Raw genomic sequence first — 288,358 nt, 5'->3', positions numbered from 1 at the left:
TGAAAATATTTACATTATTCAAGTGCAGAACGGGGTCCAGCCTGACTACCATGCGCGCGCATCGAAAAAGCGCCATCTTCCAAAATCTTCCACTTCCGGGAGTGTCGAGAAACGAGAAACTGAACTACAACTGGAACTATTGTACGTGAGTATTCCATCTTTTAAGAACTGTGTGTGGAATTGTACGTCAGAATTTTCTGCAATAATGTAGCCCCTTGGGCGTTGTGATGGTTGAGGGCTGGCACAATGTCAATAGCAGCAAGCCTTGACACACCGAATTTCTGCCCCAAAATATGAAACTGCCAAGCCAGGCCCGCCCACTACCCTATACTAGCCTTTGGAGTCTGTAAACGATTCTCCATAAGCCACAGCAATTTCATGCATTTTTCTCTCTTTGAAATCATTTCCTGAGACCCAAGTTTGCTTTTCGAACAAGCTGTGGGGTCGATTCCAGGACAGGCGATACATTTTTGGATTGATTTTGGATGAGTTTGGTAAGGATAAGTGTGGCCCTGCGGGCTGGCCCCTGCGCTGTGTGTTGAACCATGGATCTATTTTTTACATCCATGGTTGAACAAGCCTCCAACCACATGAGGCCCTTAGCTGGTGTAACACAAAGCCCTGCCACGGAGAGCTATATGTGAGCTTGTGAAGGATAACTTTAGTAAAGAATCAAGGGAATAGCTTCACGGGTTCAGTCTAGTTGTGCACTGAATACCGATACCTATATCAATTCTAAATTGAAATGATTTTGAAAGTAGCTACGGGGGTAATCAACATGCAACAGGTGGTTATAGGAAGAAGTGCAGTGCATTTGGCCGGGGTCAGGTTGTCAATGGTTCAGATGCCGTCAACTGGCGAATTTCGTAAATTTACAAATCGTCATCACACATGTTTCAAAGGCTGATATATCGATTTTGTATTTTTTGACCATGACCTAAACCTTTTGAGGGGAAAGTAGAGCTGTTTGTAACTGACCTCACATTGGCATTTGCGGAAAATATGCCCTCCCACTGAATTTTGGGCACACTGTCCATGTAGCCGACAATGAGATGCTAATGATATGCGTAGTGTACAAGTTTAAGGTCTCCTCGACTAATTTTCAGCTGGATACTCACTTTCTACTATTTTTATAGTATTTTATACTAAGTCACAGACTTATTCTACCTGCAGCTTAAAACTGATAGTGACTTTGTATCTCATTCTGTACTATTTTTTATAGTATTTGATAGCCGGTATTGGACAGTTCGTGTTCGTGTCAGCTACATAGACAATCTGCCGAATTTTGATGACCACTGCCTTCAAGTATCTGTGGTCTACCAGTTCCCAACTCTCCACAACAGTTCAAGCTCCCCACTGCCCTCTTTGTGCCACTGAAACTCCTGATCTCTTTATGTACAAGATTGCATATATTTTTTTTCATAAAAGGACAAAAGAAAGCTAGTGTTTATTTTGTACTGAAACTATTTTCCGGTACTCACTGCAAGAAATGTTCTCCTGCCCATTGTAAAGACTGAAATTTCTTCCACACCCACTGTAAATATTGTCTTTTCTCCCCACCTGCTGATTAATTTTTAAATTTTTGTTTTTCTGCTGAAAAACTCTGCACAAACACCTTTTTGCATGAACAGCTTCGTTGGCGGCACCTTATGCTTTCCCAAATTTAACAGATCTCATCATCATCATTACTAATGACAATTGAAATTTGGCCAAGTTGGTGTATTACCCAGAAATGCTTTCAGCAGGGTTCTCCACAAGGGGATTGATAGAGCCACCTCTCTGTTTTTTTCCCCAAGCAATCTGGTCATGTAGTAACGATACAAACGAATACATTTTCCACATTATCAGAATATGCAAATTATACATTTTGTGTAAATTAGCCTTCCTTGTTGTCCCAAACCTGAAGAGAACACTGATTTTACTTGTTGATTTTGGACTGAGATGGATTGTGAATATTATTGCCTTGTGTATTACTGGTTGATATATTTAGCTAAATGCATATTTTCTCCAAGTTGATTGTAAACCATAGCCTTATTGTGTTGGAGGGTGTTCACACCATGAGTATAATGACTATCTCAGACAGAGGTCACATCATTAAGCAGGAAGACCATGTATTTCTAATACCTGAATGTATTGCCAACTTCAAAGTTGGGGATAATAATAATAATAATAATAATAATAATGGGTTCTCATAGCGCACATATCCACAAGCACATGTGACCAAGGTGCTTTACAATTATTATAATTACCCCTGGTCACTGGACCTAATTTGATATCACTCCACCCCCTGGGGAGCAAACAACAGCTCACATATCCAGCACAGCTAAACGTACACATTAAAACCACTGTCCTACCAGGTACCCATCACTCCTGGGTTGGGAAAAGCAATGAGGAATAAAGTGCCTCGCTCAAGGACACAACACCATGGCCATGCTGGGGCTCAAACTAACCATCCATTTCCTGTGATCGTGCATCCACTGCTCTAGTCACTGGCCCATGATGCCTCCACAATGAGGGATGACTTTCAGTTTGTGGGATGTACAACACTTGGCATTAGATTCCTGGGTTGTGTGGACCATGGGATAAATACAAGTACCATGATCTTACTTTAGACAGCTCCATGTAAAAAAGCAGGCTTTAGCGAGACACCAATAGAATGTGGTATCATTTGGAGGTCGAGTTACCTGCAATATTAGAGTAACTGCAAGGTTGATGAAGATTTTAATAGCAGAAATGGCAAATCAATTTTATTAGTCCTTTGGGCACTGTGGGCCCAAAGTAATAATGTGATGGTGCGGCCAATATGCCCAATGTAGTGGGCCGTATGCCGTGGACGCAGGTATCTCAGAAACGCTTCAGTAACTTTTTCTGAAATTTGGTCTGATGGTCACTTGGGCATGTATCTCAAACGGTCTTTTTTTTTGTTTTTTGATTGAATTATTTTAAAGTAACTTTTTTAGCTTTTTTGTGAAAACCACTATTTTCAATTTTTCCTCAAAACCACTGATTTGATTATTGTGATATTTGGCATGGGTGTTCGTTTAGTTGAAATGCTGTCAGAAATGTTCAAAATTTGGTGATACATGCCTTGTATTATTTTTAAACAATATTTTTATCCATTTTTAGTTTATATTTACTTGATTTTTACTCACTTTTGCTAAAGCTACCGTCTGTGCATGCGCACAAATGTAGTACAAAATCTGAGTGGAAGAATCGATACGGACGCCATCTTGTTTCTCGGTCTGGTCAAATTTTTTTACGTTTTAAACGTTTTAGTGTGTATTTCAATATGTTTCATAGTTATGAAGTTGACAGTGATGCACTTTTACGGCTGTTGTGTATTTTTTGGTACGAAAGGCGCCTTTGATCGACTGAAGAATGATGGCCTCCGTAGGCGATAATCACCGGGCCAGCTACTGAGGAGGCAATCCACAGGCCGTATAGGTCAGGGGCACTCTCAGAACCAGAGTTCTTATCGCGCGTTCGCTCATAAGTATCTCTGGCACAGGCTGATTAATATTCATGTGACCTCGAGGTCATTGGAACGTCAATGAACTACTTTTTTACCTGTCACGCACTGTAGCCATGGTATTGCCACAGTAACGCGCCGCAGTTTGAATTCGTTCCAGCACGCGCACAGTTAATATCTACAAATTCAAATAAAAACGCCATTTTCTCTTTTCAGTGTTTATTTATTGTTCTTTCTTTTGAGTATTCATATATACGGCCTTGGTAAATAACTTCGAGTGCAGGAGGGGTCACAATTCAAGAAAATACATCATCAGCAGACGATACAGGGGATTTGCCCAAAGGTCAGAACAGGTCAAAGCCTTGTTTCTTCCCGAATAATTACACTATTTAAAAGTAGTTCCAATGGTAATTATATTTTTCCAGTTCGTGTTTTGCTATAAACTTATAGTAATTAGTTTTCAAACCGATGAACATTTTTGCATGGAGGATGGACTTTGTATTTTCAGCTAGTTCGTCACAGTGTCGGTTTTCGAGCTGACTTCCGGTTTGCGGATTGGTATATGGTGATTTACCACGTAAACAGGACACCTGTGGCAGAGTCACTTATCGCCGAATCGAGCACATCGGGAATTGTGGGTAATGCGCGATAAGATGACTCTGCCTGGAGATTGGGTCAGGGGCTCACTTAGGGGGAACCACTTAATTTCGGGGGGGGGGGTATGGTGGAGATTTTGAGAGGAAAGAATTGTCACAGGTGAAATAGAAGAAAAAAATTAAACCTCATAAAAAAATCTCATAACAGACAGAAGTAAAAAAGAATTGTCACAATAACCTTGAAATGAGCAAAATGTTGGAAACTTCATCCTCATGTATACTTTGCTGGCATGCTGCCATAGGCGGCACAAAGTGCTCCCATACCCACTTCCCTACCCCCCCCCCCCCCCCCCCCCGAGAAATCAGATAGTTCTCCCCTTAATACGCGCATGCGCATATAACAAATTGCAAGCTTCAAGGACTTCGAAGAATCAAACTGATGCCTTACACCGTCTTTGTTTCTCAGTCTGTTGTGAATTTTGACGTTTTAAAATTTTGAGCGTGTATTTGATGATGTTTTGTTAATATGAGGTTCACAGTGATGGTACTTTTGATGCTGTCGTGTATTTTTTGGCACGAAACGCTCCTTCGATAGACTGAAGAATGATGGCCTCCGTACTCAGTACTCACCCGGTACCGGCGAATCCATTGCTTTAGCAAGGCAATCGCACCGGCGGCCCGTACTAATAGCTGGGTTAGAGCGAGGGAACGCTCTCTCCTTCTTCCTCCATGTCATAACTATAAGCGTCGTTTTATGTTGATGTACATGTACTGTCCTTTCGACACAATGGATAACTTTTAGTTTTCTGTTGCTTATTTTGGGTAATTTTGTCCGTTGTGCGTTGATTTTGACATCATTGTTGACTTCGATCACTAAAAACAGTGTGTGCTTATGTGTTGACCGATTTACCAAGGAAGTACGCGCACTTCAGAATCACGGCAAAATCCGACATGGCAATTTGGCGTGATCATCAGATCATTCATGATCCGAGATTGCACTTTAGCAAGGTCACGATAACTTAAGTTGTTTGTTTCACTGTTGTTACCTATATATTTCCACTAAAAGACCATCAGAATTTCCTCGTGGCTACTTGAAATCGTGCACTGGCATGCATGTAATTGTCAACATCACTATGCTTGAATGTAGTAGACTCAGACACTCATACTATGAATTACATCGACTGTCACTGCATATTGCATATGTGTGCAAGTCACTCCGTATCATATCAAAATAATGTAGTTATTGCGACCTTTGGAGCTGCCAGAAGCCAGAATTTACAGTTAGGCCTAACGAGAAAGTTATCTTACATGTAAAACTCAGTTCTACTCTAAACAAAGTGGAAGCTATGTTGTATAAATATTTTGTACCTATCACTGTGTCAGAAAATCAGAAGGAAACAACCAGTCAGAGAAACTGTGGTCAGGATGATGCTGTCCAACAATTTTAATAGTTGTCTCTTGGCACACACCAGATACTCATGACTGTAAAACAACATTTCCATATCATTGTAGGCCTATATTCAGTTTGTTATATTTAGTTTGCTTTTCACCATATTGTATGTCCTTCCCTGCACTACGCAATTCAAAATTAAATGTTGTTTTTGCCTATACATATTTGAGGGGTAAGCTTATATAGTCTCATAAATCAAAGATGCACTGTTGACCTACAGTGTCCAAACTTTTTTTCATTGAACGTGTATTGTAGATAGGTGTACACTCCAAATACTATGTACAAGTGTGGTGAGTGTAACAAGCACATGTTTTCTAGTCAATGGCCCAAATTTATTTTCTATTTGATGGACAATAAATACATGTGTAATCAATGCCAACAATCCAGTTTAAGTAATTTGGTTTAGATTAGCCATGGTCAGGTATGTAAGGGTGCCGGAAATCGACAAGTGCGGGGACAAAGTGAGGGCTAGCACAATCAAAGTGCGAGCGAATGTGAGGGCTTGAAGTGAGGGCTCTCACAATCGAAGTGCCAGCAAATGTGAGGGCTTGAAGTGAGGGCTCTCATAATCAAAGTGAGAGCGTATTTGAGGGTTGAGACTTGCGAAAATCAGTACTAAATTCACCTTGATCGAATGAAGACTTGTGATCAAAGTCACTGCTAAAAGCGCGATACGATCTCCACTTAAATGTAAACGGCGCAGCCCTGTGTATGAGCATGCATGGAGCTACAGCATCGATCGAAGCTTCACGATATGAGCGAACGGCTATTAAAGTACATGACGTCCCTGACGGAAAAAATTGTCAAACACCGTAAAAATATGAATGAGGCATTTTGTAATCTTTACATCGTTGAGTTTCTTGAAGAATATAATGTGTGGCTGATTTTAAAAATCGGCGACTGACTGATCGGACAGGGATCGCACATTCATAGTGCTTATCAAAGTGAAATCAAACGCTATATGTGCGACAGGCAGAAATATTAAAACATCAGTCATCGCCATGATTAGGTTATACACTGTCAGGACTGAAAAACACTTTCTTGTAAAGCTTTTAAACTTGAGACAAGCCCATCGGGGGATTATCGTTATTGAAATTAATGCCATGACAATAATGACACACGACTGATCACGTCGTTCAAAATCTCAAGTGTCTCTCGACACTCATGAAGGCGCGACTTTACACAATTTTTAAATAACGGGTATTTACAATCTAGTATCGAAGTTTGACATATCGACAATTTTGGGACTATAGAATCGATACTAGAATCGAATGAACTGCGGTTGTCCCATGGGAAGCCGCGTCTGTGTAACCGCCGATGTTCACCGGCGTTTTGGGGGACTGTAATATCGATACTACACGATACCAGAATAAATTGCTTGGTGCCATGGCACGCCCGGTCTGTTAAATCGACGATATTTACCCGATATTTATCGGCGATTTGGGGATTCTAATATCGATATTAGACGATACTTGAATGACTTGCCCTGTGCCTCGGCACGCCGGATCCATGAAATCTCCGATATTTACCCTATATTTTTCGGCGATTTGGGGACTCTAATATTGTAGGGAATGGAAATCCGACAGAAATAATGCAAAACAGATAGTATATTTTCTGTTTATTATCTAGGGTTCTGTACACATATTACTAATGACGATTTCACAGCGTCAGTTTATCTATTAGTTTATTTGTAGTTAAATGAAGCCATAACATGCAAATCTGACCTTTCCGTTGTTTTTTATTTTATGTCAACTTTGACATTTAACTTTGGTCGTAGACCCTCGAGAAAAACTGTGATCTTCATCGTTACCAGAACATTCACCATGACTGGTATCAAAAAACCCTCAAAATTCTCTGTGTCATTACTCGGAACGTGCCATGCAAGAGCAAAGTGTACATATTCAGAACGTCAGTTTGATCGTCAATGCGATTCAGTGTTAAGTACGAAGTATTGTTGTCAGGGACCGCTTGGCAAATAAACTTAATATATTCCAAGATAGATCGCATAAAAAAACACAAAAACAGCAGTTGCCTGTCCCGTTTTTCTCGAGGGTCTATGCTTTGGTGTATATATAGAAGTAGAACCACGGAATAAAATATGTGTTGTAGCAGAATTACAGAACACATCGTGTCTGCTTGTCTGTCCATCAGTCACACCAAGACGAATTTCCCTTCGCCACAAATATCGATACTAAACGATACTAGAATGACTTGCCCTGTGCCTTACAGTTCTGGTCAAACCCTACAGTTCTGGTCAAACCCGACTTCTAAGGACTGACTCTAGCTTCGATACTAGACAATACTAGATTCTGTCAAATCGCAAGTAAATATCCGATACATATCTAAGATTTCACTACCTTACAGTTCTGGTCAAACCCGACTTCTGAGAAATGACTCTAGCTTCGATACTAGACGATAATAGATTCTGTCAAATCGCAAGTAAATATCCGATATATATGGGAGATTTCACCACCTTACAGTTCTGGCCAAACCCGACTTCCAAGGACTGACTCTAGCTTCGATACTAGACGATACTAGATTTTGTCAAATCTCAGGTAAATATCCGATATATATCGGAGATTTCACCACCTCACAGGTTGTGCGTCATGGTAGCGTCAGGGTTCAGGTGTCCGACTTTAACGTGTTCATCGGGTCGATGGCATATTCAAGCCAAATACCGTGATGTAATATTTTTAGACTCATACTCTCGCCATTGCTGCATTGGTAAGGTTGAAAAAATACGCGGAGTGAGTCTTTGAGGTCGGCAGTATTGCTCTGTCTTATTTATTGTTGACAGTACAACAGGCTTAATCTTGAAAGTCTGAAAATTTTCAACGGTGAGTTTTAGTTACACGTTCAGTATTTTACGCGTGCGCCCCTTCGGAAGCAAACACTTCGACTTTTATACAAGCTGATAACTTGCTCCAGACCATGACAATAATTAAGTGTCTAGTTATGACGTTTGGCCAATTTCAAGATTAAACTGCAATGATCATTTCCATCTAACACAAATTAGAATGACGGTACGCTGAGAGACCACACCCGATATTGACACATGGGAGAGAGAGAGAGAGAGAGAGAGAGAGAGAGAGAGAGAGAGAGAGAGAGAGAGTTACGTATTTTACTGGGAAATAGCAACTGCGTTCAGTTGAAATATGTTTCAACACCACCTTTCTTACGATCGACTAAGTCTAGGTTGTTGTAAACGTAAATGCACAAAATGTCTTTGGCATCCTACATGCCTGTGACAGAGTTTATGTTTATCTCAAGGCTGATACACGATGCATGCATAGGACGGTGATGCATATTCGTTTTACAGCAAGTGATTCGGTCGCGATGTGTTGCTCGCCGATAGATCGCTTGTTCTAATCATCAAGTCGTTGGCTTAAAAGTTTCAGAGCCAGAGACGGCACAAGCATTTCCGCTACAGACAAACAACGTATGAATGTCATGCAAGGTCGCAGAGCTTTCTGATTATATAGTATGAAACAAAGGAGACAGTCAAATTTCTATCTAATGACTGGTCAATCGCTGACTACACAGAGATAGCTATGATTTCTGTGACAATATAATTGACCATGAGATTGATTCAGTGAACAATATTCAAGGGCTTGTTGACCAAAATGGCATTCTTTATTGAGGTAAAATATCCATCATTGTTAACAAAATGTAAAGGTTACAAGCATTCATGACCGCTGATATTCTGATGCAATTGATCTTTTGAAATGATTATCAAACTTTGTGTACAGAGAAAATAAAAAGCATACTGTAAGTACAAACGTAAAAAAGAATTTGTCATTTGCTGTTGTCTGATTTCTCAGTTTTAGTAGCTATTGAATTTTTTTATCCTCAAAAAATCAATCATAGAGAACCAGACAAGTCTCCAAAAATACATTTTCCCATGATCTTACTTTATCTGATGAACAAGCCACTCTAAAAATTCTTCAAAAAAGTTTCCTCTTTCTTCGAAAATTCTCCGACAAAAACTCGCATACGACGCCATGTCGGATAAACAGTATCAGAGTTAACTTGCCCAGGTCGTGAACTGGTTTGACTGAAGTCACATTTATCAGTCGCGCTATAGTCGTACAATGGTACCAGAAGAGGTATCGCTCGCTTGAGTTGCATGTATTGATAATAAAAAGGATATCTGTTATATTTGATATGCAATGACTAAAAAAACACGAAAAGGTTAACTAAAAAGACGGAAGTGATGTAATGGGTCATGATCTACGCAGGTCATTGTGTACTCGTTCCGCGCTCAGCCGTTCAACTGTACATAGCTCTGCATGGCAGGGGCTGTGTGTTCCCGGCGTTATGGCCTCCCAATGTGGTGGGACGCCACAACGCCGGGAACACACAGCCCTGCCATGCAGAGCTAAACTGTTCACAGAGCTATGCCGCACCGCGACTGTGTTCTGGAGATAGTAAGTTTTTATTCAACGTTGAAAACGACTTTGACTCTCATTTTTTCGTATGTCTGAGCCCGAATTTGATCGGTTCAAGGCGCCCCTCACTTCAAGCCCTCACATTCGCTCGCACTTCGATTGTGAGAGCCCTCACTTCAAGCCCTCACATTTGCTCGCACTTCGGTTGTGAGAGCCCTCACTTCAAGCCCTCACATTCGCTCGCACTTTGATTGTGCTGGCCCTCACTTTGGCCCCGCACTTGTCGATTCCGGCACCCTTACATACCTCCCATGGTCCATTATATTACAATAGCTTGTGGCTAAATTTTCTCCCCTTCTGTATTATATAAGTTCACCGTTTCCTGTTTCAGATATTGTTGATCCTATTGAGTCCCATCTCTTATTCTAATTCACTTTCACACATATCAAGGCTGTTGATACTTAGATTCCACGTTTGAACTTATGCTGGAGCAGTAACCAACAACAAATAACTTTCATTTATGTCCAAACAATTTGACTTTTTGCCAAATTTCACATTTATGACAAATAATAAACAGTAAGGAGGGTACAAAGGACGTCAGTGCCCCCAGGCCCCATGTTTCCTTTAAATACAGTATCGCTATAAAACAGCTCAATATTGGAAGACCCCATTTTAGATCATGTTTGGGAAAATTTTACAAACCCAATCTTCAATGATTGGGCCTTAATCTCTGGAATTAGAATGTCACACTCTTACCAAAAATTGTTCCCCTTCAAACTGTATCTTGAGGCCAGCATGAATATCATCTTCAGCTTTTAAGTCAAAATTGTCCCTGACAGTGATACAGAAAACATGCACGAGCTTCTGAATTTAACCTTTTCAAACTGCAAACCATAGGCCCTCTACAAAACTCCCAAACATAAACTATCAATGGGTATTGTGGACCTGTAGACAGGGAATTTGGGTAAATAGGTGAAGATAGTTTATTATATTTCATGCAACAGTTCCATTGAACTTTGCTCATTACAAATTATCTGACTTAAAAATTTTTCTGTTTTTTTCCAGCTTGAGCACCTAAAGAGTCAAGAGAAAATTTAACAGTAGCTGGAGGACAAAACTGACAATAGATCTTTTTCTTGACCAGCCTAAGTGTCACAAAATCAGTTTTAGAAGTGTTTGCCGCTACTAACAATTGGATATGTCATCAAAATTCAACAAGGAGGTAAGTTGAGAAATTTGCCAGATATTTTATTTGCAAAGTACATGTACCTCCGTTTCTATTTTGGGGAACTTTTGTTTGGTTTTAGGATAGTTTTGGGTAATGTTTGTAAGTCAAAAGTAATCAATACCTTCTTACTTTCAAGCACTGATTTTTAAATATCAATGACTGGTATGACAAATGTACTATAATTATTCTCTTTTTACATAGCATCCGTCAATTGTTATTGAGAAGGACCCAATTCCTGAATTACCAAGGCAGGGCAAACTATTTCACTGTCCGCTATGCTCAATACAGAAGTATAAACCCACCACCCGGGGTGACAAAGTTTTGAGTCACCTCGATACACATCATCTCATTGGTGTAAAACATGAAGGTAATCAGTATGAAAGAATCCTTAAATTTGTCCATTGAAGTCCAACAGGCCCTGCCAGGAAAGTATTTAAAATCTGAAGGAGAGGTCCAACCATTTCTTAGTTTCTGGTTTCAGAATCATTCGTTTGCTTAGCATAAACTGGAAAATATGTGAGATACAGAATTCAGTGGCTGGTAGTTCTATTCTTGATGGTAGGGTACACATGGTATGTTTTAAGGAATGTTAATTATGAAGATTGCAAGTAAACATTAGTAACATACACGTAGTTCTCAAGAAGTATACAAGTTTGAAAGCAAAGAAACTGTTCACTGGTATTGAATGCATTTTAGAAGTTGGTTGTGTCTCCAAAACGTCAAAGAGGTAGCAGATTAAAATAACTTATTGCTATCACTTTAATTCACTTACATCTTTGCATTTAATTTGCCAATTTTTAGATTCTGGAGTCATTGTACTTGGTTGTCATCTCCTATGTCGTGAGGAGAAAAAAGACAAACATGCCCATTACCACTGTCCATTATGCAGAACAACGATTGCCAGAAAGAAGGATTTTGAGGTGCACGTGGGGAATTGCTTGCAAATTTCAGCTGGTAAAGTATACTGATAATGGTTTTGCTTTCCTCATGTACATGTATATCATATTAGTTCTCATGGTTTAGAAGTTTTTCTGATAACAAACATGTTTCTGTTTTCTGTTTTAAATTCCTGAACATATAGCTTAAAGGGAAACCTAAGTCCAGCGACATTGACCGTTTATCCCTTCCAAAATCACCCTTGAATAAAATGCAGCTCAAATTTGCAACATAATTGCACGCGCTGATGACTACGGCGCGACGAAAAGAGAAGTTGAAGTAGACGACATTTATGAAAATGAGCTCGGAATCCCATGGGCGCGAAAGGGCTCATGGGAGAAGCGCGCGTGACGTCATCGACGATACAGACGATTGTAGCTTGCAGCTGGAGGAGTACCGTTAACAGTTCAGCGCGTTCGTAAGACGACTCTGGAGAGTTCGGACAGCGATATTTCTTACATCGAGTATTACTTTTCCCCGACTGAAATCAAACCATACTAATTTGAACCAATATATGTAATAATGGGAAAGCATCTCCACACATCGTTCATAATTCCGCGGAGGGAGTCACTGTGCTTGTACAGACCCCGAACTGGATCGGAGACACTGCAGCTGAGTGACTCTGCGATCCTTCAGCGCTACGTTTCTAAACAGAGTTTTCTTTATCAGTCGCTTAAAATTAATTTTTGGTTCGTGAATGATACGTAAGTCGAGCTTGGCCAGATCTTTAAGGTTGCGAAATCTTCGATATATATCGGAAAATATTTATTCGCAATTTGACAAATGTATAGTGTCGCCTTTTTTTCGAAGTTGGTGTCGAACTTAGGAAGTCAGGCTTACTCAGATCTACAAAGTGATGAAATCTCCGATATAATGGATATTTGCCCGCTATTTAAACAATAGTATCGTCTATCTAGAATGTATTTCATACAAGACCAGCCAAAACTCTCGATGATGTCCGATATGTCCTCTGTTCAAGTCCCGATCGCCAAGTAAAATGTATTACATGTAAAGAATGTAATTCGTGCAAGGCGCTCCCCAACTCACGGTGATATCCGATCGGCCCTCTCGACGGAGTTCCGATTGTAGTGTATGAAAGTCGTGTGGAAATTTAATGAAAAAATCCTTTAAATGTAAAAATGTATTTCGTGCATGAATAATTCTAATAATGTAAAACATATTCTTGACTATCGGCCACGGATGCTATGAACTAAGAGTCGGACAGAGGAGGTCGGGTGGTCAGAACTGTTAGGCACGTGGTGAAATCTCCGATATACATCAGATATTTACCCACATTTTGACAAAGTATCGTCTAGTATCAGAGTTATGATGTCCAAAGTCGCCGATATTTATCGGATAAATATCCTTGATTTCGCAGACCCGGCGTGCCGACACCACACAGTGCACGTAAATCTAGTATCGTCTGGTATCGATATCGATATTAGCCTGGGAGTGAGTCCCGGCGCAATTTATATAATATCGGCGATTTCTCAGACCCGGTGTGCCGATCGAGACACATCATTCTCGACCGTGGGCCATCCGGGTACTTGCGGATTCTTACGTCATTTTTGCGTCACCGTGACAGCGCCGTTGGAAGTCCGAATTTTTCAACACCAAAGAAATATTTAAAGTTTCAATATACATAAATGACATAACTTTTAGTTCTGCTTTTTTCCACACAATTTCTGTATCATTCGCTCTTCTGTATCGTCTGATCTCTCATTCACCTCGCTCGTATGCGTTTCACCTATTGACGTCTCTCCGCGGTCGAGAATAGGCAAGAAGTCATTGCAGTATCTTGTAATATCAATATTACGAAATTGCCTATATTTATTGGGTATATAAGGGCGATTTCGCAGATCCGGGCTGTCGAGATGAGAGACGCTTTGTGTAGTTTCGTCTTTTCGGATTTTAGAGTCCCGAAATCGCCAATATTAACATTTATCTGGTTAAAACCGGCGATAGTAGGCTGACTCAGCATGTCAAGATACGAACCGCATTGTGTAGTATCGTCTTGTATCGGTATCAGAGTCCCGAAATCACTTATAAAACAATCATCCTGAAAGAAGTAGAACATAACTTTGTATCTTTTGAGATTTTAAAACTCGCCCGACTTTCTTTAGCCACTGTCTTCGAAAAAGCTGTTCTGTGGGACGACGATAAAAGCTGACTCCGTTTGTTCTTCCTTGAGTGATTTTTGCACTCAACTGAACAACAATTAATCATTTTTATGTTACTGAGCATTAAAGAGTCGTAACGTGCAGAACTGCACTCCTGCAGTCATAGACTCCAATGCTTTGGTAAGCGGTCACTCACGTTCGTGTATCACCGATGACGTCACGCACGCTTCTCCCATGAGCCCTTTCGCGCCCATGGGATTCCGAGCTCATTTCCATAAATGTCGTCTACTTCAACGTCTCTTTTCGTCGCTCCGTAGTCGTCGGCGCGTGCAATTATGTTGCAAATTTGAGCTGCATTTTATTCAAGGGTGATTTTGGAAGGGATAAACGGTCAATGTCGCTGGACTTAGGTTTCCCTTTAAGAGTAATTGAACCAAAAGTTGTCATGGTGCTAGGCTGCTTACCTCCAGGTGTATTTATGTGGCAAATGTAAGGAAATCATCTCTAGGGATAATAGTGAATCGCCATAGGGCTTACTATGAACTTTGTATTATTCACTGTATTCCACTCCTTAAACAGAACCACCCTTGGACGGAGACAATCATGACAGTGAACCAGATGGCGTTCAGAGTTCAGAGATGGAGAAAGATAGTGTACTCAGGAATGAAGACAGTGGTTACTTTGGGAGCATGGAATGCGTTGATGGGGAGCAAACAGGTATAGATACTAATCCTGCCCCAGTAGAATCAGTCTGCTGTGAAGAGGACAAATTGAACCCAATCCTGTACATCACTACAAGAAGACTACCTCCCAACCTGTTGAAGAACATGAAGGCAGCCAAGGCTACCATGGTGCTCAAATGATGGGTTTGAAGACAGTGAGTATATACTTTACAGTCCTGGTTGGAAAATTAGGGAATTTCATTCATTATGTGAGCATTGGACGTTACAGTTTCGGTGTACTCTGCAAATCTCTGCCAGTGTACACAGGCCACTCAAGGGTTAATTAAGTTTTAGCAAGAAAAAATTGTAAAAAATACTGGTATACATGCAAATAAGACATCTTATATCCATTAACTTCAAGGCACAATATGCAAATAGCATGTTTGTTTTCTTTTTCACAAGAAAATGTCATTTTAACATCGGGATTTCTTTTTATTGCTTCTTTCATTATAATAGGAAAATCAATATTCTGCACTTTCACCCAAAGTAGCTTACCAAACCCATACGGATCGACTGAATACTTCCACTCAAAGCAGAGACAGTTCACCTTATCGAGTAAGTAAAGTCCTTGTTTCACTGTTGAAACTAAAGTGTGCACTGTTAGGGGTCAATTCATATTGCAGTTTTTTGTCAGTAATCATTTGAAGTTTGACTTTTCCTCTCTTCATTGTATTACCTAGCAATGATTTGTTCTTCCAATATACGCCACTGACAGCAAAGATGTGGTGACAAAACGTCAGTTTTGTAAGGTGTTTTGATAAAAGGACATGGAATGACATTCCTCAACCTTTTCAAGGATGAAACTTTTTTTGTCTTTGCTACACTCTTCCTCAAAAACCAACTGTGATACATACAGAAGTAAGCAAACTGAGATCAAACTTGACTAAATGCTAAAACTCACCAATCAAGTGGTGATTCTAAGATACTGCAAAACTTACTCCTGATGGTGTGAACACATGATTTTCATGCTATTTTGAGATTTATCAGTGTTGCAGCCAGGAGTTTTAGATCAGGGGACACTATGTCCCACTACCATTTATTTTTGGCGACATTTTGTACATTTTGGGGACAACAAGCAGTTGTCAATCAAATTTTGCATTATTTCGTAACACATTAGTTTCACTGAACAAAATTCAAGCTACCGGGACCGCGTCGCTATGCTTGAATTTCAGGCAATTGAAGCAGTATACCATATCTGCCGCAAATCAGAGCTCAGACGGACTACAGTCAAGCAAATTATGATATCAAGTGCAGCGTTTTAATTACTTTTAATCATATAGCTAGCTCCGAAAGTACGTAAGTGTAAGCCTCAAAATAATTATGCAAAACAAAGATCATCGTCAGTAACAGATATTACTTGTATACTACACCCATCACAGTCGACTCACGAGTGCGCCCGAGGTGACCCGCAGTACGCAAGAGTGCGGGACAACGGGTTCCGTTTGGGGGACATTGTCGCAAGGGCGCGTCCTGGCGGCAACACTGGATAAATGACTATTTTACAAATAAATAAACAGAAATATTGCAAAGTAGTATGCCCCAATATTTTATGTATGTTCATTTAGTAGTTACAGTGTTTTTCTGTCATTTTTGGCTCATATTTGGTATATGTATATATACCAAAGAGAGCTTATATGGTGAGTTGGCAGTGTCTGTATGTCTGCATGTATGTATCTTAATATGTGCAAATGTATGTCCGTCCACATCAAAAACTCCAAAACCGCAGCACCTACATCTTAGTATTAGGTGTACAGGTGCACCTTAGGGCGGAGATGTGAATTTGTTCAAATGAACATGTCAGTTTCAAAAATATGCAAATGAGGGGAAAAAAGGGAAAATCCTACAAATTGCTAAGATTTGCTAAACCAGATTTTGTTGAAAATTCATATGCAGGTTTTTATGGTAACTTTAGTTCAAACTGTGGTGAAATTTGATAACTGTATTTTTGGAGCAATTTTTCCTGTTTTCGGTCAAAATTCTTTTTCTCTGAAACTGCTGGTCCCATTGCTTTGAAACTTGGTATGCATGATCCTAGTGTTGGCCTCTTAGATTTGTTCAAATTGTAGTGAAATTTTAATATTTTATATCCTGGGGAGGTGGGGGAGAGGATCTGGAAGATTTTCGAAAAAAAAAAGATTCCAAGCAAATGTTAATGGAAAAAAAAGTAGCCAGAGAAGGTTGACAAAAAGAAGAGGCGGGAGAGTGGGAAAGAAATAATTTACAATGGATCAGGCACAAAAAAAATGCTACCCCATCAATTTTCCAGAATCCCCCCCCTCCCCTAGATATCACCACTAATGTCTTTGTGCACACAGTTAACAGTGCAGTGTATTTCAGTTGAAAATGCCAACTCGGGTCAGGATTTAAAAGTTCAAGTTCACCACAATTAAAATTCTTAAGTTGATCTCAATGCCATCACCCTTGTGTAATATTGGTTTTTGTTAGTTGTTCCAAAAGTGGATGCACCAGATGTACTGGAAGAAAGCAATGCTTATTTTTCCCAGTGGTGTTTCTGAGTTCATGGTTGTATGTTGAAATCTCTCCATGTATCTAGTCTATCTGTTGGCAAAATGTAACCATTGGTTGCATGTTATACATTTTAATCAGTGTCATCTATTGTTCATGAAAATTCAAGAAAAGTTTGCTGTATGCCTGTAAAAGATGACATATTTGTCAACACATTTAAGCTGCCTTGCCGGTTGATTGTCTTAAGAATGATCATATAAATTGAAAGAGGACAAGAAACTAATCAAATTGATGTAATATATTCACCCTGTACTGGTATAACTATTTATAATTTTATCCAGCTCTTTGTTATATGTTTATCACTCTCCACTAGCCAAGGTGTAGGGGCGAATGTCATCACTCTGTGCATGTCAGTCAGTCTGTATATGTCCATCCATCCTTCCGTCAGTCTTTCTGTAAACCAAGTTTGTGGAGCTCATAATGGAATAATTTCCATATTAAATGTAGCCAGCTTCGGAATGATTAGATGTTATCTATTATCACATGCACAAGCCAAGTTTGTCGTCTCCGAACAAAAATACGGGATTTATTCTCTGGTCGTTCTGCAAGTATGTCACGACAACCCACATCTATGTCATCAATTTTGGTGCGTCGGACCTTTTTTTGCGGCGATCTTCAGTATGTTTGTAAATGTAAACAACATGGCGGCCGAATTTTCTCCCATGATCAAAATGTGCCTGACGTGAAATTATCACAAACATTAGTCATTATTATTAGAGGCTGACAATACATCAACTGGGCAAATTTTGAGACCTCGTGTTTTAGTTTTGTCGCCGATATGCATGGGGGTTCGTATTCGTATGGACCCTGCCGACGCCTGAACTTTCGACGCACTGTGTACTTTCATGCGGTAGACTAGACCACGGTAGACATACGGTTTCCACTGCAACAAGGGGGTCAAGTGCGGTGTCCATGCCTCCAAAAGTCATGTAATGAAATCGATATTTTCACAGACTACGACATTAATAATCCGAACAATGTAAACACAAGAGTGTACCGCCTGTATATTCCGAAGGAATTACATGAATAATTTGCGGAAACAACGAACTCGAAGCTGGTCGCATTTTGTGGGTTCGGTAAGCATTGCAAACAGGGTCAGGTGCGACGTTTACAGTGTTCGCGCCGTCGAGATTCAGTCGATATTTGTTCCCGAAAAATAGCGTATCTTCGTCTGTGATAAATTTCTAGGCCTATGCTATCTTTGAAATAGAGTATAACTTTGCGGAAGGTACGTGTAGACCGAGAGGTCCTCTGGCATTTGCTCCATACAAGAACGAACGTGAACGCTGTGTTCCTCGCTCACACATGCAACGGACAAGTGGAAATGATCGACAACTTGCGCATGGCGTACCGATATTATTCCTAAAGTAGTTCAAAAGTTTAAACACGGAATCGTCATGGAAAACTTCTTTTATTTTGCAAAAAATAATGAATTCTTGGTTTGTGCATGTGATAAGTATATTATTCCCTGGTATTTTTCTTCGTTCAGCGAAGGAAAATACTTGTGACATAATGACTGTGTTACCACTCGTCTTCGATTTGTGGTGACACAGTCATTACATCACGAGTATTTTCCTTGGCTGAACAAAGAAAAATATTAGGGAATAATATCTAATAATGCAATGGAATCTTGTAGATGTTGATAAAAGAATAAGAAAAGACAATATGATTTCATAATCTGAAATAGTTCTATTGATAAGAAAATAATTACATTGTTATTTGGTACATATGGTAGGAGGGACAATATATGTGATATTTTGGTCAATAAGCATGACATTGGTATACACATACATGTATTTTTGAATTTTTCCCAATTTTTGGTCTAAAGGTTTATGTTCAGCAAGTAAATATCAGATACCAGGTATCAAATTTGGATTTTAAGTTTTTAAGAATCATCTGATTACCATATATCAAAATATTGATGAAATTTGGATAAGTAAGTATGAATTGAAAATAGAAGTTTGGTGCAGCTGACAAACTGTTTTACAAAAAAAATAACATTGAAATATCTATATGTTGTTTTTAAAAGAATTTGGGGTATAGATCTAGTAATTTGGGCAAAGTTTTGCCTGTTTTATTTTTAAAAATGTCAAATATGATATTTTGAAGTCCCTGGTCCATTTGCAAAAAACAGAGAATTGTTGCACATTTTACCTTACAGTGTGTATTTGTGGTAGACACACACAACTGTAAATTAGTATTTGTTGAAGTGAAGTCAACATTACTTAAAAAATACTAATGAGCAACAAAAGTGTAAACGTGGTGAAAATCTCAACAGACATTGTTCAGATTGGCAAGGCAGCCAACATACTATATTGTACAAAAAGTGTTGCATGGAAGTCACCATGAGTGAATCTAAAAGAAGTTGTGGTATACAGATCTTGGAAACAACCAGCCTTTCATTTACAAGATTCAGGATAACATAAGTATATTCACAAAAAGTGTCATCTGTATAGACAGTAAAGTTTGCTGCTTAATCCAACAAGGTCAGGTTATTAATCACCAACTCTTACATCTGTGGATGTAAATATGACAATTTTGTATGAAAAAAATGCTTGGAAATTTGGTTTGAAAGGTTTTTGTTTCTTTCCATTGTCATATTGTATATTTATGGAATTGTTTGTCTGTGTAAGTCAAGTAATGGCTTCTATACAAATCCCTGGTTTGATGCTTTTAAATTTGGTTAGAAGGGCTTTAAAAAAGATATACAATACGGTATGTGATGCCACAGGCTTCTTGGTCTATGTATAGGTTTGTGTTTGGAAGTTTCCCATTTGTCTATGATGCTGCCGTGCTTGTTTAACTTGATGGCAGCTTTGAACATACCATTATCATGTAAGTGTGGCAGCATCATCAACAGTGGAAGCTCTAAAGAATGCACATTATTACATGTTGCCTTAGTCTTAGGTTGTGCAAGCATAGACCGTAGAGGGACATATTGTCTCCATTAATTCTATGCAATACAATATTATATTATAAGGGACATGTTTAGTTTGGTATGGCAGATTGATCATAATGATGATGCAATAGGTATTGTATAAGTGTGTGTGATCAACGGTTGCAACAGTTGCCAACCTTTTAATACTTCAATGGACGGTGCATCAAAATTTGTTCAAATGCACTTGACTATGAATATCACAAGCTAAGGTCCATAGAATCTATTAAATATCGTGTATACACTCATTCTTGCTTGCCACATGTAACCAAATGTGAGCAAAGTGTCATTGACGCTATTTTTTAAGCATTATACACACCCAAGCATGTATGTGTTGATGTATTGCAATGGAGCAATCATTTGTTCTTGTCGTAAAATTATTCAAGCAATAGTCATTTTTATTTAAAATGGTGACATTGCTTTCATTTGTTCTCCATTGCCGAACTGAAAAACAGAATTTTAGCTTTTGATATATGTAGGCTCTACATTAAAATATTATGTGGTGTCGTACTATTTCAGGTGGATGATGGGGATCATAAACCTTCATCCTTTGATGACAAAGTTGAAGCAGAGATGGCACCACAAATGATGACTGAATTCACTCGGAAAAAAGTTGTAGGTAAGTCTTTTTTTGCATCATACACGTAATAGATGGAATATTTTATGTGCAAGTCATTTAGCAACAGTAACCTTTTTGTTATTTGCACTGCCTACTTCACTTCACTTCAGACTGTGCTGATACATCAATTAACATAAAAGTTACGTTGAATTTCTGGAGTGCAATGTTCTTTCACATACCGTACATTAATGCTTTGGCCATAACAACAGTACATAAACTCACTGTTTGACACATTTACTGTTGACTATAAAACCAGCATAGCATAAACCACAGTCTAAGTTAACAGTTGTGTTCTTTGATCAATCATGTCAAGACAGAAAATTGGGTGTTCCACATTGCGTACATATACCTTTCTAAGCATGTGTATTCTCTACATTTTTACTGAGCTTCTGGGAGAATTATCATTCACGCATCAGTATAACAATAAATTATCAAATGTAAGTTACACTTTTTACATATGTATGCTCTTGATTTGATGTTGACAGAAAATAAGTTACAGAGCTCAATACATTTTTCATACCAAAATTCCTTTACTTCACTGCACAGAGAATGAGTAGTTTATTGACTGCAATTAATACATAGTTGTTGTTGTTCGATAAAATTTCCATGGTAGTCAAAACAGACTTGTAAATAAATTATACAGAAATTGATACAGTAGTCTTTGTATCGGTATCATATTCATAACAAAAATATTACAGGGACAGCCATATTTTCATTTAATAGCTTTCATTGCACACTTGGTGATTGAAAAAATTGGCTTCTATGTCCTCTCAATTCCATTCTGAATACTTTAACAGAATGTACATGTATGGTGGACAATACAGTCATTCATATTATTCGGGCATTGTTTATTCCACATCGATTCTTTTCTGTCATTAATTTTTCATCAATGTCATTGTGTTTTTGGGCTTACATTGAAGCAGATATTGTCAACTACTGATGTTCAAACATGGTTCGAAATTTCATTTTTCATCTGTTGCATTTTGCATGTCTTCCTTAGCGGATCACATCATTGGTTGCATCGCACAATGCTATTCAAATTTTCATCTGTTTGCATCACCGCATGTGTAGATCTTGACTAGACTTTCCATTAGTTTGAAATGATCAGTCCAGTCTGCAAAATTTCTTTGAGATTAGCAAAATAATATTGTATGCAAAGAATATTGTTTCTATGAACATTCTTCTTGTCCCAGTATATCTGCTGTATCATGATTTTATATGGCTGACTTTGGTATGTATTGCACAATCAGGGCAATGAATATTCTATATAAAGAGTTGTTTTCGTTTGCCTTGCATTCTGAAACAATATACTTTGTGTATATAACAAATAACATGTTCTGCTTCTGATATTGGTTAGATCGATTCTCAGAGATTCAAAACATTGAGCATGGAATAGATAGCCCTTATATTAATTATCATGTTAATCCTAATTAAGGCTTTGTTCTGTCTTCAGGCAATCCTGTAAAGATGGATACTTCATTCCAGGATGAGGGTCACAGTCTAGTAGAAAACACACATACCGGTGTGAAGGCTGATCGTCTGCATGATAAGGTGATGTGACATCGTATGTGATTGCCATGCTTACTTTATAATTGGTGAAGTCAGGTCAACACACTGACAGTCAAAATTCTTTACAGCTCGATTTTTTCGCAAATGTGTAAGAAAGTGATATTTACTCTTACATTCTGATTATCAGGTCCCTTGACAATAAATAGCTCTTTTGTACTAATTACAAAATATAACTTAATTGTTGCTACATAACCAGTTTGATATCCAATGTTGCTTGTCGGGTATTTCAGTGAGTCCTAAGCCTCTTTCTGTAGAAATTTGTGTACTGTATATTTATGAAATTTTGACATACAGAGTTTCGAGGCTGCAAGTGGACACAGTTACCATGAATGATTTGTAATAATTTGCTTTGTGATTGCCTCTCTGTATGTACGTATACACACATACCAACATAGAGTGTAATTGTCTGCTTATCTTTCACTTATTTACTTGATTGTCTTACATTCTTTACATGCACAGAGTGAGGAAGATGACATGCCAGATACTGACATGTTGGATATTTGTTGCATGGAAAGTCAACAAATAGTGAGGGAAAGATTTCCGTACTTTCAGGTATGACAGCATAACGTTTTGAGAAGACATTTTAAGGCCAATGTCTTAATTACCTTTTGCATTTGTATTTGCAAACATGTATATTCCTCTTGCGATCATCAGATTATCTGTTTTTGTTTGCTTCAAATGCACTCCACTTGTGCTACCCACATGGTCTGAAGTATATGTTTAGTCAGAGTAGAATTCATTAAACATTACTTTTGAAATTGTTATATCTTGACCTTTGAATCATCTTTTCAGAAGTAGGTCAGCTGCTGAGTGGTGTTGAACTCTAGTCTCTTGCGAGATCAGTTGGTACATATACCATAGTTTGCAAAGTTATGTCATGACGAAAAGTTGCTGTATACCTTTAATTAAACTTTTGCGCTCATAAGTTTTATCTCTACATTTTGTAAAACAGATGTCCATGAATGATTTTTCAAATTTTCATTTTACAAACTTAAGTTGACATGGTCAATATCCATTTTAAGGTAGTTTACGTCTTGAAACTGAAGGATAAGCTTTTCCTCAAATATTCCCTAAACAAACTCTTCAATCATTCCTTTCAAAAGTCTAAAATAACAATTGGGGTCACCGTGCATATTTTGGAGATAGATAAACAAATTACCCCATATTAACCGATATTTGAGATTCAAAATGGCTGCCATCCGGTGTTAACTCTATGGGAAAATTACATTCTCAAAAATAAGATGATGAAAACATTTTTACTCCATTAGCTTCAAAATGAGCCTCATAAGTGGTATACCTAAAAAGTAAAAATTGAGCATATGAATTTTTGTTCCCAAGGTGCATTCTACCATAAGATTTATTAGTTTCATTGTCAGTGGTGCCCTCTAATAAACACGTCTTTCTGAAAAACGCGTCAATTTGGCAAACTGTGGAAAGTTCTTTGCGTCTATCTTTATATGTAAACCAAAAATTTGCTTGTGCCACTGTTGCAGGCAATTTGTTTGCATCATGGCGTCATTGTCATCACTTAGATACCAGTGTTAACTAGAATTTCTTTCTGTTCTGTTTTTTTTTTTTAGCTGAACTTCAACTCCTGGATCCTTTCAATGAAGTTGATCATGGAATAGAAATTGATTCTACCTTTGCAGTCTGGGAATGTAAAGGTAAAATATTCAAAATTTTCATTTTATGTTCAATGTGCAATATGATGTGATCAACATACATGAGAATTTAAGTCTGTAATTTTTAAGATGAGCAAGATACAAGCGTTAACTAGAATTTCTATCTTTTTTTAGATGAATTACATGCAGCATTGAATTCTTGGTCTCAAGTTGATATGACGGATGATGAGTTGATGCCCGTAGATCCTCATGCTGACTAAGTAAGGTAGCAAGAAAGGTTTTTCGAACACAAATTTCCAAAAGCCTGAGAACTATGTAGTCGATACTTTGATTGGTATAATCAGTTTATATCAAGCTATTCAGAATGTCAAAAGTTAAAGAAGTCATTCTCTGCATCTTCACACACACGATATATATACATACGTACATGTATACATGTTATATATGCAGACATACAGACATACATACTTACATATCTTCATTCTATACATACCTACAAATTATACATACGTACATACACACACATATACCGGTATACACATACATATACACACATACATACGTACATACACACATACATACATACATACATACCGGTACATACCCATCCTACATATACCTACTCAGCGACCCATCCACCTACCGGTATACCTACCTTCCTTCCTTTCTACCTTGCACTAGTTACATATATATCTGCCACATACTGCACCAAAACTTCTTGTCAATTGGACCAAAGCTTTATCTGAATGCACATCCTCTTCTATAAATTGAGAAACGATCAACATACCAAGATGATTGGCACTGTGAGGACGCAAACTTATTTTGCCATGTGAACTCATATACCTAACCATTTTGAGCATTTTCATGTCAAGACCTCAGACTATTAAAATGCAATTTAATTATTTTAAACATGTTGTACAGTGTTTAATTGTCTGACATGTGTCCATTTGTCCATTAGAAACAATTAAATACCACACATTCTTTCAAACTTAATCAGGGTCAATGCAGTAAGCTCATTTATATCTGTACATATTGTGATAGAATGCATTATTACTGTAATTATATTCAGCTGTTTTGATGGGGACATTCACATCCACCTTCGCTGACATAGATATGCCTAGATGAATTCATCTGTATATCTTGGCAGACACAGCTTGACTTAGGGCAATTGATTGTTACTTACATGTGCGCATTTCAAGGCAACATAAATAAAGCCTCTGGTTAACTGTTGCCTGAACAAGATTACATGTAAAAGAAGGAAATGATTTTAACACAGTCAAGTACCTTCAATAACTTACCTTGAATAGGAAAGAAAAGGAGTTTAGAAGGCATGCTGTATGATATTTTTAAGTGTCACAATGTACCAGATATATATTTGTAATATTTACAAAAGTATTAAAGCCTTCAGCTAATATTTTATGTTACTGAAGATCACTTTCTAAAATTACTCATCAGTCTTGCTGTTTGGGTCGTTGCGATGCATGCATGACTTCCCATATAATTAGGACTCATATCACCTGTGCATTTATCAGCAAGTTCTAAAATTTACTCAAAAGTGCCATTGATTCAGATGCAATGCATTATATTGACTAGGAAGTTTCAGCAAATATTAAAACAAAAATTATATATTGTCACAGACATTTTTGTATGTTTGCAATAATGAGAAAATTTACTTGTAGAATTATTTTGAATGACTATTGGTGGGAGCAAGGCTTTAATTACCAGACAGAAGCTACTATTTATTTCATTTTAGAGACAGGTATAATTGGCCAGTTTGGGCCAAACACCACATACATATAGTTATTATTCAGGCATGTGTTCAGAATGTCAGGTCTGAAAGGGTTTATAATATGTTTCTCTCCTTTGCAATCATCTAGTAACATGAGATTTATTTAAATTTTTTCTGCAGCGACTTCAGTAATGAAGATTACAAGACACTCCTATGTATGATGCTTGTTTTTGACATCAGCTGACTCCGGAACAGATGTAGAATGATGATTTATAACATCCATGGCCGTAGTCAAGAATCCTGCACGTTTTACATTAGGCCAGGAAGAAAAAATAATTGTTCATCGGAATCGCCGCTTCTACTTTGGCATATTTGGAATTTTTTTTTTGATCGCGGCAAATTCTTACTTCTGCATTACAAATATTTTTAGTACTGCCGCTGGTGGCGCCCTACACTGTGTCGGGTTTTCGCGGGCACGGGATTCTGAATGAGAAAATAATCGCAATCATACCAATCCATAATCCAATAACACTAGGTCAAAATTTGTAAGACTTCATTCGTGTTCGGACTTAGTTGACCGCCAACACGTTGTTGTTACGTCTGAATTTGGCGAATCACGACGCAAAGTGGGTCGATTTGGCCAGAAATTTGCTCGTTTTGTAAAGGTTAGTACATGTCACATGAGTATTAATTTGATTGCCAACATTCGACGTGATGGCCAACAGTTAGTTCCAGAGACGCTATTCAGTGCAGTGTTTGTCCTGATATTACGTTCGGCGATTTGTTCAACAAGATCGTGACAGCAGATGGACGGTGCATCTGATTGAATGAAAATTGCATCGAAAGTATAAAAATTTACGGCAATGACAAAACACATGGTTGCGTCGATGTTAAAGTACGATCCGAATGATGACTATATCACTTTACTCCGATCAAAGTACAGTGTTGTTAGACTATTATCATGTAAAATGTGTATATATAGACAGTGGTAAAGAGGCCAAAACATGGGGCCAAAGTAAAATGAAAAAACTCAGATGCTAGGTCCCACCAGGACAATATTAAAGGACAATACTGAATTGTTGAATTTCAGTGATTTGCTGTACATTTCAGTTTTCTTCTGAGAGAATGTTTAAATGCTCAGAATATGTTGTGCAAACACTAACTGTGAATGTAATGGCCTATGTTATTGTTGGGAAATATAGTATTGAATTCAGTTACCAGTATCAGTGTTTCTGTCTGAGATATTTCTGGTAAAAAGGGAAACAATTATCTTGCCTTGTCTGCATATGTGCAAAAATGCCACCGCGTTTACCTTCAGCCTAAAAAAAAATTAAAAAAAAAATTTTCGCTCACCGCTCCTGGGACTTGGTCCAAAAATCCGATGAACAAGATTTTTTTTTTCTCTGGCCTTATTACATTTTTGTTTGCATGAAATACATTCTTTACATTTAATACTTTTTTACATTCATTACATGAAAGCATCTGCACGAAATACATTCTTTACATTTGATTTGGACTTCACTCTGGAGGGCCGATCGGGCTGTTGTTTTGGCTGGCCTTGCATTAAATATATTCTTTACAACTAATACATTTTTTCATTAACGGGGCCTTAGGGGCCCCGTCTTTCAAGTTTCACATTGCAGGTTGAATCTTAGAAAATTTTATCCCTATATCTATTACACGAAGTGAAAATTAGAAAATTTTATCCCTTTGTCTATTACACGAAGTAATGACATTTCAGTAGATATTTTTTACCTTTTAAGACGTTTTTGTCGAGATATTTGTATTCTTAGGGTCCATTCTCTGTTTTCATTCTTTACATATTGTATTTTTAGCTCACATTTGGTTTTACCAATGTGAGTTTATCGTATAGGCTGAAGTCGATGGCGTCTGTATGTATGTGTGTATGTATGTATGTATGTATGTACGTACAGTATGTCCGTCAACATCAAAAACACGCAAACCGCTGCACGTTTCAGCTTGGTATTTGGTGTGTGGATGCATCCTGGGCTATAGATGGGATTTTGTTCAAATGAAGTCTGCATTGCCAAAATTATGCAAATGAGCGCACAAAATGTGAAAATGGTTAAGAATTAATAACTCAAGAACCGCTTTTTTGATTGCTTTGAAAATTTGTGTGCAAGTACCTTAGGTTAACCTTATACAGTTTTATGAATATTGTGAAGATATCCTTAATTTTGTATTTTTGCTGAATTTTTTTTGTGATTTTTCTCATTTTCAGTAAAAATTCTTCTCCTCTGAAACCGCCGGCCCAATCGCTTTCAAATTTGGGTTGTCTCTTTGCAAGGGTGTTACTCTTCTAATTTGTTGAAATTATGACAAAATTGGGAAAATTACTATTTTTGTGCAATTTTGTCATTTTTGGTCAAAAAATCTTAGACAGTGTTTCCTTTTTAAAACCCCTGGACAGACAGCTTTCATATTTCGTACACAGACGTACAGAGATGACAATAGTTAGATATGTGGAAATTGTCCTGAAATATAAAAAATTGTATTTTTAAGACAATATTGTCATTTTTGGTCAAGAAAACTTTATCTCAACATTACTTGTTTGATAGCTTTGTAATTTGGTATAAAGTCCCTTGTTTGATAGCTTTGTAATTTGGTATAAAGTCCCAAAAGATGTTATTAGATAAATTTTCTGCTCAAAGTATTGGGAAACCCCAAAATTTGTATATTTTAGGTACTTTTCTCAGTTTGTGACCGTAAATGACCTATACTAACCCTGTTGTGAGACAATTTTGAAGGCTGTGAACATAATTTTGTCATATTTGATACCAATTTGCAGGAACATTTGATCCAGAAAACAAAGCTGAGGTGATTTTTTTCATTTTGGACCAATTTTTGCAACTTTTCTATGTAAGACATACAAAAACTGATGAGAAATTTGGATCCAGGATAATTCCAGATGTTGTAATCACCACCCACAGTGGAAGGCATTTCACTATCTGTAACTAACTTAAGTGCTGTTTACATTAGAATGATAACACTCATGGCATTAATTAAAAATCTCCAAGGTTGTAAATGTACTTCCTGTCATTTGGTCTTATGTAATACCAAGGGGTGGAACATTTGATATTCAGTAGGGGGTAGGGTTTAGAAGATCAATGATGTAGCATTACTTTTTTACCCGATCCTTGTGCATTTTTTGCCCACTCCCACCTTTTCTTTTTATCAAGCCTTCTCTGTTTTTTGTTGTTGACATTTGCTTATGTATTTAGGATCTGCTTCTCCCATTGCTATAGAAGTTGATATGCATGTTCCTAAAGATGACCTCCAGTACCTAAGTTGGAGACCTTATTTGCTTTTGTCATTCTTGTTTTTCCTGGTTTAAATATTTCTCGAATGGACCAATTCAAACCGAATGTGAGCACATAGTGTCCTTGACGGTATTTTTAATTATTATTATGTTTGTTGATATTGTACTGTTTGTTTTTGGGCGCCGCTGTTGACCAGTCAAATAAATAAATAAATCAATGAATAAATAAATAAATAAATAAATAAAATGTCCGCACGCAATACGAGCTGTAGGGACAGTGGTTCAACTATCTGGACTTCAACGTGGGCAAAGGTGTGAATGTGTACTGAATAACAATAGATTATGTAACACTTCATGACAAGTACAGCTAGACCTGGCCTACTAAATGTAATTCGTGCAGGCCTTTCATGTAATCAATGTAAAACATCTAAAAAATGTATTAAATGTAAACAGTGGATTTCATACAAGCCCATCTAGACTTGGTCTTGACCTTAGAATGTTGTTCGTGCAGACCTTTCATGTAATGAATGTAAAAAATGTATTAAATGTAAAGATTGTATTTTGTGCAAGCCCATCTAGACCTATAGCCTTCACCTTACAATGAATTTCGTGCAGACCTTTCTTGTAATAACTGTACAAAATGTATTAAATGTAAAGAATGTATTTCATGCAGATTATAAATGAAAAAATGTTCTATTGGCAACTATTGGCCGTAGCTCTTCTTATAATCGGTTTTGTAAAGACTTTCAATTAAATTATAACTTCTATAACCAGTTTTGTGACCAAAACCAAACCTGGATATGCAAGAAGTAATAATATGGGTAAAACCTTAAAAACTGGTAACATATATTCTTCTCAATTCTGAAGCACTCTGTTATTAACACTTTGAACATACCTAATGTGCCCCTTTATATAGAGTTCAGGTCTGTAAGCTTAGGGTGAGCAGTGTGTCACACTTTAAATACACTTTCTGTTATTTTAGCTACTATAGACTATAGTCTATAGAAGCTATTGGGATGGGTATCCGTCCGGCGTCTGTCGTCAGTCGTGTATGTATGTATGTATGTATGTATGTATTATGTATGTATGTCCGTTTGTGAGGCGTCCGTCCACTCAAATATCTTGAGAACCGCAGTACTTACTGATTTGATATTTGTTGCGTAGATGAAAATATGATTTTGAGAAACTATTTTTTTAATTTTTTGATATTGTTGAAAATAGGCAAATTAATGCCAAAAAAGGTGTTTTTGGTAAAAAATCTTCTTCTTCATAACCGCTGGTCAGACAGCTTTGTTATTTGGTATACAGGTCCCTAGGGGTAACCCAACTTAGATTTGTTCAAATTGTGATGAAATATGCAAATGTGTATTTTTAAGGAATTTTTTTGTCATTTTGGTCAAAATTTGACTTACATTGTATGTAATCTTGTACTGTATAAACCCTATCAATTCACCCAGAAAAAAATAAGTAATATGATTTTAAATAATTGAATTAATTAGGAAATCATCAAAGCCAAAATAATTTTAGTGTAGAATTATCAGAACGTTCAACTTTTTTTGATAGTTCATAGTGAAATGTTACCATCTTGGAGGATTAAAACATGTAAAGGCAACTTTCCTGAATCCCAACTTTGACATATTCTGAATCGTCATTTATTGTGCCCTGTATGTTATCTAAAAGAAATTGCTCAAAATAGTCAATAGAGATAGAGATAGAGATAGAGAAAGTTCTAATTTCCATTTATGGTTGACTTGGTAAGGATAAAATAAAATTACTTTTTGAGGAAAAAAATAGAGTGGTCAATTAAAAGAGTGGTCAAAGTGATAGGGTTTTTATGGTAAAGCTGGGCTGTAAGATTCCTCATGTGCTATTTATAGCAATTATGCAATCCGCGTAAACAGTGCAATGAAAGTTACATGATTCCTTATAATGCTTTTGATGACCTTGAACTTCTTAAGTTTCAAACATTTGTCTCTTCAGTGTGCTTTCTCTGAGTATGTACAGTCTCAACTTATTCAACAGAAAAAAATACAATGTTAATCAAAGCCTCCACCTTCTTCATCAATACATGTGTCACAAAAGGTTATTCTACATAACACAGCAGAGCTCTGTCAACTGTTGAGTTGCTTGTTCTTTCAAAACCGCTGGTCAGACAGCTTTAATATTTGGTGTACAAGTCCCTAGGATGAAATAAGTGAGATAATTTCATACAGTCAGGAAATACTTAATTTTGTATCCATGTCTATAGTAGCTTCAGGGACTTTGGCCCTATGTTTATTTTATTCAAACATATTGCCCAACACAGCTTCAGCATGTTCGTCTTTGTGCATGATTAATACTATAGAAATTATATGAATGTACACCTTCCTTCTGTCATCAACCTAACAAACAGCTATTGTGTATTTTGAAGTCCTTGTCTTACAGTTTGTATTGGTTAATCATGCTTTTAAAAATGAACTGTTGATGAACATTTAAATGTTTAACTACCATATAAGCTGTATACTCTTTCCATGTTATTCAGTTTCACATTTATGCCTTAAAAGGAACAGTTGGCAATGTCTTGCAATTTAACATTTAGAGTCAAATATTCTAAGGATTATTAAATGTGACTGGAATCTAGTCATTAAACCAGTGTGAACAAATACAACTCTCATGAACAGTACTCTGGCAATGGGCTACCCTAACATCGTATCATGTCACTTTTTAATACAGTTGTAGGAGCTTGTTTCAGTTTTTTGTAAATTCCTTATCATTAAGATGTCACTATTTTGTTTGTATTTCAGTGCTTTGCCCCTATTGCTTTTACTGGACTTCTTTCTTCGTCTTATTCTTCTTCCATAACTTTTTGTCAACTTGGATCTCAATAAACCTTGGCACAAAGCCATATCAAATTTGCAGGGATAATAGGGTCCTATGAGTACTCTTGCACCTGACCCTTGAAATGTTTATCGGTCACATGACCTATCTGGCATCTTGAATTTGAATGGGGGTTTTTTGCCTAACTTGCATAAGGCTTGACCAATCAAAAAAGTAGTGTCAATGATTACTTTGCTCACATTTGGTTAGATGTGGCAGGTTGGATTGAGTGTACATACAATATTGAATAGCTTCTATGGGCCTTTAATAGCTTGTAATATTCATGTCAAGTGCATCTGAATACATTTTAATGTACTGTCCATCAAATACCAAGGCCAAGTATGTGATGGTTATCAACCGTTGCGATGTACACACTCATATACAACACTGTACTACAGGCCTGGAAACATTTTTTCAAACTTACTTAATGCGGGACTAGTGAATTTTCGTATTTACTTGCTCAAGAGGAAAAATTATGTGCCTTCAATTTCAAATAAATAAACCAGTAACTTGTAACAGGTGCTTTGATGAGACTGTTATCTAGGTTCTATTCACTTGATGTAAAGATTTCAATTATGATTTTTTATTGTAAAGTTTTGCCGTTTAATGTACGGAAGTGAAATATGGGGCTTCAACATGGCAGAGAATGTTGAAAGAGTTCATCGCAAATTCTGCAAGTATATTTTAGAGCTCTACAAAAATGTATCAAACCAAATTATTTATGGTAGAATACCATTATACTGTTTGAGATATGAGTGAATAAGTATTTGTTCAAAATTTAAACCAGATGTGAACTGAATGTGCTCACATGTTTTACAGCAGGTTCATTAATAGTAGTACACTTCACAGAACAATCAGATATCTGTTATATCACTATATGTAGCAGGTTTCATCAACTTTTGCACAGTACTCTCAGAGTTAAATCACTAATTACAAAACTTTATTTAATATGCAAATGAGCTGTTTATTAACTTGACACTGCTCAATTCTTCATGGGACAATTAGATATCTATCAGATCAACATTTGTAGCACGTTTCACTAAATTTAATGCTGTAATTTTGGAGTAATATCACTAATTACAAAGTTCATTAAATATGCAAATGAACCTTAATTAATTTGACACTGCTCAATGTTTCATAGCAATTAGATATTTATCAGATCAATATCTGTAGCAGGTTTCACCAAATTTGGTGCCGTAATTTCAGAGTTATATACCTAGTTACAAGGTTCATTAAAATATGCAAATGAACACTTAATTAACTTCACACTACTAAAGGCTTTACAACACAGTCAGATATCTGTTGGATCAGTATCTGCAGCAGATTTCATCACATTTGGTGCAGTTATTTCGGAGTTATATGACTAATTATAAAACTTCATAAAATATGCAAAAGAGCTGTTTATTAACTTGACACTGCTCAATGCTTCTCAGTACAATTAGATATCTATCAGATCAACATCTGTAGCACGTTTCATCAAATTTAATGCTGTAATTTTGGAGTAATATCACTAATTACAAAGTTCATTAAATATGCAAATGAACCCTTAATTAACTTGACACTGCTCAATGTTTTATAGCACAATTAGATATTTATCAGATCAATATCTGTAGTAGGTTTCACCAAATTTGGTGCCGTAATTTTAGAGTTATATACCTAATTACAAAGTTCATTAAATATGCAAATGAACCCTTAATTAACTTCACACTACTAAAGGCTTTACACCACAGTTAAATATCTGTTGAATTGGTATCTGCAGCAGATTTAATCACATTTGGTGCAGTTATAACAGAGTTAAATGACTAATTACAAAACTTCATAAAATATGCAAATGAGGTATTTGTTAACTTGACAATGCCCAATGCTTCTGAATACAATTAGATATATATCAGATCAATATTTGTTGCATGTATCATCAAATTTGGTGCAGGAATTTCAGAGTGATGTCACTAATTACAAAAGTTCATTAAATATGCAAATGAGCAGATAATTGACATGACACTCACAGTATCATCATAATGTTCTGAGATTGTCATCTGTGAAAAGTTTTATGAAATTTTGTGCAGTATTTCTTGATATATGTCGACACTGTCATTACTGTCTCCTTAGGGAAACCATTATATGAAAAACAATGATATTGCATAACTTCATTAATATGCAAGCCACACTAACCAAAATCTAATCAGTTCTTGCAGTAAGCATATGGTACCTGTCTACCAAAACTAACTTCAATCTGTTCAAGCGTTTTTGAGTTATTGTGTAAAAAGTCAGACAGACAGAGAGACAGACAGACACACAAGCGGTCAGACAGACATCGCTATGACATTTAAGCTCATGTGTGTGAACACTTGAGCTAAAAATGTGCCACAATTGCTTTGTGTATGAATGTTATAAATATCAATACAAAGAAGCTGAAAATAGTCATAAATGTTGGACTTTAAATGTAAAAAAATTATTGTTCTCTTATGATTTGGCTTTGTGTGTTTAAATCAGTGTGTAGAAGACGAACCTTCGTTTTTGAATATTTTTAAGCAGAGGATTCATGATAATTTTATACAGTCAGGGAACTCAGATATGTCAAGGTACACAAAGCTAGATAACTAATGTGCATTTAAAGTTACTTTCAATTGTGAGTCTTATCTCACAAATATTGAGGAAAGCAAACTGAGATCAGCACTGTGCCGTTTGAGATTCTCAACACATCAGGATAGAAGCCGATTGTTCAAAAGGTATTCCACGTGAAAATTGAAAGTGTGTTTACTGTGAATTTGACGCAGTGGATGATGAATTTCATTTTGTTTGCCCATTTATACTGATTTACAAGAAAATTATTTACCAAGATACTTTTATCAAGAGTGTAATTATCAGAAATCTATCATGTTAATGCTCTCAGAGTCTGGATAAAGAGTATGTTGCCGAATTTGTATTTTTTTGCTTTCAAACATCGGGAGAGATGTAAAAATGAGTTAGAGAAATAATTGCTTTTGTCAAATTATATTTATGATTGTATGTTTTTGTATTCCTGTGCCCAGGTAAAAATTTGGATTTTGTATTGTATTATAACCAAGAGTACTAAAATAAAATATAAATGATAATGAAATATTGTTCATAAATACTATTGCTGTGTTGCTACATAGAAAGATTAAACAATTCAAGGTTTTTATTATATTTTTTCTATCTTCATAACTTTATCATTGGACATTGTCAAACATTCTATGGAATCAATGTGCCTTTAATTCTCACCTTCATTGTGTGATATTTTCATTTAAAATGTACATTGGCTACTCCTCTTCATTTACTCACAGTTTTGGTGGAGGGACTGTGATTTACTAAACATAAAAACTGAAAATTCTAGTTGACCATGTATGATAGATGCGTGTGTGTGTGTGTTTGCATATGTATGTATGCAATTTCTTATTGATTGGAGATTGGATTTGGTGTGGATGAACCCACAACTTCCAGAAAAATGGATAATGAGAAGATTTTCATTAAATAAAAAAGTAGAGAATTATTGGTCCAATTGCCTTGATATTTAGTGAATCCATATTTGGTAAATCCCAGGTTGTCAGCATCAAATTCACTTAAACATTTTTAGAATTCTAATTTTTTTACCTTCTCGTGTCTATTTATAGACAGAGAAGGTATTAGAGTTGAAAACCAATATGCTGCTGCACAGTCCCTCCAGGGAGGGACTTGGCTGCTGTCAAGAACTTCCGTCTGTCAAGACTTCCGTCTGTCAAGATCCGTTGACGTCATGCCATTGTGATGGGTCATATCATAAACTGGTGGGGGTGTTCATGGCTCAGGTTGAGGTGTGGGAGAACGATTTTGAGCTATGACAAAAATCAAAAGGGACTTAGCGGAGTGACCCCGTAAAGAGTTTGTTTACAAATGTCAGATGGCGGGATTTGAACATCACGCTGCCGAGGCAATGGTTTGCGTTGATTGCCTTGTTGCAGATAGCTGAAGTTGTATTCCCTGACAGTATGAAATTTACCTAACGGTTAACGGTTGAATTTAGTGGTTGTGGGGTCACGGGGTCACTCGTCCACTTGCAAAGGCTTTTGGGAGTAAAACAGCTATTCAAAATGGCTGAGTGGCAATGCAAGTGCGAGTATTCGCCGGACAGTCAATTATCGCCCATAACTGGCAGATTTGAAAGAATTCTGTAACCAGAGTAAAGATTTGAAAGTTTGAAGGTATTTCCGACCGGTCGATGTAATTTTTTTTGAGGTAGATGCTTTATTTCGTTTGTTTCGGGCCGCCGGTCGATTTTCCGTGACATACCTTGTATTCTTATACAGTACCGAGGTTCGGCCTTCAGCCTCACAGTACATGCAGTGTCCGTCACTTCCCTTCACGACGATCTAGGAAACATTCCGTACGCCTGTGGTACTGAGTTGCGTGGATATCCCCTCATGGCCTCACGTGATCTGGGCCTGTTGCATAATCTGCAGAGATGATCATATGCCTCCGAGTCTGAAAACTGTCATTGTGTAAGCCTGTCGGCATTTTCCTTGCATTTTTTCTCATTTAATTTTGCAAAATATCGGCGAGTACCTCAATATTTCAAGATAACCCTTTCTTCCCAATCGTTTCCTGGAGTTTCAGAGTCATATGAACGAAAATGAGTGAAAGTTTTAGACAGGAAAATCGGACGTCGGCCATGTTCAATGTTTACAGTACAATCAGAAGTTTACGTGGAGGAATTAACCAACAAACACAGGAGTGTTCATGATGCCCGCCCTCTAGAGGCAGACCCTCCTATATGAAGTACCACATTTGATGCTTGTGGAAAGCTTGACCACACAATGGAGCATTTAAACTTTCAGAAAATGACAAGAAGGTATTCAGAAAATGTCAAATACTGAGGAAAATGCGCAAATATTCAAAATAAACAGGTTAACTGATTGGTCAGCTATAAAAAACAATGAAAATGTTTATGATCAAAAGTTTTTGAGATGCGCACATTTTAACAAATACAGAAATTATTAACATTATAAATATAAGACCAAACTATTTTTTCAGGGATGGGACAGGTTGGAAATGAGGGGTGAGAGACACAGGCACTCCTATTGCTGCATGTGGATGCAGCCACACCATTTCATTTACAGCATACTTATTCACTGTGTTATGTTCAAGTTCCATATTGTAGTTGACTGTCATACAAGGATAACATAAGCAAATCAAATCAAATTAGAAAAGGATCAATGCTGTTGTGTGGATTTTGCTGAACATGGCTGATATTTCGCCCTATATATTTGGTATCCAGCAAAGGCATATTTTGATGTAAAGTCAAAATTAACACTACATTGCTGACGATATATTTTACCGTTTCTGCATGAATTTTTCTTTTTTAAATTATAGTATATTAGTACTTCAAACAGATTAACAGTTATCGTGATGTCAACCCATAATTTTACATCACAAAGACTGTAATTCTGCCAATTTTTTTTGTTTTTCAGTCATTTTATAAATTTTGCACTGCACAAGATGATTGAACAAATTGCAATGTTTGAATTTGTAAACTCAAAGAATAAAAATCCTTTGATCACAAATTAAATTATTTTTTGAAAAGAAATTTACTCTTAAACACTTTTAGCATATATTCTTTACACGGTCGTGTATTTCAAGGAAAATATGCCTATTATAAACAGTAATTTCTTCACTTTCAATTTTTTTTCAATACTATGACAATTATCAGCCATGAGGTTATACAAACACAAGACCAGATAAGCGTTTTCATCATTTCCACAGGACTCTTTGGAAAATCCATTAAAAACAGTTAAAAGTGACTGGAAATGATCACTTGGTATACATTTTATTTACAGATGCCAGGTTGTGTATTTCACATGCACTCAGGTCAGTAAGGAAGTGCGTCATTACTATTTTGGACTGTTAATTCTTATTTCTGAATTGTTTAACTTTTTTCCACATTGAACTATCTTTAGGCAGTTTATACTGTAGCTTAGAATTTTTTTGATTGATGTATTTAATCATCTTTTGGGTTCTTTGGGTCCATATCCCACCTCATGCCCCTACATCATCAACTATTTTTTAAATATAACTGTAGAAATTATTTTCTCTGAAACTGCTCATAAGATAGCTTTCATTAATTTGAGTTTTAGATTCCAACACATGAACCTATATTCAAGTTTCTTCAAAGCATGGTGAGATCTGTAAAATTTTGGGCCAATATTCCTACACATTGCAGTTAGAAGTTTTTCTCCTAATGTGATTTTCACATGGCTTTTATGAAGTACTTGGTGCCAAGTGATAACTTACCAGTAATGCCGATTTATTTAAATTTGCGTTTGTAAATATCTTTAACCAATTCTTGGCCAAAGGTCTTTCTTCTGGAACCACCGAGTCTTTGCTAACAGCTTCAAAATTGGTAAAAGATATACAGTCACCTGTAATCTAATATGCCCATATATGGTCAAAGGGCTGTTCCTTGGTATTGCCTGTGTGAGGGTGCTGTTTTTAAAAAGTGGCCACCTGCTTAAAATCTGTGATTGGTTAGATTTCTCTTTCCATAGTAACTCTGGCAAAATTGGAACAGGTGACAGTATACCTTTAAAGTGTGCCTATAAATGACCTTTTTGTGATAAAAAGTGATGTTGAACTTTGCATGTAATGTCAGGGGGCAAAAGTAACTACCTGTTCAAAAACTTTCAAATTTGTCAAACTTGCATTGGTTCTGATCAAATGGAAACACAGCATTATTTACTTGCTGTTCCTTTCTTCAACAATGTGCTGAGACTAACTAGCCTTCCCAAATGTGAATGACCTGGATTTTTGTTTTCCTCACTAGTTTTCAAGTAATACATACATCTTCAACTTTTGGTGCAATATTGCTGGTTTGGTATCTTCACTCATAAAATATGCAAAATATAATTTAAACCTGCTACAAATTATCACAATAGCGTACATATTCCAACAGACCCTTTACTTTGAGGTCATGAACTTTGCAAGGTATATCATTATTATCTACTCTCCTAATTTGACCTGTATGTGGCATTTTACAACATGATGGTTTTTAAAGTACAACTGTAACAAAGTCTGCCGACAGAATGACACACACACATGGACAATGTGGCGGCATTGGACACGGTCTACAGCCCATGGTGTCAAATAAACCTGAAACCACAAACAGCCCTATGGGAAGCCTGCCAGGGTCTTAATCTTTCTAAATCCCAAACAAATGAAATGCAAATTATTGCCTTTTCAACATAGTGTGTATTGGTTCAGTCAGTCAGCAATTTGAGAGAAAACAATAAAGTTTCTGATACACTGACGTATTGACAATTATTATACATCTATCATCGAGAACAATAGAATTTTGTGTGCGCTAAAAAAGCCATATGGAATGCCTGTTCCGTAACATGAACGGTTCCAGGCGCCCCATCCCCTGCAGCTGTATCTGCGCGTTCAATGTTGAACGGTTTCAAGGCACCCATTCAACGAGTGCCAGAACATGTCTCGCGCACACTCTGTACGTACGTACGTGTGTAGTGCACACACTCCAACACTTGCAGAAGCGCGTCCGAGATGGTGTTCCATACTGGCGCGATAAAAATGGGAAGAAAATTGTTGACATAGCACGAAAATGGTCACTGCTCTGACAATTTGATGCCCCAGTCACAAATGTTAGATGTATAATAATAAGGCTATCACGAAAAGACCATAAAGGATGCACGAGGACATTGGCGCCGCGCATCGCCCTCGCTTTGCGTTGGGCCATACGCTGCGCCAATGTCCTCGTGCATCCTTTGTGGTATTTTCGTAATAACCTCATATAATGGGGACTGCCTTATTGTATAGGGATAGAAAAAATACCGCAATTAAACGGTGTCGCTCAAATTTGATCAGAATTGGTATATACCAGTATGGGTTACCAATGATCAACAATAAATGTTGTTTCTATCTGTTCAGTGGAGGAAAATTCTACGTTGATGTTATGGCAATGATTTCTGCACAGTACAACCAGAAAAACAACAAGAAATATTTAAACCAGAAAAACAAGAATGACAAAAGTAATTAAGGTCTAACTTTAGGTACTGGAGGTCAACTTTAGCAACATGCATAGCAGAAACAAGCCCCTCTTAGTTTAGTATAAACGGTCTTCCCCCATCTACTGTCTATGGTTGCAGCTGGTCTGTTAATATGTAACAGTTCATAAACAATGACAGGAAATGAGTCAAGATCAGTGGAGTTTGCCTGTTTCTCACTGCCATGCCTCCTGCACATTTGCAGGATTTCACTTTTTCTTACCTCATTTGCACATTTTTGACACTGATGTGTTTATTTGAACAAATTCACATCTCAACCCCTGCATCTACCTGTACACCAAATACTGAGATGGTAGCTTTGGCGGTATGGGAGCCTTTGTGTGTGACGGACATACATCCGCACATACCCGCAAATATACAGACATACAGACATGCAAATCAGATGCAAATGAACTGATTCAGCTTATACGATAACCTCACATTGGTACACCAAATGTGAGCTAAAAAACCTAGTTTCTAGTTTATTAATCTCTCTAGTAGACAATTGGTTCTGGAACGAAGTGAAATGACAGCAAAATGTCTTAATGTATGTTTATGGTTGTTTTTAGTGAGTATTTTATTTCACAAATACATCTGTCATGAAAGTTACATGGAGAAACTCCCAGAATTTCTACAAATTGCATGATTGCACTCTTTGTGATACATAATTTGTATACTTTGTGAAAATATAATTTGTCAAAAATATTATTACTGGAAGTTTGACCTTCCTTTCAAGAAAATTTAATCTCATTATTACACATATGTATACTTTTAAATATCTCATGAAGTTATAAATGCTATTACAAAGTTACAGAAATGATCCTGATAAAATCTCAATGGTATGATGCCAGTCTTTTGCACACTTGCAAATGAAACACCAAACTGCACAGAAAAGATGGCATCTATACAAAGAAAGCAATGAATGTCTGCCAAGAAATGGTGACCAGTGGTTGATTCTCAAAGTTTTGGCTCTGTGCAGATGTTGTTGTCACAGAGTGGTCAAACAACCACAGTCGTTTTCATAAACACTTCCAAATGAAAGTATGTCTTTAAAAGACTGAATATCGAGAAATTCCAAAGATGCTACAATATCAAATTTAAATAACTGGCACCTGTGTGCACATACATAATGTTACTGCAAATAATGGCTGCTAGTTGTTGCTGATTTTCAACAATTTTTCTGTCAGAAGATACTTATCCCTGTTATGAAAGTACATAGTAGTCTTGCTTTCCAGATCCTGTCATGGTAAGTCATGAAGCAACAAGTGTGAGGATGAAGTGACTATTTTCTTGTTCCTCAGCATGTCTGTCCCTATTGGCAGCACAACATTTTGCCCTGATTATTGAATTGTGCCAGAAAAGAGACGAGGTCTGGAAAGAGAGTCATTACACAGTACCCTTCACACCCTGTCCTATGCAAACTTAGTGCCGTAATAAATAACAATAATAAATAAATGTGCTGTGTTATGATCATTCTCAATAACACTTGAAGATTCTTGAAACAAGTCATCGTTGATGACACAGTCCCCACTTGTTAATGGGTATTTTGATTACAGGTCCTCAGAGAGGATAGAGACCTCTTCATTAGTTCTGTGATAAAAATACTTTTGAATGAATTCGCTTGATACATGTCTGAGTTATGGTTCAGGACATGAAAAAATGGTAACAAAATGGCCGCACTGTGGCCATATTGGATCGCATCACACAACAAATTGATGAGCATAGCTATGACATGGGTCGATGTCCTTGTACCAACTTTGAATAAAATCGGTTGAAACATGCAGATATGCCTGAGAAATGGCTCTGTACATGAAAAAATCGTAATAAAATGGCCGCCTGGCGGCCATATTGGATCGTATCACAAAACAGATTGACGTGCATATGTATGACATAGGTCAATGTCCTTGTACCAACTTTGAATAAAATCGGTTGAGATATGCCTGAGTTATGGCTCTGTACATGAAAAAATCGTAACAAAATGGCCGCACAGCGGCCATTTTGGATCGTATCACAAAACAAATTGATGTGCATAGCTATGACATTTGTCAATGTCCTTGTACCAACTTTGAATAAAATCGGTTGAAACATGCCTGAGTAATGGCTCTGTACATGAAAAAAATACCGCAATTATACGGTGTTGCTCACATTTGATCAGAATTGGTACATACCAGTATGGGTTACCAATGATCAACAATGTTGTTCTATCTGTTCAGTGCAGGAAAATTCTACGTTGATGTTATGACATGATTTCTGCACAGTACAACCAGAAAAACAACAAGAATGACAGAAGTTTGACATACTGCTACAGAGAAATTGATGTTTTGATCAAAAAAGGGCAAAAATTGTCCTAAAAACACAAAATTGAAATATCACCACATTTTTGCAAACAGCTTCTCAGCTTGTCAAAACATGATCTGCAACATTTCGTGAAATCTATCAGCAATATAAATCACTGGGCCATAAGTAGTTACAGCACGCAATCTTATTTGCGCTAGTGATATGGATGTACATTGTATCCTCAGACAGCGTCGAACTAAAAATAACTTTAAATCTGAAAATTTACTTAGTAAAAAAAATTAGCACAGCTTTTTCACTTGGAAAAATTTTTTTTTTGAAATCTATAGTTGTAAAAAAAAATGTTCACAATTTCATTGTGACCATCCCTCCCAAGATCTAATGGTCCGTCCCTTAGTTTGAGCAGGTCTGTTAATATGTAACAGTTCATAAACAATGACAGGAAATGACTACAGGTTAGTAGAGTATCCTGTTTCAGCCATTGGCATGCGACCACTCATGAACATTTGCAGAATTTCCCTTTTTCTTACCTCATTTGCACATTTTTGACACTGATGTGTTCATTTGAACAAATTCACATCTCAACCCGTACATCTACCTGTACACCAAATACTGAGACAGTACCTTTGGCGGTATGGGAGCCTTTGTGTGTGACGGACATACATCCGCACATACCCACAAATAAACAGACATACAGACGCCACTCACACTCATCATATAAGCTCTTTTTGGTATTTATGAGGTATGTAATTGTCTCGAAACTGACATTGTACGAGCAGAAGTACTGGCTCGTACTTTCATATTACGAGTGACGTATGCAAGCTATAAGTCACACATGCCTTTTGACCTAATTTTTTATGAATACGCCTAGGACTATGTTGTATTCCATGGATGAAAGATTTTTGTTTATGTGAAAGGATTTTACGACAAACGAACGCTTAGACACATTTTCTGTGTATATTCGAAACTCGGAAGTAGGAGCGGGTGTGAACTTCGTATGATTATTTTTTTGGTCGTGAGAGCGGGTTCAGTGCCCGCGGAGGAACACTTTTAGGCTTTAACTTTCGGACGAGTCTGTACGTACGGGTCAAGACTGGAGACGACGCGACACTCTCTGACTTATTATACGCCACGATGGTAGACTTTTTTGCAGACGTGGATTGTAACATTAAGCTGTTAAACCAAAGAAGAGGTTGCAATGTCGAACATCAAGGAAGAGACCTGGATTGGTTGTAATGCACTTGAACCTACCGCCGTTGTAAATCTTTTTTACTTTCTCGAATTCGAAAGTGCAATGATTTCACAGACATAAAACCTGCGTGGCTCGCGAGTCAGCTTAAGCTTAATGACCTCGAAATAATCTGATCACCACATTATGTTAATCACAGTGTACAATGAATAATATGAAGGATTTTATGAGTTGGCGTGTGTTTTTGTGGCACCCGTGTGTACCTCATGTTGTACAGTCTATTTGAAAATGACCTCTACTCAACAATGATTTTAAAGACTAACATTTTTCTGACCTCGCATTCAACTTGAAGTTTTGAAAAAGCACATTATCGGAACCACACTATTATTGGTGTGTATTGTTGAGAATACGGCCCGCCTATTGAATAATGGTATAGTCAGGTCACTGTGGGGGTCAATATTCCTGTTTGTCATCGCGGAACTTGCAGAAGCCATACAAGATATCGATGCTCGATACTTCTATATTCAATTCGTTCGTTCGCGCTCCTGAACAACAAAAAAACATCACTCAAAACCAACTCATCACATTCCAAACTTACCTAGCTACACTCAGTTCGGTAGATAAGTTCCAGGCATCAGTCGTAGTATAAATGCTGACGTCGATTTGTCGACGTCAATGAAGTCGCGTATTTTTACAAATATATTTATTTATTTGGCTTTAATTAGAGGAAAATCACATCAGAGGGTGGATGACGTATGTATTACAATATCCCGGGTAGGCTAAACTGGCCGTTTTGTTAATCGCTATTATTGCCTACTCCCACCGTACCGCCCATCGTCTGTAACTTGCACGCGATGTTTGCACACGAACGAACGCCCAATGCCAGTCACTCAGAGTCGTCGGTTTTCTTGCTACCCAAGTTGAAATATATGCAATTATGAATGTCATTTTTGAAAATTCACTAATGCATGCAATACCATTACGATGAACCCCACAATTTATTGTTGTTGAGATTTTGTCAACAGTGTTATAAATATAGTGCTGCAAAGTCAGTAGTAGGGCCAACCCATGTGAAAGACGTTTTGAACTCGTTCCCGTACTTGCTATATTCAAGCTGAAATCAGTCAAGTCATTACGTGTTTATTTCGCATATTTGCTATATTTTAGCACCCGTACTCAGAACCCCTCTTTGACATTCTGTTTGGCATGTTTCTACGTTCATTTCGAATCCTATTTTGTCTTTTTTTTTCCACGCTCAGCTTGACGCTCACTTTGTCGATTTTGGGACCTGCATTACGTCACTCGTACTTTGAAAGTACGGCACATTACGTCACTCGTACTTCGCTCGTACGAGCTCGTAGGTCTGCTCGTAGTTCGTCCGTTTTGAGACGATTAGATAAATGTATTTATATATAAAACCAATATGAGCTAAAAATTGTAATAAAATGGATGCCTGGCAGCCATATTGGATCGTATCACAAAACAAATCGACATGCATCTGTATGACATCTGTGTTGCTCCAGGCATCTCTGAGATATCTGCGTGAACGGACGCACGGAGGCACAGAGGCACGGACGCACAGACATGACCAAACCTAAAGTCCCCCCGGACGGTGTCCGTGGGCACTAAAAACATCATTCTGTATAGGACTTTGGTAACAGAATTCGTACAATGTTTGAAATAAATATGACAAATTTCCTAGATACACAATTTTTGAAATGGACTGACAGATAAATGGACAGGCACACAGATTGACAGCATCCCTTTTTCTTGCCAAGGCTGTCACTTCCCCATCTGCCCAGTCAGTAAACAGTATTGAGCAAAAACCTGTATTTCTTCTAAGCTACCTTGCATGGCATGTTTATAGTACCTCTGCTTTCAGGGTCCTTCCATAAATGCTCAAATGTTGTTACAATGCAACATATGGGACATGTTATGTATGCCTCATTGGTTTTAACCAACTTGACCTGACGGTGACATGTAAACTTGGTAGGATAAGGGTCAAATCTGATGAAAATTGCATAGACACTCTATATTGTATTTGTTAATGATCCTGAGGGTATTGATCATTGTTGATTGACACAAAAAAATTCTGACACCACAAAATTGATGACATTGATATATGATTCTGATTGACCAAATTATGCGTCAGATCAGACCATAGCTTTCATTGAAGATTGCTCAATACCTCTAGGAACAGTTTTGTATAAGAGTGGTAAAAATGTGATATGGAAGACTTTGCAATGAAAGTTTCTAAAGATGAACAAGGAATGTGAGTGATGGCTTGCTGCAAAAGGCAGGCAACTTTCCCATCTCTAACAGTCACAATTGCACAGTAAGGTCACAGTGTGCCATGTTATATTTTCTGTTTCCAGAAAAGGAATTGTATCTGTAAGATTTTTTTTCATTTAATCTCAAAAGGCAGTGATTTCCAATTTACAAAAATTTCCTAAACATTTCAATTTGAAAAGAAAAAATATAGGAATATTACAAGATTGGAATGAAACTGGTATACTTCATTAGCTGAAGTAAAATGTGTGGTCTTGTCTTGTCGATTATTTTATTAGGACAAGTATATATATTGTACATTGTCATACAAACTATGATGCAAATTCCATTTTACTCATCAGTATATGTATCTTTAGTTTGGATGTTTCTGTTTCATTGAAATGGACATACTGTACGTAAGATTCCCTTCTGAAAAGCACATAGAGCCTGCCAGGTGTTGAGTGAATTCTGCTGATGCAAGGGTACGATTGAGTTTATCTGGCAATACAATAAAAAAAATGCTTCAAAAGTTATGCTCTATTTTCTGAACAAAGGGTTTGTTTATGCAAATTATATTCATTTCTGCATATCTTAATGAGCATGATTTCAGACGATGATAAATCAGTATCCTCCGATAGAGAATGTGGGTACTCAATGTTTCAATGTTCATAGAATCAGTTCTACAATCATTTATTTAATTAAATTACAATTTTACATACAATTTTGAATGATATGTAGATTTACACAGATTGTGGGCATTTTTTGTTGTTGTCAAAAATGTTTGGTCAGATGAGTTAAAATTTTCAGCTGAACAATACGACATTGTGGACATGATACAATTAGTCACCAAGAGTTGAAGACTAGTGGTGACATGGCCATTACAGACTGCTGACATGGTCATTTCAAGTATTTTCCGAGCTGAAGGAAGAAAAATACTGAGAATAATATACTTATCACATAGCTTTCTTAAATTTGCATTCAAACAATAAAGTTTAACAAAACCATGAATTTCAAACAAAGAATACTGAAGAATACCAAATCCATATTCAACTCCTATTCTCTGTATGTGGGTTCAACCACTCCGCTCAAAAGGGTTGTTCCAAACTGTGATAGTGAAAGGGTTAAACGGAATCTTCATCCTCAGAGTTGTCAAATGATGTCAGCCTTTGCCTTTCTTCTACATCAACCTGCAGCAACAAAAAAACCCAAATTTCCAAAGATTTGTTGAAATTTGGTTTTTGCACTGAGTGGGCATGCATGGTGTGCACTTTGGTTGGAATCTGTTCTGTGCCCACTTAAGGTAGAACACACCTCGGGGACAGACATTCGGGCTCTCAAACTTTTACAATTCTCTTCTGATATACCACATGTGGGGGTTCATTTTAAAGCTTTTGGTGAAAGAAAACTTTACACCAGCTTAGTTTTTCGAAATTCGAAAATTTTTATTTTTCCCCATAGAGTTAACACAGGGATGGCGGCCATTTTGAATTTCTAATATCAGTAAATCTTGGGTAAATTGTTTCTCTAGTACCAAAATTTGCACGGTGACCCCCGATTTTTATTCTTGATTTTGAAAGAGAATGATTGAAAGATTCCTTGAGGAAAGTTAGAGCAAAAGTTTAAGTCTTTCACCTTCGAGGTGCATACTACCTTAAATGTAAAATGTTGGTAAGTGACACAGAATATTTAGCATGAACTCACTTTACCATTGTGAGGATTTTGTTTTATTTTACTACATAAAATACTGCTTTTGTCTTGAGCAGAATTCATTTTGGTGCATTGGGCTGTGTTCGCGCTGCCCATTTGCCACGTTTGCAAATGCGAATTCAAATCGGAAGTGGCGAACAAAAATCGATCCTAATTCGCCACAGTGGCGAAAGTGATTTTGTTTAAAAAATTCCGCAAAATAAGCAAAATCGTGGGTTTTTGTCAATCTTTTGTTGATCTGCGCTTCTCTTTCGGCGATTCGCGAAAAAACCATATCCACTTCCGTATTGTTCTCTCCGGCGTACGCAATTGCCATCGAGCCAAGTCTCGCGAGAGATTTGATGTTAATATGTATAGTGTACAGCATGCACATAAATGACTATCGCGAGAATTGACAAGTCATCGTTGATGACACAGTCCCCGCTTATCCATTTTGTTATAATCTTTTGTGTTTAGGAAGCTGTGGTCTAGGTCGCTTTGAATGACATCGATGCAACGGTTGCATCAGGCCTGTGACTTGCATAATTAAGTTATCTGAGGAACATTCAATAAATGACTCATCTCTGCCGGTAATGACCACTGAAGGAACTTTTGATTACATCACACATAATGATGCCCTCACTGCCTCTAGTGTCATGACGGCACATACTATACACATGGTTGGTGGAATTTTCGAAATGGTATGGGATCGGGTATGTTGTGTAATCAGCCATCAGCCATTTCGGATCATATAATGAAACAAATTAATGTGCACAAGAATGCAGCCATAGTATTTTATCTTCGTATCACGTTTGAACAAAATCAGTCCATCGAGAGACAGTGACCTAGTATGTTTATGTTTCAAAGACATAAAAAAATCACACCAAAATTGAAATCAAATGGCTGTCTATTGACCATATGGATCATAGCACAAAATTAGTAGACATGCATATGTATGCCATAGTACTTTATCTTTGTACCAGGTCTCAACAACATTGGTTAAGGAATATACATATGATTAAGCTCAAAGACATGAAAAAATCCAAAAATGACCATCGGGCAGCAATATTGGAACATGTCACGAAGTACATTGACATGTATGCCATAGTGCTTGATCTTTGTGCCAAGTTTGGACAAAATGGGTGCAATGACCTTTGAATTACGCTTCAAAGACATGCAAAATTCCAACAAAATGGCAGTTCTGCAGCCATATTGGATCCTATTGCAAGGTTAATTGATACATGCATACACATGCCATAGTACGTGCTTTGCCTTTGTGCCAAGTTTGAACAAAATCGGTTCAAGGATGTTTGAGTTACGGTTCAAAGACATGAAAAAAATCGCAAAAAAATGGCCGCCTGTCAGCCATATTGGATCATATCACGAAATAAATTGGTGTTCATATGAAGGGCATAATGTTTTGCTTTTGTGCCAAATTTGAACAGAATCGGTTCAAGGATGTCTGAGTTATGGTCCAAAGACATGAAAAATCGCAATCACGCCCATATTGGATCGTATCGCAATATAATTCGACATGCGTTTGTAGGCCATAGTGTTATGCCTTTGTGCCAAGTTTGAACAGAATCGGTTCAAGGATGTTTGAGTTACGGTTCAAAGACATGAAAAATCGCAAACAAAATGGCCGCCTTGCGACCAAATTGGATCGTATCGCAAAATAATTAGACATGCACATGTAGGCCATAGTGTTATGCCTTTGTGCCAAATTTGAACAGAATCTGTTCAAGGATGTCTGAGTTATGGTCCAAAGACATGAAAAATCGCAACAAAATGGCCGCCTCGCGCCCATATTGAATTGTATCGCAAAATTATTTGACATGGATATGAAAGCGATAGTGTTATGCCTTTGTGCCAAGTTTGAACAGAATCTGCTCCAGGATGTCTGAGTTATGGTCCAAAGACGTGAAAAATCGCAACAAAATGGCCGCCTCGCAGCCAAATTCGATCGTATCACAAAATAAATCGACGTGCATCTGTAGGTCATAGTGCTATGCCTTTGTGCCAAGTTTGAACGAAATTGGTTCAGCAGCGTCTGAGAAACTGTTGATGACGGACGGACGGACGGACGGACGGACGGACGGACGGACGCACAGACGGGACCCAATCTATAAGTCCCCGCCGGACTTCGTCCGCAGGGACTAAAAATATAGGCAGACGCAATTGAGCCCTAGTCTCGCGATAAATTTGACGTCATTTTGTCTAGTGTACAGTAAGCAAAGTGAACACTCGCGAGAATTGAAACTTTTGCTACAGCAGACATACGCATTTAAATCGCGGTCACAACTTTCGGTGTTGAAATTTATTTGCATCGCGGTCTAGACGTTCCGTTTTGCGCATTTTAATCGCGGTCTTATTTTAATGGCGGTCGATTTGCATCGCGGTCCTCATGGTTCCGTATTGATGTCATTTACATGTAAATTGCCATCCCAACGACGCATTCCGTGTTGCTGTCGATTTGCATCGCGGTCTCGACGTTCCGTGTTGTTGTTCATTAGAGGTTTAGTTAAACCTAATTACGTGTACGTCTGAAGGCACACAGTGGCGTACGCGTATCCGTGCTCAGTTGTGATTTTTTTGGTTGATTTTGCAGTATTGTTTTTTTCAGAAACATAAGAAATTAGTCTAAGTTTTAGGAAACAATTAATTTCTCTACGCGAAGACTATTCAAGCTTGTATCCTCGCGTAAAATTTACCGATTTCTGTAATACAATTATTAGTATAGTGTGGTTTAGGGAAATCTTTGTGACAGCTTCAGATAAAAAATTGAATTAGACGACAACATTTCATTTATGTCAGGAAATCATAGCATGTTCGTCTTGTACCGGTGAACTCTACAGAATTTTCTGATATCAAAGATGCTTGCTATTTACAATGATACTTATACTTAACGAGATTTCCTGTCAAAATTCCCGGAAACCATCAAGAAAATTTAAGAATTACTTCACGTAATTATGACTACACGTAGAAGTGTCGTTTGATGATGTTCCGAACGTCAGTGCCACATGTACGCGACGTCTTGTATAACGTGACAAAGACGTTACGTGTACTGATTGAACGTAATTACGTGTAACAAACTTCTATTTTAATCGCAGTCCGAACATTCAGTGCTGCTGTCATGCTGTTGATTTGCATCGCGAGCTCAACCTTGCGTGTTGCAGTTCATTTTAATCGTGGTCTCAACGTCCCGCGTTGCTGTCGATTTGCATCGCGGTCCAGAATCATGCAATTCGCAGTGTTACAATGAAGGCAATTGAAGGTTGATGTGTTGATAGTTTATTCTTGTGCATGCAACCGACACTGGAGATAATAGCACTATAGAAAGCTCTGTTTTCGTAAAAATGTGTGGCTAATAAAATTTGTCTGTGGCTAATAAAATTTGAAACTATTCGCCACAGTGGCTAACAGCTTTCCAAACCCAGCGCTAACACAGATTGGGATGACTTGGTTTTTGGCTACACAGATTATCATCAGTGTAGCTTTTGGCTAAGCTAGACTTTGGACTGAAGTGTTGTGACAGTGAATATCCTTGATGAATAGTGACGCTTTTTTAATTTTAAATGTCACCAGGATAGAATAACATGGGCAATGATATGTGATAATGTTTTGATAACTTTCTTTTTCTAAGCTTTTGATCACAAAATAGACAATACTATAAAACTGAGATGACAAGTAAGCCACACAATCATCACATAACAGTTTAAACACTGAATAAATCTAAAGTTCACTTACATATCCATTGCTTTTCTGCTTTGCCAAACTCTGCTCCACCATGGATTGGTCCTTTGCTTTACCAGCATTGTAGACAAAGATGGCCAGCAATACGATGGGTGCTTGCAGGAAGAAGTTCAAGCTCGGCTTGAAATCGAGGAACGCCACCGACAACGTTATCACCATCACGGTTGCCGTTGATGATGACATGATATGAAACATGTTGTCTCGAAACTTGAGCATCAATGCTATCGTGAGTCCGAAGAATGCAGTCAGGAAAATCAAAAGCACAGTGTAAATATTGTAGCCGTAAAAAATACCACATGAAAGGAGTCTGGTCCGGTATTGTTTGTGAATCAAAAGCCCCAATGAGTTGAAAAGGACTCCAAACATGTAGAGTTTACTATTTTGTACATAAATGCTCTCCTCCATTCCTTTGTCTTCTTTGAAAATTTTTTCATTGTAGATATTTGCCAGTGATGACACAAAGCATTGCACAAGTACCAGGAGATGACCATTCGTAAATTTAAATGTTTGGTTAGAATTCTCTTCACTGTCTCCATCTTGCTTTTCATCAGCCTTTCCGAGCTTTGGGTTTTCTGAGGTAGGCAAAGAGCATCATGGGAGTCGAGAGGCTTGACGGTGGAGATCACATGATCCACATTGTGTTCTTTGTACTGGTGGACGTGGTCGTTGGTAAGACTTGAGAGCGACACTAATGAAAGGAACAGAATCAGAACAGCTGCCCATTGGACACTCTGGAACTTTCTTCTGTAATAAAGAAATACAAAATACATAGTTACACAGTGTACTTTGACTTTCATACTCACACAAAGATGTTGTTTTATCCAACAATACCAGTAAAAATGTCATGATTTTAACAACAACATGCATTTAAATATGCATTTGTCAGATTTAATCAAGATCAAACCTATCGCTTTCTTATCCACAGCCTGACAGAGAGGGAGAAACCATTGTGAGAACCAAGCATGAATGTTTTGGTCATACAGAATGATATCAAATAACTGCGTATGAATGATATGACAGTCCATGTGATCCATGGTATGAAGCCACAGCTAAACACAAATGAAGTACTGCCCAAGTACAGTAATGCTTGAAACTACAGTAAGATATTGACGTACAAGTGTACAAACAGCTGATATTATCATTTTGTCCAACCCTACTGAGGGTGTGCACATGTACTAATGCTGACTTGACATGACACACAATCAGAAATATGCAGATATTTGCTCTGTGTGTGGTTATGTTCCAGTTTCACCAAAATTGTGTCGCAAAGTTATCACAGAAATCAGTCAGCAATCACACTAATGCACCTTGCAATTTTGCTTTGTCTTTCAACTTCTGGCAAAATGTTTTTGGAACTTTACTTCTCCATTGCAACACCTTCAACCTTAGACAAATGATGTATGTTTTGTCTACCTTGTACATTAAATATGGACTTCAGTAAACATTAAAACTACATGGTACTGATTTTTGCTATTGTATTCATGAACATAATAACGATTATTGCTGAAAACAATTTTCAAATTTCTTTCTTTCTAAATGATGCTGTTACTATTGCAATTGATAAAATTACAAATATACCTTAAAATGATTCTGAATAGAATTGATGTAGTAATGACGACAAAGTTTGACAGTAATACTGCAACGGCCTGAAAAAAAAACAAAGAGAAAAATGAAAATACGGAATTTTATCATCTCTACTGACAACCGAGTGAGATCTATTATCTATCTATTATCTATTAAGTGCTTTTTCTTCAGTGGCAACAACAACAACAACAGAACAGATTTATTATATTTATATCTGTTTAACAGTGCGTTTATTGTTGATTTTGTTATTATGGTTAAAGTTACTATGTCATTCCAATTGTGGTTGACATTTCTGGTACATTTATGGTTGATTTTATCACATTTATGGTCACATTTCATTACAACCGGTTACATCCAAGGAGATTATGATTTCTATGGATGTTATGCCATACTTTATGATAAAAAATTCAAGAAATGACTGCCCTACGCAGTAAAATGTTTTCTTCTTCAGCCTGTGGGCCGTTTTTGATGAAGGCAAAATTAAATACCCAATCAACCTACCCACAGCATTACACAGAATTAAAATACTGGCAGAAGACAAGTTGTACTGAAAGATCCATCACTTGAGGGCGCTCTCTACGCTCCTCCTTTAAGAGAGGTGAGCATAGAGTGCCCTTGAGCGATGGATCTTTCAGTCTACAGACAAGTGAAATACAAGACATTTGAAGTGCACTCCCTAGTGACCTAAAATGTCTTGTTTTTAATTGCTTTAATAACTGCCTGTGTTTTCAATTTGCATGATCTGTTTTGTTGTTCTCTTTTCTGTCCACCCTTATGAAGTGTTTTAACCCTTTCACCGCCATGGTTTGGCCCAAACCCATTGTTATCAATGTTGATTGTGGACCTGTTTACAAGGAACTGAGGGGTGAACATGTTAAGTCCTTTTCACATCTGTATATTAGTATGTGATGTATCTAAATGCATCTTTCACGGCAGAAAAATACTTACTGGACCAAAGGATGCCATCGTGTAAAACTGAATCAAATTGTCAACAAAGTAGAGTAGTCCTGGTACAGCCCATTTCAGTAATTTACAGTAGTCTTTCATAGTATGGTAAAATATTTCTCTACATGGTCTTCCCTCTGGAATAAAATAATAATAAAGGGGAAAAAAAGAATTATGTATAATGTATGGTGCTTATGATCATTAGAGAGGTACGACCTGTATTTTTCATTAATCAGTAAATAATAATCTTTTCAGTACGGTAACTTTTGATGAAGGCCTGTGGACAGAAACTCTTCAGTGGTTGACACTACATAGACTTTTATACACAGCCTTCAGCAACTACACTTACATAGGGACTCATTTTTTGTTTGAAAGTACTTGTGAATTCATGAAACATACCAAAGTTGCAGCCTTGCCCTTTCAGGTAGAATGCTCCTCGGGGACAGATATTCAAATTTTTGTAGTTCTTTTCTCATAAACTACTTGTGGGGCCTTTTTTAAAGCTCTTGGAGTAAAAAAATTCCTTTTACTGTCTAATTTTTTTGAAAATCGTAAATGTTGCTTTTCCTCATAGAATTAACACAGGGGTGGCATCCATTGTGAATTTAAAACATTGGTAAATGTTAGGTAATTTGTTGCTCCTCTAGTACCAAACTTTGCACTGTGACCCCTGATTTTCGTTCTGTATTTGGAACGAGTATCGTTGAAAGTTTCATTCAGGAAAGTTTGAGTAAAAGTTTAAGTCTTTCATTTTGAGGCGCTAACTACCTTAAGTGGAAAGTGGCATTTGCTTCAATGGATTTCAAATACCATAGAAAAAAAAGACTTGCAACATAGCTACACACGTTGAACTATAGGTGGCCAGTCTCATGTAGATTGTATGCCCCTCTAGGCTGAGAAGTCATCTTATTACTATTGCCCTGTAATGACATGATGACAAACTTAACATTGCACTTTCGTAAACTTTAATGAAGAGAAGAATTAGTGCAAGCAATGTAATACATGTTGTGTTTGTATTGCTATTAATGGCAAATGCATAATCAACCAGTGCTGTATCTTGACTTCACATATGATTCATATTTTCACTGAACTGACAGGATACATGTAGCATTAGGATGTTCCATAACACTAACCACACAATCAGAACCTGTAAACTTTTAAATTGTCAAGTCATCTGATTTGGATGGAATACTCTATCAGAACTTACCTTTGATAAATAGTCTTATTGCTAATATTCCACATACTATCAGTTTCACAAACTCAGCAAAAAAATTGACAGTCACAGGTAAATAGTTGTACATGTGATCTGAAACAAAGCAAATAGGCAAGTGTGAGAGTGAGTACTGGTTGTTCTGGGTGACATCAAACTTTTCTACAACTGTGATCACTTCCTTACAGTTTTGATTTTCCCACACTGGTAATTTGCACTTTAGGAAATGTGAAGAGGAATGCACTGAACATTGAGGTGGTACTGCAAAGTACCAGTGATTGCAAACTCAGTGTCTTTAATTTTGAAGCAATCCTCTTTGTATTTCACAGTGAAAATTTATTCTGAATTTGTTATTTCATCAATATATGTCTTTTCGTTTGATAAATAATGCCTGAATGGCAAAATGTAATCCTGTTGAGTGTACAATACATAGTTAATTTATTCAACTGCACTTTGTTGGTTATGTACTTATTAGGTGCTGAAGACTGCACCTTAGGGGACAACAACACAGTCTACAGATTCTCATTTTTTATAAATCTTTTGCAGTCTACCACTTGTGGGAGCTCATTTTTAAGGAACAGGAAAAATTTTCATAATCTTAGTTTTCAAAATTTGACAGTTTATCTTTCCCCATAGAATTAACGCAGGAATGGCAGCCATTTTGAATTTCAAATATCGGTAAATGTCAGGTGTTTCTTTACTATAAAACTTGGCTCAGTGACCCCTGATTTTTATTCTTGATTTGGTAAGAGTATGGTTGAAAGTTTCATTAGGAAAAGCTTGAGCCAAAGTTTAAGTTTTTCACGTTTGAGGTGAGTACTCATTCCATTTCCCTCTCTAGAGGTCTAACTTTACCATAGAAAACAATGGAATTGGTTCAAATATGAAAGAGTAAAGGCAAATATTTGTGCATCTGACGGTACATGTACAGTACTTACCATTATGTATACCCTATGGTATTTCTACTGACAATCGTTTTGATAAATAATGTTATATCACACCTCAATATATATCCTCTTTCCACTTTATATCTTATATACCTTAACCTTTTCATAGCAAATTTTGGTTCACTCCTATTGTTTTCCTTGGCAAACATGGGCCCCTATACTGGAAATGGGGATGGAAGGGTCAATAATATGACTTACCTTCATTTGATGACAATCTCATCACCAACAATCTGGCAGTGGCAAGGCAGACATAGACACCACCAAGCAGAACTGTTATCCACACTGCAGTATCTGTGACGTATCTTTTTAATTGTGTGTACTTCTTATCGAACCAAGTCACCATATTTTCAGGAGTAAGATGGACACTTACTGAAAATTGCAGAAAAGAGTGAAACAAAAAATTATGTGGGCTTTAAATAACTATTCAAGTATATTAACCCTTTCAACACCATGGTTTGGTCCAATCCCATTGTTATCAATGGTGAGTGTGGACCTGCTCACAGGGAATTGGGGGTGAACAGGTTAAGTTTTGCCATCATTACATGTTGGAGTGTACAGTCACTTATAATGTATCCTAAGGGTCAGAGTGAAATTATGGAAGTTGCACATTCCAAATAATAATGTTGACGCCACATCTCTAGTCAGGAAATCGTTCAATTCTTCACAGTCTAACATAAACTCCTTTAGACAATCTATATTTGCACCCTATGAGGTCACACAGCAAGTTCAAGACTACTTGGCTGACAGCTGAGCGGCAGTGCAAAGCCTTATCAGGAGGTATATGATGTGAAAATTGCAAATTCTAACACTGCCATGTTAAATATTATACTTTCTATAATGTCCCTTGACAGTATTGCATGAATAGGGTAAAGGTTTTGGATAGCGGTTGTGCGTCACCATCTTGATCAAACTTACTTATTTATTGAAGTGTTTGCTTCATAACTGTTCAGTTCCTCTGAGTCTGAAAATTTTAGTAAGTACTGCAGAAGGAGACATTACAAAATATGCAACGTATATCTTGCTAGCCTTTTACAATACTATTAGGTTTTGTTTTGTGTTGATTGAGAACAAATTGCAAGTCAATGCAAATTCCATTTGCCATTTATTCTGTTTTGGGCATCATAAATCAATAAATCACATAACAAACTATGTATACATGTAACGTCAATGGGAGAAATAGTTTGCTTAAAATGATTGCAGGGTCCAATTAACCTGGGTCACAGCCAAAGTAAGCGTAAAGATTAGGGGAATTATTACATGCAAAGATGTGAGTGCAAACCAGTGCATTGATTTGAATAGGAACATACGGGGAGTTAGCGGGCCATGTGAATGATGTACTGACCGCTTTCCTTAGTTACTAGGTCCCGTGAAGCCCTTCGACATTTTCAACTTAAAAGTAGACTCTCAACGCTAGATGTAAAATATCCATGCGCACACTGCTATTTTGACTTTTGTTAAAATCTGTTTGATGCTGGTTGAGAATTCTAAAATTGTTTGAGAATGCCTGCGTGTAACTAAATGTTATATGACGTTGACAGTTGACAGTAATAACAATATTATTGCCTGAATACATGGGTTTATGTTGCCCTCGCAGCAGGAGACAATATGCCCTCCTGGCGTCGGGCAAATTGTTACCTGCTCTCAAGCACATAAACCAATGTACATGTATTCAGGCAATAATATAGAATGGAATTTTGCATAAGAATGGGCCAGTGTAGCCAGCCATTAGGATTTGAGGTATGGCTAGAGTACAAGTCAGATCAAGAGGGATCAAAGAAACCTTTTTTAATTCATATAATTGTTTTGTTGTCAGGGTTGAGGTTTGGGACAGAATACTTGCCGGAAACCCAATGACAAGAAAGCTGTTGTAATTCAGATCCAACTTATCTTGCCTCTACAAGTACTTTTATCCCCGGTTTGTGTTTCTGTCAAGGCTTTCCATCCTGTTAGGAATTCAACATACGGTGGTCTATGCCACTCTGCTGAAGACGGCAGACAAGAATCTCGCAGATAAAACTATGGCGTGTAAGCTAGCAGAAAAAAGACTTCCATATAAATGAGTTATACTTACTACCGTACTACTACATGTACTGTAATACCTTGCACAAGACCAGTAACTCAGTTCTGGGTTCTTCACCCATGAATATAATTTGAGCGAAAAATAGTTTTGATACCTGCATTCATGCTTGTTTGGTTTGAGCTCGAATTTGAAATGTTTTTGCGAAGATCATTGTCTACTTGAATCAAAGCCCAGACTGTTTTGAAAGAAAGATGCATTCTGTCAGTAGTGTTAATATTATTACAAGGCCAATGATATCGCAGCATAAATTTCTATACAAAAACACCACTGGGGGCGCTACTCTATCACGAACTCAAAATTTCAACGTCCACTTGAAAAAGTAACTCGTGCTCCAGCTGGTATTGACCTGGCGCTCTATGTTTTAAAAGAAGAAATTTTAGCTCAACAAGCTGTGGTGGCCTAGGGGAAATCAATGACAGGTCTTGCGTCATGCATGGAAGGCCTAGTGCAGCGGGTCAATCTCTGTAGCTCTGCTCAGACTGTTGTACATGTGGCTTCCCATTCCAATGTGGCGGGATCGCTGGTGGCATATAGTCTAGCCGGCAAACAGCCCTGCCAAGCATAACTCTAGTGCTGAAGCTCGAGGTTTTGCCTGGGTATTTGTGTCTGGGTTTGCCGCCCGACTCAAATACCATGGCAAAACATCGAGCTACTGTACTGCTGCCCCGCGCAGAGTTTAGTCTATTTCTCCCTCCTATCCTTGAGAAAAAGTTGAAGTTGGACTCCTTCGTATTGTTGCCGCTTATTGCCAATATTTTGACACAACTCACCTTATCAAACTTAAAAATTGGCACTTCACACAACTGTTAGGTAGTGCGCGGTAAAGTATTTGTATCAGTCCTGAGGGAGCCCATAATAACGCTATATCCGAAAAAAAAGTCCTGTTTCGAAAGGTTTTGATGTACAGCAGAGCGCCATTTTGGATTTTCACTCACTGTGCGCATGCGCATTATATTGCAGTCTCTGATTGGTTAGTGCAGCATATCTGGGGTCATTCAAGGACAAAGGGCACAACAAGGTTGCTGAAACTGGGAAGGGCCGGTCATAAGGGCGTATGTGTGCATTCTTCGATATCACGTCTTGCACAAGAGTGAACGTTAAAGAGGAACCACGCAAACGGCCCTGGAGATTTAGTGCCGCTATTCCGATTTTTGGAGAGGGTGTTGCTGTAGTATAACGGTATGTCATTGTCACGTACATGTGTAGTAATAGTGTTTACTTCCTTGAGTGATCCAGCAAAAGTTTACGTAAATAATGATAACGCACACATTTTAGACTCAATCAAAGCTATGCGTCGCGGAAAGGGGCTCTTTGACAACCCATTAGCGTTGCAAAGAGCAAAACCATGTCACGCTAATATTCACAATGGCCATGGAAGTTGTTTTTGTCGACCAAACTCAGGCCCTTCCTGCAGGGTCAATCGTCAATTCACAGTCCCTCTGTGGATAGAGGGACTGTGGTCAATTGTATTCCGTTGGTCATAAAATTAGGCAACTGAAAGTTTCATTCTGGAGGGATTAAATCGTTAACTGTATTTAAACAACCGAAAAACCCAACCATCATGAAGGGCATGGTCCGTTTCTCTAGCTCTATTGGAAGGGTAACAGTGTCGCGTTTGATTTTTCATCTGCAAATGCGCATAGCAGAAACTATGGTGTGACATATTGATCAGTATGACATTAGGCTGAGTGCACACTAGGCTGAAGCTAACAGACAAAACCTAACTGACAAAACTATGGCATGGACGCCAGCAGACAAAGCTTGCACACTACTTTCCTCCTATCTTTCAAGGCATGTGTGCATCTAGCTGTAGCTGGTCAAGGGTCACTGCCACAGTACTGTGGCAATGACCCTTGGTCAAGGGTCACTGCCACAGTACTGTGGCAGTGACCCTTGACCAGAGCGCGTTCGGTAGCCGCCACTAGCACTGCTGCAATATCACAGCTAGTGTGCATCAATCATTATCGCATACAAGGTTTGTTTACATGTATTTCTTATAATATGTAAAAGCCACATATATGTCATCAAATAATTAATTTCTGAGGATAAATAGTCCATATTATGATAACACTAGTAAATACTAACTGGCAATGTTTACATAGAACAAGGCACTGTCTGCAAGAATGAATGAGTATATCCATTTTATCTAGCCTGTTGTATGTATCATATGTCCACAAAAGCAGACTTCACACATCTCACTTCTTAATTAATTTCTTTGCATAAATTAACTCTTTTGTAACTCGCACTAATATACTTCCTATGCTTATGCAACACATTTTAATGTCTCCTGGAATGAATGTGCATCCATTACATCTAGCCTGTCTCATATGTAATACATCCACACTGACAGACTTCATTGTCATTGATAAATATGTCTTTACCAAAATAATTGTGCCAAATACTTTTATTGTTCAGAATGTGTGTCTCATAGGCTGATCTTATTCAGAGTGTTGAAATTGTGACTGAATTCTGAATTTATTTTGTCATTTTACACTTCTCAGAAACCATTTGTCTAATTATTTCCTAGTAGAGTGGACAGTCTGAAATATGTTCAAATTATGATCATTTTTTTCTTAGCATATATGTTCACACGTGAGCTTTCTGATTTTGACCATTCTTCTTTCAAATTGAATGATGCATATTGGTTCCTACTAATTGAAGTAATGGAGCCCAATTAGCTTTCCAATGACTGAACACTGATCCAAAGAGAGAGAAATTCTTGTTTCCAATGTCTCAGAATATCTAAAGTTTGGTTTTCTAAAATGTAACATATTTATTTCTGTACAGGTACTTGTACTGCAGTAGGGCTTGATGAATTTTTTACAAACAGAGTTCAGATCACCATTCAGTGTACCATATGCTTTGGTCAAAGAAATGTCCATCTCAGCAGAAATGAATGCTTTTAACTGACCCATAGTTTTGTCTTTTAGACATTATCATGGCAACTTCACTTTCATTCGAAGACAAGCCCGAGGTTGGACTCTGGGAGAAGTTTCTTATTGACATGAGCAAAGAGATGACTGATGATGAATTAAGAAGTGCCAAAGTTGCGGCAAAGAAAGCTATCGGCAGCAAAGGATTCGAAGAAATCACTGATGGCACAACATTCTTCAACACCCTTGAGAAAGGAGGATACATCAATGAGGATGACACACACTACCTGGAAGAAATCTTTGAGAGCATTTCACTGAAAAACGTCATGAAGGAAGTGGAAAAGTACAAGAAAAGCAGAGCTGAGTATGTGAGCAGGAGAAGAGAACTCGCAAACACACAAAATGTTGATTTTGTTGGAAGAGAACGGTATCTTAAAGAGCTCATGGACATGCTGCGGAAGCAGTCTGAAAAGGTGACCTGCATCAGTATCTGTGGACTTGCTGGGATGGGAAAAACAGAACTGGCATTGGAAATCTGTGCTAGACTAAATTACAGGTACAGCTTGAACAATTATGATAAGTGATAGTGTGTACAGGTACAATAAACAAGTATTGTGATAGATATTCACAAAACATCATACATACATTCATATTCATATTTACAACAAATTTCGATTTATGTAGTTCGTTGTTCACATTCACAAGTCATATGCATACATTAATTTTCGTGATAAATGCTGACATTAAATATGCATATCTCCTGTCAATTACGTGAACCTTTTCTGATGACAAACATAAATACCACAGTGCATCATGAAGCAGATCAACACACTAAATGCTGTGTGCAGTACACAAATACATGTATTGTTATATTTTCTTCATGGAAGGATCTCACAAGCCATCAATTTCAATGTGGTAGTGTGATGCCAGTCCTGTTAAGTATCTTCTGGTATCTTGTATGACAATATGGTATCTGTTTGGGTTTACTATTAAAACAAGTATCATCTTTCACAGTGTACCGGTAGCGATGAAAGGGTTAGCAAGTAGAAGTACTTTTGCTCAAAAATCATAAATTCAAAAGCATCTTCAAATTTGACAATTGTCAACTGAACTTTACATATAAGTCCTTGTGCTAAAAAGCACAGAATTCTGCAACTGCAAATTCAAATAGTTGTCAGTGTTAAAGAGCTAAATCTTGAAAAAATTTTTCTTGCTTGTCTTTAGGTCATACCGTGTAGATTTGAGAGAGAAGAGCTCTGGCAGAGAGGTCATACTTGAGATATTATCTTCTCTTGGAATGAGTGTAAGCATTGATAGTGCTGATTTCAGTGTTCTAAGAGGATGGACTAGTTCATGCAAGATAGGTAAGGCATTCAACGTGAAAACTCTCTCTGTACATCATAATGTAGGTAGAATGTACATCACAGACAGATACATGTATTCATAGTACTCTGTAATTTTTCCATTCTTTTGTGGTCTATGTCTTACAGAGGCTCATTTTGAAGCTCTTTGAGAAAGAAAAAAATTTGCTGTCCTGGTCTTTTGAAAATTTAATTTTTTATTTTTCCCCGTAGAGTTTATATAGGAATGGTGGCCATTTTGAATTTCAGATATCGGTAAATGTTCGGCAATTTGTTTTAGTATCAGACTTTGAACGGTGACCCTTAATTTTTGTTCTTAATTTAGGCAAACGGTTTAAAGTTTTATTATGGAAAGTTTGAGCAAAAGGTAAAGTCTGTCACCTGCGAGGTGCATGCTATGTTAATTATTCAATTCTACAATAAAAGTTTGATACAGACTTGTACGTCGGTTCACATATATCAGAAATTTTGATTCTTTGATCACTTAAAGGTCTGGTGAAAATCCAATGTTGAAAAATAACAGAAATGACCTTGATGGTCTACAGAACAGTTATGTTCATTTCTGCTATCGTTTAGCGTGTGCGATTATTAAATATGGCAAAGGAAAAATGCTATGTGGGCATGTCCCCAACCCTATCCAGTCAACTTTTTTCGCTTTTCCAATGTTTGTCCAACACTGTATCTTATAACAGGCAGAAACTGAATACATACTCGATAAAAACTTGAATGTGGCAAAAATTCTATTCAACGATTCACCACTCTTGCGAATAAAAATTTTTATGTGAAATTTCAGTTTCACCAGCCAAAGGGGCAAGTGTTGCAAATTGATCTGAGTGAGTAGCAAGACATCTTGAAGCAATGCCCATCAGAGGGCATACTGACCACAGTCACTTGTGGTTCCATACATAATGGCCGCTGCTGTGTGGTATGCATTCTGTATAGCACACAGCAGCCATTGTGTACTGAACCACAAGTGACTGTGGTACTGATGCATTGGATGTGTTCGTGTTGTACATGTCCTTGGAGGTGTCATGGGTATGATCTTGCTTGGGTAGAAGTCCACAATGGATTTAAATCAGGACAAGCCCCCCGTGTTTAACAAAGCAAAAGGCGCTTGCAGCATTCTTTAGGTAGAGCAATTTGTCTCCAAAACATGCAGTGCTAGCGAGAGAGTCTACTGGTGAGAAATATAAGGCTAGCGTGGGTTGCACTGATCACACATGGGGCTTACTTTGTTGTGTTAGCAGATATGAGGCAGGGATATTGTTAGTGTGATATCACAGCGGTGTGTGGCATTTTGATTGCGCTTGGGTCAAGGGTCATCACCACAGAACCTCAGAAAAATGCCACAGCACTGCTGCAATATCACAGCTAAGATACTGAAAGTGTAAGGGATGGCGTGGGACAGCTATTCGATTTAAATGAAGAGTGTTGTGACATCACAATACAATGACCATGACCCTGCTGAGGGCACGGCCTAAGTGTAGCAAAATGACCCAATAGAAACCACACATAGAAAGATAAAAAAAATTAATACATGCGCGAACTTTTATGTTGCAATTCTGTTGTGACTGTAACAATATTGCCCCCTGGAAGCTATTTTTGTCATCAGAGCGGGTTGATTTGACAAAATCTTTAATGCTATGTAACGAAAATAATTATTAATAATATTTTACTTTTCAACAGTACCCACTTCATAATGTTCTGCTGTGTATACAATTTCAAAGCAATTGACTGTTGTACATTTCAGACACCATACTGTTTATAGATAATGCTGACCAGCTTGTTGAACCAGGCAGTTACTCATCGGATGACTTTCACAACACTCTAAGAGAACTGCTTCAAGTCAAGAACGAGAGACTTAGGATCCTAATCACATCTCGCTTTGCTCTGAGAGAAAATCTCTTTAGGTCTTGCCACTTCAAGCAAATAGAGTTGACACCTTTTGAAGTGCATGAATCAGTTAAGCTGCTCCAAAAGCTAGCCGGTGCAGATAGGGTCTCAGACAGGGAAGCCAACGATTTGGCAATACAGACAGGTAATTTACCTCTTGCCCTTAAAATAATTGCCAGCCGTTTAAAAGATGGGATAGTAAAAGCACAAGATTTCATCAACCAATTAGATCCTGCCAAAAAGAGAGCAATGAAAACCTTGACTTACGGCACTCATGGGGCAAAACCTATCGATCAGTGTTTACAGTTTGTTTTTAAAGCTCTTCCTGAAAACTTGAAAATTGCTTGGTTGAAGTTGTCTGTGTTTCCAAGCACATTTGATCAGACAGCGGCCATGGGAGTGTTGAAAACTGAAGACTTGAGTACAGCAAAGTTGGATATCCTGCAGCCGTTGGTCAGTCTGTGGAAAGTTATCAATGCTGAGCCAAACGTGAGTTTTGAAAACCTAAAATTCAGCTTCGTTGATAAGTACAGTCTTCATCCTCTTGTCAGATCTTATCTTCAAGAAACTGGCAAAGATGAAGACTTACGAAATTCCTTTGACGAAGCTCAAAAGGATTTTGTACGATACTATGATGAGCTTTTGAGAAAAAATGCCAAGAAGGTTGAGAAGAATTATTTGAAAGTAATGAGATTTCTGATAGAGAGTAACAAAACCAATTTAGATCATTATCTCAAGCTCATGAATCAACTCAAAATTAGCCCTCGACTGGAAAACAAAAAAGACCATGGAACTTTGTACTCAACTTATCTGCTGTTTGAGCACTATTTGGACCCAGACAGGAGAATCAACATTTTCAAAAATCTAGCAAATGTTGCTAGGGAGAATGGGAAAACTATCCAATACTGTTTCTTGAGAGGTTTTGAAGCTGATAGCTGGATTCCTAAAGCATACCCTCACAAAGCGTTGGAGATATTGCGAGAACCATTGAGAATGTTGAAGAACTTAGAGAATGAGGCAGAAGCCAATACAGATAATTATAAACTAACGTTAGCTACTTGTGAGTATGTACAGGGAAGAAGTCTGGTCAAAATAAGGGAAGTCAAGAGTGGAATAGCATTATTAGAAAAGTCCTTGGATGTACGAAAAAAGTTGTTGAAAAACCACACGTATGTTGCTCGGAGCATGAATGCAATTGGCCATGCATATTATAATGAAAAAGATATTGAGAAATCATTGAAATTTCATAAAGAAGCCGTAGATGTTTTATATAGTGTTTCCGAAGATGGAACACACTTAGACATGCCAACTTTTATCCTCAATGTTGGTACTTGTTGTCATTCAAAAGGTAATCAGGCTGCTGAAAGACATGATTCAGAAGAAAGTGAGCGATATTACAATGAGGCTTTAGCATATTATGACAAGGCGATAGATTTAGAAAAATCTATGAATATCTATGGCCTTTCAAAAACTGCTGTTTGCTTGAAGAACAAAGCATTGACCTACAGCGAGATGAAGCAGTACGATCTAGCAATGCCTCTCGCCGTCGAAGCCATGGAGATCAGACTTCGGTTACTAGGCAACAACCATCCAGATACAGCACGAAGTGTATACTTCATAGGCTCCTTGTACTTCAGTATGGCCAAAGATGCCAAGGAGAAAGAGGATATGGAAAAGGTTGCTGAAATTAAAGGTTTGAAAGTTGTATACATATATTCTATTTACAGGAGAGAGTTTCTTTCTGCACTACTGTTGTCAATTTGTGATACATTTCAATTCAGTTGTGCATGGCTAGAACCCTGTAACATGGTAAGAGACTGATTTTCACAAAATATAACTTTAAGCCCACTCGCAGACAGAACTTTGCAAGAAAGCATTGATATAAAGATTTTGACATAATGATGGTTCAAAAAAAATCTCAAGAAACAATATATTTATATGTTTTTGAAGTCCATAGTACCGGTATTATCATGACCAAAACTATTTGAGTCCTTGGTTGATTTCAAGAAGGCTTTTCATGACTCAGAAAAACACTTTAATGACTTTTTAAGTCGGCTATGAACCTGTAGCATCAGATTTATCCTAACTTGACAGCTTCATTTGCATGTGAAGGCATAGTTTTGTCCAGTACTTTGTTGCTTTCTAATGCACAGTTTACTTTGCAAAGGGGTTAGATGGGGAGAGGTAGGCCTCAAGAATAACAATTATACCTTAGCCGGTACACCCCCAGATTCCTGTGAATCTGCAGGTTCAATACTACCATTGCTAACAATGGAATTTGGCCAAATCATAGTGGTTAAGGAGAGAAAGATATCACAAAAATACAAGCTGTATAATCTGACATCTCGTAATAGTCACTTTGAAAATCACATGTACATGGGAATATTTTTTGTATCACTTGTCTTTTGTTAAGAGCAATATAACATTCTTGCATCTCTCTGTTTGTTTACTCTGGCCAACAGAAAGTCATGAGTTGTACAAGAAGGCTCTGAACTACTTCAAGCAAGCTACAGAGATTGAAGTAGCTTTAGATCCCGTGAGGCGAAGTATTGATTATCCAGATTTACAGAATGAAATTGCCAAAGTTTTAGAAGCACTACACATGGACAAAGAGAAAGAGTCGTATGAAATGTTATTTCTGGTAAGTCATACCTACTGAAGATAAACTTGTGTTCCCTTACCAAAACTTGGAACTAAAAGTATCCTCAAGTATTCATAAAACCAACACAAAGTATACTTCTGGGAAAATGTGTACAATTCATGTATATGTGGATTCTACCTCACTCTAGGAAAGTTGTGCCAAATTTGTTAGTTAAAGAGACAAGTACATTTCATGTATACATAAAATGTACACAGAAGCATGCCACATGCCAATGGAAGTCTATAATCATGTTTGTTTTTGTGTAGACATAAACTGTACATAGCATCTTGCTAGCTGGAGATCATCACATTTTGTTGTCGCAGTAGCATCACTGAACACAAGTCAAAATCATGTATGTTGTGTGTATACATAAATGTACGCACATGATTTTAGATATTTGAATTATTCCTAAGTGCATTGATTCTATTATAACACCACCAGTAGTGAGCTATTTAATCTGTTTTACCCATTCGTTCATCATAGGTGCTTTCTAGTGTAATAAACGTGAGTATCAGAGCCTATATCATCCATGCCATCAGCTCATTATGTGACCCCCCCACCCCTCAGAGGCACTGCTGTACAAGTACATTTACTCAAACAACCTAAGCAATCCAAGCGGTACAACCATGATAAAATGATGCTGATAACAAAACTGAAAGAGAATTTTACGTAGTTGCAATCTGAATATGATCAGTTAGTGAAGGCAAAATGGTGTGACAGAGTGATACTGTTTTCAGTGCTCACTCTTTTTTGTTTTTATTACAGTTTCTGTTAAATGTAGCCTGTATATGTTATGTTATGACTGTTATTGTAAAGAGATGAAGTCCAGAGAGATTCATCTTATCACTTTTCAGAAATGCAGCTGTACAGAACTTATAAGAGTATTCACATTTATGTTTATAAAAAACATGTTTATATATTACTGAGTTTTGCTGTTGCAGTCAATACACTTGCAGAAACTGGGAAATGTCCATGGCAGTGCCTGAAAAAGAGGATTAAAGCTCTGTGTTAACAAGTAATATCAGATTGAAGTGACGTAGTATCAAATTGTACTTTGAGTATAATTTGTCCATACATAATTCATACATATCATTCATACATGAAATGTACTCTCTGTAAGGCCCTGAAGCATACATAAGTATAATAAAGCATTCTATTTTTAAACGGTTCAATGTAGAATCAAATCCTACATAAACTTTACTCTATATACACATCATTCATACTTATATTACACACACCCCTACTCGCACTGTACACAAACCCTGCCCATGCCTTGGTATACTTTGAGTGTACACAAAGTATACTTCATGTAGGGATTGTTTTGGTAAGGGTTCTCATTTGTATGTGTACTATTGGACAAATGCAACAATTGAATAGCTTTCTTGCACAGTCTCAGTGCTTGACAAAGTTGTTTAAACTTGAAACAAAGGTATTCATTAAACTCACCAGAACTTATTAAATCGCCATTAAGTCTGATTGAACATGTACACAAAACACCAGATCAAAAACAGCCTGGTTAGACTGGCCTCCATTGCTTGGCTTTTCTGGACAGCATTACTGCCAGTGATCCACTGTTCCCTCCAAGCGTTGAGTGGGTGTGCAACTTATTAAGCTTTGGTGCCCGAAGGGTACATGGTGGCCACAGCATGCACAGGGGCAACCATGTTGCATCTTCTCTATATGTGCTAATTTCCCAAGTTTTGATGTTTATCCTTACCAAAATTAATATCATTTGAAATGACTGAAACTAAATTTGCACAATACATGAAATTTCACTCTGAGGGCAGTTGGAGACACTGCACAACTAGCACTCAAATAAGCCATAGTGGGAACACTGCAGTGTGATGTATGCTACAGCGCTAGCCTACCACTAATGTGACAGTCTGTCATTTTCTGTATTGATATTTATATGCCCACAGATTTTCATTAATTACAATTTGTCCCCATTCATTTTGATTGTCCAACATCTTGCTGACTCAAAACATTGGAACATTTTTTCTCAATTTCAGAAAGCACGAGACCAGAGTTTGTATGCAGGGAGCAGCAGTGGTAGTGGTGAATCTGATGAAAGTAGTAATGGTGATGCTGACCAGGACAGCAGTGATTAAGTTACTTAAGCAAAAAAAGAAGTTTCTGTCAGCTTTGTACAATCAAATCTGTCAATTCTGCATTTAGAGAAGATATCATGTGAGATGAAAATTCCCTTCCCCTCCCATATCTGTCATAGGGTGAAAGACTTGTATATTCTGTTTCTGAGTTGGAATGTAACATTAGCCGTAGCCAACAATCGACAAACTAGATCTTTTAGGTTTTCAGTATGCAGATATCCATCATGTTTACTAAGAATGACAATCTTATTAAGACAGTACAACTCTATATTTTCCATGGCAACTTCATATTCCAGCTAATAGTTGTGTTTGTCGTGAACAGTAATTTGCATGAAATAGTAATTTTCATGAAAAGCTTCGCTGCAATAAGTTCAGAACTGTATATTTGGTTGTGTTGAAGCGCTACATCATTTAGGTTGTAATAATGACAGTAAATTTCTTTATAATCTGCATCTGGTGTTCAAAGAACATTGTGACCTTGACTTTTATCTCAAGGTCAAATGATCACCAATAATGTTCTTCTGTCTTCTAACGCCAGGATGATAAGATAAAGAAATCATAGACCATTCGCTTGGAATAAATGATATTTTCTCAGTGGCCACATAAAAATTATTTTTGGGATTGTATTTCTGCAACAGAAAAGAGGTGGACTATGCTTTAATCTGCAGGAGGGAATATGCAATATCTCTCATAGTACATGTGTTTAGGGTCACATTTTAAATGTAATCTAAAAGCTACATTACACATAATTTACAGCATGTTAAAGAGTACAACAAAATAGAATTGGAAATCAACAGTTTCATATTCATATGACTATCAGAAAATTATATTTTTAAAACGGATTTGCATCAAAAACAGATAAAGAAGTTAAAATATTTAAACCTGACAGCTCGTTTACCTTGGTAGACCTGCCATGAATCTATTTATTAAAACATAAAAAGTAAAAATTCTGACAAAGAAAGAAACGTCCAAAGAATTCAAGCAAAAAATAACAGTTCCAAGGGACCTTTCCAGGCCCTCTGGAACTAAAAACACATTCCTGTTGAGGCAGAAAAGTCAATGTGAATGATGTATACATCATAATAATGGATATTTGCCCGACATTTCTGAATATTCCTTGATCTACCTACCACTATCTGGTTGAGCAGTTCCATGCCTTTGGAATTTGGTGATTTTTGAATGAAAATTCCATCCAACAAACGTCCATATTGGTTATCAGTACCTGAGAATTTACTACCCTTTTCAGTAATAGAGCGCGAAGCCACTGCAGTGAACTGCAATAAAACTGCTCACACTAATTAGTTTCAGCTGTAGCCAGCTGGCAAAGTCGACAACATTGTATGTCCCATGCAGACAGTTTGTCTGGGGAAGTTGAAATAAAAAAAAAATTTGTACATGGACCAGTGTATGGTAATGTTACATTGTATCTTAATCTTGAACACAGGGTGCCAATCGTAAACTCTCATTTACAACTCGAGCCTCAGACAGAGCTAGTTTTGCCTTTGCACAAGCAGACTTTTTGGTCTTTATCAAGTAGCCTTGTTCAACACCAAAGTGGCCACGGCTACAGCTGAAACTAATTAGTGTAAGCAGTTTATTGCAGTTCACTGCAGTGGCTTCGCGCTCTATTACTGCAAATGGTTGTACTTATGAAGCATACCAAAGTTATCTTTCCCGTGGTGGAAATTATAGGCCTTGTCAAGAATGTTATTTATATTCACCCCATTCTTTTGGGAATAGACCTAAATGTATGTTTGTGTTCCATTTTTGCCACCTATAAATATTTTTATTCATAGACACTGCAAGTTCTATGCTCACATAAAGATCATATATCTCGTAAACATTCCATTAATCAACATGTATGTAGTAGTACCTGTAGAAATATTGCTAGAGAGAAATGAAGAATGTCAATTTTACATATTGCAAGTAAAGAGGTTATGATACTGAAATCTCCATTTTTAAAGTAATTAGGCTATTTTGTTGAGTGGCTTTTTGACCTTTGAACTTTCTAGTTCTCTCTGGCTTTTGATGTGCCAATGTGTATCACAGTCAATAGAAAGAGGCTTATCCTAAATAGAGGGGATTTGCCGTTTGCCGATGGATTTTAGGCTTGATAAGCTTGGATAAGAATATATTGTTTTATAAATTACACATGAAATTGTGGAATAGACAGATTTCCTGACAGACTGTTTTTTTAAAGTAGAAAATATTGACTTTCACATAGAAAAGTTACACAAGGACTGTACATTTCAAATTTTATATTTCATTATGGATATGTACAACAATCAACTGCTGAAAAGTGTAATTATCACATTTTTGTAAATTTTGTTGTATTGTGTCGGTGAGTAGACTTTGAAGGTAAAATTTTTTCTAACCTGACAAAACAAGATGATGTGTTTAGACAAATTTTAATACAAGTACAAGGCTTCCTTGCAATCCATGACATGTCTCAGTTGTACTGTAGTTTAGTTTGTCAGTCTTGTAGTCTTCTTTGCTAGTCCTGAAGTCTTGTTTGCTAGTCCTTGCAATCGATGACATGTCTCAGTTGTACTGTAGTTTAGTTTGACAGTCTTGTAGTCTATTTTGCTAGTCCTGAATTATTGTTTGCTAGTCCTTGCAATCGATGACATGTCTCAGTTGTACTGTAGTTTAGTTTGACAGTCTTGTGGTCTATTTTGCTAGTCCTGAAGTCTTGTTTGCTAGTCCTTGCAATCCATGACATGTCTCAGTTGTACTGTAGTTTAGTTTGACAGTCTTGTGGTCTATTTAGCTAGTCCTGAAGTCTTGTTTGCTAGTCCTTGCAATCCATGACATGTCTCAGTTGTACTGTAGTTTAGTTTGACAGTCTTGTGGTCTATTTAGCTAGTCCTGAAGTCTTGTTTGCTAGTCCTTGCATCCATGACATGTCTCAGTTGTACTGTAGTTTAGTTTGTCAGTCTTGTAGTCTTCTTTGCTAGTCCTGAATTATTGTTTGCTAGTCCTTGCAATCGATGACATGTCTCAGTTGTACTGTAGTTTAGTTTGACAGTCTTGTAGTCTATTTTGCTAGTCCTGAAGTCTTGTTTGCTAGTCCTTGCAATCGATGACATGTCTCAGTTGTACTGTAGTTTAGTTTGACAGTCTTGTAGTCTATCTTGCTAGTCTTGCCAGGCTCTTAATCACACACACGCGCCAAAATTCTTACTAGTCCAGTACATTACTAGATTTTAAATCACTAATTCTATTGCTTCAAAAGTTTTGTCCTTTACCTTGCTCTACAGTGGATTGTTGATTTTTGCACTTTCAATGGATGTTTTATATAATCAACATTTTAAGAAGCCGTGTTATTTTTCCTAACTTAGACGATGAATGTTTCATCCATGCAGTCACATACTGAGACTTTATAGATGTATACGTGTTGCATCTTTAATTGGCAGTACAGTGAAGGCTGTATATGCATATTTTAGAGCCGATGTTTTCGGATAATTCTGTATCGAATAATTCTGTGTAATGGTATCATTCTAGTATTATATTTTTATAGATCAACAGAAAGGCCGACCAGCCAAGGTACAGTCTTCTGTGGAATATGTGAAATATTTTTATCCTTGCTTTGCTCAAAAAATTGATATTTCATATATCTTTTAAAGCTTTAGAACAAAGATGTAACACACAAACCTGCAGCATAATGTTTTACATGTGCATTGTACTTCTGTATATTGGTAAAGTGTGGTAGTTTGTGTTCTTCGTACTCAGATAAAGAAAACATTATTTCTAGAGTGTTTATGATGATATATCAGCACAGAAAGCTGTCAATTTGATTTTGAAAAATAAGTAGCTTAATTGACATGAGCTTTTGAGGCATGTTTCCACTTGACATTCAGTTCATCCAATCAGTTTTTAAAAAAGAACGTCAAACTTGAAAAACGTGGTAAAATTTCTTGTTTTCGATTATCATCTTAAAGGAAGTACTTGTTAATCATTATAGCCATGTCCAGTGCAGTGTCTTCTGTTAAGTTCTTTGTCCAATACAGTGTCATTTTTACCTTTGTTTTCGTTAAAACACCATAGCAGCAACATAGCATGACAGGAGAAGTATCGCCCAGCATAAGTACCTAATATCCATAGCTTTGTTCAGTCACTATAGGCATATTAAAATATGAGCAGTGGATCTCTACAAACAGTTGGAGCGCCCTCATGAGAGGAACCTTCAAGTCTACATTTCTCATAACTTGTCAAAATGTGTTGATTTCCCACATTGTCACAAAACAAAGAAGACTTTAGACAGTTACAATTATGACAGATTAATGTAGGAGGTGACTGCTTTCATATTCAGAATGAAAGAATCATGCAAAAGAATATGAATTAGCCAGGTACACATCACGATGTTGGCAAAAAAAGTAGGCAGTATCTCAACATGATATGAAATTGAAATATATGCACCTATTCATGCAATGTCACTTGAAGCAATAGTTTAATTAGCGTTGAAATAGAGTACAGTTACATCCGTGAATATGGTTGATAAAACGCTTTTATAAAATAACCAATCAAATTACAGTTCTGTTTGTTAACATATTTGCCTTGATTATCTTGATTTGAAATCTGAATTTAGCCATGGTAGAAGTGGTGGCAATGGTCTACATGTATTTTCATTTCATCCAAAGCTAGCACAATCTTAAATTTTAACATGAATCCAGCAATGGTGTGCTAGAGGTACCTGTCTACCAATAGATTGTAAGATATCACCTTGTCTTATAATCAAATCGTCGTCACAATCATATGTTACTCAGTAAGCTGATAAATAGGTATTCATTTTCACTATATTCAAACAGGTATGTTTTCATGTTTTATGAGGATATTAAAAGATGAAATTTATATGAGGCAGGGTGAGTAAATTAGTCCAGAAAAACAACAGATTTATTGTAATTCATTTGATGGTGAGTATGATTATAATAATAGATAATTTATGCTGCTTGAAATAAAATCTGTTATCACATCAGTATTTTTCTGGTAACAATGTCTTTTTTTTTATGTATGTATGTATGTATGTATGTATGTATGTATGTATGTATGTATGTATGTATGAATGTATGTATGCATGCATGCATGCATGCATGCATGCATGCATGTATGTATGTATGTATGTATGTATGTATGAATGCTTCTTTACAGATTTACAGCTTCAACCATGAGGGTAGCACAGATATCTGTAAGCTACCACTATGCTTCAACTATGATAACTTCAACAAACTGACCAAGGATTTTACAAAATGCTATGCATCTGTTGCTATAATATTAGACATTGTTATGACAAATGTTCATCAGTTGGCTTCGGTCAGTCCATTTTCCTGATTTGGTAAACCTTGATTGACAAGGCTAGTAGTAAACAACAAAGTCTATAATTTTATTGTAATACGTTGCAGAACTAACCTTTGTGCTGTTTGATCCAAGAGTCTTACTGGATACATAGTCAACAGTGGTAGGTGAGAATTCTCTGAACTTTTGAAAGGTGATACTGTTGCTCAGCCATGCAGAAATAAGTATAGCCAGAAAGTGATAATGTCAGAAATGTGGGTATTTATGGAAATGAGGTCTTAGGTAACATTCTAAATGGGTGAGAATTTTTTCTGGGGTAAGTGTTAGGAATTAGGCTAGGAAAGTTTGTGGAAAACGATTCAAAAAAGGGGTCACAATTTCAAGGATTTCTCATTAATGCCAACTTATTGTCCCATCTTAGCCCTATCTAGGTCCTCTGATATTGTATTGTATGAGACAATGCATCAGTGCATGAGTCAGTACCACTTCTCACTACAGTGAATAGTGGTACTGCCATCGAATGTTGAATATGTTGCATGACCTGTCAGTCAATCATTTCAATCTTTTTTTCAATATGCTGTTGTCTCTTATGCTCACACACACACACACACACACACACACACATATATATATATATATATATATATATATATATATATATATATATATATATATATATATATATATATATAATTATATCTAAGCTTATATGTGTGTATACATTTGTTTGTTTATTTCTTTGCTACTCACTCAACATTCTATTATATTATGTTTGTTTGTTTTATTTATCTATATATGTTTATGTTTGTCTGTATATTTGTTTGTTATTTATGTATTTGTATATATGTATTTATATGCTTGTCTGTATGTTTGTATATTTGATTGTTTAATTATTTATTTGTTTGTTTGTTTAGTTTTTTTTGTTTTGTTTTTCCTTGTTCCGCTGTGTTGAGCGTAGGGTGACCTGAGGTAAATTGGAACTGTATTTAGTCTGCGGAATAACTTATGGCCATGCATGAAGTGGGATCAGTTCGGGATATTTTGTCTCACATTCGCCTAGAGCTCGGCCCCTTTTTTCTAACGCATATATATCATATGTACCACAGATTACCAATCTGTTGCCAGCGAAATAAAGTTGGTATTTTCACAGACAGAGATAATATTATCCCTCTATTTTTTTGCATTTTCTCAAAAACCGTGACACTTTTCTAAGTATTTTAGCTTTTGATTGAGCTTATTATCACTGCTTTTAAATATTTTACTGATTGCTAGCGTTCAGCAAAATATTTCACGTGTTTTGTCAACTGCAAAGCATTTCGCAGAGCTCGTGTAATATATACTGTGTAGTTTACGACGATTTCTGAGAGTGAGGGAACCAAAACCGTCCACCCCATACTCCTAGTGGCCAAGAGACTCTCACTAATTGCAAGAAAGCGTCGCTTTCTCGTTCCAGTCTCGCAATTTTTTCCGATAGTGATGTTCACGAAACTGTTGCGGACACTAAATGCGTGTAAAAATGCAGTTGTTCAGTTGATGATATCTGCTGACACCAAGGTCACTCCACGAAATGTGTGTTCGGACGTATTTGATTTGGCTTTGCTTTGCTTTGCGACAAGGACGTACGTATACCTTACTCATTAGACACAAAATCAATCTATAAATACACAATAACTCGAAACTCCTGTGACTAGGGTTTTACCCCTGGAACGCTGCCATACGATGGAGAAGGGTATAAGCTTAGGGTTCTGAGTTCACATAGTACCTTAGACTTTGTATTTTATGAAAAAGTGGTGTTGGAGATGAATTTCATTGTATTATGATTTGTCAAACTGCAAGTGCTCAAGTACCCAGTCACTGTTGAACTCGCACCTTTTCCAACTCGCCCGATTCCAACTCGCCCGATACCAACTCGCTCGATTCCAACTTGCCCGATACTATTTTGCAATTTTTATGAGTGCCTGGTACGTATAGAAACATTTTATATTTTAAAACAGCCTACAACAAATATTTCTAACATTGAGAACCACGGGTGCGGGCTTGAAATATGTACCAACACGGAAAAAGTTTTTATTTGCGAATTTCACGTTTTGCAAATCTCTTGAAAGAATAAATTTCGTTCGGTTTCTTTACGTATAGGGAAAGTTTACTGCAGTTACTGGCTCATGTCTTTAGGAACAGCAGGACTGTCTCGAGTTACTGGCCCGGCATAAAAATAGCTGGCCTCGGGCCATCGGGTTAGCGTACAGGCCCGGGAATCTACAACTATATTACATCTCAAACAACGAGCGAGTTGGCATCAGGCAAGTTGGTATCGGACGAGTTGGTTCTGGGTGGGTTGGAAAAGGTGCGAGTTGACTGTAATTCAGAGATATTTGCTATAATCCCATTTTTATCTTCAGGCTCACTGAAACATTTTGACAAAATGTTCTCTTTCAAATACATAATGTCTTGTTCCGATGATTCCTTTGTGCATTTTACCGCAAAGTCCTTTAATGAGCTGATGAAAGCTTATAACATGTTTTGAGATGGCTTTTTTCATCTCTTTCTTGCAAAGTTTTTCAATCTTGTAATTCTTTTGTTTTGTATTTCATTTTATGCCAATGTCACGTATATGTACAAGGCTAAATAAATAAATAAATAAATACAGTAATTTGACCCCATTTTTCGCCTCACGTCGACTTTTGACAATGTGATTTTGATAAAATGTACTTTTTACCTGGCTTGTTTTTCCTTTAGCATGACCTTTAGTAGTAAATGTGGAAGTCTGACATCTTACGATGACAAAAACGTTTAACTCTCTATCGCACAGAAAATTGTAGTTTTTGTGCCTTGGAATTTTCAACTGGTGTTCTGCGATCTAAACTTCCTGCGACCAACACTGACTGTATGGTGCGAGATTTGTGGCATCGATAATCGATCCCGGATTATTGTTTCAGTATGATTAAAATTTATAAATTGAATGGTAATGTTAATGAACATTGGAGAAACGAAGATCGTAAAAGGAAGTATCGATCGCAGAGTTACTGCTGGCTATACCTCCTGCGACAAATCACTATATGGATGATTTAAAAAAATTGTGTCGATGTAATATGTTATGACGTTCGCGGCATCGATAAAGGGAGATTGTCTTGGTATGATTTAGCTCATAATTTGGAATTGATTCATAAATCTATAGATTGAACGAAATTAATAAAATGCAATATGAGGAAGCGTAAGGGAAGTATAGATCGCAGTCACCTTCCACCATGATACTTCTGCGACCAACGCTGCCTTTGGATAGGCCGACTTTAATTTTTGAAGGTAGATCATAGGGAACCCAGAAATCTGGATGTTGTTGTTGTTTGTATTGTTGTATATGTTTATTAGTCGTGTTCTTGTTGTTGTTGTTGTTGTTGTTGTTGTTGTTGACTAATAAAATTCAACGAAAATAACTTGTGGTTGTTTCAAACGTAATGTAGATGTCATATAAACGCTACAAGGACACTATCATTCTTTGACCCGATGTAACTCTATGCCAACGTAAACTCTCTTCATAGACTTTACAACAATACAAATAAGAACAACAACAACCCGATTTCTGGGTTCCCTATAGTAATTACAGGCATCTTGCAATGGCAATGGCTAATTTCTAACACCAAATAGCCAACACATACACATTATAATAAAACATGAATATACCATACAAAATAATAAAGAGCTAATACACAATTAGACCATACCACAGAACATTAAAACACATAACTCCTAACAAAGATTTAATTATGAAGCTACCTTCCTTGATTTACTTAGATAACAGCAAAGAGTTTATGGCACAATGCATGGAAGTGGTGTTGTAGATGATAGTTTAAATTTGAACACCAAATTTTGAGAAATTGATGAGTGCAATGGCGCAATCTGAGAGGTGTTCCAATTTACTTCGCACAAAATATAACCCCTTTTTCCTCTCCACATTTTGAATAACCCCCTTGAAGATTTAATTTTTTTGAGTGATCCCCTCACATTCCTCTGACCCCCAGACCGTAAATAATGACGACTCTCTGCGCTCGCTTTAAAGGCCTGCGTTGGCGCCAGATTGTCTCACCAGAAAATTTACTTACTAGATTACAATTTCAATGGAAAACAAAAGGATATCACACCTCCATAATCCTCTTAAATACTAGAGCAAAGGTGATCCCAGGGATCGCCAAAAATGCCTTTAAGGTCTGAAATCAACCTGTCATGTTTCTATAATTTGTACCGGTTACTGTAAATCTTCATTAAGTAATTCGCCAAATTTCAACATTTCACCGCTTGGGCTTGAATTCCCACGATTTACCGGAGGTGTAATTTTTCAAAATTGGCGGCAAATTCACATTTTCAAGTCTCTTCTGTTTAAATTCAATGGCAGCGCCATTCCAGGCACCCGCGTGTCTCGTGAATTCCTATGATTATGCATGAAATGTCTCACGCAAGGTTGGACAATAGAAAGACAAAGTAGTCGAACTTTTATCAGCTTGGATTTAAAACAATGGTGTTGTGACATGTCTCATGCATACACGTACTCATTGTGAAACTAGCGTTGGCAAGTTTTCTTGTCGACAAAGTATTGTAAATTTGAGAGTCAGACTTTGGGGGCCTTGGAGTGAGCATATCTCCAGGCTCTCGGAGCTAAGAGTTGCCCCAGGCAGCCATCAGGCTGACCTGGGGAAATAAAGTTTCGAGCGCAACGTTAATTCCTGTGTCGCCTGATCTATATATTTACTCCATCTACGCGTAGTGTGGTCTGAAGAAGTTCCTCTTAGCCTTGATTCAAAACATCAAGAACATTTCTTTACAATTTGATAAACCGATGGTCTTCATTGGAGCATGCACAGTCCCCTGTGGTCTATTCCGCTCTGCGTCTATTCCCTCATAGACGTGTGTACACATGCCTGAGAAGGCATATGTACAGGGGGAATAGACGCCGAGCGGAATAGACCAACCACAGGTGACTGTGGAGCATGCAGAATAATCTGACAGAGTGTACGGCTACAACTTTGTTGAAAATCAACTACCTGTATTTTAACAGCAATCGCGGAGCATTTATCGTAAGTCAGTATAGTAATAGATCGCAGTGAGCACTGCAATCCACACATTCTGATTTGCCTTTCAAGGGCGCAAATACAATTTGAATAACCCGTAAAATTTTTGCATAATAATATGAATATTCATGAGAGGAAGTATAGATCGCAGGTAGTTACATTGCTGATCAGCGGCGTAAAGTACGAAACAAAAATTACAGCCGTACAGCTCGTACGGACGTTTTCGATCACTAACCTAGAGTGTTCGGCTAGGCTACGTTAGGCTTCACTAGGCCTGGGGTTTCGAGTTTGCCGATCCGTGTCGCCGATTCAGCTTGCTAAATAATGAAATACAGTACCCGCTTTGTCATTGACTGTCTACGACTCATTCTGCACTCCTACTACAATCTCGACAATACGAACATGTATTTTCAACCATTACTCCGTGAGCCGTCGACGAATATTTGAACTCTATCAGAAGCATTGGATGCGCTACTCAATTTTGACGTCTTAGGGGCCGTCGATAATAAAAGCTGACGAACGACAAACGTAATTCTTTCGTTTAGGGGGGGGGGGGGGGGGGTAAAAGCTCATTTCGTTTTGTGTGCGTCAAAATCGCATAAGGATTTTCGTCTATTGTTTTCGAAGTGTGACTTTGCAGCGAGAACGCAAAACTACCTTCTCGTTCATCGAGAACAGAATGACCACAAAATAAGGAGACAGAAAAGACAGCGAAAAGACATAAATGTGAAATAAAAACTTGTATGCTTTTTCAAAGTGAAACATGTACATGAAATATTTCCTACATGCGAAATACATTAAAATGTTCTGTCTTAAAAAGTGAAACGCGTGAAGTGGAGGTTTATTAAATAATGTGCATTTCCGGTATTTTTTCATGGGCGTGCGGATCGGAGAGGTGCGTGTGGGTTTGTCAGAAACGGCATCATAATACGAAATTCATTTCGCATAAGAACTTTCGTGTTTTTTTTTTTTTTTTGGGGGGGGGGGGTTTCAAGTAAAACGAAGGAATTACGTTTCTTATGCGTCAGCTTTTATTATCGACGGCCCCTTATTTTAGTGTGAACCAAAATGGCCGAATCCGAACATCAGAAGATAAGACTTGATCCGTTTAACCAAATGCTGGTCGACTTGTCAAATGAAATAACAGAAGGTAAGCTCACCCATGGAAAGTTAGATCAATTTTCCTTAGGTTATAGTTGACTTTATTATTTAAGCTTATGTTTTGCATCATTGTCCGGCTTAAGTAATGACGTTGCTAGGCTCAGTTTGGAATGCAATAGAATCGACCATCTGCTCATCTCTCCAACCTGGTAGGCTTTGAATATCACTTCGTACATATGTGAATTCATGTTGTGAAAAATAGGTGCAATATACGATGAATCGCTTGGTAAGAAAGGACTAAATGAATATGCGTTTCTCGTACAGGTATGCTGTGAAGCAAAATGTTAATTACCTTGTAACGTACATGCGCCATATTGATATGCACATGCACAGTCGCTTGTTTGCTCCAATTCCGCTCTGCGCCTATGCGGCCCTTAGACATAATAGGCGTGTGTAAAAACGTACGTGTATATATACCACAGTCGTTTGGTGGGCTATTCAGCTCTGGGACTATTCGCCCCATAGACGAGTGTACAGAAGCGAGAAACACCTCGTGTTTCTCGCTTCTGTACACTCGTCTATGGGGTAAATAGTCCCAGAGCTGAATACTGTAGCCCACCAAACGACTGTGTATATACCCACGTTTGTGGGGCGCGTAGGCGCAGAGTAGAATTGGAGGAAACAGGCGACTGTGTGTTAACATCACGATAGTTCACCTCATAAAATAGGAATCTCGCAAGAGGGAATACAATACATTTTTATTCAATATGAATCTCACTAATCGTTGCGAAAACAGTTCTCTGTCTCAAAGATGTAGCGGTATACCTTTATTCTATTTCGTGCCCTCGTGCTCTTCATAGTCAAGAGGTGACCTAATTCATCACGTGACTCACCTTCAATAGAGGTTATATAGTAAAACAGTCTCGAATGTATGCGCTGTTTACTGTCTAGTTAGATTTCTGAGAAAAATGTTGCCTGGAATCGCTCAATAGGTTGGCGCATTAGCATGTATAATGAATAGCTGTAATTAGGACATAAATATATCAAAGCTTAACACAGTTGAATTTTTATGACAATTCTAAAGTACACTGAGATTTATATGCAGACAGTTTATTAAAGTTTGTATGCTTATTGTGAGCTCATTTGCATATTTATTGACCTGCTGTACTAAGGCCAAAGCTCGAAAGTGAAAGAAGTGAATTTGATCAAAATTCTGAATTACATTGGCAGTAGCAGAGTTAAAGGGGAAATTTACCCGGCCTTTCTTAGGTAATTTAGTCGTTATTTAGTGAAAACTAAACAAGATAGCGTTGGTTTCATTCACTTTCACTTGCGCGTATTAGCCCAGTGGCCTGAAGCTGAACGCACGGGAACCGGAAGTGACGTTCAAACTTGCTCGTCAAAGCGAGGTCACTGACAGCCAACGTTTGATGAGAGTAACAGATCATAGTTTGCTCATTTGTATATTTCATGAATTCATATAATAAGGTCGTTGATGCCTTCAGTAACTGAAACTGATTCGCACGTTGCACTACATTCGATCTCAATAATTATAAGATGCCAGTGTCATGATTTTCCAGGTCTTGATTCTCGTTCTACCCTTTTGCAAGACACACACATATGCGCATCAGTTTGTTTTGCAATATGATCTAATATGACCATCTTGCAGTCATTTGATTGTAATTTTTGTATGTCCCAGAGTCATTACTCAGAAAGTCTAGGACCGATTTCGAGAAAACGTTGCACTAGTGCAGAGTATCAGGAAGTACAGGTGCACATCAATTGGTTTACTATGATGTGATCCGATGTTGCCTGTCAGCAATTTGTTTTAATTTTCGTCCGGCTGGAACAATAACTTAGATGTGCAAAGACCAATTTCACAAATACAAGGTGCTATGACATATAGCTATGATTATATATACGTATGCTAGCCACACATTCTAAGAGTTAAATTATTTTGACTCCAAGCATGTTCCGTCTAATCAAGTCACCGAAATTACAAGCGGGGACTGTGCCGTTTCCTATGACATGTCATTTAGAATTCTGCCTCTAAAAGGCCGAAGGATTAGAACATAGCCATTTTCAAGTGTGGGCCACAAAGTACCAGTAAAATACCTATAATTCAAATATCGCTTATTCATTTGTACTTATTACGGAGTAAAACAAAATTAATAATTCATATTGACTATCGAATTTCAAGATCGCAGAGATACATTTCTTTCCCGTGTAGAGTGTCAAATGACGAGAAATGTCTTTGACACACCTGTTGGGTAAGTCTGCACCTATGGTTTTGATAATATTCTTTATCACATGCACAAGCCAAGTTTGTCGTCTCCGAACAAAAAATACGGGATTTATTCTCTGGTCGTTCTACGTCACGACAACCCGCGTCTATGTCATCAATTTTGGTGCGTCGGACCTTTTTTTTTGTCGATCTTCGGTGTGCTCGTAAATATGTAAACAAACAACATGGCGGCCGATGTTTCTCCCACGATCAAAAGTCATGTAATGAAATCGATATTTTCACAGACTACGACATTACTCATCCGAACAATGTAAACACAAGAGTGTACCGCCTGTATATTCCGAAGGAATTACATGAATAATTTGCGGAAACAACGAACTCGAAGCTGGTCGCCGTACGCATTGCAAACAGGGTCAGAAGCGACGTTTACAGTGTTCGCGCCGTCGAGATTCAGTCGATATTTGTTCCCGAAAAATAGCGTATCTTCGTCTGTGATAAATTTTTAGGACTATACTATATCTTTGAAATAGAGTATAACTTTGCGGAAGGTAGCCTACGTGTAGACCGAGAGCTGTCATTTGCTCCACACACGAACGAACGTGAGCGCTAACGCACACGACGGACGACTGGAAATGATTGACAACTTGTGCACGGCGTACTGATATTTATTCCTAAAGTAGTTCAAAAGTTTAAACGCGGAATCGTCATGGAAAACTTATTTTATTTTGCAAAAAATAACGAATTCTTGGCTTGTGCATGTGATAAGTATATTATTCCCTAATATTTTTCTTCGTTCAGCTCGGAAAATACTCGTGACGTAATGACCGTGTCACCACTCGTCTTCGACTCGTGGTGACACGATCATACGTCACTCGTATTTTCTTTCGCTGAACGAAGAAAAATATTAGGGAATAATATCTAATTGTCAGGTGATGAAGACTATTCTGCACGAGAACCGTGTTTTTTCCCCAATGATCAGCTTTGACATAAAGTCCTTGGTATAATTCATTCGCACGAATGATCTATCGTTTTTCTCACAGAAAAGTTCAAGGCAATGAAGAACTTACTATATGATAAGATTCCAAGAAGAGACCTAGAACGCATGTCAGATCCGTTTGATTTGTTTGCAAAATTACGAGACCGTGGCGATATTTCAGAGAATGATACACAGCTGTTGGACTACATGTTGAGATCTGTTGGGCTATCTGCTGTTTTTAAAGAAATTCTCAGCAAGTACACCGGTTCGGCAAACAAAGGTAAATATACATAACCCAAACGACTGGAAAGCGTTTTGATCGATTGCGTTCTTTCCAAACGATACAATTGAGGTTTTAGGGTATATCAAACAATTTATTGATGCTCCAAGCAGCCAACTTGAGGCAAACGATACAATCAAGTAGTTTTCTCAGCATGAACGTCACTTTGATTTCTTAGCACTTTTTTCCCTCTTACGTTGTAAAGATTACGCAAATATTTTATTGTAAACTGAGCCACAATAAAATTCCTACAGTAAAAGAAGGAAAACGTGAAAATATGTGGTTTAATCTTCACCCTCTCTTTAACTCAGAATCTGACATAATTAAAAACGCAACAGAATACAGCAAAGTATTATGTTCTTATATTCAGACAGGTTTCATTAGCTTTCTACAGAAAGCTACTGTTGGAATTGTATGCAAAATGTATACCAAGCATGTTTTTATTATTACGAACGTCTTTTAATTCCGTCGAGCCTGTTAGGTTTTTATGAAATTGAAGAAATAAACGTAAGAAAACTCTCACGTAAAGGTTGTTAGTGTGGTTATCGCGAAAGTACATCAGACCTTTTAAATACGGATGACACAAGTTCGTTGACCTTCTGCAGAACAGAAATTCATGCCACTATTCTTTATAATGTCTATAATGAATTTTAATGAAATAATATTCAATATATCAACTTGGTGACTGTTGTTTGCCACGTTCATTAAATTTTCGACTTAACCTCGCACGACCTACTGATCCTGCACTGGTCTGTAGGCACTTGACACATTTTAAGACCGTTACTAGTATTTTTAAAGTTGGAGTATATTTAAATTAATGTACATGCTGATAAAATTCCAGGATGGTTTTTCCGGTGTAATATATTTTTGTGCCAAGCTCTGCAACTTTAGCAGCGATCGATTCATTCACTGTATAGTACATTAACTGTATAAAACGTTTAATATTTTGCTGATTTAAAATCTGAAGGGGAAAACTTTCTCTGACATTTTGTACTGCGTGGTAAGTCGAGCGTTAAGTGGCAGAGGTGACCTTGGACATGGCAGTTTGCAATTTATATCAGCATATTTAATGATTGGAATGTACTCCAACTACAACACTGGGGATGAAGGACCAGGGCTTAATGACGAGCACCTGTTGGGACATGTAGTCTTGTAGGCCAACTGTGTAGGATGAGTTTTATGTCACACTAACACTTGCGCGAACGGGTATGCTTTTTAGGAATAACGGAAATAAAAAACACAAATGTTGATCATACTGACATTACAAGTTAGCAATTATTTATTTCATTGACAACCAGGAGAGTGTTCAAAGATGTATTGTGGATGTTTTAACATTTTTAATCTGTACTGTGAATTGTACTCATTATAGTGAAATCTACAATCTACATACACAGCGCAACAAAATCTCACACGTAAGACACGTTTTCTCTGGTTTTCAACGGTATTGAGGTTCAACCATCTTGCAACAGAGTCCGCTATTTCATAAGTCGAACAGACTCGATACAGTTACGAATGTCCGTACATAGTAGACAGTTCTTAAACGACACTTGCGGTAGGACTTCAACGTCTTTGAACAGCGGTAACACAGTTCTTGTTCTAGAACCACAAAATAAATAATTTATGAAGACACCTGGTCACGCATAGATTGTACAAAATTATGTTCACCTGATTACGAAGAAGGAAAGTGTACATGCACTTACAATAGAAGATATCGTAACAAGCTTTAAGTTTTAATCAAGTGTTCCTATTGACGGTCTTGTGAAGAGCGTAATTACCGGAAACCAGTGAAAAGATCGACACGGCAAATTCTGTTTAAATTTCTTTTGAATTAACCCCCAGCCAAAAAGCTGTCAAGTCCCTTACCGAATCTGCGTGAAAGAAACACATGCTAATATTCATGACTTGCAAATTTAACATGGTTTAGATGGCTCTATACGCTTAGCCCTAAAAAAATCGTACACACGAAAAGAAACGTCACAGAGACAAAGGTTTGGTCGAATCCAGGAGTGATAGAATGGTAAGGATGAAAACACATTATATGAGTGTTAAAATTTGATGTATATGGATATGTTGTCTTCTAAATGCTGATATAGCGCACAGAAGTTCAAAAACACATAATATTTTACGTTACATTCGCATTGGAAAGACGTTCTGTGATTTTCGCCACTCTTCTCTTAAAATGTACCGGTACAGGACTTCTTCTTGCTCTAAAAATGACAGTTTTATCTTTCCAAATGACTGTACACAGAGCCAAAGTTTTTTGCTACTTTTCTCTTAAAATGTAACCATACAGGATTTGTCCCTGCTTATCAAAAGGACTGCTTTCTGTTTCCCTATGACAGTACACAAAGCCAAAATATAATGAAGTGCTGGTTACAATGTCTGGAAATTGTAAAATACGGTTTTCTGAAATGTAATTCATGTATATCCAAAGTCCTTGGTGAATTCTTCATGCTATTTCAGCATTCGGCTAGCAACAGCGAGTGTGTCATATGCTGACTACAAAGTGGTTGAAGAAATGTTTACTCCATCAAAAATATTTTTATATACTCTATACAGGCCAACAGCCCTTGTTTTTGCAGATGTAATCACGGCAACTTCATTTTCATATGCAGATCATTTAGACAAACGCCAAGAGATGGCTGACGAAAAACTCGCGGGTACCACGAAGGAAGTAATTGGCATAAAGGAAACAGAAGATCAAGAGATCAAAAGAGCAGAGGACGTGTACGCAAACTACAAAAATGTTGACTTTGTTGGAAGAGAAGGATACCTACGAGAAATACTGGACATGCTACGGAAACAATCGGAAAGGGTTACCTGCGTCAGCATCTGTGGACTTGCTGGGATAGGAAAAACAGAATTGGCATTGGAAATTTGTGCTAGGCTGAATTACAGGTACAACGTAAACGGACATAAGCTGTAACTTTTGGCAAGTTTTTCAGTATTCTGCTTCTGTATATCAACTATCGTGTCTGACCCTAATCCGTTTGTCATGCTGAAATTTTGAGTATTCTTTTTGTCAACACAGCTGATATATGTGTGTAGTGATCATTGTTTATTGTTTACAAATGAATTCTAGTCCGGACTTGAATACAATTTTCAACAATTACAATGGAGATCATACTCATATAGGTTGTGTTGATATGCTAAATACTTGGCATTAAATTACAGTTCAGGGATTCGATGCAGAAAGTGTAGAGAAACCATAAAACAAAAGTTCTGAAAAAATAGCCAAAAGATACAGCTTATGGAGCTTTAAACGGGCGTAGTAACTATGCTCATCACGAGAGCGTTAACCTTTTACTCCAAGGGTTTTTCTGGAGTTTTGGCGGAAGTTTTTTTCCGGTGACTCCCGGAAAGGTCTTTGTTCAGTGCACAGTGTCGGTAAGAAAATTTCCGTTTTTTCTATGTATGTAAACGTTTACTGATGAAAAGCATTCTCATGAGGTTAATATCGTTTTCATTTTAATTCATAATTTTGTCACGGTATTTATTCTTCTTTATGTAAAATTTAAACCACCATTTTCAAATGCACAAGCCAAGTTTGTCGTCTCCGAACAAAAAATACGGGATTTATTCTCTGGTCGTTCTACGTCACGACAACCCGCGTCTATGTCATCAATTTTCGTGCGTTGGACCTTTTTTGCGTCGATCCTCGAGTCGGTGTGCTCGTCAGTGTAAACAAACAACATGGCGGCCAGTATTTCTCCTACGATCAAAATGTGTCTGACGTAAACTATTGTAAAAAATTGTAATGATCATTAGAGTCTGACAAAATATAGCCTCTTGGCAAATTTTGAGTCCTTTTGTTTTAGTTTTAGATTCCGCCGACTCCTGAACTTTCGACGCACTGTGTACTTTCATGCGGTAGACATACGGTTTCCACTGCAACAATGGACCAAGTGCGGTGTCTAGGCCTCCGAAAGTCATGTAATTAAATCGATATTTTCATAGACTACAACAATAAAAACACAAGAGTGTACCGCCTGTACAGTCCTAAGGAATTACTTGAATAATTTGCAGAAACAGCGAACTCGAAGCTGGTCGCGTTTCAAAAAGGTTCTGTAAGGAGGATCAGCGCGACGTCACACAGTGTTCGCCCAATTTAAATTCAGTCAATTTTTGTTCCCGAAAAAAGCGTAACTTTTTCTGAGGTATTAAAGCCTATGCTATCTTTGAAATAGTGTATAACTTTGCGGAAGGTACGTGTAGACCGAGTCGTCGTCTGGCATTTACTACACAAATGTGTACGCCGTGTTCCTCACTCTCTCGACGGACGACTGGAAATGATTGACAACTCGCACACGGCGTATTGATATCATTCTAAAAGTAGTTCAAAAGTTTAATCGTTATGGACAACTTCTTGTACTTTGCAAAAAAACCCGAATTCTTGGCTAGTGCATGTGATAAGTATATTATTCCTTAATATTTTTCTTCGTTCAGCTCGAAAAGTCCTCATGACGTAAAGACCGTGTCACGACTGGTCTTCGACTCGTAGTGACACGGTCATTATGTCACTCGTATTTTCCTTCGCTGAACGAAGAAAAATATTAGGGAATAACATCTTATTATCACAAAACAGTTCATAGATTGACTGAAAAGGTAGTAAACCAATGCAAGTAGTAGTGCACATATTTGCAAGATATGGAATTTTATTAAACAGCAGTATAATGTTGGAGAATAGTACATCAAAGTTCAAATCATGCACATAGCTTTACATATCCAAACCATGGAAAGTTCAGGTTCAAATCTCATATAAAGATGAAAATTTGTTTATTAATGTCAGACATGATGATCAAAACAACTTCTAGGTAGTGTATAAGGCATATTTGACCGTATACAATATGGGTCAGGTCATAATAATGACTTAAGTTCATTCGTGTTTGCATATATTCCGTAGCTGTAGTAAATCATGTAGATTTTCACAGCACCTGTCATTAGGGGATATTAAGCACCTATGTTAAATATGCTTATCTGCTGTGCAATGTGCATGATAATTATCAGTTTCAATATTTAAACGGTGATATAGTCAATTGTGAAGTAGACATACTGAATTCTATGTGCAGTAAGCAAGTATATGTGCTCTGTTATGTGTCCATGGAAAAATCTTGCAAGCCTTTTATAAAGATTCAATAAGACATTTGGAAGCCTCTCACGTGGAACAAATGAAGCCTTGTTCCAGTTATGAAAGTGGGGTATCCGTTCACTCAAATTTGAAGAGTTTTAACAGTTTGGATGAAGAGAGGGGGACACATTGTTAATATTTTAAACGTCATTTTGGTCAGTCAAAGTAAGACGAGTCTCGTTATATCTTTCACAAAATTACAGCCCTCGTGAGTGGAAACGGTCGGCTTCATCAGAAAATGTCACGAAAAAACAATCAAATTGATAAAATTTCAGGGAAGACAATGTGGTGTAAGCTATTGGGGAAGGCAGTTGGGATCTTTAACTGTTGTGCAGAGTGGGGAGCGGGTAGACCATGCATATAGATATTGGAGGGCAGTGAATATTACAATTCAGTGGGAGACCAGAATTTTTCGCATATGTTGGTGGAAAGGCAGTTACGAGCAGTTTCACTTTCTTTTCTAAATCAAGCTCAAGGTTAAAATATGTAAACACTATATCAGCTAAAGAAACATGTTTTAAGGTGATTTTGTAAAATTGACTGAATTTACCAGGTGGCTGCACTTGATTGTTGAAAATTCAGTTCAAATCAATGCAATGTTCATTGGCAATCGTGACAATACCTTTGCGTGAAAAACCAATCTTTTGCAAAAACACCAGGATCTTGAAATTTAGAAATTTTTGCAATATGTACAGCCAGTCCCCTAAATGAAAGTTCATTTACCAAAGTCTAACTAGCAAGTGATAGCTTCTATGCGAAAACTAATATTGCACAGGGTCAAACCATTTGATATCAGGATACCTGAATTGGCAACCAAGAGGTATATCCGACATAACTTAACAATGGTCATCTGAAATTACAATGCTAGCAATAAACTTCATTCATGCAACTACAATAATAAACTTCATTCATGCAACTATAATTCATATATTTGTCCGTTCAATAAAAGCTAAGATTGAGAAACTTATTCCTTTTTGTTTTTATTTATATTAGGTCATATCGTATCGATTTGGGGAAGGGGAGCTCAAGCAAAGAGGTCGTACACGAGATATTATCTACCATTGAAATGTGTGTTGGCATTGACAGTGCCGATTTACTACGTATTCTGAAAAATTGGTGTAGTTCCTGCACAAAAGGTGAGGCTCTTGATGTTGAAACTTTCTCTTTCGAGAAATTTATATAAATTTGATAAGGCTTACGGTGGTTTATCAATTCTCTAAAATTTTGATTGTTGATTTCATAGTCACCCTGATTCATTTCTTACCGCTTTGATCCAGCATCACAATGGTAACAATTGCTTTATTTCTCTATAATTGTTGCTTTCCAAAGCATTTGCTCGAAAAGAAAAATAACTTCGCAGCTTTTCTTATACTGTTCATAAATGTTTCACAATCGCATCTCCATTGCTCGTCAGCAAGCCACTTGTTTCGAATTCTTTACCCAATTAAATTTTATGTGACAACAACCTTTTGGCAACCTAAGATGAAAGGCAATAAGAGTGCTTCAATCAAATCGAAAGGTCTGATAAATTTCTGTATGTGTCTCAAAATGTAAGAAGGGAATGCAGGTGTGTTTTTTTGCGGTAATTCTTGTCCACTCACTGCTACCCATGACATAATTTAATTAAAAACAACGACAAAATCGTACCTTTTGATTGGTCTTTTTGCTGTATTTTAAATACATTTCAGACACAATGCTATTCATAGATAATGCTGACCAGCTTGTCGAACCAGACAGTAACACATCCAGTGAGTTCCATGACACGCTAAGTGAACTACTACAGGTCAAGAATGGAAGACTCAAGATCCTAATCACATCTCGCTATGGTCTGGCAAAAAATCGCTTTAGGTCGTGCTCCTTCGAAGAAATAGAGTTGAAGCCTTTAGAAGTACCTGAATCAGTCAAGCTTCTCCAAAATTTAGCAGGGGTAGATCAGGTCTCAAACAGGGAAGCCAAGGATTTAGCAATAAAGACAGGCAATTTACCCCTTGCCATTAAAATAATTGCCAGCCGTTTAAAAGATGGGGTAGTCACAGCTCAAGATTTCATCAACCGATTAGATCCTGCCAAAAAGTGCATGATGACAACCTTACGTTACGGTACTCATGAAGCAAAACCTATCGATAAGTGCTTACAAGTTGTTTTTAACACTCTTCCTAATAGATTTAGAATCGCTTTACTGAAGTTGTCGGTGTTTCCGAGCGCATTTGATGAAAGAGCAGCAATGGGAGTGTTGAAAACTGAAGACTTGAGTGCAACAAAGTTAGATATTCTGCAGCCGTTAGTCAGTCTGTGGAAAGTTATCAACACTGAGCCTAGCGTGAGATTTGAAAACTTAAAATTCAGCAGTATAAATAAGTACAGTCTTCATCCTCTTGTCAGATCTTATCTTCAAGAAGTTGGCAAAGATGATTTACAAAATTCGTTTGATGAGGCTCAAAGGGATTTCGTAAAGTATTACGATGAGCTCTTGAGACAAAATGCCAAGAAGGTTGAGAAAAATATCCTGGAGGCTAAGAAATTCCTGCTGGAGAGTAACAAAACTAATTTGGATCATTATCTCGATCTAATGACTCAACTCAAAATTAGTCCCCGACTTGAGAACAAAAAAGACCATAGAACTTTGTACTCAACGTATCTGCTTTTTGAGTACTATTTGGACCCAGACAGGAGAATCAACATTTTCGAAAGATTTGCAGAGGTTGCTAGAGCGAGTGGAAAAACTATCCAATACTGTTTCTTTAGAGGTTTTCAAGCAGATAGCTGGATTCCGAAAGCATACCCTCACAAAGCGTTGGAGATATTGGCGGAACCCTTAAGATTGTTGAAGGACTTGGAAAATCAGGCAGAGGCCAACACAGATAATTATAAACTAACTGTAGCTACTTGTGAATATGTACAGGGAAGAAGTCTGGTCAAAATTAGGGAAGTCGGGAGTGGAATAGCACTGTTAGAAAAGTCCTTGGGTTTGCAAAAAACGTTGCTGAAACAGCACACTTATGTTGCTCGGAGCATGAATGCAATTGGCCATGCATATTATAGTACGGATACAGAGAAAGCATTGAAATTTCACAGAGAGGCAGTAGATGTCTTATTTAGAGTTTCTAAAGATGGCACACACTTTGACATGCCAACTTTTCTTCTGAATGTTGGTACTTGTTGTCATGCGAAGGGTAATCAGGCTGCTGAAAGACATGATTCAGAGGAAAGTGAGCGATATTACAATGAAGCGTTATCATATTATGACAAGGCAATAGATCTAGAAAAGTCTATGAATATCTACGGCTTTTTCAAAAACTGCTGTTTGTTTGAAGAACAAAGCACTGACCTACAGCGAGATGAAGCAGTATGATATGGCTATGCCTCTTGCCATCGAAGCCATGGAAATTCGATTTCGGTTGCTTGGCAACAACCATCCGGATACAGCACGGGGTGTATACTTCATCGGCTCCTTGTACCACAGTATGGCCAAAGAAGCAAAGGAGAAAGAAGAAATGGAAAAGGTTGCTGAACTGAAAGGTATGAGAACCATATATACTGTATTACAGGAGAACGTTTGTCTTTCTGAACTACTATTAGAATTTTGGTATAATTCTAAAGTTATTCATATTAGCCAGAACCTCTAACATGCTAAGAGACTTGTTTTCACAAAATAATTTTCAACCCACATGTAGACAGAGCTTTTAAGAAAGCATTGGTTGACTTCAAGAAGGCGTTCCATGACACAGCAAACACTTTAATGTTTAATGTTACGTCGGCAATGAAACTGTAAACAGATATTTATATAAGCCATGTCAATTTCCCATGTTTACTGGCGTAATGTAAAAGGTTCTTTATTTGCACCAGATTCACCCTAATTTGATAGCTCCGTTTGCACGTGAAGACAATACTGGCAGAGTGTTATTAGGAGATGTCACTCAGTATGATCGTTGTTTTATTACCTCCACTCTGCCAGTAATCCAGTTTTGTGCTGTACTCTGTTGCTTTCTGATGCACAGTTGACTTTGCAAAAGGGTTGGATGGGCTTAACCAGTACATCCCAGTTCCCTGTTTACAGGTCCAACATTAGCATTGATAACAATGGGAATGGGCCAAATAATTGTGGTGAAAGGATGAAGGAATATCACAAAAATACAAGCTTAATAAGCTGACATCTATTAAAACTTACTTTGCAATTAAGTGGCACATGTATATGGGAAGATTTCTTGTGACTTTTTTGTGTGAAGAACAAAACATGACCTATATCATTCTTGCATCTCTTTGTTTGTTAACTATGTCCAACAGAAAGTCATGAATTGTACAAGACGGCCCTGAACTACTTCAAGCAAGCTACAGAGATTGAAGTGGCTCTAGATCCTGTGAGGCGAAGTATTGATTATCCAGATTTGCAGAATGAAATTGCCAAACTTTTAGAAGCACTACACATGGACAAGGAAAAAGATTCATATGAAATGTTATTTCTGGTAAGTCATCCCTACTGAAGACAAACTTTAGGTGTCATTTATATGTGTGTTGTTTAAAAAATGCAACAATTCAATAGTTTTCTTGCACAGTGTAAGTGCTGGAAAAGCTGCTTAAACCTAAAACAAAGTTATTCAATAACTCGTCACAAGTCTGATACATTATGTACACAAAACATCAGCTCAGCTCAAACAGCCTGGTTAGACTAGCCCCAATGGCTTGCTTTTCTTGGTAGCAGTTACTGCCTTTGATCTTCGCTACAGCCTACCACTAACGCGATAGACTGATGAAGTTTATTCCTTCAATTCATCTGTTTTGATATCCATATGCGCAAAGACTGGGAGCAAGTCAAAACAAAGGTCATGCTTACCTTTCTTAGACTAGTAACTTCTGAAAGCTTCATAAAAGATTTTTGGCCAAATATGAAAACCTGCAAAAGCATTTGACAGCACTCTCTTGATAGAGAAATGATACCTCATTTAAGTATGTAACTTGGGCTACTATGCATATACGTTTTCCGTTTATAGCTCTGTAACATATTGCTAATAGTGGAGAAAGTTAAGCAAGGTGGAGTTTTTGTATCCACCACCGTAAGTTTTCCATCACCATTGGTTGAGTTCGGTACCATTGTTGCTGAAGGTGACGCTGGCAAGTGTAAAGAGACAGAGTTAAAAGATAATCTTTAGACGTCAGTCACAAAAAGAAGTTATTTAGACCCCCAAATGATAGGTGTTTTCTCCTTGTAGACCTCTCACCAAAATCATGTGGCAAATTTATATTTTATTTTCCTATTTATTTGACTCTACAAGGTCCTGTGCAGACTTGAAAACAACAAAAACAGAAATGTTTACACTGAGTAAGACAACCATGATAAGTTTACTGTTCAGAACTGTACAGTGCACACATGTTATCTCATAGATACTAATTTTTTTACTGTGTGTAGTACACTTAATTTCGCCAAAGATTTTTCTTGCAACCTTCTTTTTCTCGCAAATTTGAGAAAAATGCTGACATAGCTAGTCGACTGGTCTATGGAGGACAATTAATTAGTTTTTTCTGTTTTGTTTTATTTCTCTAAAATAGAAGCAACATGTTTATAAAAAAATTGTTTCCAAATTCAAACACAAATACCTTAACAACAGCTAATAATGGTAAAGTTTCCACTTGAACAAAGCGTTTTGGTTGCAACCATTTTATTGCAGGTAGGGTTGGGGCTGTTGATTCCAGTGTACCTTCAACTGCCAGCCGTATTCGCATGCCTTTTATCTGTACACCATTCTAAAATTCTTTCTTCCAAATACACACCGGCGAAAATGTCTATATCTGCATTTTCACCGGGTTTCAACTAGCAGCTACATCTCTATAGAAAGAAATGTGACTGCAGAAAGCTAACGCTAACCGTTTCATTTAATTTTAGAAAGCAAGAGATCGGAGTTTGTATGCTGGGAACAGCAGCAGTAGCGATGAAACTGATGAAAACAGTAATGGTGGATCTGACCACGACAGCAGTGATTGAATGACCGATCAAAAAGAAGCATCTGTTATCTTTCCGCAATAAAATCTGTCAACTCTGCATTCACAGAAGATATCATGCATTATCGTACATGCTATGCCTGTATTGCCATTCTCCTATTGTTTAGAAGGTACTAATATAAACCCGTATTTTAACTAGTGAAAATACGAATTATATTTTCACAGTAACCGAACTACTTAGGCCTACAGCTACGCGTACGCGTGACCTTCGCTGGGATGTTCACATACATGTAAAAGTTAGACGTAGACTTGTGACACTTCGAAACGTCATTGTGAATGTGATTTATGGTCAAAATTTTGTTTTTTGCAGTCAGTTCATGGGCATTGCACTTAGGTACAAGTAGTTTTACCAAAAACATACAAACGAACGCATTGAAAATGTCTATGTTTTGCCGACCCGACACCTGTCATCGTTCACGGCCAATCCCATACGGTGGTGTTTTCATGTCGTCTACTTTGCGCTGCCGAAGTTTACGATCTCGATCGACAAAACCGCTATACGAAAAGTTTCCTTTTGACGAGTTTAAGTATCTGAATGATGAATTACATCGTTTACAACCATAAATGAGCCACAAAAATGCAACCGCACTGAAAATACTCACGACAGACGATGTGCACATGTTATATTTCCGATTTGTATACCTGTCAGTGAGATTCACAGGTCATGATACTGTCCGGTGGCACCGGTGCGGGTTTCGGAGACAATGTAAGATACTAGGGAAAGTAAAACTTTTGTTTAGGTTGTTGTGAAATAAATTTAGTTCTATTTAGGCAAGCCAGTGACGAAAGTATACGAGCAGACGATGTAAATACCTTTGAAATGTTTTATTCGTGCAGCAACAAAATCACGAACGAGTTACGACGCTACGGCTTACAGTGTACTCACTTCACGTTTTCCCTAATCCGCTCACAAATTCCTTTCTAAGATGGTAAATTCGGCAGATTTGACGACTGAGGACATGTATAATTCTTGGAGATAAAGTGACTGGTACGGCTATTATATCCACTGTGCATTCATAGATGATGTCGCCGAGCTGCTTGCTTTATGCTCTCAGCTGCTCGATCGACCTGATCGAGTTTGAAATCGAACGTTGGCGCGGCGCGAGTATTTTGACCCAATTTTGGCCGGCCTCATAACTTTCGCGAAGAGATGAGTGTATGTTTCAAAACACGAAAACACACTCATTTTCACACACTCCAGCCTATTTTTACATCCACCGCCATTTCAAGTAAAAAATAAATCTTTTTCAAAGTGTGAAAACCTGTGTCGACATCTTTATATTTAAATTGTTCGCTTTAAAAGTGTGCCATAAACCCTCCTTTGAAGTGGAATGGCCCAACAGCGGAATAATATCAAGAAGTGATACGGTTGTCATCACTCCTTAGCAACCAACTTTTTATCAGTACAGTGATGAGCAAGCAAGGTCGATTTCAGTTGATTTCGTCGCTAATTTCGGAACGTCCGTAGGAAAACAGTCATAACCAAAGCATGCGTGTATGATAAAGGGGTTATTACACGAAGTTTGGGCGATACCGTGCCGTATTCTCGTGATGTGTCCGTATTTTGACTCGTTGCTGCGCAACTCGTCAAAATACGGACACATCACTCGAATACGACGCGGTATCGCCCAAACTTCGTGTAATAACCCCTAAAGATATCTAACAAAAGGTGAAAGTATATTCTGTTTTTTTTTCTGAAGTGTTAACTTTCTTTGAGTTGGAATGTAACATTAGCTGTAGCCAACAATCGACAAGCTAGATTTGATATGTTTTCATTTTTATGCAGTTATCCATCATGTTTATTAAGATTGGCAATCTTATTAAGACAGTACAATCCTGCTTTATTTTTTCCATGGCAACTTTACATTCAAGATAATAGTTGCGTTTACTGCGAACCCTTATTTGTATAAACAGTAATTTTCATGAGTAGCTGCGCAGCAACAAATTCTGAACTCTAGATTTGGTTGGCTGAGATAAAGCTTACATGATATAGAGCAATCGGGAATAATGTCTTTGTAATCTGGTCTTCAAAACATTGTGACATTGACTGTTATCTTAAGGTTAAATGATCACAATTAGCGGTATGACGAATTTTCCACTGTGTGGTAACATCAAAATGATAAACAAAGAATTATTAGACCATTGGCTTTATATAAATATTTTGTCGGTGGTCAAATAAAAAGTATCTTTTTGGTGGTATTTCTGCAACAGGAAAGAGGTGGACTATGCTTTTATCAGCAGGAGGGGCATGCAATGTCTACTATCATAGTACATGAGTTTAGGGTCTCATTTTAAATGAAATGTAAAAGCTAAACTTTACATAATTTACACTATTTTAAAGTGTACAACAAGTCGGAATTGGAAATGAAAGATTCTACATGTATATAATTATTAGAAAATTACACTATATCTTGAAAACCTATTTGCATGAAAAACAGATAAAGTAGTTAAGAAATTTAAATCTGCCAGCTTATTAACCTTGGTAGACCTTCCATGACCAAGAATCTATTAATCAGAATAAAAAATAACTCTGCTTTGGCAGAAAAGTGAGTTTTTTTTATTTTCCAAAGTGCGTATTTTATTAGAGATACAAGAATTGAGTGCTAAATACGTCTAAACATTTTCTACATTTTGTTGTGTTGTATAGGTAAGAAGACTTTGAATGTTAATAACCTGACAGAAACCAGGCGACGTGTTCACACAAAACATGAAACAAGTCTATTTTGCTAGCCCTGACTTGTTTGCTGGTCGTTCCACACTTCATCGTACACATCAGCCTTAATTCTCTCTGATCCATTTAGACACTGAAGTGTAATTCAGTGATCTATTAATTGACAATTTCTATCCTGTACCTAGTACTACTTGGCTCACCCTTCACTGAACGTTTGCATTATAACATTTTGAGTCATATGAATTTTCCTGACTTAGACGATGTATAATTCACTCACATGGTCATACACTGAGATTTCATAGATGGTATATAGTTCCGTGGTTATATGCATATTTTAGAGCGGAATAGGTTTGGATAATGGTTTCATTTTATTTCTGTTTTGTAGGTCAAGACAAAGAAGGCTTAGACAGTTACACTTAAGGCAGATTAATGTAGAAGGTGATTGTTCTCATATTCAGAGTGAAAGAATAATGCAAAAGCATGTGTATCAGCCTGGTACATAATTTGGCAAAATAAATTGTAGAATTGCCTGTAAGTTTGTATCAGTATGTCAACATGGTATGAAGTGGAAATGTACACCTTTTCACCTGTGGCGTTGGTGTAATTAACCTTTAAGCAGCACAGTTATATCCTTGAATGTTGTTGATATAACAATAGTAGTGATAAAGGCTCAGTTTTCTTTGTTACATATTTGCCTTATCTTGATTTGAATTCTGAATTAAGCCGTGGTGTCAAAGGTGGCAATTGTCTACATGTACTTTTATGTCATCCAAATCTATCACAATATCAAATCAACATAAGTTAGTATCATATCATCTGTCTCGGTTACCTAGAAAATATGCATTCATTTTCAGGTATGTTTTCATATTTTTTGAAGATTTTTAAAGATGGAATTTATAAGAGATATGGTCATTAAATTTGTCCAGAAAAAAACCCAGATTTATTGTTTATTTGATAGTGGGTATTGTTAATAAATAATTTATGCTATCTGAAATTAAATCTACTATCACATCAGTATTTTTGCCGGCACCAATGTCCATTTTATGTATGTGTATGCTTCTTTGCAGATTTACATCTTCAATCATGAGGGTAGCACACATATCTGTAAGCACACATCTCCATGCGTCAACTATGATAAATTCAAAAAACTGACCAAGGGTTTTTGCAAAATGCTATGCAAACTGTCATGACAAAAGTTCATCAGTTGGCTTCAGTCAGTCTGACTTCCTGATTTGGTATACCTTGATTCACTAAGATAATTGTAAACAACTAATTCTATACTTTATGCAATACAGTTTGCAGAACTAAGCGTTGTGCTGTCGGATCCGACAGTCTTACTGGACACACGGTTGACAGTAGTAGTTGAGCATTCTCTGAACTTGTGAAAGTTCATACTGTTGGTCAGCCATGCAGAAATAAGCACAGCCAGAAAGTGATGATGTCAGAAATGCGAGTACTCATGGAAATGGGGCCGCAGGTTACATTCTGAAAGGGCGAGAAATTATATTTTTGAGTGAGACTTAGGAATTTAGGCTATGAAACTCTGGGGAAAATGATTAAAAATGGATCACCATTTTCACGATTTCTTCTTTACCACTTCACCCCAGCATCCCACTTATTGTTCTATATTAGCTCCATCTAGGCCCTCTGACATCGTAATGCACGTTTGGAAGGAAACGTTAGTATTCGAGGAGAAAAAGAAGTGGTAATTGAACTTCTAACAATTTTTTCAAGAAAAAAATTTTACTATTGCTTCTACCGGAACACAAACCGAACACCTGCAGAATATGAGGTATTGCGTAAAACCTGTGATCCATAAGAACACGTCGAGAGAAGGGAATGCAATGTTCAATGTAAAGGTTAGGATAATTATGCATGACCCGGTTGATAACACTGTTTATTTTTAATGAGTTCGCATTGATTTTGATTTTTTTGTTGGTTTTTCGGTTGATTGATTGAAGGCGTGCATTTATTTATTTTAGACTCAATTATATTGTTTCTATTGAGTTAAAAATTTTTTGATGTACCGTTTTGTGTTTGCACAGTTAACCAAGGAGTACTTTACACGTTATGCTGAATACTTTGTCCATGACATTATTGATATATTTTGTCATGTTTGTTCTCTTTAATTACAATGCCTTGCATATAAGTTATGTTTGGGTCAAAATACACTTTATGCAACAGTTCTTAATAACTATAATCGATAAGTAAGAAAAGTTATAGTTCTTTGGCATAGTAATAATTACATAACAAAAGTTGCAGCAATATTGAAGGTAATGTAGTGTAGCACTGTACAAAATCGTCTGTCAATGTAGTATCTTTTGCAGGGTCCATAAACTGTCACTAGCAGTGGCTCATTTTTGTGTGCGGAAGATAAAGGAAACGAAACTCTTGACAAAAATTAAGCAAATAAAATAGAGTCACAACAAATATTCAATTGAACTTAGTCAACAACTTTTAACTTAAAACACCACAAATACATCAACTGTACATCAATGGTAAACAAAAAATGATGATATAAATGAAAAGAATGTCAGTGGAGACTGAAATATGCGCCACAAGAGCTGTCAGGACAGGAACAATTGTGTGTTCCAGCCATTGCGGATGTGAACATCATATCTCTGCCACACTGACAGTTGCATTTCTTTAGTAAAGTGTCCACTCTTTTGAGATGTGAACATCATATCTCTGCCACACTGACAATTGCATTTCTTTAGTAAAGTCTACTCTTTTGAGATGTGAACATTATATCTCTGCCACACTGACAATTGCATTTCATTAGTAAAGTATACTCTTTTGAGATGTGAACATTATATCTCTGCCACACTGACAGTTGCATTTCTTTAGTAAAGTCTACTCTTTTGAGATGTGAACATCATATCTCTGCCACACTGACAGTTGCATTTCTCTAGTAAAGTCTACTTATTGAAACACATTCATTCCACTGGATAACCTTAGAAAGCGGGTTTCTGAAAAAAATGAAATCTGTTTTCTGTCCAATTCATATCCATATGATTTGCACAAAGCTTTAAAAATTGAAGCCCCTTTACTGTTCCCTAGAATTTTTAAGGCCCCCTTGGACACCCACATTTTTTCGTGCCCCCCCCCCCCATTTTCTCTTCCGGCCCCTGCCGTTAAATGTGCTAGTTCCCCTATAGGTATAGGTAATTAAGACAATGATCCGTGTGGCAAGCTCCAAAACCCAGGCCTAGAACAGCCTTGCCTTGCCTAGCCGAACCGTTTAAAGTTACCAATCAGGAACAAACTCATTTCTTTCCTCACGCACCCTTCCTGTCATAAAAAACTCTGATCCTAATCACATTGGGCAACAACGGGCGCATATACTAGTTTTAATAGTTGCACTCTGATTTCCACTGCCTGCTGTTTGACTTCAATGCTCCAATAGTCGAATTACTAGCCAGGTTAAAGGTGACGAGACCTAATTATTCTACCAGTGAAAGTGTCAGAATATTCCGCTTCGCTTCGCTGCTTTATGTTGTTTTCCCTGGCAACATTTGTGAATGGGGTCATGTACAAAGAGGGAGTGTTCGTGTCTTGAAGTTTTGAATAGGGCATACTATATACGAAACAAAAATAGCAGCCGTATAGCTCGTACGGACGTTTTCGATGGCTAACCTAGAGGGTTCGGCTTGGCTAGGACTGGGTTTCACAATAGGAGTTTGCCGATGCGTGTCGCTGGTTTAACTTGCGAAATAATGAAATGTATTTGTCTTTGAATAAATTAACCTCTACGCGCTTTATCATAGACTGTCTACGACTCATTATCTACTCCTACTTACAATCTCGACAATACGAACATGTATTTTCAACCAGTTTTTCATGAGCTGTCGACGAACTTTTGACCTCTACGACGCATTGAATGCACTATTCAGTTTTTGACGTCTTATGTTAGTGTGAACCAAAATGGCAGCACCCGAACGCAAGAAGATAAGACTCGATCCGTTTATCCAAATGCTGACCGACTTGTCAAATGAAATAACAGCAGGTTCGTATGGAAAGTGTGATTAATTTTCCCTAGGTTATCGTTGATGTTATTATGTATATGTTTTGAATTATTTGTCCGGCCGGCTTAAGTTATGGCGTCGCTAGACTCAGTTTGGAATGCAATAGAATCGATACAACACAACCATTAAAACAAAGAACGTTACGATATGAAAATCACAATCTCTGCAACTTTGTAGGCCTTAATTCACTCAGTATATAGGTGAGTTCATGTTGTGAAAAATCGGTATAATCTACAATGAATTGCTTAGTGAGAAAGGAATAAACAAACTTGCATTTCTCGTACAGGTATACTGTGAAGCAAAGTGTACATCAACTGGTAGCGTATATACGCCATGTTGGTATGCAAATGTCACGATAGTGCACCTTATAAAATGGGAATCTCGCAACAGGGAATATGATGTACTTGTTTTTAAATGTGAATCTTACTAATCGTTGAGAAAACAGCTTTCTATATCACGACGTAAAATATTGTTGAAAGAGGTTACTTTTCACAAATTAAGTTAACTATATTTTATGCCCTCTGCACAGTCTGGAGGGGACCTAACTCATCACGTGACTTACCTTCGATATAGGTTATGTTATGATAAAGCAGTCTCGAATGTATGCGGTGTTTACTGGTTCGGTTTTCTGAGAACATTGCCTGAAATCTCTTCATAGGGGTCTTCGGAGATAGTGTCAGGTGTATGGATTTGTATTTAAAATCGACTGATGTTGCGCTCAGTATCGTATTTCCAACATTCAGATACCGGAACCTCGTTTTCATGTTTAGAATAGTTTGACATAGTTACACTTTACAGTCATGGGTCAGACAGGACTTTCAACCTACCATCACTCCCGTTATATACGGTGCGGCCGGAATCTATACTGTATCGGTGAAAGTATTGCTATGTCATGCGTTAGGGGTGGAACATTTTATATTTGGAAGATTGACTGGGATCATTATTTTTTCCCTGCTTCACTCAGAATTAGTATCTTCAACTGAACGTTTCTGGTTTTACATGTTTTCCTTCACATGACATGTCAAAAGCGAAATGCGAAAGAAATGTACAAGAGCACAAGTATACATTGAAATGAATGCATATGGCATCTCCTTCAGGAACAAGGAAAATTGGAAAGAGAAACAAAGCAATTTTCAAATCATCAACTTTCCCTACTTGTAGAGCAACATTCCATCTGCTCCAGCGTATGGTGTATATGTTTCAAAGGCCCTTAAATACTCTAAAGCTTGCGAGTCATATGATGATTTTTCGAGGACGACATACCTCATTGGCGTTTAAGTTTATAGTGAGAGAGGGCTTCTCGGAAAGTAAACTTGCAAGATCTTCTAAGAAACTCTATGGTAGATACGGGGACATGGTTTCCAAATATGGCACTCCTGTTACGCAAATAATGCGTGACAGTATTCCCAACTTTGACCTTATACGGTAGCTTCACTGAGTTGCCATTGATTTGGAAACTTCAGGGCCATGCTTGACTGGTGTAGCATGCTAGCAGGGTACGCTTACCCATTCCGGACACCTGGTACCACCACTTATGATTGTATACGTGGTTCAAGATGGTTGTTCATTACCTTGTAAATAGTTTATTTTTTATAAGGACCTGGTAATTTATTACCCTGTATGAGTTGGATTCTTGAATTTGTTTTGACGTCATATTGATCATATGTAGAAAAAGTTATATAGAAAGTTTGGTGAGTGTGACACATCGATAAGCTCATTTACATATTAAATCAATTTAGGCTATGTAACATTGATCTTCACTAAACTTATCATGCTATTTATTAATAATACTTACGCCCACCTTTACCAGAAGTTCGATCAGCCTAACATTATGATTAGAAGCTTATTTGCATATTTCGAGAAATTCTGTAATCAAGCAATAATGAATGCACTTTGACCAATGCTTTAAATTTGATAAGCATGGTGTTCCGCTCATTCGCATATTAATTAAATATATTTAGGTAGGCCACATAGTACTACTGGAAGCATCGATTTTGACCAGACCTCTGCTTATTGATAATTATTTAGCCCAGCGAAACTGTAATTTTGATGAATACATCACCCTGATTATTTGCTCATATACATATAAAATGAATTTCTTTAATGAGACTTTATATTTATACCAATGCACTGACTTTGACCAAAGGGCTGTATCATACTTAGGTCTACCTCTGTTTGATGAGCATGGCATTCTCATTGTTGGCATATTATCATGTATAATAATTGGATGTAATTAGGCCATAACTGTACCAAAGCTGAATACAGTTGAATTTTATGACAATCTAAAGTACATTTAGATTTTTATGCAAAATTATATGCTTATTATATGCAAAAGTATATGCTTATTGTTAGCTCATTTGAATACAATTTGATTATGTTATATCTGATGTGGAGTTGTTAGGTTTGAAATCAGAGGCTTTTACATATGTTAGTGATGTACACGGTACTACCTCATGGATTGACCACTGCATCACTACTCAACAGTCTCATAGCAAAGTTATTTCTGTTAGCATTCTTCATGATTTTGTTGTTTCTGATCATCTACCTCTGTCTATCAATATTCACTGTGATTTCTCACGTGAGGGAAAACAAGTCCATGCCATTGGCGTGTCTGATAGCCAGTACTCCAGGATAGACTGGAAGAAGCTCCCGGGTTACACTAAATCTGCGTACACAAATTGCACAAAAAAGCATTTTGATAATATTAGGATACCTGAGTGCCTCAAGTGCACTAATAGTAATTGTAAAGATTCCTCGCATTTGCAAGCAATCGATGACATTACCGCCTCTTTGACTAATGCAGCGCATTAGACTTTAAGACCTTCATCCAAGGGTAGTAATAACACCGTCCCTAGTTGGAATGACTGTGTCAAGGATGCACATGAGGTTGCCCGCAAAATGTTTGTGCTTTGGGTAAATTGAAGGAAACCTAAGCATGGTCCCTTATTTGAAATGATGAGGAAATCCCGGGCTAATTTCAAGTATCTTTCGTGTTGTAAGAGAAATGAAAATCAAATTAGGGCAGATAAAATGGCTGATCACTGAAAGTGTAATGAACAGAATAAGTTTTGGAATGAGGTCAGAAAGCGTTCGAGCAATAAAGCTCATTTAGCATATACAGTGGCCGATGCATCTGGGCATGCTAATGTTGCTAAAATGTGGCAGAATCATTTCAGTGCAATTCTGAATTCAGTGTCTTCTGTTTCGGGGAAGAGGGATATAGAGGAGAAGCTGAGCAATGTTACTTTCTCCTCTGACCATTTCGTTGCAACGGCCGAAATTCTGGAAGCCATCCGTCAGTTACCCAATGAGAAATCAGGCGGAGCTGACAACATTACAGCAGAGCATCTGAAGTTTTCTCACTCAAATATCCTTCCGCTACTTGCACATTGTTTTAACGCAATGCTTTCTCATGGTTATTTGCCTTCTAGTCTCACTGATGTTATTTTGGTTCCTATCATTAAGGATAAAACAAAGTTGGCCAGTGACGTCTCAAACTACCGACCCATAGCATTGGCTACTATTCTTTCAAAGGTGCTGGAGCATATTGTTCTTAACAGATGTCAGTATCATATGATCTCTCATTATCTTCAATTTGGTTTCAAACGTAACCATTCTACTGACCTCAGTTTATTCGCCTTCAAAGAAATAGTTGATTATTATACCAGCAAAGGGGGTCCAATGTTCGTTTGTTTTCTTGATGCATCGAAAGCATTCGACCGCGTGAATCACTTCAAGTTAATGCAGAAGCTCATTGACAGGAAGGTCCCTCTCTATATTGTAAGATTTCTTTATTTCTGGTATAGAAACCACTTGTTTTGTGTTCGTTGGGGAAATTCAATGTCTGATTGGTTCTCTGTAAGTAATGGTGTAAGGCAAGGAGGGGTGCTCTCTCCTTACCTTTTTAACATTTACATTGATGATCTAATTCAGAAGCTTTGTGACACTAGAATTGGGTGTAATATCTGTGGTGTCATAGCAAATAACTTAAGCTATGCAGATGATATGACACTTCTCAGTCCAAGTGTGAAGGGTTTACAGTATCTTCTTTATGTATGTGAAGATTACGGTAAAGAAAATGACATAATTTATAATTCCCAAAAAACGGAATGTATGGTTTTAATGGAAGAAAGTTTACCGTCTCTCGTACACCTTGTGTAATGCTCAACGGAAGCAGGGTAAAATTTGTTACTCAGCACACTCACTTGGGGCATGTTATTACCAGTGATAAGACTGATGATGTTGATATTGAACGACAAAGACGTAATTTCTGTGTTAGAGCCAATATGCTATTGAGACACTGTAAACACTGTTCTCTTGATGTTAAGAAAGTGTTGTTTTCTGCTTACTGTAGAAATATTTATTGCTGCCATTTGTGGTTTAACTACAAATCAAAGGTTTTGAACAAACTAAAAGTTATGTATAACAATTTTTGGAGGAGGCGTCCTAGGTGTATCTCCTGGTAGCAGTGCTTCAAATATGTTTGTGTCTAACAATATTATGTCTCTCGGGGAAGTTATCCGACAAAGTATTTACAACTGTAAATGCAGAATTGATAGATCTTCAAACGCATTGATTTCTGTTATATGTAATTCAGACTGGAATTGCCACAGTAAGATTTTCCGTCTCTGGAGGAAGCAGTTGTACACATTTTAAGTCTTTCTTTCGCAAGTGTTTATCATTCTCTCTGTTTCTTCTGCGTTTTTTTTTCTTTGTTTTTGATCATTTTACTTTAATGTTCCTTTTGTTTGTGTAATGTTGATATGGACACATTGTCTGAAATAAACTTTAATAATAATAATAAATACGTAGATTAAGTTATGCCTAAATTTTAAGGAATCCATATAAGAAGGTCACATATCTGTCTGTGTCCGGACATGCGTGGACAGATTAAGTCACTTGTTAACCCCCCCCCCCCCCCGTTCTAGCAACATATTTATGTAAGGTTGCAATTTCAAAAGGAAAACAAAATACAGAAATACCTCACTGTAGCAGTAAAAACCTAAATTCAAATATCGCTTATTTATTTGTAATTACGAAGTGAAACAAAATTAATAATATTCGCCATAGAATTTCAAAATGGCAGACAAATATATCTTTCGACATGTAGTCTGTCAAATGAAGAGAAATTTCATCGACAGGCAGGAGGATTGAAAGTTTGTCTGCACCACAGTCCCTCTATGGATAGAGGGACTGTGTCTGTACCAATGGTTTTGATAATATTCTTTGTCAGGCAATGAAAACACCGTTCCCTGCACAAGAACTGTGTTTTCACTCAATGATCAGCTGTGACATCGAGTCCTTGTATGATTCATTCGCACAAATGATCTATGATTTTTCTCAACAGAAAAGTTCAAAGCATTGAAGAACATGTTGTCTGATAAGATTCCAAGAAGAGACCTAGAACGCATGTCGGAACCGTTTGATTTATTTACAAAATTACGAGACCGTGGCGATATTTCGGAGAATAATACACAGCTGTTGGACGAAATAATGAGATCTATCGGGCTATCTGCCGTTTACAAAGACATTCTCGGCAAGTTCACCGGTTCGGCAAACCAAGGTAAATATACATCACCCAAACGACTGGAAAGTGTTTTGATCTATTGCATTATTTCCAAACGATACAATATGAGTAATTTTTCTCAGCATGATGAGTCAACTTAAATTTCTTAGTACCTTTTTCACTATTACGTTGTAAGATATCGCAAAGATTATCTCGTAAACGGAACCACAGTGAATTACTAGAGTAAAAAATGAAAACGTGAAAATACATGATTTAACTCTTCATCCTCACTTTAGCTAAAAATTTCAAGTAATTACAAATTTAACAATACAGCCAGGTATTTTCCCCTTGAATTCGGACAGGTATCGTTAGCTTTCGAGCTTTCGACGGAAAGCAGCTGTTGGAAATGATATGCAAAATGATACCAAAAATGTGGTCATTATTACAACCTTCTACATATGCAGGCTATTTAAATAAGCTAAACACTAGGTTTTGCAGCATATTTTTAACCCTTGCACCATCATGGGGGATTTCTACAGAAGAAAATAGGGGTAAAACGGTTAAGAGAGTACAAGAAACTGTGGTTGACAATACAAAATAATATAATAAAGAATTTAACTAGCTTTTTAGCTCACGTGTGTAGACACGTGAGCTAATGTCGTAGCGATGTCTGTCTGTCTGTCTGTCTGTGTGAGTTTGTGTGTCTGTCTGTTTGAACAATATCTCAAGAACGCCTCAACAAATTGAATTGAGATGTGATAGAAATGTACCATATGCTAATGGCAAGGACTGATTAGGGTTTGGTTAGTGTGGCTTGCATATTTCATAATCAATCGCATAATTATTAGAAATAACAGAATTGGATGATATTTGCTACAAATGTTGATAATATAAGGATTGATCAGTCATGAAAGACATAAAGGTGTGAGATGAAAGTTCGTGAACTTTCCTAATTAGGGATATATATCTGAATTGACTCAATAACAATTGACAAAACTTGGTATGTATATTGAAGACACTACGATTCAACATTATTGAAAGTCATTAAGCATTTTTAATTCAGCCAATTCCTTATTTGCATATTTTATGAACTTTCCTAATTAGAATTATATCTTGATTGACATGACCAAAGTTGACGAAACTTCATATTTATATTGTAGATGCTATTACCAAAAGTCAGTTTTTATTTTGTAAAACATCTTATTACTAATTTGCATATGTAATGAAGTTTCCAAATAAGGGTTATATATCATGATTAACTGGACCAAAATTGACGAAAATTGCTATGCACATGGAAGATACTATGATACAACATTATTGAAAGTCATTGATAGTTTTTTATTCAGTCAATTTTAAATTTGCGTATTTAATGAACTTTCCTAATTAGGGGTATGTATATCTGGATTGACTCGATGAAAATTGACAAAACTTGCTCTGTACATTGCAGAAACTGTAATGACCAAAAGTCGGTTTAGATTTTTCAAAACATCTTATTACTTATTTGCGTATTCAACGAACTTTCCTAAATAGAGATTTATCTGGGTTTGCTTAATCAAAGTACGTTAAACGTGATATGTTCATGTAAGATACTACGATATAACATTATTGAAGTTATTTAGCATTTTTATTTTAGGTTACGTCTAATTTGATTATTTAACGAACTTTCCCTATTAGGGAAGCATATAACGAACTTTCCTAATTGGGAATGTATGCCTGGATTGACTTGACCAAAACTGACAGAACTTGCTATGTGTATTGTAGATGCTACGACATAACATTACAAAAAGTCAGTATTGATTTTGTAAAACAAGTTATTATTAAATTTGCATATTTAACAAACTTTCCAATTAGGGATATATCTTGATTGACTTCATCGAAGTTAGCAAAACCTTATAGGTACATCGAAGAAATATGATAAAATTATGAAAGTTGTTTAGCAATTTTACATCAGCAAGTTACTAATTTGAATATTGAACTAACTTTCCCAATCAGGAATATAAGACTGGAAGGACTCCTTCAAAGTGCATGAAACTTGCGATGTATATTGTTGAGACAATTATGTAGTATACGCGAAGGATATTTTGCGTTTTAATGTTAGCTAATTTATAATGTGTGTATCCAATGAGCTTTTACAGTTTGGCATATATAGCAACTCTTTCGGAGAAAATGGAATTCTAAATTTGCAAAAAATTAAGACTGTGAAATTGTTCACACTCCAAGAGATTTAAAATGAACCCCTACAAGTGCCAGTGGTAGACCAGCAAAATCGGAAAAATTTCAGAATCGGAGTATTTTCCCCGGGGTACATACTACCCTAAGGAAGATCACATCCAGCCACAGTGGACATGCATAAAAGTAGCAAGTTGAAGTAAAACCCAACATGCACAGTGTGCATATTACAGTGTGCATATTACAACCCATGCCCTCAGATCATGAAGGCATCATCTCTGAAAGCATTGGTGATATGACATTAAACTGGTCCAATAATCATTTCCATTCAAGGTAATACATTACCAGGTCCATGGGACATTTGTGATTTACAAATTTAAGTAGGACCATCCTGAACCACTGATAGTTAGTGGTGGTACAAGGTGTCCGGAATGGGTAAGCGTACCCGCTAGTATGCTACACCCGTCAGGACTGGCCCCAAAATTGTTTAAATATTATATGAAATGATACAGAATATGAATCAATGACCGAGGTGTCATATTTGGCCACAATGTCGTCATATCGACCGTAGAACTTTTTGAAAGTCCTAACGAGTCTTTTTGTTGTGTATCCCTGTCTCACTAATTTTGATGCCAATGAGCTGTGTCTCAGTTGAAAATCAGTGTAGGAATCACAAGCCCTACAATACCTGAGAAGTTGAGACACGTACACACCATGCTTATTCTTCATGTCTTTCCGATTTTGACCATTCTTCTTTCAAAATTGAATGATACAAATTGGTTCCTACTAATTGAAGTAATGGAGCCCAATTGGCTTTCCAATGACTGAACACTGAGTCAAAGAGAGAAATTCTTGTCTCAAATGTCTCGAAACATCTAAAGATTGGTTTTCTGAAATGCGACATATTTATATCTGTATAGTTGCATGCACTGTAGTAAGGCTTGATGAAATTTTTACCAACAGACTTTAGATCACCATTCTGTGTATCACATGCTTTGGTCAAAGAAATGTCCATCTCAGCAGTAAGGTTTTCAACTGACGAGCAGTTTTGTCTTTTCAGACATCATGGCAATTTCACTCTCATTCGAAGACAAGCCCGAGGTTGGACTCTGGGAGAAGTTTCTCATTAACATGAGCAAAGAGATGAATGATGATGAACTTAGAAGTGCCAAAGTTGCGGCAAAGAAAGCTATCGGCTGGAAGGGATTCGAAGAAATCACTGATGCCACAACATTTTTCAACACCCTTGAGAAAGGAGGATACATCAATGAGGATGACACGCACTACCTTGAAGAAATCTTTGAGAGCATTCCACTGAAAAACGTCATGAAGGAAGTGGAAGAATACAAGAAAAGCAGAGCGGAGTACGTAAGCAGGAGAAGAGAACTAGCAAACACACAAAACGTCGACTTTGTTGGAGAGAAGGGTACCTGAAAGAGCTCATGGACATGCTGCGAAAGCAGTCAGAAAGGGTAACCTGCATTAGCATCTGTGGCCTTGCTGGGATGGGAAAAACAGAACTGGCGTTGGAAATCTGTGCTAGGCTGAATTACAGGTATAGCTTGAACAAATACAGTAACTGTGTAAATGTGTGTTGGATACAATAAGTATGTTTAAGTATTGCCAAAGATATTATGAGGTTATCCACGATATCAGCGCTTGGTTGGGACGTATTGCCACGAGTGAGGGTGCGAGCCGCATCACACGAGTCAAAAGACGAGTGTGATGCGGCGCGCACCCTCACGAGTGGCAATACGTCCAACCAAGCGCTGATATCGTGGGATAACTTATTTATCATATGCCCATGACCGTATATTTATGTAAAAGGTAATTAAAAATAAAGAAATTTTATTAGTTTTTGTCAGTATTTCGAAGGGACTATGTTTTTATATTCTGCCGCTGGTCTGAGCGCATTGATACATGTTCGTTTACAACAGCTGATCAAGTCGTCGATCGCATCGTGTTGAGTGTATACAGTCTAAACAGGATTATTTCAGCGCAATTTACCGCAGTTCAGAAAGGAATGGAGCCAATTACTAATTCTGGTCACCGTCCCGGTGTTCTGGTGGATAATTATTACACAATATTGTAAGTTTGAATTCACTTTAATAACTCTTGCTGAAACATGGCTTACGTGAACAGGAACGACGAAGTAGCGCGAAATACAACAGATTGTAAACATCAACTTTTAATTTCTACAACAACCTGTCTTGTAACTCTCTTTAGATCTGAAATAAAGGAACGTTGAATTCATATGTACTAGTAATATGTTTCGTTTTATATATCGGTAAATTTTGATTGAAGTGAAAAAGATGGATTTGATCGTTAAATGCAAGATGAACATCATAACATCAAAATCGGAAATAAACAACAATTGATGACGTATAACGTGCCGTATCAGACTGATGTTTTACGTTCCATGTCACGACGCGTCAGAGGAGACACGGATACGGTCATGGGTATATGATAATCACCAATATCATGCATCTTCAATGTGCACATTCAATAATTACAACAAAATATATGCTGTTAACTGTGCATAGTCTCCTGTAATGTGCTCACACTCATTTTTTGCATTTAATGTGGACATTAAATATGCATATCTGCTGTCAATAATATGAACCTTTTCTAATGACAATATCACAGTGACTTGTGAAGCAGATTGACACACTAGATTCCCTTCGAAGTACATATAAGTACTTGTATAATTGTGTTTTGTTCATGGAAAGATCACAAAGGACTTAAAAGTGATAGTCCATCCGAATATTAACCTGCCTTTGAAAGTTTGTAACATTTATGATGAAAAGATGAGAAATGTGCTGTTTATTTTTCGAGATAATACTATTTTATCAAATGTTGTTTATGACGCCGTTTTCGCAGTATGGAAGCGCCACCTACAAGAATTCCTCAGAGAGGCTTCACCGTCTATGTCGTTAAGTTATCGTGTTTGGTTGAGGAAGTTAGGGGTATCGCTAGGGAGCTGATCTGCCATACATTTGTACTGAGATATGTACCTTGAACTAGAATTCAGCGATTTCGAACTCCGGGAATGTGAACCTGGTGTTTCCGAAGAATATATGGCCACATCGAAAGAATCGGAAGTAAAATAAGGGAACGTTGCTCTGTCAGTTACCACAGGAAGCCATACAATTGGAGGCCATATTTTTTATTACAAGGAGCTGAACAGATCTTCGATCGTCAGGTGACGTAACAAACTCGAATCTACCAGCCAAAAAAGTGTATTTTAGGGCAAAAACATTTCGATTATCACTGGACAAAAAAAGGAGCTATGTTGGATTTCAAACGCCCGAAGAAAATTGGATACCGAAATTGCTCTAGCTATTTAGCCGTTGAAACGCTGATTACAAAATATGGACAACTCTTTTCATAACGACGAATTTTTGTCGAAAATACGAATTCAAAGTGCTAGTTGATATAAATTTATAATAGGGAAAAAAGTAAGCGATTCAAAACATACTAGTAGTTCAAGCACCGTTCCGCATGGGGGAAGGAGGACAGACAAAGTGGAAGACCTTAAGGAGGTCATCTGTCGACTCTAATTGGAGTGTCCTAAATAAAGCACTTTAATATTGTCGGGCCACTTAATTAAACTTCAAAGACACTTTAATTTTCTCGTAGCACTAAACTAAACTTCAGTTAATCTTTTCAACGTGCAGATATACAACATATACTAAAATTTTCTTTGGTTACAACTCAACTGGTCGTGAGCTAATTAAGAAAAACGAAGATCCGAGTCGCCGTTTGTCTGCTGTCAACTTGGTACAGTGTCGAAACCGACCTGCATGTACTTGCACACGTTTGCTCAAGCCACCACAATATCACGACATAAAACAAGTAACAATCACATAACTGTTCGAGAAATCATTTGATTTGTTGTTTCGGGAAAATCCATTGTAATTACGCTCTGGTGGAAAGTAACGAACTTCACTTACTGCTGTTTATTTCACAATTTAGCGGTGAAATCGCTAAGTATGTTGTCGACGCTACAAAAAGATAACTTGCTCTCGCTGTATCATTAAAATTCAACTTACAGCACAAAGCCAGTATTTTGTCTAAAAGGAACAAAAGACTTCAGTTTTGCTTATGTCGGAAATTTTCCCGTGATCAATGAAAGTGGTCATCTACGCAAAGTTTCTAATGTAGCACTAGCAAAGTATAAACTGTTACCATCAAATTTCTGTGTGACTCAGCATGCACAAGAAATGACGCACTACAGCATGATGTGAATTTTAGTTGTATTAAAGTTGATCGATCTCTTTCCTAAACTGTTTGACATCACTATCTTGGACCCAGAGTTCGCATTTCAACATATGGATTTCCGATGTTGTGTCGCTTGGACGCTAGTTGTGTCGATGCAGTGAAATATGACAGCGTAAAAAGTAGAACGTTCTGATTTCAGTTGATCATGCAAACTGATAATGTTTTAAATACCAATGCAACGTCATCCGAATAACAAGAATAATAAGTAAACATTTTTTCATAATTAAGGTGATCACAACAAAATCTCCCGCGGTTCAGGAAAATTATAAATGTTTGAAACTATAAACCTATGTTCTGTTACGGAGAGTGTCTCTCTCAATCTTCTAATGTTCTCCTTTTCACCGATGCATTTGTTTTCAAGTAGTTTTGGGGTACAGCATCATCTTGAAGTTTCTTCCTACTCCCTATTTTATTGTTGATCGTTAAACTGCCGACAAAGTCCTTCTCTTGGAAATGGTCTTGGCTACGCAAAACATGCTCTGTACTTATAGTTTTGACAGCGTGTGTCAGTGCAAATGTTAAACGGCCACAATTCGCAAAGGAGGCGTTTTTTCTTCAGGTTTGAAATAATGTAGAATGCCTTACAAAAATCTCGCTCACGATCATTGGTATATATCAAAGTTAATGACGAGACTCCTAGATCGGACCGCCTAGCCATCATCCAGGCATTTCTCCTGCATGCTTTGTGGAGGAAGTAGACAATATGACCGCATACAGTCTGGTAGAAAATGGCTCCATATTGCATGATTTTAATATTTAACTTCGTCTATAACTTCAACAAATCGCACTTTCTGTGTTATGATAAACGCTTTTCTGGCATAATCATATACCTGTGTACAACTGATGAAATTTTAGGTGAACTATCCCTTTAAACTTTTAATGTGACACTGTCCACCAGTACTAAATTTAGTAGATTCTTTACAGTGTAGATGTAGAGGGCTAGCAAGTGGATGTAGTTTTGCTCAAAAATCATAAATTTAAGGCATTTGCAAATTGAAACAAGCGTCGACTGAACTCTACATGTGATTTCCTGTGCTAAAAAGCACATACTTCAAGCAAATGCAAAAATTCGAATAGTTGTCAATGTTAAAGAGCTAAATCTTGAAAACTTGCTTTTTTCTTTTGTGTGTTATAGGTCATACCGTGTAGATTTGAGAGAGAAGAGTTTTGGTAGAGAGGTCATACTTGAGATATTATCTTCTCTTGGAATGAGTGTAAGCATTGATAGTGCTGATTTCAGTGTTCTAAGAGGATGGACTAGCTCATGCAAGATAGGTAAGGCATTCAACGTGAAAAACTCTCTCTGTACATAAGAGTATTACTATCTGTCCCTTCCTCGGGAACAGATATTCATACTCTCAAAGTTTTCCAATGTTCTTGTGGTCTACCGCTTGTTGGGTGGGGGCCTCATTTTGAAGTTCTTGGAGTAAGAAAAAAATTCACCGTCCAAGTCTTTTGAAAAAAAAATTCACAGTCCTAGTTTTTCGAAAATCGAAAATTTTATTTTCCCCATAGAGTTTACACAGGAATCGCGACCATTTTAAATTTCTAAAATAAATGTTAGGTAATTTGTTTCTCTAGTACCAAACTTTGTGAGGTGACCCCTGATTTTTATTCTTGATTTGGTAAGAGAATGGTTCAAAGTTTTATTGAGGAAAGTTGGAACAAAAGTTCAAGTCATTCACTTTTGAGGCGCATACTAACTTAATTAGGGACTGGTCAGTTTCTTCGGCCTGGGGGGGGGGGCGTTGAATTCATGGGGGTCACCCTGTTTTTGACTTTGGTGATAGGGGGTCACCATGTTGAAATGCCCAATAGGGGGGTCAGTGTGTTTTTGAATTTTGAAACAGGCTCATCATTGCCTAAAATGCATTGTGTCAGCCACAAATTTCATCATTCTGTTGCATTTGTCGGCGCGCCTTTCGGGCGCGTAACTTTAATAATCAGACATATTTTTCAGCACGACCGACTTTAATATATCAGGCATACATATATCAGAAATATTTGTATGTTCAATATTTTTCAGCGTGCTCTTCGAGCGCATTACTTTAATATATCAGACATGTTTCAGCACGCCCTTCCGGTGCATTACTTTAATATACAAGACATATGTATATCAGAGATATCAGGATGTTTCATGTTTTTGGAGGATGGACGCCCTTCGGGCGCCATACTTTAATAAAATCAGAGATATATGTCAGAGATATCTTGATGTTTGCTAAGTGAAAGTGTACCATTATGAAATCTGCAGTTCATATGAAAAGCATGACAAATGTCTTGATACTTTTATGTTTTCTCTATGAGAATTCAGTATGAGAAAGCAACATGCACAAATATTTCACAATATATATTTGATACAGTGACTTATTTTAGAGATAGAAAAATGACAAGATATTTTTCGTTCTCATTGATGCAACTATTTTCCTTTGTGTCACAGGTTTTCTGTAAAAAGATGCTTTTTATGACTAAAATAACAGTTCAAAAAAGGCAGTTTTCGTCATTATTAGCTGTGCTTTTATGTTTTAAATGTTAAAAGAAAAGGCCCACTCAGACACTGCACACATCAGATTTGGCTAAAATAGCTCTCTATGGCTTCTCAGGAGATTTAATTGGATGGCAGGCAAGTCTTAACATCCATCAAAGTTTTTGATTTACTGCTTTTTCCTCTTTGATATTAATGATTGACATCTATTTCTGTACAATACTTCAGGTTAAGCATAGAAAGTGTGAATACATTCACATCTTATTCAAAATACTGTATTCAAACTTTAAAATTGACACTTTGAAATTCCTATCTTATAACTGACATGACAACAATTTCATTAAAAGCACAGAATGACTGTTTAAAATATAAATGTTTATAATATATATATATATATATATATATATATATATATATATATATATATATATATATATATATATATCCAACTTTTGTTTTACCGTTGTTGCGCGGGGGGGTCACCCTGTTTTCGAATTTGGAATAGGGGGGTCAGCCACTTTTTGACGTCGGCAAAAAATAATCCACCAGCCACCCCCCAGCCCCCCAGGCCGAAGAAAATGACCAGTCCCCTATACAATTATACATACCAGTTGATACTTGGTTAGCAAGCGTTCAGCCCCTTCACATACTTGAAAGTCACGTGTGAAAGAACTTTCTGTACTAAAAGAAAATGACAATGACGGTTTACAATTGTTATAAGCCATGTAAACTCCATCAAATTCGAAGGGTACAATGTATGTTTGAAGGATTTCAAAAAGTAATGCTGACGTTTTTCGTCCTGTTACTTGTTCACACGCTGTACCTACTTAATGCAATATAAAGAAAATAATAATGTTTTACTTTTCAACAGTCGCCCCCTCATGACGTTCTGTGTAAACTATTGCACATTTCAGATACCATACTGTTTATAGATAATGCTGACCAGCTTGTCGAACCAGGCAGTTACTCATCCGATGACTTTCACAACACTTTAAGAGAACTGCTTCAAGTCAAGAACGAGAGGCTTAGGATCCTAATCACGTCTCGCTTTGCTCTTAGGGAAAATCTCCTCAGATCATACTCCTTCAGGCAAATAGAATTGACGCCTTTTGAAGTGCATGAATCAGTTAAACTGCTCCAATTGCTAGCCGGTGCAGATCGGGTTTCAGACAGGGAAGCCAGCGATTTGGCAATTCTGACCGGTAACTTACCTCTTGCCCTTAAAATAATTGCCAGCCATTTGAAAGATGGGATAGTTAAAGCACAAGATTTCATCAACCAATTAGATCCTGCCAAAAAGAGAGCAATGAAAACCTTGACTTACGGCACTCATGTGGCAAAACCTGTCGATCAATGTTTACAGTTTGTTTTTAAAGCTCTTCCTGAAAACTTGAAAATTGCTTGGTTGAAGTTGTCTGTGTTTCCAAGCACATTTGATCAGACAGCAGCCATGGGAGTGTTGAAAACTGAGGACTTGAGTACAGCAAAGTTGGATATTCTGCAGCCGTTGGTCAGTCTGTGGAAAGTTATCAATGCTGAGCCTAACGTGAGTTTTGAAAATCTAAAATTCAGCTTCATTGATAAGTACAGTCTTCATCCTCTCGTCAGATCTTATCTTCAAGAAACTGGCAAAGATGAAGACTTACGAAATTCCTTCGACGAAGCTCAAAGGGATTTTGTACGATACTATGATGAGCTTTTGAGAAAAATGCCAAGAAGGTTGAGAAGAATTATCTGAAAGTTATGAAGTTTCTGATAGAGAGTAACAAAACCAATTTGGATCATTATCTCAAGCTCATGAATCAACTTAAAATTAGCCCTCGACTCGAAAACAAAAAAGACCATGGAACGTTGTACTCAACTTATCTGCTGTTTGAGCACTATTTGGACCCAGACAGGAGAATCAACATTTTTAAAAATCTAGCAAATGTTGCTAGGGAGAATGGGAAAACTATCCAATACTGTTTCTTGAGAGGTTTGAAGCAGACAGCTGGATTCCTAAAGCATACCCTCGCAAAGCGTTGGAGATATTGCGAGAACCGTTGAGAATGTTGAAGAACTTAGAGAATCAGGCAGAGGCCAACACAGATAATTATAAACTAACTGTAGCTACTTGTGAATATGTACAGGGAAGAAGTCTAGTCAATATTAGGGAAGTCAAGAGTGGAATAGCATTATTAGAAAAATCCTTGGATGTACGAAAAAAGTTGTTGAAAAACCACACATATGTTGCTCGGAGCATGAATTCAATTGGTCATGCATATCATAATGAAAAAGATATCGAGAAATCATTGAAATTTCATAAAGAAGCCGCAGATGTTTTATATAGTGTTTCCGAAGATGGAACACACTTAGACATGCCAACTTTCATTCTGAATGTCGGTACTTGTTGTCATGCAAAGGGTAATCAGGCTGCTAAAACACACGATTCAGAGGAAAGTGAGCGATATTACAGTGAAGCGTTATCATATTATGAAAAGGCAATAGATCTAGAAAAATCTATGAATATCTATGGCTTTCCAAAAACTGCTGTTTGCTTGAAGAACAAAGCATTGACCTACAGCGAGATGAAGCAGTACGATCTAGCAATGCCTCTCGCCGTCGAAGCCATGGAGATCAGACTTCGGTTACTAGGCAACAATCATCCAGATACAGCACGAAGTGTATACTTCATAGGCTCCTTGTACTTCAGTATGGCCAAAGATGCCAAGGAGAAAGAGGATATGGAAAAGGTTGCTGACATTAAAGCTATGAAAGTTGTATACATATATTCTATTACAGGAGAGAGTTTCTTTCTTCACTACTGTTGTCAATTTTGTTATACGTGTTAATTCAGTTATGCATGGCTAGAACCCAGTAACATGCTGAGAGACTGATTTTCACAATATAATTTTTAGCCCACTCGCAGACAGAACTTTGAAAGAAAGCATTGACACAAATATTTTGACATAATGATGGTTCAAAAAAATCTCAAGAAACAGTATGTTTATGTGTATTTGAAGTCCATAGTATCATCATGACCAAAACTATTGGAGCCCTTGGTTGATTTCAAGAAGGCTTTTCATGACTCAGAAAACACATTAATGACTTTTTAAGTCGGCTATGAACCTGTATGCAGGTTTGTTCACTAAGCAATGTAAATTTCCAATGTGTGCTAGCCTAATGTAAAAGGTTATTTATTTGCATCAGATTAATCCTAACTTTACAGCTTCATTTGCATGTGAAGGCAAAGACTGGCATTGTGTCCGCTTAGTTCTGTGCAGTACTTTGCACAGTTGACTTTGCAAAGGGGTTTGATGGGGAGAGGTAGGCCTCGAGAATAACGTTTATACCTTAGCTGGTACACTCCCACTTTCCTGTGAACCTGCAGGTCCAATACTACCATCAATAACAATGGGATTGGGCCAAATCAGAGTGGTGAAAGGGTTAAAGATATCACAAAAATACAAGCTGTATAATCTGACATCTCGTAATACTCATTTGAAAGTCACATGTATATCGGAAGTTTTTGTGTGACTTGTCTTTTTAGAAGAGAAATATATCATTCTGGCATCTCTCTGTTTGTTTACTCTCTCCAACAGAAAGTCATGAGTTGTACAAGAAGGCCCTGAAGTACTTCAAGCAAGCTACAGAGATTGAAGTAGCTCTAGATCCTGTGAGGCGGAGTATTGATTATTCAGATTTACAGAATGAAATTGCCAAGGTTTAGAAGCACTACATATGGAAAAAGAGAAAGAATCATATGAGATGTTATTTCTGGTAAGTCATACCTACTGAAGACAAACTTGTGTTCCCTTACCAAAACTCGGTACTAAAAAGTGTGAAATAATCGCAATCATACCAATCCATAATCCAATGACAGTAGGTCAGAATTCATAAGACAATAATTGTAAACATAGACACAAAACAACACAGAACAGACAGTAAATAGACAGTACACAAAAAAAGTCATATTCATGAAAGAAAGAATTAATTTAATTAATTTAATATCAATAATTTTGTAAAGATATTTTTCTGCCTGAATCAAAATGCAGACTGTTGTGAATAATGGCTGAAGCATTCGGTGGTAATATGAGGAGTTCTAGGGGCCATAGAAATCATAACAAGAAGCCTGAATTTTGTCAAAAACACCGTGGAGAAGTGAAGTATTTGTAAACCCCACACAAAGTATACTTCTGGCAAAATGTGTACAATTTTATGTACATACAAATCCTACTTCACCCTAGAAATATTGAGCCACATTTATGAGGTAGAGGCAAGTATCTTTCATGTGTACATAAAATGTACACAGACACATGCTACGTGCCAATGGAAGTCTAACATTATAATCATGCTTGTTTTTTGTGTTATAATAAAATGTACATAGCATCTTGCTGGATGGATAAGTCAGAATTTGTCGCAGTATCATTACAGAGCATAAGTCAGAATCATGTGTGTTGTGTGTGTACATAAAACGTACACACTTGAGTTGACATATTTGCACTTTTCCCGAAGTGCATTGATTCTATTGTAGCCACCAGTAGTAAGCTATGTAATCTCTTTTACCTGTGATCCCATTTGTCATCATAGCTACTATATCATCCTTGCCATCAGCTCATTATGTGACCCAGAGGCACTGCTTTACAAGTCAATTACTTAAACAACCTGAGTAATCCAAGTGGTACAACCAGGATAAAATGATGCTGATGACAAAACCGAAAGACAATTTTTCAAAGTTACAATCTGAATGTAAATCAGTTAGTGAAGGCAAAACCTTGTGACACAGTGATTACTCTTTTTACCGTTTTTACTACAGTTTCTTTTAAATATAGCCTGTATATGTTGTAAGGACTGTTATAGTAAACAGATGAAGTCCAGAGATATTCATCTGATCACTTTTCAGAAATGCATCTTTCCAGAAATTATAAGATTATTCATATTTTATATTTATCAAAATCATTTATATATTACTGAGTATGCTGTTACACTAAATACACTTGCAGAAACTGGGAACTTTCCATGGTAGTGCCTGAAGAAGGGGATTAAAGCTCAAATTTCTTAATATACTTGGGGTATAGTTTGTCCACACCTAATTCATACATTAACTATACACAGATCCTACCCATTCGTTTTATATGCGAGTGCATATTGTGTATATACATGAAATCTAGTCTGTGTAGAGTCCATAAGTATACATAATGCATTTCCTTTGATGACTGCTTAATGTAGCATTATTTCTACATAAATTACAGTCTAACATCATACATACGGTATATACTTTATACTGTACACATGTCCTATTAACACTGTACAAGGTCCTACCCATGTCTTCGCAAATACAAGTCCATTCTGTGTATACATGGAAATGTACTGTCTGTAAGCTTAAGCATAAAGCGTTCCATTTTATAACGGCTTAATGTGGCATCGAATTCTTCATACTCTATGTACACATCATTTATACTTATAATATACACACATCCTACTCACATTGTACACAAATTCCACTCACACCAGGGCACGTAGCTATACTTTGGGTTTATCCAAAGTATACTTTATTTAGGGGCAGTTTTGGTAAGGGTTCTCATTTGTAAAAATGCAACAATTCAGTAGGTTTCTTGCACAGTCTCAGTTCTAGATAAAGCTGTTTAAACTAAAAACGAAAGTATTCAATAACTCATCACCATTAAGACTGAAACAACAGGTACACAAAACATCAGGTCAAAAACAGCCTGGTTAGACAGGCCCCCATTACTTGGCTTTTCTTGGCAGCATTACTGCCTGTGATCTAGTGTTCCCTCTAAACTTTTGAGTGGGTGCGCTACTTAAACTTTGGTGCCCAAAGGGTAGGGCGGCCACAGCATGCACTGGGGCAACCACGTTGAATCTTATCTATATATGCTAATTTATCGAGTTATGAACATCTGGTCACATATAGCAGTCAAAACATACGATGAAGTGTACATGTAGCATGTGCTGGAAGCAACTGCACCAGCAACGAGCCTTAAAAGTCAAACACAGAAGTAAAATTGGCACTGAGATTGCATTTTTCGCCCCCAGTTTTGATGTTTATCCTTACCAAAACTAATACCGTTCGAAATGACGGAAACTAAATTTGTGCAAAACATGAAATTTCACTTTGAGGGCAGTCGGAGACACGTGCACAAATAACATGCAAATAAGCCATAGTGGGAACACTGCAGTGTAATCTATACTACAGCCTACCACTAACGTGACAGCCTGTCATTTTCTGTATTGATATTTATATGCCCATAGACTTTGAGCAAGTCTAGGCCCGTTGTCATTAATTACAATTTGTCCCCATTCATTTGATTGTCATACATCTTGCTGACTCAAAATATTAGACCATTTTCTTTTCTCAATTTAGAAAGCACGAGACCAGAGTTTGTACGCAGGGAGCAGCAGCGGTAGTGGTGAATCTGATGAAAGTAGTAATGGTGATGCTGACCAGGACAGCAGTGATTAAGTTACTGAACCAAAGAAAAGAAGCATCTGACATCTTTGTACAATCAAATCTGTGAATTCCGCATTTAGAGAAGATATCATGTGAGATGAAAATTCCCTTCCCCTCCCATATCTGTCATAGGGTGAAAGACTTGTATATTCTGTTTTTGTCCCTAGTTTAACTTTCACTGATTTGGAATGTAACATTAGCCTTAGCCAACAATCGACAAACTAGATCTGATATGTTTTCATTATGCAATTATCCATCATGTTTATTTAGATTGACAATCTTATTAAGACAGTACAACTCTATTTTTTTCCATGGCAACTTTATTTTCTAGATAATAGTTGTCTTTGTTGTGATCAGTAATTTGCATTAAATAGTAATTTTCATGAAAAGCTTTGCTGCAATAAGTTCAGAACTGTATATTTGGTTGTGTTGCAGTGCTTTATCATTTAGACTGTAATAATGACAGTAAATTGTCATTATAATCTACATCTGGTGTTCAAAGAACATTGTGACCTTGACTTTTATCTCAAGGTCAAATGATCACCAATAATGTTCTACTGTCTTCTAACACCAGGATGATAAAATAAAGAATTCATAGATATTTGCTTGGAATGAAGGGTATTTTATCAGTGGCCAAGTAAAAATTATCTTTGGGATTGTATTTCTACAACAGGAAAGAGGTGGACTATGCTTTAATCTGCAGGAGGGAACATGCAATATCTTTCATAGTACATGGGTTTAGAGTCTCATTTTAAATGTAATCTAAAAGCTACATTACACATAATTTACAGCATGTTAAAGAGTAGAACAAAACAGAATCAGAAATTGAAATTTTCATATTTATATGAGCATCAGAAAATTATATTTTTAAAATGGATTTGCATGAAAAACAGATAAAGAAGTTAAAATATTTAAACCTGACAGCTCGTTTACCTTGGTAGGCCTGCCATGAATCTATTTATTAAAACATAAAAAGTCAAAATTCTGACAAAGAAAGAAATGTCCAAAGAATTCAAGCAAAAATAACAGTTCCAGGGGACCTTATCAGGCCCTCTGGAACTAAAAAGCACATTCCTGTTAAGGCAGAAAATATTCGCCTGACATTTCTGAATATTCATTGATCTACCTACCACTATCTGGTTGAGCAGTTCCATGCCTTTGGATTTGGTGATTTTTGAATGAAAATTCCATCCAACAAACGTCCATATTGGTTATCAGTACCAGAGAATTTAATAATGAGGCATACCAAAGTTATCTTTCCCGTGGTGGAAATTATAGGCCTTGTCAAGAATGTTATTTATATTCACCCCATTCTTTTGGGAATAGACCTAAATGTATGTTTGTGTTCCATTTTTGCCACCTATAAATATTTTTATTCATAGACACTGCAAGTTCTATACTCACATAAAGATCATGTATCTTGTGAACGTTCCATTAATCAACATGTATCTAGTAGTACCTGTAGAAGAATGTCTATTTTACATATTGCTAGTAAAGAGGTTATTATACTGAAATCTCCAGTTTTAAAGTAATTAGGCTATTTTGTTGAGTGGCCATTTGACCTTTGACCTTTCTAGTACTCTCTGGCTTTTGATATGACAATGTGTATCGTAGTCAATAGAAAGAGGCTTATCCTAAATAGAGGGGAGTTTTCAATGTTTGCCAATGGATTTTTGGCTGGGTGAGCTTGGATAAGTATATATTGTTTTATAAATTACATATGAAATAGTGGAGTAGACAGATTTTCTGACGGGCTGTTTTTTTAGCTACTATAGACTGTAGTCTATAGAAGCTATTGGGATGGATATCTGTCCGCCGTCCTGCGTCAGTCTGTATGTATGTATGTATGTATGTACGTTTGTGAGGCGTCCGTCCACTCAAATATCTTGAGAACCGCAGTACTTACTGATTTAATATTTGTTGTGTAGATGAAAAATATGATTATGAGAAACTTTTGTTTTGATTTTTTGATATTGTTGAAAATATGCAAATTAGCACCAAAAGGCGTTTTTGGTAAAATATCTCCTTCTTCATAACTGCTGGTCAGACAGCTTTGTAATTCGGTATACAGGTCCCAAGGGATAACCCATCTTAGATTTGGTCAAATTGTGATGAAATATGTAAATCTATATTTTTTAGGATTTGTTTTTTCATCTTTATTTCATCAAAACCGCTCGTCTGACAGCTTTGATATTTGGTATACAGGTTCCTACAGATGAACTAAATATGAGATATTGAATATATGATGAAATCTGCAATTTTGTATTTTTGGTAAAATTTTTGCAATTTTTGGTCAAAAAATGTGTTTCTCAAAAACTACTTGTCTGATGCCCTAACCCTAACCCTAACCCTAACCCTAGTTTGACAGTCTTGTAGTCTATTTTGCTAGTCTTGCCAGGCTCTTAATCACATACATGTGCCTAAATTCTTACTAGTCCAGTACACTACTAGAGTTTAAATCACTAATCTATTACTTCAAAAGTTTTGTCCTTTACCTTGTTCTACAATGGATTGTTGACTTTTTGCACTTTCAATGGATGTTTTATATAATCAACATTTTAAGAAGCCCTGTTATTTTCCTAACTTAGACCATGAATGTTTCACCCATGTAGTCACATACTGAGACTTCATAGATGTATGGTGTTGCATCTTTAATTGGCAGTACAGTGAAACCTGTATATGCATATTTTAGAACAGATGTTTTGGATAATTTTGTATAATGGTATCATTCTAGTATCATTTTTTATAAATCAAGAGGAAGGCAGACCAGCCAAGGTACAGTCTTCTGTGGAATATGTGAACTATTTTTATCCTTGCTTTCCTCAACAAAATTGATATTTAATATATCTCTTAGAGCTTTAGAACAAAGCTGTAACACACAAACCTGCTATCCATAGCTTTTTTCAGTCACTATAGACATAATATTATATAGGGCTCAGCCCTTGGTGTCGCGCCAGGGTTAAGATCGGCAATGTTATTTGTATTGATTCATGATAAAATGTAATTAATTGTTACTTCATAAACGTATATATGCCCGGTATATGTGACAACTATGCCCAGTTTCCCTCTGATGAAAGCAGTTCACGTACGTACACGCGCGGACGTCAAACCCTGCAGCAGTGCAGGTAGGCCTATAGATTTTATGTAACGTGTAAAAATTTTGGACAAAAATTGGCAAGTTTTACATTGATAACAGCCTATTGCGTTAAACAAGGGACGTATCATGCAACCATTATCATTGCAATGGTAACCGCACTGCCCAACTTCCACTTGCAAGCTGAAAACTGTAGCGTTCCGTCTAAAAACTGGCAATTTTTGAATTTAATTATTGACACTTGGGGCGCTTTTCTAAAATTCAATCCCAGCATTCTTTGCGTATGCCACCGATCATATGCGCGACTGTTTTCTCCCTTTTCTATATTAACGATATTCTGTATCAGCGTCAAGGTGCATAATAACATTTACTGACTAATAAAAGAGGTATATTTTATAAATGGCATGTTATATAATAATAATTTGTTTCGTATTTGTTTATTTACGAGTACTCAAAAAAAAACATGGCGGCGTCCACGAAAGAAGGGTACACTTCCGGTTACTCGCATAGTATATTATGAATAAGCGCATGCGTAGTCAGTAAGCCGCTGGCGCGACTATTAAAAGGTTAGCAGTGGATCTCTACAAACAGTTGGAGCGCCCTCATGAGAGGAACCTTCAAGTCTAGATCTCTCATAACTTGTTAAATGTGTTGATGTACCACACTGTCACAAACAAAGAAGACTGAGATAGTTACAATTATGAAAGATTAATGTAGAAGGTGACTGTTCTCATATTCAGAGTGAAAGAATCATGCAAAAGAATGTGTATTAGTCAGGTACACATCACGATGTTGGCAAAAAAGAAGGATTGCCTGTAATTTTGTATCAGTATATCAACATGATATGAAATGGAAATACATGTATGTGCACCTTTTCATGCAATGTCGCTTGAAGCAATAGTTTAATTAGCGTTGAAATAGAGTACAGTAATATCCGTGAACATGTTTGATAAAACACTTTTATAAAATAATAGTACTAATCAAATTACAGTTCTGTTGCCTTGATTATCTCTATTTGAAATCTGAATTAAGCCATGGTAGAAGTGGTGGCAATGGTCTAGGCCTACATATATTTTCTTTTCATCAAAAGTTAGCACAATCTTAAATTTAACATGAATCCGGCAATGGCGTGCTAGAGGTACCTGTCTACCAATAGATTGTAAGATATTGCCTTGTCTTATAATCAAATCGTCGCCACAATCATATGTTACTCAATAAGCTGATAAATAGGTATTCATTTTCACTGTATTCAAACAGGTATGTTTTCATGTTTTATGAGGATATTAAAAGATGAGGCAGGCTGAGTAAATTAGTCCAGAAAAACAACAGATTTATTGTAATTCATTTGATGTTGAGTATGATAATTTATGCTGCTTGAAATAAAATCTGTTATCACATCAGTATTTTTGGTGGTAACATTGTCTTTTGTATGTATGTATGTATGTAGGTATGTATGTATGTATGTATGTATGTATGTATGTATGTATGTATGTATGTATGTATGCTTTTTTGCAGATTTACAGCTTCAACCATGAGGGTAGCACAGATATCTGTAAGCTACCACTATGCTTCAACTATGATAAATTCAACAAACTGACCAAGGGTTTTCCAAATGCTATGCATCCATTGCTATTATACTAGACATTGTTATGACAAATGTTCATCAGTTGGCTTCAGTCAGTCCATTTTCCTGATTTGGTAAACCTTGATTCACAAGGCTAGTAGAAAACAACAAAGTCTATAATTTATATAATATACGTTGAAGAACTAACCTTTGTGCTGTTTGATCCAAGAGTCTTACTAGATACATAGTCAACAGTGGTAGTTGAGAATTCTCTGAACTTGTAAAAGGTGAAAATGTTGCTCAGCCATGCAGTAATAAGTATAGCAAGAAAGTGATGATGTCCGAAATGTGGGTACTTATGGAAATGAGGTCTTAGGTAACATTCTAAAATGGGTGAGAATTTGTTTTTTGAGGGTAAGAGTTAGGAATTGGGCTGGGAAAGTTTGTCTGCTTGTATGTTTTTATATTTGTTGTTTGTTTGTTTGTTTGTTTGTTTGTTTGTATGCTTGATTTTTAGCTCTCATTTGGTATACCAGAGAGATTATTGTATAAGGTGAGTCATTTCATTTGCATCTCATTTACATGTTGTAAGTGTGTATGTATGTATGTATGTATGTATGTATGTATGTATGTATATTAGTCCGTCAAGATCAAAAACTCCTAAACCGCAGCAGCTACCGGCTTAGTATTTGGTGTACAGGTGCACCCAGGGGTGCAGATGTGAGTTTGTTTAAATGAACATGTCACTGTCAAAAATATGCAAATGAGGGGAACAAGCAAAATCCTGCAAATTGCTAAAACTCAGTAGCCATTGATCAGATTTTGTTGAAACTTGGTATATAGGTTCCTTTAGGTATTCTAAATTAGGTGTGTACAACTTTGGATGAAATTTGCATGTTTATTTTTTGGGTAATTTTTCAGTTTTTGGTAAAAAAATATTCTTCTCTGAAACTGCGTGTCTGATTGCTTTGAAAGATGGTATCACGTTCCTCGGGATGACCTCAGTCAAGTTTGTAAAAATGGTATTGAATTTTTTTTGTATTTGTAATTTTGGGACAATTTTCCAAATTTTTGGTCAAAAATTTTTTTCTCTGAAAACAAATCATCTGGTGGCTTTGATATTTGGTATTCAGGTTCGTAAGGTTGATCAGAATGTGATGTATTCAAATTCTTATAAAATTTTCAATATTGTATTTTTAGGTCAATTTTTTTCATATTTGGTCAAAAAATTACTTGTCAAAAACTACTCGTTGATAGCTTTGATATTTGGTATACAGGTTCCTAGGGTTTATCTTAAAGTGGCACTCCCACTTGCCAATGGTCGACATTGACGTGGCGACTGCATGCGGATCATGAGATATTGATAAAAACATGTCATATCCCGAGCGTATTTTTCACATCCGAAGATTTACAATCGTTTTCGGTTATGACCTGAAATCCCTGAAGGTTTGTTGTTGTGCTGATTGATGTTATTCTAGGGAGTCAATGATAAGTTTGAACGACGTAATTAATTTACCTCCCACTGCAAAGACTTTATAAACAGCATTATACCTTTACCTCAGGTAAGATTTTTTAAAACTTCTCCTTAGTTTTTGTCGTTTTCATTATTCTCAATCAGTTGTATTATATTTTTAACTAATACCACAGAGATACCAGTTTTTTTATGTGTAAAATATTAGCCGCCTCTGATGACTACATTTTGCTGCAAAAATGCGTAATGAAGAAGATATAATTCGAACACATTAAATTAAGATCATCCATAGGAATATTTCTACCCAATATCAAAGTAATAAGAAATATAGATTTTGTGAAACAAATTTTTGGACCAAAAATGGCAAAAATTGCCCTAAAATACAAAATTGCAGATTTCATCCTGATTTCAATTTTAAAGTGGCACTCCCATTGGTAACTTTTTGAAAACACATTTTTTAATGCCAATGGTCGATATTTGACGAGGAAAATGTGCGCCGATCGTGAGATATCAATAAAAACATGTCCTCAAAAAAGTCAAAGCTTGAATTCTGGTGGCCCACCTAAATTCAGCTTCCGAACATCGAACATTCTGCACTGGGGCTATTGTCAACTAAGCTAGGGAGTACGAGTCTACGCTGACGCTGCTGTACGCCATAGTACCACTCGCGTCGGTGATCGGTCATGCCCCGTGGGAGAAAGCCGAGTCTTACTGACTCGGCAAAAAACGAAAAAGAAAGTTTGCTGATTCCACCAGAATTCGCATAGGTGACTAGTATAGCCGCTTGGAAAACTATCGGGAGCGCCTCGGCATTCTTACCCATTGATAATCGATGCATCGATGGTCTGTGACTCAATTCTGGTCGCACACAGATTAACCCTTTCTACAGGAAAACTGTCTAAATATTTAGAGTACATTTGACTTGAAAAAAAAACAACATTTCATCACGGAAACACCCTGGATAATCGCGGTCGGCACACCTAAGTATAACACATCTTTGCCTTGCTAAGAGCGCACTGCACGGATAGCCGACTCGAGTCGACAATGCAATACAATACAGTGGCAATGGACATTGACAGGATTTCAACATTTTGAAACTGAATGTGGCAAAAACTACCTTGAAAAACTACCTATCAATTCGGAAACGTTTTACAAAACAGAACTTAGTAATGGCCGACAGGCTGTCTCAGCACTGGCATATATTTCTTCCTGGGTTTCAAACGATGATGTGTGCATTAATAAGTCTAATGCTATTGATGCTTCTAAAACAAAAATATGATCATAGATTCGCATCCAAAACTTAATAACACCATTAGTTCAACTATTTTTGTTCATGTAAGTGTTAATGATACTGTCATAGTAAATGTTTTCATCACGCCCTTTTGACATCGCAACCGACAGTGCCTGAAGTTAGGATTTTTATATTAATAGTTATGCAAGACACTGTCTATTAGAATAGATAATTTGTGCAAACTGAGTTCCTAACGCCTTTAAAATCCTGTTGAAATTGATTATTGCTGCATTATGTTGGGAAATACTCAGTACTACATAGTGAATCTGCAAAGGACACCTCACATTTCAGAAAAGGACCAAAGTCATACTTTTGCTTGCTGTCACAATGTTTACAAATTTCTTGCACCTTAAATGATGACCGCTTTGCCTTCGCACAGATTATTTCATGGCCATACCAACTTTCAAAGTTCTTCGTGGTTTATAGATCTAGTGCCTCATTACTTAAACCTGTATCCAATAAAATGTTTTAAATACTCATGATTCCAGTTACTATAATATTGTCATATTTATTTCTTTACTTTTCTTGCTCAAAAAATATGAGTTGATTTTCTTTTACCAATACACTAATTACATAAAAAAGACTAACCGTCTCTTCTTTGCCCTTTCACATTTAGAGTGCATAAGACGCCTTACCACAAAAAATATTTATTCTGAAACAATGTTTTAAAGTTCATCAGGCAGATTACTAAGATTTACACACGATTTCAGTATACTCTAAGCACAATGTGACTGAAATAGAAAAGTAAATATTTTCCTGTTGCTTTTCGGTCATCAAAATATTATTCTGTTTAATGTAAATTTTAAGGCAAGTGCGAGTTCGTAAAAGCATGAAATACATAAACCTATTCTTTTTAAAAGTAATAATAAATACTTCTTTTAAATTATAAATTCAGAATAATGAATGCAGTCGCACACCTATTGATCAATTTTCTCAACAAAGTCATGAGGCACAATTGATACTGCTGCTAAATGTAATAGATTATATGACCTATGGGTCTTTATTATCATTATGTCATTAATCAGATTCAATTTCTCATTTTCAAGCTTTTATGGTACCTTGTAGCTTTTTCCAGCTTTAACTAGAAATTTAACTTATCGCATTTCTTTTTGTTGTAAGCCATAAACACCCCAAGTACTTTTACACGTTCGGTTGTCCACTTAAATCCCCACAAAATGTCTTTGAATCTTTCAAATTACCAATCCACACTGCTTCAGTTCTGTTCTTGTTAACTTTTAAACCAGATGCTTTAGAGTTGAACCATGATATCTGAAACTTTATAGAGATATTTCTCATTTCTAACAAATAAGTGGTATCTACACCAGGTATTTTCTATGTGTAAGTATAATTGAATATATATATATATATATATATATATATATATATAATATATATATATATATATATATATATATATATATATATCGAAGTATACAGATGTCCTCGAGGGAAATTACAGTGCTCAATGCAAAAAGCAGAGCGTTATAAATAAATAAAAAGATTACTTCAAGTACAAAGTAATGAAATCTATTACTTAAGTTTCATGCATCTTGCAATCCTCAGATAGAGTGAAAGGATTTCTAGCTCGACACTCTTACATATAGTATTGGACGAACCATTCTATTTGTAGGTAGTGTTAAAATTCGATAAATAATATTTGTTTTGGTGGCGACATTTTGAAACCAACTCAGAGCGTTTGTTTAACAGTGTAGATTTGTCAGCATTGATAATGTGCAGCTTTTCTGATATACAAAGATTACATCGCTTGTTCATGTTAGAGTAGCTCAATGCTTTATCAATGATTGACCATGAAATGTCAAAGTCTTGTCCCTTATTTCTTAAGTTCCATACATATTTTGATAACTCGGTGTCGTTTTTGTATCTCTCGTTGCGGAACGACTTCATGTGATTAGCGTAGCGCGTCTTGAAGGTGTTATCAGTGAGGCCGATATAAACCCTCTCTCCGTTGTCCTCCGTTGATACGTTGGCCTTGTACACCACGCCTTTGACTTGACAGTTACCCTTCAGGGGGCATGCCGACTTAACCCTGCAATTGCAATCAGCTGGTTGGTTCCTTACGCTGTTCTCCTGAGATTACCCTCTTATTGTGCGATTTGATTATACTTGCCATATTCCTCATACAGCTATAACTCACTTTAATTGTGTTTCTGTTGAAGATCTTGTGAAGTTTAGACCCCTTTGGAAAATATTTATCGACAAGTTGGATAAATTTCCTGCCGATGTTTGTTTCCACGTTCTTGCTGAAAGGGGGTTGAACCACGTGATATGACGCTTCCTGTTATTGCTTCTCCTCGCTGATTGGTTGGTCTTGGCGAATTCAATTTGTTCGGTGTAGCCGCTTGCCTTTAGCACTGTATTGTATCGCCCTTTATATTTATCAAAGATGCCCTTATCACTAGATATTGTTGAGATGCGTTTGCTTATTGCGTCAGGTATGTGATTAATAATGGTTGGCGGGTGATTAGACTGCTTAGGGACTGGTCAGTTTCTTCAGCCTGGGGGGGGGGGGGGGGCCGGTGGATTCATGGGGGTCACCCTGTTTTTGACTTTGGTGATAGGGGGGGTCACCATGTTTTTGAAATGCCCAATAGGGGGGTCAGTGTGTTTTTGAATTTTGACACCGGCTCATCATTGCCTAAAATGCTAGTGTCAGCCACAAATTTCATCATTCAGTTGTATTTTCGTCGCGCCCTTCGGGCGCGTAGCTTTATTAATCGGTCATATTTTTCAGCACGCCTAACTTTAACATATCAAGCATACATACATCAGAGATATCTGTATGTTCAATATTTTTCAGCGTGCTCTTCAAGCTCAATACTTTAATATATCAGACATTTTTCAGCATGCCCTTCAGGTGCATGACTTTAATATACAAGGCATATATATCAGAGATATCAGGATGTTCATATTTTTCGGCGCGCCCTTCGGGCGCCATACTTTAATAAATCAGAGATATCTTTATGTTTGCTAAGTGAAAGTGTACTATTATGAAATCTGCATTTCATATGAAAAGGATGACAAATTCCTGATACTTTTCTGTTCTCTCTATGAGAATTCAGTATGAGAAAGCAACATGCACAAATATTTCATAATATATATTTGATACAGTGACTTATTTTAGAGATAGAAAAATGACAAGATATCTTTCCTTCTCATTGATGCAATTATTTTCCTTTGTTCACAGGTTTTCTGTAGAAAGATGCTTTTATGAACAAAATAACAGTCAAAAAAAGCAGTTTTTGTCATTATTAGCTGTGCTTTTATGGTTTCAATGTTACAAGAAAAGGTCCTCTCAGACACTGTACACATCAAATTTGGCTAAAAAAGCTCTCTATGGCTCCTCAGGAGATTTAATTGGATGGTTGGCAAGTTTTAACACCCATCAAAGTTTTTGATTCACTGCTTTTTCCTCTTTGATATTAATGATTGACATCCATTTCTGTACAACAGTTCAGGACATCTGGTTAAGCATAGAAAGTGTGATATATTCACAGCTCATTCAAAATACAGCTCATTCAACATGTACTGTATTCAGACTTTAAGATTGACACTTTGAAATTCCTATCTTACAACTGACATGTCAACAATGTCATTAAAACATAGAATGACTATATAAAATATAAATATATGTAAAATGTAAAATAATATATATATATATATATATATATATATATATATATATATATATATATATATATATATATATATATATATATATATATATATATATATATATATATGTAGATGAAAGTCCGGAGCTGGACCTATAGCTCTAGTTCAACTATTGAGCAATCTGCCAGTCCGATGAAGACATCAATCTACGTCCTGCTCGTATATATATATATATATATATATATATATATATATATATATATATATATATATATATATATATATATTATATATATATATATATATATATATATATATGTCCACCTTTTGTTTTACCTATGTCGCGCGCCGGGGGGGGGGGGTCACCCTGTTTTCGAAATTGGAATAGGGGGGGTCACCCTGTTTTCAAAATTTGGAATAGGGGGGTCAGCCACTTTTTGGCGTCAGCAAAAAATAATCCACCGGCCCCCCCCCCCCCCCCCCAGGCAGAAGAAACTGGCCAGTCCCTTATGGACATACATTGTTTGGTCGTTCGGTTTACGATACGGGTAGAACTTGCCGTCGTTCAGATTAAATGCCACATCCAAGAAGTTTGTAATCTTCTGGTTTGTCTCGATCGTAATTTTCAGGCCAATGTCATGAAATATCTTTGTGATTTCCTTTCTGATCTTATCCGCCTTGCTGGTGCACCTGCGGTGGTTGCTTTCTCGATCTAAATCCATATTTGCCATCAAAATTCCGCTGGTCGTCACTATCGTCTTTCTTGATCAAGAAGCAGGACGTAGATTGATGTCTTCATCGGACTGGCAGAGTGCTCAATAGTTGAACTAGAGCTATAGGTCCAGCTCCGGACTTTCATCTACATATATATATATATATATATATATATATATATATATATATATATATATATATATATATATATATATATATATATATATTATATTTACATTTTACATATATTTATATTTTATATAGTCATTCTATGTTTTAATGACATTGTTGACATGTCAGTTGTAAGATAGGAATTTCAAAGTGTCAATCTTAAAGTCTGAATACAGTACATTTTGAATGAGCTGTATTTTGAATGAGCTGTGAATATATCACACTATGCTTAACCAGATGTCCTGAACTGTTGTACAGAAATGGATGTCAATCATTAATATCAAAGAGGAAAAAGCAGTGAATCAAAAACTTTGATGGGTGTTAAAACTTGCCAACCATCCAATTAAATCTCCTGAGGAGCCATAGAGAGCTTTTTTAGCCAAATTTGATGTGTACAGTGTCTGAGAGGACCTTTTCTTGTAACATTGAAACCATAAAAGCACAGCTAATAATGACAAAAACTGCTTTTTTGACTGTTATTTTGTTCATAAAAAGCATCTTTCTACAGAAAACCTGTGAAACAAAGGAAAATAATTGCATCAATGAGAAGGAAAGATATCTTGTCATTTTTCTATCTCTAAAATAAGTCACTGTATCAAATATATATTATGAAATATTTGTGCATGTTGCTTTCTCATACTGAATTCTCATAGAGAGAACAGAAAAGTATCAGGAATTTGTCATCCTTTTCATATGAAATGCAGATTTCATAATAGTACACTTTCACTTAGCAAACATAAAGATATCTCTGATTTATTAAAGTATGGCGCCCGAAGGGCGCGCCGAAAAATATGAAACATCCTGATATCTCTGATATATATGCCTTGTATATTAAAGTCATGCACCTGAAGGGCATGCTGAAAAATGTCTGATATATTAAAGTATTGAGCTTGAAGAGCACGCTGAAAAATATGAACATACAGATATCTCTGATGTATGTATGCTTGATATGTTAAAGTTAGGCGTGCTGAAAAATATGACCGATTAATAAAGCTACGCGCCCGAAGGGCGCGACGAAAAATACAACTGAATGATGAAATTTGTGGCTGACACTAGCATTTTAGGCAATGATGAGCCGGTGTCAAAATTCAAAAACACACTGACCCCCTATTGGGCATTTCAAAAACATGGTGACCCCCCCTATCACCAAAGTCAAAAACAGGGTGACCCCCCATGAATCCACCGGCCCCCCCCCCCAGGCTGAAGAAACTGACCAGTCCCTAAGCAGTCTAATCACCCGCCAACCATTATTAATCACATACCTGACGCAATAAGCAAACGCATCTCAACAATATCTAGTGATAAGGGCATCTTTGATAAATATAAAGGGCGATACAATACAGTGCTAAAGGCAAGCGGCTACACCGAACAAATTGAATTCGCCAAGACCAACCAATCAGTGAGGAGAAGCAATAACAGGAAGCGTCATATCACGTGGTTCAACCCCCCTTTCAGCAAGAGCGTGGAAACAAACATCGGCAGGAAATTTATCCAACTTGTCGATAAATATTTCCAAAGGGGTCTAAACTTCACAAGATCTTCAACAGAAACACAATTAAAGTGAGTTATAGCTGTATGAGGAATATGGCAAGTATAATCAAATCGCACAATAAGAGGGTAATCTCAGGAGAACAGCGTAAGGAACCAACCAGCTGATTGCAATTGCAGGGTTAAGTCGGCATGCCCCTGAAGGGTAACTGTCAAGTCAAAGGCGTGGTGTACAAGGCCAACGTATCAACGGAGGACAACGGAGAGAGGGTTTATATCGGCCTCACTGATAACACCTTCAAGACGCGCTACGCTAATCACATGAAGTCGTTCCGCAACGAGAGATACAAAAACGACACCGAGTTATCAAAATATGTATGGAACTTAAGAAATAAGGGACAAGACTTTGACATTTCATGGTCAATCATTGATAAAGCATTGAGCTACTCTAACATGAACAAGCGATGTAATCTTTGTATATCAGAAAAGCTGCACATTATCAATGCTGACAAATCTACACTGTTAAACAAACGCTCTGAGTTGGTTTCAAAATGTCGCCACCAAAACAAATATTATTTATCGAATTTTAACACTACCTACAAATAGAATGGTTCGTCCCAATACTATATGTAAGAGTGTCGAGCTAGAAATCCTTTCACTCTATCTGAGGATTGCAAGATGCATGAAACTTAAGTAATAGATTTCATTACTTTGTACTTGAAGTAATCTGTTTATTTATTTATAACGCTCTGCTTTTTGCATTGAGCACTGTAATTTCCCTCGAGGACATCTGTATACTTCGATATATATATATATATATATATATATATATATATATATATATATATATATATATATATATATATATATATATATATATATATATATATATATTCAATTATACTTACACATAGAAAATACCTGTGTAGATACCACTTATTTGTTAGAAATGAGAAATATCTCTATAAAGTTTCAGATATCATGGTTCAACTCTAAAGCATCTGGTTTAAAAGTTAACAAGAACAGAACTGAAGCAGTGTGGATTGGTAATTTGAAAGATTCAAAGACATTTTGTGGGATTTAAGTGGACAACCGAACGTGTAAAAGTACTTGGGGTGTTTATGGCTTACAACAAAAGAAATGCGATAAGTTAAATTTCTAGTTAAAGCTGGAAAAAGCTACAAGGTACCATAAAAGCTTGAAAATGAGAAATTGAATCTGATTAATGACATAATGATAATAAAGACCCATAGGTCATATAATCTATTACATTTAGCAGCAGTATCAATTGTGCCTCATGACTTTGTTGAGAAAATTGATCAATAGGTGTGCGACTGCATTCATTATTCTGAATTTATAATTTTAAAAGAAGTATTTATTATTACTTTTAAAAGAATAGGTTTATGTATTTCATGCTTTTACGAACTCGCACTTGCCTTAAAATTTACATTAAACAGAATAATATTTTGATGACCGAAAAGCAACAGGAAAATATTTACTTTTCTATTTCAGTCACATTGTGCTTAGAGTATACTGAAATCGTGTGTAAATCTTAGTAATCTGCCTGATGAACTTTAAAACATTGTTTCAGAATAAATATTTTTTGTGGTAAGGCGTCTTATGCACTCTAAATGTGAAAGGGCAAAGAAGAGACGGTTAGTCTTTTTTATGTAATTAGTGTATTGGTAAAAGAAAATCAACTCATATTTTTGAGCAAGAAAAGTAAAGAAATAAATATGACAATATTATAGTAACTGGAATCATGAGTATTTAAAACATTTATATTGGATACAGGTTTAAGTAATGAGGCACTAGATCTATAAACCACGAAGAACTTTGAAAGTTGGTATGGCCATGAAATAATCTGTGCGAAGGCAAAGCGGTCATCATTTAAGGTGCAAGAAATTTGTAAACATTGTGACAGCAAGCAAAAGTATGACTTTGGTCCTTTTCTGAAATGTGAGGTGTCCTTTGCAGATTCACTATGTAGTACTGAGTATTTCCCAACATAATGCAGCAATAATCAATTTCAACAGGATTTTAAAGGCGTTAAGGAACTCAGTTTGCACAAATTATCTATTCTAATAGACAGTGTCTTGCATAACTATTAATATAAAATCCTAACTTCAGGCACTGTCGGTTGCGATGTCAAAAGGGCGTGATGAAAACATTTACTATGACAGTATCATTAACACTTACATGAACAAAAATAGTTGAACTAATGGTGTTATTAAGTTTTGGATGCGAATCTATGATCATATTTTTGTTTTAGAAGCATCAATAGCATTAGACTTATTAATGCACACATCATCGTTTGAAACCCAGGAAGAAATATATGCCAGTGCTGAGACAGCCTGTCGGCCATTACTAAGTTCTGTTTTGTAAAACGTTTCCGAATTGATAGGTAGTTTTTCAAGGTAGTTTTTGCCACATTCAGTTTCAAAATGTTGAAATCCTGTCAATGTCCATTGCCACTGTATTGTATTGCATTGTCGACTCGAGTCGGCTATCCGTGCAGTGCGCTCTTAGCAAGGCAAAGATGTGTTATACTTAGGTGTGCCGACCGCGATTATCCAGGGTGTTTCCGTGATGAAATGTTGTTTTTTTTCAAGTCAAATGTATTCTAAATATTTAGACAGTTTTCCTGTAGAAAGGGTTAATCTGTGTGCGACCAGAATTGAGTCACAGACCATCGATGCATCGATTATCAATGGGTAAGAATGCCGAGGCGCTCCCGATAGTTTTCCCAGCGGCTATACTAGTCACCTATGCGAATTCTGGTGGAATCAGCAAACTTTCTTTTTCATTTTTTGCCGAGTCAGTAAGACTCGGCTTTCTCCCACAGGGCATGACCGATCACCGACGCGAGTGGTACTATGGCGTACAGCAGCGTCAGCGTAGACTCGTACTCCCTAGCTTAGTTGACAATGGCCCCAGTGCCGAACGTTCGATGTTCGGAAGCTGAATTTAGGTGGGCCACCGGAATTCAAGCTTTGACTTTTTTGAGGACATGTTTTTATTGATATCTCACGATCGGCGCACATTTTCCTCGTCAAATATCGACCATTGGCATTAAAAATGTGTTTTCAAAAAGTTACCAAGTGGGAGTGCCACTTTAAAATTGAAATCAGGATGAAATCTGCAATTTTGTATTTTAGGGCAATTTTTGCCATTTTTGGTCCAAAAATTTGTTTCACAAAATCTATATTTCTTATTACTTTGATATTGGGTAGAAATATTCCTATGGATGATCTTAATTTAATGTGTTCGAATTATATCTTCTTCAATTACGCATTTTTGCAGCAAAATGTAGTCATCAGAGGCGGCTAATATTTTACACATAAAAAAACTGGTATCTCTGTGGTATTAGTTAAAAATATAATACAACTGATTGAGAATAATGAAAACGACAAAAACTAAGGAGAAGTTTTAAAAAATCTTACCTGAGGTAAAGGTATAATGCTGTTTATAAAGTCTTTGCAGTGGGAGGTAAATTAATTACGTCGTTCAAACTTATCATTGACTCCCTAGAATAACATCAATCAGCACAACAACAAACCTTCAGGGATTTCAGGTCATAACCGAAAACGATTGTAAATCTTCGGGATGTGAAAAATACGCTCGGGATATGACATGTTTTTATCAATATCTCATGATCCGCATGCAGTCGCCACGTCAAATGTCGACCATTGGCAAGTGGGAGTGCCACTTTAAGATAAACCCTAGGAACCTGTATACCAAATATCAAAGCTATCAACGAGTAGTTTTTGAGTAATATTTTTGACCAAAAATGACAAAAATTACGTAAAAATACAAATTGAAAATTTCATAAGAATTTGAATAAATCACATTTTGATCAACCTTACGAACCTGAATACCAAATATCAAAGCCACCAGATGATTTGTTTTCAGAGAAAAAATTTTTTGACCAACAATTTGGAAAATTGTCCCAAAATACAAATACAAAAAATTCACTACAGTTTTTTCAAACCTGACCGAGGTCATCCCGAGGAACGTGGATACCATCTTTCAAAGCAATCAGACACGCAGTTTCAGAGAAGAATATTTTTTTACCAAAAACTGAAAAATTACCCAAAAAATAAACATGCAAATTTCATCCAAAGTTGTACATGCCTAATTTAGAATACCTAAAGGAACCTATATACCAAGTTTCAACAAAATCTGATCAATGGCTACTGAGTTTTAGCAATTTGCAGGATTTTGCCTTGTTCCCCTCATTTGCATATTTTTGACAGTGACATGTTCATTTAAACAAACTCACATCTGCACCCCTGGGTGCACCTGTACACCAAATACTAAGCCGGTAGCTGCTGCGGTTTAGGAGTTTTGATCTTGACGGACTAATATACATACATACATACATACATACATACATACATACATACACACTTACAACATGTAAATGAGATGCAAATGAAATGACTCACCTTATACAATAATCTCTCTGGTATACCAAATGAGAGCTAAAAATCAAGCATACAAACAAACAAACAAACAAACAAACAAACAACAAATATAAAAACATACAAGCAGACAAACTTTCCCAGCCCAATTCCTAACTCTTACCCTCAAAAAACAAATTCTCACCCATTTTAGAATGTTACCTAAGACCTCATTTCCATAAGTACCCACATTTCGGACATCATCACTTTCTTGCTATACTTATTACTGCATGGCTGAGCAACATTTTCACCTTTTACAAGTTCAGAGAATTCTCAACTACCACTGTTGACTATGTATCTAGTAAGACTCTTGGATCAAACAGCACAAAGGTTAGTTCTTCAACGTATATTATATAAATTATAGACTTTGTTGTTTTCTACTAGCCTTGTGAATCAAGGTTTACCAAATCAGGAAAATGGACTGACTGAAGCCAACTGATGAACATTTGTCATAACAATGTCTAGTATAATAGCAATGGATGCATAGCATTTTGGAAAACCCTTGGTCAGTTTGTTGAATTTATCATAGTTGAAGCATAGTGGTAGCTTACAGATATCTGTGCTACCCTCATGGTTGAAGCTGTAAATCTGCAAAAAAGCATACATACATACATACATACATACATACATACATACATACATACATACATACATACATACATACCTACATACATACATACATACAAAAGACAATGTTACCACCAAAAATACTGATGTGATAACAGATTTTATTTCAAGCAGCATAAATTATCATACTCAACATCAAATGAATTACAATAAATCTGTTGTTTTTCTGGACTAATTTACTCAGCCTGCCTCATCTTTTAATATCCTCATAAAACATGAAAACATACCTGTTTGAATACAGTGAAAATGAATACCTATTTATCAGCTTATGAGTAACATATGATTGTGGCGACGATTTGATTATAAGACAAGGCAATATCTTACAATCTATTGGTAGACAGGTACCTCTAGCACGCCATTGCCGGATTCATGTTAAAATTTAAGATTGTGCTAACTTTTGATGAAAAGAAAATATATGTAGGCCTAGACCATTGCCACCACTTCTACCATGGCTTAATTCAGATTTCAAATAGAGATAATCAAGGCAACAGAACTGTAATTTGATTAGTACTATTATTTTATAAAAGTGTTTTATCAAACATGTTCACGGATATTACTGTACTCTATTTCAACGCTAATTAAACTATTGCTTCAAGCGACATTGCATGAAAAGGTGCACATACATGTATTTCCATTTCATATCATGTTGATATACTGATACAAACTTACAAACAATCCTACTTTTTTTGCCAACATCGTGATGTGTACCTGGCTAATTCATATTCTTTTGCATGATTCTTTCACTCTGAATATGAGAACAGTCACCTTCTACATTAATCTTTCATATTGTAACTATCTCAGTCTTCTTTGTTTGTGACAGTGTGGTACATCAACACATTTAACAAGTTATGAGAGATCTAGACTTGAAGGTTCCTCTCATGAGGGCGCTCCAACTGTTTGTAGAGATCCACTGCTAACCTTTTAATAGTCGCGCCAGCGGCTTACTGACTACGCATGCGCTTATTCATAATATACTATGCGAGTAACCGGAAGTGTACCCTTCTTTCGTGGACGCCGCCATGTTTTTTTTGAGTACTCGTAAATAAACAAATACGAAACAAATTATTATTATATAACATGCCATTTATAAAATATACCTCTTTTATTAGTCAGTAAATGTTATTATGCACCTTGACGCTGATACAGAATATCGTTAATATAGAAAAAGGGAGAAAACAGTCGCGCATATGATCGGTGGCATACGCAAAGAATGCTGGGATTGAATTTTAGAAAAGCGCCCCAAGTGTCAATAATTAAATTCAAAAATTGCCAGTTTTTAGACGGAACGCTACAGTTTTCAGCTTGCAAGTGGAAGTTGGGCAGTGCGGTTACCATTGCAATGATAATGGTTGCATGATACGTCCCTTGTTTAACGCAATAGGCTGTTATCAATGTAAAACTTGCCAATTTTTGTCCAAAATTTTTACACGTTACATAAAATCTATAGGCCTACCTGCACTGCTGCAGGGTTTGACGTCCGCGCGTGTACGTACGTGAACTGCTTTCATCAGAGGGAAACTGGGCATAGTTGTCACATATACCGGGCATATATACGTTTATGAAGTAACAATTAATTACATTTTATCATGAATCAATACAAATAACATTGCCGATCTTAACCCCTGGCGCGACACCAAGGGCTGAGCCCTATATAATATTATGTCTATAGTGACTGAAAAAAGCTATGGATAGCAGGTTTGTGTGTTACAGCTTTGTTCTAAAGCTCTAAGAGATATATTAAATATCAATTTTGTTGAGGAAAGCAAGGATAAAAATAGTTCACATATTCCACAGAAGACTGTACCTTGGCTGGTCTGCCTTCCTCTTGATTTATAAAAAATGATACTAGAATGATACCATTATACAAAATTATCCAAAACATCTGTTCTAAAATATGCATATACAGGTTTCACTGTACTGCCAATTAAAGATGCAACACCATACATCTATGAAGTCTCAGTATGTGACTACATGGTGAAACATTCATGGTCTAAGTTAGGAAAAATAACAGGGCTTCTTAAAATGTTGATTATATAAAACATCCATTGAAAGTGCAAAAAGTCAACAATCCATTGTAGAACAAGGTAAAGGACAAAACTTTTGAAGTAATAGATTAGTGATTTAAACTCTAGTAGTGTACTGGACTAGTAAGAATTTAGGCACATGTATGTGATTAAGAGCCTGGCAAGACTAGCAAAATAGACTACAAGACTGTCAAACTAGGGTTAGGGTTAGGGTTAGGGTTAGGGCATCAGACAAGTAGTTTTTGAGAAACACATTTTTTGACCAAAAATTGCAAAAATTTTACCAAAAATACAAAATTGCAGATTTCATCATATATTCAATATCTCATATTTAGTTCATCTGTAGGAACCTGTATACCAAATATCAAAGCTGTCAGACGAGCGGTTTTGATGAAATAAAGATGAAAAAACAAATCCTAAAAAATATAGATTTACATATTTCATCACAATTTGACCAAATCTAAGTTGGGTTATCCCTAGGGACCTGTATACCAAATAACAAAGCTGTCTGACCAGCAGTTATGAAGAAGAAGATATTTTACCAAAAACGCCTTTTTGGTGCTAATTTGCATATTTTCAACAATATCAAAAAATTAAAAAAAAAGTTTCTCATAATCATATTTTTCATCTACACAACAAATATTAAATCAGTAAGTACTGCGGTTCTCAAGATATTTGAGTGGACGGACGCCTCACAAACGGACATACATACATACATACATACAGACTGACGCAGGACGGCGGACAGATATCCATCCCAATAGCTTCTATAGACTACAGTCTATAGTAGCTAAAAAAACAGCCCGTCAGAAAATCTGTCTACTCCACTATTTCATATGTAATTTATAAAACAATATATACTTATCCAAGCTCACCCAGCCAAAAATCCATTGGCAAACATTGAAAACTCCCCTCTATTTAGGATAAGCCTCTTTCTATTGACTACGATACACATTGTCATATCAAAAGCCAGAGAGTACTAGAAAGGTCAAAGGTCAAATGGCCACTCAACAAAATAGCCTAATTACTTTAAAACTGGAGATTTCAGTATAATAACCTCTTTACTAGCAATATGTAAAATAGACATTCTTCTACAGGTACTACTAGATACATGTTGATTAATGGAACGTTCACAAGATACATGATCTTTATGTGAGTATAGAACTTGCAGTGTCTATCAATAAAAATATGCTAATGGCTGGCAAAAATGGAACACAAACATACATTGAGTCTATCCCAAAAAGAATGGGGTGAATATAAATAACATTCTTGAAAAGGCCTATAATTTCCCCCACAAGAAAGATAACTTGGTATATGCTTCATTATTAAATTGTCTGGTACTGATAACCAATATGGACATTTGTTAGATGGAATTTTCATTCAAAAATCACCAAAGCCAAGGACATGGAACTGCTCAACTAAACAGTGGTAGGTAGATCAATGAATATTCAGAAATGTCAGGCGAATATTTTCTGCCTTAACAGGAATGTGCTTTTTAGTTCCAGAGGGCCTGATAAGGTCCCCTGGAACTGTTATTTTTGCTTGAATTCTTTGGACATTTCTTTCTTTGTCAGAATTTTGACTTTTTATGTTTTAATAAATAGATTCATGGCAGGCCTACCAAGGTAAACGAGCTGTCAGGTTTAAATATTTTAACTTCTTTATCTGTTTTTCATGCAAATCCATTTTAAAAATATAATTTTCTGATGCTCATATAAATATGAAAATTTCAATTTCTGATTCTGTTTTGTTCTACTCTTTAACATGCTGTAAATTATGTGTAATGTAGCTTTTAGATTACATTTAAAATGAGACTCTAAACCCATGTACTATGAAAGATATTGCATGTTCCCTCCTGCAGATTAAAGCATAGTCCACCTCTTTCCTGTTGTAGAAATACAATCCCAAAGATAATTTTTACTTGGCCACTGATAAAATACCCTTCATTCCAAGCAAATATCTATGAATTCTTTATTTTATCATCCTGGTGTTAGAAGACAGTAGAACATTATTGGTGATCATTTGACCTTGAGATAAAAGTCAAGGTCACAATGTTCTTTGAACACCAGATGTAGATTATAATGACAATTTACTGTCATTATTACAGTCTAAATGATAAAGCACTGCAACACAACCAAATATACAGTTCTGAACTTATTGCAGCAAAGCTTTTCATGAAAATTACTATTTAATGCAAATTACTGATCACAACAAAGACAACTATTATCTAGAAAATAAAGTTGCCATGGAAAAAAATAGAGTTGTACTGTCTTAATAAGATTGTCAATCTAAATAAACATGATGGATAATTGCATAATGAAAACATATCAGATCTAGTTTGTCGATTGTTGGCTAAGGCTAATGTTACATTCCAAATCAGTGAAAGTTAAAACTAGGGACAAAAACAGAATATACAAGTCTTTCACCCTATGACAGATATGGGAGGGGAAGGGAATTTTCATCTCACATGATATCTTCTCTAAATGCGGAATTGACAGATTTGATTGTACAAAGCTGACAGATGCTTCTTTTTTTGCTTAAGTAACTTAATCACTGCTGTCCTGGTCAGCATCACCATTACTACTTTCATCAGATTCACCACTACCGCTGCTGCTCCCTGCGTACAAACTCTGGTCTCTTGCTTTCTAAAATGAGAAAAAAATGTTCTAATATTTTGTGTCAGCAAGATGTTGACAATCACAATGAATGGGGACAAATTGTAATTAATGACAACGGGCCTAGACTTGCTCAAAGTCTATGGGCATATAAATATCAATACAGAAAGTGACAGACTGTCACGTTAGTGGTAGGCTGTAGTATAGATTACACTGCAGTGTTCCCACTATGGCTTATTTGCATGTTATTTGTGCACGTGTCTCCGACTGCCCTCACAGTAAAATTTCATGTTTTGCACAAATTTAGTTTCCGTCATTTCGAACGGTATTAGTTTTGGTAATGATAAGCATCGAAACAGGGGGGGTGAAAAATGCAATCTCATTGCCAATTTAACTTCTGTGTTTGACTTTTAAGGCTCGTTGCTGGTGCAGTTGCTTCCAGCACATGTTACATGTATGCGTTCATGGTGTGTTGTGACTACTGCACGTGACCGGATTTACATAACTCGATAAATTAGCATACATAGAGAAGATGCAACATGGTTGCCCCTGTATATGCTGTGGCTGCCGTACCCTTCGGGCACCAAAGCTTAAGTAGCGCACCCATTCAAAGGCTTGGAGGGAACACTGGATCACAGGCAGTAATGCTGTCAAAAAAAGCCAAGCAATGGGGGCCAGTCTAACCAGGCTGTTTTTAATCTGATGTTTTGTGTACATGTTGTTTCAGTCTTAATGGTGATGAGTTATTGAATACTTTCGTTTTTAGTTTAAACAGCTTTATCTAGAACTGAGACTGTACAAGAAACCTACTGAATTGTTGCATTTTTACAAATGAGAACCCTTACCAAAACTGCCCCTAAATAAAGTATACTTTGGATAAACCCAAAGTATAGCTACGTGCCCTGGTGTGAGTGGAATTTGTGTACAATGTGAGTAGGATGTGTGTATATTATAAGTATAAATGATGTGTACATAGAGTATGAAGAATTCGATGCCACATTAAGCCGTTATAAAATGGAACGCTTTATGCTTAAGCTTACAGACAGTACATTTCCATGTATACACAGAATGGACTTGTATTTGCGAAGACATGGGTAGGACCTTGTACAGTGTTAATAGGACATGTGTACAGTATAAAGTATATACCGTATGTATGATGTTAGACTGTAATTTATGTAGAAATAATGCTACATTAAGCAGTCATCAAAGGAAATGCATTATGTATACTTATGGACTCTACACAGACTAGATTTCATGTATATACACAATATGCACTCGCATATAAAACGAATGGGTAGGATCTGTGTATAGTTAATGTATGAATTAGGTGTGGACAAACTATACATCAAGTATATTAACAAATTAGAGCTTTAATCCCCTTCTTCAGGCACTACCATGGAAATTCCTAGTTTCTGTAAGTGTATTTAGTGCAACACCATACTCAGTAATATATAAATTACTTTGCGATAAATATAAAATATGAATAATCTTGTAAGTTCTGGAAAGATGCATTTCTGAAAAGTGATCAGATGAATATCTCTGGACTTCATCTGTTTATATAACAGTCCTTACAACATATACAAGCTATGTTTAAAGAAACTGTAGTAAAAACAGAAAAAGGGTAATCACTGTGTCACAAGGTTTTGCCTTCACGAACTGATTACATTCAGATTGTAACTTTGAAAAATTGTCTTTCGGTTTTGTCATCAGCATCATTTTATCCTGGTTGTACCACTTGGATTACTCAGGTTGTTTAAGTAATTGACTTGTAAAGCAGTGCCTCTGGGTCACATAATGAGCTGATGGCAAGGATGATATAGCAGCCATGATGACAAATGGGATCACAGGTAAAGAGATTACATAGCTTACTACTGGTGGCTACAATAGAATCAATGCACTTCGGGAAAAGTGCAAATATGTCAACTCAAGTGTGTACGTTTTATGTACACACACAACACACATGATTCTGACTTATGCTCTGTAATGATACTGCGACAAATTCTGACTTATCCATCCAGCAAGATGCTATGTACATTTTATTATAACACAAAAAACAAGCATGATTATAATGTTAGACTTCCATTGGCACGTAGCATGTGTCTGTGTACATTTTATGTACACATGAAAGATACTTGCCTCTACCTCATAAATGTGGCTCAATATTTCTAGGGTGAAGTAGGATTTGTATGTACATAAAATTGTACACATTTTGCCAGAAGTATACTTTGTGTGGGGTTTACAAATACTTCACTTCTCCACGGTGTTTTGACAAAATTCAGGCTTCTTGTTATGATTTCTATGGCCCCTAGAACTCCTCATATTACCACCGAATGCTTCAGCCATTATTCACAACAGTCTGCATTTTGATTCAGGCAGAAAAATATCTTTACAAAAATTATTGATATTAAATTAATTAAATTAATTCTTTCTTTCATGAATATGACTTTTTTTGTGTACTGTCTATTTACTGTCTGTTCTGTGTTGTTTGTGTCTATGTTTACAATTATTGTCTTATGAATTCTGACCTACTGTCATTGGATTATGGATTGGTATGATTGCGATTATTTCACACTTTTTAGTACCGAGTTTTGGTAAGGGAACACAAGTTTGTCTTCAGTAGGTATGACTTACCAGAAATAACATTTCATATGACTCCTTCTCTTTTTCCATATGCAGTGCTTCTAAAACCTTGGCAAGTTCATTCTGTAAATCTGTATAATCAATACTTCGCCTCACAGGATCTAGAGCTACCTCAATCTCTGTAGCTTGCTTGAAGTACTTCAGGGCCTTCTTGTACAACTCATGACTTTCTGTTGGAGAGAGTAAACAAACAGAGAGATGCCAGAATGATATATTTCTCTTCTAAAAAGACAAGTCACACAAAAATCTTCCGATATACATGTCTTTCAAAATGAGTATTACGAGATGTCAGATTATACAGCTTGTATTTTTGTGATATCTTTAACCCTTTCACCACTCTGATTTGGCCCAATCCCATTGTTATTGATGGTAGTATTGGACCTGCAGGTTCACAGGAAAGTGGGAGTGTACCAGCTAAGGTATAAACGTTATTCTCGAGGCCTACCTCTCCCCATCAAACCCCTTTGCAAAGTCAACTGTGCAAAGTACTGCACAGAACTAAGCGGACACAAATGCCAGTCTTTGCCTTCACATGCAAATGAAGCTGTAAAGTTAGGATTAATCTGATGCAAATAAATAACCTTTTACATTAGGCTAGCACACATTGGAAATTTACATTGCTTAGTGAACAAACCTGCATACAGGTTCATAGCCGACTTTAAAAAGTCATAAAAATGTTTTTCTGAGTCATGAAAAAGCCTTCTTGAAATCAACCAAGGACTCCAATAGTTTTGGTCATGATGACACTATGGGCTTCTAAAACATACAAATATACTGTTTCTTGAGATTTTTTTTGAACCATCATTATGTCAAAATATTTATGTCAATGCTTTCTTTTAAAGTTCTGTCTGCAAGTGGGCTAAAAGTTATATTGTGAAAATCAGTCTCTCAGCATGTTACTGGGTTCTAGCCATGCATAACTGAATTAACACGTATAACAAAATTGACAACAGTAGTGAAGAAAGAAACTCTCTCCTGTAATAGAATATATGTATACAACTTTCATACCTTTAATTTCAGCTACCTTCTCCGTATCCTCTTTCTCCTTGGCATCTTTGGCCATACTGAAGTACAAGGAGCCTATGAAGTATACACTTCGTGCTGTTGTTGCTAGTAACCGAAGTCTGATCTCCATGGCTTCGACGGCGAGAGGCATTGCTAGATCGTACTGCTTCATCTCGCTGTAGGTCAATGCTTTGTTCTTCAAGCAAACAGCAGTTTTTGAAAGGCCATAGTATTCATAGATTTTTCTAGATCTATTGCCTTTTCATAATATGATAACGCTTCACTGTAATATCGCTCACTTTCCTCTGAATCATGTCTTCCAGCAGCCTGATTACCCTTCGCATGACAACAAGTACCAACATTCAGGATGAAAGTTGGCATGTCTAAGTGTGTTCCTTCTTCGGAAACACTATATAAAACATCTACGGCTTCTTTATGAAATTTCAATGATTTCTCGATATCTTTTCATTATGATATGCATGACCAATTGAATTCATGCTCCGAGCAACATATGTGTGGTTTTTCAACAACTTTTTTCGTACATCCAAGGATTTTTCTAATAATGCTATTCCACTCTTGACTTCCCTAATATTGACTAGACTTCTTCCCTGTACATATTCACAAGTAGCTACAGTTAGTTTATAATTATCTGTGTTGGCCTCTGCCTGATTCTCTAAGTTCTTCAACATTCTCAACGGTTCTCGCAATATCTCCAACGCTTTGTGAGGGTATGCTTTAGGAATCCAGCTGTCTGCTTCAAAACCTCTAAAGAAACAGTATTGAATAGTTTTCCCCTTCTCCCTAGCAACATTTGCTAGATTTTTAAAAATGTTGATTCTCCTGTCTGGGTCCAAATAGTGCTCAAACAGCAGATAAGTTGAGTACAACGTTCCATGGTCTTTTTTGTTTTCGAGTCGAGGGCTAATTTTAAGTTGATTCATGAGCTTGAGATAATGATCCAAATTGGTTTTGTTACTCTCTATCAGAAACTTCATAACTTTCAGATAATTCTTCTCAACCTTCTTGGCATTTTTTCTCAAAAGCTCATCATAGTATCGTACAAAATCCCTTTGAGCTTCGTCGAAGGAATTTCGTAAGTCTTCATCTTTGCCAGTTTCTTGAAGATAAGATCTGACGAGAGGATGAAGACTGTACTTATCAATGAAGCTGAATTTTAGATTTTCAAAACTCACGTTAGGCTCAGCATTGATAACTTTCCACAGACTGACCAACGGCTGCAGAATATCCAACTTTGCTGTACTCAAGTCCTCAGTTTTCAACACTCCCATGGCTGCTGTCTGATCAAATGTGCTTGAAACACAGACAACTTCAACCAAGCAATTTTCAAGTTTTCAGGAAGAGCTTTAAAAACAAACTGTAAACATTGATCGACAGGTTTTGCCACATGAGTGCCGTAAGTCAAGGTTTTCATTGCTCTCTTTTTGGCAGGATCTAATTGGTTGATGAAATCTTGTGCTTTAACTATCCCATCTTTCAAATGGCTGGCAATTATTTTAAGGGCAAGAGGTAAGTTACCGGTCAGAATTGCCAAATCGCTGGCTTCCCTGTCTGAAACCCGATCTGCACCGGCTAGCAATTGGAGCAGTTTAACTGATTCATGCACTTCAAAAGGCGTCAATTCTATTTGCCTGAAGGAGTATGATCTGAGGAGATTTTCCCTAAGAGCAAAGCGAGACGTGATTAGGATCCTAAGCCTCTCGTTCTTGACTTGAAGCAGTTCTCTTAAAGTGTTGTGAAAGTCATCGGATGAGTAACTGCCTGGTTCGACAAGCTGGTCAGCATTATCTATAAACAGTATGGTATCTGAAATGTGCAATAGTTTACACAGAACGTCATGAGGGGGCGACTGTTGAAAAGTAAAACATTATTATTTTCTTTATATTGCATTAAGTAGGTACAGCGTGTGAACAAGGAACAGGACGAAAAACGTCAGCATTACTTTTTGAAATCCTTCAAAACAAACATTGTACCCTTCGAGTTTGATGCAGTTTACATGGCTTATAACAATTTTAAACCGTCATTGTCATTTTCTTTTAGTACAGAAAGTTCTTTCACACGTGACTTTCAAGTATGTGAAGGGGCTGAACGCTTGCTAACCAAGTATCAAACTGGTATGTATAATTGTATAGGGGACTGGTCATTTTCTTCGGCCTGGGGGGCTGGGGGGGTGGCTGGTGGATTATTTTTTGCCGACGTCAAAAAGTGGCTGACCCCCCTATTCCAAATTCGAAAACAGGGTGACCCCCCCGCGCAACAACGGTAAAACAAAAGTTGGATATATATATATATATATATATATATATATATATATATATATATATATATATATATATATATATATATATATTATATATATATATATATAGAAAGTCATTATGTGTTTTAATGCAATTGTTGACATGTCAGTTGTAAGATAGGAATTTCAAAGTGTCAATTTTAAAGTTTGAATACAGTATTTTGAATAAGATGTGAATGTATTCACACTTTCTATGCTTAACCTGAAGTATTGTACAGAAATAGATGTCAATCATTAATATCAAAGAGGAAAAAGCAGTAAATCAAAAACTTTGATGGATGTTAAGACTTGCCTGCCATTCAATTAAATCTCCTGAGAAGCCATAGAGAGCTATTTTAGCCAAATCTGATGTGTGCGATGTCTGAGAGGACCTTTTCTTGTAACATTGAAACCATAAAAGCACAGCTAATAATGACGAAAACTGCCTTTTGTTAACTGTTATTTTAGTCATAAAAAGCATCTTTTTACAGAAAACCTGAGACACAAAGGAAAATAGTTGCATCAATGAGAACGAAAGATATCTTGTCATTTTTCTATCTCTAAAATAAGTCACTGTATCAAATATATATTGTGAAATATTTGTGCATGTTGCTTTCTCATACTGAATTCTCATAGAGAAAACAGAAAAGTATCAGGAATTTGTCATGCTTTTCATATGAACTGCAGATTTCTTAATGGTACACTTTCACTTAGCAAACATCAAGATATCTCTGACATATATCTCTGATTTATTAAAGTATGGCGCCCGAAGGGCGTCCATCCTCCAAAACATGAAACATCCTGATATCTCTGATATACATATGTCTTGTATATTAAAGTAATGCACCGGAAGGGCGTGCTGAAACATGTCTGATATATTAAAGTAATGCGCTCGAAGAGCACGCTGAAAAATATTGAACATACAAATATTTCTGATATATGTATGCCTGATATATTAAAGTCGGTCGTGCTGAAAAATATGTCTGATTATTAAAGTTACGCGCCCGAAAGGCGCGCCGACAAATGCAACAGAATGATGAAATTTGTGGCTGACACAAGCATTTTAGGCAATGATGAGCCTGTGTCAAAATTCAAAAACACACTGACCCCCCTATTGGGCATTTCAACATGGTGACCCCCTATCACCAAAGTCAAAAACAGGGTGACCCCCATGAATTCAACGCCCCCCCCCCCAGGCCGAAGAAACTGACCAGTCCCTAATTAAGTTAGTATGCGCCTCAAAAGTGAAAGACTTAAACTTTTGCTCGAAGTTTCCATAAAAAAACTTTCAACTGTTTTCTTACCAAATCAAGAATAAACATTAAGGGTCACCGTGCAAAGTTTGGTTCTAGAGAAACTAATTACCTAACATTTATTTTAGAAATTTAAAATGGTCGCCATTCCTGTGTAAACTCTATGGGGAAAATAAAATTTTCGATTTTCGAAAAACTAGGACTGTGAATTTTTTTTCAAAAGACTTGGACGGTGAATTTTTTTCTTACTCCAAGAACTTCAAAATGAGGCCCCCACCCAACAAGCGGTAGACCACAAGAACATTGGAAAACTTTGAGAGTATGAATATCTGTTCCCGAGGAAGGGACAGATAGTAATACTCTGATGTACAGAGAGAGTTTTCACGTTGAATGCCTTACCTATCTTGCATGAGCTAGTCCATCCTCTTAGAACACTGAAATCAGCACTATCAATGCTTACACTCATTCCAAGAGAAGATAATATCTCAAGTATGACCTCTCTACCAAAACTCTTCTCTCTCAAATCTACACGGTATGACCTATAACACACAAAAGAAAAAAGCAAGTTTTCAAGATTTAGCTCTTTAACATTGACAACTATTCGAATTTTGCATTTGCTTGAAGTATGTGCTTTTTAGCACAGGAAATCACATGTAGAGTTCAGTCGACGATTGTTTCAATTTGCAGATGCCTTAAATTTATGATTTTTGAGCAAAACTACATCCATTTGCTAGCCCTCTACATCTACACTGTAAAGAATCTACTAATTTTAGTACTGGACTTGACTGGACAGTGTCACATTAAAGTTTAAAGGGATAGTTCACCTAAAATTTCATCAGTTGTACACAGGTATATGATTATGCCAGAAAAGCGTTTATCATAACACAGAAAGTGCGATTTGTTGAAGTTATAGACGAAGTTAAATATTAAAATCATGCAATATGGAGCCATTTCTACCAGACTGTATGAGGTCATATTGTCTGATTCCTCCACAAAACATGCAGGAGAAATGCCTGGATGATGGCTAGGCGGTCCGATCTAGGGAGTCTCGTCACCAACTTTGATATATACCAATGATCGTGAGCGAGATTTTTGTAAGGCATTCTACATTATTTCAAACCTGAAGAAAAAACGCCTCCTTTGCGAATTGTGGCCGTTTAACATTTGCACTGACACACGCTGTCAAAACTATAAGTACAGAGCATGTTTTGCGTAGCCAAGACCATTTCCAAGAGAAGGACTTTGTCGGCAGTTTAACGATCAACAATAAAATAGGGAGTAGGAAGAAACTTCAAGATGATGCTGTACCCCAAAACTACTTGAAAACAAATGCATCGGTGAAAAGGAGAACATTAGAAGATTGAGAGAGACACTCTCCGTAACAGAACATAGGTTTATAGTTTCAAACATTTATAATTTTCCTGAACCGCGGGAGTGTTTGTTGTGATCACCTTCATTATGAAAAATGTTTACTTATTATTCTTGTTATTCGGATGACATTGCATTGGTATTTAAAACATTATCAGTTTGCATGATCAACTGAAATCAGAACGTTCTACTTTTTACGCTGTCATATTTCACTGCATCGACACAACTAGCGTCCAAGCGACACAACATCGGAAATCCATATGTTGAAATGCGAACTCTGGGTCCAAGATAGTGATGTCAAACAGTTTAGGAAAGAGATCGATCAACTTTAATACAACTAAAATTCACATCATGCTGTAGTGCGTCATTTCTTGTGCATGCTGAGTCACACAGAAATTTGATGGTAACAGTTTATACTTTGCTAGTGCTACATTAGAAACTTTGCGTAGATGACCACTTTCATTGATCACGGGAAAATTTCCGACATAAGCAAAACTGAAGTCTTTTGTTCCTTTTAGACAAAATACGGGCTTTTGTGCTGTAAGTTGAATTTTAATGATACAGCGAGAGCAAGTTATCTTTTTGTAGCGTCGACAACATACTTAGCGATTTCACCGCTAAATTGTGAAATAAACAGCAGTAAGTGAAGTTCGTTACTTTCCACCAGAGCGTAATTACAATGGATTTTCCCGAAACAACTAATCACATGATTTCTAGTTATGTGATTGTTACTTGTTTTATGTCGTGATACTGTGGCTTGAGCAAACGTGTGCAACACATGCAGGTCGGTTTCGACACTGTACTAAGTTGACAGCTGACCAACGGAGACTTGGATCTTCGTTTTCTAATTAGCTCACGACTAGTTGAATTGTAACCAAAGGAAAATTTTAGTATAAGTTGTACGTCTGCAAGTTGAAAAGATTAACTGAAGTTTAGTTTAGTGCTACGAGAAAATTAAAGTGTCTTTGAAGTTTAATTAAGTGGCCCGACAATATTAAAGTGCTTTATTTAGGACACTCCAATTAGAGTCGACAGATGACCTCCTTAAGGTCTTCCACTTTGTCTGTCCTCCTTCCCCCATGCGGAACGGTGCTTGAACTACTAGTATGTTTTGAATCGCTTACTTTTTTCCCTATTATAAATTTATATCAACTAGCACTTTGAATTCGTATTTTCGACAAAAATTCGTCGTTATGAAAAGAGTTGTCCATATTTTGTAATCAGCGTTTCAACGGCTAAATAGCTAGAGCAATTTCGGTATCCAATTTTCTTCGGGCGTTTGAAATCCAACATAGCTCCTTTTTTTGTCCAGTGATAATCGAAATGTTTTTGCCCTAAAATACACTTTTTTGGCTGGTAGATTCGAGTTTGTTACGTCACCTGACGATCGAAGATCTGTTCAGCTCCTTGTAATAAAAAATATGGCCTCCAATTGTATGGCTTCCTGTGGTAACTGACAGAGCAACGTTCCCTTATTTTACTTCCGATTCTTTCGATGTGGCCATATATTCTTCGGAAACACCAGGTTCACATTCCCGGAGTTCGAAATCGCTGAATTCTAGTTCAAGGTACATATCTCAGTACAAATGTATGGCAGATCAGGCTCCCTAGCGATACCCCTAACTTCCTCAACCAAACACGATAACTTAACGACATAGACGGTGAAGCCTCTCTGAGGAATTCTTGTAGGTGGCGCTTCCATACTGCGAAACGGCGTCATAAACAACATTTGATAAAATAGTATTATCTCGAAAAATAAACAGCACATTTCTCATCTTTTCATCATAAATGTTACAAACTTTCAAAGGCAGGTTAATATTCGGATGGACTATCACTTTTAAGTCCTTTGTGATCTTTCCATGAACAAAACACAATTATACAAGTACTTATATGTACTTCGAAGGGGATCTAGTGCGTCAATCTGCTTCACAAGTCACTGTGATATTTATTTTTTGTCATTAGAAAAGGTTCATATTATTGACAGCAGATATGCATATTTAATGTCCACATTAAATGCAAAAAATGAGTGTGAGCACATTACAGGAGACTATGCACAGTTAACAGCATATATTTTGTTGTAATTATTGAATGTGCACATTGAAGATGCATGATATTGGTGATTATCATATACCCATGACCGTATCCGTGTCTCCTCTGACGCGTCGTGACATGGAACGTAAAACATCAGTCTGATACGGCACGTTATACGTCATCAATTGTTGTTTATTTCCGATTTGATGTTATGATGTTCATCTTGCATTTAACGATCAAATCCATCTTTTTCACTTCAATCAAAATTTACCGATATATAAAACGAAACATATTACTAGTACATATGAATTCAACGTTCCTTTATTTCAGATCTAAAGAGAGTTACAAGACAGGTTGTTGTAGGAAATTAAAAGTTGATGTTTACAATCTGTTGTATTTCGCGCTACTTCGTCGTTCCTGTTCACGTAAGCCATGTTTCAGCAAGAGTTATTAAAGTGAATTCAAACTTACAATATTGTGTAATAATTATCCACCAGAACACCGGGACGGTGACCAGAATAAGTAAATTGGCTCCATTCCTTTTCTGAACTGCGGTAAATTGCGCTGAAATAATCCTGTTTAGACTGTATACACTCGACACGATGCGATCGACGACTTGATCAGCTGTTGTAAACAAACATGTATCAATGCGCTCAGACCAGCGGCAGAATATAAAAACATAGTCCCTTCGAAATACTGACAAAAACTAATAAAATTTCTTTATTTTTAATTACCTTTTACATAAATATACGGTCATGGGCATATGATAAATAAGTTATCCCACGATATCAGCGCTTGGTGGGACGTATTGCCACTCGTGAGGGTGCGCGCCGCATCACACTCGTCTTTTGACTCGTGTGATGCGGCTCGCACCCTCACTCGTGGCAATACGTCCCAACCAAGCGCTGATATCGTGGGATAACCTCATAATATCTTTGGCAATACTTAAACATACTTATTGTATCCCATACACATTTACACATTTACTGTATTTGTTCAAGCTATACCTATAATTCAGCCTAGCACAGATTTCCAACGCCAGTTCTGTTTTTCCCATCCCAGCAAGGCCACAGATGCTAATGCAGGTTACCCTTTCTGACTGCTTTCGCAGCATGTCCATGAGCTCTTTCAGGTACCCTTCTCTTCCAACAAAGTCGACGTTTTGTGTGTTTGCTAGTTCTCTTCTCCTGCTTACGTACTCCGCTCTGCTTTTCTTGTATTCTTCCACTTCCTTCATGACGTTTTTCAGTGGAATGCTCTCAAAGATTTCTTCAAGGTAGTGCGTGTCATCCTCATTGATGTATCCTCCTTTCTCAAGGGTGTTGAAAAATGTTGTGGCATCAGTGATTTCTTCGAATCCCTTCCAGCCGATAGCTTTCTTTGCCGCAACTTTGGCACTTCTAAGTTCATCATCATTCATCTCTTTGCTCATGTTAATGAGAAACTTCTCCCAGAGTCCAACCTCGGGCTTGTCTTCGAATGAGAGTGAAATTGCCATGATGTCTGAAAAGACAAAACTGCTCGTCAGTTGAAAACCTTACTGCTGAGATGGACATTTCTTTGACCAAAGCATGTGATACACAGAATGGTGATCTAAAGTCTGTTGGTAAAAATTTCATCAAGCCTTACTACAGTGCATGCAACTATACAGATATAAATATGTCACATTTCAGAAAACCAATCTTTAGATGTTTCGAGACATTTGAGACAAGAATTTCTCTCTTTGACTCAGTGTTCAGTCATTGGAAAGCCAATTGGGCTCCATTACTTCAATTAGTAGGAACCAATTTGTATCATTCAATTTTGAAAGAAGAATGGTCAAAATCGGAAAGACATGAAGAATAAGCATGGTGTGTACGTGTCTCAACTTCTCAGGTATTGTAGGGCTTGTGATTCCTACACTGATTTTCAACTGAGACACAGCTCATTGGCATCAAAATTAGTGAGACAGGGATACACAACAAAAAGACTCGTTAGGACTTTCAAAAAGTTCTATGGTCGATATGACGACATTGTGGCCAAATATGACACCTCGGTCATTGATTCATATTCTGTATCATTTCATATAATATTTAAACAATTTTGGGGCCAGTCCTGACGGGTGTAGCATACTAGCGGGGTACGCTTACCCATTCCGGACACCTTGTACCACCACTAACTATCAGTGGTTCAGGATGGTCCTACTTAAATTTGTAAATCACAAATGTCCCATGGACCTGGTAATGTATTACCTGAATGGAAATGATTATTGGACCAGTTTAATGTCATATCACCAATGCTTTCAGAGATGATGCCTTCATGATCTGAGGGCATGGGTTGTAATATGCACACTGTAATATGCACACTGTGCATGTTGGGTTTTACTTCAACTTGCTACTTTTATGCATGTCCACTGTGGCTGGATGTGATCTTCCTTAGGGTAGTATGTACCCCGGGGAAAATACTCCGATTCTGAAATTTTTCCGATTTTGCTGGTCTACCACTGGCACTTGTAGGGGTTCATTTTAAATCTCTTGGAGTGTGAACAAATTTCACAATCTTAATTTTTTGCAAATTTAGAATTCTATTTTTTCCGAAAGAGTTGCTATATATGCCAAACTGTAAAAGCTCATTAGATACACACATTGTAAATTAGCTAACATTAAAACGCAAAATATCCTTCGCGTATACTACATAATTGTCTCAACAATATACATCGCAAGTTTCATGCACTTTTGAGGAGTCCTTCCAGTCTTATGTCCCTGATTGGGAAAGTTAGTTCAATATGCAAATTAGTAACTTGCTGATGTAAAAATGCTAAACAACTTTCATAATTTTTATCATATTTCTTCAATGTACCTATAAGGTTTTGCTGACTTCGATGAAGTCAATCAAGATATATCCCTAATTGGAAAAGTTTGTTAAATATGCAAATTTAATAATAACTTGTTTTACAAAATCAATACTGACTTTTTGTAATATTATGTCGTAGCATCTACAATACACATAGCAAGTTTTGTCAATTTTGGTCAAGTCAATCCAGGCATACATTCCCAATTAGGAAAGTTCGTTAAATGCTTCCCTAATAGGGAAAGTTCGTTAAATAATCAAATTAGACGTAACCTAAAATAAAAATGCTAAATAACTTCAATAATGTTATATCGTAGTATCTTACATGTACATAGCACGTTTGACGTACTTTGATTCAACAAACCCAGATATATCTCTATTTAGGAAAGTTCGTTGAATACGCAAATAAGTAATAAGATGTTTTGAAAATCTAAATTGACTTTTGGTCATTATAGTTTCTTCAATGTACTGAGCAAGTTCTGTCAATTTTCATCAAGTCAATCCAGATATACCCCTAATTAGGAAAGTTCATTAAATACGCAAATTTAAAATTGACTGAATTAAAAACTATCAATGACTTTCAATAATGTTGTATCATAGTATCTTCCATATGCATAGCAATTTTCGTCAATTTCGGTCCAGTTAATCATGATATATAACCCTTATTTGAAAACTTCATTACATATGCAAATTAGTAATAAGATGTTTTACAAAATAAAAACTGACTTTTGGTAATAGCATCTACAATATACATAGGATGTTTCGTCAACTTTGGTCATGTCAATCAAGATATAATTCTAATTAGGAAAGTTCATAAAATATGCAAATAAGGAATTGGCTGAATTAAAAATGCTTAATGACTTTCAATAATGTTGAATCGTAGTGTCTTCAATATACATACCAAGTTTTGTCAATTGTTATTTAGTCAATTCAGATATATATCCCTAATTAAGAAAGTTCACGAACTTTCATCTCACACCTTTATGTCTTTCATGACTGATCAATCCTTGTATTATCAACATTTGTAGCAAATATCATCCAATTCTGTTATTTCTAATAATTATGCGATTGATTATGAAATATGCAAGCCACACTAACCAAACCCTAATCAGTCCTTGCCATTAGCATATGGTACATTTCTATCACATCTCAATTCAATTTGTTGAGGCGTTCTTGAGATATTGTTCAAACAGACAGACACACAAACTCACACAGACATACAGACAGACAGACAGAGAGACATCGCTACGACATTAGCTCACGTGTGTAGACACGTGAGCTAAAAGGCTAGTTAAATTCTTTATTATATATTTTGTATTATCAACCACAGTTTCTTGTACTCTCTTAACCGTTTTACCCCTATTTTCTTCTGTAGAAATCCCCCATGATGGTGCAAGGGTTAAAAATATGCTGCAAAACCTAGTGTTTAGCTTATTTAAATAGCCTGCATATGTAGAAGGTTGTAATAATGACCACATTTTTGGTATCATTTTGCATATCATTTCCAACAGCTGCTTTCCGTCGAAAGCTCGAAAGCTAACGATACCTGTCCGAATTCAAGGGGAAAATACCTGGCTGTATTGTTAAATTTGTAATTACTTGAAATTTTTAGCTAAAGTGAGGATGAAGAGTTAAATCATGTATTTTCACGTTTTCATTTTTTACTCTAGTAATTCACTGTGGTTCCGTTTACGAGATAATCTTTGCGATATCTTACAACGTAATAGTGAAAAAGGTACTAAGAAATTTAAGTTGACTCATCATGCTGAGAAAAATTACTCATATTGTATCGTTTGGAAATAATGCAATAGATCAAAACACTTTCCAGTCGTTTGGGTGATGTATATTACCTTGTTTGCCGAACCTGTGAACTTGCCGAGAATGTCTTTGTAAACGGCAGATAGCCCGATAGATCTCATTATTTCGTCCAACAGCTGTGTATTATTCTCCGAAATATCGCCACGGTCTCGTAATTTTGTAAATAAATCAAACGGTTCCGACATGCGTTCTAGGTCTCTTCTTGGAATCTTATCAGACAACATGTTCTTCAATGCTTTGAACTTTTCTGTTGAGAAAAATGATAGATCATTTGTGCGAATGAATCATACAAGGACTCGATGTCACAGCTGATCATTGAGTGAAAACACAGTTCTTGTGCAGGGAACGGTGTTTCATTGCCTGACAAAGAATATTATCAAAACCATTGGTACAGACACAGTCCCTCTATCCATAGAGGGACTGTGGTGCAGACTAACTTTCAATCCTCCTGCCTGTCGATGAAATTTCTCTTCATTTGACAGACTACATGTCGAAAGATATATTGCTCTGCCATTTTGAAATTCTATGGCGAATATTATTAATTTTGTTTCACTTCGTAATTACAAATGAATAAGCGATATTTGAATTTAGGTATTTTACTGCTACAGTGAGGTATTTCTGTATTTTGTTTTCTTTTGAAATTGCAACCTTACATAAATATGTTGCTAGAACGGGGGGGTTAACAAGTGACTTAATCTGTCCACGCATGTCCGGACACAGACAGATATGTGACCTTCTTATATGGATTCCTTAAAATTTAGGCATAACTTAATCTACGTATTTATTATTATTATTAAAGTTTATTTCAGACAATGTGTCCATATCAACATTACACAAACAAAAGGAACATTAAACTGAAATGATCAAAAACAAAGAAAAAAAACGCAGAAGAAACAGAGAGAATGATAAACACTTGCGAAAGAAAGACTTAAATTGTGTACAACTGCTTCCTCCAGAGACGGAAAATCTTACTGTGGCAATTCCAGTCTGAATTACATATAACAGAAATCAATGCGTTTGAAGATCTATCAATTCTGCATTTACAGTTGTAAATACTTTGTCGGATAACTTCCCCGAGAGACATAATATTGTTAGACACAAACATATTTGAAGCACTGCTACCAGGAGATACACCTAGGAGCCTCCTCCAAACATTGTTATACATAACTTTTAGTTTGTTCAAAACCTTTGATTTGTAGTTAAACCACAAATGGCAGCAATAAATATTTCTACAGTAAGCAGAAAACAACACTTTCTTAACATCAAGAGAACAGTGTTTACAGTGTCTCAATAGCATATTGGCTCTAACACAGAAATTACGTCTTTGTCGTTCAATATCAACATCATCAGTCTTATCACTGGTAATAACATGCCCCAAGTGAGTGTGCTGAGTAACAAATTTTACCCTGCTTCCGTTGAGCATTACACAAGGTGTACGAGAGACGGTAATCTTTCTTCCATTAAAAACCATACATTCCGTTTTTGGGAATTATAAATTATGTCATTTTCTTTACCGTAATCTTCACATACATAAAGAAGATACTGTAAACCCTTCACACTTGGACTGAGAAGTGTCATATCATCTGCATAGCTTAAGTTATTTGCTATGACACCACAGATATTACACCCAATTCTAGTGTCACAAAGCTTCTGAATTAGATCATCAATGTAAATGTTAAAAAGGTAAGGAGAGAGCACCCCTCCTTGCCTTACAACATTACTTACAGAGAACCAATCAGACATTGAATTTCCCCATCGACACAAAACAAGTGGTTTCTATACCAGAAATAAAGAAATCTTACAATATAGAGAGGGACCTTCCTGTCAATGAGCTTCTGCATTAACTTGAAGTGATTCACGCGGTCGAATGCTTTCGATGCATCAAGAAAACAAATGAACATTGGACCCCCTTTGCTGGTATAATAATCAACTATTTCTTTGAAGGCGAATAAACTGAGGTCAGTAGAATGGTTACGTTTGAAACCAAATTGAAGATAATGAGAGATCATATGATACTGACACCTGTTAAGAACAATATGCTCCAGCACCTTGAAACTGACTTGAGTGAAAATACTCTAAACTCAAAGCTGGCCTCGGTCAAGCTTCAGAACTTAGAAATCCTGGAGAAGCTGGAGTCTACAAAGTTGGCACACCTCCAGCCAGAACAACAACAACAGGTGAAAGAACTGCTCCATGAATATAAACACCTGTTTAAAGATGTTCCAACGAGGACGAACGTCATCTATCACGACGTTGATGTTGGGGACAGTAAGCCTGTAAAACAACATCCATACAGACTGAATCCAACAAAAGCGAAATATCTCCAGGAAGAAGTCAAATACCTGCTGGACAATGACTTTATTGAACCCAGTAAAAGTAACTGGAGTTCGCCGTGCATACTTGTTCCCAAATCAGATCACAGTTATCGTATGTGCACGGACTTTAGGAAGGTCAACACTTTAACAAAGACAGACACTTTCCCAATCCCGAGGATTGATGACTGCATCGACCGAGTGGGAAAAGCCAAGTATGTGACGAAATTTGACCTACTGAAGGGATTTTGGCAAGTCCCTCTGACGGATCGTGCTCGTGAAATATCCGCCTTTGTTACACCAGACGGATTGTTCCAGTACAAGGTGATGCCATTCGGAATGAAGAACTCTCCGGCAACGTTCCAACGGATGATCAATGACGTCATATCCGGGCTCGACGGATGTGCAGCTTACGTTGACGACGTCGTCCTGTATAGTGACACCTGGGAGGAACACATCAAGCTCATGCGGAAGTTCTTTGAGAGACTGAGCAAAGCAATGTTGACTGTCAACCTTGCCAAATCTGAGTTTGGCTGGGCGAGGGTAACTTACCTCGGACATACTGTAGGACAGGGTGAGGTAAAACCTGTTGATGCCAAAATCAGTGCCATTTCAAGTTTTCCATACCAAACTGCAAACGACAACTGATGCGCTTTCTCGGTATGGCTGGTTACTACAGAAAATTCTGTCCAAATTTCTCCACAATTACTGAGCCTTTGACTAACTTACTTAAAAAGAAAGTAAAGTTTGTTTGGTCAGAGCAATGCCAACAGGCATTTGATACACTTAAAGCCATACTGCAAAGTGCTCCAGTGTTGTCTGCACCAGATTTCACTTTGCCATTCAAATTAGCTGTGGATGCTAGTGATACGGCTGCTGGTGCTGTTTTATTGCAAGAGAAGAGGTAGATGGTTATGGTGTAGATCATCCTTTTTGCTATTTTTCACGCAAATTTAACAAATCCCAGAGAAACTACTCTACAATTGAAAAAGAGTGTTTATCTTTGATATTAGCCTTACAGCATTTTGAAGTTTATGTTACTTCTTCAAATCAGCCAATAGTGGTTTATATTGATCACAACCCTCTTGTTTTCTGCAGAAATTTAAAGGCAAAAATCAGAGATTGCTAAGATGGAGTTTAATGTTACAGGAGTTTAATCTTGACATTAGACATATCAAAGGCAGAGACAATTTAATTGCAGACTGTCTCTCTCGTATTTAGAGTTTATTGTTGTTCACTTTCAAGAAATTTTACTTTAGAGTAATAAAAAAATTTGAGTACTTAAATCTTTTTCAAGATAACATTTGCAAAAGAAAGATTTTTCTTTGAAAAATTTTCTTTTTTGAAGAGGGGGTGTGTTATGTAGGTCATTTCCCCCACACTCATCATGACCTGAGTTCAATTAGTCTAGAACATTCTCAAGGTCACTGCCCTTGATGACCTAACAACCTTGAATTCAATTAGTCATGTTTGGAATGTTCTGGAAAGTTGATTAGTTGTGTAAGGGAGATAATTTTAGAACAGTAATTAGCATGTCAATAAAAGTTACGGACAAAACCTGAGTAAATAACGTACAATCTTTACTTATTATGAACGCCTAATCTGTATAATATATATAGGGCTCAGCCCTTGGTGTCGCGCCAGGGGTTAAGATTGGCAATGTTATTTGTATTGATTCATGATAAAATGTAATTAATTGTTACTTCATAAACGTATATATGACAACTATGCCCAGTTTCCCTCTGATGAAAGCAGTTCACGTACGTACAGTGTACACGCGCGGACGTCAAACCCTGCAGCAGACTGAGCAGTGCAGGTAGGCCTATAGATTTTATGTAACATGTAAAAATTTTGGACAAAAATTGGCAAGTTTTACATTGATAACAGCCTATTGCGTTAAACAAGGGACGTATCATGCAATCATTATCATTGCAATGGTAACCGCACTGCCCAACTTCCACTTGCAAGCTGAAAACTATAGCGTTCCGTCTAAAAACTGGCAATTTTTGAATTTAATTATTGACACTGGGGGCGCTTTTCTAAAATTCAATCCCAGCATTCTTTGCGTATGCCACCGTTCATATGTGCGACTGTTTTCTCCCTTTATCTATATTAACGATATTCTGTATCAGCGACAAGGTGCATAATAACATTTACTGGCTAATAAAAGAGGTATATTTTATAAATGGCATGTTATATAATAATATTTGTTTCGTATTTGTTTATTTACGAGTACTCAAAAAAAAAACATGGCGGCGCCCACGAAAGAAGGGTACACTTCCGGTTACTCGCATAGTATATTATGAATAAGCGCATGCGTAGTCAGTAAGCCGCTGGCGCGACTATTAATGTCCCAACTTTATATCATCTCAACGTAATCCTGTCACATTGGTACAAACGATTGTCAAAGGGAGTGATAAATTTCCACACGTGCTAAGGCGCTGACCATTTGATATCCTGGGAGGGGGTTGGAGGAGTGCGGAAAAAATGTTCCAAGATGTTGCCTTTGATAAAAATAAGATTGCGCGTCCGATTACTTTAAGTTCTTACTTCAAATTTTCATCCCTTTGATTTTTGGCGGGATCTTCGGGCACATAATTATTATAATAACTTTCAATGACGGCGCCTTATTTTCGCACCATCTTATATCTTTGCATCCTTTGGTCACTACATTTTCATAACATCTGAAGTCATTACGTTTCATTTAATTAATGCCCTGATTTGATCAACATTTTTACTGATGCCTCTGCTGTTGTTTCACATGTACCCAGTGTTTCAATTTGAAACATTGAGTAGCATATTCCTTTGTATCGCTTCAGCTACAGTTTCTCATCTGTACATCTGAAAGTATCTTGAATACTAAATTCAGCTTGACCACAAAGCCTGCACTGAATATTCTGTATCCTTTGTTGTTCTTTACAACGATGTGCCAGGCATTTCATGACTTGTCGACAAAAGAACATGTGCTTTTCGACAAGGCTATATTGTGAAATCATTTTCTAACTAATCTAATTATTTAAGAGCCTAATAAAACTCTGTTAAAAACACTCTGAATTGCCAAATAACCTGTTTTGAATACGTAAAATCCAATATTTTCTGTATCAGGTGGAGACACCCCCTCCTAGTCATCCCTTATTTCAGTTTTCAACTAATGATTTGCAGTCTTTCAAATCCTTAGTCGGTTTGTGCCACATGCGTTTAGCCTACTACCTAGCATACACTTTATCGCCAACAGTGGTAGTGGTTTCGTTACTGATTATTATTTGTCTCCATCAGTAATTTCCTAGTAATTTCCTATAGTAAAGGATGTCTCTCAAACTTTCCAGAATTCTGAATCACATGCTGTTTGCCTTTAGTCCAATGTGTGCTGCATCTACATTCTTTCCTTGCTCAGTTTTGTCATATGAAGAAAAGCAAATATTGTTATATCAGCACGCGTGTGGCACGAATATTAGCCGTATTCCTCTGTCATAGAAATGAAAAAAGTTGCCACTATTCTCACAGTGAAAAAATAATTCCAGATGAATTTAGGAGGACAAAAACATTTTCCAGAGTCAATCTTCCAAGCGACCCCCATATCAATTGGTCTACCCCTACGACAGTCAGACGTGCTGGAATGCAGTCAAGGAATGTCATAAGATATATCTATTGTCGATGTCTCGTACTACATATACTTCTATTGCACATCTTAAATCGTCACATTCCTTCCTCACCAACCAGTTACTTGTATATTGTACAGATCTTTTAACAATATGAACTCACCTACATACAATCTGAAGGCCCACAGGATTGCAGATATTAGTAGATTTTGATTTTGATATAGTGAAGTTCTTTGTCTTAGTTATCATGTTGTGTCGATTCTATGGCATTCAAAACTGACTCTCACGACGCCATGACTTAAGCCTCCTGACTCATAATTTAAAACATATCAATGATAACATGAACGACAACTTAATCAAATCTAACTTTAAATACGTACCGTCTGTTATTTCCTGTCCCAAGGCGTGCAGCATTGTGGTAAACGAATCAAGTTTTGTCTCCATTTGGTGTTCGGCCATTTTGATTCAAACTTAAACGCGTGACGTCAGAAAGGTTGAGTGCAGACTACTGGCCATTATTTCTTCCTGTCAGCCTCTGTTTATGACTTAGTGAATGTAGAAAAGTTGTGCTCCGTTTTTATGACTGACTGAATGCATAGCTATTGCAAGAAACTTATTGCTTAAAATTAGATGAAAACAAACCTGAACACGGATGGGGAAAATAAATGTTTGGAGTCAAGGCAAATCATAGTCGCTGTGCAGCCATTATATATAACGGTACATATGTCAATTGCAATGGGCGTATTGCTTCCGCCTTGGGAAATATTGAGGATAAGCAATTTGGGTTAATAAATATGCACCAAATACACCAATAGCAAAACAGACATTTCTTGAGATCAGTGATTGACGTAAGTTCAAATAACAGTTTCTTTGTGAAGATATCATTCTCTCAGGGGATTTAAATAATCTCTTTACCTTGATGCTTGCAAAGATACAGGTGATGTGTCTGTTCTAAACGATGTCGGTTACAAAGTCAGTCAGGAAATGAGTAAACTAATTCATTTCTCGCAATAATCTAATAGACTCATGAAGAGGTTTGCATCCAAATTAGAAAGGTTTTACATGGCATAAAACAGTAACCTTTATACGATGTAGGTTAAATTGTCGTCTAATATGTAAATCCATAGTAAATAATATGCAAGATGTAGAAATAGTCCCATCGATTAAGTTCAAAGTTAGATTTATGTAAATTCGATATGAAACAGTAAAGCATTGACAAAACACGAAGAAACAGAAATCCAAAAATGGAATACATGATGAATTGATCGAGAAAAGTGTACTTGTATCCCATGCATCAGTCGAAGCTCTGTGTGAGAAGTTGATTTTGTTGAAGTAGAAATACGATGAATTATACATGGCTGGTTTGAAAGGTAAATAAGTTCGTTCGCGGGAAAGATGGATTGGGATTGAGTACGGAGAAAACACATGATTTTTCGAGCTTGGAAAAAATAGGACTATAACGAAATTACAAAAAACAAATGGAAACCTAACTACAAACGTGAAATCCAAACGTACATGAAACATTTTACAAGGTTAAATACCGAAAAAACTCTTAACGACTTTTTACAAGATCCAGTTCTCCTCATGTTGTACGAAAGTCAAAACGAGTTCTGTGACAGAACTTCAACAGATTTAGAATATTTTTCAGCTTTAAAGTACATGAAAAACTTTAAAGTTCAGTGTAAACTGTATTCAAGAAATTGAGACAACCTTGATCTCTGACTTTGATAATTTCAAAATCGGGGTAAAAATAATAGAAAGGCCATCAATTGTGACAATACAAAAACAATGATTGTAACGAGGCAACAAAAACGTAGATATTTGGATAGATAAACTTTAGACTGTGAATTTGGCGAAGCGGTATTGCAAGCAGTTCAATGTGAAAAGCTTCTTGGTGCACTTGTCGATGAAGATCAACATAGAAACAGCATTGTGACACGATCTTTAAAAAAGTTAATAGTAATATTGCTTTGCTCAGGAGAACAAGACTTTTTACCTATGAATACAAGAACATTTTTATGATATCTATATTTTACTTCACTTGGATTTCTGTTGTCATTTACGGGGAGCATCGACGTTTATGAATAGATTGTATATAATTCAAAAACGTGCTATCAGAGTGATGTGTGATGCAAGGTATAGTACTTTGACCGATGATTTATATAAAACAGTGTGTATAATGCCACTACAGGATAATTTTTTTTCAATAAGAATACTTCTTTGGTTTTTAAATGTTTAAATAACCTTGCGCATGATGCAAAAATTGTTAGTTGTCCCCGTAACAACTAATGTTTTTTACTGCAGAGGATTTACTTTAAATAGTGCCAAACAATGAAATAATGTCGATTTAAGTATAAGATCTAGTAACTCACCGAGTAATTTAAAAACTTCTTACCTAAAAGCTTATTGGAATAATTCATATGTTTTGATTTTTAGTTTTCTTGTCGATTTGTGTTTGTCGTTCATTTGTCTCTAGTGTGCTGGTTCACTCCACCTTTTATTTCTGTGTTGTGTTGGCTTTGATTGTCATGTTTCATGTAGTTTGTATCAGTTTGTATGTTCCATTGATGGCTCTGGGGAATACAAGCATCATTACTGAAGCTTACCGGGCGACCCTTGTAACACGATGTTAAACAAAATATTAAAACAATTATATTATGATTATGGTTTAACAGTAGAACATTATCAAAAATGTTGGTCCTTGGTAAGTTCTTTAAGAGAAGAGCATCACAGCGCTTCAGAAAAATGGACGACCAAGTAATCTTTTGAACGCGGATTATAAAATTTTGGCGCAGGTTTTGGGTAATACATTGAGATTAGAGTTAGCGACAGTAATCAGTTGAGTTCAAGTTTGTTATATTAAAGATAGACAAGTAGGAAAGGCCTTAAGATGAACACCATATCTATATATATATATATATATATATATATATATATATATATATATATATATAAACAGATTACTTCAAGTACAAAGTAATGAAATTATTACTTAAGTTTCATGCATCTTGCAATCCTCAGATAGAGTGAAAGGATTTCTAGCTCGGCACTCTTACATATAGTATTGGGACGAACCATTCTATTTGTAGGTAGTGTTAAAATTCGATAAATACTATTTGTTTGGTGGCGACATTTTGAAACCAACTCAGAGCGTTTGTTTAACAGTGTAGATTTGTCAGCATTGATAATGTGCAGCTTTTCTGATATACAAAGATTACATCGCTTGTTCATGTTAGAGTAGCTCAATGCTTTATCAATGATTGACCATGAAATGTCAAAGTCTTGTCCCTTATTTCTTAAGTTCCATACATATTTTGATAACTCAGTGTCGTTTTTGTATCTCTCGTTGCGGAACGACTTCATGTGATTAGTGTAGCGCGTCTTGAAGGTGTTATCAGTGAGGCCGATATAAACCCTCTCTCCGTTGTCCTCCGTTGATACGTTGGCCTTGTACACCACGCCTTTGACTTGACAGTTACCCTTCAGGGGGCATGCCGACTTAACCCTGCAATTGCAATCAGCTGGTTGGTCCTTACGCTGTTCTCCGGAGATTACCCTCTTATTGTGCGATTTGATTATACTTGCCATATTCCTCATACAGCTATAACTCACTTTAATTGTGTTTCTGTTGAAGATCTTGTGAAGTTTAGACCCCTTTGGAAAATATTTATCGACAAGTTGGAGAAATTTCCTGCCGATGTTTGTTTCCACGCTCTTGCTGAAAGGGGGGTTGAACCACGTGATATGACGCTTCCTGTTATTGCTTCTCCTCGCTGATTGGTTGGTCTTGGTGAATTCAATTTGTTCGGTGTAGCCGCTTGCCTTTAGCGCTGTATTGTATCGCCCTTTATATTTATCAAAGATGCCCTTATCACTAGATATTGTTGAGATGCGTTTGCTTATTGCGTCAGGTATGTGATTAATAATGGTTGGCGGGTGATTAGACTGCTTATGGACATACATTGTTTGGTCGTTCGGTTTACGATACGGGTAGAACTTGCCGTCGTTCAGATTAAATGTCACATCCAAGAAGTTTGTAATCTTCTGGTTTGTCTCGATCGTGATTTTCAGGCCAATGTCACGAAATATCTTTGTGATTTCCTTTCTGATCTTATCCGCCTTGCTGGCCGTGATAATTTGAGTACACCAAGCCCGTCATCCCGGTATAAGCCGATATGATTCTTATCATACTTTTTGGCGAGTGTGTTAAGTATATACAGACCCACCAGCTCGCATATTTCAGCACCATCGAAGCTTCCCATCGCCACATCGAATAAATCCTTATTCTCTCTTTTAATCCAGGGTGTTATGTCGTCAAAAAGGAGGGTCTTTCTCGAGTGCATTATGATATCAACCACTTCATCAGAAACTGAAGTATATTCTCTCGCAAAATCAAGTGATTTACGTAAGAGATCTTCTGAGATAGATGGATAGAAGTTGACAATGTCAAATGTAATGAATCTACATTTTGATTTACCTCGTATCCCCTTGAACCAGTCAATGACAGCTGATGAATTCCTCCATTGGTTCACACACGTACGTAATCTAATATCATTGTTGATTGTGTCAAGTAATTGCTTACTTACTTTGCCCATCTCGCTCTTGGTCGGGTTAATAAGTCTACATGTTGGATTGTCATGAAGTTGTCTTTGTGGTCTTTTAATGTAATGAAAGCCTGGCGCTTAGCGAGTGTGTCCATTCTTTCTGCAATATTGAGTTCACTTGCTATTTCCTTCGCTTCACTATTAATTTCGTTGTAAACGCTGTTGTTCGCTAACTTGTATGACTTTGTTATGTTGTCACGTAACATCTTCTGATAACAATCAGCACTAACCTTGTAGAAGTTACGTGTCTTGTCGGCAGAGACAAAAATCTTCCCTGATTTCTTGATTTCGCGGATGTCAGATTTGAGTTTTTTGGGAGCCGTCATTCACCATCCTGAATTTGATATTATCCACCAAATTTAACACAGCCTCCTCAAATGGTCTCAACTCTTCGACCTGCGGTGGTTGCTTTCTCGATCTAAATCCATATTTGCCATCAAAATTCCGCTGGTCTCACTATCGTCTTTCTTGATCTGTTAATATAAGCAACCACCGCAGGTCGAAGAGTTGAGACCATTTGAGGAGGCTGTGTTAAATTTGGTGGATAATATCAAATTCAGGATGGTGAATGACGGCTCCCAAAGTAAACTCAAATCTGACATCCGCGAAATCAAGAAATCAGGGAAGATTTTGTCTCTGCCGACAAGACACGTAACTTCTACAAGGTTAGTGCTGATTGTTATCAGAAGATGTTACGTGACAACATAACAAAGTCATACAAGTTAGCGAACAACAGCGTTTACAACGAAATTAATAGTGAAGCGAAGGAAATAGCAAGTGAACTCAATATTGCAGAAAGAATGGACACACTCGCTAAGCGCCAGGCCTTCATTACATTAAAAGACCACAAAGACAACTTCATGAACAATCCAACATGTAGACTTATTAACCCGACCAAGAGCGAGATGGGCAAAGTAAGTAAGCAATTACTTGACACAATCAACAATGATATTAGATTACGTACGTGTGTGAACCAAGCTGTCATTGACTGGTTCAAGGGGATACGAGGTAAATCAAAATGTAGATTCATTACATTTGACATTGTCAACTTCTATCCATCTATCTCAGAAGATCTCTTACGTAAATCACTTGATTTTGCGAGAGAATATACTTCAGTTTCTGATGAAGTGGTTGATATCATAATGCACTCGAGAAAGACCCTCCTTTTTGACGACATAACACCCTGGATTAAAAGAGAGAATAAGGATTTATTCGATGTGGCGATGGGAAGCTTCGATGGTGCTGAAATATGCGAGCTGGTGGGTCTGTATATACTTAACACACTCGCCAAAAAGTATGATAAGAATCATATCGGCTTATACCGGGATGACGGGCTTGGTGTACTCAAATTTCACGGCCAGCAAGGCGGATAAGATCAGAAAGGAAATCACAAAGATATTTCATGACATTGGCCTGAAAATTACGATCGAAGACAAACCAGAAGATTACAAACTTCTTGGATGTGACATTTAATCTGAACGACGGCAAGTTCTACCCGTATCGTAAACCGAACGACCAAACAATGTATGTCCATAAGCAGTCTAATCACCCGCCAACCATTATTAATCACATACCTGACGCAATAAGCAAACGCATCTCAACAATATCTAGTGATAAGGGCATCTTTGATAAATATAAAGGGCGATACAATACAGCGCTAAAGGCATGCGGCTACACCGAACAAATTGAATTCACCAAGACCAACCAATCAGCGAGGAGAAGCAATAACAGGAAGCGTCATATCACGTGGTTCAACCCCCCTTTCAGCAAGAGCGTGGAAAAAACATCGGCAGGAAACTTCTCCAACTTGTCGATAAATATTTTCCAAAGGGGTCTAAACTTCACAAGATCTTCAACAGAAACACAATTAAAGTGAGTTTAGCTGTATGAGGAATATGGCAAGTATAATCAAATCGCACAATAAGAGGGTAATCTCAGGAGAACAGCGTAAGGACCAACCAGCTGATTGCAATTGCAGGGTTAAGTCGGCATGCCCCCTGAAGGGTAACTGTCAAGTCAAAGGCGTGGTGTACAAGGCCAACGTATCAACGGAGGACAACGGAGAGAGGGTTTATATCGGCCTCACTGATAACACCTTCGAGACGCGCTACGCTAATCACATGAAGTCGTTCCGCAACGCAACGAGAGATACAAAAACGACACTGAGTTATCAAAATATGTATGGAACTTAAGAAATAAGGGACAAGACTTTGACATTTCATGGTCAATCATTGATAAAGCATTGAGCTACTCTAACATGAACAAGCGATGTAATCTTTGTATATCAGAAAAGCTGCACATTATCAATGCTGACAAATCTACACTGTTAAACAAACGCTCTGAGTTGGTTTCAAAATGTCGCCACCAAAACAAATATTATTTATCGAATTTTAACACTACCTACAAATAGAATGGTTCGTCCCAATACTATATGTAAGAGTGCCGAGCTAGAAATCCTTTCACTCTATCTAAGGGTTGCAGGATGCATGAAACTTAAGTAATAGGTTTCATTACTCATTACTTTGTACTTGAAGTAATCTGTTTATGTATATATATATATATATATATATATATATATATATATATATATATATATATATAATATATATATATATATATATATATATAGATATGGTGTTCATCTTAAGGCCTTTCCTACTTGTCTATCTTTAATATAACAAACTTGAACTCAACTGATTACTGTCGCTAACTCTAATCTCAATGTATTACCCAAAACCTGCGCCAAAATTTATAATCCGCGTTCAAAAGATTACTTGGTCGTCCATTTTTCTGAAGCGCTGTGATGCTCTTCTCTTAAAGAACTTACAAGGACCAACATTTTTGATAATGTTCTACTGTTAAACCATAATCATAATATAATTGTTTTAATATTTTGTTTAACATCGTGTTACAAGGGTCGCCCGTAAGCTTCAGTAATGATGCTTGTATTCCCCAGAGCCATCAATGGAACATACAAACTGATACAAACTACATGAAACATGACAATCAAAGCCAACACAACACAGAAATAAAAGGTGGAGTGAACCAGCACACTAGAGACAAATGAACGACAAACACAAATCGACAAGAAAACTAAAAATCAAAACATATGAATTATTCCAAATAAGCTTTTAGGTAAGAAGTTTTTAAATTACTCGGTGTGTTACTAGATCTTATACTTAAATCGACATTATTTCATTGTTTGGCACTATTTAAAGTAAATCCTCTGCAGTAAAAAACATTAGTTGTTACGGGGACAACTAACAATTTTTGCATCATGCGCAAGGTTATTTAAACATTTAAAAACCAAAGAAGTATTCTTATTGAAAAAAATTATCCTGTAGTGGCATTATACACACTGTTTTATATAAATCATCGGTCAAAGTACTATACCTTGCATCACACATCACTCTGATAGCACGTTTTTGAATTATATACAATCTATTCATAAACGTCGATGCTCCCCGTAAATGACAACAGAAATCCAAGTGAAGTAAAATATAGATATCATAAAAATGTTCTTGTATTCATAGGTAAAAAGTCTTGTTCTCCTGAGCAAAGCAATATTACTATTAACTTTTTAAAGATCGTGTCACAATGCTGTTTCTATGTTGATCTTCATCGACAAGTGCACCAAGAAGCTTTTCACATTGAACTGCTTGCAATACCGCTTCGCCAAATTCACAGTCTAAAGTTTATCTATCCAAATATCTACGTTTTTGTTGCCTCGTTACAATCATTGTTTTTGTATTGTCACAATTGATGGCCTTTCTATTATTTTTACCCCGATTTTGAAATTATCAAAGTCAGAGATCAAGGTTGTCTCAATTTCTTGAATACAGTTTACACTGAACTTTAAAGTTTTTCATGTACTTTAAAGCTGAAAAATATTCTAAATCTGTTGAAGTTCTGTCACAGAACTCGTTTGACTTTCGTACAACATGAGGAGAACTGGATCTTGTAAAAAGTCGTTAAGAGTTTTTTCGGTATTTAACCTTGTAAAATGTTTCATGTACGTTTGGATTTCACGTTTGTAGTTAGGTTTCCATTTGTTTTTTGTAATTTCGTTATAGTCCTATTTTTTCCAAGCTCGAAAAATCATGTGTTTTCTCCGTACTCAATCCCAATCCATCTTTCCCGCGAACGAACTTATTTACCTTTCAAACCAGCCATGTATAATTCATCGTATTTCTACTTCAACAAAATCAACTTCTCACACAGAGCTTCGACTGATGCATGGGATACAAGTACACTTTTCTCGATCAATTCATCATGTATTCCATTTTTGGATTTCTGTTTCTTCGTGTTTTGTCAATGCTTTACTGTTTCATATCGAATTTACATAAATCTAACTTTGAACTTAATCGATGGGACTATTTCTACATCTTGCATATTATTTACTATGGATTTACATATTAGACGACAATTTAACCTACATCGTATAAAGATTACTGTTTTACGCCATGTAAAAACCTTTCCTAATTTGGATGCAAACTCCTGCATGAGTCTATTAGATTATTGCGAGAAATGAACTAGTTTACTCATTTCCTGACTGACTTTGTAACCGACATCGTTTAGAACAGACACATCACCTGTATCTTTTCAACCATCAAGGTAAAGAGATTATTTAAATCCCCTGAGAGAATGATATCTTCACAAAGAAACTGTTATTTGAACTTACGTCAATCACTGATCTCAAGAAATGTCTGTTTTGCTATTGGTGTATTTGGTGCATATTTATTAACCCAAATTGCTTATCCTCAACATTTCCCAATGCGGAAGCAATACGCCAATGGCAATCAACATATGTAACGTTATATATATGGCTGCACAGCGACTATGATTTGCCTTGACTCCAAACAATTTATTTTCCCCCATCCTTGTTCAGGTTTGTTTTCATCTAATTTTAAGCAATAAGTTTCTTGCAATAGCTATGCATTCAGTCAGTCATAAAAACGGAGCACAACTTTTCTACATTCACTAAGTCATAAACAGAGGCTGACAGGAAGAAATAATGGCCAGTAGTCTGCACTCAACCTTTCTGACGTCACGCGTTTAAGTTTGAATCAAAATGGCCGAACACCAAATGGAGACAAAACTTGATTCGTTTACCACAATGCTGCACGCCTTGGGACAGGAAATAACAGACGGTACGTATTTAAAGTTAGATTTGATTAAGTTGTCGTTCATGTTATCATTGATATGTTTTAAATTATGAGTCAGGAGGCTTAAGTCATGGCGTCGTGAGAGTCAGTTTTGAATGCCATAGAATCGACACAACATGATAACTAAGACAAAGAACTTCACTATATCAAAATCAAAATCTACTAATATCTGCAATCCTGTGGGCCTTCAGATTGTATGTAGGTGAGTTCATATTGTTAAAAGATCTGTACAATATACAAGTAACTGGTTGGTGAGGAAGGAATGTGACGATTTAAGATGTGCAATAGAAGTATATGTAGTACGAGACATCGACAATAGATATATCTTATGACATTCCTTGACTGCATTCCAGCACGTCTGACCGTCGTAGGGTAGACCAATTGATATGGGGGTCGCTTGGAAGATTGACTCTGGAAAATGTTTTTGTCCTCCTAAATTCATCTGGAATTATTTTTCACTGTGAGAATAGTGGCAACTTTTTTCATTTCTATGACAGAGGAATACGGCTAATATTCGTGCCACACGCGTGCTGATATAACAATATTTGCTTTTCTTCATATGACAAAACTGAGCAAGGAAAGAATGTAGATGCAGCACACATTGGACTAAAGGCAAACAGCATGTGATTCAGAATTCTGGAAAGTTGAGAGACATCCTTTACTATAGGAAATTACTAGGAAATTACTGATGGAGACAAATAATAATCAGTAACGAAACCACTACCACTGTTGGCGAATAAGTGTATGCTAGGTAGTAGGCTAAACGCATGTGGCACAAACCGACTAAGGATTTGAAAGACTGCAAATCATTAGTTGAAAACTGAAATAAGGGATGACTAGGAGGGGGTGTCTCCACCTGATACAGAAAATATTGAATTTTACGTATTCAAAGGAGGTTATTTGGCAATTCAGAGTGTTTTTAACAGAGTTTTATTAGGCTCTTAAATAATTAGATTAGTTAGAAAATGATTTCACAATATAGCCTTGTCGAAAAGCACATGTTCTTTTGTCGACAAGTCATGAAATGCCTGGCACATCGTTGTAAAGAACAACAAAGGATACAGAATATTCAGTGCAGGCTTTGTGGTCAAGCTGAATTTAGTATTCAAGATACTTTCAGATGTACAGATGAGAAACTGTAGCTGAAGCGATACAAAGGAATATGCTACTCAATGTTTCAAATTGAAACACTGGGTACATTTGAAATAACAGCAGAGGCATCAGTAAAAATGTTGATCAAATCAGGGCATTAATTAAATGAAACGTAATGACTTCAGATGTTATGAAAATGTAGTGACCAAAGGATGCAAAAAATATTAAAGATGGTGTGAAAATAAGGCGCCGTCATTAAAAGTTATTATAATAATTATGTGCCCGAAGATCCCGCCGAAAATCAAAGGGACGAAAATTTGAAGTAAGAACTTAAAGTAATCGGACGCGCAATCTTATTTTTATCAAAGGCAAAATCTTGGAACATTTTTCCGCACTCCTCCTACCCCCTCCCAGGATATCAAATGGTCAGCGCCTTAGCACGTGTGGCAATTTATCACTCCCTTTGACAATCGTTTGTACCAATGTGACAGGATTACGTTGAGATGATATAAAGTTGGGACATTAATAGTCGCGCCAGCGGCTTACTGACTACGCATGCGCTTATTCATAATATACTATGCGAGTACCGGAAGTGTACCCTTCTTTCGTGGGCGCCGCCATGTTTTTTTTTTGAGTACTCGTAAATAAACAAATACGAAACAAATATTATTATATAACATGCCATTTATAAAATATACCTCTTTTATTAGCCAGTAAATGTTATTATGCACCTTGTCGCTGATACAGAATATCGTTAATATAGATAAAGGGAGAAAACAGTCGCACATATGAACGGTTGCATACGCAGAGAATGCTGGGATTGAATTTTAGAAAAGCGCCCCAGTGTCAATAATTAAATTCAAAAATTGCCAGTTTTTAGACGGAACGCTATAGTTTTCAGCTTGCAAGTGGAAGTTGGGCAGTGCGGTTACCATTGCAATGATAATGATTGCATGATACGTCCCTTGTTTAACGCAATAGGCTGTTATCAATGTAAAACTTGCCAATTTTTGTCCAAAATTTTTACATGTTACATAAAATCTATAGGCCTACCTGCACTGCTCAGTCTGCTGCAGGGTTTGACGTCCGCGCGTGTACACTGTACGTACGTGAACTGCTTTCATCAGAGGGAAACTGGGCATAGTTGTCATATATACGTTTATGAAGTAACAATTAATTACATTTTATCATGAATCAATACAAATAACATTGCCAATCTTAACCCCTGGCGCGACACCAAGGGCTGAGCCCTATATAATATTATACAGATTAGGCGTTCATAATAAGTAAAGATTGTACGTTATTTACTCAGGTTTTGTCCGTAACTTTTATTGACATGCTAATTACTGTTCTAAAATTATCTCCCTTACACAACTAATCAACTTTCCAGAACATTCCAAACATGACTAATTGAATTCAAGGTTGTTAGGTCATCAAGGGCAGTGACCTTGAGAATGTTCTAGACTAATTGAACTCAGGTCATGATGAGTGTGGGGGAAATGACCTACATAACACACCCCCTCTTCAAAAAAGAAAATTTTTCAAAGAAAAATCTTTCTTTTGCAAATGTTATCTTGAAAAAGATTTAAGTACTCAAATTTTTTTTTTCTCTAAAGTAAAATTTCTTGAAAGTGAACAACAATAAACTCTAAATACGAGAGAGACAGTCTGCAATTAAATTGTCTCTGCCTTTGATATGTCTAATGTCAAGATTAAACTCCTGTAACATTAAACTCCATCTTAGCAATCTCTGATTTTTGCCTTTAAATTTCTGCAGAAAAACAAGAGGGTTGTGATCAATATAAACCACTATTGGCTGATTTGAAGAAGTAACATAAACTTCAAAATGCTGTAAGGCTAATATCAAAGATAAACACTCTTTTTCAATTGTAGAGTAGTTTCTCTGGGATTTGTTAAATTTGCGTGAAAAATAGCAAACAGGATGATCTACACCATAACTATCCTCTTGCAATAAAACAGCACCAGCAGCCGTATCACTAGCATCCACAGCTAATTTGAATGGCAAAGTGAAATCTGGTGCAGACAACACTGGAGCACTTTGCAGTATGGCTTTAAGTGTATCAAATGCCTGTTGGCATTGCTCTGACCAAACAAACTTTACTTTCTTTTTAAGTAAGTTAGTCAAAGGCTCAGTAATTGTGGAGAATTTGGACAGAATTTTCTGTAGTAACCAGCCATACCGAGAAAGCGCATCAGTTGTCGTTTGCAGTTTGGTATGGGAAAACTTGAAATGGCACTGATTTTGGCATCAACAGGTTTTACCTCACCCTGTCCTACAGTATGTCCGAGGTAAGTTACCCTCGCCCAACCAAACTCAGATTTGGCAAGGTTGACAGTCAACATTGCTTTGCTCAGTCTCTCAAAGAACTTCCGCATGAGCTTGATGTGTTCCTCCCAGGTGTCACTATACAGGACGACGTCGTCAACGTAAGCTGCACATCCGTCGAGCCCGGATATGACGTCATTGATCATCCGTTGGAACGTTGCCAGAGAGTTCTTCATTCCGAATGGCATCACCTTGTACTGGAACAATCCGTCTGGTGTAACAAAGGCGGATATTTCACGAGCACGATCCGTCAGAGGGACTTGCCAAAATCCCTTCAGTAGTCAAATTTCGTCACATACTTGGCTTTTCCCACTCGGTCGATGCAGTCATCAATCCTCGGGATTGGGAAAGTGTCTGTCTTTGTTAAAGTGTTGACCTTCCTAAAGTCCGTGCACATACGATAACTGTGATCTGATTTGGGAACAAGTATGCACGGCGAACTCCAGTTACTTTTACTGGTTCAATAAAGTCATTGTCCAGCAGGTATTTGACTTCTTCCTGGAGATATTTCGCTTTTGTTGGATTCAGTCTGTATGGATGTTGTTTTACAGGCTTACTGTCCCCAACATCAACGTCGTGATAGATGACGTTCGTCCTCGTTGGAACATCTTTAAACAGGTGTTTATATTCATGGAGCAGTTCTTTCACCTGTTGTTGTTGTTCTGGCTGGAGGTGTGCCAACTTTGTAGACTCCAGCTTCTCCAGGATTTCTGAGTTCTGAAGCTTGACCGAGCCCAGCTTTGAGTTTAGAGTATTTTCACTCAAGTCAGTTTCAGTATCACTATCTTCATAATGGTTTGAACTGACTGCACTGACAGGCTGAGTTATAGTAGGATTATCCCTATCCAAATATGGCTTTAGCATATTTATGTGACATAGCTGTTTTTGTTTTCTCCTGTCAGGTGTTATTATAATGTAATTTAAATCACTCAATTTCTTATCAATTAGGTATGGCCCAAAGTAACGAGCATGGAGTGGTTTGCCAGGAATTGGAAGTAGAACAAGAACTTTTTGACCTGGTTCAAACTTCCGTTTTGAGGTGTTTTTATCGTATTTGGTTTTCATTGACTGCTGAGATGACTCAAGATTTTCTCTGGCTAATTCACATGCTTTAGAGAGTTTTGTACGAAAATCTGACACATATTGCAAAATATTCAGACAATCATCATCGTCTGATAGGAATTCCTCTTTAACAAGCTTAAGTGGGCCACAGACTGTATGTCCAAATACAAGCTCAAAGGGGCTAAAACCAAGAGACTCCTGAATTGACTCTCTAACAGCAAAGAGCAAAAAATGAATTCCTTCATCCCACTGCTTCTCTATGTCAAAACAGTAGGTCCTAATCATGTTTTTCAAAGTTTGATGAAATCGCTCAAGAGCACCCTGACTTTCTGGATGATAGGCGGATGACCTATACTGTTTAATGCCTAGCTGATCCATTACTTGTTGAAAAATTCCAGACATAAAGTTGGAGCCTTGATCGGACTCGACACATTTAGGGAGGCCAAATAAAGTGAAAAATTTGACTAAAGCTCTCACTATAGTCTTTGTCTTTATATTTCTCAGTGGTATGGCTTCGGGGAACCGAGTTGATGTACACATTATTGTCAGCATGTACTCATTTCCTGATCTTGTTTTTGGTAGGGGCCCAACACAGTCTATTAGTATCCTACTAAATGGTTCTTGAAATGCAGGAATTGGCTGTAAAGGGGCCTTTGGAATGGTCTGATTTGGCTTTCCTACTATTTGACATGTGTGACAAGTTTTACAGAAATGTGCTACATCCTGCCTGAGACTTGGCCAATAAAAGTGACTGAGAATTTATGATAAGTTTTCCTGACTCCTAAGTGACCAGCCCAGGGGGTTTCATGGGCCAGGCGCAATATTTCAGCACGGTAGGGCTTTGAACCACAATTTGATGTTTTATAGCCCAATCGTCATCAACCAAAACGTCTGGAGGTCTCCATTTACGCATGAGAATACCAGATTTTGTATAATAGGAAACAGAGCTATCTGAAGTTTTACCTTCATCATCTACCTGTCAAACAAAGACAAAATATCTGGGTCTTTGTGTTGTTCTGCAATGAGATTTGATCTAGAAAATGTCTGACTTTGGTCAGCAGAAGTTTTACTGGAAGTTTCAAATCCACGAGGGATAACGGAATGATCCGTGTCAAACACCTGACTGAGAAAGGTGTCATTTAAGTCAACATCTGTGACATTATTTTTGAGAGTATTTTGATTCTCAGAAGTTTTCTTTGACATGGCTCGAGTAATGGCACATGAAGGAAATAAATCAGGTATCTCTTGTTCAATTGGCTCTGGATCCTGATCTAAACTAGGATTATCAGTCACAAGTGGATTAGTAATGACCTTGTCCCCAGCAAGGTCGTTTCCAAGAAGAAGGTGAATCCCTTCAAAAGCCAACAAAGGCCCAATACCTAAAGTCACAGGTCCAGAAACAAAGTCCGAAGACAAATAGACATTATGGAGAGGAACAGGAATAAAGTCATTGCAATCTACTCCCTTAATAAGAACTTTAGAACCTGAAAATGACTTTTCAGAAAACGGCAGGGTATCTGCCAACAAAAGAGATTGGGAAGCCCCGGTATCTCTTAAAATTTTGACAGGGGTAGCGGAAGAGAAATCACTAGAAAGTGATATAAAACCATCATGAATAAATGGTTCGAAAATACCCATAATGCTATCTTGAGAAGAATTGACCTTGACCTCATTAATTGGGGATGAGAGGGATTTAACCTCAGAAAATGTGTTACACACATTATTAGACTCTAATTGAGTTGATGAAGAAATAAAGCCGGTGGGCTTAGATCCACTTTGACCACTTTGACCTTCACGTTTTCTTTTCAATTTGAAACAATCTGACATCAAATGGCCGTCTTTCTTACAATAATTACAAGAAAGTGTACCGAACTGTTTGTCAGAAGGAGATTGAGACTTGGGATCTGATGATGTGGGAGTGTTACTTGAACTCTGTGAACTGTTGTCATTTGATTTCCTACTGTCCTTTGAAAAATTCTTGGATGAAAAGGAGGAGTTAAATTTACCTGCATTGTTTCTGTAGGAAAAGGACTGGGATGGTTTGCTGAGAAATGAAGATTTGTGGGTCAATGAATAATCATCGCCAAACGTGCAGAACCTCCAATGTATCTGCCTTTTGTTCATTGATAAACGTCTTGATGTCACTCCGGATGCACCTTTTAAATTCCTCAATCAAAACAAGCTGTCGTAATTTGTCATAATTCTGACTGACCTTTTCAGAAGAGCACCAACGGTCAAACAGTTGTTCTTTTGTTCGAGCAAATTCAACATAAGTTTGATCTTTCACCTTCTCACAATCCCTAAATTTCTGACGGTAAGCTTCAGGCACCAACTCATAGCCCTTGAGAATTAATTCCTTCACAGAATCATAATCTGAAGCCTGCTCTACTGACAACTGAATGTAAATTTCTCTGGCTTTACCCACCAAAGCACTCTGCAAAAGCATAGACCAGGACTCCTTAGGCCAATTCAGACTCTGAGCAATTTTCTCAAAATGAAGGAAATATTTATCAACATCCTTTTCTTGGAAAGGGGGAACTAACCTGAAATGCTTAGTGATGTCAAACTTGTCTTAAGGGAAGAATTTTCCTGACTGTCCAAGCTCTAAACGTTTTATTTCTACCTGTAGTCGCTGTTCTTCTAATCGCAATTCTTTTTCTCTCTGTCTTTCTCCATTTCTAATCTTTCTGCCTTTCTTTTTCTTTCTGTCTTTCTTCCATTTGCAATCTTTCCTTTCTTATGCCTGTCTCTCTTTTTCCATTTGTAATTCTTTTTCTTTCATTTGTAATTCTTTTTCTTTTTCTAATGCCAATTTTTTTAACTCGAAATCTGCCTGTATTTCCAATTCTAATTTTCTAAGTTCAAAGGAAGACTCAGGCTCATAATCATGTAAGACGGATTCCTCAAATTGGCCTAAATTAACTAAATGTTTTGCAATGTGGTACTGTATTTCCCGCTTGCGCATAGATCTTTTGACATCTACTTTAAGGAAATTGGCCAGTGCTATGAGGTTGTCTTTTCTAAGGGAATTAAATGTGTCCTGATCAAGGTCATCCATAAATTCGTCTGGCTTGAATTCCGCCATGATTGAATTTCACTGAGTTCACAGTGTACAGTAGTTTTGAAAAGGCTGTCAAAATGTTGTCAAACGGCTCAAAATATTCGTATCCCGGACGAGCCCCCAATTTGTTACGTGCAGAGAAAACGAACAAAAGGGTGAACTCAGCAGTTTCCGTTTAAACAAAATTTATTACGAAAATGAAACTAATTGCTAAGTCAGGGATAGAGTACAAGCTTTAAAAGTGTACAGACTACTTATCTCAGCTGGGACGGCAAAGCTCCAGTCTCAGAGTTGTAACAGTCAGTCGGATGAATGAACAGTCCTTTGGCTTGCAGGCTTGAAGTTGCACAAAGTCCACAGTATAAATCCAGCGTTGACAGTGAAGGTCTTGAAAAGTCTTGAGAATGACTACTGCTGGAGTTTAGTAACACACAAGAGACACGATCCCAAAAGTCTGACTGGAAGCTGAGCACGTCCCTTTTATAAAGGCATATAAGAACAATCTAGAACTTTTATTGACATGCTAATTACTGTTCTAAAATTATCTCCCTTACACAACTAATCAACTTTCCAGAACATTCCAAACATGACTAATTGAATTCAAGGTTGTTAGGTCATCAAGGGCAGTGACCTTGAGAATGTTCTAGACTAATTGAACTCAGGTCATGATGAGTGTGGGGGAAATGACCTACATAACAGTGTGCAAAACCTGTCGTTGATCTACTAACCATTAAAGACCCTAATAAGAATGACAGAGATCTGTAATCCTCGACTCCTACTGTTTTACTGATCTAGGTTGGTCCGTTAACTCCAGAGTCAGAAACCCTTACAGAGCCCCACAACAGTTTAATATAACTTAAGCCGGCTATACGCCTTATATACGCCGCATTGGTGTTATGATGTCACAACAGTGCACTGAATCACGCAATAAGGAATATACTTTCATTTAGTAATAATCTGAATCACTAATCGTCTAAAACGTATATTGGGTCCTCTGAAACCAGCTTTCTGTATCCGCAACATAAAATGTTGAAGAAAGAGGTTACTTTTCACAAGTTACCTCACTGTTTTTCATGCCTCCTGCACAGTCCAAAGGTAACCTAATTTATCATGTGACATACTTTCAGTAGAGGTTTTGTTTGGATAAAACAGTCTCGAGTGTGTGTGGTGCTTACTGATTCGGTTTTCTGGGAACAATATAACATGAAATCCTCCAGGATAGGGTAACATGTATGGATTTGTATTTTAATTGACCGATGATGCGCCTAGTATCGCATTTCCATCACACAGAAACTGAAACCCAGCTCTGTGTTCAGAAAAGTTCACATAGTTACACTTATACTAATTGATCATGTAAGGGCTTTCAACCCACTATCTACTAGAGTTATTTACGGTGCAGCCGAGATCCATACTGTATCGGAAAAGTATTGCTATGTCATGCATGGTTAGGGTGTGGACCATTTGATGTCGGGGGTTGGACGATTGATTGGGCCGTTATTTTTTCACCGCTTCCTCAGAATTAGTGTTTTCAACCAAACATTTTTGGTTTAGATGTTTTCCTTCACATGTCTAGTGTAGGGCCACAGAAATGTCCAACAGCACAAGTTGACATGGAATTAAAATTAATGCATACAGCAGCTGCTTCAGGAAGCTGGAACGTTGGAACGAGAATAAAAGCAAACTGTACAGCAGTAAGTTTACTGATAGGCTAAAAAGGTCATCGTTAACGCCATCTGTAAAGTATTCAATAACCACTTTAACTGTAAGTGATTGTTTGAAAGGTTGTAGGCTGAAATATGTGGCACAAACGCACTTAAATTTTTAAAGGCTATGCAATGCATATACTTATAGGTAGTTGTTATTGCGGCTCGGGATGGGCCATCAAAATCCAGGGGGGGGGGTTAACCTTATTTTTGAAAACTGTGAAGGGGCATGTATTTTTCCAACACCACAGGGGGTCACTTAATTTTCATAAGTATCCGTCCTGTCAAAAAGCAGTTTCAGAGTTCAAAATTTCTGGTAAATAAAAATGATTTGCTGCATGATTTCATTCTCTGGCGTCATTTAACTGTAAATCTGTATAAAAGTATATTTACCTATTACATGCACATCTTGCCTTGGCAACTCTGAGGTTTGTCTTCTTGTAAACCTAACTCATTGAACAATCCCTATTACTTACATATGAGTGATATAGCAAGTTTTGTCAGGGAAAATATTTAACAGTTACCTGAAGACTACAATGAAAAGTGAAATATAACTTTTATTAGCTCCGCTGTCAGCGATGCGGAGCTTATCAAATAGGTTGATTTTCCGTTCTCGTCTTTCGTCGTCTGTTGTCGTTGTCTGTCGTCGTCCGTCATTCTCCTCTGAAACCGCAAGTGCAATTGCTTTGAAATTTTATATGCAGTTCACTTGGGGTGACCTCACTTAAGTTTGTTCAAATCTTGGTGAAAGTTGCATATTTGTATTTTGGGGGCATTTTTTACTGTTTTTGGTAAAAAGAATCTTTGAAACCGCTTGTCCGATTGCTTTGAAATTTGATATGCAGTGTACAAGGGTGACTTCAGTCAGATTTGTTCAAAACGTGGTGAAATTTGCATATTTGTATTTTAAGGCAATTTTTGTTATTTTTGGTAAAAAATCTTTAAAAATCTTCTTCTTCAAAACTACCAGTTAGATAGCTTTGATATTTGGTACATGTGTCCCTACGGATGATCTATTTCAGATTTCTTCAAATTGTGTAGAAATATGCAAATTTACATTTTTAAGGCAATTTTTGCCATTTTTGGTCAAAAAATGTATTTCTCAAAAAGTACTGGTCTGATAGTTTGAAATTTGGTAAACAGGTTGCTATAGATGAACTAAGTAATATATATTGAATTTCTGATGAAATCTGTAATTTTGTATTTTTGGGGCAATTTTTGCCATTGTTGGTCAAAAAATGTGTATTTCCAAAACTACTCATCTGATAGCTTTGAAATTTGGTATACAGGTTCCTACAGATGAACTAAATGATATTTATTGAAATTATGATGAAATCTGCAATTTTGTATTTTTGGGGCAATTTTTGCCATTTTTGGTCAAAACATGTGTATTTCCAAAACTACTCATCTGATAGCTTTGAAATTTGGTATACAGGTTTCTACAGATGAGCTAAGTAATTTATATTGAATTTCTGATGAAATCTGTAATTTTGTATTTTTGGGGCAATTTTTGCCATTTTTGGTCAAAAATGTGTATTTCCAAAACTACTCATCTGATAGCTTTGAAATTTGGTATACAGGTTTCTATAGATGAACTAAATGATATTTATTGAAATTATGATGAAATCTGCAATTTTGAATTTTTGGGGCAATTTTTGCCATTTTTGGTCAAAAAATGTTTCTCAAAAAGTACTGGTCTAACAGCTTTGAAATTTGGTATACAGGTTTCTATAGATAAACTAAGTAATATATCTTGAATTTCTGATGAGATATGTAATATGTAACTACTCATCTGATAGCTTTGAAATTTGGTATACAGGTTCCAATAGATGATCTAAATGATATTTATTGAAATAATGAGGAAATCTGCAATTTCATAATTTTGCAATTGGGGCAATTTTTCCATTTTTGGTCAAAAATGTGTTTCTAGAAAAGTACTGGTCTGATAGCTTTAAAATTCGATATGCAGGCTCCTACAGATTTTTGAAATTATGATGAAATCTGCAATTTTTATGGGGGCAATTGTTGCCATTTTTGGTCAGATAATTTTATTCTCAAAAAACTACTCATCAGATAGCTTTGGTTGACATGTTCTTAGGGATGATCCGATGTGATATATATTCAAAGTACGATGAAATCTTCAATTGCGTATTTTTGCAGCTATTTTAGCCACTTTTTTTCTGGCCATTGCATTGAGCTATCAAAGATTTTCACCTTCTTTATCAACATGTGTCAAAAATAATTATTCTCTACACAAACACAGCGGACCTATATCGGCCGCTAGGTCGCTTGTGTTAAATTCCAAGATCATAATTGTTGTCCCCTTCTGAACTTTCAAACACCCTGTCTTAAACAGGTACATTTGTATGAATTGTCAAACACCTATAAAAGCACAGATTTAGTTAGTTTAGCATTATAAAAAAATTGTTCATAGTTTTCTCATAGACTCCGATGTATAGTGAATCTACATTTCAGTGAAATTCCAAAATCAAAGTTCTTGCACACTCATCAACTTGTAACCACCCTAGTCCAATCAAGTACTTGAAAATAGATTATCAAACGTCTTTAAATACACAGATTTAGCTAGTTTTGTATCATTGTATTAGTCATAGTTTCCTCATAGACTACCATGTATAATGAATCTACATTTTCGATGAAATTCCAAAATCAAATTTCTTGTACAAATAATATGCACTCATGACCATCATATTCTGACAAGTAAAATTATGTTAATTATCAAACATCTACATATGCACAAGTATAGCAAGTTTTTCATCGCAAAAGAATTATTCACATTTTTATCATAGGCTTCCATGTTAAGTTGATGAACATTTCGGTGAAATTTTAAAATCTATTTTTTTTGTACACATACGAATTGTAACCATCCTATTCCAATCGAATTCATTTATGTCAATTATCAAACGCCTGTAATTTCATAGATATTGCTAGTTTTGTATTGAAAATATATTACATAGTTTTCTCATAGACTACCATGTATGGCGAATCAACATTATCAATTAAATTCAAATATCAAATTTTTGTACATGCATGCACTTTTTACCTGCCACTGCAAACAAAGTACATTTACATGAATTATCAAATATGTGTGAGTGTACAGATGTAGATTGTTTTTCATGGAAAATTGTTAATACTTCGCCAAAAATACTCCCCTGTATTATGATTTGATATTTTAGGACGAAGCATTATATTACAACATTTTGCCTTCTAAAAGTTGTGCAAAAAACGGTGACCCTCCCCCAAAAGGCATGCATGAAATCTCATGACCCTTCAAAAATGCTTGCGAAAAAATTGCAAACCACCTGTAATTTCTGTCCGATCTCTTGGAGGGGGATTTCAAAGTTATAGCAAATTAGAAGCGGAGGTTCAATGTTAAACGCATTGTGTGTGTTTTTTTTGGGGGGGGGTCATTTGAAAAAGCTGGGAATCTTTTTTTGGATTCTATCGCACCCCTGCAGTGGTGTTTGTGTGTGCAGGTTACTCAACCGGGGAGGGGGGGGGGGGGTCATGAAAGTTTTGTCATCTTAACAGGAGGGGTCATCAATTTTTTTGGTGCCAATGGTGGGGGTTCACTTCTTTTGACTGATGCATGAGAAGAATTTGCCGTCTCACTCCCGGCCATAATAATTGTACGCTTCCTAATGTGAAGTGACACAATCACTGCAGTTTCTCGGAGGAGGTTATGAAGGGGTGTCCGCTTCTTGATACAGAGATTTTTAGTGTAGCACATTATAGCAGAGTCAATAATTGGCCATTTAGAGTGTTCTTAACAGAGTTTTCATGAATACTGAAAATTATATTAGACACAAAATAATATTGATGAGAAACTGTCGCAGAAACATGATTTACTAAATGTGTTAAATTGAAAAACGAGATACATTTCAAACAACAAAACAACAGCAAGATGCAATGTAAATTAATTATCACAACAAGCCTTAAATAAGGTGAAATCCGATTTCACGAAATGTGATCATGATGACCTATGGTTTGCCTGAAATGAAAAATGTTGTAAAACTGGAATGCCAAAATACAAAAGTATTATAGAAAATGAGTTACGCCCACCTATACTAGAAGTGTGATAACCGTGACATTATGATTTGTAGCTTATTTGCAATTTCTCTAATCAAGCAATATATCAATAGGGGATGTACTGGTTTTGACTAATGCTGTAAGCTTGATAAGGACGACGCTCTGATTATTTGCTCATTTGCATATTAAATTAGTTTCCTCAAGTAACCAATTGATCACCAGTGGGAGCGTCGAATTTGACCAACCCTCTGATAATTGTTTAGCCCAGCGAAACGTAATTTTGATGAGTATATCATCCTGATGATTTGCTCATATACATAAATAATTAATTTCTTTAATGAGACTACATATATGTATACTGAATGCACTGACTTTGACCGAAGAGCCGTTATTCATTTGTCATACTTAGTTTTACCGCTGTTTAATAGTATAGCATTCTCATCGTTGGCACATTAGCATGTATAATAAATAGCTGCAATTAGGCCATAAATATATCAAAGCTGAATACATTTGAATTATTAGACTTCTAAAGTAGACTTAGAGTATTTTGCAGACAGTTTAGTGAAAATTATTTGGCTATTGTTACGTCATTTGCATATTTATTGACACTAATAATATCTAGATTAAGTTATGCTTACTTTGATGAGTATAACATACGGTAAACCCTGGCTCTAACGACCATGCTGTGGGACAGAGAAAACGTTCGTTAATCTGAGGTGTTCGTTCAAATGAGAGGATTCGAATCCAGACTAGCCTGGCTCGGGAGACACATTTTACGTATAACCGATGTACTGTCGTTAGAGCGAGGGCCTACTGTATTATAATTTGCCCATTTGCGTATTTAATGATTCACATAAGAGGGTCATATACCAGTCTGTGTCCGGATTGAACAGATTGAAGTCATTTTGTTAAACTTCCTGTTCAAGCAAGATATTTATATAACGATTAACTTCAAAAGGAAAACAAAAGACAGATGCACCTCTTATTATTCTTAACACTTAGTTGATCCGGCCGATCGCTGGCCTTTTCGAGCCGGGGTTTGAGCTTGTACAGTTAGGAATGAATGCTTTAAGTTACTGAAACTGACTAACAAGTTGCACCACATTCGATCTCTATTACAATATGCCAGTGTCATGATGTTCAAGGTTTTGATTATCCTTCTACCCTTTTGCGAGACACACATATGTGCGTCAGGTTGTTTTGCAATTTGATCTAATATCGCCATCTTGCAGTAATTGGGTTTTAATTTTTGTATGCTCAGAGTCAGTACTCAAACATTTTATGCCACATTCCAAGAAAACTATGCACCAGCGCGAAGTACAAGGACGTACAGGTGCACATCGATCGGTGTATGTGATATGATCTAATGTAGCCGCCTGTCGGCCATTTTGTTTTAGTTTTCGTCAGGATTGAACCATTACTGAAATATGAAAAGAGCCATTTGCACAAATACAAGGTGCTATGACATATAGCTTTGATTATATCTATGCCGATAACATATTATAAAAGCTAAATTATTTTGACTTCACTTCTGTCCTGTCCAATGAAATCACCTAAATTACAAGTGGGGACTGTCATGTTATTTCATAATCCTGCTTCTGAAAGGGCGAAAGATGAGAACATGGTCCTTAAAAGTAAGTCTGCACCACCGTCCCTCTATGGATAGAGGGTCTGTGTCTGCACAAGTGGTTTCGATAATATTCTTTGCCAGGCGATGAAACACTGTTTCGTACACAAGAACCGTGTTTCACTCAATGATTAGCTGTGACATCGAGTCTTTGGTATGATTCATTCGCACAAATGATCTATCGTTTTTCTCAACAGAAAATTTCAAGGCATTGAAGAACTTGCTGTATGATAAGATTCCAAGAAGATCGCTCGAAAACATGTCAGATCCGTTTGATTTGTTTGCAAAATTACGGGACCGTGGCGATATTTCAGAGAATGATACACAGCTGTTGGACTACATGTTCATCCGCGTCGGGCTATCTGCCGTTTTTAGAGAAATTCTCAGCAAGTACACCGGTTCGGCAAACCAAGGTAAATATACAGCACTTCAACGACTGGAAAGCGTTTTGATCGATTGCATTCTTTACAAACGATACAATTGCGTAATTTCTCTCAGCACCTTCAGGCGCAGGTTTTAGGGCATAGTAAACAATTTTTTAATGGTCCAAGCAGCCAACTTGAGGCAAAAGATTTAGGTTGTCATGATTTCTACTTCCCAACCTCTCTGTTGTGCAGTTATTGTTCAAACTTGTCCTTTATAATGACTGAACGTTTCAACTTTAATAACAATTTGAGAGATGATAACTTATTTGATAACATTCTCCCATTGACATTTCTTTGGCTCTGGGTTAGTATCCATCGTTTATGTTGATGTATGTACATTTTATCTTTTGAAAACTTTGACAGTTTACAAACTATGTAGAATAGTACATAATGTCGTCAATAATAGCTAAAATCGTCAGCTCAAACTGCCTTTGAGTAACAATCTGGAATATGATAACCTCTTAGCCCAATTCTCCCGTGGACAACGTGTACTTGCATGTCCGAGTATAGTCTCCTAGGGTAAGAAAGGAAAACAACAGGACATAACGAGTGTGGAGTTTATTTCACTCTACATGTCATAATCATTCACTCCTGTAAATTAGATCTATAGGTAGTGTTAATGGCAAAACAGCCGTCCTTTCCCTGTGCTTTTGCCAAAATAAGGGACTGATAATCTGGTCATTCAATCATTCATTTTACATTTTAAGACCTCGTTCTGCAGCTATAAACGAATGTAAATTATTTTAAAAAACTTGTGGTAGGGGCTTATACATGGGCAGGGACTACCAGAACACTCGCTTGAATACGGTTCATGGGCCTTGTCGATGTCAAGATTCTCCTCTCCAAGAAGTGTTTGTGAGCACAGCCCAAGCTTAGGTCTACCGCACTCCTCTCAAAATTTAATGATACATGTACATTCCCGCTGTTTAAAATGAGAGTTTTATTATCTTTCCCCTGTCTAAACACTGAGGTACAGAGGGATGAATTGCTATATCAAATATCTGCGAAGATGTAACACACTAGAAAATCCAGTAGATTTTTGATCGCATTCTAACCCACGGTCACCTAGGGAAGACATCGCAGTCAAAAGCGCTTGGTCGAACGACTCGTTCAATAATCGAGCTATTATAAATAGTTATTACAATTGTACATGATTCGCGTCTCATCATAGCTCGGGTCGCCCTATATGCGGTATATATATAAGTCTTTCACATTTAATGTAAAAATGTCATATTTCTGGCAAAGATCGAAATGTGCGCCTTGCCGAAATGCTGACATTTCCGCAAATATCTACGTCTAGTCAAATTGTTAAGAAATGCCCTGCACAAGAACGTTCAATGACTGAAAATGGATCAGTCATTAAAGAATCCATAGTCATGGCACAATGAATGAGCAAACTTCTGGAACAGTTTTGGAGACGGCAAATAATAGTCAACAAGCAACTAGTCGAGTCTGTGTCCGTTTTAAAACCTTTTATGATTTCTAAAGTATACCATATTTCAATACAATGTAGAAAATATTTCAACAATATATATAAAGCAATAAAGCACGCCTAGCGATGGTATACCATGAGATTTTGACAAGTTCACGACATATATGCACGAGCCATAGCGAGTGCATATATGAAGTGAACTAGTCAAAATCGAGTGTGTATACCGTCGCTGGTTGTGATTTACTATAGGTAAGCGGATGAGTAGGAGGCGGTTTACGGAATTTAACGGTACAGTTTGCCAGTAAAACTCCGAGGCCCGCAGGGCGAGGAGTTTTATGGCAAACTGTACCGTTAAATTCCGTAAACCGCCGACTACGAGTTCGCTTACCGTGTTATACCACGAATTTGCCGAGTTTTAGAGCCTTGTTTGTACGCCGAAAGTTTTTATTTGTAATTTTAGTGCAGTGCACGTTGAAACTTTGGCAGGAAAATAGTGACGCGTTTTGACAACTTGTTGAACGAAAGTGTTAAAAAAACACCCATGATTGGATAAAACAAAGTTGACATGTGTTGCTATTGTAGTGCGATGACGTGTGAGCACCTGGTTAGGGGCCCAAGCCGACCGGCTGGGACCCTATTGTTATTGCTCAAGTTCTACTACTTCCTCTTCTTTAGGGGCCCAAGCCGACCGGCTGGGACCCTATTGTTATTGCTCAAGTTCTACTACTTCCTCTTCTTCCTCTTTTTCTTCTTCTTCTTCTGCCGATTCTTTGTCGACCTAGATCTCTTAAACGGCTGAATGAAAACTTCTCAAATTTGCAGAGCTAGTAGGTGTTAATTAGTACTCGTGCACCTGACCCTTGAAATTTTGATTGGTCACGTGACCTGGCGACCATATTGGATTTTCCAAAAACCTAAAGATGGCTTCTCCAGAAGACCTGGGGTCAAGTCGATTTGAATTTTTTTGTATAGCAAGCATGACCTAAGGTCTTCATAATTTGCACATAAAATCGCATGCGGTCACGTGACCTTGGCCGCCATATTGAATTTTCTAAAATACTCATTTAATCTTTAAAAATCTTCTTCTCCAGAACCAAAACACCGATTAAGCTCAAATTTTACTCATGTCATCCTTTGAACGATCTTTTCAAGTTTGCAAAAATCATTTTGATCGGTCACGTGGTTTGGTCGCCATATTTGATTTTGTGAATCACAATTTAATCTCTAAAAATCTTCTTCTCCAGAACAAATTCACCGATTCAACTAAAATTCCACATATATCATCTTAAGTGTGATCTCTTTCAAGTTTGCAAAAGGCGTTTGGATCGGTCACGTGGTTTGGCCGCCATATTGGATTTTGCAAAAATCGTAATTTAATCTTTAAAAATCTTCTTCTCTAGAACCAAAACACCGATTAAGCTCAAATTTTACTCAAGTCATCCTTAGGGTGATCTCTTTCAAGTTTGCAAAAAACATTTCGATCGGTCACGTGGTTTGGCCGCCATATTGGATTTTGTGAAATCGTAATGCAATTTTTAAAAATCTTCTCCTCCAGAACAAATACACCAATTGAACTAAAATTTCACATCTTTTTTCCTTAGTGGTAGTCCTTTTAAGTTTCAGAAAAACATTTTGATCAGTCACGTAATTTGGCCGCCATATTGGATTTTATATACATCGCAGTTTAATCCTTAGCAATCTTCTTCTCCAGAACCAATGTACAGATTGAACTAAAATTTTACACTCATTATCCCTAGTGGCAGTTCTTTTACATTTTCGAAAGGCATTTGGATTGGTCATGTGCTTGGCCGCTATATTGGATTTTGTGAAAAATTGCAATTTCATCTTTAAAACTATTCTTTCCAGAACCAACGCACCGATCCAACTGAAATTTTACTTCTGTCACCCTTAGTGTGAGCACTTTCAAGTTTGTGAAAGGCGTTGGGGTCGGTCAAGTGGTTTGTTTGCCATATTGGATATAGCGACAATCGCAATTTCATCATTAAAACTCTTCTTCTCAAAAACCAACACACAGATTCACCTGAAATTTTACTCATATCTTTCTTAGTGCGAGCACTTTCAAGTTTGCGAAAGGCATTTGGATCGGTTAAGTCGCCACAATGTTCATAAGGCTGCAGCCTGTAAAACCTCGTCAGTCAGAAGATCGATCAGTGATGTATGTTACATTGTACACTTGAAAGTCAAAGACGGCACAACAGACTGCAATGCCCGCTGTCAAATTCAGCTAGCAGTCACACGAACCCTAATATCGGCGCCTTGTTTAAGGCAACTTTGGCGACCAGCTTTTGTACGCCGGGTGACTTTGTCGAGTATACTGCCACGGAAGTACTTAGAGGAGTGTGCCACTAGCTTTAAGGGGTGGCCGACTGCTGTGATTGACTGAATAAGAGACAAGGTCCCGCCAGGGCACAATTACTGGGGTCTACGCACAGCTGATATGTGAGTGTCAAGGATCATAAATGAAGCTATTTGGGTAATTTTATATGTAGGTGTCTCAATACACGCTCACTTGTTCATCACTAATAAAAAAGAAAGATACATGACATTGCAAGGTGTGGTGATTTGTTTATGTTTCTCTATCTGACATGCATGGAGTGGCCCTGGTGTGTTGTGTAACTGAGAGCATGTACCTGATTAAAAATGTAAACAAGACCACATCAAGCCCAGCTGTAAATGTCATAAAATCGCTGATACACATCTATTAAAACAACACCTTGTTTAATGAAGTTCTGCAGCTTGATCTAACTTCACTGTAATTGCTGTGTGCCATTGCACGCGCGGTCTGTGACCGCCGAAATGTACCCTTTATTTATCAGCGATTCGGGGACTCTAATATCGATACTAGACAATAGTAGAATGACTTGCCCTATGCATCGGTACGCCAGATCTGTGAAATCGTCGATATATTTACTGCATGTTTATCGGGAATTTGGGGACTCTAATATAAATAGCACACAATACTAGAATGACTTGCCCTGTGCCTCCGCACACAAGGTCTGTGAAATTGCCGATATTTATCAGCGATTTGGGGACTCCAACATTGATACTAGACGATACTAGATTCTGTCAAATTCGGGTAAATATCCGATATATATTGAAGAATACACCACCTTGCAGTTCTGGTCAAACCCGACTTCCAAGGACTGACTGTAAATTCGATACTGAACGATACTGGATTCTGTCAAATCGAGAGTAAATATCCGATATCGGAGATTTCACTACTAGTTTTGGTCAAACCCGACTTTCAATGACTGACTCTAGCTTCGACACTAGACTATATACTTTCTGTTAAATCGCGGGTAAATATCCGGTATATATCGGAGATTTCACCACATTACAGGTTTTGCCAAACCCGACTTCAAAGGACTGACTCTAGCTTCTATAATAGACGATACTAGATTTTCTCAAATCGCGGGTAAATGTCCGATATATATCGAAGAATACACCACCTTACATGCAGTTCTGGTCGAACCCGACTTCCAAGGACTGACTCTAGCTTCGTTACTAGACGATACTAGATTTTCTCAAATCGCCAGTAAATGTTCGATATATATCGGAGATTTCACCACCTTACACTTCTTGTCAAACCCGACTTCCCAGGACTGACTCTAGCTTCGATACTAGACGATACCAGATTCTGTCAAATCGCGGGTAAATATCCGACATATATATATCGGAGATTTCACCACCTTACAGGTTTTCACAAATCCGACTTCCATGACTGACTCTAACTTCGATACTAAACGATACTAGATTGTGTCAAATCGCGGGTAAATATCATATATATATATATATATATATATATATATATATATATATATATATATATATATATATATATATATATATATATATATATATATATATATCGGACATTTCATCACCTTACCTTACAAACCCGACTGCGAAGGACCGACTGTAACTTCGATACCAGGCGATACTAGATTCTGTCAAATCGAGGGTGAATATCCGATATAGATGGAGATTTCACCATCTTATAGATCTAGTCGAGCCAATCTAACTTCGGTATTGTATAGTCTAATAGCCGTAAATATCGGATATCATATCAAAGTGCAATGTCGCGGTGTCTCGGGATTCCGGGATATTATATAGCACTCACCCCGCCTATCGCGTTCACCACACTCAGGTGTCTCACATCGCCTTCACCCCACTAAAATATTCACAAATCACAGTCGACGATGCGGCTAGCAGGCGGCCGCAATTACCAACTACAAATAGTTTATTGATTGTTGTCAGTTGGGAAGGAAACTAGGTTTAAAATGGCTGCTGTTACTCACAGCCTGTCGGTAAAATTGCTATTCAAAGCTGGACGCTCTTGCCATAGTTCTAGGTCTAAATAGGTGTGACCATTTCAGTTGATAGTGTAGCTGTTCAGAAGATTTTTTTTGCTTGCACAACTTATTACAGTGGGAACACTCAGTAAACATGTACTTCCTTAATTTGTGAAGTTTATTAGTGCAAAAGTAGCCCTGCGTTCAGGTGTGTTTGTTCCCGGCAACGGTCTGTGGTTAACTTGAGTCTCTGCGGCGAGATTCACGATGGCGATCTCCATGGGTAAATTTAAACGGCCAAAGCATACGGCTTTTTTAACAAGGTAGAGCGAGTAAGGCACTCCTGAACGGCGAAAATGTTGATGGTGTATAGCTGCCAATAAGCAAATATCCTTACTGATGTTAGAAACTTGTGTGAATTGGCTTCCTTGAAGATGAATTCGCAAGATTTTCAGCTATTGTGACGTTATATCGGAAACAGATTTCAGAGAAGGCGCCCGCTCGTCCGCCGAGTACAGTCGACGTACTTCCACATTCATATGGTGCAAATCCGCAAATCTTGTCGCGATATTTGAGCATTTAACTTGATCGTCAGTGAAACAAAAAGATGTTTCTCCATATCAAAACATTATGTGTTTTATATTTTAGGGTTCTGTTTAAGTAATAGACATGAACATTGGATTTATGATCCGTGATTTCCGCGATCCGTGGCATGATTCAACCTGGCCGTGGATACGCACTGACTTTTTTGGTGATGACCCCTGACCCAAGTGTCATCGATACGCTGTGTGCTGTCCGAGCATCGCTTGCTAAATTCATGGAGCTACCAAAGCTCCATGCTAAATTCAAGCGTAAAGCATATGTATCGAAAGTCTAACATGCACAAATTTGTCAAGTCTTTGAGTATTTTACTTTTGAACTGTTATGAAAATGGATATCTATGTATAATTCGTTTGAAAAAACTGGTATGCTGAAACAGGTTTCGTGCCGTTATAGTGCGATATGTACAGTACAGCAGTGATAGCGATTGCATGTTTTTTACAAAGGCTGCGTTCACAAAAAAAGGTGGGGGGGGGGGCTGGAGGTATTCATTCAGGAAGGGGAAATCGAAAATTTGGGGTAGTAGAGGGGGACTTGAAAATTTTGCTCTACCTGCAAGGGGCACTTGAAAATTTATTGGTTCCCTTTTATGTTTTACATTTCCGATTCCAAGTTTTTTTGTAGGTAATCTAATGAAGTGAATACCATTTTTATGTCATTCAAATGTTGTTATGTTAGTAATAATTTAACAGAATCTACAACCATTTTGTCACATTCCATGACTTATATCTCGAAAAAATCTAAACATGTGTGATTGTCGTAAAAAAATCTAACTTGAGCCTAGTAACAGGGCAGAAGCTGCAACCGTTGATGATTTTGCAATCTTTCTAATATATCAACGACAGTTTCCTGCTGTCTCCCTACAGCATGCTCAAACACACAATGTTCAGTTTGTCGACAAAACCTGTATATATAAATATGTATTTAGGTGATAGTTTGATTAGAGTCCAGACTGACAGTCAGTTGTCAGCACTGATACGTGGTACACATACAGGCTGTGCTAGCAAGCTAAATACTGGACAGTTCAACATGCTGTAGAGAGTAGAACAAGAACGCAGTTGTATGATAAACTGAACAAAAATAGTGTCAAAATTATCAAAGTTAATACAACTTCCTCCTATGGGCAACTGTCACTATCAGATACCGCCCTGCTACTGTAGTATACACGTGAGCAGTGACAGAGATAGCTCTGACTCCGATATACATTGTAGTTGAAGGAGAGTTTGTGTCTCATGACAGTAAAACATTACCTAAACAAGATCAGGCCAGAAAGCAACACAAGGAAGAACACATGAAAATTTTTGCATTCTAGCATATGAGAATAATCAAATATTAAAGAGGGGGTCACCGTGCTTGATTTTCTAAATTTTCACAGTTTTGTCAAAACATTATACAAAAGTAAAACTTTAAACAGTAAAGATGAAATGAAAAAATATATGACTAATTATTTATTTTTTAACCAAATTTGCAATTATTACGCCAAAAATTTCAGAGATTAATACATTTATTTGATGGAATATTTTAACCTTCCCGTATTGTAAATTTTGAGTAGTATCTAATCATATATGTCTTGTACTTTTGAAACAAATTTTTGGTAGGTCACCGTGCTCAGTTTAAGACGCCATATTTGATTTCTTGAAAATCGCAATTTATCTCTACAAATCTTCTTCTCCTGAACCAAAACACTGATGGAGTGAAATTCCACTTTTGTCATTCTTAGTGAGAGCTCTTTCAGGTTTGTGAAAGGCAATTAGATCGCACAGACTGTGTTAGCGCTGGGTTTGGAAAGCTGTTAGCCACTGTGGCGAATAGTTTCAAATTTTATTAGCCACAGACAAATTTTATTAGCCACACATTTTTACGAAAACAAAGCATTCTATAATGCTATAATCTCCAATGTCGGTTGCATGCACAAGAATAAACTATCAACACATCAACCTTGTATCCAATTGTCTTCAGTTTAACACTCGAAATTGCTTGATTCTGGACCGCGATGCAAATCGACAGCAACACGCAACGTTGAGACCACGATTAAAATGAACTGCAACACGGAAGGTTAGGACCGCGATGCAAATCAACAGCATGACAGCAACACTTAACGTTCGGACTGCGATTAAAATAGAAGTTTGGTTACACGGAATTACGTTCCATCAGTACACGTAGCGTCTTTGTCACGTCATACAAGACGTCGCGTACATGTGGCACAGACGTTCGGAACGTCATCAAACGACACTTCTACACGTAGTCTTAATTACGTGCGGTAATTTTTAGATTTTCTTGGTGATTTGCGGGAATTTAGACAGGAAATATCGTTAAGTATGAGTATCAAACATCTTTGATATCAGAAAATTCCATAGAGTTCACGTGTACAAGACGTACGTGCTATGATTTCCTGACATAAATGAAATGTTGTCGTCTAATTCAACTTTTTACCTGAAGCTGTCACAAAGATTTCCCTAAACCACATAAATAACTGTATTACAGAAAATCGGTAAATTTAATGCGAGGATACAATGAGCTTGAATAGTCCTCGCGTAGAGAAATTGTTTCTTAAAACTTAGACGACTTTCGTAAGTTTGTCAAAAAAAAATACTGCAAAATCGACCAAAAAATCACAACTGAGCATGGATACGCGTACGCCACTGTGTGCCTTCAGACGTACCAGTAATTAGATTATAACCTCTCTAATGAACAACAACACGGAATATCGAGACCGCGATGCAAATCAACAATAACACGGAATGCGTCGTTGGGATGGCGATTTTAATGAACATCAATGCGGGACCATGAGGACCGCGATGCAAATCGACCTCTATTAAAATAAGACCTCGATTAAAATGCGCAACACGGAACGTCTAGACCACGATGCAAATAAATTTCAACACCGAACGTTGTGACCACGATTAAAATGCGTGTGTCTGCTGTAACAAAAGTTTCAATTCTTGCGAGTGTTCGCTTTGCTGGCTGTACACTAGACAAAATGACGTCAAATTTATCGCCAGACTAGGGCTCTATTGCGTCTGCCTGCATTTCAATTCTCGCGATATATGCATGCTGTACACTATACAAATTGACGTCAAATCTCTCGCGAGACTTGGCTCGATTGCAATTGCGTACGTCGGAGAGAACAATACGGAAGTAGATTTAGTTTTTTCGCGAATCGCCGAAAGAGAAGCGCAGATCAACAAAAGACTAAAAAACCCCACGTTTTTGCTTATTTTTTGGAATTTTTTCAACAAAAATCACTCTCGCCACTGTGGCGAATTAGGATCGATTTTTCTTCGCCACTGCTGATTTCAATTCGCATTTGCGAACGTGGCGAATGGGCAGCGCGAACACAGTCACATGTTTTTGCCGCCATATTGTATTTTGCATGGAACAGATAAATGTGAGATGATGTTCAAAATTCTTCTTTACAAGAACTTGACTGTTTCAAGCTAAAATTTTGCACATAATATCATTAGTGCAAGATTTTTCAACCATGTTAACCGCTTGGGCCCCGCCAACGCTGCTTGCAGCTTTAATTAGGGGCCCAAGCCGACCGGCTGGGCCCCTATTGGTTTTATAGGAGTTCAACTTTCTTAGGGGCCGAGCGCCCTCATGGGCGAGGCCCCTATTGGTATTGCTCAAATTCTACTTTCTTCTTCTTCTTCTGCCGTTTTTTTGTCAGTCCTAATCTCTGAAACTGCTCAATGAAATTTTTTGAAACTTGGTACAATGTTTAAGGTCAATGAGAGGTAGTGCATGTTAGTCTTGAATATTTAATTAGTCATGTGACCTGGCTACAATTTTGAAATGAAAATGTTTTTTACTGTCCCATTTCCATAAAATTTGACCGATCCAAAATCTTTTCGCAAACTTTATAGGCCATACTATCTAGATGCTATATACTAAATTTCAAGGAAATTGACCTGGCAGTTTTTGAGAAGAAGATTTTAAAGTATTATTTTTCTGATTTTTCAATGACCTTTGACCTCCCCTATACCTCTGCAGCTAAGCTATACCAATGGCTTATTCTGGCTATGTGAGTGTCCTGGGGGCCGGGGCTTGTCACTACTGAACAATGACCACAGGTTATCAAACTGCAAATCAATGCTTTGAGGATGAACTTGACCTATGACCCTAGCATGTTTCTAAACCTCATTTATTATGCACATATCTAATTCTGGGCAAGCCAATAGAGTTAGAGGTCTGGTTTTTGGTATATAGGGATAACTATGGGATACAATTTTTTTGACAATATGTCACGTGACCTTGATGACCTTTGACCTCAAATATACATATATGTCATAGCTCAGTAACCACAAGGGCTACACCCTTCATATTTGGTATGATGGGAGACCTTATGGTACCATATGTCATGCCTCATTTAATATGCACATATCTAATTTTGGGCAAGCAAACAGAGCTAGAGGACTGATTTTTGGTATATATGGTTAACTATGGGATACAATATTTTTGACAAAATGTCACGTGACCTTAATGACCTTTGACCTCAAATAAACATATATGTCCATAACTCAGTAACCACATGGGCTACACCCTTCATACTTGGTATGATGGGAGACCTTATGGTACCATAGGTCATGCCTCATTAAATATGCACATATCTAATTCTGGGCAAGCCAATAGAGTTAGAGGTCTGGTTTTTGGTATATAGGGATAACTATGGGATACAATTTTTTTGACAAAATGTCACGTGACCTTTATGACCTTTGACCTCAAATATACATATATGTCCATAACTCAGTAACCACAAGGGCTACACCCTTCATACTTGGTATGATGGGAGACCTTATGGTACCAAAGGTCATGCCTCATTAAATATGCACATATCTAATTCTGGGCAAACCATTAGAGTTAGAGGTCTGGTTTTTGGTATATAGTTATAACTATGGGATACAATTTTTTTGACAAAATGTCACGTGACCTTGATGACCTTTGACCTCAAATATACATATATGTCCATAACTCAGTATCCACAAGGGCTACACCCTTCATACTTGGTATGATGGGAGACCTTATGGTACTATAGGTCATGCCTCATTTAATATGCACATATCTAATTCTGGGCAAGCCAATAGAGTTAGAGGTCTGATTTTTGGTATATAGGGATAACTATGGGATACAAATTTTTCGACAAAATGTCACGTGACCTTGATGACCTTGACCTTAAATATACATATATGTCCATAACTCAGTAACCACAAGGGATACAATTTTTTCGACAAAATGTCACGTGACCTTGATGACCTTTGACCTTAAATATACATATATGTCCATAACTCAGTAACCACAAGGGCTACAACCTTCATACTTAGTATGATTGAAGACCTTATGGTACTTAAGGTCATGCCTCATTAAATATGCACATATCTAATTCTGGGCAAGCCAATAGAGTTAGAGGTCTGGTTTTTGGTATATAGTTATAACTATGGGATACAATTTTTTTGACAAAATCTCACGTGACCTTGATGACCTTTGACCTCAAATATACATATCTGTCCATAACTCAGTATCCACAAGGACTACACCCTTCATACTTGGTATGATGGGAGACCTTATCGTACTATAGGTCATGCCTCATTTAATATGCACATATCTAATTCTGGGCAAGCCAATAGAGTTAGAGGTCTGGTTTTTGGTATATAGGGATAACTATGGGATGCAATTTTTTTTGACAAAATGTCACGTGACTTCGATGACCTTTGACCTTAATATACATATCTGTCCATAACTCAGTAACCACAAGTGCTACACCCTTCATAATTGGTAGGATTGAGACCTTATGACGCCACATCATGTACCTCATTAAATATGCACATATCTAATTCTGGGCAAGCCAATAGAGCTAGAGGTGTGATTTTTTGTATATGGGATAAGTATGGGATACAATTTTTTCAATAAAAGGTCACGTGACCTCGATGACCTTTGACCTCAAATATACATACCTGTCCATAACTCAGGAACCACAAGGGCTAGACGCTTCTTATTTGGTATAAAGGGAGACCTTATGGTGCAATATCTGGTACCTCATTAAATATGCACATATCTAGTTTTTGGCAAGCCAATACAGCTAGAGGTCTGATTTTTTGTATATGGGAATCAGTATGGGATACAATTTTTTGACAAATGTCACGTGACTCCAATGACCTTTGACCTCAAATATATATATATGTCCATAACTCTGTAATCAACAGTGCTATACCCTTTGACCCCAAATGTACGTATGTACCTAAACATGAGCAACAATTAGTACAGAAACCTTCATGTTTGTTATGATTGCAGATCTCAAGATGACGCCGTATGTTTCTCATCAACTATGCGAGCTGCTCGGCCCCGCCAACGCTGCTTGCAGCTTTAATTAGGGGCCCAAGCCAACCGGCTGGGCCCCTATTGGTTTTATAGGAGTTCAACTTTCTTCTTCTTCTTCTACTTCTTCTTCTTCTTCCGCTCTTTTTTTGTCGACCTAGAACTCAAACACCGCTTACCGCAAACTTCTGAAACTTGCAGGGCTAATAGGTACCTATGAGATCTCGTGCACCTGGGTATACAAATTTCGATTGGTCACGTGACCTGGCGGCCATATTGGATTTTCGAAAAATACCGATTTAATTTTAAAAATCTTCTTCTCCAGAACCAACATACAGATTTAGCTGAAATTTTACTCATGTCATCCTTAGAGTGATCTCTTTCAAGTTTGCGAAAGACGTTTGGATCGGTCACGTGATTTGGCCGCCATCTTGGATTTTACGAAAATCGCAATTTAATCATTAAAAATCTTCTTCTCCAGAACCAACACACCGATTTAACTGAAATTTTACTCATGTCATCCTTAGAGTGATCTCTTTCAAGTTTGTGAAAGACGTTTGGATCGGTCGCGTGATTTGGCTGCCCTCTTGGATTTTACGAAAATCGCAATTTAATCATTAAAAATCTTCTTCTCCAGAACCAACACACCGATTAAACTGAAATTTTACTCATGTCATCCTTAGAATGATCTCTTTCAAGTTTGCGAAAGACGTTTGGATCGGTCACGTGATTTGGCCGCCATCTTGGATTTTACGAAAATCGCAATTTAATCATTAAAATCTCTTCTCCACAACCAAAACACCGATTTAACTGAAATTTTGCTCATGTCGTCCTTAGAGTGATCTCTTTCAAGTTTGCGAAAGACGTTTGGATCGGTCACATGATTTGGCCGCCATCTTGGATTTTACGAAAATCGCAATTTAATCATTAAAAATCTTCTTCTCCAGAACAAACACACCGATTTAACTGAAATTTTACTCATGTCATCCTTAGAGTGATCTGTTTCAAGTTTGCGAAAGACATTTGGATTGGTCACATGATTTGGCCGCCACATTGGATTTTCGAAAAATCGCAATTTAATCATTCAAAAACTTCTTCTCCAGAACTAACACCAAAATCTTTTCGCAAACTTTATAGGCCACACTTCTAGATGCTATATAATAAATTTCAAGGAAATTAACCAGGCAGTTTTAGAGAAGAACATTTTTAAAGTATTATTTTTCTGATTTTTCAATGACCTTTGACCTCCCCTATACCTCTGCAGCTAAGCTATACAAATGGCTTATTCTGGCCTATGTAAGAGTCATATCGAATTCTGGGCAATCTAATAGAGCAAGAGGTCAGATTTTTGGTATATAGGGATAACTACGAAAAACAATTTTTTTAAAAAAATGTCACATGACTTCGATGACCTTTGACCTCAAATATACATATACGTCCATAACTTAGGAACCACAAGTGCTACATCCTTCATATTTGGTAGGATGGGAGACCTTATGGTGCCATATCCGGTACCTCATTAAATATGCACATATCTAATTCTGGGCAAGCCAATAGAGCTAGAGGTCTGATTTTTGGTACATAGGCATAACTTAGCAATACAATTTTTTGACAAATTGTCATGTGACCTCAATGACCTTTGACCTTAAATATACGTATATGTTCATAACTAAGTAACCACAAGTGCTACACCCTTCATATTTTGTATGATGGCAGACCTTATGGTGCCATATCCGGTACCTCATTAAATATGCACATATCTAATTCTGGGCAAGCCAATAGAGCTAGAGGTCTGATTTTTGGTAAATAGGCATAACTTAGCAATACCATTTTTTGACAAAATGTCACGTGACCTCGATGACCTTTAACCTTGAATATACGTATATGTCCATAACTCAGTAACCACAAGTGCTACACCCTTCATATTTGGTATGATGGGAGACCTTATGACACCACATCCTGTACCTCATTAATTATGCGCATATCTAATTCTGAGCCAGCCAATAGAGCTAGAGGTCTGATTTTTGGTATATAGGGATAACCTAGCATTACAATTTTTTTTTTGACGAAATGTCACGTGACCTCGATGACCTTTGCCCTTAAATATGAGTATATGTCCATAACTCAGTAACCACAAGTGCTACATCCTTCATATTTGGCCGCCATATTGGATTTTACGTCAAACATGCAATTCCCACTGACACGTACAGTAACTATGAGATGATGTTCAAAATCATACTTTTCCAAGATCGAATTTTGCACATTATATCATTAATGCAAGATCTTTCAACCATGTTATCCTCTTGGGCCCCGCCAACGCTGCTAGCAGCTTTAATTAGGGGCCAAGCCTACCGGCTGGGCCCCTATTGCTTTTACTGGAGTTCAATATTCTTCTTCTGGTTCTTCCGCTCTTTTTTTGTCGACCTGGAACTCAAACACCGCTCACCGCAAACTTCTGAAACTTGCAGGGCTAATAGGTACCTATGAGATCTCGTGCACCTGGGTATACAAATTTCGATTGGTCACATGACCTGGCGGCCATATTGGATTTTCCAAAAACCTAAAAATGGCTTTTCCAGAATACCCAGGGGTCTAGTCGATTTGAAATTTTTTGTATAGCAAGCATGACCTAAGGTCTTAAGAATTTGCCAATAAAATCGCATGCGGTCACGTGACCTTGGCCGCCATATTGGATTTTTGAAAAATATCAATTTAATCTTAAAAATTCTTCTTCTCCAGAACCAACACACTGATTCTACTGAAATTTCACATGTAACATCTTAAGTGTGATCTCTTTCAAGTTTGCGAAAGGCGTTTTGATAGGTCACGTGGTTTGGCCGCCATATTGGATTTTGAGAAAATCGTGATTTAATCTTCAAAAATCTTCTTCTCCAGAACCAATACACCGATTCGACTGAAATTTGACATGTAACATCTTAAGTGTGATCTCTTTCAAGTTTGCGAAAGGCGTTTTGATCGGTCACGTGGTTTGGCCGCCATATTGGATTTTAGGAAAATCATGATTTAATCTTTAAAAATCTTCTTCTCCACAACCAACACACCGATTGGGCTGAAATGTTATGTGTAACATCTTAAGTGTGATCTCTTTCAAGTTTGCGAAAGGCGTTTGGATCGGTTACGTGGTCTGGCCGCCATATTGGATTTTTGAGAAAATCGTGATTTAATCTTTAAAAATCTTCTTCTCCAGAACCAAAACATTGATTCGACTGAAATTTCACATATAACATCTTAAGTGTGATTTCTTTCAAGTTTGCGAAAGGCGTTTTGATCAGTCGCGTGGTTTGGCCGCCATATTGGATTTTGCTAAAATCATGATTTAATCTATAAAAATCTTCTTCTCCACAACAAATACACCGATTGAGCTGAAATTTGATATGTAACATCTTAAGTGTGATCTCTTTCAAGTTTGCGAAAGGCGTTTTGATCGGTCACGTGGTCTGGCCGCCATATTGGATTTTTGCGAAAATCGTGATTTACTCTTTAAAAATCTTCTCCTCCAGAACCAACACACTGATTCGACTGAAATTTGACATGTAACATCTTAAGTGTGATCTCTTTCAAGTTTGCGAAAGGCGTTTGGATCAGTCACGTGGTTTGGCCGCCATATTGGATTTTAGGAAAATCATGATTTAATCTTTAAAATCTTCTTCTCCACAACCAACACACCGATTGGGCTGAAATGTTATGTGTAACATCTTAAGTGTGATCTCTTTCAAGTTTGCGAAAGGCGTTTGGATCGGTTACGTGGTTTGGCCGCCATATTGGATTTTGCAAAAATCGTGATTTAATCTTTAAAAATCTTCTTCTCCAGAACCAACGCACCGATTTGACTGGAATTTGACATGTAACATCTTAAGTATGATCTCTATCAAGTTTGCGAAAGGCGTTTTGATCGGCCACGGGGTTTGGCCGCCATATTGGATTTTAGGATAATCATGATATAATCTATAAAAATTTTCTTCTCCACAACAAATACACCGATTGAGCTGAAATTTATGTGTAACATCTTAAGTGTGATCTCTTTCAAGTTTGCAAAAGGCGTTTGGATCGGTCACGTGGTTTGGCCGCCATATTGGATTTTCCGTAAAATATTAAATTCCAAGTGAAACGTACAGTAACTATTAGATGATGTTCAAAATCCTACTTTTTCAAGCTCGAATTTTGCACATAATATCATTAGTGCAAGATTTTTCAACCATGTTAACCGCTTGGGCCCCGCCAACGCTGCTTGCAGCTTTAATTAGGGGCCCAAGCCTACCGGCTGGGCCCCTATTGTTTTCGTAGGAATTCAACTTTCTTCTTCTTCTTTTTCTCCGCTCTTTTTTTGTCGACCTAGAACTCAAACACCGCTTACCGCAAACTTCTGAAACTTGCAGGGCTAATAGGTACCTATGAGATCTCGTGCACCTGGGTATACAAATTTCGATTGGTCACGTGACCTGGCGGCCATATTGGATTTTCCAAAAATCTAAAAATGGCTTCTCCAGAATACCTAGGGGTCTAGTCGATTTGAAATTTTTTGTATAGCAAGCATGGCCTAAGGTCTTAAAAATTTGCCAATAAAATTGCATGCGGTCACGTGACCTTGGCCGCCATATTGGATTTTTGAAAAATACCAATTTAATCTTTAAAAATCTTCTTCTCCAGAACCAAAACACCGATTCGACTAAAACTTCACATGTAACATCTTAAGTGTGATCTCTTTCAAGTTTGCGAAAGGCGTTTTGATCGGTCATATTGTTTGGCCGCCATATTGGATTTTGCGAAAATCGTGATTTAATCTTCAAAAATCTTCTTCTCCAGAAGCAACACACTGATTCTACTGAAATTTGATATGTTACATCTTAAGTGTGATCTCTTTCAAGTTTGCGGAAGGCGTTTTGATCGGTCACGTGGTCTGGCCGCCATATCGGATTTTTGCGAAAATCATGATTAAATCTTTTAAAATCTTCATCTCCAGAACCAACTCACCGATTTGACTGAAATTTGACATGTATCATCTTAAGTGTTGTCTCTTTCAAGTTTGCGAAAGGCGTTTTGATCGGTCACGTGGTTTGGCCGCCATATTGGATTTTGTGAAAATCGTGATGAAATCTTTAAAAATCTTCTTCTCCAGAACCAACACACCGATTCGACTGAAATTTGACATGTAACATCTAAGTGTGATTTCTTTCAAGTTTGCGAAAGGCGTTTTGATCGGTCACATGGTTTGGCCGCCATATTGGATTTTAGGAAAATCATGATTTAATCTTTAAAATTTTTCCTCCCAACAACCAACACACTGATTGAGCTGAAATTTTATGTGTAACATCTTAAGTTTGATCTCTTTCAAGTTTGCGAAAGCATTTTCATCGGTCATGTGGTTTTGCCGCCATATTGGATTTTCCGTAAAATATTAAATTCCAAGTGAAACGTACAGTAACTATTAGATGATGTTCAAAATCCTACTTTTGCAAGCTCGAATTTTGCACATAATATCATTAGTGCAAGATTTTTCAACCATGTTAACCGCTTGGGCCCCGCCAACGCTGCTTGCAGCTTTAATTCTACTTCTTCTTCTTCTTCTTCTTCTTCCGCTCTTTTTTTGTCGACCTAGAACTCAAACACCGCTTACTGCAAACTTCTAAAACTTGCAGGGCTAATAGGTACCTATGAGATCTCGTGCACCTGGGTATAGAAATTTCGAATAGTCGCGCGACCTGGCGGCCATCTTGGATTTTCGAAAAATACCGATTTAATTTTAAAAATCTTCTTCTCCAGAACCAACACACCGATTTAACTGAAATTTTACTCATGTCATCCTTAGAGTGATCTCTTTCAAGTTTGCGAAAGACGTTTGGATCGGTCACGTGATTTGGCCGCCATCTTGGATTTTACGAAAATTGCAATTTAATCATTAAAAATCTTCTTCTCCAGAACCAACACACCGATTTCACTGAAATTTTACTCATGTCATCTTTAGAGTGATCTCTTTCAAGTTTGCGAAAGACGTTTGGATCGGTCACGTGATTTGGCCGCCATCTTGGATTTTACGAAAATCGCAATTTAATCATTAAAAATCTTCTTCTCCAGAACCAACACACCGATTTATCTGAAATTTTACTCATGTCATTCTTAGAGTGATCTCTTTCAAGTTTGCGAAAGACGTTTGGATCGGTCACGTGATTTGGCCGCCATCTTGGATTTTACGAAAATCTCAATTTAATCACTAAAAGTCTTCTTCTCCAGAACAAACACACCGATTTAACTGAAATTTTACTCATGTCATCCTTAGAGTGATCTCTTTCAAGTTTGCGAAAGACATTTGGATTGGTCACATGATTTGGCCGCCATCTTGGATTTTACGAAAATTGCAATTTAATCATTAAAAATCTTCTTCTCCAGAACCAACACACCCATTTAACTGAAATTTTACTCATGTCATTCTTAGAGTGATCTCTTTCAAGTTTGCGAAAGACGTTTGGATTGGTCACGTGATTTGGCCGCCATCTTGGATTTTACGAAAATCTCAATTTAATCACTAAAAATCTTCTTCTCCAGAACAAACACACCGATTTATCTGAAATTTTACTCATGTCATCCTTAGAGTGATCTGTTTCAAGTTTGCAAAAGACATTTGGATCGGTCACGTGATTTGGTCGCCATATTGGATTTTCGAAAAATACTAATTTAATCTTTAAAAATCTTCTTCTCCTGAACTAACACCAAAATCTTTTCGCAAACTTTCTAGGCCCATACTACTAGATGCTATATAATAAATTCAAAGGAAATTGACCACGCAGTTTTTGAGAAGAAGATTTTTAAAGTATTATTTTTCTGATTTTTCAATGACCTTTGACCTCCCCTATACCTCTGCAGCTAAGCTATACAAATGGCTTATTCTGGCCTATGTAAGAGTCATATCTAATTCTGGGCAATCAAATAGAGCAAGAGGTCAGATTTTTGGTATATAGGGATAACTACGAAAAACAATTTTTTTAACAAAATGTCACATGACTTTGATGACCTTTGACCTCAAATATACATATACGTCTATAACTTAGAAACCACAAGTGCTACACCCTTCATATTTGGTAGGATGGGAGACCTTATGGTGCCATATCCGGAACCTCATTATATATGCACATATCTAATTCTGGGCAAGCCAATAGAGCTAGAGGTCTGATTTTTGGTATATAGGCATAACTTAGCAATACAATTTTTTTGACAAAATGTCATGTGACCTCAATGACCTTTGACCTTAAATATACGTATATGTTCATAACTAAGTAACCACAAGTGCTACACCCTTCATATTTGGTATGATGGGAGACCTTATGGTGCCGTATCCGGTACCTCATTAAATATGCACATATCTAATTCTGGGCAAGCCAATAGAGCTAGAGGTCTGATTTTTGGTATATAGGCATAACTTAGCAATACAATTTTTTTGACAAAATGTCATGTGACCTGGATGACCTTTGACCTTGAATATACGAGTGTATTTCCATAACTAAGTAACCACAAGTGCTACACCCTTCATATTTGGTATGATGGGAGACCTTATGACACCACATCCTGTACCTCATTAATTATGTGCATATCTAATTCTGAGCCAGCCAATAGAGCTAGAGGTCTTATTTTTGGTATATAGGGATAACTTAGCAATACAATTTTTTTGACAAAATGTCACGTGACCTCGATGACCTTTGACCTTGAATATACGTATATGTCCATAACTCAGTAACCACAAGTGCTACAGCCTTCATATTTGGTATGATGGGAGACCTTATGACACCACATCCTGTACCTCATTAATTATGCGCATATCTAATTCTCAGCCAGCCAATAGAGCTAGAGGTCTGATTTTTGGTATATAGGGATAACTTAGTAATACAATTTTTTTGACAAAATGTCGCGTGACCTCTATGACCTTTGACTTGAATATACCTATATGTCAATAACTCAGTAACCACAAGTGCTACACCTTAATATTTGGTATGATGGGAGACCTTATGACACCACATCCTGTACCTCATTAAATGATGGGAGACCTTATGACACCACATCGTGTACCTCATTAATTTGCGCATGTCTAATTCTGAGCCAGCCAATAGAGCTAGAGGTCTGATTTTTGGTATATAGGGATAACTTAGCATTACAATTTTTTTGACAAAATGTCACGTGACCTCGATGACCTTTGCCCTTAAATATGAGTATATGTCCATAACTCAGTAACCACAAGTGCTACACCCTTCATATTTGGCCACCATATTGGATTTTACGTAAAACATTCCACTGACACGTACAGTAACTATGAGATGATGTTCAAAATCATACTTTTCCAAGATCGAATTTGACATAATATCATTAGTGCAAGATCTTTCAACCATATTATCCGCTTGGGCCCCGCCAACGCTGCTTGCAGCTTTAATCTTCTTCTTCTTCTTCCGCTCTTTTTTTGTCGACCTAGAACTCAAACACCGCTTACCGCAAACTTCTGAAACTTGCAGGGCTAATAGGTACCTATAAGATCTCGTGCACCTGGGTATACAAATTTCGATTGGTCACGTGACCTGGCGGCCATATTGGATTTTCCAAAAACCTAAAAATGGCTTCTCCAGAATACCCAGGGGTCTAGTCGATTTGGAATTTTTTGTATAGCAAGCATGGCCTAAGGTCTTAAGAATTTGCCAATAAAATTGCATGCGGTCACATGACCTTGGCCGCCATATTGGATTTTTGAAAAATACCAATTTAATCTTTAAAAATCTTCTTCTCCAGAACCAAACCACCGATTCGACTGAAATTTCACATTTAACATCTTAAGTGTGATCTCTTTCAAGTTTGCGAAAGGCGTTTTGATTGGTCACGTGGTTTGGCCGCCATATTGGATTTTGAGAAAATCGTGATTTAATCTTCAAAAATCTTCTTCTCCAGAACCAACACACCGATTCCACTCAAATTTGACATGTAACATCTTAAGTGTGATCTCTTTCAAGTTTGCGAAAGGCGTTTTGATCGGTCACGTGGTTTGGCCGCCATATTGGATTTTGCGAAAATCGTGATTTAATCTTTAAAAATCTTCTTCTCCAGAACCAACACACCGATTCGACTGAAATTTGACATGTAACATCTTAAGTGTGATCTCTTTCAAGTTTGCGAAAGGCGTTTTGATTGGTCTCGTGGTTTGGCCGCCATATTGGATTTTGAGAAAATCGTGATTTAATCTTCAAAAATCTTCTTCTCCAGAACCAACACACCGATTCCACTCAAATTTGACATGTAACATCTTAAGTGTGATCTCTTTCAAGTTTGCGAAAGGCGTTTTGATCGGTCACATGGTCTGGCCGCCATATTGGATTTTTGCGAAAATCGTGATTTAATCTTTAAAAATCTTCTTCTCCAGAACCAACACACTGATTCAACTGAAATTTGACATGTAACATCTTAAGTGTGATGTCTTTCAAGTTTGCGAAAGGCGTTTTGATCGGTCACGTGGTTTGGCCGCCATATTGGATTTTGAGAAAATCGTGATTTAATCTTCAAAAATCTTCTTCTCAAGAACCAAAACACCGATTCAACTGAAATTTGACATGTAACATCTTAAGTGTGATGTCTTTCAAGTTTGCGAAAGGCGTTTTGATCGGTCACGTGGTTTGGCCGCCATATTGGATTTTGAGAAAATCGTGATTTAATCTTCAAAAATCTTCTTCTCAAGAACCAAAACACCGATTCAACTGAAATTTGACATGTAACATCTTAAGTGTGATCTCTTTCAAGTTTGCGAAATGCATTTTGATCGGTCACGTGGTTTGGCCGCCATATTGAATTTTTGCAAAAATGGTGATTTAATCTTCAAAAATCTTCTTCTTCAGAACCAACACATTGATTCAACTGAAATTTGACATGTAACATCTTAAGTAAGATGTCTTTCAAGTTTGCGAAAGGCGTTTTGATTGGTCACGTGGTTTGGCCACCATATTGGATTTTGCGAAAATTGTGATTTAATCTTTAAAATCTTCTTCTCCATAACCAACACACCGATTCGACTGAAATTTGACATGTAACATCTTAAGTGTGATCTCTTTCAAGTTTGTGAAAGGCATTTGATCGGTCACGTGGTTTGGCCGCCATATTGAATTTTGAGAAAATCGTGATTTAATCTTTGAAAATCTTCTTCTCCCGAACAAACACCGATTTGACTGAAATTTTGCATATAACATCTTAAGTGTAATGTGTTTCAAGTTTGCGAAATGCGTTTTGATCGGTCACGTGGTTTGGCCGCCATATTGGATTTTCTGTAAAATATTAAATTCCAAGTGAAACGTACAGTAAGTATTAGATGATGTTCAAAACCTCACTTTTTCAAGCTCGAATTTTGCACATAATATCATTAGTGCAAGATCTTTCAGCCATGTATCCGCTTGGGCCCCGCCAACGCTGCTTGCAGCTTTAATTAGGGGCCCAAGCCTACCGGCTGGGCCCCTATTGGTTTTATAGGAGTTCAATATTCTTCTTCTTTTCGTTCTTCCGCTCTTTTTTGGCGACCTAGAACTCAAACACCGCTTACCGCAAACTTCTGAAACTTGCAGGGCTAATAGGTACCTATAAGATCTCGTGCACCTGGGTATACAATTTTCGATTGGTCACGTGACCTGGCGGCCATATTGGATTTTCCAAAAACCTAAAAATGGCTTCTCCAGAAGACCCAGGGGTCTAGTCGATTTGAAATTTTTTGTATAGCAAGCATGGCCTAAGGTCTTCAGAATTTGCCAATAAAATCGCATGCGGTCACGTGACCTTGGCCGCCATATTGGATTTTTGAAAAATACCCATTTAATCTTTAAAAATCTTCTTCTCCAGAACCAAAACACCGATTCGACTGAAATTTCACATGTAACATCTTAAGTGTTATCTCTTTCAAGTTTGCGAAAGGCGTTTTGATCAGTCACGTGGTTTGGCCGCCATATTGGATTTGAGAAAATCGTGATTTAATCTTCAAAAATCTTCTTCTCCAGAACCAACACACTGATTCGACTGAAATTTGACATGTAACATCTTAAGTGTGATCTCTTTCAAGTTTGCGAAAGGCGTTTTGATTGGTCACGTGGTCTGGCCGCTATATTGGATTTTTGCGAAAATCGTGATTTAATCTTTAAAAATCTTCTTCTCCAGAACTAACACACCGATACGACTGAAATTTCACATGTTACATCTTAAGTGTGATCTCTTTCAAGTTTGCGAAAGGCGTTTTGATCGGTCACGTGGTCTGGCCGCCATATTGGATTTTTGCGAAAATCGTAATATAATCTTTAAAAATCTTCTTCTCCAGAACCAAAACACCGATTCGACTGAAATTTGACATGTAACATCTTAAGTGTGATCTCTTTCAAGTTTGCGAAAGGCGTTTTGATCGGTCATGTGGTCTGTCCGCCATATTGGATTTTTGCGAAAATCGTGATTTAATCTTTAAAAATCTTCTTCTCCAGAACCAACACACCGATTCAACTGAAATTGACATGTAACATCTTAAGTGCGATCGCTTTCAAATTTGCGAAAGGCGTTTTGATCAGTCATGTGGTTTGGCCGCCATATTGGATTTTACGAAAATCATGAATTAATATTAAAAATTTTCTTCTCCACAACCAACACACCGATTCAACTGAAATTTGACATGTAACATCTTAAGTGTGATCTCTTTCAAGTTTGCAAAAGGCGTTTGGATCGGTCACGTGGTTTGGCTGCCATATTGGATTTTTTGAAAATCGTGATTTAATCTTTAAAAATCTTCTTCTCCCAAACAAACACTGATTTGACAGAAATTTTCATATACCATCTTAAGTGTGATGTGATTTTAAGTTTGCGAAATGCGTTTTGATCGGTCACGTGGTTTGGCCGCCATATTGGATTTTCCGTAAAATATTAAATTTCAAGTGAAACGTAAAGTAACTATTAGATGATGTTCAAAATCCTACTATTTGAAGCTCAAATGTTGCATATAATATCATTAGTGCAGGATATTTCAACCATGTTAACCGCTTGGGCCCCGCCAACGCTGCTTGCAGCTTTAATCCTCTTTTTCTTCTTCTTCTGCCGATTCTTTGTCGACCTAGATCTCTTAAACGGCTGAATGAAAACTTCTCAAATTTGCAGAGCTAGTAGGTGTTAATTAGTACTCGTGCACCTGACCCTTGAAATTTTGATTGGTCACGTGACCTGGCGACCATATTGGATTTTCCAAAAACCTAAAGATGGCTTCTCCAGAAGACCTAGGGGTCTAGTCGATTTGAATTTTTTTGTATAGCAAGCATGACCTAAGGTCTTCATACTTTGCACATAAAATCGCATGCGGTCACGTGACCTTGGCCGCCATATTGAATTTTCTAAAATACTCATTTAATCTTTAAAAATCTTCTTCTCCAGAACCAAAACACGATTAAGCTCAAATTTTACTCATGTCATCCTTTGAACGATTTCTTTCAAGTTTGCAAAAATCATTTTGATCGGTCACGTGGTTTGGTCGCCATATTTGATTTTGTGAAATCACAATTTAATCTCTAAAAATCTTCTTCTCCAGAACAAATTCACCGATTCAACTAAAATTCCACAAATATCATCTTAAGTGTGATCTCTTTCAAGTTTGCAAAAGGCGTTTGGATCGGTCACGTGGTTTGGCCGCCATATTGGATTTTGCAAAAATCGTAATTTAATCTTTAAAAATCTTCTTCTCTAGAACCAAAACACCGATTAAGCTCAAATTTTACTCAAGTCATCCTTAGGGTGATCTCTTTCAAGTTTGCAAAAAACATTTCGATCGTTCACGTGGTTTGGCCGCCATATTGGATTTTGTGAAATCGTAATGCAATTTTTAAAATCTTCTCCTCCAGAACAAATACACCAATTGAACTAAAATTTCACATTTATTTTCCTTAGTGGTAGTCCTTTTAAGTTTCAGAAAAACATTTTGATCAGTCACGTAATTTGGCCGCCATATTGGATTTTATGTACATCGCAGTTTAATCCTTAGCAATCTTCTTCTCCAGAACCAATGTACAGATTGAACTAAAATTTTACACTCATTATCCCTAGTGGCAGTTCTTTTACATTTTCGAAAGGCATTTGGATCGGTCATGTGCTTTGGCCGCTATATTGGATTTTGTGAAAAATTGCAATTTCATCTTTAAAACTATTCTTTCCAGAACCAACGCACCGATCCAACTGAAATTTTACTTCTGTCACCCTTAGTGTGAGCACTTTCAAGTTTGTGAAAGGCGTTGGGGTCGGTCAAGTGGTTTGTTTGCCATATTGGATATAGCGACAATCGCAATTTCATCATTAAAACTCTTCTTCTCAAAAACCAACACACAGATTCACCTGAAATTTTACTCATATCTTTCTTAGTGCGAGCACTTTCAAGTTTGCGAAAGGCATTTGGATCGGTTAAGTCGCCACAATGTGCATAAGGCTGCAGTGTAAAACCTCGTCAGTCAGAAGATCGATCAGTGATGTATGTTATATTGTACACTTGAAAGTCAAAGACGGCACAACAGACTGCAATGCCCGCTGTCAAATTCAGCTAGCAGTCACACGAAACCTAATATTGGCGACCAGCTTTTGTACGCCGGGTGACTTTGTCGAGTATACTGCCACGGAAGTACTTAGAGGAGTGTGCCACTAGCTTTAAGGGGTGGCCGACTGCTGTGATTGACTGAATAAGAGACAAGGTCCCACCAGGGCACAATTACTGGGGTCTACGCACAGCTGATATGTGAGTGTCAAGGATCATAAATGAAGCTATTTGGGTAATTTTATATGTAGGTGTCTCAATACACGCTCACTTGTTCATCACTAATAAAAAAGAAAGATACATGACATTGCAAGGTGTGGTGATTTGTTTATGTTTCTCTATCTGACATGCATGGAGTGGCCCTGGTGTGTTGTGTAACTGAGAGCATGTAGCTGATTAAAAATGTAAACAAGACCACATCAAGCCCAGCTGTAAATGTCATAAAAATCGCTGATACACATCTATTAAAACAACACCTTGTTTAATGAAGTTCTGCAGCTTGATCTAACTTCACTGTAATTGCTGTGTGCCATTGCACGCCCGGTCTGTGACCGCCGAAATGTACCCTTTATTTATCAGCGATTCGGGGACTCTAATATCGATACTAGACAATAGTAGAATGACTTGCCCTATGCATCGGTACGCCAGATCTGTCGATATATTTACTGCATGTTTATCGGGAATTTGGGGACTCTAATATAAATAGCACACAATACTAGAATGACTTGCCCTGTGCCTCGGCACACAAGGTCAGTGAAATTGCCGATATTTACCAGATATTTATCAGCGATTTGGGGACTCCAATATTGATACTAGACGATACTAGATTCTGTCAAATCCCGGGTAAATATCCGATATATATCGAAGAATACACCACCTTGCAGTTCTGGTCAAACCCGACTTCCAAGGACTGACTGTAAATTCGATACTGAACGATACTGGATTCTGTCAAATCGAGGGTAAATATCCGATATCGGAGATTTCACTACCTTACAGTTTTGGTCAAACCCGACTTTCAATGACTGACTCTAGCTTCGACACTAGACTATATACTTTCTGTTAAATCGCGGGTAAATATCCGGTATATATCGGAGATTTCACCACATTACAGGTTTTGCCAAACCCGACTTCAAAGGACTGACTCTAGCTTCTATAATAGACGATACTAGATTTTCTCAAATCGCGGGTAAATGTCCGATATATATCGAAGAATACACCACCTTACATGCAGTTCTGGTCGAAACCGACTTCCAAGGACTGACTCTAGCTTCGTTACTAGACGATACTAGATTTTCTCAAATCGCCAGTAAATGTTCGATATATATCGGAGATTTCACCACCTTACACTTCTTGTCAAACCCGACTTCCAAGGACTGACTCTAGCTTCGATACTTAACGATACCAGATTCTGTCATAACGCAGGTAAATATCCGATATGTATATCGGACATTTCACCACCTTACACTTCTTGTCAAACCCGACTTCCCAGGACTGACTCTAGCTTCGATACTAGACGATACCAGATTCTGTCAAATCGCGGGTAAAAGATACCAGGCGATACTAGATTCTGTCAAATCGAGGGTGAATATCCGATATAGATTGGAGATTTCACCATCTTATAGATCTAGTCGAGCCAATCTAACTTCGGTATTGTATAGTCTAATAGCCGTAAATATCGGATATCATATCAAAGTGCAATGTCGCGGTGTCCTCGGGATTCCGGGATATTATATAGCACTCACCCCGCCTATCGCGTTCACCACACTCAGGTGTCTCACATCGCCTTCACCCCACTAAAATATTCACAAATCACAGTCTACGATGCGGCTAGCAGGCGGCCGCAATTACCAACTACAAATAGTTTATTGATTGTTGTCAGTTGGGAAGGAAACTAGGTTTAAAATGGCTGCTGTTACTCAAGCTGTCGGTAAAATTGCTATTCAAAGCTGGACGCTCTTGCCATAGTTCTAGGTCTAAATAGGTGTGACCATTTCAGTTGATAGTGTAGCTGTTCAGAAGAATTGTTTGCACAACTTATTACAGTGGGAACACTCAGTAAACATGTACTTCCTTAATTTGTGAAGTTTATTAGTGCAAAAGTAGCCCTGCGTTCAGGTGTGTTTGTTCCCGGCAACGGTCTGTGGTAACTTGAGTCTCTGCGGCGAGATTCACAATGGCGATCTCCATGGGTAAATTTAAACGGCCAAAGCATACGGCTTTTTAACAAGGTAGAGCGAGTAAGGCACTCCTGAACGGCGAAAATGTTGATGGTGTATAGCTGCCAATAAGCAAATATCCTTACTGATGTTAGAAACTTGTGTGAATTGGCTTCCTTGAAGATGAATTCGCAAGATTTTTCAGCTATTGTGACGTCGGAAACAGATTTTCAGAGAAGGCGCCCGCTCGTCCGCCGAGTACAGTCGACGTACTTCCGCATTCATATTGTGCAAATCCGCAAGTCTTGTCGCGAGTATTTGAGCATTTAACTTGATCGTCAGTGAAACAAAAAGATGTTTCTCCATATCAAAACATTATGTGTTTTATATTTTAGGGTTCTGTTTAAGTAATAGACATGAACATTTGGATTTATGATCCGTGATTTCCGCGATCCGTGGCATGATTCAACCTGGCCGTGGATACGCACTGACTTTTTTGGTGATGACCCCTGACCCAAGTGTCATCGATACGCTGTGCGTTGTCCGAGCATCGCTTGCTAAATTCATGGAGCTACCAAAGCTCCATGCTAAATTCAAGCGTAAAGCAAATGTATCGAAAGTCTAACATGCACAAATTTGTCAAGTCTTTGAGTATTTTACTTTTGAACTGCTATGAAAATGGATATCTACGTATAATTCGTTTGAAAAACTGGTATGCTGAAACAGGTTTCGTGCCGTTATAGTGCGATATGTACAGTACAGCAGTGATAGCGATCGCAGCTTTTTACAAAGGCTGCGTTCACAAAAAAGGTGGAGGGGGGGGGGGCTGGAGGTATTCATTCAGGAAGGGGAAATCGAAAATTTTGGGGTAGTAGAGGGGGACTTGAAAATTTTGCTCTACCTGCAGGGGCACTTGAAAATTTATTGGTTCCCTTTTATGTTTTACATTTTCCGATTCCAAGTTTTTTGTAGGTAATCTAATGAAGTGAATACCATTTTTATGTCATTCAAATGTTGTTATGTTAGTAATAATTTAACAGAATCTAGAACCATTTTGTCACATTCCATGACTTATATCTCGAAAAAATCTAAACATGTGTGATTGTCGTAAAAAAATCTAACTTGAGCCTAGTAACAGGGCAGAAGCTGCAACCGTTGATGATTTTTGCAATCTATCTAATATATCAACTACAGTTTCCTGCTGTCTCCCTACAGCATGCTCAAACACACAATGTTCAGTTTGTCGACAAAACCTGTATATATAAATATGTATTTAGGTGATAGTTTGATTAGAGTCCAGACTGACAGTCAGTTGTCAGCACTGATACGTGGTACACATACACAGGCTGTGCTAGCAAGCTGAATACTGGACAGTTCAACATGCTGTAGAGAGTAGAACAAGAACGCAGTTGTATGATAAACTGAACACAATAGTGTCAAAATTATCAAAGTTAATACAACTTCTTCCTATGGGCAACTGTCACTATCAGATACCGCCCTGCTACTGTAGTATATACGTGAGCAGTGACAGAGATAGCTCTGACTCCGATATACATTGTAGTTGAAGAAGAGTTTGTGTCTCATGACAGTAAAACATTACCTAAACAAGATCAGGCCAGAAAGCAACACAAGGAAGAAACACATGAAAATTTTTGCATTCTAGCATATGAGAATAATCAAATATTAAAGAAAAAAGAGGGGGTCACCGTGCTTGATTTTCTAAATTTTCACAGTTTTGTCAAAACATTATACAAAAGTAAAACTTTAAACAGTAAAGATGAAATGAAAAAATATATGACTAATTATTTATTTTTTAACCAAATTTGCAATTATTACGCCAAAAATTTCAGAGATTAATACATTTATTTGATGGAATATTTTAACCTTCCCGTATTGTAAATTTTGAGTAGTATCTAAATCATATATGTCTTGTACTTTTGAAACAAATTTTTGGTAGGTACCGTGCTCAGTTTAAGACGCCATATTTGATTTCTTGAAAATCGCAATTTATCTCTACAAATCTTCTTCTCCTGAACCAAAACACTGATGGAAGTGAAATTCCACTTTTGTCATTCTTAGTGAGAGCTCTTTCAGGTTTGTGAAAGGCATTAGATCGCTCACATGTTTTTGCCGCCATATTGTATTTGCATGGAACAGATAAATGTGAGATGATGTTCAAAATTCTTCTTTACAAGAACTTGACTGTTTTCAAGCTAAAATTTTGCACATAATATAATCAGTGGAAGATTTGGAAACCAGGTTAATCGCTTGGGCCCCGCCACGCTGCTTGCAGCTTTAATTTTATTTGAATTGCTTGATTGGTTGGTTAGTTGTTTGGTTGAATGAAGTGAAAAGGTGTTTGCAGATCGACGTCAGAGTCACGCTTTGCTCATTTGGGTCGAAAACTTTGAGCAGCATACATGCAATTGCCGAGTCGCTCTACGTAGTTTGGTATGGCGGATGAAGTACAAATGAAAGCTGTATCCGGTGCACTTCAACTACCAAAGCCAAAGATGGAAAAGAAAAGTCCCTGTCACGCCAGTGCTAACGGCCACAATCGGAAGACCAAGCTACACAGCCACGTGAGAGAAAGGCGCAACAAAAACTGCAAGTACAAAAAAAAAATGTCTAGATCCACAACGACTGTGGTACTGCGCGTGTGTTTCCTATAGCTAAGGCGACTGAAATCTCCACATTCAGTGTTTGACAACTGACTTTGAAGTCTTAAATTTCAGATTCGAATGATCATGATAACAATAACCCTAACACAGAAGTGATATTTGCAATCAATACCGTTATTTCACGGTGACCTGTAATTGATTTTGAGATGTACAGTCACGCAAAATTAATTCAGTCCGGTGATTCTTTTAAAGTGTCTTTACTCTGTACTTGATGGTGAAATAAATTCCTTCTGGTATAATGTCTCGCATTTGGTTTTTTTTACTCGTCGCTACGTGACTTTCTTTTGTTTAAAAAGTGTCCATTTTACAAGTTCTTTTGTTTAAAAGTGTCCGATTTACTAGTAAACCGGACAGTTTTTAACAAAAGAACTGTCCGATTTACTAGTAAATCGGACACTTTTAAACAAAAGAACTTGTAAATCGGACACTTTTTAAACAAAAGAAAGCCAGGTGGTATATAATAAAATATTCGGTTATGGAAATTAGAGAGCATGGTTAGAACAATGGGCACGAGGCTGAGAGTGGTATAACTGCTATTATATCATAACAGTATATTGAAATTCTGGCTTGGAACGTCATAAACGGATTTTTGCTAAAGCTGAGAGCTGGCGCGTATGCCAGCCGTGGTATATCGCCAATATTCAACGGTTCTTTTCGCATCTCGACCAATCAGATCGCTGTATTTGCACCATCAATATACAGGTATGATATAATACGACATATTGCATTAGTAACAATCGCTTCGATTTTGTGAAATCTGCAACATAAATGGATCGGCAGCTGCCGAGATAATCCCGGCGAAGCATGTGCGTGGATAAGATCGACAGGAGATAAAATGGCACTGCACCGGTTCACATTTTAATGTACCCTCTAGAGCATCACCCAGGAATAAAGAACTTCATGTGACGTACTATGATGCGTTCTGACGTAGAATGGAATTTTAACATTTTGACCATTTTTAAATCACTGTGTAAAAGTGAGCTTCAAGCTATTACAGCAATATTAGAGAAGTCACGACCATCGTTGGTCCACTAGAAGTTTTTCTCTTGTAAAGGATGGCCCAGAAGGAAGAAAAAGTGGCTAACTACAATATAGCAACTACGCAAATACTAAGCTGGTCAAAAACAGTCATATCCAAAATATTATTTCCACAATTAGCCAATCACCGATCGGATTACGTCATCGATAAGATTGCAGTCACTGCAGCTTCTCCAATATTGTATGAATTACTATCGGCTACATTCGGCCCTCGTGTAGGCCTAAAAATCCAAAACTTCCACTTCTGTCATGACCAATATGACCCTATGTTCTCCATAAACACTTTGACAATAATAAAGCAATCAAGCAAAGCAGCAACCAAGATATATATCTTACATTTACGATTCATTTCGATTACCCCTTTCCTGATTTCATTCATCTCTGTCGCGTAGAATTTTTGATAGCTGCATCTCCGACACAAATGGGGTTTTCTGAACGATCTGTGTAGGTACGCGATTTACATTTTGCAGGACGTCAGGCCAGAGTCTGGGCATCAAAGCAATATAAAGGGTTTAGTTTTCTGAGCCACACTAAAAATGATACACGATTTGGAAATGTGTGTTGACAGAGTGGCTACACTACATCGAGCGCTTTGGCAAAACCCTTTTTCACAACTGACAATATTTTTGACATGGATCTACGATAAAACACAAAACAGCTATGTGAATGGTGCAGTGGAGGAATTTATAGCAAGATAGAGTTCAACACAGTATAATTATCGATTACGTAACCATTGACGCATGTGGAGGTTGCCAGGAAAGACACTCAGGAGTTCTTTGTGTCAATTTTATACTGATGGCGCGCTGGTCGCTGATTGACTAATGATAAGAAAAAATATTATGGCTAAAGCCTCGCCAATTTGGAATTGACCAGGACTGAAAAGATGAGAGCTCGAAAGTTAGAAATGCCAGTACGAGTCCCACACAGCCAACAAGATAGAAAATTGAAACGTGGGGGTTCGAATTTTGGCCTTGATTATAAACCACACGCGGGCCTCAATGAGTTTTATGGACAGTATTCGGCTATCGAGTATCTTATGCTGCCTATGCAAACTCGATGGAAGAAAATGTCCACTCCATTGAAAGCATATTTACGGAGCGATCAGTTATTGTGGCCGGGGCGGGTCGGCAAAATCTTACTGTGCATCCTACCCATTGCATCAAAAAATTCATGACCCCCTTTGAGATGACAAAGGTTTCATGACCCCCCCCCCCAATAGCTTGAGTAAAGCTGCACACACAAACACTTCTGGAGGGGAGTTGCGATAGAATCCAAAAAAAGATTCTCAGGTTTTATTAAATAACCCCTTAAAAACTGACAATGCGTTCAAATCTCCCCTTCTGACTTGCTGTAATTTTGAAATCACCCGTCAAAGGGATTGGACAGAAATTAGAGTTGGGTCGCACTTATTTTGCGTAAGCATTTTAGAGGGTCTCATGAAATTTCACGCCGGCCTTTTGGGGAGGGTCATTATTTTTTTAAATGTGGCTGATATAGTAAAAACAAAACAAAGTAACAAATCATAGTACATGGAAGTCTATTGGGCAAAGTATGAACATTTTCCCATAAGAACAATCTATATCTGTTCATTTTAAAAAGTTCGATGATTCATGTAAATGTACTTTGCGAAGAGGCAGGTAAAAAGTGGGTGTACAATAATTTGATATTTGGATTTAATTGATAATATTGATTCACTATACATGGTAGTCTATGAGAGAACTATTTAATGCTTTTCCAATACACAGCTAGCAACATCTTTGCATCTATAAATGTTTGGCAGTTGACATGAATGTTAATAGGGTGGTTACAACTCGTCTGTGTACAAGAAATTTGATTTTGGAATTTCACCGAAATATTGACTCAATGTCTATGACCACGATTGGAACTAATTTGGGATAATTGGATGGTGAAGTAAGGTCGCTTTAATCTGCAAATGCAAGCCATCTGCTTTTCTATTTTAAATTACACACTTGTTTTTATGAGTAATTTGTAACATTGTAACGTTCAGCCATAGGGCACCTAACACCTTTTGAGAAATTTGAAAAGTATGAAGATCTCATTATCCCAAATTGGTTCCAACCGTGTTTACATGATAATCTATGAGGAAACCATGACCAATTTTTTCCTGTACAAAACTTGTACTTGATTATGCTGGCAATGAACGCTGAAACTGCTTTTTGACTGCACGGGTACTTATGAAATTCAAGTGACCCCTCTCTGTACTGTTTGAAAACATAAATGAACCCTCTTTGCAGTTTTCAAATTTAAGGTGGTCCCTTTGGATTTAGCCGGCCCATCCCCGGCCGTAATAACTGAACGCTCTCTTATAGGCTTAGAGCTTACCAATAGTCTTTCCCTCTACAGATAAAACCACGGCAACGTACAGTGCAAACACACAAAATGTTGATTTCGTTGGACGAGAAGGGGATCTGAAAGAGCTCATGGACATGCTGCGGAAGCCGTCAGAAAGGGTAACCTGCATCAGCATCTGTGGACTTCCTGGAGTCGGAAAGACAGAACTGGCATTGGAAATCTGTGCTAGGCTGAATATTAACAGGTAAAACCTGAACAAAATATGCAAATGGATAGAACAATTATTAGCTCATATGTGTTTTATTCGCTCACATTCTAACACACGTGAAGTCATATCGCCGAGATATCTGCCTGTGTGTATGTATCAGTCTGCCTGTTGATACGATATCTCAAAAACAGCTTATTGGATCAGAATCAAATCAAGTACATAGATTCAGTTTACAAATGACAACCACTTATTTGTTTTCATAGATGTAGCTTGCATATTTTTGCTCTTTCGGATAATGAATGAAGAACGGATATATTTTGAGAATGGCTGCAAACAATTTGATAAGATTTGCTACAAATGTTGGTCACATTAGGATATATCAGTCGAGTAAGATATCAATGGGTGATATGAAAGTGTATTGGTATTTGCATCCTTGATGAACTTTCCTTATTAGGGATACATATCTGGATTGACTCTACAAAAGTTGACAAAATTACTATGTGCATCAACGATACTATAATCTAACATTTTAAAAGTAATTTTGCATTTTTACCTTTGCTACTTAATAATTTGCATATTTAACGAATTTTCCTAATTAAGAATGTATATCTGAATACACTTGATCAAAGTTGACGACTTTATCTATGTACATTTCCGATGCTGTGATATAAAATTATTTAAACCCCAATAGCTGAGAATTCTATGCATTATTTTCATGATCTTATTTTCAAACCACAGTTGGTTCATGTAAATATTCTAACTGGAGGACAATTATAGAAGTATCATTGCTTGCTGATTTGGACTACGCGTTTTAACAGGTTAAATAATAAACGGGTACTGCACTCATAAAATGTCGCCCTCACGGAAAAGTACAAAATGTTCAGTATTTCCTGTGCATAAACATCGTGATCATAAAAGAAACAAGCATGATGCCATTTACTTGAAGGCACAACACACGATGGCCAACATTGTGTGGCTGTAATCTTTATTTTCTGTGTCACATGATTAGTGTTGGAAAATGGCAGATGATCTTCAATGATGTTAAAACGTTTGAATTTGTAACATGCCACTTTCGAAACTTATGCAATGTTATACACTTTTTCAGTATTTAATGGGTCTTATTCAAAGAAAATTCTTGACAACTTTGGATAGTTTTAGATCAGTTTATTACACATTCGCAGCTGTTGGGGATTTAAAGTCATTTAGCATTTTACTTCAGCTAACTACTAATTTGCAAATATTTAATGGTCTTTCGTAATAAAGAATAGATATCTTGAGTTACTCGATCAAAGTTGAGTAAACTTTCTATGTACAATGAAGATACTACGGTATAACATCATTGAAAGTCATTTGCTAATTTGTATATTTAGCAAACTCGCCTAATGACTGATATATATCTGGATTTACTTGATCAAACTTAACGAATACCATTACATAACATTATTGAAAGTCATTTGGCATTTTACTTCAGATAATTACCACTTTGCATATTTAAATGAACTTTCTTAATTGGAAGTATATATCTTAATGATTAAAGTTGACGAAACGTTACTCTACTTAAACACAGCATTTTCAATTCATATCTAGTTGTCAAGGATATGAACTAACATATGCGCGTTTTAAATATTTATATGAAATCGGTTTATGCATTGTCAATTGTGCATACTGGCCAACAATATACATATTTAGCTCTTATGAAATATGCTCGCCACACATGCAAACCAACCGTTCAACATGCCAAATTTTCTAACAATATGAACACATTTCGATGATGGAACACCAATTTTATCGGCAATTTTAAGGCAAATATGTCCCATGCACATTACACATAATTGTATTACTATTTTTGTGTATTGGGAGATCTCAAAGAATGTTAAATAGCTGTTTAAAGCCAGTCATGTCAAATAGGTAACGCCTTGTGCTCGTGATGACAGTGAGGTATCCGTTAAGGTAGAACACAACGCGCCTCGGGGACAGTTATTCGGACTCTCAAACTATGACAAACCTCTTCTAATATACCATTGTGGGGTTTCATTTTAAAGCCGTTGGTGTAAGAAAACTTTTCACCGGCTTAGAGTTTCGAAATTCGAAAATTTTATTTTTCTCCATAGAGTTAACACAGGGTTGGCGGCTATTTTGAATTTCAAATGTCGATAATTTGGGTAATTTGTTTCTCTAGTACTAAAATTTGCACGTTGACCCCTAAATTTTATTCTTGATTTTGAAAGAGACCGGTTGTAAGATTCCTTAAGGAAAATTTGAGCAAAAGTTTAAGTCTTTCACTTTCGAGGCGCATACTACCTTAAGTGTAAGTAAAATCAGACGGATCTTTAATGTAGATGAAGAGAAAGAGCAAATTGAAAAATCTTGACAAAATTAGCAAGCATTTCAGGCAACTAGAAATTGGTCGACTAAAATGTCAGCCCTTGCATGAAATACACAGAATTCATGTAACTGCTATTAAAAAAAGTTTACTCGTTAATATGAAAGTGTTTATTCTTGAAAACGTTGTTTTTTAGGTCGTGTCGCGTTGATTTAAGAGAGAAATACTCCAGCCGGGACGCCATGCTTGAGATACTATCTACAATTGGAATACATGTAAGCATCGAAAGTGCTGATTTCAGTGTTCTTAGAAGCTGGAGTAGTACTCGCAGAGAAGGTAGGGCATTAAATGTAAAACTTTCTTTGTCCAGCCATGGGTCATGTTAAATCGTACCCTTTTCTATCACAATACGACGCCTGCTTAAACTGTAGTTAACAATGTATCTAAGCATTTGGATATTTGTTTTAATCATTTCAATTTTAACATTTCCTGATATACAGTTTTAGCATCGTCAATTATAAATTGATAATTGTTTCTGTTTCTGTTTCTACTTTAAAAAAGAGTGCTTAAAACAATGCTGACTCACACACCATACCTAAATTGCTTAGACAGCAGCCGACTTGTTCCTTCACATGCCTGACACTCACCTGTCAGAGAACTTCTGCATCCAAAGAATTGGCAAAATGTATTCCTCTATACCAATTCAAAAAGTATGATGAAATGTGAAATTTATATCGTACCACCCCTAGTCTTCTCACTTACCGCTACCTATACAACAAATGCAAGGTAGGAAAATAATATCTCACTTTTTGACACCCACTGCATTACATTAAATTGTACGTATAGTGTCTGCAAGCAATTGATTATTGTACATTTCAGATACCGTGCTGATCATAGATAATGTTGATCAGTTGATCAAACCAGGCAGTCGCTCATCCGAAGATTTTCAAAACAAATTGAAGGAACTGCTTAAGGTCGAGAACAAGATGCTTAAGATCATAATCATATCTTGTTTCGGTCTGAATGAACACTTCTTTCGGTCATGCTCCTTCAAGCAAATAGAGCTGAAGCCTTTCGACGTGCATGAATCTGTTAAGCTACTGCAAAAACTAGCAGGGGTAGCACAGGTTTCGGACAGCGAAGCCCACCGTTTAGCATTTTTGACAGGTAACTTACCCCTAGCCCTTACAATAATTGCCATGCGTTTGAAAGATGGGGTAAAAGATGGGACGGCAACAGTGCAAGATATGATTCAAGCATTGAAACCCGCCAACAAGAGAGCCATGAAAGCGTTAGATTACAGCGCAAATGAACGTATCGATCAGTGTTTACAAACGGTTTTTGAATCTCTTCCTAAAGAATTGAGAATTGCGTGGTTAAAGTTGTCCGTGTTTCCGAGCACATTTGATAAGACAGCAGCCATGGGAGTGTTGAAAACTGAAAACTTGAATACTACAAAGTTAGATATTCTGCAGCCGCTGGTCAGTCAGTGGAAAGTTATCAATGCTGAGCCAAACGTATGTTTCGAATATGAAAACAAGACATTCAAGTACAGCCTTCATACCCTTGTCAGATCTCATCTTCAAGAAATGAACAAAGATGAAGACTTGTGTAGTCACTTTGATAAGGCTCAAAAAGATTTTGTAGAATATTACGATACGCTTTTGAGCAAGAATGTAGAGAAGGTTGAGAAGGATTATCTGGATGTTATGATCTTTTTGATAAAGAGTAACAAAACCAATTTAGATCATTATCTCAAGCTCAAGAATCAACTTAAACTCAGCTCTCCACTGGAAAACAAAAAAGACCACAGGATTTTGTGCTCAATTTATCTGTTGTTCGAGTACTATTTGGACCCCGACGGGAGAAGAGAAATCTTCAAAAATCTAGCAGACGTCGCTAGGGAGAATGGAAAAACTATCCAATACTGTTTCTTGAAGTGTTTTGAGGCAGACAGCTGGATTCCGAAAGCAGAACCTCACAAAGCGTCGGAGGTATTGGAAGAACCGTCAAGAATGTTAACGGACTTAGGGAGTCAGGCAGTAGCCAATACAGATAATTACAAACTAACTTTAGCTACTTATGAGTACGTACAGGGAAGAAGTCTGGTCGCAATTAACAAAGTCCAGAGTGGAATAGCATTATTAAAAAAGTCTTTGGATTTACGAAAAACGTTGCTGGGAAATCACACCTATGTTGCTCGGAGCATGAATGCAATCGGCCACGCATATTATAAAGAAAATGATATCGAGAAATCATTGAAGTTTCATAAAGATGCCGTGCACGTCTTATATAGTGTTTCCGAAGATGGCAAACACTTAGATATGCCAACTTTTATCATGAATATCGGAACTTGCTATCATGATAAAGGTAATCAGGCTGCAGAAAGAAATGAAAGAGAGGAAAGTGAGAGATTCTACACTAAGGCTATATCATATTATGACAAGGCAATAGATCTTGAAAAATCCATGAAAATTTATGGCTTCTCAAAAACTGCTGTTTGCTTGAAGAACAAAGCATTGACCTACAGCGAGATGAAGCAGTATGATCGAGCGATGCTTCTTGCAAAGAAGGCTTATGAGATCCGATTGCGGTTTCTTGGCAACAACCATCCGGACACAGCACGTAGTGCATACTTTATTGGTTCTTTGTACAACGATATGGCCCAAGAAGCAAAGGAGAGGGAAGAAATTGAAAAGCATGCTAACGTTAAAGGTACTGAAAGCTTTGTTTACTTCTATTTAAGATAGTTCTGTCTCTGAGAATGTATGCTGTGAATTTGTATCACTTTGGAAGTACGGTATAGGTTCGAATCATGTTACATGATAAGAATTTTTTTTTTGGAGATACACATTCAAGGGTTAACTTGACAGTATTTGGTTATACGTCCTACAGGGATAATTAACCACATTTGCATTTGACAGTAAAGACTAGATAAGTATTTACAGGAGCTGTCACTAAATCTGATTGTCAACGTATATTTGCAAGTGATGAAATCGAAAGATATTCTTAAAAGCTTGTCTTTTTTGAAGAGCGATATATTATTCTCAAATCTCTTTGTTTGCTGTCTCTGACAGAAAGTCATGAATTGTACAAGAAGGCCCTTGACTCCTTCAAAGAAGCTACAAAGATTGAAGTAAATCTGAAACCTGAGAGGCGAAGTATCGATTATGGAGATCTGCAAAAATGCATTGTGAAGGTTTTTGAAGCATTACACATGGTTGAGGAGAAGGAGGAGTATCAACTGTTATTTTTGGTAGGTTATCCCTACGAATGACACTTTCATTGTTTCATTTTGATTACTCAAAATTGTCTTCTCGTGATGATTGAAAAATGTGGCATTGTTAACTATCTATACAATTGCACGTGTTATTCTGGCTTCACCTTGTGGAATTTTAAGCATAATGTCGATTAAGTGCTCAGATTTATTACTGTTGATTAGATTTGTTCTTTATTGTTGATATTTATTGTCTTTATTGTTCTTTATTTGTTCTTTATTTGTTCTTTATTGTCGATATTTTATTGTCCTGGGTCGGTAACACTGCTGGTGGACAGAATTGTCCCCGAGGTTATCGTTCGCCCAGTTAAAGCGATGAAATTCGTTTCTTCGCTTCGATAAAGTGTGTATGTGCGATGTATGATAGTGAGCATGCGTGCGTGAGTGCTTCACGAATTCTACAACGTGTTGAAAGGTCTCAGTCAGAAAAATGTAACAACTTAGCGGCTATTGAACCACTCTTTTTGGGAGTGGAGATTTAGCCGACTGGTTCTGTCTCAGGCCTCTCAGCTAGGCGACTGATGCCGTATGTTGTGGGTTCGAATCCGATTGAAAACTATCCGTATTATTTTCATCATTTAGTAATTGCGAATTCTTCAAGTGTGATTAACAATTTTTGAAAAATAGTTTGGAACTTTTCCGTTTATAAAAGAATTATAATGCATTTCGGTATTTGCTTAAAATTGCTGTGTATGAGACTATTTTGTTTGTAATTGTATATTTAGTCTGAAAAGGCAGCGATTTGCAAGGCCGATTCTGTCATATGCATCGAAGTAACATTTACATCACAGACGGTTTGATCAATAGCCATTGTTATCAAGGGTGCAGTTTTACTTGTGTAAACGGATAAGGAGGTAAAGAGATTGTAATTAAGACCAGAAAAAATGACTATTCCTGTTTTCTACGCAACGGTCTATTTCTACAGACTCGAGGGGAAGAAGGCTAAAATTTACGTTTTCTATCAATTTCAGCGTGCGAGGGGCCAGATACTCAAGGCAGATGAGCGTGGTGATCGTAATACTGACCATAACATTAGTGATTAACTGACTGAACCAACGAAAAGCAACACCAGTCATCTTTGTACGATGAAATCTATCAATCGGGCATTTCTGAAAGATGTCATGTGAGATGAATATTCCCTCTCTCTCCTATATATCCACTAGAGGGTGGAGGTATATGATGTTTTGACACTAGTCTTAACTTATTTTGAGTTTAAATCCAAAATTCGCCGTAGCCAAGTGTTGACAATTAGATCTAATATGTTTCCGTGTGGTTATCTATCGTGTTAATTAAGTTTTCTGTAATCTTTACAATATAGCACTAGAAAGCCACAACTACTAGTCTATGCTACATAATCGTAGAGAGGAACATTATTTGCATGGAAGATGTGTAGTTTCACATATACTTAGAGTAAGTGAACAGTGACCCTTTCAAAATTAGTCTTAATCAAACTGTAAAGAACATCTGTACTGATACGAAAAGTATGCTTGTCAGTGTTCACGATGTGCACTCCGGCGTCAATGCAAGTCAGGAATCAGAAAAGTTAGTATTTCATAATGTCCCTTGGTAACAGTACAGAAAACGTACGATTTTGTCCCAAAGATGTGAGCAAATAACTCTTAATTTTTAGTAATTGTCTAGGGAATTTTATTATCATTAGGATACTACGACTCAAGTCCATCCTTTGCAACAGAAATTTTACAATGGAGATAATACTGTGTTTGTCATGAAAACAGTTATTTGCATGAAATGTTTCGTACCAATAAATTATTGACTAGGTGTTTGGTTTTGATGAAGCTTTCCATGATTTACACCTATCAAAATAATGTCTCTGGACATAATTTGCACTAATTAGGAAGAATGTGTACAGCGAATCGGAATTTGGAAATACAGCTTTTGTTTATGCTTTTATGGTCCATATATCCTTCTTTCATGAATTCGACTTTGTTGTGTGTACCGGTGCGTTACTATCTGTTCTGTGCCGTTTTGTGTCTACGTTTATAACAATTGACAATGTATAACGAAATTTGTCCTAGTTTTACTGAATTGTGGATGGTTATGATTGTGATTATTTTGTATGATTAGCAGAAAAAATTATCATACTTTGAAAACTTATTTATACAAAGAGAGGATAAGGCATTGAAACCTGCAAGCTTATTTTCTATTATCGCAGAAAGTCAATGTGAATGTTGTTCACGTCATAGTTACAGAAATCTACCACACATCTCTGACACTTATGTTCTGGACTAAATGGTATGTTGCAAATGAAATTAAAATGAAAACTTGTTTACATAGATTTGAAAATCAAAGGAAAGACTAGAACGTGATAGTTCGTTTATTCATTACTACTGGCGACCGGCTAAAATGTATAGAGGTATAGATATTACAGGTATCAGTCGCTAGTACATAAGAGAAAAGACAAACATATAGGTCTGTCAAAAAAACGAAGAAAATAATCATACAGAACTATGTTAAAAATTATCTAAAAATTCGTGTCTTCGATTTGTCGATAGAATATGTATCTGCTAAGTTTCCGGAGAGTGTTTACTTTCTCTAATAAAAGACGTGCTTTGAACTTGAACAAGGCTGAACTATCACATTATGATCTTTCTACAAATCAAAAAAATGAAAGACTGAAGGTGCAAAGTGTGAATAAGATAAATATGTGTTTAGAATAATAGGTGAAATATATCAAGAAATATCGAGTCGTGTTTAGTATATCAATCCATATGAATTTTTTATTCATATTTTCCGCCATTTCTTCAGTTATTAACATATCGCAGTTTTCACCAGAGTTATATGTAACTGTAATAGCAAAGAGACAAAAGAGATAAGTTCATCTACCTGTGCCTATTATTTTAGTTTATGATTTGTCTGTAATTCATACAAAAATATGCAGAGATTTCAGGGCTTGATAAGCCTTGCGATATTAATATGAATATTAGATAATGATTATACTTTACATAAAAGACAAAGATAAAAAGTGTCTCTTACAAATGTGACTTTTAATTAAAAGTATTCAGTTTCCCTCGAAAAAGATATTTAAGAAAAGTACATTTAAATTACATGTTTGATTAGTTATTCGACAGTTGCCAATGAACAATGTAATTTTTCTATTTTAAACATTTTGCGATATCTTTATAAACAGGCTTTCGAGCATTTTTCTAGACCTAACAAAAGCCAGGTAATGTGTTTTTGACAGAAGAGCAAAACCCTTCGCGCCTTTGTTAGTAAGGAAAGCCATGTTTCCATTGTTGTATGGAGTTTCTACCTGCAATTCATCGCCAATAATTTTCATTCTCAGCACAGCGAATAGGTATCATTCAATAATGTCGGGTGCTACATCATTAAACGGTTTCAGCTACATCTTACAGTGTGCGATATAATAATACAGCATCTGATAATCAGGCACGTAAAGTTAATTATACGTTTAACGTCTGGTAATCTTTACCAATTTTGTCCTTAATGTTACGAACAAACACGTTTAAAATATTATTTCTTGTTCTGTATGCGCCTGTTGACTGATACGAAAATGTACGATGTACTAGTTGTATTTACAAAGAGAGAAACAGAGCAAGCCATAATAGACCACAATATTACCATGGTATTGGTTGTGCATATTGGGTAGTGATAACTCAATATATATATATTATATATATATATATATATATATATATATATATATATATATATATATATATATATATACAGATATCATCGTGGGAAATCACAGTGTTCGATGCTAAGCAGTGCGTTAAATGAATAAACAAATTATTTCAAGTACAAAGTACTGAAATCTACTACTTAAGTTTCATGTATGAGACTTAAGCAATAGATTTCATTACTTAGTACTTGAGGTATTTGTTTATTTATTATAATTATATATATATATATATATATATATAATATATATATATATAATATATACATATATATTCAGACACTTCATCAAATTTATTAGTAGTAAATGTTGATGGGTTTTCAGTTTTCATGTCACATAGCAATGCATATAGGGTGAGAAAATCCATCTAGACCAGTATCAAAGCCAGTACGATGATCCTTAGTGCATTTTGCAAGTCATGTTGTCTAGTTGCTTGAATCTGTCTGTGGGTGTTGTTTAAGTTGCTATTTGCTAATAAAATTGACGAACACCGGTTTGTCATTTCAAAGGTTACTAAATGCATGTTACAGAATGCAATTATAAATCAATTGATGAAGTATGAGAAAGGTATCGCGTACAGGACAGAACGTCACGCTAATTTCTATAAATCTAGAATAGGATGTAATATTCGATCCTTTACTCAATACCTGACTTGTATGCTTGTCTTAGGAAGCCAAATATGCAACGACATGAATGTGATTGAAACAACAGCCAAGCGTTCTTCAATTTTATTTAAATGAAAATATAGACAACAAAACAACCATATACCCAGCTAATCTGTGACAAAGTGCGTCCACCCCTTCTGATGTCGTAATTCTTGATATGTCATATTCTAAAACACTTGTTTTGACATTTTCGATTTGAAATTTCGATGATCTAAGTCGTGACAATGCCCCGGTCCTCAAACGTTCACAGTGAATAAAACAGAAGGCAGACGCAAGACATCCTTCTTTATAAATATATCAAACACAACCGCACCAGGTGGGTGGAGGGACGGTGTTTTAGCGTGACCAATCGCGTCCAGGTGATGTGTCATCTTTCAGCTGTTCTAGGCTATCATCGGGGTAACTATATTATTGGGCACATTGCTTTTATTCCTTCTGGCCTATACAAATTTAATATTCGATAAGGTCAACTCTTAATCGGTTCTTGCATGTGAGTTTGACCCAGAGTTTGACCCAAAGCGCCCTCTATCGTTAGTTTGATGGAAACGGGGCAGAATATACAGGGGCATCATCATTGCTAAAAATGTTTTGCTACAGAGTGAGATTGTTTAATGTTTCTTGTACCGTGGACGAAAACGACAATTCTCCGCGCTGTGTCAATATCTTCGCGCTAAGTAAAAATCTCCGCGCTGTTGGAAACTTATCTCCGCCCTGTGTAATCTCCTCGCTGTCGGAAATTCAACGGGAAACCTAAGTCAAGGGAGTGTCACCATTTATCCCTTCTAAAATCCACCTTGAATAAAATGCAGCTCAAATTTGCCACATATTGCACGCGCCAGCAACTGCGGTGCGACGAAGGAGACGACATTTATGAAAAGGAACTCGAAATCCCATGGGCGCAAAAGGGCTCATGGGAGGAGTGTGCATGACGTCATCGGCGATACACGAACGTGTGTGACAGCTTACCGTAGCATTGGAGTCTATAACTGTCTAGTATAGTTCTGCACATTACAACTTTTTAATACTCAGTAGCATGAAAAATGAATTAAATGTTGTGCAGTTGGGTGCAAAAATCACAGGCGCTCCTTAGCTGGGTAGTCTGCTAAGTAGATCGATTTTCGGATCGATCTATTGATCCCGTCGTCGATATGCCCGCCACTGCAACCTAAATACTCACAAGGTGCGCAACACAATCACTCAAAAAACACACCACCCAATTTGTCAACTGGCCGTGCGCTCGCACAAAACATCAGACTACACTCCCATATACCTAGTTGGATCACAAATTTAACCATCTCCTCAAAAATCACGCCGATGAATGTGTTACTCGCGTCATCTTGGTAGAATCGCTTGGTAGAATCGTTCTGCAGGCCACATTTCACTGCTCTTGGCCTCAAAACACGGCCGATTTCTTCAAGATGATGCGAGTAACACGTTCATCGGCGTGATTTCGAGGAGATGGTTAAATTTGTGATCCAACTAGGTATATGGGAGTGTGTGTAGTTCTGAGTGTTTTGTGCGAGCGCACGGCCAGTTGACAAATTGGGTGGTGTGTTTTTGAGTGATTGTGTTGCACACCTTGTGAGTATTTAGGTTGCAGTGGCGGGCATATCGACGACGGGATCAATAGATCGATCCGAAAATCGATCTACTTAGCAGACTACCCAGCTAAGGAGCGCCTGTGGCAAAAATGACTAAAGGAAGAACAAAAACGGTGTCAGTTTTTACCGTTTTCCCACAGAACAGCTCCTTCGAAGACAGTGGCTAAAGAAAGTCCGGCGAGTCGGAGGTAATAGGGCCTAAAATGTTAAAAACTGTCAAGATACTAAGTTATGTTCTGCACCTTTCAAAGGTCTGCGAAATCGCCGATATAAAACCGATAAATATGGGCAATTTTGGGACTACACCAGTCCTGGTAATATTGATACCAGAAGATACTAGAACGACTTCTTGCCTATCGTGTCTTGGCACGCTGAGAAATAGCTGATATTTACCCTATAAATATCGGCAATTGCGAGACTCTAATATCGATACCAGACGAACATACTAGATTTCCTTGCACTGTGTCTCGGCACGCCGGGTCTGCAAAATCACCAATATTAACCCGATAAATATCGGCGATTTCGGACTTTAACTCTGATACTAGACGATACTTTGTCAAATCGTGGGTAAATATCCGATGTATATCGGAGATTTCACCACCTAAGGGAGCATTCGTTTTTTCGGGGAGGGGGTTGGTGGAATTTGAGCGACAAATGAAATGTAAAACGCGACCCCCCCCCCCACTCTCCAAATCAAATTTCTAAAATTGCACACACCCCCCTAAAATTCATCAATTGTAAAATGTGACCCCTCAAAAAATCATCAGATTTGATTCATTGACCCTTCGCACCCTATAGCCCTGGGCTGAAAAAATAGGCCCTTCAAAAGTGTTTGCAAGAAAAAGAGTTACCCACCCTTGAATTTTCATGCACAAAAAACAGCGACCCTCCCCAGATGTCACAGTCCGTATCAATAATATCTAATTGACTTATAATTTCCCATTTGACCTTTGAACTTTCAAAGAATCCTTTTTGAACTTTACAAATAATCACTGGGTGAAATTCCAATGTCATATTGGTTTTTCAGATCTGCTCTTTCGAATATAACATTCTCGTCACGTACATTTATATCAATTGTCTAACTTTTTTAAAGCACTGATTTCAATAGCTAGTTTTGTATTGTAAAAAAATTATTCAAAGTTTCCTCACATACCACAATGTAAAGAGAATCAACATTTTTGGTGAAATTCCAAAATCAAATTTCTTGCACACACATGAACTTGTAATCGCCCTAGTCTAATCAAGAACGTTAATGTCAATAATCAAGAGTCTATAAAAACACAGATTTAGCTAGTTTTGTATTTAAAAGAAATTATTCATAGCTTCTCATAGACTACTCATAGATTATGTATGGAGGACCAAGCAACATTTCTGTGAAATTCCAAAGTCAAATTTTTTCCATCACTCCATACAAACCTTTGTAAAATTTGACCCCTTCCAATCATTGATCGCAAAATTTGACCCGCCCCTAAAAAACGGTGACGTAAAAGTCAATCCCCCCTTGATTTCCACCGACCCCCTCCCTGTAAAAAACGAATGCTCCCTAACAGATCTGACCACCCTACTAACTCTGTCCGACTCTTAGTTCAAAATTAGCATCCATGGCCGGTAGTCAAGAATCCTGCATGTTTTACATTATTAAATTTATTCATGCAAGAAATACATTTTCACATTTAAAGCATTTTTTCATTAAATGTCCACACGAAACTTTTATAAACATTACTGGCGGGACTTCGTCGAAAGGGCCGATCAGATATCATCGGGAGTTTCCGGGAGGGCCTTGCACGAAATACATTCTTTACATGTAGGCTTAATAAATTTTTACTTGACGATAGGGGCTTGGACAGAGGACCGATCGGACATCATCTGAAGTTTTGGTTGGTCTCCACGAAATACATTCATTACAGCGATAGACGATACTGGATTTTCAATATCGCGGGTAAATATCCAATATAAGCTAATATCGAAGATTTCATCACTTTACAGATCTGAGCAAGCACGACTTCCTCAGTTCGACCCCAACTTCGAAAAACGGACGTTATTATAGATTTGTCAAATCGCGGTAAATATTTTCCGATATATATCGGAGATTTCGCAACCTTAAAGATCTGGCCAAGCTCGCGCGAAAACCAGCCTTGCAAACAAAAGAACATCGCGATGTAACAGTTTGTAATTAACATTATTTCTAACCACCACTCGGCTATTTACTATCGACGATGAACATTTTCTATCCTGTAAATATTTTTCGTTTTTTCTCATCAGAATTGTTACATATTTCATAATTTTCTCTGGTTGCACTCCTCGATGAACGTTAACTTTCGAAGTTCGATATCGCGATGCTCTTTTGTTTGCATGGCTAGTTTTCGCCCGAGTGCTCATGGGTTGAATCAGATTAACGATGGCGGCGGATACGAACGCTTCCCTCGCATATAGAGAGAAAATTGGGCTCTGCGTAAATTTACAAGCGCAGCTAAGCACATCGTGTACCTTGGCGAGGTGGGTGTGCTCGAAATGCAAGTTTTGGATTCAAATTGGCTGTTTCGGCAGAGAAACTGCGGGCACAGTCCCTCGTGAGCTATTCAGCTCTGGGACTATTCGCCCTATAGACGTGTGTACATAGGCGAGAAACAACCCAACTTGGGTTGTTTCTCGCTTTTGTACACTCGTCTATGGGGCGAATAGTCCCAGAGCTGAATAGCCCACGAGGGACTGTGCTGCGGGCTGTATTTCCGAGGTGCTACCAGCGATTTTGTCTATGGCAGTCAGCCGGGTTGTGTTGGGAGGCCGTATAACGCCGGTAACACACAGCCCTGCCATGCAGAGCTACGTTGTATATGCGGCCGTACACTTCTTAGTAGACACCCGTCGTACTGACATTTGTTTAGCAGTGCTGTTTCGTTATGAGTGTTTTCTTTCGCTGTTTTCGCATTCTAGCAGCTAGCAAGCATATAAAAACTGTGGAAACTAAACACCGACCGCACAAAAACTCCGTGGATACGTACAGCTACCCTGTATCCCGCACACGAGTACGCGGGTGCGGCTAATGAAAGCCGGTAAACAGCTGCGACCGGCCGCACGTGCTGGGTGATCTCATTACCGTGCTCGAGCTTGACTGGTACATTTTATAACTAGCGAAAATTTTAGTTTTTTAAAATCTTGATGGTCATAATGTGACATTCATAAAATAATTTGTTTATATATAACATCAGTGACCCGATTATAGGAGTAAAATTTGAAAAAATGAAAGATTAAATGTAACGCCCTTGTGTACGACAAGTGGATGCTGTAGCAAAGCCTTTTTAGCAACATGATGGCCATGTATTCTGCCCCGTTTCCATCAAACTAACGATAGAGGGCGCTTTGGGTCAAACTCTGGGTCAAACTCACATGCAAGAACCGATTAAGAGTTGACCTTATTGAATATTAAATTTGTATAGGCCAGAAGGAATAAAAGCAATGTGCCCAATGATATAGTTGGCACGATGATAGCCCAGAATAGCTGAAAGATGACACATCACCTGGACGCGATTGGTCACGCTAAAACGACGTTTTGACTTATTTGATTTAAAGTCTGGTGCCGTTGTGTTGATACATATAAAAAGAAGGATGTCTTGCATCTGCCTTCTGTTTTATTCACTGTGAACGTTTGAGGACCGGGCATTGTCACGACTTAGATCATCGAAATTTCAAATCGAAAATGTCAAAACAAGTGTTTTAGAATATGATATATCAAGAATCACGACATCAGAAGGGGTGGACGCAATTTGTCACGGATTCCAGTTCCACTGATAACGACAAGCAAATGATCCTGTTATCTAGTTTGCTAGTTCCTCAGTCTAGTTTGCTAGTTCCTCAATCTGGTTTGATTTGTGTTGATATAGGTCTAACTCTATTTTTGAACCGTATCTGTTTTGTGACACAAAAAATGTGAAAATCCATTAACATTTAAAGAGTGTAGATGTCACCAGGTGTCTGATTATATAACTTTCCTGAGTTACTGTAGTCGAGTTTGCAGAATTTGCCATTCCTGTTGTCTAGTTTTGTAGTCATGTAGTCAAGTTTGCAAGTCCTGTTGTCTAGTTTTGATTTCCTGTAGTTTAGTTTGCCAGTCCTGTTGTCTTGATTGGTAGTCCTGCCAAACACTCTTATGTACGAATGTCTCAGCACTCACTGATCCGTTTAGCTTCGGAACTCATAATCATCGATCTGATGAAAAGTTGTTGTCCTCGCCTTTGAACAACTAACATTATTCACCCCTAAATATTATGTTTACATCTTTCTGCAATTGTTTCATGTGATCGATATTTCCTTGAAAAGTTTTCTTATATAAGATAAGGACCATTAATGTTTCATCCATAAGGCCACTTGCAGAGTCTACATATATTACTTGTCACTTATTAAACAAAAAACTGTAACACACTCAACCCGCAGCATACTATTGTTCATGTACTTCTGAATATTAGTCAAATTTGTTAGTTTGTGTTATTCGTATCGACAAAAACATTTTCGACAGGGTGTGTGGTGATATTGCATAGAAAATGTCAATGTGACTTTGAAAATAAGTAGACTTGCATTATGACGGAATGTTTCCATTTTTAACATAGTTTTTAAAATAGGTGTTTCAGGGTGCGAATTTTAAGAAAAAAGTCAATTGTAAGAAAATAGTGAAGTTTGTAATTATTGTGTGTCATTTTCAAGAACAACATCCTGGAAATCATGACTTGTAAAAGGCATGTTTTTGTTTTCCATCAAAATCTTAAATTCCTAAATTCTTAGATAACAAGTTTCTTTCAAAAGAGTTTTTGATGATACCGCATAGGAAGTTGTCAATTTGACCTTGAAAATGAGTAGCTTTGCATTACAGCTGCATGCTTTTCATTGTTTAGCCAATTTTTGAAATCAGTATTTCAGTTAATTGTAGTTCCAACTGTAAGAAAATAGTAAAGTTTGTGATTTTTGTCATTCTGAAGAAAGAAATGCTAGAAATCATGAATAATTGACCGCATATTGTTATGTAGGTCATGACCTGAGTTTAATTAGCCAAGAACATTCTGAGGGTCATGTGTCTCGGGTCATTCTCCTCCATGTCCTTGAATTCAATTAGTCATGTGTAGAACTTTCTAGAAGGTCATGTTTACAACAAGTGAAGATATTTTTGGAACAGTAATTAGCATATCAATAGAAATTCTAGATTGTTCTTATATTCTCGAGATAGAATCAGTTTAGTATAAATATGGGACTGTACAGAGAATAAACTGTTAGGATCACGTCATAATGTTTACTTCAAGACTTTCACTCCGGGCTTGTTCTGTGAACTCTGCATGATTCGGATCTACATCAAGCCTGCAAGCCAGAGACGACCCACTTCCTCATTCACCAGTGTCTAATTGAGGAGTTTGTGCCGTCCCAGCAGAGATAATTACTTTTTACTCTGCATTGTAATTTGTATTGAATTTTATTAGTTCTAATGAATTTATTTTACAGAAAATCGCTGACTTCACCGCTTTTTCTGTCGTAACAATATTTTCGTTTTCCATCAAAGTCTTAGTCTGATAAGTACATTATCATTTTATATTTATGAGTTCATTGTATGCCATAGCAGTCATATTGCTACCTTCCTGCAACTGTTGATGTCAAAAGCCACGCAACAAGCAATAGTGGTGCCCATGAGGAGGCTTGAGCCTCGCTCTGCCATCCTGGAAGGGCCGACGTATGAGGACACTCCTACAACCCAAAAGAATGCAACGGTAGGCGTACGTACGTGTGAGCACAATCATTCAGCAGTCTGGTGAACAGATGAATGTAAACGACGACTGCCTGTATCCTGAATTGAAGAACACTGCGGAGGAATACTTTAGCTAGGTACACATTATGATTTCGCAAACATTGTGGACTTAAGTTTTGTATAATGGAAATATGCTCTTTTGTTATGCTACTTCACTTGAATTTTCAGAATAATGTGAATCAGAATCTGAATCAGACTGTGGTGAAGAGAAAGGCACGGTTCTATTTGTAAACATATGTGCCATATGCCACGATTACTACTATCTGGAATCTGAATCAAGCATTATGGTAGGGTTAGAGGCACTGCCTTATTCTTGAAGTGGTCCGATAATACCTTGATCTGAATCCGAAATCTGAATGAATCACGCTACGGCATGGCACATGTACCGTTCGTCTTCTATGTTTAAATATTGCCGTAATTTGGACAATTAAAAAAAAAATCTTATTATCAGCCTGAGTCAGATGATAAACAGACACTCAATTTCACTATATTCAGACCGGTATGTTTCCACGTTTTAGGATTTATAGATATGGATTTTTATCAGGAAGGGTAAACAGAATAAGTCTTGATACTAACAATAATTTTAAATCTCTTGAAATCGAGTTTAGATTATAAATGGAATGTTTCACACAGCATGGAATAAAATTTGCTATTACATCTGTTCAGTGTTTGTGCTCGTACAATTTCTCTTTGATGTAAAGATGCATTGCATTTTTTTCTGGTAAGCTAGGATAGGAGAAAGAAGGTCGTCGAAACATAAGTGGTTAGTCAAATAAGATGTTTGATGACACTCGACTACGATTAAAGAGCTGTGATTGGGGCCAATATCACCTCTATCTGTTCTCCAGTTTCTTAGTTCGTCATCTGTGTGGTTGTAATTTGAAATATATTATGCACTGTAAAATAAATTTGCTTATTAGATAGACTGAATGGACGATTATAAGCAATGTTAACAAAAGTCTTCTCAAAGTCGGGCTTTAATGCAGCGAAAAAGTTGTGTGACTCGTTTCCCCATTAAATTGAACGAAAACAGTGGTATATAAAAACAGGGTGACAGTAATTATGGCGGGTTATGAAAACCTATATTGGATTTTGTTTCATAATAGTTTCTGTAACGTAACAGAGGTTATAATGCATTGTCGATCACTCAGTAGCATGTCGGGGCCGCAAGGCTGATATTCCCATGTTGAAGGGGTATGGCGCAGAATGCCTTCCAAAATTCGCCTGTGCAATACTGTAGTGTAAAGACAATATGATTCAATTATAAAATGAGATACGCTTTGCTTAACTATCATTATGACATTCTGATATAATGAGATGCTTCGTTTATGTTATGCAATGATCCAGTTATAATATTGTGATGTAGCCACTCGATAGTTAATATTATATGATATTTTATGACTTGAATTTAGTTTGTATGACTGACAATGAATGACCGACAGTGACCTATAGTAACCCCTTCTGCACGTGGTGCATCGTGAGAACGACTCCCTTGTTTATTTTCGTGACCTTTGATGTAACCGTTCATCCGTCTTTAGTGAATGTATTGTTTTAACAACAGCTTAAGTCATTAACACCGACCGGACGCTTAAGCAGGACCTCCTGCGTTATGTTGACAGATGTACTGATGACAGCGACCTTCCTGTCCTTTGCACGTATGCCGACTGTCTTTAGTTAATTCTTTAGATAATGATAGACGCATACCAAAGTCATGACAAAGCCAGATATTCACCCAATATAAACTCTGCATTTTAGTGTGTTAAAGTAGAAGCCGTTCAGAACCTGTTGCGACGCTCGAGACGACGTTGACCGAGACAGACGCCTAATATTAGACTAGTGTGAGACATAGAAGATTTAACGTGTAACTTTATGTTACTCAGCTGAATAAAGTGCTACGACTTAGAATATATTTCGGTGTATCGTGCCGTCTCTTATACGTCTACTGCCCACGCTACGTGACATATTTGGTGGTCAGCGGTTTGGATCGACTCAAGCCAGCGCCTTCTACTCGACGTGATTTTGTGCCGCTCATCTTTCGAAGGATTGGTACGTACATTTCTGTTGCTCGAACATTGCTTGTATTATTATGCCAGGCCGTAGACAACGATCAATCGACACCCCTGTTGCAAGATATCCTGATATGGCCGGATATACCGAAGCCCGAACTGTTGTAACTCCATCAAGATTTTATGGAAGACTTGGTGACGACGTTGAAACTTTTCTGAAAGAATTTGATCGGGCTGCCAGAGCTAATAGGTGGACAGACGAGAGAAAAGCCGAGATTTTGCCCGCCTATCTACGAGAATTTGCAGCCGACTTTTGGAATGACTTGAACGATCTTAGAATTTGTGCTTATTACGAAGAGACATATGAAATTGAACCTGTAAACGAACTGTTGATGTAATTCACATTGTCACCAACGACGACAACGACGACTATGGCGCGTGTAGCAGTAGACCATAGTAGCAGTAGTGACCGAGTGATGATTCCAGCGCGCGGAGACGATCATCAGCCCACGTTCCGGTCTGTAGTGGATGAAGACCGAGGTCCGGCAGAGGCTTATTACTGTCAACAGGCCACAGGATGCGTTGACCCGAAGGTAATTTGTAATGCCGAGGAGATGTGTTTCGAAGTTTCTGACGACGATGATGTTATTGTATGTGTATCGAATTTGGGTGCTGGAAATGACGACGCGTGTAATGATTGATGATCACCCAGTGAATGCCGGTTCTAGGCAGATGTGCCTTGACGAGGACCGTTGAAATTGCGACCCAGGCGAATTACTGGCAACCGGCCCGGAGGAGGTGTTGCCCGAAAGGTAATTCGAGGAGCCGCGTGAATCTGTACGAGACGACAGATGTATCTGCCGAGCAGACAGGCCAGCTGGATGAGCTGTGTGTGAAATACGACGTTTTTACGGACATTGACGAAGATAAAAGAAACGGACATGTGTAATATTGTTGTGACAATACGAGAATTAACAACTTGACAATGCAACTCCCGTATCATGTAAGTACCTGCTTGCCATTGGACTGATAGAAGCGAATATAATCAACGTATGTGTGAGAGATAATTGCACCGAAACCATCATTAATGACTCTGTAGTTCTTGTTTACGAACGGACTCTGTGATATTGAATTTGAATCAGCATTTGAGAGTATTGACATTGAATTTAAAAGCGAATATACATCGAACTCTTACGAACTCTGAGAAATGATTGCAACTTCAGTGAACTCTAGTTCACAGTGTTTTGTAACACGTGTATTCATTGATTACTTTCTGTTGTATTCTTATGATTTTGGACTTTGTTGATTTTTGTTTTTGTTTGTTTTGTTTTGTGTTTGTTAATTCTTGATTTATAGATCGAGCGAGGATGCCTTTCGATCTTGGTTGGGAGGTGTGATGTAGCCACTAGATAGTTAATATTATATGATATTTTTGACTTGAATTTAGTTTGTATGACTGACAATGAATGACCGACAGTGACCTATAGTAACCCCTTCTGCACGTGGTGCATCGTGAGAACGACTCCCTTGTTTATTTTCGTGACCTTTGATGTAACCGTTCATCCGTCTTTAGTGAATGTATTGTTTTAACAACAGCTTAAGTCATTAACACCGACCGGACGCTTAAGCAGGACCTCCTGCGTTATGTTGACAGATCAGCGACCTTCCTGTCCTTTGCACGTATGCCGACTGTCTTTAGTTAATTCTTTAGATAATGATAGACGCATACCAAAGTCATGACAAAGCCAGATATTCACCCAATATAAACTCTGCATTTTAGTGTGTTAAAGTAGAAGCCGTTCAGAACCTGTTGCGACGCTCGAGACGACGTTGACCGTGACTGACGCCTATTATTAGACTAGTGTGAGACCTAGAAGTTTTACCGTGTGACCTTACGTTACTCAGCTGAATAAAGTGCTACGACTTAGAATATATTTCGGTGTATCGTGCCGTCTCTTATACGTCTACTGCCCACGCTACGTGACAATATGCAGCAGATTGATGATTATTAGATGATTACACATACTGACTACAAGAAAACTTTCATTTCAAGCATGTCATCTTGATATACGCCCCCATGCGAGAACTTTGTAATGAGAATACAGGCTCTTGTATTATTAAATAACATGTGCTAGACTGAGTGATAAGGTGACTCATGACTAGCTGAATGCGATCTTCAAGTACAATGTAACTCTGCGAATTTTAATATTAAGTAACGTAGGGAGTACCCAAGATGCATTGCTAATTTTTCGGGAACGATGGCGGGCCAACGGACACCCTGATTGCTAAAGACAAATGGCTAAAAAATCTTTCTAGAAGCAAGCAATAATAGCATACGAGAAAGAAAAAGAAATATGAGCGATACCCTTATAAATGCCAAACTTCAGAATAGCAACAATAGCTCGAACGAGTTGTGTCTTTTACAAAGGGTCATTTCTAAACTGCGTGTTTTGTCTATGGGAGCTGAATTGATAATAATGATAAACATGGCTGTATTTACGATAATTACCACCTTCTAAATATCCTTCTTTGTTAATAAATAACCCGAAATTTAGAAGGTCGCCCCTGAAGTAATTTTTGTCAACGGTATATTGTCAACGGTATATTGTATATTTATGATAATTATCGCGTTCTAAATATCGTTGTGCATTTATAAATTTATATTATATATATATAATTCTATTCATAAATTAGCCGAACTTTAGAAAGTGGAGCCACGAAGTAATTTTTCTCTAACGACATATATTGGATATTTACGATAATTACAGCTTTCTAAATATCGTTCTACATTTATGAATTAGAATTAGACGAACTTTGAAATGTAGGCCCACCCCCGAATAATTGTTCTCCCAACGATATATCAGATATTTACGATGATTATCGCTTTCTACATGCCGCTTCAAAGTAGATTTAGATGCGCTAAGTCTTTAGGACTACTTTGATAAAACCGAGAAATTAGTACAAGTATATGAAAACTTTCATAACGAGCATGTCATCTTTATGTACGACCCATATCATTTTGATGTACGCCCCCACGCGAGAACTTTGTAATGACGAATGCACGCTCTTGTATTATTATACGACTACATGATATACTGAATGATGAAGTAAGTACGTGACGATTTGTTAAATGTTATCTTTAAGTGTGACCTAATATTCAGTAACGTAAGAGAGCAGACTAACCACAATGCATTAGTAGCTTTTTGGAACGATGGCAGACAGCATCTGGAACCCAGAAAAATCTATCATAGCATATAAAACAATATATTTGGAAACATCGTCATTCAAGCAAAAATCAAACACTTGGATGGTTTAAACGGACGGTCTGTGTCCGACCACAGTTAGACCACAACACAACAATTCTGGCATTCCTATTTCATGAACAATTGCTACCATGAAACTAAACATGTTAGCATACAAAATTAAACCATTCGATCGACTGTTTAACCGTTTTCCCGGGAACCCATATCACATGATCAGGGTGAAAGCTCTATCGATTCACGAAGTGTCTTGCCAAGTTTCCCGTTATCATGAAATAACATTGATCTACTCACTATACCGTTTCATTAACAAAGGTAAAACCGATGTGGCAAGTTGCTTTCATTTCCTTTATATTTAGAACGTCCTTATCGATTATTTCCAAGGCGTCTAAATTAGACGCATGACGAAATAAAGTAACAAACTTTCGTCGGGATCCTTCAAAGTTTTGTTTGTTTAGGGATGGGTGGTGTACCAGTAACGTTTGTATACTTGAACTTAAATGAGATATCATGAAGTGTGGGGTCGATGAAGACAACGCCATGGTAAGGTTGGCTATCTTTCGACATTGATACATTAAGATTAATTTTAACTCCCTAGGTTGCTTAATATTCTTGCTCGCAAAGTCACATTTAGAGGGACCGTGATTCAAGCATCATATACGCAACTCATCACTCAGTAATGTAATCATTTGATAATACAAAAACCTGAATTCATCATTGGAAAGTTCTCACAGTAGGGTTTACATCAAGATGGAATGTTTGTAATGGAAGTTTTCATATAGTCGGTGTGTCTAATCATGTCATCATTACTGTGCCGCACATTGTAACTGTATCATTGCATATAACGTCATTGATGTGAATCATCATTATGCCATAATGACAGTTAATCAAAGAGTATTTCATTTTATAATTGAATCACATCATTCCCGCACTATAGTATTGCATAGGGAATTTTGACAGGCATTCTACACCATAGAAGGGCTGTAAGGAAGACTGTTCAGAAAATCAGCAAAAATTAAAAGAAAATAAATGCAATGCCAATACTACTGAATATAAGGTAAATACATAACAATAAACTACAATTGAAGTCGGGTACAGCGGCTTGCAAAAATACTATTCTCACATGGTTTAAAATTCGACAAATATGCCACATACTTCAGCTACGTAAAATAACATTAATTAATTAATTAATTACAGAGTGTGGGGCGGGGAATTGGGGCCACGGTCACGTTTTACAAACCTCTCATTGATTCTTTGCATTACATGTACATAATTCACAATCTGAAGGAGATAATACACATACTTTAGTGTAAGTTGATAGGATATATTTCCACAGTGAGAAAAATATAACAATATGGATGAAAATAAGACAAGTTCATATAAGTGAAATCTCATTTATTATCACAGAATCACAGAACTATATAAATAACCAACAATCCCGAGCTCTTTTACGTCTTTACATGGAATTCTAAATAAGAAGTTCAGATTGGTATACTTATGGTCAAAATTATGAAGCCTTCGATTTCTGCACTAAAAAGTATCTCAGAGCGAAAATGTTTACATGGACATTTGACAACCTGGATATGGATATTGTGTATCTCTTAATGGCTTCTGTGCCCTGATGGAAGAGAGTGTTAAGTTCTTATAGCGGGGGATGGGCTGCTAAATCTTCTTGTGACTTCATCAAACTCACAAAATCATCAAAATAGTAAAACCCGTCATACATATATAGATACATAGACACATATATAACTATATATAGACAACTATATATAGACCACACACACACACACACACACACACACACACACCACACACACACACATATTATATATATATATATATATATATATATATATATTGATCAGTGGTTTGGTGTCAATTCAGGCAATGTATAGTGCTCGATGCGTTTCCGCAGGGCATAGGTATTGCTAGACGTGGAACTTGTCGTGATTACTCTACAGACTGTTTCATGCGCTTGGCAATCGTAAGGAGATGAACTCCTGACGATTGCCAAGCGCATGAAACAGTCTGTAGAGTAATCACGACAAGTTCCACGTCTAGCAATATATATATATATATATAATATATATATATATATATATATATATATATATAATATATATATATATATGTGTGTGTGTGTGTGTGTTGTGTGTGTGTGTGTGTGTGTGTGTGTGTGTGTATGTGTGTGTGTGTGTGTGTATAGTTGTCTATATAGTTATATATGTGTCTATGTATCTATATATGTATGACGGGTTTTACTATTTTGATGACTTTGTGATTATGATGAAGCCACAAGAAGATTTGCCACCCCATCTCCCGCTATAAGAACTTAACACTCTCTTCCATCAGGGTACTGAAGCACAATATCCAGGTTGTCAAATGTCCATGTAAACATTGTCGCTCTGAGATACTTTTTAGTGCAGAAATCGAAGGCTTCATAATTTTGACCATAAGTATATCTGAAATGTCATATACATATACATATTGAAGAGGAATGGCATTGTGTTATTTCTATCAAATCCAAGTACCTGCAGTGCTTGTTCTACAGGTTGAGATATATGAAAGCGTAATTTAAGGTCATGCACAAATTGCAGAAAAACATCATGTCCTATTTAGTTTCGCTTCAACTACCATGCCAATGGTAACAAACATGTGATTCACCACATTTGTTCAAACTATGAAGAAATGATAAAGTTTGATAAATAACTTTTCTTTCTTCAAAATGCAAAATGTCTTTATTTTGCAATTGATAATGGTCGTGTTCTTTGCAGGTATTTGTATGTTGTGCTGCAAACATTTGTGATGACCTTGCCTGACCTGTAAACACTGACGTCATGTCGCTATTGATTCACCATCTATGCTTATTGACGTGTTGCAGTAGTAGAATGACGAAGTGCTGACAATGTTTGAAGGGTAGTAGCCTGTTCAGCCCTGCTATGTATGTGGCACAAGACCATTAATTCACTTCCAGGTAACGATGACAAATAGGAGGCTTGTTTTGTTTGAACTTTAATTTTATGTATTTTTGTAAAGATATCTTTTCGCTTGAATCAAAATGCAGACTGTTGTGAATGATCTGTAGCATTCTGCGGTAATATAAGGAGTTATAAAGCCCATAGACATCATAACAATAAGCCTAAATTTTGTCGAAAACACCACTGAGGGCGCTATTTTCATCGCTTACCCAAATTTCCATGGACTTGCCCACCCGAAAAATTAATCAGTAGTCATGTTGACATTTGTCTAACATCTGTCAAGAGAATTCGTGCGGCTGAATGTTTTAAAATAGGAAAATTGACCTAAACGGTGTGTTACTTGTTGCATAAGTGGAATGTGGTGGCCTAATGGAAATTAATTAGTGGTCTTTGCAAATGTTTGCCTTGACCTTGCCTTACCTGTAATAATGACGCAATGTTGCTATGCACTCACCGTCCGACGTGTTGCAGCAGAGAAATGAAAAGCGCTGACACACACTGGTGCGTCGTAGCTCTAGTCGTAGCTGGCCTGTACAGATTGGCTGTGTGTGTGGCCAGCGCGATTTTGAAGAGCGCCCTCGTGTGGTGAAACTATAATATGATATCACTGACGTCATGTCGCTATCCACACAACCTTCTATGCTCCAGCGAAATTCATTTTGTTACCTAAACGGAATAGCAATTGCTCAAAGGTTGTATGTCGCCAGCGAAAACCAATTATCACAAACGTCGCTTTTTCTATCGAGACGGCTCTTCCCGTAAAGTTACATTACTTTGACCCCAGATATGTGACGCCTGCGTATAATCTTTAAATACCTAGAATTTACATGTAACAAAATGAAAAGAGCGTTCTAAGTAACCGAAACGTGTGACAACCTATGGAACTATTTTCCAATCTTTTGTTCGTGGCTGTTTTATTAATGTCTATTGCTTGTTTACGAAGCCGACAATTTTCCTATCACTGTTATACACATGTAGATAGTATGAAGTCAGGCAACATTTTAGAAAAAAATAATTTCACCAGTCAATTTAACAGCATACGAAATACCTGCAAAGTCGTGATGGAGGGAATGATAAACATCAGGAGGCGTTTATGATAGCTGTCGCTAAGCAGTTTTTTGCCGACCAGAACTAAAGTTCGCCTGTTGGCTGTTCTATAAGGACGACAAATCCTTGATAAAAGTTATATTACTCGATCACTGCCCTTTGGATTAGCAGTATTGCAAAATTTACAGAGCATCTGTTGTGACAACTCACGATTTGTTTATACTATTCTTCCTTGTGTTTCATACGTATACCTTGATTAGTTTCGAAACCAGAAATCTTCAAATCACCAACGCATCAGTTAAAGCAAGGCGATAGTCTTAAAATAAAATTCAATAGTCATAAAAGCAACGTACCGGAAACATCCTGTACTCAAACTCTTCCGACGAGCCCGTCGCCTATGTGCGTATTGCCCGGAAGTCAGATCAGTTACAATAACCTCGGCATTTCGACGCCGTCGAGGACTAACAAGACGACAGCATAGTGCTTGAGGCAAGGCTGGTATTTCGATGTTGAAAGTGTGTAAGGAAAACTGGAGGCCGCGAGTACTATAAATCTAAGACTCCACTTTATTCCACCAGAAAGTACACTACAGGCTGATGCTGACTCGATGCAAGGTACGAAGACAGATACACATGGCCTAATGACTAATAATGACAGCCGGCGTATGAATAAGTATAACGTGACAGTTTGTTTTGGTATCAACAATCCATGCTTCACGTTGAACATGATCAAGGTCGTCAACTACCTGAACAACATTATCCTACCTAGGATGTAGTTTTTAAAACGGCAGTGACTGATAAGGTTTGCGCTGTGGCAATAAAGCTTGTACTGTGGTCTGGTTCCTTGACCCATTTCTAACGCTGGCTGCGCTGCTAATGGGCAGGGAACCAGATTAAGGGTCAGGGAACCAGACTAGCTTGTACTATTGTTTGTGTTACTTTTCTCACCCATAGCATAATAAAAGACCAAAATGAACTTGTATAAATGTTAAAGAGATGTCGAAATTTCTCATTTTTCGTCTTCAAGTGAAATAATTATGGATTTGGATGAGGTGGGCATGTCTGTTTTTAAAGACAGTAGTAGTGTAAAGATGATTTACACTGGTTACATGCAAAAAGAACATATCCATCACCTGATGTCGAGGATATAAAGTTTAATTAATTTGCAGGGAATGTACAGAAAATGAACGTAACAATAAATACTTCAGGATAATTCACAATATGTTGTTTTTGAAAGAAGGCTCAAACTATTAACATGCAAAAACTAAAAATTAAGACCATGATAATGTTTACAATCCACTCCCGTTCAACTTGTGTCAGGAGCGACCAACTTATAGTACGGTACATTTTTCTTGTTGTCAAGCTTTGCATTTCAGAATAACTGTACCGTAGTATCAAAGCGAACGGTCAAATAAGTTTCTAAGAATGGCGTATTTGTTCTGCTTTATAACGATATCTGGATAAATCACAGTTCTGAAGTGTTTCCTGAGTTAGATTGCGCGTTTTAGTATCTTTAAGCGATGCCCTCTACTGTGGTGCTGTGCCGCGGTATGCAGCGACCGCAATTTATGACTAGCGCCACCAAGCGACAGACAGATATCCAGTAGAGTATAGTTAGGCAAAACAGGCCTGGGTCATGCAGGCACGCTGCACTGTCAGCTAATGCGTCGAGTTAGGCAATTATAAAGTTTGTTCAGAATAAGTTAAAAGAGAGAGAGAGGGGAAGTTTTTTAAATGGAAGCGAAAACAATATAAAATTTTATTGCCTGTCACGGATAATATTGACTATAAAGGATGTGCGTTAATCAAAGCCACACTGAGTGAATTCCTTATCTTGTTTTGAAATTCACCGCATTTGCCCATATTGAAATGCATTTAAATGTCAATCCTTCTGTCGAAAGGATATCAAGTACTATAACGAAGGGCATTAGCAAACTCTTGCTCCATGGAAGCATGTTAGACCTTTACTCTTCTTTACATTCATAAATTACATGTACTTGTTTCACAACAGAATATACTGGCACCATGGCTGACTTGCAGGGAATAACTGTGACACTTTCGCAATTTCCGATCCCTTCCAGCCTAAGGCTGATTATGCGTTTCAACACAAACTGTTTGGGGAATCTCATCGAATTCATTTCATCGTTTAAGGCTTAATTTCATTTCATTTCTTTATATTGAAGTTGTGGATACATCGTCTATTGTGGGAAAACTCTGCAATTGTGTATGTAAGTAAAAAAACAGAACGACAAAGAGAAATATATATATGTTGTAACGATTTTATTTGTTCTCGTAAAGTGATTAGCATACGATTTATATTTCCATATAAGGTTGAACTATGCGTGTCTAGTGATTGGATCAGTTCCAAAAGCCTGATGTATCATGCGACCGACGCATGTTTATCACGGTATGCTGCATGGTGCATATCCGCCCTTATTTGCGTCGAAACGACGTCCATAATAAATTTCCAGTCATGTCGGATAAACATTTGACGGATGGCCTTTCAAATGAATTAACAATTCATCATGTGACCGTGAGGGCCACGTTTACTGGCTCCAAAAGATCAATGATCGAAATCAGCTCAACCTGAAAGCAGTCCAAGCAAAATTGTGCCGAAATGTTCCCGTTTTTAGTAGCCATCTCGTCGCAGTCTGCTTGCTTTGTCCTCACAAAGTTTGCCATGTTCATTCAATGCAGTCGTAGAGTGCATAGCGTATCCAATAAGCTTTCCATACTTCTCACTTCTGTTTTGTCTTCTCTGAAACGGAAGGAAAATAAGACTTTTAGAAGAAAGTTTCTCTACAATGAAAGGAAAAAAATATTCGAACGAATAATTACGACAGGCTCTACCACAAGAGCGTTGTTAGGCCAGGATTATGAATTTCCTGCCACGCCCACCAGCTAGCAGTACGAGTACAGCAAGGAACACTGAGCTGTACGCAGATCGCCTATCCATAAGACAGGACATTATAACAGTGACTATGCGACTACCATCAGAGAGGTGTAAAACGCTAGTATTTTTGTTTTAAAGAGGCAACAAAAAAAAATAGACAATAAAATAAGTAAAGTGTGCGTACCTTCGCTTGGTTTCCGTCTTTGTGGTTCGTTGGCATCCACGTCGGTCAGTGCAACAGCAGCCTGGAACGCCGGCATATTTGCAGGACACAGTTCGGTGTCTTCATGCTGTGGTTGTTGCTGTTGACCCGAATCGTTGTCGGATTTTTTACCAGTTTCTCCCTCCATAATCCTGCAGAAAATGATGTCAAACGGAGCATCTCTCTGTTTTAGTGGTCAGAATTGTTCACGTATAATTTTATCATAAAGTACAGAAATAGCACAAAGGTCGACTGATATCAAATACTCAATTGCATATTTTGAAATTTTAAAATCGATCTCTGTAGAAATTTACCATGTTAAACCTTTATCACGATAATAAAATTTATAGATTCATTATATTTCTCAATTCAATATTCAATCACAATAATGTGAACATGGATTGGCCTCAATTTTGGTCGAAATAAAAGAGTTACGTACCTCAGGTATTTTGGACTCCCCTGCTATGTAGTAATTTCGGACAACCAGCTTAAAGCAGCCGCATCTGGTTCAGTCTGCAATGGAAGTTCAAGTCATGGTGTAAACAGCAGAATTCAAAAGAATGCAGAGTGATCCAGCTGCTATATTTAGAACGACTAGCTAGTCGTCTGCTCGAGGCCCACTCGGTAAATTCCATGTAGTAATGCATATGCTAATTTGCATTGATAATTCGACGAAGCAGCATATCTTTCGCTTCTGCAAAATGACATACGTCACTGCATGGAAACTGTTGACCCCAGTCACAGACATTTGCGAGTTTAAAGGGACTACCCGACCAGACGCACACGTCGTCCGCAACGACGCTTTGTTTGACCATCGGCTGAAAAACACGTGGCAACATGAAGTCAAGATATTGTGACAACTGGTACCATGGAGACATGTTTTAACATGTTATAGGTACTCCAGAATAGAATAACATGCTCTGTTTCAGGCAAAGCAGAACACCGTCGAATTTTCTTAAATAAAATCTTCATAAGAATAAAATCGAGTCCTAATGTCATACAAGTCCCCTGCCCAGTATGTAAACGCAGTTTTTGATTTGTGTGACATCAAAATAGTTTCTGATTGCAAGCATTGTGAAAATACTGAATATTTCAATTTAATTACCGAAGGGTGGTGCCACTGATATGTTGACCCTCTGGTATTTGTATGTCAATTATGGAGCTCATTAGCATACTGTGAACGCAAAGGAGGCGGAGTCATGGGTACTCTAACAAAAGAAACGCATGATATACCGCGACAAAGCGAAAGATACTGCTAACAGGCTGCTGGCTAACCTTTCACCCTATTTTTAAATTCACGACTTTACTCATGGTGGCGATGGGGCCCAAACGGGGGTGTCTCGATAGACGGCCATTACAAAGAAAATACAGAATTTTTCAAAATTTCTATAAATCTAAAATCCTTACCCTTGATGTTAAATAATCCAAAATATTACCGAAAGATAGATGCAGAAACCTTATTCAATATCATGAGTTTCAAAAATTAAAAAGACCCCGTGTTTACTTAATATTTTAGATTTTAAGTTTAACACTGGAACAAAAGCTTGCCAGACTTCGACAAAAGGGGAACAAAACCTTTGTTACCAAAAATGCTATTTTACTAAAATACCGCCTTTGATACTGTGAAACCATGACCGGTAGTGAACTAAATTTTAGATGTCCACTATACTTGGCTTAAACAGTTTTGTAGATGGACAAATCATTAAAATTCAGTAATATTATGATTGACCTTGTGTGCTAGCACAGGCAACAACAAAACGCCTTTGTTCCAGTGCCGTCGGGCCTCTTTTGTTCTGTACCGAAAAAGAATTACCACGAAGCTGCTGTACAAACATATCAAAAGGATTTAATTTTGTTATCGTTTCCCCAAAATACGACATGACAAGTATATAAGTTCACTTTCAAGTGAGTATTTAAACCAATGTACATATCTATAAGCTACTGCATGTTATGATTACCGCAATTTTGTTTGCAGCCGAACTCTAACACCGAGCTGATAGTTCGACTGTGAAATGTACGCCTTCGGGTCGCCATAACCTCTGTGGGCCTAGAAACTTTTTTTGGAAACAATAGCAAGTAAGGTTAGCTTCAGTATGACAAATACCAAATATAATGAGAGTATTCTTAAATAATAAATAAGAATAATGCAAGATGGCTTTTAACCTTTAAATTTTTCATTTTCGATGATTTATTTTCAGTTACTTATGCATGGCAGTCATTATGGCATTTAGTATGGGGGAATGAAAACACTCAGTTTTTAAAATGCCTTTATGGCTCTAATGTGAAATTTTGATAAATAATGTAAATATATCCCCCATATTAAATAATTGAGGTAAATAATAAAAACTCATTCGCGTTTAAAATGTTCAAAAACACTTCTCAAGGGTGAATCAAACTGCATGCAGTCTTAGCACGATGAGATTAATGTAAAATGAGCTGTTGAAGATAGAACTACTGTACTATTCGTATGATTTTACTGACTGAAAAAATTTCACAAATACAATATGGGTAAGACAATTACGGTCTAATAGACATAAATGACCAAAAATCAAGGAAAATTGGATCTAAAATCTAAAACTATCAACAATTATTAGCAATTTGGTCAAAAAATGGTACCAAAAGTGCAAAAATATTCTTATAAGAAAGATATGCTGAAAATTGTATCATAAAATAAGACTCTTCAAGAAAGTTATATCAATGAGCTAATGACAAGCTATCTTCTGAGCACTCTTTCTCAGAAGGTTTCACCTTAAGTAAGAAAATTCGTAATGTAGATGTATGCAAATGTCGTTGACGGACCAAATCTGGAGCAGCCAGAGATCAGTTTAACAACATTTTAACCATATCGGAATGAAACTGCATATAAAGATCCCCGAAAGTTACAACAATTTTGGATTAATCAGGGTTTTTCAGAAGAAACACAAATGGACAGATGAGCAAAAGGAATGGCCAACCTTCTCTTTTGGTGTTGTCCTTGTAGTTCTCGAATTTGCGAGGAAAGTAAAAATACAATTAACATCAATATGAAGAATCGCATGTTCTAGTCTGGCCTTGATTTCTGGAGTTTGACTGAGGACAAAATGTATCGTTTTCATAAGGGTGACCTTTTTTTTTTATTTGTTTCTCTTCTTCAGAGGATTACTTAAGCAGGGCGGCCGGGCGAAATAAAAAAAGACGAAAAAAAATCTATTTGTTTCAGTTCAATGTTTTGTCCATTCAGTCTGTACAATTTTTTAAGTACAAAAAATGTGTATTTGTTTTAGTTCAATGTTCTGTCCGTTCAGTCAGTGCAATTTCTTATCTTTCAGTTCAGTGTTCTCTAATTTTATACTCTACAATTTTTAAGTTCATTGCAGTGTTTCATCTAGGATGCTACACCAGGACAAGTCCCCCTCTTCAGGAATTTTGAGGGTAATTTAAAATGGGGGGGGGGTTAACTGAGACATTTACGCAAGTTTTAATGTTGCAATGATGTCACGTGTGATACACATACTACAGGCCATAAATCACTTGCTTACTCAATCCAAGTTGCTTGCTGCAATCACCATCCTCTATAAGATCTTTTCAAAGTAAAAAAATTTGAGTATCACTGTTATGAATTTATAGGGCTGCCAAGAGTGGTGCATGGCTCATTAATATTCATAAGCATTAGTATTCCTCACAAAAATGTAGCATATTTTGTATGCTACAGTATTCTGTATCATTGTCTGTACATATTCTGTATGTTTGCTTTCTTAAGGCTTGAAGTACATTCAAGCATAATAACAAGAGCTAACCATGTCCACTGTACATGCAAGAGATTTTTTTTTCATTTTTAACTGAACTGTGTGCGCTTACACATAGCAAGAAAAATATTTAGTTGTTAGAAAGGAATGTTTAGCAGTTCTGAAAAAAATAAATTTCTTGTTTGTCATGTTTTTACTGTGTTTATATCATCCCTGACCACTGTAAAGTTGCCCTATACAAACCAGTTAGCTGTCTTTTTCTAGTGACTTAGCTGGTCTTGTAATCTTGTGCGCAGACTCAGTAGAATTAAAACGACAACTTAGGAGGTTGGACTGGTCTGAGCTGTTTTGAATGCGGAGTTTCTCGATGTCAGATTTTGTCAATCATTTTAGAATGGGGAAAATAAAAAAACAGAAAGGCTGGTTGTCACCGACAGTTAACTTTAGGGTTTATTTGCCTGGAAACCAAGTCAGTGTTTGTTCATTTAATTCAAAAACTGGAGCCTTTGACACCACAGCCTTCTTGTGACTTTCATTGGATGCAGTCCCGCGTCACAGTGCCAACGCCATTCACCCCGGGACTGAACTGAACACGAACGTTTCTGTAACAGTAAAGTCCAATTTTTCGTGTCAATTTTTGCTACCAGAATTATTTTCATAGTGTTGTTGACATTCATACCAAGCACAAAAACTTCAGTTGTCTCCTTTTCTCAATCGTATAATGTAACACAGAAACCTAATCGAGCTGGGGCAATGACAGGGCAAAATCAACGTACTGAAATTAACCCGTGGTATTGTTTCAACAGCATTTTATTGAAACAGTTCAAAAAGTATCAAAATCGAACTAAAATTAGTTCATTTCATGTATATATGTTCTTGCTACACTATACAATGCCTGTTACCACACCATAAACAGGTGCCGAAAACGGGACAAATGCATCGAAGTGTGACACTTATGATATTTAATATGCCATTCCAGCCAGCTCAGTGCACTGCGCGGGGGATCGCCCCTCCTATGACAATTGGCGGCGCCCAGCACACCAAAGAGGTACCTGTGGAAACGCAGCGATCTGTTGGCGGGGTAGCGTGCGTCGCTCTGTGGGTCAAAGGCCCACCCCGTATCCGTGGCGGTTTGACCTTTGACCCGCATAGCGACGCACGCTACCCGCCCGTCAACAGATAGCTTCGTTTCCACAGCTAGCCAAAGAGGGGGAATCGCGCAATCGCGCAGCCAAGATAAAAAATACATGCTAGGATGATCGCCTCAGAGGCGGCGCAAATAAAAAAGTTTTTTTATTTTCATGTGGCAGCTGAAATTTACGGTCGGTCGGGAGATGAGAAACACAGAAAATAAAAATGTCGCCCTAATAGAAGTAAATGGTTGCACCATAACGATGAAATAGAGTGAGTCGAAAAAATCTGTGACATTATTCGTCCGACTATTTTTCCTTTGAAATCAAACAATGTCACACTGCATAAAAACCCTATAATACTCACTGTATTAATATGGATTATTGCCTGTATTTTAGCTGAAGAGTGCATGTACAGATGAATACAGTCACGTTCAGCGTGGTATCTTTATCGGCCAACCTTATTTGTAATCAAGTAATGCAAATGGCAATAACAAATTTGGTAAAATGCTAAATTGTTTCTGTTTTCCCTGGGTCCTGGGTACGAATAGCGGCTTAAATGACGAAACGCCTAGTTGTGCAACGTTATCAGGAAATTGAAATAAGAAATTATTGACTCCGCGTGTTTTAAACTTAAGAAACCTCCAGTTTTACGGTTATTAATAAGGAGAGCTTAGTTTTACAACACGGTGCTAAAAAGAGGGGAGGGCGTTCAATTTTGCGCAAGACGGTTTGAACGGGAGTCATATTTTACATAAGATTTGTGTGGCAATAATGTTGAACGAAATATGACACCAAAAAAGCACTAGAACATGCATTAGGGAAAGATTGCATTAACTTGCATGGTACCTGAAACCCGGGTCCTTCCCTGACCAACTCGGGTGACAAACAGAAGACTTTTACATGTAATCCCCCAAAGGTGTGAATGTTCGATTGTTAAGTTTATCTTATCAAGCTGGTGCCATTGTAGGAAAGGCAGGTCTGTGAAATTGATCCTCTGATAACTAAGTAGGAAAGTAGGGTATTCCTAAGTTAATGGAGCTTTCCCGTAATTTTATTCTGACAGCATATACGTCTACGTACAATATAAAATCATTCTACCAACAACAGTGCAGGTATATACATTTCTAGGTGTGACCGTTTTCCCTAGAATTCATCATTTTATTATGAGGGGGTCACTTTAAATATCAAATTCCTTACTCTTCTTGGAGAGAGTTAACAATTATGAACTTGACCCTTAATGATTTTCTGACTGTTCTGAATCTAACGATTAATCATAAGCAAAAGTGTCAGAACCCAAACGTATACCGTTTTCCTGTTCTTGTTTGTTTCAAAACTGGTCTTGAAAACTTACGAAAAAAATCTAAGCGTTATTATTTTCAGTGTAGCATTGGACTTTCGTTTGCTTACAAGGTAAACATCCTTTGTAGCTGGGAGACACTGCCTAATTTCTACACAATTCTAAATTTCCACTTTAGTTACAACTTCATAATGCTATAAACTTTCTTTCCTGTATTACTTTATTCAGTGTCACAACATGTGGGGCACTGCACCAAGAGATTCGAAAATCCGTAGCTATAAAATATGTAGAGAAACACGAAGAATAAAAAAACAACAGAAAATTAGTTGTGCAAGTTGTGTATTGCAAATGTTACATCTGGTGCATTATTTCCATTGGAGTAAGGATTGTTCGAACAAGATGAGTGAAGAAATAAGAAATTTCCTTATTTTAGGGAAAATTATCAGACGAGTAATTCATTCCGGCAATGAATACTTTGGAGCTGAAGAGATGTAAACTGATACAACAGACCAAACTGGCATTTGTATGGTCGCCTGGACTTACCATATCCTTATCAACATATTAAAAACAGCAATATCCAATCATAGTTGAATGATGTGTAACGTGTGACTATAGGTAATGCTATAAAGGGAACAACCCTAAAACACACTTGCACGTACTAAGAAATCAACGTATCCTCCGAAACACCCCCAAACGATTCGATTCGATTCGATTTGACTTTTTTCTCAAAATGGGTGACACTAACGAACCCCAAAAAAGTGACGTTAAAAAACCTCCAGAGGTGACCGAGACCGTCGAAGCCACCACGCTAACAACTACTGATTCAAAGCCGTCGACGGAAAGCAACGAGCCACAAGGTAATCATGCAAAACAATATTCTTGCATATTGTTATACGTTTGAGCCACATTTGCGCTAAATCAATCGGTTAAATCTAATGAATATAAAGGAGATGAAATCTTTGATTGGTTCCTTTTTGGCGACGAAAACTTTCCCTCGCCAGAACACCTGGCTTAACTATGGTATCAGCTATGCCACCGATACATTGTAATCAATGCTACTGTATGAAGACCTCACCGAACCTGAGTCTTCAGGTAATTGTCGCTCGACTTCAGTGGAATTTATCCGAAATTAAATGTTCATTTTCAGCAAGTCGCGGTGGGGGTAAATATAAAGCAGGGGTACCTGAAGTCGGCTTGCTACCAGGTAAGATATTTAACACCACCGCAGGTAAAGTACATCTTCTCTATATGTATGTCAAATTTAGAAAGTTGCAAACTGAAACTAAGATGAGACTATTTGATCAATCCGTTTATTAAAGTCCAATTAATGTTACCAATTCTTCTGAACTGAAAACCCAAGGCTGAAGGTCCGTAAGTCATTCCTGCACTCTGAGATCGTAACCTATCCATATCATTATTTTCTAAGTTTCTTCGCAGAGAAAAAAATATCTGGTGTACTGTTTTTGCTTTACGCAAACTAATTGTTATCGAAATCGATATTAAGGATTTGTCAGTTTCATCGGTTGGGGGTGGATTCATGGGGTCATCCTGTTTTTGACTTTGGGGATGGAATCACCATGTTTTTTGAAATGCCCAATATGGGATTGTTTGTTTTTGAAATTCAATACTGGCTCATACATGCCTGAAATACATTGTGCCAGCCAAGAATTTCACCAGTCAGTTCTCGCGGGCACGTACTTTAATATATCAGACATATATACACCAGAGATATCTAGATGATTAATATTTTTCGGCGCGCCCTTCGGACGTGGTACTTTAATGTATCAGAGATATTTTCAAGTAAAATATGATTTTTTTTTTGTTAGAAAAATGATATTTAACAAAAGGTAATTTTTATTATTATCAGCCGGGCTATTATGGTCTAATACGAAAAGGAAAGGTCTTCTCAGACCCTATGCACATCAGATTTGGATACAACCTATAAAAATGGCTCTCTTTATGACGTGCACAAAAACTAATCCACCGCCTCCGGCCGAAGAAACTGACCAGTCTATAGACCAGTCCCTTACCACGCCATAATGACCACCTGACCGTTCAAGTTTTACATTTATTATAATAAATTTTGCCGCAGGTGGGATTCAGATTCGGCGATAGGCGATGGTTGTAGGCAGGGGCTTGCATAACCGTGAGTAGATTTAAATGACTTAATAGGGCGATGATTACGTCATAGGCACGATTAGCTTACAAAATAATATCGGCAAAATGTTGGCGCCTCGGCAGTCGGTTGTACTCGTCATTCAGATTATTGAGTGAAATTCAAGACGACCAACAATAATGTATGCCAAGTCAAGTGGGATGAAATGCTAGTTCCTCTTCGTCAACTGCTGAATCATTATCCATTTGCAGTATCGAAAGATTTAAAACTCATTTCTCTACTTCTTTCCAGTAACAACTGTACTCAGTTTCCAAAAACTTGTCTTGAAAGGTCACCAACCCCGTTGGAGCGCATCATTCAAGAACAAAGAAATGTCCCCAAAGTGTGATGGAAGACTGCCGACCTATTTTTTAACAATATAAATGTGTGCTCTTCTATATGTGTTAAATGGCCAACATTTAAAATGATTCAATGTCGAGTACTTTCATTACTAATGTTGTGAACTAATGAGGTTGTCCATAAAGAAGGGAAAGAACTATTTAACCGGTGTAATTATTACTCTAACGTAATATATATCTTTAATTTTTATATATACCATTTCAACTTGTGATCTGCGTTTTATTGGTTCACTTTTAGGAAAGAAAAATAATGGTTTGAAGTGGTAATAACGGACAAATAGAAAGCCCTTTCCTACTGTATTCATGAATCGAAATGAGTAGTTTTAAACATAAATACAACTGCCGAAAAACTGCTCATCACTTCCTACGGCTCATTCCTAAGCCATTTGCATTTTAAATATGGATAGAATAGCTTGGTTTATTGTTCTGTTCCGTACTTAGTTGACAAAGTTGCATGTTAGGCAAAATTTATTGAACCATATTTTGCGGAGGCGATCATTGGCCAAACCATCTCATGATCAGACTGACTCGTCAAGTGTCTCAAAGATCCGCATAAAGAACGTAAAGAAGGACATAGTCGGTTGTGGTTACTATAATGTTACTAACTTTTCCTACTTAAATAAAGGTTAAGGTTTGTCTCAACTAATTTTCTTGTATGGTGTATTCATTGTTGTTGACTCTGTTTGACTGAGGTGCATTGCATATGAAATGACGTCTACGGCGACACACAACGTGATGTTATGCTGCTCCGAGGCCGAACAAGGGGTTACAACTCTGTTCAGTCCACTGATTCTATTGTACTCAAGACAATGTATGAGGCAAGAAATTCAATCTTTATTTCAATTGCCTTAGCAGGAAAACAACACAAATTTGAGGCCTAATCCATGGTCTTCACATGTTGATGCCAATGGTAGAAAATGTTTTGTGAAATGATGAACGTCTTCTGAAATGCAACAATGCCACTACTTGAAATGATTCATATCTGTTTCTAAGCTAGAGTATTAAAAAGAAATTGAAATCGAATTTGTATTTTGTTTCTTTTTTGCAAGAAGAATGGGAGGCAAGACAAAAAGGAACTGCAAAGGCATAACTTGTGTGAACGACGATGTCTAGGGCGTTTCACCATAGTCACATTTACTGTAAAGGTGACATTTACAAACTCCATAGTGATGACAAGTGTTCAACATGATACTCAACGTAAACCTACACGATTGGTCTATGAGCTTCTACGACAGAGCAGGCGATAAATAATAATCTGACTCTTTTCTGTCTTGGAACTCTTTAGAATGTGTTTGCAAGCTGGGAAAGTATGTTCAACAAACATTTATCTAAATGCAACCATGTCAAGAGTGATTTGGATTGATGCCAATTAGAAACTTAGAGGCTTGAAAAGTATGGATCATAAAATTAAGCAAGAAAGATATGAACACTGGAAAGAAATTTTACATTCCATGAAACATGTTTAAATGCATTTATCTCAATTAACTAATGACAACAAACTATCTTCTGAGCACTCTCTCAGAAGATTTCACCATGATTGAGAAAATTCTAACAGTAGATATTTGTAAATGCCACCATGACTTCAACAAAACTGAAATGATTCTCGTTTGCGGACCAAATTTGGAGCAGTCAGAGATCAATTTAGCGATATTTTGACAAAATCCGGATGAAACTGTACAAAAAGCCCTACAAAACGTACGACAATTTTGATCCTATCAGGGTTTTTCGGAAGAAAACAAGATGGACAGATGAGAAATAGGAATGGTCATCCCTCTTTTTGGTGTTCTTGTAATTCTAAAGTATGTGAGGAAATGTGAAAAATAAATGTAGAATCACAAGTTCTAGTCTGACCTTGATTACCAGAGTTTGTCTAAGGACAAAACGTATCGCTTTCATCATTGAAATATAATTTGATCCACTATAATAATATAGAGAGTTAAAAAACACTTTTTCATTTCACCCTGAAATTTTCGGAAAGGACACCCAGTTTCAGGAAGTATGAAATAACATTACACTAATCTTATTAAAGTATATTTACTCGGGGAATTGATGAGCAAATGATCATATAAACAAGTTCCAGTTTATCATGTTTACGGTTGAGTTTTATTTTATTTATGGTTTATTTGTTTATTACATTTGTGGTTCCGGGTTGATACATTAATGGTTGGCTGTATTATTACCTTTGTGGTTGATTTTATTACAATTGTCGTTAATATTACATTATGGAGATTATTACATTTATTGAGGTTACAACTTTTAGTATCCATGGTAACACTAGTAGCTTTTTATTTTCGTCGTTCTTGCTGAAAATGCGGGAAAAAATTATTTTTCCATATTAATGAAAGAAAAATGACGTCATTTGCGACAGCGCTTTTTATACCATATTCTAAATTTCCACATGTGTTTTAGTCTGTTTACCAATCGCTCTACACGTTAGTTACAACTTCGAATTATTATGAGCTTTCTTTCCTGGATAACATTATTCAGTGTCACAATATGTGGGGTACTGCACCATGAGATCCGAAAATCCATAGCGGTATAAAACATGTACGGAAACGAGCACAATATAAGACAACGGAAAATTAGTTGTGCAAGTTATGCCTTGCAAATATTACATCTTGTACATTGTTTGTATTGGAGTCAGGGTTGTCAGATCAAAGATCAGTGAAGAAATGAGAAATTTCTTGCGGAAAATAATCAGACTAGTAATTAATTCTGGGAATGAATATTTTTGAGCTGAAGAAATGTCAACCAAAACAATATAACTTAATGGAATTTGTATGGTCTGCTAGACTCAATATATTCTTATTAAAATATACAAAAACAGCGACATCCAATCATATTCGGTTGAACTGTGACGCGTGACTACGTTATGCTATAAAGGAAACAAAAAATCTTCATCACGTAACTACGAAACAAACGCATCCTCCAGAACCCAGCAAACGCTTCGATTCGACTTGTTCCTCAAAATGAGTGACAGTAACGAACCTAAAAAAGAGGTGATCGAGACAGTCGAAGCCACCACGGTATCAACTACTGATACAATGCCGTCGACAGATACCAACGAGCCAAAAGGTACTCGTGCAAAGCAAGCGATATTCTAGAATTTTGTTAACGGTTGAGCCACTTGGGGCGTGATTATGTGTTGAAGGTAAAACGCGCTTCACGGACAAGTATTCGGACTCTCGAGTTTTAACAAATCTTTTCGGATCTGCCACGTTTGGGGATTCATTTTAAAGCTTTGGAAGTCAGAAAGGTTTCAACTGTCTTAGATTTTCGAAAATAGCAAATTTTATTTTTCTCCATAAAGTTAACATGGGGATGGCGGCCATTTTGAATTCCAAATATCGTCAAATGTTGGGTAATTAGCTTCTCTAGTACCAAAATTTGCTCAGTGACACCTGAGTTTTATTCTTGATTTGATAAGGGTGTGATTGAAAGTTTCATTGTGAAAAGTTTACGATAAAAGTTAAGTATTTTACTGCCGTGGCGCATGCTACCTGTACATCCTTTGATTACACAGGTAAGAGCGCGGCGTATGGATATGACATTTTTGATCAGTTCCCATTTTGCGGCGAAACTTTCCGATGTCATCGATACATTGTTATCATTGCTACTGCATGAAGACCCCGCTCACCTCGAGTCTTCAAGGACTTGTCGCTCGACTTCAATGGAATTTATCCGAAATTCGATGTTCATTTTCAACAGGTAAATGTAAACCGGGGGTATCTGAAATCGGCGTGCTACCATGGAAGGTGTTTAACACCACCGCAGGTAAAGTACCTTCTCTCTATATATTTCCAATTTAGAATGTCGCAAAATGAAACGAGGATTAGGCTATTTGGTCCATCCATTTGTTAAAGTCCAATTAAAGTTTACAATTCTATTGAAGTAAAAACCAAAGGCTGAAGGTCCGTAAGTCGTTTCTTGACACTGAGATCATAACCGACCCATTTCATAATTTTCTTATTTTTCTTCGTAGAGAAAAAAATCACTCTTTTTGTTGCACATAAACTAATTGTTATCGAATCGAAATTGCCACGTCATATTAGCTCATTCACGCCGATAAAGTTTTGCTTTGATTATCATTAATTTTGCCGCAGGTGGAATTCAGATTCGGCGATAGGTGATAGCCGGAGAGAACTTGCATAATCGTGAGTATATTTTAATGACGCCAACAAAGTCAGACGCTTACAACAAAATGTTGACAAGACCTTGGTGCCTCGCCATTTGGTAGCACTCGTCGGATTTGTTGAGTACAATTCGTAGACAACTACCAAAATATATATATATCAATTCATAGACAACTACATATATATCTATTCAAGTATGATGATAAGTTATTCTCCTCATTATCCGTCAACTACTGAATCAACAGCAATAGCCGTTCGCAGTATAGAAAGATAAAAAGTACTTTCTCTACTTCCTTCCAGTTGTTACAACTGTACTTAATTCGCAACAACTTGTCTCGACAGGTCACCAGCTTCGTTAGGTGCATGATTCCAGAACAAGGAAATGCTCCGCCTCCTCAAGTGTGATGGAAGACTGTCAACCTATCTTTGAACAATATAAATGTGTGCTGATCTATATGTGTAAATGGTCAATTCTTACAATGATTCAATGTCGTGTAATTCCATTATTAATATTCTGCATTAATAAAATTGTCTAGAAAGAAGGTAGGGAACGAATCAGCCGGTGTTATTTTTTCTCTAACGACATTACATATTTTTAATTTTCGTATACAACATTTCAACTGGTGATTGCCTTATATTCTTTAACAGATGTCACTCGCGCGACATCACTGTCACGCTACCTGTTCGGAGATTGACCTCGCTGTGCGAAAATTACAATATTTGCTAAAGCTTGTCTGAAGATTTCAAGAACTGTATTGTTTATCACGGGATGACATTACAAGACACAATATATTATTCCCGTGTTGATCTACCCGAAATATCCTTGTCCCTTAATGCAATTCAAATTTTCATGTCGGCTACATCGCACCGTAGGCAGAGAGCGGCAGCCATTTTAGTTGTTTACTTTGTTTACTATCACATTGCAAATGTAGTTCGGGAAAACTCGCGAAAACTGGTGACGTTTATCGTACATATCTCTACGATTTACCGTAAAATATCACAGTTGATATTTTACTGTAAAAGTCACCAGGATGGAACGATATGGGCATGGGTTCATGGTACTTAGTTGATATTGTTGCATGTTTTCACAAAATGTAAATTGCTTTCGCGACTGTAATCTTCTGTAACATCGTGATTAAAATTAATGAAGAATCACAAGACAGAAATTGTCATTAAATTGTCCTTTAAAGTAAATGTTCAATAGGTGTTCAAAATCATCAGAACAACAGAAGGATAATGAATACATAAAGCCGGAGCACTTTAAAATATTGCATGACAGGCAAATCCTCATTTCATGCTTTGCTATCAAATGGACTAGTGTCTTTTAAGTTGTCATTTTTGAGGCTCGTTAAACGAAGATTGATGATATAGGGTCTCTGAGATATGACATTTGTGAGGAAAGCGAATAGTTAACCGACATAAATTGTCAGATGTTGACCCAAGTAACACTACAATTGCTATTAAACCACAAGAAGAAGCAAATTGTTATTGTAGCTTTGGTAAAAGTGTTAAAATGTGTTTGGTTTAAATGTAAGACAGCTTTCAGTGTTTTTACTGGACAATAGCCAAATGTACATTTGACATTTCGCTTTCGAAATTGACATATTGACCTCATACATCTATGTCTTGTTACATTGACATCAACATCACGGCGGTTCAACCTCTGTAACATGCACATCCAATATGATAACATGTGACAAAGGGATTTTATTAAATTATCCTGTCCATTACATGTTTGATATTTATTGTACTTGCTTGTACTATGTATTATAAGAATAAGTGAACAACAAAACTCCGCATACCTGCATAATTATTTAGATGTACTATGAAGTTTTATATCAACCTAGCAAACTACCTGAACTCAATCGATGCCTTAAATTCAAAGCGCCCATCCCATAAATGTCTTCTCTGTGATCAAGAATGGAATTTCCGATTTATTAAAAGCAAACGTCTTCATAGATCTCAAAATAAGTACTTACTGTTGTAATATGATTGCAAAGAATTGAAAGATTAAGATATTCTGTAATTCTGTGCTTGAGGGTCACTCTGTTTGAACTGCAACCAAGGCTTGAATGAGGTTTCAAAATACTCAATAGGATCAAGATCTGTTCAGAGCGAAGTAAATTATTCAGCTCTTCTTAACCCTTTGAGCGCCAAAGTCAATTTCTGTTGCCTGTATAAAATATAACCCAAACAATTTTTTTAAGTCCAAACATTTTATTCTGATATTTCCAAATTTTGACCTAAAACTGGAGTTTACAATGAGTACTGTCCACCAGGTCAAACATTTTCGAAAGAATTACAAAAAAATTCATATAATTTGGTAAAATGTGTCACCAAAATTTTGGTGGGAAAAATTACCGCACTCAAAGGGTTAAATTGAAATATCTCGGAAAGGCAACGTTGCTGGAGGAATTCTCCTTCGAACGACGTGCAAAACATCGTGTCACTCATGCACATTTGAGCTATGGCTTATACAAAAGTGTATTATTTCCCGATTAACATGTGTGATCAACACTAAACCAGTTCCAAATAGTTTCATGGACATCGTTTTCCGAAATGATGCAGTTCTTTGTATGAGCTAAAAATAACACTCGCAACATGTCGAAGGGAGGCAAGGAATGCAAGGTTAATAGTTGTATTAAGACACAGTATGTGACAGTGACGAAAATGCAAATACAAATGCAACAGAGTACTCAACGAGGTGGGAAAATGACGACTGGAAATTTCATACACATTTATGTTTCAGTTTATCTTTTGTACTGCCAACACAAACACAGATACGGTTTGATATAAGAATACCATAACATAGCAAGTTTTTCACAGTTCATGGTATAGCTTAACTCCTTTGCTTAACATTCCAGGGAGGTAAGTAGCTATAAACCGCATCCGACCTCATATTTTTGTAAGAGCGTCAGTGACTCTGGACCTGTTGGTGACAGGGTTAATTGATGTATGTTTAACGAGGGGCTCACGTGCACCATATCAGAGAATCAGGCGTTGTAACTTCCTTAACCTCTATGGACTTCAACTTGACCCGATTAGACTCTGCTATTAATAAGCGAAAATCCAATTGCGAAGACGAAAAAGTCCTGCTCTTTTAAAGGGTAAAAATGGCGCAGAGGTTCTTAAATACTCATTATTGTCTTTAAAAAGAATGGATTCAAAAAGATGGGGATGCATTAAACTAATATGCATCTTAAAAAAACAAAACAAAACCAAAATAACATACATGCGAAATGGCAAATCATCAAAGAGAATCAGGGAACTCTCTCTGATGGCAAACAATAGATATGAAAACGAGATACTCGGGAAGAAAGTATCTCCTTAGTTTCAGGTGGTCTGTGTGAAGTAGATCGACACCTTAGTAAGATTTGTGTTCCTGAACAATAAAATACACGGAAATAATACTTAAGTATTTCCTCATCTTATCGAATTTCATTATCCTAGGTCTTTTAAAAAACTTGCAGTACGTCTTATTCATATGATTTTTTGGGGGTTTGATTACTTCAAATAATCAGAATATTGGGACGGGCGAAGTAAAGTTGGCGGCTAATGCGGTCACAAATTATATCGTTAACTATTTTTGTAATATCTTAATAGTCATCAGATGGTCTCTAATTTGTGTGTTTTTAATTTTATTACCAAATCGGATTAATTAATTATATAACCAAATGTCGTTGATCGACACTAGATTAAGTTCGATGATCAAAAAAAATGTGCGAGCACAGTACATCAAGGCGCCTTCAATTAAGCTTAAATTCTTTGTTTGTCGTCTTTGAATTTTCCTAAAATCTTCCCTCCCGGCAGGTAAATAAAACAAGTACAGAAATAAAACACAATGTAAATACGTACATGTACATTAATTTTCCGATGAATGTTCTTAGGTTGGTAAAGGAAAAGCTTTTTTTATTTCTAATACCCGAATTCACAAAATTATTATTTGACTGATCTCTTCCCTGATACATTATCGTCTTTTTTGTCAATTTATAGGTGAATCTGATTCATGGCGCCGTCGTTTCGAAAAGTCACTTCAAAATATCTCTCTGTACAATTCAACTAGAGATTTTAACTTTTGACCAAGTCTGAAAATCAAGAATTTGTTCTGTAAATAGATACAGACGTATACCTAAAAGGTCTCACCGTAATAAAGATAATGGTTTCTCTCAAATGGTTTTCATGTGAAGCATATTCAGTATAGAAATGTTGCGTTTACCCACCCTGCTTGGTATCATTAACATATGAAATGATACATAGCAACATAACACGCGATGTCATGCTGTTCAGAGGCCATACTATGGTTTTACCTTCCTGCCCAGTCCAGAATATCGTTGTTTTTTTCAAAAGTACACAAGAATTTAAGGCATTAAGGGTAAGGAAAACAAAAAAGTTAATTTATGATTGAAATCATGATATTCAGATGTTGTTACATTTTAGTAAGGAGCCCTTATTATTGAAGGTGACGCTCTGTCTCACAAGCTATCTTTTGAGGCACTAGAAGGTGTTTCTTCACTGATCAACACGCCAGGCACCACCGTGATGTTAACATTTTGCCTTTGCGAAAAATTGCATCCCGACCAATACTTCCTAAGCTTGAATATTGAGACAGCAAGTGTTTGAATGAATTGGATGTCAACATATACAACACCTCTAGATTCACAAGGATTGACTGTGAAAGAAATACGGCTTTTACCTTTCTATCCGGATCCATCGGCCGGAATGTAGTGCATTTATTCTGCTATTGACCAGAGTGAAGAACTGAGGTCAGGTCCCACGGAGTTTGTTGAGGGCAGGAAGTAAGAGGAGATACGACAAAAATGGCTAAAGTATGAAATGCGTTTTATGAATACAAACCAATTTTCAAAATATATTAAAATGTCAAAACTTTTCCCATATCATTTTTACACGATATGTAAAAAATTATGAAAATAGAAATAGGCCGAAATTACATGTTGCCTTTGTTCGCCTGTAACTTCCTGAACAGAGTAGAATGCTACTTCTGCTGATTTCGGGCATCTTAAAACGAAAGGCAAAACCCGTATAAAATTGAAATCGGCGGCGACGTTTTCAGAGCACTGTAATTCAATGGTGCTGACATTATAATAACTGAGAGACGAGTTCTTTCGATATAATGACAAAGCCATCATGAAGCGTAGATGCATTCTTTTCCATTGAATATAATGGTATTAAAGGACAAACAAGACAAGGGGAGTTAGCAAACTGACCCGTAACTTGGCTGATATATGATTATGAGAAAGCTCGAAAAGAATGTAAAGTGACTATAAACAAAGATAAGTTTGCCTTCGAGTACAAAACAGGATTACCATAAATGCATGTCGCCTTCCGATGCAGTCTAGATCTTCAAAATAGGAGGCCAAAAATGGAGACTTGTGACTGGTACCTTGCATAACTGCATGGTAATCGATCACGATGAATTAATGCTGAAATTTCATTTCTAATGCTCATTTGATGGTTGTATGTGGAGTTAGTCCTAGTGGTGACCAATAAAGACCCTGCATTCTTTGGAATTGTGCAGTGTTCACCATTTGGATAGTGTCCAACTTGGTAAGAAGATCGCTAACAATGGTTGAAAGGTATCCATCACACTAGTAAAGTCACAGCAATAAATAGACGACAAGGCAACCTTTACAAAATTTGCCAATGTAAGAACTGTAAATCATCTTCCTTCAGTATGAACAATTATGAACAGCAACGAATCCATGCTGCAATTATCCTTTGAAGTTTGAATACAAATACAGCAACAGAATATTATTTAAAAAAAAGCAGTATTTTCAATTGATTATGCATATTCTTCAAGTCGACAAACGTTCTGGTCTGGTGAATCCCAGAATTATAAACTCACCATGGAGGTGGGAATTTCCGGGACGCGTTACTTTACTATAAATATTTTGACCAATAGGAAGCGAGTGACGTGGCACAGCCAGGTAAAATGTAGAGTCTGACGTATATGTATATTAATTAGCACTAGGGGAAACGGTCTGCCAAGGTTAGAAATCCTACAAGTGATAACATGGGAGGTAACGGTAGTACTACAGCAGGTACTGGTAGTGACCCAAATGAACCCTCCAATGGAAACAAAAACCCGCCACGACCTAACCCAAGTCCAAATGTTGACCCTAATGAACCAAAGAAGAATCATGCTCAGCCAAATACAGGTGCGTCTTTTAAAACACCCAGTAAATTTGTGCCTTTTTAACTTACCTTTACCTACTCAATCAGAATAAAACAGCCGGGCACCATTAAGTCATTAAGAACTGTCCCTTAAGCTTTACTTTCTATTACTCATTGCATTAATGTTGAAAATCACCTATTTTTCATTTTTCTACAGAAATTGTTGGCTTCTCCTTGTGTAGTCGCTCAGGTAAGTTGTATCTTAATATCATTGACATTCCGCATTATAAAATATTGTTTTTTCCATTTTTGGAATTTTCTTCCTGCACTTTTGTGACAGTCGTATTTTTCAATTTGCAGGTAATAACTACCGTCGTTAAACGTACGGACTCTTGAAAATAACGCGACATCTAACCATCTCTGTATGTATGTGATTATATATATCAACAATCACTTCGCTTCACGTACGTCTTACAGGACTCACTTCCATTCGATCATTCGTCATATGAACTGGCTCAGATCTCCCCCACTCTATCACAAGATATGTGTATGTATCCCCCACCACCTACTCGTAAAACAAACTCACTGATTTGTTGTTTCTCAGTGAGTTTCCAGACCTTCTAGAGTACAGCAACATCTTAAGTGGTCGTTCCATTATCCTTGGTGACTTAAATGTTCACTATGACTGCCAAAGAAATCCCACCACTCGGAAAGTCATGGATCTTCTCTCCACGTTCAGTCTCACTCAGTCTGTTTCACAACCCACCCAGAGCACACATTTCAGACTGGATTATTCATCAATCTGATGATAATCTGGTTCTCTCTACTTCAGTCTCCTGCGTTATCGGATCACTTCAGCATCATCAGTCATCTCAACGTAGAAATACCACGCCTGACAACCACTTTCATGTCCTCACGTATTAAACTAGCAATCGATCGGACCTCCAAAGATGTTTCTTAACCTCTAAGTGTGAAACCGCCCAAGCTTTCAATTCTCACTTGTTGACCGTCTTGGATAAACATGCTCCAGCTACCAAACGGAAGTTCCAATTTGGAGGCAAGCCAAATGGTTTAATAGTATTGGGGACGGACTCAGAGCTGCAAAACAAAGTCGACGCTGTGCTGACAGATAGTGGTTGAAGACCGGACTGACAATTCATAAACAGTTATACATCCATGTTAAGAAAACTGTGACAAATATCGTTCATGACGCTAAAACTAACTACTACTGTAGCAAAATCAACAACAGTCAATCATGCAAGCAATTGTTCAGTGATATACATGATTTACTTGGTAATTGGAAACCCTCTCCTCTTTCTACCATATACCATGCCATTGATCTCCCTTATCGCTTTTGTGAATATTTTAAAACCATCAGAACAAATCTTGATTATACTAATTCTCCTCCTCCCATTAGTACCGTACCTTGCTTTCATGGAGAAAATCTCAGTCATTTCAAGCCAGTTTCTGATGACGTAGTGAAACGCATCATACTAAAGTCTCCTGCCAAAAATTGTGACAAGCGGTCCAGTGGCTTAACTTCAAGGAAACTCTGTTAAAACGAATTCAGACAGAAACCATAGCGAGGTAATAGCTTTCTATTCAAGCATCGAGAACATTGTCACTTAGGGGAACGTTAATTGAGAAGTGAGAAGAGTAAGGCATCCATTGTTTGCGATGAGATACTTCTTGAAAACCATTAAACTTTACATCTTTGAAACGTGGCTTTTGTTTTGTGACTAACTTCCTCATGAGCAAGTTACAATGATGAAAGTAAAAAACTGCGCAGATAATCGGTAAAAAATTTAGAGTCGAGGTAGACTTTCTTTATTTTTTGCAAAATATTGACATTCAAATGTGGAGAAAATAGACCAAGGACCATCGTTAAGACATGATGACCTTTGAGCAGCACTTCAAGACTCGGTCTGGACTTTTACTCTACTGAACTTACGTTTCATCGTTTATGATACCTGCAATGATTTTGTAATATATATGTTACCTTTCAGTAAAAATGAAGAACTCCAAGCATATTAAGTATAATTTTGCGGCAAACCTCAGTAATTCAGACCAGAGAGTGGTATTAAAATGGATGATAAATGACACAGTCAGACGCTCGTGACCTTTCGTGGCCTGTTACCTATTTCTTGAATAGTGATTGGTTGTATTCCGTTTTGACCCTAATATTCAAATATGCGCCTGTTGAAGTGTTTCGTTTTTTTTCTACTGCATGTTTCTCTAAACCTACTCTAGTTGGTCGAATTTTATGATTTTTCAAAACTCTGGTTCGCACTGATCTTTCAAAAGACAATTTCTGTATGTACATTGATTTCGAAGCCAAAGCCGGTAACATTTAGTTTCATTGTCACTCCATAATCTGAGTTATGATGTGAGCAAAAAGATACAAAATATCAAACGTGACTATCCTTAATCAAGCAAACCAATTACTGTTAAGTCATTTTCCACACTAACCAGTCATGTGATTGTTGAAGAATTTAAAAATTCACATGCGTGTATTCGTTCGACGTAATAAAGTGAAATAAACTTAAATGAACCTGTACGTCTTTACATGAATATCGTGTGTGAGTTGAATCTTAACATCAGATCACATACACTTGAGCCTCTTGGATGGAACAAAATGCATCGATTGGAAGGGATTATCATTTATCTTTCCACAGTTTGGGCCATGTCATATACCTATTTAGTAGGAGTGCTGTGTTTCTGTGGTTGCTACCATGGTTTAACTTTTCCATAAAGAAACTCGACCACATCAGAAAGGGTGACACATACGTCCTAACTATTTACAAGATATTGCAAGGTTTGAATTAGGCGCTAGGGGCAACACTGAAAATCTGAAAGTGTCAGAATCTATTTTCAACTTACTAGATTACTTTGTGGTTACTTAGTGCACAAACATCCTCTAACAGATCTGTCGTTGATCGGTTTTAATCTGTTGATGTGTATTGTAAATATAATTTCATCTCTTTTGTTTTCTAAATTGGTCTGATTCATGATAAACCGTTTCAAAATGCTACATTTTGATATCTTTCCAGAGGGTTTAATTGGAAAAGTTTAGTTTTAGCCACGTTTGATGATAAAGACTTTATTATGTAGCTGGGTGAAGAAAGTTCGCGAATAGGTCGTCCTTAAATGAGGTTTACGTTGGCTTCTGTCCAATGTTTTTCATGTCCACCGTATTGAATGCAGTGCTGCTGCTATATATTCACCCTGCTTTGCATAATTAACACGTAAAGTGATGCCCATAGCAACACCAAACATAATGTCATGCTCCTGAGAGGCTACGCAAGGGGGTTCTGTTTTACATAAGACACGTTGAAGTCCAGTGTTTCACTTTTTTCGTTGCATCGATTGGATGAAAAATAAGAAAAATAAATTCATAGTTTTTACTTTGTCCAGAATTCGCGTATGTAGTAATTATACTTATATCTTGGATATTGGCAATGTGTGAATTTTTGACCGTTAAAAACTACTGTATTACTCTATTGAAATGAATTGTTGGTATTTTTGGCCAGCGTGGTGAGCGGAGCCCAAGTCGCATTTAAATTTTAGGGCATGACGAAAAGGCGACACGATGATAAAAAATGAAAACGTGTGCCTTGTCAAAACTGCAGGTCTATTACAATCCTGTTATTAATCTGTCTGAGTATGTTGAAAATGTTAAAGTTCAAAACTACTCATGTTTTGAACAAACTGTAAATAGTAAAAGCAGAAGTACGTTTTAATTTTATTTACTTTAAAAAGAAGAATACAGCTTCTCCGAAGCGTGGTCATATTTTGGAGTAAAGGCAAAAATAAAAATAGTCATTAGAATGTGCATATTACCGTATTTCAAAAATTCTAACGTTATAACGAATGAGAGATGAGTTCTTTCGTTTTGTTACGAAATTTTCCATGAAGGGCAGATGTGGTGTACTTTGCGTGACTATATATGGTCTTCAGGGACAAACAAGGGAAATTACCTTGCAAACTGACCTACGCTCAAGGTTTTACATATGAATATAAGAATGCTGGAAAAGAAACGAGTGACTCTGAACAATGATTCAGGACATCTGATGTAATATTTCTTTTGAAACATCTATGAACGGCACTAGTGTTAAAATAAATTAAAAATGGCGTAATTAACAGAGTGTTCATTTATGTTAACGGACACTGTTTTTCTGAATCGACGCCTTGTGTTTACAATCCATGAGTATTACAAACAGTGGGGGCAATGATTCTATACATTACATCAAGTGGCTCAAAAGTGAACATAAAGCTAATTTATGTCTTATTTATTAAAAAGCCCCTCCCCTTTCTTTCAGTCTTCGCGAGATGAAATGTAGCGGAAATGATCAATTTTATATCAACCAGCAATTAAACTCTGAACTTATGAGATGTCTTAAATTCAAAGTGGCCACAACATTGTGTGTTTACTTTATGGTCAAGAACGAAATCTCTGGTTTAAAAAAGCGAACCGCCTACAATGTGGTTGCATATAATTGAAAGGTTGGCCGAAAACTGGCCAAGTATTGTTTGTAAATTATAATTAGTGATAGCCAACTTATGATAAAATCACAATCGTAATTGACGTATAATAGAGTGAAAGTGTATTGTTATCGTTTCATAAATATTATAACCTATTGGCGAAAACTAATTCTTTCGCCTGACTTGTAGACTTGTAACCCTCTCATGATATTCCTGCTGTTCGCTTGTGTACGCATACTCTCCAATACAAAGGATAAGCAGACCAAGAAAAGTTGGTGAAGGCCACAGTAAACCATCACATGATTTTTGACTTGCAAATATTTTTCAAATTTGGTGGCATCAAATAGCACGCAAAAAAGTGTGACCAATCACCCTTGCTATGGATTCACCTTATTACCACCTAACTCTGACATGTTCTTTTGTGGTACCAAAACCTAACTGCCCCTATAATTAATGTCTATTGAATGAGCATTCGCAATCTTCATGGCGAAGGGGTTTGGAGCCATGGAAACTAGTAGAGGTCTACAGTGTTATTTTGCAATGTATTTCACCGTCAGTTTGGTATCATTCGCCGTCATGAAAGTTGAAGTCATTTCAGATAATAATGCAGTTGCATTGAATTTTAGTGGGACAGTTCATACCTGGCAATCCTAAAATGATCTTGCCAGTTGAGAATTTCGAGTTCCCTATCAATAGCTCGTCGCGCACGTTCGAGGACAAACATCCGGAATTTAACCAACCAATGGCGTGACATCACGTGACGCGACATAATCTGCCTACCTTTTTTGCGTTACTTCTCGGCATAAATTTTCTAGCAACAGGATCAGGATCGTTGCAGCACTACTGTTGTCGTTTTCTTCGAATTCTCATATTCTGTAAAAAAGTGCGCTTATCGATTCCTCAAAATGGGTGGTTCTTCGAGTACTGATTCGAATGGAGGCAGCGGAAATACTGATACAGGCGGCGACAGATGTGGTAATACTTATGGAAACGAACGACAGCTACAACTAGGTAAATGAATGTATTTCATAAGAAAACATTGTAGGCAATAAAGTGCAGAACTCCAGAATGGCATCTTTACGGCTATGATTTCAGTTTAGATATATATGATATTTGTGAAATCAAAGAGCAACTCTTTGTTAACGTACTGGTACTCTACCAACAAAAAACTATGACAAACCACACATAAATAGCTTGTCCATGTTTAGTCGTGTTAGACTTTTTATAAAACGAAAATGACAATCGGGGAATAAACCATTACATCTTGTATACTTCGCCAGAACTTTCAAGAAAGAGTCAGCACTATCTATTCCCTATTCGACCAAGTAGCCGCAATCTTGAGTGCATCGGTGAGTATATTTTTGTCTCGTAAAAAGTGAAAACAAAATCAATATTTGAGGCACGTTCTATCACTCTGAAATAATAGCTAAGCTATTAAGTTCAATGTCGTGCACAGTCTAGCACATGTTAAAGTTATAATATTTCCAGTTAGTTTTGCCTTTATACAAAATGTACATCCAATATGTAATTATATTCTTTTTAAAACAGGTGACGGTGTTTACTAACCAGGGAATGGAGTGAGATCAGACCAGACTGAGAAAGCATTCACGGTATGTGGTAGTATTTTTTGCTATTTGTTGATTCGGACGTCAAGGTCGTAAATGTAAGAGACAGGTTCAAATTCATGTCACGTTTCCTAAAAATTCACAAAAGTATTATTTGACTGATCTTCTTCCCTGATACATTTTCTTAATTTTTTTGTCAATTTTAGGTGGATCTGATTCATGGCGCCATCGTTTCGAAATTTCACTTCAAGACATCTTTCCGGACAATTCAACTACAGATTTTCACTTTTCACCAAGTGTTATAATCAAGACTTTGTTCTGTTAAGGATTAAAGAAGTGTAACTAAGATAAAGATGATAGTTTCTCTCAAATGGTTTTCGTGTGAAGCATATTCAATGTAGTGATGTTGTGTTTACCCAGTTGATACCTAGCAACACACCACGTGATGTAATGTTGTTTTGAAGCCATGCTACGGTTTTTACCTTCCTTTCCAGTCCAGAATATTGTTTTTCTAAAAAAGAGTACACCACAATTTATAGCATTCAGGCAAAGGACAACGAAAACGCTAATTATGATTGACATCATGGTCTTTAGATGTTGCTGTATTTTAGTAAAAAGCACTTATTATTTATGGTGACGCTATGTGTCACAAGCGACTTCATGGGGCGCTAGAGGGTGTTTATGCACTGATCAACACGCCAGGCATACCGTGTTGTTGACAATTTGTCAACTTCCATCCTACCAAAACATCCTTAGCTTGAATATTAAGAAAGTTAGTGTTTGAATGAATTAAATGTAAGCAAGTACAGCACCTCTCGATTCACAAGGATTGACTAAAATAAACATGGGATTTACCTTCCTATCCAGCCTAGAATACCGTTTTAATGCCATAACTCTACAGGCCGGAGTGTAGAACATTTCTCCTTTTATTTGCCAGAGTGAAGAGCTCAGATCAAGTCGGAAGCAGCTTGTTAAAGCCAGGAAGAGGAGATACGACAAAAATTGCCAGGGTATGAAAAGCGTTTTATGAAAATAAACCAATTTACAAAATATATCAAAGTAATAAAACTATTCCATATTATTTTTACACAATCGGTAATTGTAAAAATGGAAATAAGCCGAAATTGCGTTTATCTTTATTCTTCTGTAACTTCCTATGCAAAGCAGAATGCTCATTCTCGTAATTTTGGGCCTTTTTAAATGAGAGGAAAAAGCCCTATAAAATTAAAATCGACAGTGACGTATTCAGAGCAATGAGATTCAATGATCTGGCGTTATAATGACTGACTGACGAGTTCTTTCAGTGTAATGACAAAGCTGCCATGAAAGGCAGATGCATCGTATTCTGAGTGACTATAATGGCATTGTGGGGCAAATAAGGGGTGCTAGCAAACCGAACTGTTACTAAGCTGACATATGAGCATGAAAAAGCTCGAAAAGAACGTGAATTTGACTATAAACAAAGTTCAGTCTGAATTAAAGTATAAAGCAGCATTACGCTAAATGTGCTTCATACTGTGATGCAGTCTAGATCTTTAGAATAGGAGACTAACAATTTAGAATTTAGCAAGGTACCTTGCTAAATTGCATGGTAGTCGATCACGAGGAATTAATGCTGACAGTATATTTTCATTGCTTATGTAGCAGTTTTATGTGGAGTTAGTAATATTGGTGACAAATAAAGATCACACATTCTTTGACATTGTGCAGTGTTCATCTTATTGATAGTGTACAGCTTTGTGAAAAGCTTGCTAACAATGATTGAAAGCATCCATCAAAGAATTAGAAGACACTCCAAGCTACACATGAACGACAAGGCAACCTTTATAAAACTTGCTAATGTAAGAACTGTTAATCATCTTCCTTCAGTGTCAGCGAATACGAACTGCAGCGAATCAGCGCCTCAATAATCATTTTAAGTTTTAACTTTGAATGAAAAGATCGCAACAGAAAAGTATTTTAAAAAGTAGTGTTTGAATTGATTAAAGCTATTCTTCGAGCTGACAAAAGTTATGGTCCAGTTAATTCCTAAGTCATAAACTCACCATGAAGATGGGAATTCCCAGGACGCATTACATAGCTATAAATATTTTGACTAATGCAAAATGAGTGACGTGACACAACCAGGTTAAATGTAGACGGATATTGTCTGAGATTTGATAACTTCGCAAGATGTAAGATGGGAAATAATGCCGAAGAGCTTATCTTGAAAAGACATACAATGGCGAACAAGAGACGCAAATATGAACAAATACCACTTTAACAATCGTCAGAATCGGCTACAATATCCTTCTCCTCTTCGCAATTCATATTGTTCAGATTAACGTTGGTGTTATACACAAATGACAGTGCAAAAAGTTCTGTTTCAAAAAAAGTTATTTGAATTGTGTAAAATATTTCATATAACAAAATGCAATGTCAAGATCTATCCCGACAAACATTATTGAGCTCTTTACGGTAACAAACAAATTTCAAAGGTAGGTCGTTGCTTGAGAAACTCTTCTTCGCATGGCATGCAAAAAAGTCCTATAATATATACAGCTATTGGCTTATATTATGAACTACGCAAACAGTATTGTAAATGTACTTTTTCAAGATACTAGTAAACATGTGTGATACAGAATGGCTAAACTGGTTTGAACCGGTTCTATGGGTGGGTTTTCCCACAAATGACGTAGTTATTTATAATGCTCCTTAACATTTCACTGGGAGTTCAAAGAATGTAAGGTCGATTCTGTTTTCACACACGTACCATGACTTGAACGATAATTTAAAAGACATAAATGGCTCGGTTTTTCAGTTTCAACAAGATGAAAACAAAGACGACCTGAAATGTCATTTCTGTTTCAATTTCATTTTTACTCGGCTAACATAAAACATTGGTCCTCAGATACGCCGTCATTTGATTCACTTGTACGCTATAACAATACAGTTAACAAATTTAGTGGAGTGGTTTATTCGACAAGCTGAATACCATGTATAGCAATAAGCGCAGGGGAGTTTAGCAATTAGTGCAGTTGACAAGAAAGAAAAATCGTGAAAAAATTACAGCTTCTGCAAGTTACAGCGCCTGAATTTCAAGGTATGATTACTTGAAATAAATGAGAAGAGAAAATGTAACTTTGCATAATTATTATTGGAAATGAAGACGCACGACGTGACGTCATGGGTTTACCTTCCTGTCCAGTCCAAGGTTCCACTTTTTTCAAAGGCAGTCGACAGGGAATTTTAGATCGTGCTCTACCATAATTTAGAGAATTATGGGGGCAAGGGGAACAAATACCCCTATTCATGGTTGATTTCGTATTCAGGAATTGTAACAGTTGAGTAATGATCACTTGTTTTTCATGGTGACGCTATGTCATACAAGAGCCCTCCTGCAGCGTTTGACAGAAAAGCCATGTGCTTACGTATCTCGAATACAAGAATGCGCGTATAAGTGCAGCTATCACCTCTCCAGTCCAAAGGATTGGCTGTCGAAGACACAAGTCTACTTAAATACAACAACTCCATCGGCTGGAATGAAGTTTGTTGTTTGCGTTATTGGCCAGCTAATGGCAAAGTAAAATAAAGGGCAGATGCTGCGTACTTTGAGAGACTTATGGTATTAAAGGACAAACAAGGCAACCTGGCAAACTAACCCGTTACTAAGCTGACACATGAACATGGGAAAGCATGAAATGTACATACAGTGGCTATAAACACAGATTGTTTGTTTCAGCGTACAAAACAGCTTCAAGCTTCTTGCAAGAGCGTGAAAGTACTAAATGTACTTCACATCACAATGCCTTCTAAATCTTCAAGATAGTCAACCAAAGTCTAAGATTGTTGCTGATACCCTGTGTAACTGAATTGTAACCGATCACGAGCAATTAATGCAGACATTCCATTGTCCTCGCTCATGCGACAGTTTTATGAGAAATTAGTCATACTAGTGCCCAAGAAGGTCCCTGCCATTGTGCAATGTTCACCATCTGGACAGGGTCAATCATTGTACCAGGCATGCTAACAATGGTTGGATGCTATCCATCAAAGAACTAAAGATACGCCAAACCTTAAATAGACGACAAAAGTGACCATAAAAAGACTTGCCGATGATTGTAAGAGCAATAACTACAGCAAGGCATTGTTCTACACTGTCAGACAATATGAGCTGCAACAAACAAGGTGTCAACGATCATTTTAGTTTAACTTTTAGTTTAAGCGCTACAAAAGAATATTTATGTAAAAAGTAGCTTTATAATTAATTACGTCTACTGTTAAGTTGACAAACCTTCTTGTTTAGCTAATCGCTGAGTCATAAAATCACCATGGAGATGGGAATTTATATGACGGGTTCAGTTACTATAAATATTTCGACCAATAGGAAACGAGTGACGTGGCACAACCAGGTAAAATGTAGATGTACATCGTCTGAGATATTTTGTTGGTGTTATTTGAAAAGTCAACTTTCGAGCGCCAGCAGTACTAAGGGAAAGACTCTGCTTAGTTGGAAGTCTTGAAAGTATTAAAATGGGAGGTTGTCTTGACACAAATGAAGGCAGAAGCAGAGATGATACGTACACACCACGACCGAACCCAAATCCAAATATTGACTATAATGAACCGAAAAGGAATTATTCAAAGCCAAATACAGGTGCGTCTCAAACAAAAACGGTATATTTGTTGAAGAATATTATTAAAAGAAATTGTTGACACACGTTTATCGTCCGCAGTGAGAGGTAGTCACAGATTACTGTCTATACACATCCAATGTGTAACTCTACATTAGGGTGTACGGTGATTTCTACGCAGTCGTATGTTGAGAAGGCTGGCAATCTGTACTGTCAGGGATTGAGATTTTTAAATACGGTAATAAACACTAATTAACCATCTAATAAACTTTTGACCTTATCTGAACCAACTTATTCAGAAAAAGAGGGCTGGACACACATTAAGTAATTCGAACTGTCCCATAAGCTTTAGTTGCTATTACACATTGAATACGTTTAAGTTGACATTCGTCTATCTTACATTTTTTGCAGAAATTAATCATTTCTCCTTGTCTGGTTGCGAATTATACGATAGCGGAGGTGAGTTTCACCTTATTATCATTGAAGCTCTGCATTCAAGAAAATTAGTCTTTTTCCGTTTTTCGAAGTCACTTACTGCACTAAAGTTATATCTTCTTAATTTTACAGGAAATTACTATCGTCGTTAAACCGACGGACACTTGAACATCACGTGACATCCAACCATCTATGTATGTAAGTACCATTTCATTGCAATATTTATTAACATCGTCATCACAAGACAGTTGGGGACATTCGATTTAAGAAAGTGTGGATGCAAGTCTGATATGTAAACTTAGTATGCTGACGTCATATATAACAAGCGGCCATGTTGTTTCATTACGTCAAGAAAACTTTGTTCACACGATTTCAGTAATGAAAAATGACGAGGAAATACAAGCTTCCTTTCAAATATGTAGATGGATGTCACTCGAGTGAAAGTTAATTATAAATAAAAAGATTCAGGGGATCAATTTTTGATATGGGATTCTTCTTGAAAACCATCCAACTTTATATCTGTGAAAAATGACTTATGTCCGGAATGTATTTGAACTTGCTTTCCATTCTACCGTTTACTTTTCAGGAAACAATTTTTCGCTAAACATAGACACTTCAACATGACAGAGAATAGTCCATGGACCATCGCCCCAACATGATGGCTCATCGGTAACATTTGAAGACTGGATGTGGACTTTAACTGTAACCACAATTGTGGCACCGGAACTGACGATCAATATTAACAGTTGTACTTGAGTTACATGATTTAGTTCTGTGATGGAGATGGCGTATTCTCTTTGCTTTTGACGACGTTGAAACCATACATAGACATTCAGCTAGTCCATACACTTTTAAAACAATAGACAACATACAGTTGAGATTATGTCAAAGGTTAAGAGTACATTCCAAAAGTTTTGTATATTTTTTTTATTTAGCAAATATTTCATTCTTGTCAGTAGAATACTATAGCCAGTCATAGATCAGCTGTCGCCAGCGTTATGGTAATGTTTTCCAACAAAAAATCAAAGAATATTCATTACTTTTTCGAATACTGTCTAGAAAATGTGATATGTAGAATGTGTACAAATCGTTTATATATGTAACTTTACACATATCAGATCTATCGTTTCGAAACAAATATAATTAAAATAGTTTGTATGTATCGTATGTGATTATATGTCCGTATCTATAACCTCAAACTATTAACAGAAAATTTGTAGTGTTGAGTAATGTTCATTTTTGAGTACTGAATTTGTTAGATAGAGCTCGTAAACGCAGTTAAATAACACGTACACTTAATTTAATTTAATCTAACCTTTGCATTTGTCACGCAATGTCAATTCGTATGATTCCTGTATGGTTTTGTAATATCTGTTACGTTTCACTAAATGTAAAGATCTTCAAGTATATTAAGTACAATTTTGCAGTAAACCGCAAAATTTTCTTAGAAAAATTTTCATGAGAAATGCTTGCGGATTGGACCATAGAGTAATGTTGAAATGGATGATAAATGATCCAGTCAGACCTTCCTGACAGCTTCCGTGGCCTGTGACCTATTGTTTGAATAGTGATTGGCTGGATTCCGTTCTGACCCGAATATTCAAATACGTTTTCCTCTTACCTACTCCAGTAGGTCGAACTTTACGGTTTTTCAAACTTAAGCAAAGCTCTGATTCGCAATGTTTTTTAAATAGACAATGCTTGTATGTAAATCGATTTCAAAGCCCAAACCGCTAACCCACAATTCTATTTTTGCTCCATAATCCGAGTTATGATGTAAAAAAAATGTATGACTGTCCCACGTCCAAGCAAACCAAGTTCTGTTAAGTAATTTTACCACACTTACAAGTCTTCTGATTTTTAACTAATTTAAATATTCACATGCCTTTACTCCTTCGATGTCATAAAATGAAATAAACGTATATGGACCTGTACATCTTTATTTGAATGTCATGTGTGAATTGTATCTCAACATTA

At 37.1% G+C, this 288,358-nt stretch overlaps 5 protein-coding genes and 5 long non-coding RNA genes across 15 annotated transcripts in view; 7 read left to right on the top strand and 3 right to left on the bottom strand.

Annotated features, from left to right (window-relative positions):
• The window catches only part of LOC139119216 (uncharacterized), an 11,489-nt gene extending 7 nt beyond the window's left edge, over positions 1–11,482 (top strand). The window contains exons 1-3 of one of the 2 annotated variants that reach the window (XR_011548875.1): positions 1–145; positions 10,969–11,125; positions 11,333–11,482. The exon at positions 1–145 is cut by the window's left edge and continues 7 nt beyond it. This is a non-coding gene — a long non-coding RNA (uncharacterized lncRNA). The remainder of the gene's footprint in view (positions 146–10,968; positions 11,126–11,332) is intronic. The other variant, XR_011548876.1, reaches the window with a different exon arrangement.
• A 35,008-nt stretch (positions 11,483–46,490) lies between these two features.
• On the bottom strand, positions 46,491–58,970 carry LOC139119231 (UDP-sugar transporter protein SLC35A5-like). The gene is given in 8 exon segments (XM_070682917.1): positions 46,491–47,035; positions 51,282–51,881; positions 51,884–52,031; positions 52,866–52,933; positions 53,820–53,953; positions 55,024–55,122; positions 56,172–56,342; positions 58,824–58,970. Coding segments are annotated over 7 exon segments (1,260 nt in total). The 5' UTR covers positions 56,317–56,342; positions 58,824–58,970; the 3' UTR covers positions 46,491–46,969.
• Positions 58,971–59,054: 84 nt separating this feature from the next.
• On the top strand, positions 59,055–122,594 carry LOC139119228 (uncharacterized). Of its 2 annotated transcripts, none has more exons than XM_070682913.1 (6): positions 59,055–59,232; positions 60,984–61,482; positions 62,151–62,290; positions 64,038–65,873; positions 66,643–66,821; positions 68,831–70,303. In XM_070682913.1, the coding sequence occupies exons 2-6, from the start codon at positions 60,992–60,994 to the stop codon at positions 68,927–68,929; spliced, it is 2,745 nt and encodes a 914-aa protein (XP_070539014.1). In that variant the 5' UTR covers positions 59,055–59,232; positions 60,984–60,991; the 3' UTR covers positions 68,930–70,303. The 2 variants fall into 2 exon arrangements, 1 of the variants encoding a protein (XP_070539014.1); XR_011548878.1 differs by lacking the exons at positions 66,643–66,821; positions 68,831–70,303 and adding exons at positions 119,721–119,898; positions 122,504–122,594 and having other exon boundaries at positions 59,079–59,232.
• Positions 80,251–97,386, top strand: LOC139119229 (uncharacterized). The gene is made up of 7 exons (XM_070682915.1): positions 80,251–80,431; positions 83,668–83,883; positions 86,499–86,781; positions 90,005–90,147; positions 90,700–92,530; positions 93,296–93,474; positions 94,890–97,386. The coding sequence occupies exons 1-5, from the start codon at positions 80,350–80,352 to the stop codon at positions 92,361–92,363; spliced, it is 2,388 nt and encodes a 795-aa protein (XP_070539016.1). The 5' UTR covers positions 80,251–80,349; the 3' UTR covers positions 92,364–92,530; positions 93,296–93,474; positions 94,890–97,386.
• Positions 101,528–118,283, top strand: LOC139119233 (caspase-8-like). 2 transcript variants are annotated; one of them, XM_070682920.1, is made up of 5 exons: positions 101,528–101,682; positions 107,049–107,264; positions 110,437–110,931; positions 114,793–114,932; positions 117,054–118,283. In XM_070682920.1, the coding sequence occupies exons 1-3, from the start codon at positions 101,601–101,603 to the stop codon at positions 110,808–110,810; spliced, it is 672 nt and encodes a 223-aa protein (XP_070539021.1). In that variant the 5' UTR covers positions 101,528–101,600; the 3' UTR covers positions 110,811–110,931; positions 114,793–114,932; positions 117,054–118,283. The 2 variants fall into 2 exon arrangements, with proteins under 2 accessions (XP_070539021.1, XP_070539020.1); XM_070682919.1 differs by having other exon boundaries at positions 101,582–101,682; positions 117,054–118,005.
• A 21,079-nt stretch (positions 122,595–143,673) lies between the features above and the next one.
• On the bottom strand, positions 143,674–157,837 carry LOC139119215 (uncharacterized). The gene is made up of 5 exons (XM_070682895.1): positions 157,346–157,837; positions 153,339–153,478; positions 149,394–151,214; positions 148,377–148,555; positions 143,674–145,775 (listed from the first exon to the last, which is right to left on the bottom strand). The coding sequence occupies exons 1-3, from the start codon at positions 157,834–157,836 to the stop codon at positions 150,667–150,669; spliced, it is 1,179 nt and encodes a 392-aa protein (XP_070538996.1). The 5' UTR covers position 157,837; the 3' UTR covers positions 143,674–145,775; positions 148,377–148,555; positions 149,394–150,666.
• A 97,683-nt stretch (positions 157,838–255,520) lies between these two features.
• LOC139119212 (uncharacterized) overlaps positions 255,521–288,358 on the bottom strand; it is an 83,605-nt gene continuing 50,767 nt past the window's right edge. The window contains exons 2-4 of one of the 2 annotated variants that reach the window (XR_011548871.1): positions 256,792–256,865; positions 256,335–256,504; positions 255,521–256,015 (exon numbers count right to left, since the gene is read on the bottom strand). This is a non-coding gene — a long non-coding RNA (uncharacterized lncRNA). Of the gene's footprint in view, positions 256,016–256,334; positions 256,505–256,791; positions 257,103–288,358 lie in introns of those variants that run through there. The other variant, XR_011548870.1, reaches the window with a different exon arrangement.
• On the top strand, positions 263,131–265,667 carry LOC139119214 (uncharacterized). The gene is made up of 4 exons (XR_011548874.1): positions 263,131–263,364; positions 263,655–263,711; positions 264,600–264,653; positions 264,954–265,667. It is a non-coding gene; the product is annotated as an uncharacterized lncRNA (long non-coding RNA).
• LOC139119213 (uncharacterized) lies at positions 267,835–269,696 on the top strand. Of its 2 annotated transcripts, none has more exons than XR_011548873.1 (4): positions 267,835–268,096; positions 268,730–268,795; positions 269,125–269,175; positions 269,455–269,696. It is a non-coding gene; the product is annotated as an uncharacterized lncRNA (long non-coding RNA). The 2 variants fall into 2 exon arrangements; XR_011548872.1 differs by having other exon boundaries at positions 267,845–268,096; positions 269,497–269,696.
• On the top strand, positions 274,727–288,323 carry LOC139119209 (uncharacterized). Its single transcript, XR_011548866.1, has 9 exons — positions 274,727–275,330; positions 275,504–275,536; positions 275,647–280,779; positions 281,049–281,117; positions 281,317–281,378; positions 281,540–285,969; positions 286,358–286,405; positions 286,514–286,579; positions 286,968–288,323. It is a non-coding gene; the product is annotated as an uncharacterized lncRNA (long non-coding RNA).

Source organism: Ptychodera flava, chromosome 19, assembly GCF_041260155.1.
Source record: "Ptychodera flava strain L36383 chromosome 19, AS_Pfla_20210202, whole genome shotgun sequence".
In the NCBI taxonomy this organism is placed as follows: domain Eukaryota; kingdom Metazoa; phylum Hemichordata; class Enteropneusta; family Ptychoderidae; genus Ptychodera; species Ptychodera flava.
This window is presented reverse-complemented; position numbering and strand designations above follow the sequence as displayed.

Coding starts and splice junctions, on each gene's coding strand:
- LOC139119228 (XM_070682913.1), top strand. CDS start 60,992: ATGGCAACTTCACTTTCATTCGAAGACAAGCCCGAGGTTGGACTCTGG. Junction 61,483..62,150: donor TGTGCTAGACTAAATTACAG/GTACAGCTTGAA, acceptor GCTTGTCTTTAG/GTCATACCGTGTAGATTTGA. Junction 62,291..64,037: donor GACTAGTTCATGCAAGATAG/GTAAGGCATTCA, acceptor TGTACATTTCAG/ACACCATACTGTTTATAGAT.
- LOC139119229 (XM_070682915.1), top strand. CDS start 80,350: ATGGCCGAATCCGAACATCAGAAGATAAGACTTGATCCGTTTAACCAA. Junction 80,432..83,667: donor GTCAAATGAAATAACAGAAG/GTAAGCTCACCC, acceptor TTTTTCTCACAG/AAAAGTTCAAGGCAATGAAG. Junction 90,148..90,699: donor GTGTAGTTCCTGCACAAAAG/GTGAGGCTCTTG, acceptor AATACATTTCAG/ACACAATGCTATTCATAGAT.
- LOC139119233 (XM_070682919.1), top strand. CDS start 110,819: ATGGACATGCTGCGAAAGCAGTCAGAAAGGGTAACCTGCATTAGCATC. Junction 110,932..114,792: donor TGTGCTAGGCTGAATTACAG/GTATAGCTTGAA, acceptor TGTGTGTTATAG/GTCATACCGTGTAGATTTGA. Junction 114,933..117,053: donor GACTAGCTCATGCAAGATAG/GTAAGGCATTCA, acceptor TGCACATTTCAG/ATACCATACTGTTTATAGAT.
- LOC139119215 (XM_070682895.1), bottom strand. CDS start 157,836: ATGGCAATTTCACTCTCATTCGAAGACAAGCCCGAGGTTGGACTCTGG. Junction 153,479..157,345: donor TGTGCTAGGCTGAATTATAG/GTATAGCTTGAA, acceptor TGTGTGTTATAG/GTCATACCGTGTAGATTTGA. Junction 151,215..153,338: donor GACTAGCTCATGCAAGATAG/GTAAGGCATTCA, acceptor TGCACATTTCAG/ATACCATACTGTTTATAGAT.